A 288,358-nucleotide genomic window follows, 5' to 3' on the forward strand; every position below is an offset into this window, starting at 1 on the left:
AGACCAATTTTGTTCAGTGAGGCTTATGTTAGGATTGGTGGGGGTGTTGGAAAGGAAAGTGATCAGGTCTAATTGATGACCTTTATTGTGTGTTGTGGTTTGGGGGGGCTTGGTAAAGCCAATCGATGTAAGGAAGGAGAATAAGTCTGCAACATTGGGGTTCTCTTCTTGCTCGAGGTGTAGGTTGATGTCTCCTGCTAAGAGGTTGTGGGTACCAGCTGCCGAGTTCGTGAGAAGGTATTCATAGTAGTTTTCTTTTGCTAGGTTCCATTTATTGGGGGGTATGTAGAATAGTGTGATGATAAGGTTGTCAATGTAGTCAGTTTTGGAGATTTTGCAGGTGAGGATTTCCAGGTTATTAGTTGATTTGGAATCTAGGATTTGGAAGTGAAAGTGGTCACGGAGAATGATGGCCAGACCACCTCCCCTTTTAGAGTTTCTTGAGAGGGGAATGATTTTGTAATGTGGTGGTAGAATATCCGCTATGATTACATCCTGGTCGGAAATGAGCCAAGTTTTGGTTAGAAGTACGATTTCTAGTTGGATTTCTTCCAGCCAATCTTTGAAGAGTTGGGCCTTATTTCTAATTGAGCGCATGTTCAGGTAGGCGCCAGGAAGTGTGGATTGTTCTGGGATGAGCGAAGGTTCCGTACTATGTAGATTTTTTAGGGATCGTTTTCTTTTGTGTGTTGTTCTGGGTGGGTTGCGGGTAGTGTTGATCACAGGGATGGGGAAAGGACCTGTTTCTGTGACATCATGAATGAGCCGGTGGGGGCGGATGAATTTATCCGGTCCTGGGATTCTAGTCCATGCGATGTAGGTTGGTATAGGTTCGAAGGCTAAAGATTTTGTAATCCAGCCTCTTGTGCTAAGCAAGTAGAGGAGGAGGAGGGCAATGAGCTTGTGAGTGGGGATAGACATGTTGGGGTGGCAGTTAGGGTGACGAAAGAGGGAGGCTGGTATGGGAGGGGGGGGCGGGCTGGAGAAGCTAGGGAGGAAGGGAGAAAGTCGATTAAGGGGAGGTGGGCAGATGCGAAAGACTCAAGGCAGATGAGAGGAAAGGGTCAGAGAATAGGTCTATGAACCAAAGTTCAAAATGAGGTTAGTAGCAGGTAAGATGAGAAGGAGTATGAGCAGATCTGTACTAAGTGAGAACAATGTGTAGGTATAATATAGAGACTATGAACAGGTCGTAAGATGGAATTAGGGTAAAAATCTGTAACAGGTATGAAATAGGAGTCGTGGGTAGATACAAAGAACAAGTCTATGAACTTGAGAGATGATGATCAGATCAGGGTGGCCGCAAGTGAGAGTCGAGGAATACAGTACGTGGCCCTCGCGAGTTAGTGACACTGAGTTAGGTGTCGGTCTTTGGCGGCTGAGCCCTTAAGAGGGCTAGGAAGGCAGGCCAGGTGCCGAAGTGGCTGCTGGGGGTGGGGCAAACCGCCGAACGCGATGCTCCTCCAGTGCAGTGAAGGGGGACGACTCGATCTCCCTTCCCCTTCACTGTGCTGGAACAAGAAAAGGCCCGGTCTGCAAAGCCCTTAAGAGGGCTGGAAAGGCAGGCCAGGTGCCGAAGTGGCTGCTGGGGGTGGGGCAAACCGCCGAACGCGATGCTCCTCCTGTGCAGTGAAGGGGGACGACTCGATCTCTCTTCCTCTTCACTGTGCTGAAACAAGAAAAGGCCCGGTCTGCAAAGCCCTTAAGAGGGCTGGAAAGGCAGGCCAGGTGCCCAAATAAAGCATTCTTTGATGGTGCAATCTTGCACTGGAGCATCCATGTTTCTGACCTCATGGCTGCCACATGACTAAAGGTCAAGCACTGCACTCTGCATGGATGAACTATCCAACAGGCAATGTACAAGAACATATCCCAGTTATTACATTATTTAACAACTAGTTTTTAAGCCCGTTACATTAACGTGTGCTAGAATAGATGTGTCTGTCTATCTGTCTTTCTTTCTTTCTGTCTCTCGCCTTGGCAGCTGTCTGTCTTTCTTTCTTTCTCTCTCTCCTTGGCAGCTTTCTGTCTTTCTTTCTATCTGTCTCTCTCTCTGTCACTGCCTAATTTTTCCATCTTAGCATCAATGTGTGTGTCATTCTGTGTATATTCAGTCGGCACCTCTTGCTTTACACTACCCAAACTGTGGTCTTCTTCCCGGTTCTTGTCTTCACCACTCTCATTCTGCTGGGCTGCAAATTCGCCATTCACTGGGGCAGAAACATCTGCACAGGGCTCCTTCCTCTCTGTCTCATTCGTAGCTTCCTCTCCTGTTAGCTTCTCAACGTTCATCATGCTGTTTTTGTTTGTTTTCTGAAGTGGCCCCCCTCAGCATGGGCTTTGTTTTGCTTCTGATTTGGTTTCCTTGCTGACTCGGACTGCTGCTTCTTCACGTCATCACCAGTGTTGCTGTCACTATCACTGTCCTGCCCTTTTTCCATCTGTTCTCCGGAACTGCCACACGTGCCATAAACTGCCACAGGCTCCACCACTGTACGCATCGCAGAAGCAGCATTGAGAGAAAAGCGCTGCACCGCGCTACCGCTGGCTTTGCCGTCTTCTGTCCACTGTGGCCCGCCCTCTCTGACTACTTCCTGTTTCCGCTAGGGTTGGCCACAGTGGACAGAAGACACCGAAGGCAGCGGTAGCGCAGTGCAGCGCTTTTCTCTCCATTTAAACGTGGGTGAGCCGGCGAGAAGGAGGAGGTGGTGGTTTTGGCGGTGAGTGAGGGCGGGAGGGGGGAGTCGCCGGCTGTGCTGTGCTTTCCCGATCTGGCCGCCGCATACGCGCTGTGACCACGGGCCTACGGATCACAGATCAGGGATCACAGATCACACAGGTCTGAGTGCGCATGCACGGCTAGCGTTTTATTATATAGGATTACCTTTCATTTTTGATTCACCCTATTTATCAAGCAGTGGTAGAGCCTTTTACTGAGGGCCAGTGAGGTAAATGCTACAACGCTAATTCAATTCCTATGAGCTTCAGAACATTTACCTCGCCAGCCCATGAAAAAGGCTCTACTGTGGTTTGACTAAAGGAGCCCAAAGTCTTTTCTTATATTGGACTGGCTTTGTAGAACTTTTGACTGGAAAGTTACCAGGAAAAATCCTCTTACTGTGTTTTTGTAGATCCACTAAGACAGGGGTGCCCAATAGGTCAATTGCGATTGACCGGTAGATTGCCAAGGCAAAGTGAGTCGATTGCGGAGCCCATCCCGGGCTCCGTGATAGACTCACTTTGCCTTGGCGATCTATCAGGCCGATCAGCCTTCCTCTCCCCGACGTCAATTCTGCCGTCGGAGAGGAAGTTCGGGCCAGCCAATTGTTGCCTGGCTGGGCCAGAACTTCCTCTCCAATGGCAGAATTGACGTGGGGAGAGGAATGCTGGTCAGCCTGATGCAGGGAAGCAGGGAGAGCTAGGGGCAGCGGTGGCTTTGGGGCCTGTTACCTGATGGCAGCGGTGGCGGCGGCTTGGGGACCTGTTCCACGATGGTGGCAGCAGTGGCTTGGTGGAGGGCAGGGAAAAAGAAAGAAAGGGGCAGGCAGGGAGACAGAAGGAAAGAAGGGAAACAGAAAAAAAGAAAGGGGGCATGAAAAGAGAAAAAAAGAAAGGGAGGCAGGGAGAAAGAAAGGGCAGGGAGAGAGGAAGAAAAAGTTGGGGGAGGGAATGAGGTCTGGAGGAGAGGAAGCATACAGGCTGAAAGAAGGGAAGAAAGATTGGATGCACAGTCAGAAGAAGAAAGTGCAACCAGAGACTGATGAAATCACCAGCCAACAAAGGTAGGAAAAATTATTTTATTTTCAATTTAGTGATCAAAATGTGTCTGAATTTATATCTGCTGTCTATATTTTGCACTATGGCCCCCTTTTACTAAACCGCAATAGCGGTTTTTAGCGCAGGGAGCCTATGAGCGTCGAGAACAGCGCTGGGCATTCAGCGCAGCTCCCTGCGCTAAAAACTGCTATTGTGGTTTAGTAAAAAGGGAAGAGGGTATATTTGTCTATTTTTGTATGATTGTTACTGAGGTGACAGTGCATAGAATCATCCGCCTTGACCTCTTTGAAAAAAACCCAGAATAGGAATGATAATTAACATTTTCTCAGCGTACAGTGTGCTTCACAAGCCCAAAAAGTGTGGGCACCCATGCACTAAAACATTATTTTTTTCAACAACACTACAGCTAAAGAATTGCATAAACTGAAGATAAAATAAGTTAGATCAGGTTCCTTTAGACATTTATTCTATGTTTAGAAGTGTGGAGGGACATTTTCAATATGATGTCTAAATCTGGAAAAACATGATGATTGAATAGACAAACCCATGGAATAGAGCAGCATTTGCTCTTCTATTGTGAATAGGGAAAGAGTGTCTGAGGTCCTTCCACATTTGTCCAAGATTTTTACAATTGATTGAAATGATTGGTGAGAAACTTTCAAGCCAACTTAGGTTAATAAACTATAGTCATTTTTCTAGATATATTTGAAAGGGATTTAACATATTTGGTGAAGAATTATATACCTGCTCCACGTTTGATGCTTATCTTGACAATAGTCTGGTGGAGAAGTTTGTCTTTTCTTGTTTCAGTGTAAATCTGAATATCTCCTTATATGCAAAGATGCCACCTAGTGGTACTTTTGCTAGACTATCACTAGGGAACAGAGATGACATTTTGGATCCTGGTATAGCCCTGATTTGAGTGGAGGGGACCACACCCACTTTGGAGCCACCGAATCACCAATGCAACTGATGGTTAGGTCACAGGTTGGGTAGGTGGGTTAAGGCTGAGCTCTAGGGAATGCTACATGTATTCAAGGGTAGGTTTAAAGTTGGGGATGCAGACTGTTGACAACCACCTCCTCTTGAGGTAGTGGCAGTTCAATCATACTGTCAGCGACTATGACAGCTAGCACACGGTAATGACCTGCTTGCTAGCTGTCAATGCAGGCCAATTTTCTTTACCACTCTGGCCAAGTCCACCTACCACCCATTCCTGTATTAAGCAGTTTGAGTTTTCTTTTCTTTTTTACCATACTTAGGGTTATCACTTGGCTCCATAAAAAGGAGGACGGATTGAGACATCTGGGTTTTACTTCTACTGAAAGCAATGAAATTATGGAGAACAGATAGAGACATCTGGATATTACTTCCATTGAAAGCAGTGGAAGTAAAACACAGATGTCTCAATCCGTCCCTCTTTTTATGGAGCCATATGGTAACCCTCTAACTACACTGTTTTAACACATTAGATGTTAGCATGTATCTGTGCTGACATTTAAGGCATGCTTCATTGGCTCCCTGTCCATTTTCCATTTCCAAATACAGTTTAAACCCCTCTTTCTGACTTACAAGTGCATTCACTCTGAAGCCCCACGATATCTCTCCTCACTTATCCCCCCCATGCTCCCCCCCACCCCCGCTCATCGGGCAAGCCCCTCTTATCTGTACCCTTCTCTTCCACTGCCAACTCCAGACTCCGTCCATTCTTTTTTTGCGGCACCGTATGCCTGAAACAGGCTGCCTTAATCAATACACCGTGCTCCGTCTCTGGCAGTGTTCAAATCCAAGCTAAAGGCCCACTTTTTTTTTTTTTTTTAAACCACTTTCAACTCCCACTCACTGCCGTCAGATACCTAGACCCACTATAATCTCCCCAACCCTGAAATGTCCTGTCTCAATTAGATTGTAAGCTCTTCTGAGCAGGGTCTGTCTATTGTATGTTAAAATGTACAGCGCTGCGCACGCCTTTCGGCGCTATAGAAATAATAAATACTAGTAGCAGTAGCAGCTGCTAAATACAGCTTAATAAATGGGCCTCTAATTCCATGAAGCAACAAAAAGGGAGGAAAGGTCCAACCTTGTCTGCAGAAAAAAACAACCAGGAACAAACAAAAAAAGGAACTGCAGATATGTACAAGATGCAGGCGAAATTTATTGTGACAAATATAAATATATAAAAACCTTTTTACCAAACAATGGACCCGACACGGTCCGTGTTTCGGACAAACCTTCGTTGGGGGTCCAAGATGAAAAAAGGTTTGGAAAAATATGCTACAAAAAATTGTAGAGTAAAAAATGTCATAAACCAAAAGGTCCGATGCGCCGAGAATCGCCAACTGCTGTAAAGCGTCTCACAGCAGTTGGCGATTCTCGGCACATCGGACCTTTTGGTTTATGACATTTTTTACTCTACAATTTTTTGTGGCATATTTTTCCAAACCTTTTTTTATCTTGGACCCCCAACGAAGGTTTGTCCGAAACACGGACCGTGTCGGGTCCATTGTTTGGTAAAAAGGTTTTTATATATTTATATTTGTCACAATAAATTTCGCCTGCATCTTGTACATATCTGCAGTTCCTTTTTTTGTTGTTGCCTCTAATTCCATGTGCATATTTTTCAGATCTGAACAAGCAGCCTGGAAAACCCATTGCTAAATTTAACAACTGTGCACTGGTTCGTTTTCTGACCATGGATTTAGTAAATCAGTAGCTGAATGGTTAGAACCTTTTTATGAAACCATAGGAATTGTTATCCCAGGACAAGCAGGCATGATATTCTCACATGTGGGTGACGTCATCTACGGAGCCCCAGCGCGGACAGCTTTTCAAGCAAACTTGATTGAAGTTTCAAGTTTGCTACATTGCACCACGCATGTGCATGCCTTCTTGCCCACTAGAGGGCGCATCCTCACCTCGTGGTCCTCAGTTCAGTCTTTTCCGCGGAGCCAGAAGCCCTGTGGAAATTGTGCTCTTCTTGTTTAGCCTTCTGTCACCGCGGTTGAGTGTTTCCCTCTCGGTCGCTGTGCTTACTTTGTTTTTTTATTTGATTGTGTATCGGTTTTCGTCAAAAAAAAACAAAAAAAACCTTTTATTTTTCTTCCGTTCGGCTCCGGGGGCTCCCGGGAGCCGCGGCCGCGGGACCTCGTTCGTTCCCGGCCGGGTTTCGTGTCCATGTCCCGTCCTTTGACAGGTTTTAAAAAGTGCACCCGGTGCGATCGTCTCCTTTCGATCACCGATCCTCACCGGTGGTGAGGCTTACTTTGTCTGGGCCCTGAGCACCCGACCGACTCCTGTACTCGGTGCTCTACGTTTCAAACAAGGGCCCTCCGCCGCCGTCGCGCTCGTATGGCAGAGCTCTTTGCGGTGGACGCCGGGGCGGGGAAGGCCTCGACGTCGGCCTCGGCTTCGGCCCCGGCCTTGACCTCGGCCTCGTCTTCCTCGACCTCGCCCCGACAGCCCGCGTCGTCAAAGCCGGTCTCCTCGACCCCGAAGTCGACGAAGGGTAAGTCCTCGCTTCCTTCTTCTCTTCCAGCCTCAAAGAAGCCATCCTCAGGCTCATTGACGGGGGCGGGTGGGTCGTCCTCGGCCCTGCCCCGAGCGTCGAAGTCGGGTGCCCCGCGGGAATACTCGAGACCGAGGTCGCCCTCGAGGGAGCACCCGCGGACCCAGGATCTACCTGCCATGATGGCGGTGCCGGCCTTTCAGGACTTACTCCGTGCGCTCATTACCTCGGAGCTGTCCGGTGCCCTTGCGCACCTCCAGCCGCCTTCGGCGGCCCCGTCGTCGTCGGCCTCGGTACCCTCGACTTCGGCCCCCGGGACGGCTTCGGCCTCGGCCCCGGCCTTGCCCTCAACCTCGGCTGACCAGCCTGAGTGGAGCGTGCGGCCTCAGGACAAGGTATGGAGGGTTCGGAGGATCTCCTCCTCTTCCTCCTCGTCGAGATCCTCCCGGGGCTCCTCGCCCTCGGGTCGGCCTCGGGCGAAGCGTCGGTCGAGGAAGCCCAAACGTCAATGGGTTTCTCCTCAATGACGCGGTCGCTCCTCGCTGACCGGGGCCGAGACCCTTCGGGTCTCCGAGCTTCGCCTCGATAATCCGAGGCTTCTCCGTTCCTCCGAGGTTGAGTACTCGAGGGACTCTTCGCCAAGACGGAGGGGGCGTGCCTCGGTCCCCCATACCCTGGGGACCTCCCGAAGGGGTTCCTCGGGGCATGGCCGGTCCCCGACCCCATCGAGGTCGCTTGGTGCGGCCTCTTGGGGTTCGGGTTCGGGTACGGGGAAGGAACCTCGCTATTCTCGTGAGGCTTCCCCTTCCTTCTTGGCGACGAGGGCTTCTCGTTCTCCCTCGCCTCCTTCGAAGCCCTCCTCTTTTTCACGATTTGTGCTGGATATGGGGAGGGCTTTGGACCTTGACCTGGCGTCAGGGTCGCAATACACGAAAGAATTTTTGGAGGAGCAGGATTTGCCCTCTCCTCCCAGAGAGACTCCCCGGCTGCCTCTTAACAAGGTTCTACACCAAACCTTTCTGAGGAACTTGGACTCCCCTCTTACAGTCACAGCGGTTCCATCTAAGATGGAGTCTAAGTACCGGACAGTCCCTTGTAAGGGCTTCGATAAAGCGCAGTTGTCTCACCAGTCGTTGCTGGTGTTGTCGGCGTTGAAGAAGTCCCAGCCTTCTCGGGTCTCGGCTGCGGTTCCCACCGGGCGGGAAGGGCGGACCCTGGACAAGTTTGGTCGTCGCCTCTATTCCAACTCCATGATGGCTGCCAGGGTCCTTAATTACGCATTCACCTTCTCATCCTATTTAAGGCAGATGGTGAAGGTGTTGCCCAGGTATTATGGGGTCATGCCGGATTCCCATAAGGAGGATTTTGGAGCCTTTATGGCCAATTTATCTCAGCTGCGTCTCTACCTTTTTCACGCAGTTTACGATGCCTTTGAGTTGGCCTCTCGCGTATCCGCCTTTGCGGTGGCGATGCGCCGTCTCGCATGGCTTCGTACTTTGGATATGGATCCGAACTTGCAAGAACGTCTGGCCAATCTCCCCTGTGTGGGCTCCGAGTTGTTCGATGATTCCTTGGAGGCGGCGACCAAACGCTTGTCCGAACATGAGCGCTCTATTGCCTCATTGGTCCGTCCTAAACCCCGGGCTCCGCCGCGGAAGCCGTTTAGACCTCCTCCGCGGCGGTACCCGCAGAAGTCGACGCCGGCTTTTTCGAGGCCTCCGCCCCGGCGTCCCCCGCAGCAGGGCAGAGCGTCCCAACCAAAGCCTCAGGCGCAAGGAGCGTCTAAACCCGGTCCATCTTTTTGACGTGATGCACGGTTGGGGGTGGGCCCCCTCCGCACTGTCGAAGGACTCTCTTCCTATCGGGGGCCGATTGCAGGCCTTTCTTCCAGCCTGGGCCAAGATCACGTCGGACGCTTGGGTGCTCCGGATCATCTCCGAAGGTTACTCGCTAAACTTCTTAGCCAGTCCGTCGGAACGTCCGCCGGGGACTTTTCTTGGCTGTCGAGACCAGCTTCCTCTTCTCTTGTCAGAAGCCAAGTCCTTGTTGAGCCTTCGGGCGGTGGAGCCTGTTCCCCCGAACCAAAGGGGACGGGGGTTTTACTCCCGGTACTTCTTGGTCCCGAAGAAGACAGGGGACTTACGCCCAATTCTGGACCTCCGAGGGCTCAACAAGTTTCTTGTCCGGGAGAAGTTCCGTATGTTGTCCCTCCCAGTCCTGTACCCTCTGTTAGACTCGGGGGACTGGATGTGCTCCCTGGACCTGAAGGAAGCATATACTCATGTTCCGGTGCATCCCACCTTCCGCAGGTTTTTACGGTTCCAGGTGGGGGAGTTGCACCTCCAGTATCGCGTCCTTCCCTTCGGGCTGGCCTCGTCTCCTCGGGTCTTCACGAAATGTATGGTGGTGGTAGCGGCTGCCCTGAGATCTCAGGGGCTGCAGGTCTTCCCCTACCTGGACGATTGGCTGATCAAGGCTTCATCCCGGGAGGGGGTTATCTCAGCGACCCGACAGACTATCATTTTTCTTCAACGTCTGGGGTTCGAGGTAAATTTTCCCAAATCGCAGCTGTGCCTGGCTCAATCCCTTCAGTTTATCGGGGCCGCGCTGGACATGGTTCGCCTTCGGGCGTTCCTTCCCTCGTCGAGACTGGAGGCTCTGCTTCGTCTGGCCCGTCAGATTTTGCTGCAGCGCTCTGTATCTGCCCACAGGCTGATGATTCTACTCGGCCACATGGCTTCGACAGTTCATGTAACGCCGTTTGCCCAATTGCATCTGAGACTCCCTCAGTGGACCTTGGCCTCCCAGTGGCGTCAGGATCGAGACCCGCTCTCCCTTCCTGTAACGGTGACTCCTTCCTTGAGACGATCGCTCCGTTGGTGGACCGACTCTTCCAATCTTTCCAGGGGTTTGTTCTTTCTCGTTCCTCCACATCGCAAGGTCCTGACCACGGACTCTTCGGAGTACGCGTGGGGAGCTCACCTTGACGGTCTGCGGACTCAAGCGCTATGGTCGGCGGAGGACCATCTTTGTCACATCAATGTGTTGGAGCTTCGTGCCATTTTTCTGGCAGTTCGAGCGTTCGGTCATCTGCTGCGCAATCAGGTGGTCCTGGTACGGACGGACAACCAAGTGGCAATGTATTATGTCAACAAGCAAGGGGGGACGGGCTCTTGGTCCATGTGCAGGGAAGCTTTGCGCCTTTGGGAATGGGCGACCTCCCAGAACATCTTCCTGCGGGCGGTTTACATTCAGGGAGAGAAGAATTGTCTGGCCGACAAGCTCAGTCGTCTTCTCCAGCCGCACGAGTGGTCACTAAACTCCAGAGTCCTGCGCGATGTCTTCCGCCGCTGGGGGACTCCTCAGGTGGATCTGTTTGCCTCCCCGGAGACTCGCAAACTGCCCCTTTATTGTTCACAAATTTACTCCCAGGACCGTCTCGAGGCAGACGCCTTCCTTCTCGACTGGGGAGGGAGATTCCTTTATGCGTTTCCTCCTTTTCCTCTGATCTTGAGGACGTTGGTTCACCTCAAGTCATCCAGGGCCACTATGATTCTCATTGCGCCTCGTTGGCCTCGTCAGCACTGGTTCTCCCTGCTCCTTCAACTCAGTGCCAGGGAGCCTCTACTTCTGCCTGTGTTTCCCTCTCTGCTGTCTCAGAGTCGGGGTTCGCTGTTACATCCCAATCTTCAGTCATTACATCTGATGGCTTGGTTCCTTTCCCCCTGACTTCGGCGGTCAGGGAGGTGTTAGAAGCCTCGCGCAAGGCCTCGACTCGGCTTTGTTATTCCCAGAAGTGGACCAGATTTTCATCCTGGTGTACCTCGCACCATCTGGATCCGAGTTTGGTTCCGGTGTCCTCGGTTCTGGAATATTTGTTGCATTTCTCCAAGTCTGGGCTGAAGACGACTTCCATCCGGGTACATCTCAGTGCTATTGCTGCTTTCCATCGGCATCTAGAGGGACGTTCTCTCTCTCTTCATCCTCTGGTGGTTCGTTTCATGAGGGGTTTAGTTAATGTTAATCCTCCTCTGAAACCTCCTCCTGTGGTTTGGGATCTTAATGTGGTCTTGGCTCAGCTGATGAAACCTCCTTTTGAGCCGATTGATAAGTCTCTTCTTAAGTTTCTCACTTGGAAGGTGGTATTTTTACTTGCGCTCACGTCGGTTCGTCGGATTAGTGAGCTACAAGCTTTGGTTGCGGAACCGCCCTTTACTGTGTTCCATCATGACAAGGTGGTTCTTCGCACCCATCCTAAATTTCTACCTAAGGTTGTGTCTGATTTTCTCCTCAGTCTATTGTTCTTCCGGTGTTTTTCCCGAAGCCCCACTCTCATCCTAGTGAGGTGGCGCTTCACACGCTTGACTGTAAGAGGGCGTTGGCTTTCTATCTCCAACGTACCAAGTCTCATCGGAAGGTTCCTCAATTGTTTTTGTCCTTTGATCCTAATCGGTTGGGACATCCTGTTTCCAAGCGCACCTTGTCCAACTGGTTGGCTGCTTGTATTTCTTTTTGCTATGCTCAGGCTGGTCTTACACTCCATGGTCGAGTCACGGGGCATAAGGTCAGAGCTATGACAGCTTCGGTTGCTTTCCTCCGGTCTACTCCTGTGGAGGACATATGTAAAGCTGCCATTTGGTCTTCGGTTCATACGTTCACCTCCCACTACTGTCTGGATACTTTGTCCAGAAGTGACAGTCGGTTTGGCCAGTCGGTGTTACGTAACCTGTTTTCCTAAATTGCCATCCTCCCACCTGCCCTTTTTTGGGTTGGCTTGGAGGTCACCCACATGTGAGAATATCATGCCTGCTTGTCCTGGGATAAAGCACAGTTACTTACCGTAACAGGTGTTATCCAGGGACAGCAGGCATATATTCTCACAACCCGCCCTCCTCCCCGGGGATGGCTTCTTTGCTGGTTATGGAACTGAGGACCACGAGGTGAGGATGCGCCCTCTAGTGGGCAAGAAGGCATGCACATGCGTGGTGCAGTGTAGCAAACTTGAAACTTCAATCAAGTTTGCTTGAAAAGCTGTCCGCGCTGGGGCTCCGTAGATGACGTCACCCACATGTGAGAATATATGCCTGCTGTCCCTGGATAACACCTGTTACGGTAAGTAACTGTGCTTTTTAGTTTTTCCTTCTGTTCCAGTTTACAGTTTTCAAGTATAATAAAAAATAAAGTGCAATAGTTTTGAATGTGGTATCCCCACAATCTTTTAGATAAAATCCACTTCTCCCTCTGTATTTGTGGTTTCAGCAATTGCAGTTTCGATTATTTGTGGCTTTTAGCTTGCTGGCTCCTCCCCCCAAAATTACATCAGCCTGCATAGAGAAATCGCTGATTTCAAGCGTTTACAGAGAAAAATCGCTGATTCCCCATCACTTTTTTCACTGTGTTTTGCCTCTCCTTCAGGAACAGGCCAGGTCTCCAACCGAGTTATGTGTGGTTTCACCATATTCACGATGGTTTTTTAAAAATAGAAAACAGTGAATAGCATATGAAAAAGTTATTCGCGTTTTTTCTGTATTCGCGGGTCTGTTAATCCCACTATCACAGCGAATACGGAGGCAGAAGTGTACTGTGCTTGCTAAGAAAGCATGAACTTTAGATTTTCAATTGTATATTTCGGTGACGGGACTAAATCGCGCGAGACAACGGCGCGCCGACAACTGAGCGCAAGGTTGACGGTGTGCCAAAGAAAAGCACTATTTTAAAGAGCTCTGATGGGGGGTGTGGGGGGGAACCCCCCACTTTACTTAACAGACATTGCGCTGGCGTTGTGGGAGGTTTGGGGGGTTGTAACCCCCCACATTATACTTAAAACTGAACTTTTTCCCTAAAAAACAGGCAAAAAGTTTGGTTTCAAGTATAATGAGGGGGGTTACAATGCCCCAAACCCCCCACAACGCCAGCGCGATGTCTGTTAAGTAAAATAGGGGGGATCCCCACTAACACCCCCCGTAGGAACCCTTTAAAATAGTGCTTTTCTTCGGCGCGCCATCAACCTTGCGCTCAGTTGTCGGCGCGCCGTTGTCTCGTGCGATTTTGTCTATGAACCGTATATTTCAGCAAAGAAACGTAACTGATTGCAAAAGTATAAACTTCAGCACTGCAGTATTTCATTTTCCATCTTAACTGTCAGATTAGAGCACCTGCCATTTATTTTCTCAGAACCTTCCACACAAAATACAGAAGTGCGTTAATAAAATAAAAACGCTCGTCAATGACAATGATTTATAAAAAGGAGTCCTTAACAACCAGCTAAAAAAGGCGCATTCATATTGGAAAAGTACAGGATTTCTTGATATAATTCTGTATCTAACCTTGGTATATATTAGAAGTGCTTTACCATTCCTGTTTGATGGTTGTTGCTTATGTAGGTGACAGTATAGCCAAGATAAAGCTTATCAACATTCATGGATGCCATAATTCTTTAAAGTTCTCAATAACATTTTCCTCGGTATGGTAATTTGAAAGGAAATATGCAAATTACTTTCAGAAACTAAACTTAAGAGAATAATTAATGCTTATTTTAGCTAGCGATGGATATCTTAGCTTAGGTTGTCATTTGTCATACTTCTGTTATGTGACAAATCCTACCTTAAGACTATAATTGTGTAATTTAGGATTCTGAAAATCAGTCATTTCAGTATTTATTATATATTATTGACAGAGTGATATATATGTTGCTACTTTTGGATACATTTGCATTCTTAAAATAACCATCTCAAGCTATTTCATTTTTAAGCAAAGTTTTCCTGAGTTTAAAATGCTACAATATAAATGTTAAATTTTTAATCATTGCAGAGAAGACGAGACCATCAAGCTGGGAAATATGCTTTCATGACAACCATATAAAGTGGAACCTGAATTTAGACATTTTTGACATTGGTACTGTTTCAGTTGTAGCTGTCAAGACACAATACAAGATTCATTTTTTTGTGTCACACAATGATTTGGTCAACTGATTAGTGGATTTTTTTCAAGGACTCCTGATGCATGCTTTGCAGCCAAAATATGGTCTGCGTCGGGTCCGGTTCCAGGTTCCACTTTATATGGTTGTCCATTAAAGCGTATAGTGTATTTAGCAGCAATAGTAAACCTAGGCCCTCTTTTACTAAGGGCTCCTTTTACGAAGCCGCGTTGGCGGCTTTATCGCATGCACATTTTTAGCGCGCGCTAACCCCCGCGCTAGCTGAAAAACTACTGCCTGCTCAACAGGAGGCGGTAGCGGCTAGCGCGGCCGGCAAATTAGCTCACGCTATTATGTACGTTAAACCGCTAACGCGGCTTCGCAAAAGGAGCCCTAAGGTGCGCTAAACAATTAGCATGCGCTAATCGATTTAGCGTGCACTAAACGCTAGCACATGCATGTTAGTCTATGGACGCATTAACATTTAGTGTGCACTAATCCCTTACCGTAATAATTGTAGCAGCCACATCTACAATAGCCCGGTTCTGTAACTGGCGTCTGTAACATGGATGTCGGTTACAGAATCAGGTTTATTTTAGGCGGCCTTAGGGCCGATTCTGTATAGGACGCCCGTCGGCTTCTGAGCACTTTAAAGTTAAGTTTTAATCCGGTGCACTGATGTCCTGCGCGCATTTGTCTGAGCGGCTTTGTAAGCGCACGGTTATCCCGCACGCTTTAGTCTATGTACCGTCCAACCACGCCCATACCATGTTCCCTTGAAATCTCTACATCTCAGAGATCTCCATGCCTAAAAGGCTGTTCTCTGAACTGGCCATTTAGATAGCATATAATCTACTAATGCAAATACCGCTGGGTACACAGAAATGCTTTTAAAATGACATCCTTAATTCAAACTCATTTATTACATAGCTACAGAATAGTAACAGAAGTTCTTGGGATCCAACCCGAAATGTCTAATGAGTTGGACACGGAGTAAATCTCAAAACTGTGACAACGAGAAACACGCTCATATTTTTAATGTTTTGCTTCCCTATGTAATTTGAAATGCTACAATGCTTTGTTCTACATAATTGCTCTCCCATGCTTTATTAAAAATCTGATACCACTACTGAGGGTTGAAATGAAATACAAGTCTTCATTTAATTAATCAAGGGGATGGAGAGCTCAGAGCATTATTATTTTTGAGAAAAATATACCAAGCTGATAGTTAATCCATGAAGCTTTATTATGATATTGTCTAAGTGAAATACAATAAAATCAAGATTTATACTGATTTCATACAATAAAACTGAATGATAAAACAAATATTTTGTGCTAGTTATACGTTTGTAGGCTTATTTAAAACTTGATATGCCACATGCCATAATGCATGAAAATGGTTTACAGTCAGGTACATACTATATATTAAGATTAAAAACTGGAAAAATTGGGATCGACTGAATTATAATTTTTGGTGGTATTCGCTATGCCAGATCTTTAAAATGGAACAGGCAACAGCCATACAGCAGGGGCATTTTAAGAAATTTAGGGTTGTTAGGGAGCCATTAACAAAATACTGTACAGAATGAATATTATTTTTCCCGTTTGTTCATACATGTCCAGGGTGGGGGGGTGGGAATACTGTATGATTTCTAACGCTTAATAACAATTGTTGGGTATAAGGGAGGAGGATATTTGATGTGAGTTAGAATTGATGGTATATTAGGGGCTCCTTAGCGCGTGCTAAACTGCCACTTTTCGGTTAGCGCGGGGGTTAGCGCGTGATGAAAAGTCACGTGCGATAAAAACGGTAACGCGGCTTCGTAATAGGAGCCCTAAGTGATGTTAAAGTATAAAATGATAGTATCTTATGTTACACTTATTGGAATTTTTTAAAATGAATTTATTTATAGAGTGTTAATTCCATATACCTCACCTAGACTTTCGCGGTCAAATGACCGACATTTATTGGTCATCCCTTCTCTTAAAATTATCAATACGCGGTGGCAGTATATTTTTTCTATTATTGCTCCCCAATCCTGGAATTCCCTTCCAATTTATCTAAGAGAGGAAAAGAATCTTGGAAAATTTAAGAGCAAACTAAAGAGTCTTCTTTTTAAAGATGCATTGAATGATTAACTGAATTGCTTATGGCTCTTAATCCATCCTTAACTATTTTGACTGTTTTTATTCCCTTCCCTATTGTTTTCAACCCTAATTGTATTACTTTATAACCAAATTGTAATTCATTCCTAATTGTCCCTGTGTTTTGGCTTGTATGTGTAATTTGACTTGCTATTATGTTTTTGTAGATTTGGTGCTTGTTATTTAAGTTTGTCTTCCTTTACTTTGTAATTTTTATCACTTTGTACATCGCTTAGAATTCGGATTAGGCGATTAATAAAATGTCACAATAAACTTGAAACTTAAAGATGTTTTTTTAAAAAAAGATAGTGTATGGGATAAAAAGAAAGAGAAGAAAAAATATATGGGCAGTCCGAGCCAAATTCTATAAAAGGCACTCTAGTTAATTGTCACTAGATGCCCTTATTGCTGATGCCTAGCGATGCCTAACTAAAATCCACACGCAACCCACGCTATTTCAATTAGCTTAAATGTCATGGCAATTGACCATGCCATTGAAATTAATAAATACATTTTTTTAAAAAACAACAACTTTGGATCATCTGTTATATTTTTGTCCATTGATACTTGGTTTCTGGAAGTCAATTTGGGGACAAATTAATCTTATTCTTGAATCATCTATCCCCTTGTCATATGAGGCGATAATATGTGGAACGCTACTCCATGTTAAACCCACTTTAGATAAGTATAAAAGTTGTCTTTTCATGATATTGACAGGAATAGGGGGTTCAAATGATTACACTTAATTGGAAAACTCAAGATAGGATTAATTTCATTTTTGGGTGGGTAACTGTGTGTACTACGTATAAATATGAAAAGATGATGGCAGTACGTTTATGAACTAATAAGTCCATAATGAGGTATGGGGGTCCATTGACTAATTTCATCTAATATAATAAAATGCTAGGCCGCGCATGCGCACTAAAAAAAACGTGTTCCCTGATCCGTCGTGAAAACACGAGTGCGCATGCGCACGTTTTACGTCATCACCTACTCTCCACCTCACACCACCTATCACTGTCATCACCTGCTCTCCACCGATCACTGTTCCTCCTGCACCATGCCACGCCAGGCATGTCCGCAGCCGGCCTCGAGCTCCTGGGGGCCGGCGGCGCTGTGATGAGGTCCCGCCTCCCGCTTCCGCACTACACGGCGCCGCCAGACCCGGACCTACACTGAGATCCGCGATCGGGTTGCCATGGAAACCCCGCCACAGCCTCGCAGCTAGGTAGGGGGACAACAATCGCGCTTATGTTCAAGCCGCCGCCACGACTCCCCTCTCGAACCGCACCAGGATCGAGAGAGGAGCTGCGGCGGGGGCTTGAGCATAGACGCCATTGTTGTCCCCCTACCTAGCCGCAAGGCTGCGGCGGCCTTCCTCACCCGGCTCACATTGAATCCAAGTAAATAACCGGGGCTGCCTAAAGAAACAAAGTTTCACGGTGCTTGGCCCGCAAAACAATTCCTGCCGTTGCCAAAATTTGGCCCACCGTTCCTTCCCTTCCTCCATCAGGTACAGTTCATCTCCGCCTATGTTAAAAGGAGTTGCTTTGAAATTGGAGCCCTGCCGCCACCGTAACACATTCCCTCTGCCGCGGTCCCATATGTCAGAGAAGGGGCAGGACCAAGGCAGAGGGGAACGTGCTACAGCAGTGGCAGGCCTTCGATTTCGACGCGGCTCCTTTTAACATTGGTGGATTCACTGCACCTGATGGAGGGAGGGAAGGAAAGGTGGTTGGGCGCTGTTGAGCCCCTCTTTAGCCTTAGACCCTCTCCTAACTGCTCCCTCCTGTCTCAGACCACTGGAGCACCTGATGGAGGGAGGGAAGGAAAGGTGGTTGGGCGCTGTTGAGCCCCTCTTTAGCCTTAGACCCTCTCCTAACTGCTCCCTCCTGTCTCAGACTACTGGAGCACTTGATGGAGGGAGGGAAGGAAAGGTGGTTGTGTGCTGTTGAGCCCCTCTTTGCCCTCAGACCCTCTCCTAACTGCTCCCTCCTGTCTCAGACCACTGGGGGGAGGTGCCTGTCTTCAGCTGCAGGGATGGAGGGAGGGAAGAAGAAAGAAGGGGCCCTGGCAAGCCAGTTATCAAAAGCCAACCATAGCCTGGGACCCCTACATGATATGAATAATGACCAGACAACAAAAGGTAAGAAAAATAATTTTATTTTCTTTTTTATGATTACAATATGTCAGATTTGAAATGTGTCTTGAGGGAGGCTTCCGCCGCGGCTTTGGACAGAGGGGTACCATTTTCGTGGGAGCCAGCCTTCGGAGAGGCTTGGGACACGGGGACGGATGCGGGAGGGGCTGCCGCTGCGAAGGGCTTTGGTGGGGGAGCCAGCCAGACCATAAGTGTGGGGACGTTGTAAGCGCGGATTGGTCAAGGAGCCGCCGCTGCTGAAGCTTTGAAATTGCTCTCCCACCGTCACTCCCTCCCGTCCCGGCTCTGCCTCTGCCCCTGCCCCTGCCCAGGTTCAAAAGCAGGAGACATCTAGCACCCGTTAATCTAACGGGCTTAAACACTAGTTACATTATAATTAGGGTCATGTTTCTCCCTTTTTCGTTAGATTCCTTACACATCCAGGGAGGGTGGAATATCTAGTTTGAAGAGATAAATTAATTCCTTATTATATTGAAATCATATCATATATATTATTGTTTATAATTATGATAAGAAGGGGATAAAATGATTGATTAATGTAACAATTGTAATGATAATAGTGTATTCATATAGTTTTTCTGATTTATCATTTGTATACATTATCAAAGTTTGAAATGTCAATAAAGATTTACAAAAAAATACAAAAAACAAACAAACAACAATTAAGTCCCCTCCCCTTTTTGTACACCAGCTGGTGTGCTGAATGCTCTGCGTTGCTCCGACACTCATAGGAACTCTATGACCGTCGGAGCAGCAGAGAGCATTCAACGTGCCGGCCAGCACTAAAAACCTATTGTGCGGTTTTGTAAAAAGGGAGAGGGTGGGTAGGGAGTAAGAGTTCTATGTGGAATTCAGAACAGTACCTAGCGACACATAAGTCAAGGTGCTCCCTGACACCAAACGGCAACTACCTTAAAAGTAGGCATGGTTAGGGATGTTGTTAAGTGTTGAGTGTTAAGTGTTGAGTTAGATGCTGGAACTTTAGGCCCTGTAAAACCTGGCCTATTGTACTGGCGCATACCTCTATGGCACCTAGCAGTATCTAAGTTTACTTAGGTGCTGCTAGACATGATTATATAAGCAGTGCCTATAATTGAGAACTGCACGGAGCAGTACCTATAATGTAGGCACACTTAAGAGCCATTTATAGAATGTGGCCCTTATTGACTAAGCACGTCAAGTTCTGCTTGTGACAGTTGTCGACCACCACAAGCTGAATCTCACAGGTCTTTTTTTTTTTTTTTTTTAATAACTTTTTTAATTTCAGTAGTTACTCTACCCCAAACAGCTTTCTAAAATGGCAGGCTTCTTTCAATTAAAAATGATATTAGAAATGCTAATAACATTTCTTCTGTTGTTTCCTCTCATTCCAAGGACATAGCTTCTGGTTTTGGAGGGGCAGAACCAGTCTGAGCCACCAATGCTGTGCACAGGGCAATAGCTTCATGCCTGGTTTCCATTTTTTTCCAGCCATAGAGTTGGGGAGGCAGTGGGTAAGTGAACAGGCATTAAAATGGGGGTGACCACAGGGGTCATGGCCTCCCTAAAAATTGGCAGTCGAAGGTCAGAAGAGTCAGTTATGGCTCTCCTGATTCCCCCACCTACTTTCTCCCTGGCTGCTGTAATTTTAAATCTTCAGGCAGCTGGAATCAGCTACGAGGTGAGCCTGCTGCCTTCGGCCTGTCTCGGAAGTCTTCATTCTGCAGCATCCTGCCTTCATAGGAACAGGAAGTCGCTGTACTATGTATCATGGGGAAGGATGAAAAATAAAGGAGACACCTTGCATTTTGTGAAAATCTCAAACAAGAATGCAGGGTTCTTAGATCAATCAATTATGTGGTGGAGATCCATCGGGCCCTTTGATCTATGAGACCTGACATGGCTCCGGGATTGGATGGATTCTAAGCATTATCAGGAGCTGTTAATTCTACCTTTGTTGAATCTGTTTAACTCTTTGGATGAGGAGGCTAGACTTCTCTATTTTATGAGACTTGCTGGGATCACCATTCTCCATAAAGAGGGGAAGGATCCTGTGGAGTGTGAACCCTACAGGCTTATTTAATTACTTGAAGCGAATGCCAAAATTTTCACTAGAATTATGGTGGTCCGCTTGATGTTTTGGGTGCTCAGATTGGTTCATCCTGATCAGTTCGGTTCAGGGCAGTTGCTTATTCAGGCAGTTGCTATATTCGGCAGTTGCTTAATTTGATGGATATGACTCAGCAGGTTAAAGCTGATTTGGTGTTGCTTTCGATTGTTGCCAAAAAGGACTTTGATCAGGTCTCATGGCCATTTATGTTTCAGATTTTGGGTAGAATGGGCCTGGGGCATAGACTGTTGGGGTGAATTAAAGTATTATATTGTTCTCCCTTGGCAATTAAAATTAAGCTATTTGCAGGTTTTTGAGCTTTTCTTGGAGACTAGACAGGGTTTCCGCTCTTTTGTATCGTATTCACACTGGTAATTGAACCTCTAGAACAGCATATTAGAACATAAGAATTACTATACTGGGACAGACCAAAGGTCCATCAAACCCAGTATTCTGTTTCCAACAGTGGCCAACCCAGGTCCCAAGTACCTAGCTAGATCCCAAGTAGTAAAACAGATTTTATGCTGCTTATCCTAGGAATAAGGAATGGATTTCCCCAAGTCAACTTGATTACAAGACTAGTAGTGAATGGAGCTGAATATAAACTAAGCCTATATGTGGATGATTTATTATTTGTTCTTATGGTGTGTGTGTGTGTGTTTGTGTGTGTATGTGTGAAAGGTTAGAGGACTATGGGGATGTTTTGTTTTTTAAAGTAAATTTACACAAATCAGACCTGCTTAATGTTTCCCTATCCTTTGAAGAGAGGAATAGTATTTGGGCCAATTATTCTTTTTGATGGGTGAAGTCCTCCTTGTGGCATTTAGGGAGGGTTTGAGCACCAATATTTATTTATCTTAACTATGCTCCTTTGATGCATCCCATTAATCAGGATTTGGAAGGGTGGGAGAGACTTTGATTGTCATGGGATGGGAGAATTAAGATCCAAACACTGCTCAATAATCAGTTTGCTTAATAACCTAATCATAGGAATTAAACTCATAAGAACATAAGAATTGCCGCTGCTGGGTCAGACCAGTGGTCCATTGTGCCCAGCAGTCCGCTCACGCGGTGGCCCCCAGGTCAAAGACCAGTGCTCTAAATGAGTCCAGCCTCACCTGTGTACGTCCAGTTTAGCAGGAACTTGTCCAGCTTTGTCTTGAATCCCTGGAGGGTGTTTTCCCTTATAACAGACTCCAGAAAAGGGTTCCAGTTTTCTACCACTCTCTGGGTGAAGAAGAACTTCCTTACATTTGTACGGAATCTATCCCTTTCAACTTTAGAGAGTGCCCTCTCGTTCTCCCTACTCGGTCATTACATGAGACGTACCTGTATAAAGATGGTGGTGTTACCCTACTTGCTCTATCTCTTTCTGGGAGTCACACTAGACCGACATTTAACACTAGCAGAACACACAAACTTAATGGTACAAAAATGCTTTTTTACATTGTGGAAATGAAGAACCATAAAAAAATATTTTGATCCTTTATCATTCAGACTATTTGTGCAGGCATTAGTTTTATCTGTTTTAGGCTATTGTAACATCATCTATTTAGGAGCACCCAAAAAAATTCTAAGGAAATTAAGGATAATGCAGAATACAGCTGTTCGATTGATTTTTGGTTTAAAAAAGAATGACCATATTAGTCCTTATTATCGTTTACTTCATTGGCTGCTTTTGGAGGCAAGAGTATTATTCAAATTTTCCTGTATCTGCTTTAAGCTGATATCGGGATTTTGTTGCATAGACTATCAAGAGAAACTAGAAACTTCTACTTATTTGATTATCCAAAAATTAATGGGTGTAGATATAAGACCTTCTTAGACAGGACTCTAGCATTTCAAACTGGTAAGCAACAATCTTGATTAGGTAAATGTATTCAGTAAGCTATGTTATCCTATTGCAGATTTCGGAAATTAATTAAGAACACTTTGTTCGATAAGTTTATTACTTAGTGAGTTTTACTATTGAAATTCTATTTTACAAATATTTGTATTTTTTACTGTATTATTGTATTTCGCTGATTGTCCAGCTCTTTTTAGGATAAACCGCCTAGAACTTTTGGTTATGATGGTATAAAGAATAAAGTTATTATTATTATTCAAGCTTTACTAGTGGCTATGGCTGAGGGAGTTTTAACTAAGTGGTAGAGGCGTCTCCCTTATTTTATTTTCAGCAGGGAGAAAAATGCGGGTGGCGTGGGTTATATTATGTTTGAGTTAGATGGGGAGCCTTGCAGTATACAATCTAAAAAAATACTATCAGTTAAAAAAATAGATAGACAGATATAGATAAATTTTAACATGTAATGTGCAATCACAAATTGACCATTTTACCACAGAATGCCAGCACACGTCCCACGGTAAGCCTTTTTAATGCTTGGTAAGCGCGCACTAGTACTTACTGCAGTTTAGTAAGATCAATGGTTTTACTACTGGAAGAGTAAATTGTTTTCTTTTTGTATATTACTTTCTTCCCTCTTTTTCTTTTTTATACTTTCCAACCAAAATGAAGACTTTGATGACATCAGTCTTCTAGTCCAGGCTTGCCCTATGATGAGCTACACAGCCAATCCTTCACAGAAGAACAATTACTAATTGTTCCTATGAAATTATTCCAAGGGTTTGCAAAATAATCTCTCTGCCATAAAGAGAAATAAATGTTTGGATTTTTCATAATAGAGAACTATAGATTAATTTGACGATGCACCATCCAATCATGATGGTCTGCTTAGCTCCAGTGAGGTGTTTTCTGTAAACCTCTAGTAATTGGATATGCTCCAACTCACAGCACAATCCTACTGCATGTTGATAGAGGATTTCAAATTTCTCAAGGTCTCTTTGGATGTCAGGGGTTTCAGTTTATATGAGGTGCCATGGGTTCATTTGAGTTTTTAAGAGTTTGAAAAAAAAACCCCCAAACCTAGAAATGTGTACATAGGTATTTTTGGTTAGCATAAGAATGAAGAAATTAGAAACTTTTAGATTTTGTTGTCTTTTAAAATTCCCATTCCTCCAATGCCTAGATACACATTTGATTCGCACTCTGTCCTGCCTTTATCCAAAAGAATATAAACCTAAAAATAGCAAGACTTCTTTCAGAAGAATGACATAAAATGACCAGTATTCACTAAAACCAGGTAAAATATGTTTACTGCATTTTATAGGATGTGTATTCATCTTAAGAAATGTCAATAACATTGTGCTCACCGTTTCATGTCATTTTTAAGCCATAACGTGAAATTCAATTTTTATTGGTTTCTTAATAGTGTATCCTACTGAAGAACAGTGCACAATATGGAGGGCATTCTATAAATGGCGCCAAGATTTCAACACTAGAGGAAATCGGTATGGAGTGCTATTCTATAAATGGAACTCTGGGTTGAATGCTATTTATGGAATAGCACTTAGGTCCAGATTCTATAAAGCAGTGGTCTCAAACTAGCGGCCCGAGGGCCATATGCGGCCCGCCAGGTACTATTTTGAGGCCCTCGGTATGTTTATCATAATCACAAAAGTAAAATAAAACAGTTTCTTGATCATGTGTCTCTTTAGCTATAAATGACAATATAATTATTTAGATTTAGCCAAAAGGAAAGATTTATAAACTATAAAGAATTTTACCTCATGCAAAATTGTCATTTCTTTAATAAGACATTAACTATTTTTTCTGCGGCCCTCCAAGTACCTACAAATCCAAAATGTGGCCCTGCAAAGGGTTTGAGTTTGAGACCACTGCTATAAAGGGTGCCTGAAGCTGGTCACCTAGAATGGCATGCCTTGCCGATCTAAGTGCCTAACTTACCCCTGCCCCCCGCCCTTTTATGGAGTTGGGCTAATGTTTTTTATTGCTATCCATGGTGATAAATCTCTGACGCTCATAGAATTCCTATGAGTGTTGGAAATTTTACCGCCGCTGTTAGTGATAAAAAAAAATGCTAACGCGGCTTCAAAAAAGGGGGAAAACAATTCAAAAATGAATTAGCTAGTAGGTGCCTAACTTGGTAGATGCCTAGCATTTTGAAGTAGGCATCTACTCCAAGGTGCCTACCATCAAGTAGGTATGGTTAGGGGCACATTCTGGGCAAATTCTGGGTGGATATGGGGCATAGTTTGATTTAGGGGCCTAACTTAGGCACACTTATTTAAGCCAAGAAAACCCTGGCCTAAAGATTCTTTAAATGGCGCCTAGCGGATGATCGACAGTTATGCCTAGAAGTTAGGTGCCATTTATAGAATCAGGGCCTTAGAGCCCATTTCCTTGCCAAAGTTTGAGTGTAAATGCTGACACCCAATTCTGACAAAAAAGTGATTCTTTCGTTTTGAGCATAAGCCAAAAGAAAGCTTGCTAAGAGAACACACCAACCATTGATAAAGAGATTGATAAATGTGATAGATATATAAGGTCCTCAGTAATCACCGCTCATATGCAGGAATTTCCAGCTTCAAGAGTTGGCACATTTATATTTTACCCAACAGTGTAATTAGATATGAAAACATCCTAGGACCTTGTGTGTGCTTCATAAACCCAAAATAATGTGCAAAATTAACACTTAAACTTATTTCTTAAAGTGAAGAAAATCATCAAAAAATTATTTGACAAAAAGAGTCCAATCTCCTAAAGATTTTTTTTTTCAAAAAGAGTCCAATCTCTTAATAGTGACTATATCTAAATAATCACTATAACCATGCCATAACAAAGGAGAAGATGCATTACTTATCTTCAAAATGACAGCAATGATGATTGTATCTCCATACAATGAATTCACTGCTCTACAGAGCTCCATTTCGGAGGACATGGCCTCCTTCCTTGGGAGCAATCACACTGTTCAAAACCAAAATAAGGCAGTTGTGAAAAAAGGATCTCCAGTTTGAAAACTGCTAATATTTACCGCGCGTTAAAAAGCATAGCACACCTTAGTAAAAGAGGGGGTTATCCTGTGAGTGGAGAGATTTGAATTGGAATTCTGTAATTGTATTTCCTCCACTCTGCCGTGTAGAAATTTGTGTAGTATATATGAAAATCATGTTCATCAGTACCGGATTTACCAATAAGTTAAATAAGCTACAGCTTAGGGCCTCACTATCTGAAGGGGCCGCACAAAAATTCAGAATTTTTTTTTGGGGGGGTGGGGGTGGGGGCTCTGAAAATTATATGTGGCGTTCTATCAAACTTAATTACGCTGGGTTTTACTAAGCACCTCTTTTACAAAGGTGCGTTAAGCTTTTCAGCGCATGCTAAATATTAGCGCACGCTAAACATGCGCTAAACACACGCTAAATGCTAACACGTCCTGTGGACGCATTAGCGGTTAGCACACATGTTGATTTAGCGTGCACTAAATCCACGCTAAACACTGACACGTATATGTTATCCTATGGACGCATTAGCGGTTAGCACACATGTTGATTTAGCGTGCACTAAATCCACGCTAAACACTGACACGTATATGTTATCCTATGGACGCATTAGCGGTTAGCACACATGTTGATTTAGCGTGCACTAAATCCACGCTAAACACTGACACGTATATGTTATCCTATGGACGCATTAGCGGTTAGCACACATGTTGATTTAGCGTGCACTAAATCCACGCTAAACACTGACACGTATATGTTATCCTATGGACGCATTAGCGGTTAGCACACATGTTGATTTAGCGTGCACTAAATCCACGCTAAACACTGACACGTATATGTTATCCTATGGACGCATTAGCCGTTAGCACACATGTTGATTTAGCGTGCACTAAATCCACGCTAAACACTGACACGTATATGTTATCCTATGGACGCATTAGCGGTTAGCACACATGTTGATTTAGCGTGCACTAAATCCACGCTAAACACTGACACGTATATGTTATCCTATGGACGCATTAGCCGTTAGCACACATGTTGATTTAGCGTGCACTAAATCCACGCTAAACACTGACACGTATATGTTATCCTATGGACGCATTAGCGGTTAGCACACATGTTGATTTAGCGTGCACTAAATCCACGCTAAACACTGACACGTATATGTTATCCTATGGACGCATTAGCCGTTAGCACACATGTTGATTTAGCGTGCACTAAATCCACGCTAAACACTGACACGTATATGTTATCCTATGGACGCATTAGCCGTTAGCACACATGTTGATTTAGCGTGCACTAAATCCACGCTAAACACTGACACGTATATGTTATCCTATGGACGCATTAGCCGTTAGCACACATGTTGATTTAGCGTGCACTAAATCCACGCTAAACACTGACACGTATATGTTATCCTATGGACGCATTAGCGGTTAGCACACATGTTGATTTAGCGTGCACTAAATCCACGCTAAACACTGACACGTATATGTTATCCTATGGACGCATTAGCCATTAGCACACATGTTGATTTAGCGTGCGCTAAAACATTTAGCGCACCTTTGTAAAAGAGGGCCTAAATGTCAGTAAAGGTTTCTACCACGGGCCAGCGAAGTAAGTGCTCTGATATTCATAGAAGTCCTATGAGAATTGAAGCATTCACCTCTCCAGCCGACGATAGACTCCTCTACCGCCGTTTAGTAAAAGGAGCCCTAAAATGTTTGAGAGATGGAATTATTTTCATCTGCACTTTTAAAATAGTTTTACACATATTGAATTTAGGTAATATTTTAAGCATACATTTTCTGTTTTCAGGCTTTTTAGTTTTCTGATTGCAAACAAGTTTATTATTTCTTATATTAATAAAAGTCATCCAAATTACTAATTCTGTCAGCATTATATACGAGGGATCTTCAAAAAAGTTCTGCACTTTTATTTGTATAAACACAAATACCTCAAAAGCAAATTACATCACTTTTCCACATAATCACCCTGTGCCTGACTGACTAGTCACATCATATATATCAGTAAGAAGATCTTGTAAAGACTTATAGCAATACTTTATCTCGATGTACTCACAGACCTCAGTGATACCATCTGTATGTCATTAAACTTTAGATCATACAGAGAAAAACGGTATCCCTAATCGTCATCGGTCATATTACTTATTTTGCAATACTTTTTAAGTTATTTTCAATAAATATATTTTAGTAATAAATTACTCATCTTATCTCCTGCTACGCGGGTGGGGGTACGCACTCCGACGTAGTCTACGTTTCGCCCATACGGGCTTTATCAAGGAAATCCCCCTGCAACATGAAATAGATATAGGTTAAAGATATTAGTAGAATTCTATTTAGACAACGCAGGAGCATGAACTGCTAATACTGAGGTATTTACTAACTGTTAACTGTTTTCTGAACGAGTATTTAATTCTAATCTTAAACTCTAAATAGAATTCTACTAATATCTTTAACCTATATCTATTTCATGTTGCAGGGGGATTTCCTTGATAAAGCCCGTATGGGCGAAACGTAGACTACGTCGGAGTGCGTACCCCCACCCGCGTAGCAGGAGATAAGATGAGTAATTTATTACTAAAATATATTTATTGAAAATAACTTAAAAAGCATTGCAAAATAAGTAATATGACCGATGACGATTAGGGATACCGTTTTTCTCTGTATGATCTAAAGTTTAATGACATACAGATGGTATCACTGAGGTCTGTGAGTACATCGAGATAAAGTATTGCTATAAGTCTTTACAAGATCTTCTTACTGATATATATGTTGCTTGACTCGAAGGAAGATTAGAAAAATTCATAGAGTCAGTGGTTAGGTTGTATTGACTAGTCACATGACATTCTATGACACGCCCTCCTACCACTTCTTCCTCCCCAACCATTTCTCCAAATACTTACCAAAAGTAATGCAAAAGTGGACTTTTTTTTTATTATTATTATTAACTAACATAGGTCATTCAAATCCTTCTCATGTAAATCAATGCTGGATATTTACACTCCTGTTATGTGAAAGACAGAACTATGTTATGTCATATGACTTTAACCTTTCAATGTTCTTTGCATTGATTGTTTTGGGAGTTACAATAATATTTACATCACTTTTAGGCTATAGTTTAGCAAAAGAATATGAATATTATCCTCAACTTATACACAATGTCCCTTCTCCTATAATCTTGTATTCATATCTTTCTGTCTTCCATTAGCCTTGTATTTTCAGATAATTTGCCTGTTTCCCCTTCCATGTTTTACTCTCTCCCCATTCTTTTCTATCAAAATATTGTAGTTCTGCCCAGTTACCTCACGTATCAGTAAATCATCATTTGTCAGTGCATCTGATTGTTGTTGTATTGAAATCTGTTTTTAATGAATTTTTTATAGTTTCTTTTTTATACTATGTAAAACTGCCTTGATATTTGATAAGGCGGTATATCAAGTTTTTAATAAACCTGAAACCTACAACTTAATTGATAAATTAACCACTAATTGACATTAACTATCAATAATCATATATAATTGGTGCTAATTGGTACTAAAACTGCACTTAATTCTCATGCCCTGACTTTAGCATGGAAATCCTTTAGCGCATAAGTACAAGGGGGGATAGATGTAGAAGACATATCGATGGGTCAGAAGCATGCCCAGAATTTACGCACTAAGGTTATAGAGTAAGTTATACACAAAACTTCAACATTTCATTGTGGAAATTTATACCATCCATTGATATGGTGTAAGCTAGTATTTCCTATGTCAATCCCGGAGTACCCCCCCTTGCCAGTCAAGTTTGCAGGTTATCCACAATGAATATGTATGAGATTGATTTGCACACACTGCCTCCATATGCAAATTTATTTCATCCATATTCATTGTGGATATCCAAAAACCTGGCTGACAAGGGGGTACTCCAGGACCAACCTGGGAAACACTGGTTCAAGTGATCATGTCCGATCTGAATATCGTCTGGCATCTGAAGAGCTTTCAATGACAAAAACCTGGATAGTCAATGTTGAAGCCTGGATTAGTCAGGCATTGACTGAACAGATCAAGTTCTGCCTGCAGCAGTAGCATTCTGACCAGTGGTATAATGAGGGAGGTAGATAAGGTTACCAGACGTCCGGATTTTCCCGGCCATGTCCGGGGGTCTGGACTGCTTTTCCAAACCCAGTACTTTCTCCTCAAATTCGCTGTCGGGCAGGAGGGCAACGCGATGACATCACACGCACGCATGATGCCATCGTGTCACATGCGTGCAAGAGCGGATGTCCTCCTGCCCGACCAGAGCAGGCAGAAGGGGCCATGGCTGGGGTGGGGCTAGGGCAGGATTGTGGGCAGGACTGGGGTGTGATGGGGCGGGATGGGTAGAACTGGGCGGGCCTGGGAGCGGGTCTAAGGGGGTCTGCTTGAGGTAGGTGCCTAGGGTAGAAGCGTTTAGCATTGCTGCCCCGTGAGCTCCCTTGTGTTTTTCTCTGCTGCCCCAGCATCACTGCGCTCCCATGTACAAGCACTTCTTCACATCTTCGCCGGCAGTGAGCAGGCTGGAATACCCACTGCTCGTGCAAGCTGAGCCTTCCTTCTGATGTTACTTCCTGGTCCTACAAACAGGAAGTGTTGTCAAAGTGAGGGATGAGGCCGGTATAAGCAGCGCGTAGCACAGCCTGCTCACTGCCGGCAAGGATTTGAAGAGATAGTGGTAGTAGTGGGCCGCAGCGGGTGAGGGTGTGCGCCCTTCAGAGACCCATCCCATCCTATACCATCATGGGGAGGAGGGAGGATGAGGAGAGATTCCGGCACCCCTCCAAGTTGGAGCCTGGTTAAGTCCGCCCCCCCCTTGCTGTACCACTGATTGTGACAGTTACTGACTGCCACAGGCTGAATGTCAAACAGATTCTTTTTAAAAATATAACTTTCTAAAATTCAGTAGTTACTCTACCCCAAATAACCCCCTGAAATGGCAGGCTTCTTTCAATCTGGCTTACTTTTTAGCTACTGAAAATATGCAAAGCGTTCAAACTAAATAATATATCATATATTAAAGGGCTTATAGAAGAGCATTGATCTAAGGGTTAGAAGCTTGAACTGCAATTTATGTAAAAATCCTGGAAAGATCAATTCAATGCAGTTCAACTAATTAATCATTGTATGCCCTTGGGCAAGTCACTGTGAAGCTTATGTACTAACCCAAAGGTTAAAGGCCTCATTTGTAAGAATGTTCTACTCATACAAACAAGCTTCACAGAAAAAAATTGTGCATGAAAAGATCTGCAAAATAACTATACTTCTTCATTGAGTTGCTGTTACTTGCTTTGCTAAAAACAGACATCTGAAACCTTTTCATATACTCTTAAAAATTTTCTCATTATACAGCTGTTTTTCATGATTTTGCAATGTAGCAGCTCATTAATAGGCCAGGAGAAGGATCATATTGTGGATATAAGGAGATCATTAAGACCCACCTTCTACTATTTGTTCCCCCTTCCTAGAAGAGCTAGTTTCAAAAAGTATGCCCCCTCCTGACTCACCCTTCTGAGAAGATCTGGCCCCCAACAAGGATGTCTCCCTCCTGATGCTTCCATCCCAAGAACATCTGGTGCCTGAAAATGATGGCCCTACTTCCCAAAGCCCTCTCCCTACCCCTCATTTTCTGTAGGCCCCACAAGGCCTACCTTGACAGTTCCTGATGGTGTAGTATAGAAAGGATAGGAGCAATCCCTACTCATATCTACCCATAGTAGTTCTGGGTTCAAAATGGCTACCGTAAGTTCTAGTGGCAATCTCCGGGTTAATTATCAGCCTGAATCTGAATAAGTTGACAGCACATGTCTGGTTATATCCATATATTCAGTATAGGTGCCCAGACCTGGTTCCTCATTGAATATTTGGCTCTAATTTAGGCAGTGACAGTGTTTACAAAAATGTTGACTACCGGTGACTGAATATTGACTGTAATTAATTTAAATAGAGTTCCAGTATAGCAGAATATGCATGAAACTTAATATTGTAAATGCCAAAATGCATGACATTTTTCTCAACTTCACACAAAATTCCCTAAACCTTTTCATGTTTGCAATTTTGGAGCATGCTTGTATACTTTTTGGCATGAAGGTTTCTACTACGGCCCAGGACACTAAATGCTCCGATGCTTATAGGAATTCGATGAGCATTGGAGCAACATTGGAGCATTTAGTGTTCAGGGCTAGAATAGAAATCTTTACCACAGCTTAGTAAATCGGGGGGTGGGGGGAATATTTTGTACTTCTGAGACTACCTGTGACATGAAGGTTTTTGATTTAATACTCTTTTCTTGAGTAATATATTTAAAGCATTACTATTATAAATATAAAACGATTCAAAATGATTTTGTCTAAATGTGGAATGGTTCCAAAGACTATAATTGGACCAACTAGTCAGCATATTGGTCTTGACAAGTGCTTCTCTTCTACAGATTTTGACTAAACTAGTCTGAAGCACATTACATGCCTATATAAATACTTAATTTTGAATTGGTTCCAAAATGCCTGAATTAATTAGTATCAAAATAAATAGAGCATTGCTTCACTACTGTAGGCATTTCAAATGCCGTGGAGTGATGTAGAAGGATAGTAGGCAGAGGAAGAAGAACAGAAGGCCGATATAGGTCAGTCTCCAGCTGGTGAGTGGATCATATGGCCTTTCCATAATTATCCAAAGAAGACATCAATGGGACATTCCATAATTATCAATAAATGAAGTTAATATACAAAAATGTCTCTTTTTAGAAATCTGAGGACATCAGTTAAAAATGCTGGTATAGTTGGAACCAAGCTGGACAGTTCTCATTTATTTTAACCACTGTGATATTATTAGAAATTATGTTTAAATCATTTTTATTAAAGCATAAACATAGCAATGAACAAAGCATAGTACAATTTTCAAATAGCATACAAATCCAATCCCCACCCACCCAACCCACCAACCCCCCTCCCACCCTCCCACCCACCCTGGCAGCAGCGGTAACAAATCAAGAAAGAGAAAGCAAAAGGGGGAAAAAGAAGTCAATTAAGTACCCCAAAGTTGGTTTTGAACATAAGGTGTAAAAGTCAAGCTAAAAGGGTACCAGCACTGAGTGTATAAACGTCCAGCTTTAGTTGACAAGTCCATCACTTCACGTCGCTCCAGTAACATTTGGTGTAACATTAATGCTCTCCATTGAGGGACAGTCGGAGGTTGTGGTGAAAGCCATTGCAACAAGATACATTTCCGTCCCAGCAATACAGTTTTTATTATTAGAAATTATAAGAGTGCAGAGTCAAATATCAACCTCCCCTTTTATCAAGCTATGCTAGAGGTTTTTAGCGCGGGCCGGCAAGGTAAGTGCTCCGACACTCATAGGAATTCTATGAGCATCGGACCATTTACCACCCCGACCTATGCTAAAAAAAACTTTAGCGCAGCTTGATTAAAGGGGCCCTAAGTTAAGAAATGTTTTAAAGCTTCTGAAACTAAGGCCCTCTTTTACTAGGGTGCGCTAAGCATTTTAACGCACGTTTAGCGCATGCTAAATCAACGCGTGCGCTAACTGCTAATGCGTCCATAGGATAACACGCACACAGCGTTTAGCGTGCACTATTATTTACCACATGCTAAAAAGCATAGCGCACCTTAGTAAAAGAGCGGGTAAATTATCATATGCACACCAAACACTGGGCCTCTTTTACAAAGCCGCACTAAAAAGTGGCCTGTGCTATTATTAACGTGTGGTTACCCATGCGCTGAAGCCAGTTTTTAGCGTGGTTCCAAAATAACTGCAGTGTTGCTTTCCCTATTAATGGCCACATGCTAATTTCAAAATTAGTGCATGAGCCCTCACCATCATCTATTTTGGTAAGGGCTCTGTGCTATCCTGTGCTAATCAGTCAGCACGTGCCAGTGCCCATACCCTAACTAATTGGTGCATTGCAAGCCTACTCTCCCCCCTATACACGTACCCTGTGGCAAATGGCATGTGCTGAGTCCACAGTTAGCGTGTGGCTCCTGAGCTTTGCCCACTAGCGCCATTTTTAAGCAGTGATAAGCCTGCGTCAGGGCTTACCGCTTCATAGTAAAAAAGCCACACTGTATTTTCTTCAAAAAAGGTAAATTGACTTATCAGATAAAAATCTCACTGTGGTGTGTGTGTGTGTGTTTTTGTTTTTGTTTTTTGCAATAGGGTTTCCTTTTTGTACTTTTTTTTCATGCAATTGTTTATCTTACTGGAAGTTCTGAGAAATTAAAGCCTCAGGCATAAGATGTACTATTTTAAAGTTTTGCTATCAAACTAACTTTCAGGATATTTTCCCCTTCATATCATCTAAAGGCAGATTGTTAATTCTGATCCTTAGTGGATATTTCGATAAGAAAGCAGCAATAATATTTAAGGGACCTTTTGCAAAGCTGCAGCAAGAGCTAGTATTCACTTACCACTGCTTAAAATAGCTTCCTGCAGGAGGCATTTAAGTATCCTGTGATAAGTCAAGAGGTATGTGAAATTTTAATAAACATAAATAATTAAGGGAGTCTTTTACTAAGGCGCGCAAGCCGATTTCACGCACGCTAAATGCTAAAACGCCCATTATATTGTTTAAGGTGCTTCAACATAACTGCCCTTCAAGTGTCCGCTCCCTTTTGCAGTGGAATTGTCCCTCCCGTGAGCTTTGGTCCTCAGACAGTATGAAATTAGAAATTCCTTCACTAGCTACCATAAGGCTTACAGGGAACCGTAAATCTATGTTTTCTGTGCAGGGCCTGGCGCTTTGGAATGCCTTACCTTTGGCGTTGTGCCAATCGAACATACTCTGGCAGTTTAGAAAGGGTGTGAAAACTGTTTTATTTGAGCGCTTTTTTGGTGCTACTGTGTTTCCCCGAAAATAAGCCCTACTCCTAAAAATAAGCCCTAGTCACCAGTGGCAGCAGCACTCCCCCCGCAACCTTTCCATCTCTCCCACCCATCCGAGCCCTGACTGCGATACTGAAATACAGCACCTTATAACAAAGCACTTTGTTATAGGGTGCTGTATATCAGTCTCGCGGACGGGGTTTGGATGGGTGGGAGAGATGAAAGGGTCAGCAGGGAGAGGAGGGTGTGCAGTGGAGGCAGCGGGGGTGGGGTGGGGGGGGGAAGATGGGATGGATTAAAAAATGTTCCACGGGGTTGGGAGGAAGGGAGGGATATAAGCTACAAGGGTTCTGCTGCACAAGGGATGGGAAGGAGGGAGGGATAGAAGCTGCAAGGGTTCTGATGCACAAGGGGGATGGGAGGGAGAGGGGAGGGATAGAAAGATACTGCACAAGGGGATGGGTGAGAGGGGAGGAAAGGTGCTGCACATGTGGGGGATAGAAAGGAAATAGGAAGAATTGGAGTAGAGGAGAGGAAGGGAGAGATGATCATTGTACATAAAAAAAAAAAGACACCCCCCCCCCCAAAAAAATAAGACCTAGTACTTTTTTTGGGCCCAAAATTAATATAAAACAGTGTCTTTTATTTGGGGAAACATGGTAGTCATATGATTGTGTGAGCTATAGTCTTTTTTTTTAATTGCTTTCTGTTGTTTTGTACTTTGTCCTGTTTTTTGAATTTGTATGTGCTTATTGTATCCCGCTTAGATTTGTAGATAGGCGGATTATAAATAACTGTAAATAAATAAATGTATTATATGGATACGTTAGCATATAGCGCGTGCTAATATTTAGGATGCGCTAAATCGGCTAGCTTACCTTAGCAAAAGATCCCCTAAGTTCTAAACCAGCATGTGCTAAGCATGTGCTAAAAAAATATTTACTAAATGTTTGATGGAGAGGGTGTTTCAGGGAAATGGAGAGTCGGTGTTCCTACGTTAATCATTTAGCACAGCTATATTACCCTGTACTAACAAGTTTGCACAAGATTAATGCATGAGCCCTTACCACCTACAAAATAGGTTTCAATAAGGGCTCACAAGATAAATTATTTTAATGGCCACTTTCTAATGGTAACATTAGCACATGGTCGTTAATTCAAAAAAATGGAAACAGCCATATTACTGCTTCAGTAAAAAGTGCCTTAGCACGTGGGAGAAACCCATGCAACAGCAAGCTAAGGCCACTTTTTACCTTAGCTTAGTAAAAGACCCCCCTTATAGAGGTAGTTATTTAAAAAGCACCTTTTACTAACTCTTAGGGAGGAATTCATCAGGTGTGGTAAAAGTTCACCCCTTACTTCACCTTGATAACCCAAAGGATTCAGCAACCTGCCCGATTCCATTTTAGAGGAATCATACAGCTTGTGAGCCACTTCACAAGCAGCGTTATTTCTGTGGCCCAGAAGCATCGGGTTGTAAAGCTGAGTCCCAATGCTCCTGGACTTGCAGATCCTCTGACATCCTCCGCCTTAAGCCCTCTCCAACTTAAGCTGCATGCTCCCCCCACCCCTTACATACACAAGGCCTTCTCACTCCTCCCTCCTCCCTACACACACAGAATCTACCTTCACCATTCATTCACCCATTTTTCCTTATATGGAAATATGACCCCTAGCGGTAAGGGTAGGGGTAATGGGATTCATTATTCCACCTTTCTATGGTACTATCAAAGTGGTAATCACACCATTTTGAAGGTAGAGCAGCACAAAGCAAGAATGACTCCCAGACCCCCCAAAATCTCCCAGACCCCCAGCTCAACTCCCAGATGCCTCCTCGATACCCAAAGACACTCCCCCCCCCCGACTTTGGGGAGTATAGGGAGGATTATGGGGTCCCTTTTCATATGGCCTGGGAACATCAGACTGTGATTTTGTGGCCTGATGCTCCCAGATGGTAAAATTACCCCAGATATAAAAGGTACACTATTATATCTTGTAATAACTTAGCTGGGATGTGATTTCTGTTAGACAGATATAAAAGATTTAAACACCATTCAAGGAGATTGGGCAGAGGATCTGAACATGTAAAAACAGACCACAGCATACATTATCTATCCCTTAACACACGTTAAACAGGATGGGATTTGCATCATTTTTTGTTAGATATTTTAAATAGTTTTTTTTATGAATCTTGCTTTTTATGTATATGAATTGTAACCTGCTTTGAAAATCACTCCTCTCTTATTAATACTATAGCAAAAATTATGATAAACTCTAAGTAATATCACGTCTTGGTTCACTAGAATAAATAAATGCATGCCCTATTACTGTAACACAAGTTAAAATTAACTAATGCAGGATACAAACTAGTGAGATGCAAAACTAGCACTGATTTCCCCACCGGATCACTGGGCCACAAAACTGCAGCAGAGGGTCTTGAACTCAGCAATATTGCAAGAATACCAGTAGGGGTCGCTGGCTCCATTTTGAACCCGAATCAAGCAGGGGTAGGAGTGACTGGGAATTACTTCTGCCCTGTACTAACTAGAACCTAGGGATTAATAAAAGTAGACCTGGGAAGTTCTTTGGGAGAGGGGAGATATTTTTTTTGCAAATTGCACTGCAAATTCTAAGGGCTCCTTTTACTAAGGTGCGCTAGGGTTTGCAAAAGATTAGCGCGCGCAAACCTTGTGCTAAACGAAAAATACTATAGCAAGCTCTATAGAGGCATTAGCGTTTAGCACAAAGCGCGCGCTAAAATTGCTAGCGGACCTTAGTAAAAAGAGCCCAAAGTGCCCCAACTTAACCATTCCATTGCTCGCTTAGATGACCTTTGCAAAAATGAACTTCAAGCTTAAAGCCTGATCTATAATAATGCTATATGAAGTATATGTAAACAAGTATTAAAAAGGCAACTCTGCTTGCTGGAGCCTATGAGCGAAATAGGTCTAAACCAGTGGTCTCAAACTCGCGGCCCGCCATGTACTATTTTGAGGCCCTCGGTATGTTTATCATAATCACAAAAGTAAAATAAAACAGTTTCTTGATCCTACGTCTCTTTAGCTATAAATGACAATATTATTATTAAGACTTAGCCAAAAGGAAAGATTTATAAACTATGAAGAGTTTTACCTCATGCAAAATTGTCATTTCTTTAATAAGACATTAACTATTTTTTCTGTGGCCCTCCAAGTACCTATAAATCCAAAATGTGGCCCTGCAAAGGGTTTGAGTTGAAGACCACTGGCCTATAGGAAGAGAAGATGCAAATGTTAAGAGCCTTAGCCTATAGAAGTGGTCTCAAACTCGCAGCCCGCCAGGTACTATTTGAGGCCCTCGGTATGTTTATCATAATCACAAAAGTAAAATAAAACAGTTTCTTGATCATGTCTCTTTAGCTATAAATTACAATATTATTATTATTAAGACTTAGCCAAAAGGAAAGATTTATAAACTATAAAGAGTTTTGCCTCATACAAAATTGTCATTTCTTTAATAAGACATTAACTATTTTTTTCTGCGGCCCTCCAAGTACCTACAAATACAAAATGTGGCCCTGCAAAGGGTTTGAGTTTGAGACCACTGGTCTAAACCATCACAGAACTACACCTGTTATTCCATGCAGTAGCCAGTCAAGCTGTGCAATCAACAGATCATGAGTGACAGTATCGAGCACTGCTGTTAGGTTGAGTACGATCAGAACCACACTACTGCCAGTATTTGTTCATCTAAGCAAATCACTATAAGCGATATCAGCACTTCTTCTGCCTTACGACCAATGGAACTTGACTGAAATGCATTCAATATTTTCTCTGCCTGCTGAAGATCGAGCAACTTTTAAGTGACCCATCTCTCCAATAATTTCCCTAAACAAGGAAAAATTGGCCACCAGTCTGTAAATAGCCTTTCATCCATGTTAAATAGATTCCTGGCTTTTCTTTCTCTCTTTCTTATTCACAGGTATATACTGCCTTTTCCTCAAATCAATTTACAAATGAGCAACAGAAAAGCACAATTAAAAAACAAAACAGAATAACTAATTGGAAATATCACTGCTCAAAAATATCCTTGTATTCTTTTCTGAAGAAAAAAAGGCCACAGAAAAATCTAAGTTAATGTTAACCATTTAAGTAAATTGCCCCTATGAACTGTTCACTTGTCTAACTCAGGATTAAAGCTAGATAAACAGATCAATATTTCATTTTGAGAGTATTTGTAAAATATTATCACTGATGTTACTCACTGTTTCAGAACAGATGTGTGTGCTTGAGATACTCCTGTGATTCAGTACACATATGGCCTAAATTTATAAGTATATATCCACCATCCAGCAGATAAACACCATAAACTTAGAGAATTAGAAGACTGGGCGGGGAGCCTTGTTTCTTACCTGGAGGATACCACTGAGGGGCTTGTTTGCCGGTTCCTGGTCTTCCTGCAGCAGCGGTTTTCGAATTTTCCTTCACACGCTGGCAGGCACCTACAGAGACGGACCCCCTGACGTCACGGGTCCGTCTCCAACACTTTAAAACCAAGCCGCCGCCGCGGTTAAACTGGGAGCCTTGTTTCTTACCTGGAGATACCACTGAGGGGCTTGTTTGCCGGTTCCTGGTCTTCCTGCAGCAGCGGTTTTCGAATTGTCCTTCACATGCTGGCAGGCACCTACAGAGACGGACCCCCTGACGTCACCGGGTCCATCTCCAACACTTTAAAACCAAGCCGCTGCCGCGCGGCCGCAGGGCATGGCCGCAGGGCTTGGCCAAAGGGGCACGTAAGGTCCCTTGGGAGCTCCTTGGAGCCACGAGGAGTCCGGGAGCTGGAATCGGCTGGTAATATAAATATTTTCCTATAAATATTTTATATGACTGTTAGAATATGGGAAAAAGAAAAATTAAACCAAAAAGCTCTACACCAGTGGTATCAGGTCCAATGGACAGACATTTAACATTATTTTCTGATAATCCGCCTGCGGTATCATCAAATGTAGATTCCTTCTTGTCAGGAGCTTCAATAAGTCCCCTTAACCGCACTCCTCCCCTTCATCCGGTACCCAGTGATAGTGGGAATATAAACCCTACTGTATCCGATGCTCAAGTGGTTTCATCTACCCATACAAGTAAATTAGTATATGCTGAAATACCTAAACCCTTGATATTTTCTGGAGGAGTGGATGAAAACCCACGAACAGAGGAAACACAGGAGCTGCTTTGACACGCTATCTGGCGTGACTTTAGTACCAGGAAGAGGCGGTTGGAAAATGTGCCCAGCTTCGTAAGCACAATTTAAGCATCCCCAGCTGCCCTCTCCTGCCTTCGATCAGCTGAAAAACCATATTCACGGGAGTTCCTGGAACGGAACCCCCGCAAATTTCAGGGGAGTACTGTATTACCTTATTTCCTTTGTGTTTTTGGTTTTTTTTCTATATATTACCTTGAAAAGTGGACTATCATGGACACCACACAATTTCACTCAAGACAGAACTTACATCAATTCAATACAAAACAATACAGCTTCTTATATCCCAAAATTTTCGACAGGGAATCATTTCGGCTTACGTTTGTGACATTTTTTGTTTTAATGACATGAAATGAAACAAAAAGTGTCAAGAAAAGTGTGGAATAACTTGCAAGTTTCATGGCTCTACATAGGGCTCCTTTTACAAAGGTATGCTAAGGCCTTAACGCGCGCTAAAATGCCACGCGTGCTAGCCGCTACCACCTCCTCTTGAGCAGGCGGTAGTTTTTCGGGTAGCGCGGGCTATAGCGCACGCTAATCCGGTGCGTGCGTTAAAAACGCTAGCGCACCTTTGTAAAAAGAGCCGTTGTTTTTTCAAACGGTGATGGGCCCCTCCAACATCGATCGGCAATGCGGGCCCCACCCCGATTGGCAACCCCCCCCATCGACGGAAAGTAAGACAAGCAAGCAACACGGGTAAGAAAAGCAACGGGAATTGTAATTGTGTAAGCAGTGCTGCTTGCCCAAAGCTTCCCTCTGACGCATCTTCCTGTTTCTACCTAGGCGCATGGTGGGGTGGGGGTGGGGGGCAGGGGGCCCAGTGTACTTGTGTGCCTAGGGGCCCTCGACAAATTGGTTGGGTTGAGAACTTTTCAGTGGCCCCTCGTAGGAACTCTGTGAGCATCGGGACCAGCCCAGGCCATCCAGCGCGGCTCTCTGCGCTAAACACTGCTGGCGCAGTTTGATAGAAGAGGCCCTTAATGTGTATTAGACAATGTGCATAATAAAGGATATGCAAACGTGGAAGCAACACAACCAACTAATAGAACTTTTTTAGTAGAATATTTATCTATTGAGATTTGATTCTTTGTTTTTACATTCTTGAGCATATAGTGCTAATTTATTTAGTGAGTATGAGGACCTTCATGTGGCAGTTACTAAACTAACTAAACTAAACTAAACCTTAAGTTTATATACCGCATCATCTCCACAAAAGTGGAGCTCGACACGGTTTACAGGAATTAATATAGAAAGGAACTCCAATGGAAAGGAGAAGGGCTTAGTAAAAAGAAAGAAAGAGGGGACTTAGTATAATGGAGAGGGAGGGAGTAGTTACATTTTAGCGAAAAGCCAAGTTTTCAAATGTTTTCGGAAGCGTTGGAGGGAGGTCGAACTCCGAAGAGGGGCAGTGAAGCTGTTCCACAGCTCGGTGATCCTGAAGAGGAGGGATGTCCCAAGTTTTCCTGTATGGGATATGCCTGAATGTTATGCATGCAAGTGTGAGCTTCTCCTTTGCCTTCCTTATATTCTGCCCTTGTATATGCCCCCCCCTCCCCCTTAGTTTGCCAATCCATGCACAGGTGCATACATTCATGAGTATATGTTAGCAGCCTACACATTTGCATGAATTAATGAATATAAATTTTAGCACCTAGGTTGTCAAATTTCTCCCTTTTTGTCAGGTCTGAGAGTGTGGCATAGTGGTTAGAGCTGTGGGTTCGAACTCCGTGCTGCTCCCTGTGACCCCGGGCAAGTCACCTAATCCTCCACTGCCCCGGGTACATTAGATAGATTGTGAGCCCACTAGGACAGATGGGGAGAAATGCTTTGAGTGTGGTTGTATAATTGCAAAAAAGGCAGTGTACAAGTCTCAATCCCTTACCCTTAAAATAGAATTGGATCAAAGTGTTTTATAATTGTAATTTATACAAAGCCACTATGTCGAGGTACTATTCCATTATTTAATTTTGTGTTTCCTATTCACAATAGACTTTATTCTGTAAAATGTGAACAATAATCTTTTGTTGACTAAGGCCCCATATTTTGTTAGAAATCCTTGAATGACCTCAACTGTAAAACTTCAGACTCTGTATGCTGCATAGCTGAACTCTAAGCATTGAATAGATGTGCCATGCTAACCATTTTATAAAGCAATCACAACCTCTGTTTTATTTAATTTTCTGTCAATTACATAAAAATATTGCTTAGCAGAGCTTCTCTGCTTCTCCGATTTTGTCCAGACCTCAGGCATCAAAGAAAGGCTTGACCTCCCACATCTCACCTACCCATGGGAGTGTGTGGTGCAGTGGTTAGAGCTACCGCCTTGGCACCCTGAAGTTGTGGGTTCAAATCCCACACTGCTCCTTGTGACCCTGGGCAAGTCACTTAGGGCTCCTTTTACTAAGCTGCGTTAGGGCATTAACACGTGGGATAGCGTGTGCTAAATTGCCTGGCATTAGTTCTAACCGCATAGCGCGGGTTTAGCACATGCTAAAATGCTGTGTGCACTAAAAACACTAACGAGCTTACCGTTAAAGGAGCCCTTAATCCCCATTGCCCCAGGTACATTAGATAGAGTGGGAGCCCACCAGGACAGTTACGGAAAAATGCTTGAGTCCCTGAATAATTTTTAATCCACATAGAATTGTAGGATATGCAGAATATAAATTAATTTTTTTTAAAAAAGTTACTTTTTTTCTCAGTTGCAAAAGTTTTTCTTTAAAAAAAAAAAATTATTTTGATACCTTATGAGAAAGCAAGAAGGCAGAAATCAATTTCTCATTAAGGACACAATATTTAATAAACATATCTGAATCTTTTTTTTTTTTTTTAAATCTCTGTCTCCATTTCTTGTGCCCTTGCCACAAATCATTCACAAGGTATGCTGCATAATTCATGGAGTTTTGTGGACTATGACATATGATAATGATGTCTGTGATTCTTATGTGACCCCTGGAACTAGACCGAGACCAGCAGCTCATCTTATTTAATTTAAATTAACTTTTCTTGTGATTCTGAAAATAGTGCTAAGAAAATGGACAACATCTCTCCATAAGGATATTAGATGCTATAAGGCAGGGTTCTTCAATATGAGGTCTGGGGGTCAATGGTGACCTCCAGAGACCTCTGGGATAACTCCCATTCTGACTTTTTTGTGCTCCTACTCTTCCTCTCTATCCACACTCAACTGAGAAAAGAGTAGGGAATGGAGAAGGAAAAGCTGTGTGTTTGAAGGACAAGGCATTTCTCAACAGATAAGAAAATGCATTTGGAAATGCTCAGAACCTTGAAGATACTCCTCAAAGGAGTTTGAAGATGGGCTGGTGGGGTTGGAGCTCATTAGCAGTGATTAGAAGATACATGGCAGCTCTTCTTTAGCTCATTATAATCCAAAGTAACCCAGGCTTAAAAATTAATGACCATTGAGGGGGTAAGCCTTCAACATTGCACATCCTCCAATTAACTTATAGGCCTTCTAATCTGGCAAAAGAGTTTGGAAAAGAGATGGCTGACGGGAGAGATTGAAATCTACAAAATTCTGAATGGTGTAGAACGAGTACAAGTGGAATGATTATTTACTCCGTCAAAAATTACAAAGACTAGGAGACACTCGACGAAGTTACAGGGAAATAGTTCAGTTTGCATTTGAGATACCACTCATCATCATAGCTGTCAGAGTGGTTCTCAATTTTTTCACAATCTATGACTAATCAGGTACTTGAAGTATTTCCCTATTTGTTCTAGAAGGCTCTCAATATAACTATGGAACATGGGGCAATGGAGGATGTGACTTTCCCAGAGTCTCAAGGAACAGCACTGGGCTTGAACCATCAACCTCAGGGTGCTGCAGTAGCAGCTCTAACCACTAAGCCACTGATCCACATCACAAACCAGTGTAATGGGTACAAAATCCAAATTGAGATCGATGCAGACTATTATAGTAATGTAAATAATTAGCTGTTGCCCAACCAAGGATTCAGTAAGTTTAGTGAGAAAAGGAATACCTGTAATTCTGTCTAAGTGAAGTATTTGACTCATAAATGTGGTTATCCAAATAATTAGATGCAAATAATTAGATGCAGCCCTTAGTTAAAAGAAAAAAGTATCCTTTATGCAGTGAGAGAAAGAAATATTAAGTAAAATAAATTTTACAGTCTGAACAGATAGAGAAGAAAAAAGTAGGGCACAATTTATCAGGAGGGCTGCCAGGCTCTGAATCAACAAATGCAATCTCAGAAAACTGAGGAGAATAATCCTTAAGCAAAGACTGCTGCATTATATTAACTTTCTTGGAAAAAAAAATAGCTAGTAAATTCATATGCAGTGGGTTCATTATCACTAGAGGCACTCAGAGACAGAGGCAGAGGTAAGCTTTCATACCAAATAGGGCTAGATTCACAAAGCAACCCGATTGTATACCGATCGGTTAGCGACCCGATTTCCCTCCGACCTTATTCACTAACCTGTGTACCGATCCAATTCCGATCCGTGCATGCAAATGAGGGAAAGGGCATGCAAAGTGGGCAGGGATGCGATTCATTAAACTAAAATCTTGAACACCGACTGAGCTGGCCGATCAACATGAAGCGATTGCTGAGGACCAGTCGCTCATGGCTTTTCCGACTCCATTCTCCTGCTCTTACCCCGACTCTCCTCCCGCCACCCTGCTCTCTGCTCCTCTTGCCGCCTGACTCACCCTGCTCTCTGCTCCTCTTGCTGCCTGACTCGCCCTGCTCTCTGCTCCTCTTGCCGCCTGATTTGCCCTGCTCTCTGCTCCTCTTGCCGCCTGACTCGCCCTGCTCTCTGTTCCTCTTGCCACCTGACTTGCCCTGCTCTCTGCTCCTCTTGCCGCCTGACTCGCTCTGCTCTCTGATCCTCTTGCTGCCTGACTCGCCCTGCTCTCTGCTCCTCTTGCCGCCTGACTCGCCCTGCTCTCTGCTCCTCTTGCCGCCTAACTCGCCCTGCTCTCTGCTCCTCTTGCCGCCTGATTCGCCCTGCTCTCTGCTCTTCTTGCCGCCTGACTCGCCCTGCTCTCTGCTCCTCTTGCCGCCTGACTCGCCCTGCTCTCTGCTCCTCTTGCCGCCTGACTTGCCCTGCTTTCTGCTCCTCTTGCCGCCTGCTCTCTGCTCCTCTTGCCACCTGACTCGCCCTGCTCTCTGCTCTTCTTGCCGCCCAACTCGCCCTGCTCTCTGCTCCTTTTGCCGCCCAATTCTCCTGCCCTTCCCTGCATTGCAAGTCCATGGTTTTAACACGCGGGTTTAAAGCAGTTTAAAACCACGGGCTTGCAAAGAAGTTGAGAGGTTTAAAAAAAGTTTTAAAAAGAGGCTGCTGCTTTCACCGGGGATCGAGTTGGGCCCCCCACCAAAAAAAACCAAACCCCCCCCCCCGCAGCAAACGAACACGAACGCATGCGCAAACCATCTACAGCAGGGGTGTCTAACCTTTTGTCTACCCTGGGCCGCATTGACCGAAAAAAATGTTTCTTGGGCCGCGCAAACACTGCAGTAAGACAGAGGAGGGAGCCGGCAACACGGTAAACACCTGGGGGCACCAGAAGAAAACACTGCATCACCCTCAACCGGGGCCGCACAAAATATTTCACAGGTCCACATGCGGCCCTCGGGCCACAGGTTGGACACCCCTGATCTACAGGGAAAGCAGATGGTCTGCACATGCATCTGGATCACAGACTAGCGATCCGTGTCGGTGCATGGAGGCATTCCTCCGATCGCCCCCCCCCATTAGAATATTGTTGCTTGAAGAATCCATCGGACCTGCCCGGATTGGACACGGATCGGTCACGATTGGGCAGGTTAGTGAATCTAGCCCAGGGGAGGGCAACTCCAGTCTTCGAGGGCCAGAATCCAGTCGGGTTTTCAGGATTTCCACAATGAATATGCATTGAAAGCAGTGCATGCAAATAGATCTCATGCATATTCATTGGGGAAATCCTGAAAACCTGACTGGATTCCGGCCCTCGAGGACCGGAGTTACCCACCCCTGATCTAGCCCATAGTCTGGGTGAGTAATTCCAATCACACCAGAATAACTGACCCTCTTTGATTCAGTAACACTCTGTTCGTAAGAACTCTTCTTTGATCTCCAAGGTGATTTAATAGATGGATCACCTGACCTTCCCCAGGCCCTTTCTAAATGATGGCATTCCTGGTTCTGATTATACTAGAGGAGAGACCTAAGTCTAAAGGACTTTCTAACCTTCACAGAGGTGTTGGAATCTAAAACATAATTAGTTGAACAATTACAAACAGCATAAGATCAGAATCAGATGTAGATGTATCAAGAAGTGGAACTGCCTGTAACCAAAAATGTTTCCTTATCTATCTCACTTCTCATTGCTGTGGTTTAGTGTAAAATCCAAAAGAAAATAATCAGATCGTAGAACAGGGTTCCAATCACCAGAAGTTATAACTTGCCATTAAAATCACCCGTCATGCAGAAGAAAGTAGAGGAAGACCAATTTGATTTCCAGCTTGAAAATGTAAAGCAATATAAAATCATTATGAGAATAAACTAGTAGATTAATAGGTCCAGACTCATGTAATATATACCATAAAATATGTGTAACATAAACCTAACTCAGTACACTAAGGAGTTGCTTAATATAATACTTGTGTTGAAATATAAGTGCTAAAAATACTCCACAAGTTAATAATTACAAAATACTTTTAAAAGAAACTATTAAAAGTGTACATATAAAATGCAACAAGTGCTATTCAAGTGCTATTAAAGTGCTAAAAAGTACTAATAGAAGTACAAGCACCGGTTGTATCTAGGGACCATCATAGCACTTTTAAACGTCCCTTATCCAGCCTTCAAACTCTTTGTATAAATGGCTTTGAGTGTTATGTTCACAAAAGTATAATCAATGAACCACTTATCTTTAAGATGAAATGAGAAGGCGGTAGAGCTATGGTCTCCTGCGCTTGTATCAATTTCCAATAGCACCCACAAATGCCCCTGTGTATATGAAATCAGTAAGCCTCCCTTCGACTCATGTATCGCTTTAGCGTCATCTGGAAGGGGGCACTGCAAAGAAATAAAAATACAAGTGTAAACTTAATACTAACCCTAAAACACTTCAATTAGATATGTAAAATTTATATGGTCTCAAACTGTTGTCAAATATTTAAATAATAATCTCATAATCTTAAATTAAAAACTTATTTGGCTAGAGGAACAAAGGTAGCCCCATCAGAATGAGGGAAAAATGCAGGCCGAGCAGCCATTAGATCAACCTTATAAACCCTGGGAAAGCTAAAGTCAAACTACCACTAACAATCAGAGGGGTGCACACCGTGTTTCCCTAGATACTGAACCCTCCCCTTTATTGAAGGAAGAACCAATCATAGTTGGAACCATTCAATTTCCTCATTTAAACCCCTGGGGCTCAATGTTTGCCATTCAAAAATAAACCTGTGCTCTTCCATTAACAGTCTTTGGGAACTATCTCTCCCATGGGCATTATTATCTGTTTTAAGACAGTATACTGAAATTTTTTAATAGAGTGCCCAGCTTCTATCCAATGCGATACAATAGGTGCCTGCAGCTGTTGACGTCTGATATTGGATAAATGTTCACCTTCCATTTAGTGTGCCCAATATAAAACTTTTCACAAGGGCAGATAACACAATAAATGACTCCCATGGAGCCACACTTTGTTTTTTTTGTTTGTTTTTTTCAAGAAATTTAACACCTTTGTTCTTTTAATAGGATTATTTAGCTCATTAACATTAAGTGAGAATATTTTCAATGCCATTTAAAATTAATATTCAGGTGATCACAGTCAATTTTCCCCTAAAATCAATAAATGAAACTAACAATATACATATCCAGGTCTTACATATACCCACAATTTGTATTAGTTCTTAGAAAAAACCCTTTATTTGTGCAGGGAATTGTTAAGCAATATTTTGGCCATACCAAGGAGCAATAGATGCAATGGCCACAGCCTTCATGAGGGGACTTAGTTGTACCATCCATATTAGTAGTATTATAATTAAATGTAAGCATCTCTCCAAGATTTCTCCCACGTCTAAACACAAATTTGGGGAGTTGCTGGAGGGGGGGGATGTATACCCAAAATAGACCAATGTTTACATATGATGCTACAGATTTGGTGACTACGAGGGGGAAAAGGAAGAACACATACTAAGGGGTTATTGGGTTCCTTTTTGGGAAGATTTTAAAAGCCATGTTCGATGACAATAATATGCTCGTTTCCATGCTTTCTTTAAGTTTTTACTTGGATAACCTCTTTGTTTAAACTTATCAAAGAGGGCACTGGCTTGGGCTTGAAATTCCCTATCATCAGAGCATAATTGTCTGATCCTTAAGAACTGCCCCATCGGGATCCCTTCCTTCAGTTTGGTCGGATGATAACTGCTAAATTCCAGAAGGGTATTGCGGTCAGAGGGTTTATTGAACAGCATTGTGTGAAGCTGATTCATTTGTTTAGAAACAGCAATGTCCAAAAAAGAGATATTATCACTTTTAATGTTAAAAGTAAACTTAAAATTAACATCAAAGCTATTAAGATCTCCCATAAACATTACATTACATTACATTACATTACATTAGTGATTTCTATTCCGCTTGTGCCTTGCGGTTCTAAGCGGATTACATTAGAAGATGGCTGGTCATTTCCAGGCGATGACATTACAATTATTTGTATAACTTTACAAACTTTGCATACCTAACTTTACCTCTGAAGTTCATCCTCTATCCCTTTCCATTTGATAAAAACGTCATCAATGAATCTTTTCCATATTAACACTTTCCTGAAGTGCTGAGAGGGATACACATGGGTTTCTTCAAAGCATGATGACACTATGGTGGCTCCCATTGCTACTCCTCTGATTTGTTAATAAAATCGATCTTCAAATTTAAAATAGTTAGACTGTATCACCAGGGCACTAAGAGCTGTCAAAAGATGGTTTTTTTTTATTTTCTGGAAGCACAGTTGATTGAAAAAAAAACTCATCAATGAGCCTAATGGCTGCGCATTGGGGGATATTAGTGTATAGAAATGTAACATCAGCAGTAACAAGCAAACAGTCCTCCAAATCGGACCCCTCCAGCTCATTAATTAAATTCATGAAATGAGTGGAGTCCTTAACATAGGATTTTGCTATAGGTACAAAAGGTTTCAAATAAAGATCAGCGTACTGGTGATATATGTACCTCTTTTGTGGGTGATGTCATACAGCTGATGCAAAGGAGACTGCTGGTTTGTGGAAGTGATGTACAGTGCTACCATTTTGGGACTGATTTACCAAATTTTCATTGCCTACAGACAAAAAATTGAGTGACTTGGTTATAGGTGGATCTGTATTTAATTGGTTTAACAATTTTTTAGTAAACAGGAATTATAGCATGCTGAAGGATGGAACATTTTCTAGGAGCTGGGCTCTTTTATTTCTCTTATGCTTTTTAATATCTTTAAGAGTATTTTGCCGAAAGTAAGAACATAAGAGCATAAGCAATGCCTCCGCTGGGTCAGACCTGAGGTCCATCGTGCCCAGCAGTCCGCACACGCGGCGGCCCAACAGGTCCAGGACCTGTGCAGTAATCTTCTATCTATACCCCTCTATCCCCTTTTCCTTCAGGAAATCATCTAATCCCTTCTTGAACCCCAATACCGTACTCTGACCTATCAAACACCCTCTGGAAGCGCGTTCCAGGTATCCATCACCCTTTGGGTGAAGAAGAACTTCCTAGCATTGGTTTTGAACCTGTCCCCTTTTAATTTTTACAAATGCCCTCTCGTTCTTGTAGTTTTCGAAAGTTTGAAGAATCTGTCCCTCTCCACTCTTTCTATGCCCTTCATGATCTTGTAAGTCTCTATCATATCCCCTCAAAGTATATTATCAGCTGAAGTTTGTATGTTATCCGATGCTGATGATATTTTTTAAAATTAATTCCAGCAAGAACAAATCGAAAGTTCGTCACTGAGAGGTAGTCTTGCAATCTACAAAGAAGACAAAGTTTAAAAACCACTTTTGATACAGTTGCTTTAATTTGGGATTTAAAGGATAAAGTAGAATCCACATAACTCCCAAATATTTTCAGTGACTAGAGACTGGGATGACAGTGTTAGGCAAAATGACAGTGTTAGGCAAAATTATTTCTGATGGAAACATTATAAGATGTTACTGGTATTGAAAACTGAATATCATCTGCATAGGGATATAAATTCTCTCCGCCCCCCCAAATGTTTTTAACTCCTGCCACAGTGATAGCATATACAGTATATATTAAAAAGGACAGCTGATAGTTCTGACCACGATGAATAGTCCTGTCCCACTTGACCCGAAAATCCCTTTCTTGCAAAAAGGAGGTAAACCATCATAGCATATTACCACCAGTACCCAATGATTGTAATCTCAAAAATACGATTTGATGGTTCATCGTGTCAAATGCAGAAGAGATGTTAAAAAAAAAAAAATCATAATAAACATCGTGATCTACACCTTGACGAATCCGATCCAGAGTAGAAACCAACAACAGTTCTGTTGAGTATTTCAGCAAAAAACCCAAACTGATATTCATCCAAAATGGAGTATTTCCCAAGAAAACTCTGCAATTGAATAAGTACCTCCTGTTCAAGAATTTTCACGAAGAAGTTCAAGGAGGAAATTGGCCGATAACTGGCTACCATCCACACGTTGTTTCAACAGAGGACACACTATAGCTTTTTTCAATCTTACCGTTAATTCCCCTTCAGTCACTGAACTAGAGACTATAGACATACTAGAAGGTATAATTGCCTCCTTCATAATAGATAAAACTTCAATAGGGCATGGATCTAAAGAGTATGTTGCTCTGTTCAGTTTCTGAATAATTGATTTCTACATTTTCCACAGATTAGAGGAGTACGGTATAAACAGCTCAATTCCTCTTTTGCTTATGCCGCCATTACAATTTGGAATAATCTACCTGTTTACATTAGGACGGATATCAGTTGCTTAAGGTTTTGTAAAAATTTGAATACTTTTTTGTATGACTTGTTGTAATATTCATGTTAAAATTATATTTTAATCATTGATTATTTTTGTATTTTCCCATAGATTTTACAGCCTTTCTGGCTGTTGTTTTTTTAACTTTATTTAGTTTTTAATGCCAACAAAAAGTGCAATACAATTTATATACAAATAATGATAATCAACCAAGCACTTATAATCAATCAGTATCTACACAAAAGATAAAAATTCCCTCCCCCATCCATCATTACCATCAGCCCCCCCTCCCCCCCTCCCCCGGATGTGTGGGTGAAAAACAACGGAAATAAAGATAAAGATAAAGGACAACTATAGCAAATCTACAAAAGACGTCAATGGACCCCAAACTAATTTGAATATCTTAATATGCCCCAGCACAGGGGTAGGGAACTCCGGTCCTCGAGAGCCGTATTCCAGTCGGGTTTTCAGGATTTCCCTAAAGAATATGCATTGAAAGCAGTGCATGCAAATAGATCTCATGCATATTCATTGGGGAAACCCTGAGAACCCGACTGGAATACGGCTGTCGAGGACCGGATTTCCCTACCCCTGCCCCAGCATGTCAGCATTCATTTTCTCATATTTATAAGTTAAACATAAGCTCGCCCACCAAAAAGGAAAACTTTGAATGTAAATCGCCTTGAACCTTTTTGATATAGTGAGATTAATAAAGTGTGGATTAGATTAGAATGGAAAAAGGACCTTGGTAAATTTAAGAGTCCTTTTATTAAGGCGTGCTAACCGATTTAATGTGTGCTACATGCTAAAGCACCCATAGAATATAATGGACGCTTTAGCATTTAGTGTGTGCTAAATCGGTCAGCGTGCCTTAATAAAAGGATCCTTTAGTTAATTAGTTTCTAAAGAAGCTGCAGCAGATCTCCTACTACTACTACTTAGGGCTCCTTTTACTAAGGTGCGTTAGGGCCTTAACGTGCGGAATAGCGTGTGCCAAATTGCCACGCACGCTAGACCTTAACGCCAGCCTTGAGCTGGCATTATTCTAGAAGCGTACCACGTGGTTTAGCGTGCAGTAATTTTGTGCGTGCGCTAAAAACCTTAGCGCACCTTAGTGAAAGGAGCCCTTAGTAGTTCTATAGTACTGATATTTCATTACATTACATTTCCAGACTGCAAAACCTTATGGACCGATGCGGTTCACAAAAAGATAAAAACTGGACATTTCCAGTGATCTACAAAATGTGTCCTAAAATCGTAGTGGTGCTCTAGAAATTTTGTAAATAATATTGATTTTAGTAGTTTTCTAAAATGTAAATAGGAACAAGACTTTGCGAATAAAGAGCAGAACTCCCTGTCCCAGCTCAATGCCTCATAAGCAAGCAGATGCTGCTGGAATCTCTTTTGAGTACAACCTCGAGCTGGGGGGAGGGGAAGACAAATAGAGTAAAGTTGCATAAAGAACAGTTTGGTGTAAACAAAATAATCTAATCTTCCATTTGTGAGTCGCACAAACCTATACAAGCTCAAGGTGACAAGTACCGTATTTTCACGCATATAACGCGCACACGTGTACAACGCGCACACGGGCATAGCGCGCGGGAACAAGGAATATATGTAAGAAAATTTTGGTATAGCGCGCCCACGCGTATACCGCGCGTGGTCCTCATTTTGTTTCCCAGGTTTTCTATTGTAATGCCTATTCTATTGTGATGCGGTGTTTTCTGTCTTGCTGGCGCCCTCCTCCATCTTCCTGCATCGTTCGCTGAAAGCCGCGGGCAGCGGATCCTATATGCCTCTTGCGTCACGACGTCAGAGGGAATGCTTCTCAGCCGCAGGAGGCGCATGGAAGCCGCTGCTGCGGCTTTCAGCGAATGCTGCAGGAAGATGGAGGAGGGCGCCAGCAAGACAGAAAACAATTGTATAACGTGCTCACACATATAACGCGCATGGTTATGCTCGGTTTGTAAAATCTTGTATAACGCGCGCGTTATATACGTGAAAATACGGTAAATCATTCTGGTGCCTGGCCGTGTAAGACTGTACATGGTATAAGCAGGTACCCTCCTCCCAACTTGAACATCCCTGGGGACAACATTAAGGGCTCATTTTATGAAGGTGCGTTAGGGCCTTAATGCGCGGAATAGCGCATGCTAAATTGCCATATGCGCTAGCCGCTACCACCACCTTTTAAGCAGGTAGTAGATTATCAGCTAGCGTGCACTATAGCGCGCGCTAATCTTCTGCGTGCGCTAAAACCGGTAGCGCACCTTTGTAAAAGGAGCCCTAAATGTCGAGTGGAGGAGAGGAGGAGTCCCAAGCCCCTGTATTTTAGAAAATTTGTCAAAGGACTGGGGTAATATACAGAGTTGTTGAAATGGAGCTGAATGCGAGATAACCGGGGGGGGGGGGGGGTCCTAACTACGCAGGAGAGGGCTGATGGGGAAGGCTTTGGCATGGGGGGGAGGGAGGCGAGAGGAGATAGGAGGCATTGTTGGGGGTGTGGGAGATTAAAAAAAAAACAAAACAAGAAAAATACTTATGCGGGCTCCAGCCTGATATTCATCTGAGGTCTGCGTAAGATAGGTGGGTGAATTTAGGACAACTTTTGAGCACCACCCCTACTTTTCTAGGCCAGTCAGAGCTGATATTTAGCAGCATTGCTTTATTTAGTGCCACTGAATATCACTGTTTAGCCACCAATTGGCGTTTACATTGGGCCAGAGCCTCTCTGACATAAATCACTTTGAATAGAGGGCCCAAAGGGGCTGATTCTATAAATGGCAACTACATCAGCGGCACTAATTCAAGATGCAAGTGGAATTCAACGAGGCATCCACCAACACCTATAGCGAGGTGCCTATCTGTGCCTATCTGAAAAGTAGGCGTGGTTAGGGGCAGAGTATAGGTGTAGTATGAATTAGGAGCTAGTAGGCATCTGTATTAGGCGCCAGTAAATTAGGCCAGGAAAACCCTGGCCTGAGGAGGAGTTAAGATGGCGGCAGTCTGAAGTCGGCGGACTTACCAGCGGTCCAGAAGAGCTATTTTTTTCTTTTACAAGCATAATGCCTCATTCAAAATGGAAGGGCAGTGTCCGTTCTGAGCCCGCTGCAGTTCAGACATCTACTCCCATCCAAAGGTCTATAGTGGACTTTACCGCTGCTTCTCTTGGTCCCAGAACTCCGGGTGGAAAGTTCGGGCTATCTCCAGCCAGAAGAGCGACTGGAGACTTCGAGCAGGAGGTGTCTCTCTCGCCACCCCGGAGTCTGTTCCGCCCCCACACCCTGCTCAGGAACTCGCGGTCCTATCGGTGGTTCCCTTTGTGGAAGTTAGCGCTGGGGAGACCCCGTGTCAGGGGCTTGGACCTGCGAGGATTGAAGGGCAGCAGGGAGCAGTGCGAGCCAGCATTGGAGCTGGCTCTGAAACAACAAAGTTGGAGGTGGTCACCCTCGAGAAGATTTGGGAGTCTCTCGAGCGGTTAAACACCCAGATAGCTAGATCTTCACAAGAAATAACTACACTTGTATGTACTGTAGACACTCTGGGGATATCCTTGGAAAAAGTTAAAGAAGATTTTTCAACAGAAATAAAAGATGTTAAGGACAATGTGGTAAATATTCAAACTTTAACTAATAATTTGATAAAGGAACAAACAATTCTGAGTAAAAAAATAGAACAAATGGAAAATTATAATCAAAAATTGAACGTATGCCTGTTGAACTTTCTGAAGGCCTTGGGGGTTGCACCTATTGAAATGTGGAAAAGGTATTTAACTGATATATTAAAGTTTTCCCCAGAACATTTTCCTCCACTTAATAGAATTTATTATTTACCTAAAAAGAAAATAGCAAGCATACCAGGCTCAGAGGAATTGGTGTCAACAGACGCTCTCAATGTTACGCAACTATTAGAATCCACTATCTCCGAATTCACAGAGAGGGCCACACTGTTCATCTCTTTTTTTTTTGAACAAGATATGAATGCAATAATGCAATTGTATTTTCGAAATCCTCAACTAGTGTTCTTAGGAAATAAAATATGGATGTTTCCCGACGTCAAGAGAACAACGCAGGAGCGAAGAAAATTATTCCTAGCTATGAGAGTAGATATTTTAACCCTTGGAGCAACATTCCTATTAGCATACCCATGCAAATGTTTGATTAAATATCAAGGAGTTAAATATGTCTATTATACACCAGATCAATTACAAGCTTTTTTTGGACTTGAAAGGCTTGGCTACTAGGAATGTTTTTAAAATCAGGTAGGAAAGAGGAGGTCAATAGCTGTTAAGCCTTTCATTTATTGATATATTCCTAAATATTGTATCTCTTTAATTCATTCAATTCTCCTCCCCCATTTGAGTTATTGGTCTAAGGAAGATTGAATATGTTACTACTAGCAGTTAGCAACAGAACCAAGAGGAAAAAGGAGGTCCAACCTTGTCTGCAGTGAAAAAACCAACCAGGAACAAACAAACCAAAACTGCAGAAATGTACAACGATGTAGGCAAAATTTATTGTGACAACCAAAATATATTTAAAAACCTTTTTACCAAACAAGGGATCCAACACGGTCCATGTTTCGGACAACCTTCATCAGGGGTCCATGGTAGAAAAGGGAAAATAACATATGTCACAAAAAAAATGTTGAAAACTACAGTAAAGACAAACAGATGATTTGTCACGCTGAGGGTCACTAAATCTTGTAAAATCTAGCAAGATTTTACAAGATTTAGTGACCCTCGGCGTGACAAATCATCTGTTTGTCTTTACTGTAGTTTTCAACATTTTTTTTGTGACATATGTTATTTTCCCTTTTCTACCATGGACCCATGATGAAGGTTGTCCGAAACACGGACCGTGTTGGGTCCCTTGTTTGGTAAAAAGGTTTTAAAATATATTTTGGTTGTCACAATAAATTTTGCCTACATCGTTGTACATTTCTGCAGTTTTGGTTTGTTTGTTTACTACTAGCAGTTAACACGAGCATTCTTTAATTTGTTTTCTTTCTGTTTTACTTGTACAAGAAGACAGTTCTTGTGGATTATGTAAAAAATTTCAATAAATATAAAGATTAAAAACAAAACAAAACCCTGGCCTAATATATCGGGGACTAACATTATGATGCCTACCTGCACCTTAGGCCCTCTTTTACTAAGGTGCACTAACCGATTAGTGCGTGCTAAACGCTAACGCGTGCATGTTATTCTATGGATGCTTTAGCGTTTAGTGCATGCTAATTTGATTAATGCGTGCTAATTGGTTAGCGCAACTTAGTAAAAGAGGGGGTAAGTTGAGTTTGGCGCTGGTAAGTACAATTCTGTAAACGGTGTCTAGCAGTTGCTTGACAACTGGACCAAAGAGTATTTTTTTAAATTTATATACTGCCTCTCAAAGTTAAGCAGTTTACAATCACGTACGGAAGCATTTTCCCTATTTGTCCCAGTGGGCTCACAATCTAGCTAATATACCTGGGGTCACAAGGAGCAGCGTGGGATTTGAACTCACAACCTCAGGGTGCTGAGGTTATTGTTCTAACCACTGTACTTCCTCTTTGCAGTAGCCACTATGTCAAAGATAAAAATAATGAAAATCTTTATGTTCTGTTTTTTTTTTTTTTAAACAAGCATAAAATGTACATCCCACATACTATTTGGAAGTAATGTTTTTGTACTACGGTTATCCCCACAGCAGCTGTCTCAGGTGTTTTTTCATTTTTTTTCCAGCTATAAATGCTGCTGTGCCTCAGTGGCTCCTACTGAACCTCCCAATAATGTATTAACATCAATGACCTCCAAACTCTAACACTGAAAATCCAGAAAAGATACCTTTAAGTGTTTTACAGCTCAAGGTTTCTGGACCTTGCATGGTGTCAGCTTTGAAACTAATGACTGATATGTATTCAGCCTTATTGTCCTAACACTGGAACGTGTATTTCAAATAAAATATTATGTATGGGGGTACTAAATGAAGTCTATTACAATCATGTATAGGGGAGATTTTTTTTTTTTTTTTAGTGTTTAGCATACGGATTCATCCTCTATGAATTAGTTTTCAGTTGATGCTTCTTAGTTTTGAAACTAGGTCACAGACAGGCAGACAGATGGACAGATCATATCCATAAAACATTATTTTCTACTTGATAACAACACGTAAAACCTTCACCCTGAACTAAGTACTTTTCAATGCAACATTAAAAGCATAAAAATTTCCAAATACATGTTCAGTCCAATACAAATATGTAGATTTGTAGACCATTAAATATGTTTTAATGTGAGTATACCCTATTGCTCTAATTTTGAATATTTTGTCAGAGAGTAGGCTATATAAGTAGTGAGTTTTAGGATAAATTGACTCATTTTAATTTTATGACAAGTTACATCTTAATTGCATGAGGTATAATTTAAAAAAATAATCTCCAATGCTCATAGATAACTCAGAGCTTCTATGCTCATCTCTAATTATTTTTAAGAATTGAAGCGGGAAGAATGTGGTAATTGACTATAGCACTTATAAGGTATTGAGTTTTTCTGCTGTCTACTGTCTTTAGACCAGGGCTTTTCAGTTAAACTCCAAGTTAAAATATACAGAAAAGATAAAAATTTCAAGACAAAATGTGCAAAAGCCTGCAAGTCTGATTTTATAATCTACAACAGAATTGGGTCAATCTACAGCCGACGGGTAGTTTTTTTTCGGGTTTTTTTTAGTTCCAGCCACAGCATTAAAAAAAGCAAAAAAACAAAACTACATATACAGAGAGCTTCCATCTGGATTGTCTGTGGTGTTCACCACCACCCTTTATATGGATAGCATCAATTTTCAGCCTTTATCTATTAGGGATGGGCGGTCAGAAATTGTTTGTTTTGAATCCTTGCTGGGAATGTTACTTTTATCCATTTTCATTTTGCCATTTTTTCATCACTGCCACAGTTGTTGAATGCATAAATCAGGAACGCTCTTCTGGAGGCTGTTATAGGGGAAAGCACCCTTCAAGGATTCAAGAAAAGGTTGGATAAGTTCCTACTGGAACAGAACATACACAGGTAAGGCTAGACTCAAATAGGGCACTGGTGTCTGACCTAAGGGCCACCACGTGAGCGGACTGCTGGGCATGATGGACCACTGGTCTGACCCAGCAGCAGCAAATTTTATGCTCTTATGAAAGAGGGTGTACTCCCCTGGATTCTATATAAGGTGGCTAAAGTTGCAGCACACAACTTAACTGAGTAACAAGCCTTTAACTAGCAATAATTAAGTGCTAACAACCAATTATTGCAGTTAATTGGCTCCAAGTAGGATTTTCATGTGCATCTGGCTGTGCCTATCTCTTATAGCATGTATATGAAAAGGGGGCATGGCCAGAGGTCTGTCAGGATATTCCCAAAAGTTACGCACAGATTTACAGAATTTGGCCTAAGCACGCCCAAGTTTGGTGTCAGCATTTAAACCTGGTTTTACTTAAGTCCGGCGCCTAAAAATCTAAATACATCATACCTAGCACACTCCCTCTATCCATTTCTCTGGTCACCCAGTCAAAAAAATTGATCAGATTTGTCTGACAAGACCTACCTCTAGTGAATCCATATTACTTTCAGTCCTATAATCCACCCAATTCCAGAAACTTCACCATTCTCTGTTTTAAAAGTATTTCCACTAGTTTGCTTCCCAAAGAAGTCAGACTTACCAGTTTGCAATTCCCTGCTTCTTCCTTACTTCCACTTTTGTGTAGAGGGACCACATCTGCCCTTCTCCAATCCTCCGGTACCACTCCTGACTCTAGAGACTCATTGAAAAAGTCAGTCAGCGGAGCCACCAGAACTTCCCTAAGTTCCTTCTGCACCCTCGGAGGTTCACTATCTGCCCCCATCAGGTTGTCTACTTTTAATTTAGCTAGCTCCTCACAAACACAACCCTCTGAAAATCGATCAGAATCTATCACTCCTCCATCCCTATTCACATTTTTGGGCACCAAATTTTGAATGCAATTTACTGAATTTAGACCATAACATTGTCACTTATTAAGCATTCAATTGTTCATCTGCCAATTTTTAAAAAATATATATATATTTATTGAACCAAAACTCTTACAACATCAATCATATTAAGAAAAATACACATATAGATTCAGAGTTGCAGCAATAATGAGACTCAACATAATGGTACCTTATCGTTTTTCTCTCCCCTACCCCTACCCCATACTTCTTACAATAGTGAACTGTTGGTACATGAATAATCTGATTACTGATGTAAGATGTTTATAAATTTAGCAAATGGCTACGAGCTGTAGATATTAAGGAAGTCCAAAGTATTTCCAGAGTTGCTTGCAGTTGACACCCCCTTCAAGATTCCATGTCTGCAGCCATTTGCTTCTCCATCTGCAATAGTTGTAACATAACAGCTCTCCACTGCCCCAAAGATGGTGGTTCCATATCGAACCATCTGAGTAGGATTACTTTTATACCTAATATCAGGGCTTTCCGCATGAAATTTCTCAGACCCTTTAATACTGATGCTATTAGAGAACACTTAGGCCTGGATTCTATAAACAGTATCTTAAATTAGGCACTGCTAGGTGCCTTGCCATTGCCTAACTTAAGTTGAACAACAGAAGACCAAAGAACAATGCTGCATAGATGATGTACTTGAGTCCAAGTCTTTATAATAATCAATAAATGTTGTCTTTAGGGTGTTGTCCACCTTTGGGCTCCTTTGACAAAGGTGCGCTAAGGGTTTTACCGCACGTACCGGATTAGTGTGCGCTATAGTATGCGCTAGCCAAAAATCTACCGCCTGCTCAAAAGGAGGCGGAAGCGGCTAGCGAGCGTGGCATTTTAGCACGCGCTATTCTGCACGTTAAGGCCCTAGCGTGGCTTTGTAAAAGGAGCCCTTTGTAATAAAGACTTGGACTCAAGTACATTGTCTCTGCAGTATTGTTCTTTGGTCTTCTATTGTTCTATGCTTACTGCTTTTTGCGTTTAACTTAAGTTGAAAGCAGTTTTTAAAAAAATGTAGGCACCTACCGATGCCTAAAAAACAGCACTGGAGGTGTTTTGCGATGCCTAATGCCACTGTAGGTGTGGCAAAAACTAGAAGTGGCATTAGGTGTCATAAAGAGCCTCTGTAGGCATGATTCACGTCAAAGGTAGGCACTGGAAATGTAGTTCTTGAAAACCCTGGCCTACATTTTTGATGCCTAGCTTTCCTGAAGCTGTAATTCGATAAATGGTGCTATCACATGATTTACACATGATCGGCAGCCGTTTTCAAGGTGGCTGCCAATGACAGCACCATATATAGGATCTAGGCCTAAGGGTTCCTTTTACTAAGGTGCGCTAGTGTTTTTAGCGCACACAGGATATTACCTCATGTTACGCGGCATTAAGATCTAGCACGTGTGGAAATTTAGCGCACGCCATTCCGCGCGTTAATGCCCTAACGCACCTTAGTAAAAGGAGCCCTAAGTGAATAACATTTTAGGAGACAAAATACATTGAGTATGCCCTAAGGAGGAAATATGTTCCAAAACCCTCTGCTTCTGCTAATCATTTATACCACAACCATCCCAAAATTACAAATTGACACAAGAGATCCAAATGACGTGGAAGAACAGTTTGACCGCAGCTTTACTCTTTTCCCAATTCTCATATACCATGACCATTTAATATAAACTCACAATAGCAATTAATACCTCAAAGCACTTTTACCCAACACCATGGGGCTATTCGGTATTGAAAGTAGTTCACAAATATTAAAAGAACATTTTCAGAACACGCATAAACATGACCCACAGTGATGTTGAGCCACACCTCCCCTCATATTGGTATCATACGTATAGGTCCAATTTCTTTCCAGAGAGTGGTTTTGTGCTGTTTCAATTTTAAAAACTCATCATATTTCCCAACTCCATTACTGCGTCCACTGAAAAAACCCTTTTTTTTGCTGTGACCTCCCCCAACTCAAACCACTTCACACAACCAACCCCGAGAATCCCGACACTAATTAAAATTTACAAGCACAACTTGCAATGCAAGATTCTATAAAAAGTATGTGGCAGTTACAGTGTGTGTATTTGAAAAGGGGGAGTGGCCAGGGGCAGATCAGGGGACCTTCCTAAAAGTTAGGGGCATTGTTATAGAATATTCCATTGCACATAACTTAGGTGCAGGCATTTAGAACAGGTTTTAACTGTCCTAAAGCATACCGGTGCTAAGCGCTATATAATACCTTGTAGAATCATGCGAAGCGCTGTTCTAGTTAATTCCAATTTCTTTATGTGTCATATATAGAATATGGCCCTTGCAGCATAGTAATTCTTTTTTTTAGATATCCAGCCCAATTCTTTTGTCTAATAAGTTTGTTTCATGCAAGGGGGCAGGGGGGAGGAGAATTGTTGATAAAACTGTACTGGCAGGAAGCTCCTCAAAAGTACTGTAAAACCTTTGCCAGAAACTGCACCATTTTTGGGCTCCTTTTACAAAAATGCGCTAGCGTTTTATAGCGCACGCACAGGATTAGCGCACGCTTTAGCGCACGTTAGCTGAAAAGTTACCACCTGCTTAAAAGGAGGCGGTAGCGGCTAGCGCGTGCGGCATTTTAGCGTGCGCTAAAAACGCTGGCGTGCCTTTGTAAAAGGAGCCCTTTAAAACTGACATAGACCCAGACTATTTTCCAGAATTATTTGCATATACAATTTTTTTTTTTTTTTAGAGCGGGCACATACATTTTCCACTTTGTAGAACTTGATGGAAATTAGGCCTTGACCAATGTTTCACTTTATCAAAATTGTGCAAGCAAACTGTCTTGCTGCCCTTCTAGAATTCATGTTTAGTACTCAAAATTAAGGGGCCCTTTTACTAAAGCTTAGCATACGCCAACAAACATTGAACTTACATGCGGAGCTGTTTGGGAAAAAACCCAACAACTTTGATCTCTAACATTATTGTGTTACCTTTTGAAATTTCCAGCATTTTTGTGATTTCATTGCCACTTTATAATGACAAGAAACGTGGACGCTGAGTATTTTATCTGATAGAACAGCTGCGGTTTATATGTAACCCTGAATGTTTAAGTTTTGTTTGCACATACACATGTTTGATTCACTCTCAGCACGGCAAGGGTCCTGGGATGTTTCACAGGAGGGGCCTAAGGCTCCCGGGCCTATTCTGATTGGCACAGGCGCCTTAGGCCCCACCAGTAGGCGGGACTTTGGTTAGGCTGGGCCAATCCGGCCCCATTCTTCTCTGGGCTGCCTGCCGGCCGTGTTTGGCACCCATCATCCGGTCAACCTAACAAAGGTACGGGGAAGGGGGGTGGGGGGTGGGGGGGTCGTGGGGTCGGCCGGGGGGGTCGATTGGTGGTGTTGGGGGGTGGACATTGGGGGGAGAGGGGCTGTCGAGGGCAGGAGGGCCTGGGATCCCTCCTGCCCGTAATGTAGTGGAGGGTGGGGGTGGGGGGTCGCCTGGGCCAGGAGGGCTTGGGCTCCCTCCTGGCCCGATCGAGTCGGGGGGTAGGGTGTTCGCCTGGGCCAGGAGGGCTTGGGCTCCCTCCTGGCCCGAACAAGTCGGGGGGTAGGGAGGTCGCCAGGGCCAGGAGGGCTTGGGCTCCCTCCTGGCCCGATCGTATCGTGGGGGGGTCGCGGCTGCCACGGGGCAAGAGGGCTTGGGCTTCCTCTTGCCCCGATGTTGTGTGTGGGGGGGAGTGATCCATTGTGGCAGGAGAGATGCCTCATCTCCCCTACCATGATGCCATCACTCCTCTACCGGAACTGCCGCGGGTTGCGGCAGTTCAGGTAGAGGAGTGATGGCATCGCAGTAGGGGAGATGAGGCATCTGTCCTGCCGTGATGGTTAGGTTGCCGGGCCGCTGAACTGATGGCGCCAACGGCCATCAGCTCAGCGGCCCCTTTTTCGGCACTTAGACCTGGTTTCATTTTGTCTTAGTGAAAAAGGTCTAAGTGCTGACTAGGCAACTTTTAAGTGTTTTGGTTATAGGTGTTGTACGCCTAGGTGAAGGTCGGCCCACCTCCCGCCCACTGCCCGCCCTTTCCCCTCCTCTAAACACACCTCTTTTCTCTCTGTGCGTTTAGTGACAGGGGAAAGGCCTAAGCTGTTTTTAGATACGTCTAAAAACCAGCTTTGGTTATGGGCTTGGATGATCAGGCATTTTGATCGTCCAAGTAGCAACTTAGGACACTTTTTAGATGTTTTTTTTAAAATTATTATTACCCCCATAGCATTTAGTACATACTGTCTGTTAATGCATGCTAAGCTTTATCAAAGGGCCCCTAAATATGGTGTTACATGCTCTTATAGAAATATGGCCTGGTGTGAAATTGAATTATAAAAATTAGCATAAATTGAAATTGAATGGAAAACTATCAATAATCAAGCTGATTTTGGATAGGACATCCCATCAAGGAAAGATATTGATTGGTGTTCTGTTTTAAATGAGATCTTTTCCATCTCTGCATTACATGCCAAAGTTCTTTATATTTGAATTATTAAACAGGGCTAATGAGCTCTTTCCATCAACTTTACTCTCTGGGCGGGCTTGGCAACATACTGTTAATTAAATTCTCATCTAATTTGTGATTCCATTCCTCTCTGTCTTGGGTAGATCACTCTCAAGGGAATGAGATTAATAACTACAGTACACAGATTTTGATAGAATAAAAAAGTCAGCCTGAAAAAGTGAAGATATTTTAACTGATTATTATTGCACTCACTGTCAGAGAGTCTATCAGAAAGAAAATAGGCTCTGTGAAATGTAAAAAAAAAAACCACCCTGAAATATATATATATATATATATATATATACATATATACATACATATATTAAAAATAGTGAAGAAGCATGGGGGTTCTGTCAAAGTCAATGAAACTTTCCATGGATGAGCTAAGTATCTTTACTTTTTTAGCACTTTATGCAAAACGAAAACTTGGATTTGTTTAGATTGTAAGCTCTTTTGATCAGGGACTATCTTCTTTGTGACTCTGTACAGCACTGCATATGTCTGGGAGCACTATAGAAATAATTAATAGTATTAGTAGTAGTGTGAAAAGTTTCTTCTCTGGTAATCAGAGATGAGATTGTGATGTCATAATGCCTCATTCCACCAATGCATAAGAGCCTCATCAGTGATGTCACAATGGCCTCATCAGTGATGTCACAGTGGCTTGATTGTCCTGTACTCCCCTCTGCCCTCCACCCCAACTAGCAGATTCATTGTTTCCCTTAACTGTATCCATGACATCCTGTTTGCATGTCTGTCTTGTCTGTTTAGATTGCAAGCTCTTTCGAGCAGGGACTATCTTCTTTATTACTCTGTACAGCAGGGGTGCCCAAAAGGTCGATCACGATCAACCAGTAGATCGCAAAGGCAACGTGAGTCGATCGCGGAGCCCATCCCAGGCTCTGCGATAGACTTGTGTTGCCTTTGCATTCTGTTCTCCCTGCTTCCCCAATGCCAGGCCTGGCGCATACAAACACCGGGGCCCACAGCTCCCCCCCCCCCCCCCGCCATCAATTCTGACATTAGAGAGGAAGTTCTGGGCCAGCCAATTGCTGCCTAGCTGGCCCGGAACTTTCTCTCCGACATCAGAATTGACGTCGGGGGGAGGAGGGGGAAGGTTTGTGGGTCCAGCGCTTATACACGCCTGGCGTGGCCTGGCATCAGAGAAGCAGGGAGAGATTGGTGGCAGTGGCTTGGGGGGGGCAGGGAGGGAGAGTGAAAGACAGACAGAAAGAAAGAAAGGGGGCAGGGAGAGAGAAAGACAGACAGACAGAAAGAAAGGGGGCATGGAGAGAGAAAGAAAAAAAAGAAAGAAAGGGGGCAGGGAGAGAGAAAGACAGACAGAAAGAAAGAAATAGGAGGGGCAGGGAGAAAGAAAGAAATAGGAGGGGCAGGGAGAGAGGAAGAAAAAGTTGGACTCATGGAGGGACAGAGAGATGTTGGTTGGGGAATGGAATGAGGTCTGGAGGAGAGGAAGCATGCAGGAGGCAGAAAGAAAGATAGGTAGAAAGATAGAAATATTGGATTTACAGTCAGAAGAAGGAAGTGCAACCAGAGACTCATGAAATCACCAGACAGCAAAGGTAGGAAAAATGATTTTATTTTAAATTTAGTGATCAAAATGTGTCCGATTTGAGAATTTATATCTGCTGTCTATATTTTGCACTATGTCCCCCTTTTACTAAACTGTGATAGCGGTTTTTAGCGCAGGGAGCCTATGATTTTTGGAAAAGTGCAGGGCATTCAGCGCAACTCCCTGCGCTAAAAACTGCTATCATGGTTTAGTAAAAGGGGAGTATATTTGTCTATTTTTGTATAGTTGTTACTGCCTTGACCTTTTTGAAAAAAAACAAACTCAAATATAAATTATTATTAATCGGGGGGATCAAGATGGCGGCGAAGACGGACGCCTGAACGGGAGTAGCGCTCCGAATCGATAGTGAACAGCGCTGCATATTTTCTTTCCCCTAACGAAATGGGGAAAAGAAAAGGGATCTCTCGCCCTAATCCTCCGGCGCTTGGGACCCCACAGCGTCTGGTTCAAACTACGATAACGACTGCCTTTTCCCGTCCATCTGAAGGAACCCTTCCTACCTCGGGGGTGAGCCCGGATTCATCGGGGGAACTCGGCGCAGGAGCTGCATGGGCGATACTGAGCCCGGAGCAGAGGTCGGTCCCTCCCCAACCCGGAAGTACTCAGATGCAGGGAGACACAGGAGTTCAGCTGCCCGAAGAGGAAGGGCTGTGCTCCAGTGAAGGAGGGACACCAGCACGGGAGACTCAGGAGGAAGGTGCAGGTGGAATATGTCAGCTATCTCCCAGCACCATGGAAGGAGAGGTGAGAGGTGCTCCGGGAGAGAATGCCATCTGTTTTGGGGAATTAAAAAGACCGCAGAAAATAGATATGGAGGCGCTCTGGCAGGCCATATCTATCATGGACGCCAACCTTAAGTTGAGTCTTTCAGTTATCAAATCTGACTATGGGACTATTTACTCCAAAGTAGAACAGCAAGGAGTGTGTCTGTCTGACTTAACTAAAAAATTGGAGAAACAAGAAGAAAATTTAAAGGAAATTAAAACTGTACAAATGGAAATGGTTAAAGAAAGATCATTTATTTCCCGTAAGTTGGAGAATTTTGAAAATTCTTTGAGGAAGAACAATTTAAGACTTTTGAATTTTCCTAAATGTCCCATCATTTCACCTGTTGAGATGGCGAGAAAATATTTTCAAGAGGTTCTTTCCATTCCATTGGAAAATTTACCTCCAATTGTGAGGGCTTATTATCTGACCTTAAAGAAACCTCAAGGGGAATCTACAGCTGTTGAAGATCTGAAATAAAATTTGGACATAAACTTGTCTTCATTTCTAGAAAGTTCCCTTGAGGTGGTAACCGACAGAACTACTTTGTTGCTGACATTGGCTTTGGAAAGTGATAGGGAATATATTCTTCGTTTGTATTTCCGACATATTAATGATAAGTTTTTGGGCTCTAATGTGAGAATTTTTCCAGATTTGGCTCAGAAAACCCAGAAGCGAAGGAAGGAATTCTTGGCCCTAAGGCCAAGAGTCCTAGCTCTTGGGGCTACTTTTTTAGTTAAATTTCCAGCAAAATGTTATATTACCTATCAGAGTAAGAATTTTCTTTTTTTTTGAGCCCAAACAGCTTTTAGATTTTATTGGACCAAAAGAAAGGTTGGAATCTTAGTCCAATGATAAATGACCTACCATCCGGCTGTAGTTAGGGTTACCTAGGCCGTTACTTTAGTAAGAGTTATATTTCTAATTGTGAAAATTTCCTTTCTTGATCCCTATAATTGTGGAATTGTGGACTAAATATTAGTTAATGTTTCCATTACATCTGATTGTATAATTAGGTGATTTCTTTTTGTTTGCTTGCTTGATTATTTCCGATCTTTTTCAAGTTATGTATGCTTGATTAAATTTAAAAGGTTATAAATAAAATAAAAAAAAATTATAATTAACATTTTCTCTGCGTACAGTGTGCTTTGTGTTTTTAAAATTTTATTGTTGGTAGATCATTTTGAATTGGTCATTTTAAAAGTAGCTCGCAAGCCAAAAAAGTATGGGAACCCCTGGTGTACAGCGCTGTGCGCGTCTGGTAGCACTATAGAAGTAATTAATAGTAGTAGTAGTAGTATTTGTAGACCAGGTCATTACCAAGAGGAGTGCGACTTGGTTAACCAAAAACTGGGAAAAATTAATATGTGTGGTTTCCAAGATAATTAGTACTGCACCAAGTTGATATAAGGAGTTTTACCTATCAGGAGGAAAAGATCTCAGATATTTACCACATAGGGAACATATATGTTTTCTCCCTATATTGCTGTGGCAAGTGGGTGTCTTTCATTGATCAAAAACCTCCTTTAAGTTTTTTTTAATTTTTATCATAAATATTTTTAATATAATCTTAATTTTTTATCTTTTTCAAATATTAAAGTGAAACTAACTTCATAACTGAAATAGACTATAAAGTGCAAAAAATATTACTTATCTGCTTCTTTTATGAATGTAGAAATTTCTACATTGAATATCACTTTAAATTTTGTCATGCTTTGAGTGATTCTAATGCGCATGTGTAGGCGTTCCTCTAGATAAAAGCGCCATTTTATTTAGGGTTTGATGTGTACTGAATTGATTCTTTGCAGACACTAAGTAAGTACGCTTGACTCTATATGATATTCATTGTTTATAATGACTTTTAACTTTTGAATCTTTCTCTAACAATTCTTATTTCATTTATGTTTTAAGTATGCTTCCTGATGAAGCCCTTTTGGGGCGAAACGGGGCCCGTAGTATGAACTAAATGAACATATAGTGGAAAGTTGCTTTACGAGTGCTTTTTCCAGTATGTCCGGCGCTTCAGTTTTCTTAGCGTCTGAGTGACTTCCTGAACACGCTGCATTTCCATAGCGTGATAGCTTCTTGAGATAAGTGCTGTTTTTTAGCCAGCTTATTGTGATATATTGTGGCAGCTTAAAGCATTTGCACTTTATCTAATGTGCAATATTTTTTTCATTCAGGCATAAAGCACTTTATTCGAAGCACCTTTATTGAAGCACTTTCATCTATGCACTCAGCACTTTCCCTAGAAATTTCTACATTCATAAAAGAAGCAGATAAGTAATATTTTTTGCACTTTATAGTCTATTTCAGTTATGAAGTTAGTTTCACTTTAATATTTGAAAAAGATAAAAAATTAAGATTATATTAAAAATATTTATGATAAAAATTAAAAAAAACTTAAAGGAGGTTTTTGATCAATGAAAGACACCCACTTGCCACAGCAATATAGGGAGAAAACATATATGTTCCCTATGTGGTAAATATCTGAGATCTTTTCCTCCTGATAGGTAAAACTCCTTATATCAACTTGGTGCAGTACTTGTTATATTTTTGTTGATATATATTTTTCACTATTCTGTTTTGATAGTTCAATTAATTTGAAAAATGGTTGATAATACCTTATTACCAACATTAAGCTTCTCTAATGAGAAGATGTTAGATATTCTTAAAGTTCCATCCATATTTGACAATTGGAATTCTTTGTCAGGAAACAACGACTGGTCCAATCTATTTAATTTACAAAAGAATGCTACACGAATTGAATTAAACAGTGCTTTTTTGATCGAATATTGCAGAGTAGGTAGAATCCCTAGGGGACTACGTGTCAACACTAGTCCACAAATCTTTAAAGAAGATTCTGAATTTCTCAATAAATGGAAAATGATTTTGAACAAATGTTCTTTAGATATCATGCTCCTAATTATAGAGAAAAGCAAAACTGTTGTAGTTGAATTACAAGATAAAATTAAGGAAGAATTAACCAATATGCAAACCAAAGTTAACCATTCTGAATATGATATCCAGTTTAAGCAGCTGCAAGATAACATTGAGAAATTTAAAGATCAATTAAAGAAAAATAAATTGAGAAAGTTCCAAAGGGATGAAAAGGATTACAGAGAAAATCATGTTTATGCTTGGTCAAATATTAATTTAGATAAAGGAGGTGATTCATCTGTGAATATTTATACAAGCAATACCAGTTTGGATAACAGATCTTCATCTTCCAATAGTAGTGGATCCGGGAATAATTTTTTACCCCAAAGAACCAATCGGGGAAGAAAAGGAAATACAAGAGGAAAATGGTTTCAAAGAGGACGGCCTTATACGAGGTCCCAACATCATCAACAACAACCATAGCAGTGGACCCTGTTGTAGTAAATTTATCAGATAGACTTTTGTCATCTCATGAAATACAACTGTTAAATTGTGGATTATCGTTTGTACCATCTAAAAAATTCGATTATTTTCAATTTAATATCGACCTTGAGAAATTCATTAGGAATCTTCAAATAAAAATCTTTTTTCATGGAAATGAATCTGTCGATCATTCCATTTTGTCTCCTCACTCTAACTGGTATCCTCCGGGTCCTCTAGATAACATCTTAACTATCTTTAAAAACAAGGTCTTAAAAGAGATTAAATCAAGTAAGTTAGATCAAATGAACGGATTTAATAACTTAAACAAAGAAATGAGACTGGCTTTAAAAAACTTGGTAGAAGATGATTCAATCATAATAAGAAAGGCTGATAAGGGAGGTGCAGTTGTAGTGCTTAATAAAAGTGACTACATGAATGAGGCATTCAGACAACTGAGTGATTCCACAGTGTATAACAAAATCAAGTTAGATCCAACTAAGAGACTACAAAATACCATCAGGAAATTAACTGAACAGGGATGCAAATATGGTTATTTAACAAAAAGAGATGTTAGATTTTTGAATAAACCTCATCCTGTTACACCTACCTTATATTTTTTACCTAAAATCCATAAAGATTTACAACATCCCCCAGGTCGACCTATTATTTCCTCTAAGAATTCAGTATTGGAACCTCTCAGCAAATTTGTTGATTTTTTTCTTCAAACTGCAGTCTCACAAAGTGATTCATACATCAAAGACACTGCTCATTTTTTACGAGTATTGGATAATATTCATTTACACTCTTCATGCATCATGGCTACATTGGACGTTGTTTCTTTATATACTTCTATTCCCCAGAGTGCTGCAATCCAAATTGTGAAAGATACATTGGAAAATTTGCCCAGACCTCAGTTGATCCCTTTTGAATTTCTCACCAATATCACAAGATTAGCCGTTACCGAAAACTTTTTCATGTTCAATAATGAGCTTTATTTACAAACATCTGATGTAGCGATGGGGGCAGCGTTTGCACCTTCCATCGCTAACCTTTACATGAGCAATTTTGAAAAAGAATGGGTACAACATTCACCTTTCTCAGAAAAGATTCTGTGCTGGTATCGCTTTATTGACGATATTTTCATGCTATGGGGAGGAACCCTATCTGAATTAAATGAGTTTTATTTTTGGTTGGGCACTTGTGATACACACATTCAATTCACTTTAAAATCTTCTACAGATAATATTCAATTTTTAGATGTAGATATTTTTTTAGATTTACAATATAATTTTTCCACGAAAGTTTATTTCAAACCTACGGACCGGAACACTTTCTTGCAATTTGATAGCAGTCATTCAAGAAAACTAAAAGAAAGCCTCCCTTTCTCTCAAATGGTGAGGATCAGAAGGAATTGTTCTTCTCTGAGTGATTTTAATATTCAATCAAAAGATTTAACATCAAAACTTGAAGCAAGAGGATACCCCAAAAAAACACTCCATCAAGCTCGAAAACGTGCCAAATATTTGAACCGTGATCATCTGCTGCAACAACTAAAAGGCGTTCCTGCTCAAGATGAAGATCAACTTACATTTATCATGAGATACTGCTCAAAAAGTAATATAGCTGCGGACATTATTAGAAACAATTGGGAGATTGTTAATCTTCATCCGTGTTTTGGAAATAGTAAATTGCGTATTGCCTTTTCAAGAAATCAAAATCTAAAAGAAATTCTTAGTTCTTCGTCGTCTCCATTCAAGATTACATCAAAAGACATTGTGGTAGGACATTACAAATGCGGTAGCTGTAATATTTGTCAGGTTACTAAAGAATGCAAGGATTTCATGAACCCCCAGGATCAAAAAAGATATACTTTAAGACATTTTACCAACTGTAAAACCAACTTCATTATTTACTTAATTATTTGTCCTTGTGACAAAATTTATGTTGGCATGACGTCACGCGATTTAAGAACTCGTATGCGTGAACATAAATCCAATCTAAAGCTGGGAAAGAGTTCTGAAGTGATTGTTGAGCACTGTCAATCAAATAGACATTCTTTTAATGATTTACGTTGCTTTGCAATTGATGTAGAACCCAAGTTCTCTAGGGGAGGAGATCGCATTGGACGTCTCAAACAACGTGAATCGAGATGGATTTTTAGATTGAATAGTGTGCACCCATATGGTTTGAACTCTAAAGTCGAATGGTCAAGTTTTATTTAACATCACATCATGGATGGCCTGATCTAATATCTAACTGTGATTTTCTTTTTCTTTTTCTTCTTTTTTCTACATACCAGTCATTAACTTTCAACTACATTGAATATCACTTTAAATTTTGTCATGCTTTGAGTGATTCTAATGCGCATGTGTAGGCGTTCCTCTAGATAAAAGCGCCATTTTATTTAGGGTTTGATGTGTACTGAATTGATTCTTTGCAGACACTAAGTAAGTACGCTTGACTCTATATGATATTCATTGTTTATAATGACTTTTAACTTTTGAATCTTTCTCTAACAATTCTTATTTCATTTATGTTTTAAGTATGCTTCCTGATGAAGCCCTTTTGGGGCGAAACGGGGCCCGTAGTATGAACTAAATGAACATATAGTGGAAAGTTGCTTTACGAGTGCTTTTTCCAGTATGTCCGGCGCTTCAGTTTTCTTAGCGTCTGAGTGACTTCCTGAACACGCTGCATTTCCATAGCGTGATAGCTTCTTGAGATAAGTGCTGTTTTTTAGCCAGCTTATTGTGATATATTGTGGCAGCTTAAAGCATTTGCACTTTATCTAATGTGCAATATTTTTTTCATTCAGGCATAAAGCACTTTATTCGAAGCACCTTTATTGAAGCACTTTCATCTATGCACTCAGCACTTTCCCTAGAAATTTCTACATTCATAAAAGAAGCAGATAAGTAATATTTTTTGCACTTTATAGTCTATTTCAGTTATGAAGTTAGTTTCACTTTAATATTTGAAAAAGATAAAAAATTAAGATTATATTAAAAATATTTATGATAAAAATTAAAAAAAACTTAAAGGAGGTTTTTGATCAATGAAAGACACCCACTTGCCACAGCAATATAGGGAGAAAACATATATGTTCCCTATGTGGTAAATATCTGAGATCTTTTCCTCCTGATAGGTAAAACTCCTTATATCAACTTGGTGCAGTACTTGTTATATTTTTGTTGATATATATTTTTCACTATTCTGTTTTGATAGTTCAATTAATTTGAAAAATGGTTGATAATACCTTATTACCAACATTAAGCTTCTCTAATGAGAAGATGTTAGATATTCTTAAAGTTCCATCCATATTTGACAATTGGAATTCTTTGTCAGGAAACAACGACTGGTCCAATCTATTTAATTTACAAAAGAATGCTACACGAATTGAATTAAACAGTGCTTTTTTGATCGAATATTGCAGAGTAGGTAGAATCCCTAGGGGACTACGTGTCAACACTAGTCCACAAATCTTTAAAGAAGATTCTGAATTTCTCAATAAATGGAAAATGATTTTGAACAAATGTTCTTTAGATATCATGCTCCTAATTATAGAGAAAAGCAAAACTGTTGTAGTTGAATTACAAGATAAAATTAAGGAAGAATTAACCAATATGCAAACCAAAGTTAACCATTCTGAATATGATATCCAGTTTAAGCAGCTGCAAGATAACATTGAGAAATTTAAAGATCAATTAAAGAAAAATAAATTGAGAAAGTTCCAAAGGGATGAAAAGGATTACAGAGAAAATCATGTTTATGCTTGGTCAAATATTAATTTAGATAAAGGAGGTGATTCATCTGTGAATATTTATACAAGCAATACCAGTTTGGATAACAGATCTTCATCTTCCAATAGTAGTGGATCCGGGAATAATTTTTTACCCCAAAGAACCAATCGGGGAAGAAAAGGAAATACAAGAGGAAAATGGTTTCAAAGAGGACGGCCTTATACGAGGTCCCAACATCATCAACAACAACCATAGCAGTGGACCCTGTTGTAGTAAATTTATCAGATAGACTTTTGTCATCTCATGAAATACAACTGTTAAATTGTGGATTATCGTTTGTACCATCTAAAAAATTTGATTATTTTCAATTTAATATCGACCTTGAGAAATTCATTAGGAATCTTCAAATAAAAATCTTTTTTCATGGAAATGAATCTGTTGATCATTCCATTTTGTCTCCTCACTCTAACTGGTATCCTCCTGGTCCTCTAGATAACATCTTAACTATCTTTAAAAACAAGGTCTTAAAAGAGATTAAATCAAGTAAGTTAGATCAAATGAACGGATTTAATAACCTAAACAAAGAAATGAGACTGGCTTTAAAAAACTTGGTAGAAGATGATTCAATCATAATAAGAAAGGCTGATAAGGGAGGTGCAGTTGTAGTGCTTAATAAAAGTGACTACATGAATGAGGCATTTAGACAACTGAGTGATTCCACAGTATATAACAAAATCAAGTTAGATCCAACTAAGAGACTACAAAATACCATCAGGAAATTAACTGAACAGGGATGTAAATATGGTTATTTAACAAAAAGAGATGTTAGATTTTTGAATAAACTTCATCCTGTTACACCTACCTTATATTTTTTACCTAAAATCCATAAAGATTTACAACATCCCCCAGGTAGACCTATTATTTCCTCTAAGAATTCAGTATTGGAACCTCTCAGCAAATTTGTTGATTTTTTTCTTCAAACTGCAGTTTCACAATGTGATTCATACATCAAAGACACTGCTCATTTTTTACGAGTATTGGATAATATTCATTTACACTCTTCATGCATCATGGTTACATTGGACGTTGTTTCCTTATATACTTCTATTCCCCAGAGTGCTGCAATCCAAATTGTGAAAGATACATTGGAAAATTTGCCCAGACCTCAGTTGATCCCTTTTGAATTTCTCACCAATATCACAAGATTAGCCGTTACCGAAAACTTTTTCATGTTCAATAATGAGCTTTATTTACAAACATCTGATGTAGCGATGGGGGCAGCGTTTGCACCTTCCATCGCTAACCTTTACATGAGCAATTTTGAAAAAGAATGGGTACAACATTCACCTTTCTCAGAAAAGATTCTGTGCTGGTATCGCTTTATTGACGATATTTTCATGCTATGGGGAGGAACCCTATCTGAATTAAATGAGTTTTATTTTTGGTTGGGCACTTGTGATACACACATTCAATTCACTTTAAAATCTTCTACAGATAATATTCAATTTTTAGATGTAGATATTTTTTTAGATTTACAATATAATTTTTCCACGAAAGTTTATTTCAAACCTACGGACCGGAACACTTTCTTGCAATTTGATAGCAGTCATTCAAGAAAACTAAAAGAAAGCCTCCCTTTCTCTCAAATGGTGAGGATCAGAAGGAATTGTTCTTCTCTGAGTGATTTTAATATTCAATCAAAAGATTTAACATCAAAACTTGAAGCAAGAGGATACCCCAAAAAAACACTCCATCAAGCTCGAAAACGTGCCAAATATTTGAACCGTGATCATCTGCTGCAACAACTAAAAGGCGTTCCTGCTCAAGATGAAGATCAACTTACATTTATCATGAGATACTGCTCAAAAAGTAATATAGCTGCGGACATTATTAGAAACAATTGGGAGATTGTTAATCTTCATCCGTGTTTTGGAAATAGTAAATTGCGTATTGCCTTTTCAAGAAATCAAAATCTAAAAGAAATTCTTAGTTCTTCGTCGTCTCCATTCAAGATTACATCAAAAGACATTGTGGTAGGACATTACAAATGCGGTAGCTGTAATATTTGTCAGGTTACTAAAGAATGCAAGGATTTCATGAACCCCCAGGATCAAAAAAGATATACTTTAAGACATTTTACCAACTGTAAAACCAACTTCATTATTTACTTAATTATTTGTCCTTGTGACAAAATTTATGTTGGCATGACGTCACGCGATTTAAGAACTCGTATGCGTGAACATAAATCCAATCTAAAGCTGGGAAAGAGTTCTGAAGTGATTGTTGAGCACTGTCAATCAAATAGACATTCTTTTAATGATTTACGTTGCTTTGCAATTGATGTAGAACCCAAGTTCTCTAGGGGAGGAGATCGCATTGGACGTCTCAAACAATGTGAATCGAGATGGATTTTTAGATTGAATAGTGTGCACCCATATGGTTTGAACTCTAAAGTCGAATGGTCAAGTTTTATTTAACATCACATCATGGATGGCCTGATCTAATATCTAACTGTGATTTTCTTTTTCTTTTTCTTCTTTTTTCTACATACCAGTCATTAACTTTCAACTACATTGAATATCACTTTAAATTTTGTCATGCTTTGAGTGATTCTAATGCGCATGTGTAGGCGTTCCTCTAGATAAAAGCGCCATTTTATTTAGGGTTTGATGTGTACTGAATTGATTCTTTGCAGACACTAAGTAAGTACGCTTGACTCTATATGATATTCATTGTTTATAATGACTTTTAACTTTTGAATCTTTCTCTAACAATTCTTATTTCATTTATGTTTTAAGTATGCTTCCTGATGAAGCCCTTTTGGGGCGAAACGGGGCCCGTAGTATGAACTAAATGAACATATAGTGGAAAGTTGCTTTACGAGTGCTTTTTCCAGTATGTCCGGCGCTTCAGTTTTCTTAGCGTCTGAGTGACTTCCTGAACACGCTGCATTTCCATAGCGTGATAGCTTCTTGAGATAAGTGCTGTTTTTTAGCCAGCTTATTGTGATATATTGTGGCAGCTTAAAGCATTTGCACTTTATCTAATGTGCAATATTTTTTTCATTCAGGCATAAAGCACTTTATTCGAAGCACCTTTATTGAAGCACTTTCATCTATGCACTCAGCACTTTCCCTAGAAATTTCTACATTCATAAAAGAAGCAGATAAGTAATATTTTTTGCACTTTATAGTCTATTTCAGTTATGAAGTTAGTTTCACTTTAATATTTGAAAAAGATAAAAAATTAAGATTATATTAAAAATATTTATGATAAAAATTAAAAAAAACTTAAAGGAGGTTTTTGATCAATGAAAGACACCCACTTGCCACATCAATATAGGGAGAAAACATATATGTTCCCTATGTGGTAAATATCTGAGATCTTTTCCTCCTGATAGGTAAAACTCCTTATATCAACTTGGTGCAGTACTTGTTATATTTTTGTTGATATATATTTTTCACTATTCTGTTTTGATAGTTCCAAGATAATTAGCAAACAAAATTGCCTTTAAAGTTTTCTGCAGTGATTGAAAGGAGCCTAGATTCCCTAAAGTAAGTGGCAGGCCATTCCAAAGTTCTGTCAATTTAAAGGAGAAAAATCGACTAACCCCCTCTTCTATTAAATTGCGCTAGCAGTTTTTAGCGCTGAATGGCCCCTGCTGCTCCCGACACTCATAGGAATTTGATTAATTAATTCATTTTGTACAATGCTTATCATTAAATTTGTGATTACGCGGTCAACAAGCACAATGTAATGTAACTCTATGAGCATCGGGAGCAGCGCGGGCCATTCAGCGCGGCTCACTGCGCTACAAACTGCTAGCGCAGTTTAATAGAAGAGGCCCTAATTTTCCAAATAGATTTGTTTTTACCCTTAAATGAGGGAAAGGAAAGTTTAAATCTTTGAGAACTTCTGGCATGATGAGATCTATGAGCGATCCAACACAGAGAAATAAGAGAAGTCAAGAGCCCAAATAAGATCTTAAATGCAATACAAACACATTTAAAACGAATCCTAAGATGGATCAGGAGCCAGCGTAACTTTCTAAGCAATGGAGCATGATGTATTTAATTCAAAGTGTTCTCCCTTTCTCCTCTGTGCTAAAGGTTTTCTCCCATGTGGAGAGAATTATCCAGATAAATCAATTTGAAAACTGAGTGGTTACCCAGCAGCTGAACGCTACCCTTTCCTTCTGTGGATATCAGTAGCTGTGCTATTTCACAGTCAGTGCTATCAGCAAAGTGATTCTACCCAAGGGGAAAGGAATGATGATATTCATGAATATTATAATGTAGCTGATCACATATTGTACAATTCAGAATATGAGCCAGTCTATAATTAACATAAAGAGGAGCCCATTTAGTTTTCCCCACAATTCATAGTGCTTCCAAATTGTGACTATATTTGCATTGCATTTGATTGTTTGACAAAATTAGCATAACCTCTTCATGAAACTGTGTTCTGAACTAACTGTGGGTTGAATAAAGCACCATGAACTTTGAAAGATATGTTTAACTTTTTTCATTGAAATCAACATTTATAGTCCTGGCACACATGTCCTTTCACATGCGTAACTTTAAGTATATAAAGCAAACAAAACACCAAAGCGGAACAAAGGATCTCTTTGACAGTCAATTTAGTCAATATTGGCTATGCTCATGTGTGGCGTAATTTTCGGGCCTCTGTGGGGGTTTGTGGTAGGGGTGGTCAGGGGCTTTGAGTTGGCCTTGGAGTCGGAATGGGGGGGTGATGCTTGGGGGGATCCCATAACCATATTCCTTTCCAATATTTGGGTTATGTTTGGCATTGACTGTTCTCAACCATATTGAGAGCTGTGGGTATTGTGCTTTGTCCCTGGGGGGTGGGAGGGGGGTATTGGCTGTGCTTGGGTGGGTATTATAGAGTGTTCCTATTAGTTTGTAGGACTTGCACATGTTTATATTCTTGATTGTACTTATGTGTGCTATTTTGGAGTGTGTTATTTTGCTCTATGCATTTTTGTTCTGGCATTTCATATGCAATTGTTATATGCTGTTTGGAGTGTTTTTCAATAAAAGCTTTTCAAGTAAAAAAAAAAAAAATTTAGTCAATATTTTATCATTTCTGTATAAGCATATTCTGTATCTGTTTTTTTCTTCTAAGGACCCTTGAGGAAGGCACAAAGTCCCTAATTGTATAACAGACATCTACAGTTAGGCATCTAGATTGGCACACCTTGTCTATCTAGGCACCTAACTTACGATGGGGTTTACTAAATTGTGGAAGAGCTTCTTTACTGCTGGACAGCGAGGTAAATGTTCTGACGCTCATAGGAATTGAATGAGCTTTGGAGCATTTACCTCATTGCCCATGCTAAAAATTTCCAGTGCAATTTAATGAAAGGAACCTGTAATTAGGCTGAACTTATTCAGCCCACGGTATGAAGCTCTTCCGCAGTTTAGTAAAAGGAGCCCTTAATATTTTTCATCGTCTTAATTGGTGCTGTTAATTGAAGGAAAAAAAAAAAAAAACAGTTAAAAAATATAATTAACTAACTAGTAGGTGTCTTACTCGGTAGGGATCTACCACTTTGAGATAGGTGTCCACACTGAGGCGCTTACTGGCACTTACACAAATAGGCATGGTTAGATGTGGGTTTGGGCATGGAGTTTGGGCACCGGTAGGCACCTAAGAACATAAGAATAGCCTTACTGGGTCAGACTAATAATCCATCATCCCAGAAGCCAATCCAGGTCCTTAGTACCTGGCCAAAACCTAAGCAGTAGCAATATTCCAGCATCTCAAAGAATAGCAAGATTCCGGAACCCCAATGAGATCAACATTCCAAAGCTGAGATTGTGATGTCATAATGCCTCATTCCACAGTGCCTCAGAGCCAACCTCATCAGTGATGTTACAATGGCTTTATTGTACTATACTTGGCTCACATAAGAACATAAGAATTGCCATACTGGGTCAGACCAATGGTCCATCAAGCCCAGCAGCCCGTTCTCATGGTGGTCAATGCAGGTCCCTAGAACCTGGCCAAAACCCAAGGAGTAGCAACATTCCATGCTACCGATCTAAGGTAAGCAAAGGCTTCCCACATATCTTAATAATACCTACCTTAGGCATACTCATCTAGGCCATGGTTGGAACTAGGCGGGTCTGGGGGCAGATCTATGGGTCCAGATTTTATGCAAGTCACTTTTCTAATATTACTGAGAATTAGGCCTGAAGCTAATAATCATCCTCTTGAGAATAACCTACAGGAACCAGCCCTCTAAGAAAACATCTGGAGATCAGTGATTAAAAAAAGGCTACAATCAACCTCTTTTCTATCAGGGTGAGAGAATTGCTAATAAACAAAATGTAGTCTCTTGGTTTCTCATATCAGTTCACAAGTCTACTTCAGAACTGGTTAGTTCTCAAAGTCCCAAAAGTTCCCAGGACAGCATAAGCGAGCCTTTCAGTCATCAGTTCTCTCCACAGGTAAATATATGCAAATCATTCAAATCAGTCAAATATATGCAAATCAGTCAAATATATGCAAATCATTCAAATCAGTCTATCTCAGTTTGGCAGATAGAAAACAAATCAGTTGTCTTTCAGTCTCAAGGAATCAATTGAGGTCAGTGTTGAGAGCGTGACCGTTCCTGCCACCTCCCATGTAGTCTTCCCTGTCATACAAACATAGAAACATAGAAAAATGACGACAGAAAAGGGCCATAGCCCATCAAGTCTGCCCACTCTAATCACCCACCCCCTCGACTTAACCCCTCTAGAGATCCCACATGTGTATCCCATTTACTTTTAAAATCTGGCACCCTGGTTGCCTGAATCACCTACAGTGGAAGTTCGTTCCAATGATCAACCACCCTTTCGGTGAAGAAATACTTCCTGGTGTCGCCATGAAATTTCCCTCCTCTGATTTTCAGCGGATGCCCTCTTGTGGCCGATGGTCTCGCTACATCTACTTGCTGGCAGAACTCTAGTTACTCTCCCTATTATAGAAGGACTGCACATGCCTAACTTTAGATCCAGGTTGCCTTTTTTAATGTTTCCTCCCCACGGGTATTTTTACTAGGATGTCCTGCTTCCTGTGATGGGGCATGTACCCTGTTGCAGGCACCTTAAGTTGTGCATGCAAATCGGTACACAGCCAATTTGCACATGCAACTTAATTGTTTAATAAGATCGATTGGTGCCTATAATTAGCAATTAACATCTCATAACTGATGCTAATTGGCACAAATTAAAAGTTATGTGTGTGAATCTGAAAAAGGGTGTGGTCAGGGGAGATTGCGGTCATTCCTAAAAGTTATTCATAATAATAGAGAATATCGACAAAAAGTCTCAAAGTTGCTACACAAAGGTACTTGAAAGAACAAAAAAATATGACCAAAAGGGCCCATGTACCCACATAAGAGGACCATTTGTTTGGAATGCTACATTGCATCTTCTTTAATAAAGATAAGACTTTTATACCTTGTACATCGATTCTGCAGTATTTTCCTTTGGTTTTGTCATCTGACTTATTTACTGCAGATTGGATGGATTGTTCTTTTGTTGTGCTTCACATAGAGAATATGCCCGGTCCATGCACAACTTAGGCCCTCTTTTACAAAGGTGTGCTAACCGCTAACACGTCCATAGGATAACATGCACGCGTTAGCATTTAGCTTGTGTTTAGCATGTGCTAATATTTAGTGCACGCTAAAAAGCTTAGCGTACCTTTGTAAAAGAGGAGGTTAGGCACAGTTATTTAGCTCTGGTTTCCCTTGGCCTAGATTGGCGCATCTGAAAGTTGTGGCATGCACTGGAACTTAGCATGAGTCTATAAGGTGTGCATATCTTTTATAGAACCTTTTATAGTTGGGGGGAGGGGGTCAATTTTTGGATGCCATATTTAGAATATGGCACAGGGTGAATGAGTAATGTCTGGCAGGTCATGATTTCAGATAAAGATGTTCAATATGTGTTGATAATTGGAGAAATAAAATCATGTATGTATGTCCATAACTAGATCCTCACAATTTTAAAGAGTAAAACTAATATAAATATATTCTTTGAATGGCTGGTGTGCCCTGTTGATATAATACATGCCAACCAACAATATTTTCAAGCATCATTTTTTTTAATGAAAAATTTATTTGTCATATCCAACTCAGAGAGATGCTATAATTATTTTTTTTCATTTTTACAGCTTTGTTAGATGATTGATGACTATATTAAGACATGGTTCTGGAAGCTCTGTCATTCCTCTGACTTATTTGTATTTGCCAATTTATTTACATTTCTGTATTACTATTATGTTAAGATACATACCTCATAGGTTTTTTTTAAGTTCATAGACACTTTTTATGTTATAATAATTCTTCATGTTACAATAGTTCCTTAGTTTTACCTTTATTTTTATTTTTATATTCATATTTATTTTAATGTTATAAATATCCCATATATTAGTTTTTTATGTTAGAATAATTTATATGTTACTGTCCTTTTAAAATAATGTTTTGGCATATGTCTGTCTGCTTAATTTTAAATACTCATATACTCAAATATAAACCCATCTGAATATAAACTGAGGTAACCGTTTCTCCTAAAACAGGGTGAAAAAGGTTGACTTGAATATAAACCGAACTCACGGTAGTCTCATGAGGTTACTATGGGAACTCGTGTGAGCAATTTTGAGTAGTGAGATTGTATGGGGCAGGAGCATAGGAGGATTGCTCTTGCCTTGGTTTCCCACTGGCCAGCCCATCCATATCATCTTCTACTCCTTCTCCCTCCCCCCCCCCCAAAGGAATTCCGCATGCCTGCCCCATACCAGACACAGTGCATGTTTCTATCACCTTCACCGGAATTTTATTGATACATCGATTTGAGATATGTTTCTCTTTGTACCTGTGTTGTTGCAGGTTTATTTATTTATTTATTTATACACTGCTTATGTCCTCTGGACTTATGGTAGGATACATACCCTTCATGCGGCCCCGTATGCCTGGAACAGGTTGCCTGAATCAATACGTCGTACTCCATCCCTGGCAGTGTTCAAATCCAAGCTAAAGGCCAACTTTTTTGAAACTGCTTTCAACTCTTAACTTCCCCTCACTGCTGTCAGATACCTAGACCCACTATAACCTCCACGACCCTGAAATGTCCTGTCTAAATTAGATTGTAAGCTCTTCCGAGAAGGGACTGTCTATTGTATGTTAAAATGTACAGCGCTGCATAGACCTTTCAGCGCTATAGAAATAATAAATAGTAGTAGTAGCCAACAATAGTCAACATGGAGAGAAAATTCAACCCATTCAGTTTAGCATGCTAATGTTATTTATCATACCCTTGGTACATAATATTTTCATGGTATTCAGACAATATACTTTCAGACTTCTATGCATAAGCAATTTCCAGACTTTTTTTTTTTCTTTTTTAATCATTTCTGACAGGCTTTTCTTTAGTCTCTGTAAAACTTTTTTTCACTCAAGTGGCTTTTTAACACATTTTGCGTAAGTCATTCAAAGTTTGGCTCTGAGCAAGTTTTATCACATCATTTAGTAACGAAAGGTTGCTTTTTTGCTGACCATATATCTTTGAAATGCTGTGCAGGCTAGAAGGGTGCAGCTTTATTTAAAATCAGCAGGCAGTGATACTGCTGGCCTTAGGTATGAAGGAAATATACTGTATGCACATTCGCTGGAAAACAAATAACATCTGATTAACTTAGCTTTTTGACCAATAGACACAAAATGAGATTACATTTTGATGAATCAAATCCCCAATGATGGATCTACTCTCTTACTAAGATCTGGTAAGTCAGTTTTTGACAGTACAAGTTTCACCATTTTCATATTAATAAAGAAAGTGCCATCGTAAACATTTATAATACCATCTTTTTTCTATCCATTTTTCCTCGAGGAGCTAGAATTTCCATGTTAGAATTCTTTTTAACATTAATAATGTAAACTTTAATAAAAACTATTTCATTATAAAAGAAAATTTAGCTAGAACTTTTTGTGAAATTCTCTCTTGCGTGTTGATTGACATCTAGAGTTCATTTGTAACGTGCAAGCAAAGGAGCATCTAATAAGTTGGTCGTTAACAACCACAAAGCCCATCTAAGCTGCCAATTTCTCTTTCCTAATACGATGCCAAAGAATATACTTGATCTCTGGCTTTAAATTCACTTCCCCATCATTAAGGATCCATGGTAGCTGCTGTATGATTTCTTGAATGCTGCCACCCTGCCACTTCCACCGAGAGGCTGATCCATGCGTGCATCGCCCTTTCATGAAAAGAATATTGCCTTACATTAGCCCTCAGTCGACTCCATTTCAGACTCATTATCCTCCCGTCTTACTGTGCCCTGTATCTGGTAAATGCTGCCGGATCCGTGCTTTGTGTCCATCTGAACAGCGTCTGTATCTCTTCCAATATCTGCCTCCATTATAGAAAACATTGGCAAAACTCTCACACAACCACAATTTTTTTCTTGGCCTGGCTTAAATCATTACTTGTTCAGCCTCCTATGATGAGAGGGGCAATGCTTCGATGGCTAAGGTTGCAGTCTGCTCTCTGGCCTGTACAACAGTGGCATACCATAGATCTCCAGCACCCTGGGCCAATGATTACACTTTGCAATTTATTTTCCTTTCTCACACCGCAGTGTCAGCCCCGCTCAAAGTATCTTGTGCAGTTGATCTCTTCTTTATTTTTTTTTATTCTTTATTCATTTTTTATATCAAATACAAAGTGCAAACACATGAACATTCACGTAACGTACCATAGTGCACTCTATTCCAAAAATAAAATATAAAACTCTTTTATCCCCCCTTCTCACCCTAACCCACCCCCCTATCCCACCTGGATATGTATGATGTTAATTCATGAAACAAAGGGAAATAATAATAGTAATAATAATGATAATAGTTCATATTCATATCTTACAATATTTTGTTAACGGGCCCCAAATTTCCTTAAATTTACTATGATGTCCCAACTGTAAAGAATTAATATTTTCAAACTTATAAATCTGGCATAGGGATTCTCACCAGTTGATCTCTTCTATAAATATATATCTATATCTATCTATCTTCTATCCAGTGGCGTACCAAGGGGGGGGGGGGGGTGCGGGGGGGGCGGTCCACCCCGGGTGCCAGCCCTGAGGGGGTGTTCCCGGCCTTGCCGCTCAGTCCCCCCCCCACGCCCGAAGGACCGCTCGCCCCACTGACCTTCCAGCACACCTATGAAGTAGCCCGCAGCAGGATCGCGACGTCAGCAATCCCTGAGCTGCTTGGGCGCTGCTTCCTGCGCCGCGGTCCCGCCCCTCCTCTGATGTCAGAGGAGGGGGCGGGACCGTGGCGCAGGAAGCAGCTCCTAAGCAGCGCAGGGATAGCTGACGTCGCGATCCTGCTGCGGCTGCTTCATAGGTAGTGCGGGGAGGCCAGGGGGGCGAACGATCCTTCTGGGTGGGTCGGGGCATCAGGCCTTCAGGGTGGGGCGGGCAGGCAGGCAGGCAGGCAGGCTTTCAAGGGGGAGGGGGGTGACAGGCAGGCAGGCCTTAAAGGGGGGGTGCAGGCCTTCGGGGGGTGCAGACCTTCAAGGGGGGGACAGGCCTTCAAGGGGGGGGACAGGCAGGCAGGCCTTCAAGGGGGGGACAGGCCTACAAGGGGGGGGACAGGCCTACAAGGGGGTGGGACAGGCCTTCAAGGGGGGGACAGGCCTTCAGGGAGGGTGCAGGCCTTCGGGGGGGGTGCCGACCTTCAATGGGGTGCAGGCCTTCAAGGGAGGGACAGGTCTTCAAGGGGGGGACAGGCAGGCAGGCCTTCAAGGGGGGGGACAGGCCTTCGGGGGGTGCAGACCTTCAAGGGGGTGCAGGCCTTCAAGGGAGGGGACAGGCCTTTAAGGGGGGGACAGGCAGGCAGGCCTTCAAGGGGGGTCAGGCCTTCAAGGGGGGGGAAAGGCCTTCGGGGGGTGCAGGCCTTCGGGGGGGTGCAGACCTTCGGGGGGGTGCAGACCTTCGGGGGGTGCAGACCTTCAAGGGGGGGGACAGGCCTTCAAGGGGGGGACAGGCCTACAAGGGGGTGGGACAGGCCTTCAAGGGGGGGACAGGCCTTCAGGGGGGTGCAGGCCTTCGGGGGGGGGTGCCGACCTTCAATGGGGTGCAGGCCTTCAAGGGAGGGACAGGTCTTCAAGGGGGGGGACAGGCAGGCAGGCCTTCAAGTGGGGGGACAGGCCTTCGGGGGGTGCAGACCTTCAAGGGGGTGCAGGCCTTCAAGGGAGGGGACAGGCCTTTAAGGGGGGGGACAGGCAGGCAGGCCTTCAAGGGGAGGACAGGCAGGCAGGCCTTCAAGGGGGGTCAGGCCTTCAAGGGGGGGGGACAGGCCTTCGGGGGGTGCAGGCCTTCGGGGAGGTGCAGACCTTCGGGGGGGTGCAGACCTTCGGGGGGTGCAGACCTTCAAGGGGGGGGACAGGCCTTCAAGGGGGGGACAGGCCTACAAGGGGGTGGGACAGGCCTTCAAGGGGGGTGCAGGCCTTCAAGGGGGGACAGGCAGACCTTTAAGGGGGGACAGGCCTTTGGGGGGGACCCTGGTTTAGAAGTACACAGAGGGAAGGGGGTGTTCAAAGAGACGTGCATATGCCAAACTTTGGGGGGGGGAAGAAATAATGGGTCTGAAAATAGAGGAGAGGGAGAGAGATGATGGACCATGGGATTTAGGGAGGGAAGGAACAGAAAGGGAGAGAAATTGGACACAAGGGATGGTGTGGAGGAGGGATAGAGATACTGGATAGAAGAGTAATTGGGAAAAGAAAGGGAGAGATGCCGGATGAAAGGGTAGTTAAGAAAAGGTGGATCTGTGGAGGGAGATAAAAAAAGGAAATATACCAGACTTCCTGGGGAGGGAAGGGAAATGGAAAGGGAGGACAGAGTTGGCAGATGGATGGTTAGCATGCAGAAAGAAGAAAGAAGGAGACCCTGGCAAGCAAATTATCGGAAGAAAACCAGAGCCTTGGATCAACAAGATTTGAAATATAACCAGACTACAAAAGGTAGAAAAATTAATTTTATTTTCTGTTTTGTGATTATAATATGTCAGATTTGAAATGTGTATCCTGCCAGAGCTGGTGTTGGACTGCAAACGTGAGCTAGGATTTAACAGAGAGAGGAAAAGTCCTTTTTGTTTCTTTATTTTATTTACACCATAGCGCCAGTGTGGTTAGGAGAAGCCAAAGGGGGTGAAAAAGCTATAAAACCTACCAGGAGTTTTGAAAAAAATCACCCAACTGGGCAGGAAAATCGAATTGAAAAACCAATTCAATAGGCTGAATCGAATCGAAATTTTTTTTCCCTGAATCTGGCAGCATTAGTTTGCGCTACTGTCTTAGACTTTAGGACCTGGGATTGGGGAGAGATGGCATCCTCAGTACTTTATAATGCAAGTGAAACGAGGATTTGGTCAGACTTTTGAAGGGTCTGCAGAAAAAAAATATTGTATAGGCCGGGGACATGAGACAGCAGGAAATGGGAACTTTTCTTCCTTCTATTTTAGTGAATGGAAAGGCTGAGGATGTCAGAGAGTTCAGTTAAAATATGTGCTTTATAAGAAAATATAATAATGTGTTTTATAAAGTTTATAGCATAGCTGGCCTACCCAGTGAGGTGTTCCTAGTGGTGGTGGTGGCAGCGTGTCAATGTGTTGAGAGGAAGAGGTGGTCTGGGAAATTCTGCTGAGCAAACTCCGGGCCCATTTCCACCCCCCAGTTAGTCCACTCCACTCAACTGGTTCACACACTGAGTGGGTCTTTGGGTGTTGTTTTGGAATCTCTTCCAGTGGTTTATCAGTATCTCCTTCTGGTCCAAGGAAGGAAACTTTGTTATCCTTAGCATTGACCTACAGAATATGTTTGTACAGCACTGCTTGTGTGGCATTAGGCTATGTAGTGATCGAAAGAAATAAACAGACCTTTGCACATTTTTGCACTATATGGTGGGTGTATGAGGAGATTCACATTTCCTGCACAGCTAAGTCCATGTGAAGTTACCTTGTGCTGTATTTGACATCTAGCAAGGTCTCTGTTTGAAAGGAAAGATCTAAACTTAAAAATGAAGTGGCCAGAAGTTATGGTAAAAGCAGATAGTGTAGCTGGTTTTAAGAAAGATTTGGACAAATTCCTGGAGGAAAAGTCCATAATCTGTTATTAAGACACGGGGGAAGTGTCTGCTTGCCCTGGATCGGTAGCATGGAATGTTGCTACTCTTTGGGTTTTGACCAGGTATTAGTGTCCTGGATTGGCTACCATGAGAATGGGCTACTGGGCATGATGGACCATTGGTCTGACCCAGTTAGGCTATTCTTATGTTATGTTCTCATCTGTAGGGGCCTTTGTTTTCACTTTTTATTTTAATGTATTTTTTTTCTGGGAACTTATCAATGTTTTTTTAATAATGGAAGAGAATTAATGTGTGTGGGATGAGGGGTAACTAATTTCTTCAGCTAAATAATTCAATCTACCTCAAACAGACATAGGAGAACTCACGCACCATTCACACACCCTCCAACCAAAAACGTCGAAAGAAAAAAACTGTTCGACAACCTCCTAGCCATTCGAGCTGCAACACTCGACCCCCAACTCTACAACCAATTGACATCGACCATAGACTGCAAAACCTTCAAAAAAAAAATAAAAATCTTTCTATTCAAAAAACACATAAAACCGAACTAACACAATCAGAACTGTCCCAAACATCACCTGCAACTACTCCATATGTACTTCTGATGTCATGACAATTCAGACATAATTTATGTTATGTTATGTTTGGAATATAAGAAAATTTTCACTGCCTGTTCTATTCTGACCATTTATTATGTTTCATGGTCATTACAAAAAATATTTTTTTCCATGGGGGGGGTGGTGTCAAAAAATGATGGGCCCCGGGTGCCACATACCCTAGGTACGCCACTGCTTCTATCTATATATATAGTGCAGGGATCTCAAAGTCTCTCCTTGAGGGCCGCAATCCAGTCGGGTTTTCAATATTTCCCCAATGAATATGCATTGAAAACAGTGCATGCAAATAGATCTCATGCATATTCATTGGGGAAATCCTGAAAACTCGACTGGATTGTGGCCCTCAAGGAGGGACTTTGAGACCACTGATATAGTGGAATTAGAAAAGATTCAGAAAATGGTGAAGAATGTGATAAAGTGGATAGGAAGACTTCCCTATGAGGAATGGCTAAAGAAGTTTGGGTTCTTCAGCATGGAGAACAGATGGCTAAGGGTAAGGGAAGACACAATAGAGGTCTATAAAATACTGAGTGGAATGGAATGGGTAGGAATGAATCGCTTGTTTACTCTTTCCCAAAATACAAGGACTAGGAGGCATGCAATGAAGCTACTAAGTAGTACATTTAAAACAAATTGGAGAAAATATTTATTAATTCAATGTGTAATTAAACTCTGGAATTCATTGCTAGAGAATATGAGGGGGTGTTGAAAAGTTGTCAGCCCAACTAAGAAGGGAATGATGTGGAGCCATGAAACTTGCAAGGGGAGATATAGAGACGTTTAAATATCTACATAATGTAAATGCGTATTAGTCGAGTCTCTTTCATTTGAAAGGAAGCTCTGGAATGAGAGGGCATAGGATGAAGTTAAGAGATGATAGACTCCGGAGTAATCTGAGGAAATACTTTTTTACAGAAAGGGTGGAAGATGCGTGGAACAGTCTCCCGGAAGAGGTGGTGGAGACAGAGTGTGATGGGGTGTATGTCCCATCACGTGTGAGAGTACTTTCATGATGGAGGGCTACACCGGAGTCTACCCCTCCTCAGAATTCCCATGTGAAATAGGTAACCAGGGTTTAACAGGGAATAGCTAGGTTCAACTAGTTCAGGGATGGGCAACTCCAGTCCTCGAGGGCCAGAATCCAGTCAGGTTTTCAGGATTTCCCTAATGAATATGCATGAGATCTATTTCCATGCACTGCTTTCAATGCATATTCATTGGGGAAATCCTGAAAACCCGACCGGATTCCAGCCCTCGAGGACCAGAGTTGCCCACCCATGAACTAGTTCCTAATGGGGAGGTTCTAGTCATAGAGTATTGTGTTGCCCAATAGTACTATAGATTGAATGACCTTGCCATTGGACTTAAATAACTAATTTGCATTCTAATTTGCATAAAACAGTGAATTGCAGAGAAAAGGGGCGATTATAAAGAAAAGAGACTCCTAAAGCCTTAAACTGGACTCTTGATAGGGAGAGGAGCTTTGGCTTTGACCCCCCTAAATCCTCAGGGGACATTTTGATGGGGGGGTCAAGAGGGACCTCACCCTGAATTGAAAGGGGGGTTGTTTAATGGACTCCCAGCAAAAAGGCGCATAGCTGCAGTTCTTGGAAGCAAGAGCTCCAGAAGGAATACTGGCTTCTGCCTAATTCTTTATAAGTCTGTAATCTTCTTGGAACATCTGAGTTCCAGCTAGTTAGCTAGAACACTTGGTTTACATTTTTGGTAGGCAATGTACGGATGCACGGACACTCACCCTATATCTTTGGATAGGTGGGGGTCAGGGGTGTGACACAGAGACCGTGTCTGAATTCAAAAGGGCTTGGGATAGGCATGTGAGATCTCTCTGAGAAAGGAAGAGATAATGGTTACTGTAGATGGGCCATTTGGCCTTTATTTGCCATCATGTTTCTATGTTTTTAAGTTCAACACACTTGACACATCAGTCTGAAGTTTATGTAACACTTCAAAAAAATAATCTGTCTGGTCACTGAAATTAGAAACATAGAAACATAGAAGATGACGGCAGAAAAGGGCTACTGCCCATCAAGTCTGCCCACTCTGCTTACCCACCCCCTGTCTATGCCCTAATGACCCAATTTTCTTATCTTGACCCTCGTAGGGATCCCACATTCTGCTCCACTACTGCAATCACCAACGAATCAATTCAAAAATTGTTGCCCTTTCAAACTCTATTTTTAAGGTTTGGAAACAGAAAATAGCCAGATGGAACAAATGTGAGTAGGGTGTAAGGTCTATGCACTGAAACCCCAATGCATCAAAACATCTATTGTTTTGCAAGCCATGTGAGCCATTGTCTTGCAAAAAGAAAACTCCTTTTTGCAGCTTCCCTCTCCTTTTTTTCTTTCAATGCCTCCTTTAATCGGCACAGCAAGTTAAACTAGTATTCAGAACAAGCTCCGATCCCGCCTAGGGAGGAGCGCGGCCAAATCGGCTGAAGCCGGAGCGAAAGGATGGGAGGGGGGAGGGGGAAGGGAGGAGAAGGAAGGGCCAATCAACGAAGAAGCAAGGGGGGGGTTAGGGGACAGGGGTGAGCGGAAGGGAGGTCGCCCTTTTGATACGGCGATCCCGAGAGAGAGACGCGGCTTCCCTTCCTCCCACCCTTTACTGCTGTTTCCTTCACCTTTGCGAACATCTCCTGAGTCCTCACTCCGACGGCTGCATGCCGGTGCCTGCGTGAGGGGGGGGTTTCGCATCCAGGGGGGGTTGGGCCGCTGCACACGCGGTCAGGCGGGGAGTCGCCGGCCAGGATCGCCCAACATGCTCGGGTCGCGCCTGCTGGAGAATTTCGTCTGCAAAAAAAAAAAAAAGGGCACATCTCCAGCGGCTTCGCGGTGCCGCCGCCGTCCCCGGCTGCTCGGAGCGCTGGGAGGTTGGTGGCCGTTTGGACCACCCTGCACGCGGCCACGTGGATGGCAGGGGTGCGGCTGCAGGGGGGGAGTTTGGGTGGCGCCCACGTGGCCGGAGTTCGTCCTCCTCCTTTGCCGGCGACTGGCCGATTCGGCGTGTCTGCCTCCGGAGCTCCACCGCCGCCCTCTTGCTGCGGGTGAGAGAGGGATTTGGATGGTCTCCATTGTTGGGTGGGGGGGGCCGGCGGCGGCCGCGGCCTCCCCCGGTTTTTGCGCTGCGGCGGCTGGTTCGGGCCCAGTGGTGTTCTGTGGCCCTGGCCGCCGCGTCCCGCCCCTCTCGTCCGGTCCCTCCATCCAATTTCCGATGGGGGGGGCGGCCCGCCCTCCCGCCCTGGTCGCAGCGTGCCTTCACCTCCGCTCGCTCGCTGGGGGGGGGGCACTTCTGGCCTTTGTGCCGCCTGCCTCTGCAGATCAAGGGAAGGGGGAAAAGCAAAATATTCCTTAAAGGTGATAAGGTCTTTGGATTGGGTCTGGGGGCTGGGTCTTGGCGCTTGGCCGCTGGGGGGGGAGGGGGGAAGCCAATCCTGTTGGGGACCGCTGCTGCTGGGAGAGGTTGGTGCCCCTCCCCCACATGGCCCGGCAGGACTATGGCCACTTGGAGACTTTGGGTAGGCCCTGGTCCTCCCCATGGATCCAGCAGTCAGCTTCTGGGGCTCTACCAGAGAGAGAATTGACCACCCACGTGGCCCCTCTCTGCTTGAGCCTGCCTGAGGAGTTCTCGATGGGTAAAAAAAAATATATATATATTTTCTTTCTGGTGAGCTTCCTTGCTTTTAGATAACATTACATGCTATTGAATGCTATGCTAGTCCTGTGAATATATGGAAAGAACAAACTAATGAAATATAATTAGCTTCTTCACAAGACCTCATACACCCAAGACACTACTTGAATTTCATTTTGTGTCCTTACTGAGGTGGTGCATTCATCATAGGTCCATTAGGCAATAACATGTTTAATATTAATCTTTAATTCTGGGCTGTTGTATAAACGACAGTGTGTGATAAAATGTGCAAGAAGAGCATTTAACTTCTGCCCGACAGTTACCCATCAAATGTGCGCAGGACAAATGCGCCCCGACAACCGCACACATTGACAAATACATCTCAACAATTGCGCACATGACAAATGGTAACCCGTCAAATGCGGCCTGATGTGGATACTATTTTGCCTTTTTGAGGGTTATGAAGTATCTAGTGTTAGGGTAAGGTTTACATAATGATTATGGGAACCCTATCTGGAAGGTCCTGATTTGCTCAGACTCCTCAGGCCTCATCCCTTGGGAGGGGCCTGCGGTGCCTGAGCCAATCAGGGCGTTAGGTCCGCCTCGTCGTCGTCCAGGGCAGATTCATATGTATACTGTATTCATGTCTTCTTTCAAACGTTCCCTCTTTGGTGTGTGTATTTCACGGGGTGCAATTGTCCTGCGTGCATTTGCCTAGTTCCAATCAGGAAGGCATAAGCGTCAGTACTTGTCTTTTTGCACGAAGAATTCTCAGCTTATCGCAGCAGAACATGATAACCTTCAAATGCCTCATGGTTTTATTTATCTTCACCATTTACAGCAGTATTACAGTAGTATGGCAATATGCCCTAGCCCATTTAATATGAGAATCCAACTGTACTTTCTAACAGAAAAGTATGGAACGGTCATTACTGGGTTAACGTCCCTGTCAATTATGTAATTCAGTCACATTTCACTACTGCTGCCAGGTTCTATTCATTCTCTGACCTTTATTTTAATTTACCTTAATGGTTTCAATCCAAGTGATGACTAGAATTTCTACATGCTAATATCTTATTGTAAAAGTAGGGTATTTTTAAAGAGTCATGGGAGCCTTAAAGAGAATAGAAAAATAATGTCTTTGTTATTTTCAAAAAATAGATTTTTAAATATTTTACTGGGCCTTCAAGTTCCAAGTAATTTATTGCAGCTTTATGTTAAGTGAAACAAAAGTTGTAACCATAGTTTCATGACAAACAATATGGCCCTTTTACTAAGCTGCAGTAGACAGATCGGGATGTCCTTCAACATCAAAAACCCGAGAGAATGTTGAAAGAGTAAGTGAAATGATTTGATCAAACATGCGATTGACAGGGCAATTTCTGAGGATCTGAACATCTCTCATGGTTCCTTTGAAAAATGTTATCAACAGATTTGAACATTATTTCCCAGTTGACCTTTGCAGGGTATAAGAAACAATACGGTATGGTATGAGGCGAGTGAGTGCGACCTGAGAAATGGGAAACAGTTTCATCCTCTATCATGACAACACTCCATATCACATATCACTTCTGGTATGGCAATTTCTGTCAAATAAACACATTACGATGTGTCCTAATTCACATTATTCATCGGATCAGGCACCATGCGACTTCTGGCTCTTCTCCAAAGTCAAAATGACCATGCAAGTTAAACATTTTGAATCGATTCGGGACATTAAGGCAGCCACGATGGTGCAACTAAAGGCACTCAATAAATCACAATGAATTATTTTTCTAACTTCTAAGAATCCAGAGAAATTATTCTTAGCGCTGACCTCCATTACACCCAACAGAATTTTACCATCTGGAGAAATTCTGTTGCAAATTAATTTTTAGATATATCTAGAAAGTTTATCTGTTGATAAAGTGTTATATCCAATTTTACCTTTTTCACACTTTCCACTGACTAAGCAGTGAGTATTTATTTTTTTTGAAAAACCTGCAGATGCTTGTTAAACCAATGAACTATGTAGCATATTATATTTTATTTTCAAAATATGTTGATGGATTATTAGCACCTACAAGTTCACAAATGTAAGAACATTCAAAGGATTTAATCATATACTTACATTCTAAACACAAAAGGGCTTGATTTAATTCTGGTACTTAAACAGAAAGAGGTCACATATTCATGGAAAAGTCAATACGAGGGGGGTTGAAAAGTTCTCAGCCCAACCAAGAAGAGAATAAGGTGAATATGATCCAATCAACGATCTGAAACAATGTCAAAATATAGAATTTTGTTTTTGCAAATTGACTCTTAATGAAATAAGATAACACTCTTTTCAGCTACAGTTGCAAAATAATGCTCAGAATTTTAGAAGTTGGTTGGTTGGTCTGAAAACTTTTCAGCACTCCCTTGTATCATCCAAAATACTATGAATCAGTCTTCTCATAAGAACATAAGAATTGCCGCTGTTGGGTCAGACCAGTGGTCCATCGTGTCCAGCAGTCCGTTCACGCGGAGGTCCCTAGGTCAAAGATCAGTGCCCTAACTGAGAATAGCCCTACCTGTGTACGTTCCGGTTCAGCAGGAACTTGTCTAACGTTGTCTTGAATCCCTGGAAGGTGTTTTCCCCTATAACAGCCTCCAGAAGAGCATTCTAGTTTTCCACCACTCTCTGGGTGAAGAATTTCCTTACGTTTGTACGGAATCTATCCCCTTTTAACTTTAGAGAGTGCCCTCTCGTTCTCTCTACCTTGGAGAGGGTGAACAACCTGTCTCTATCTACTAAGTCTATTCCCTTCATTATATTGAATGTTACGATCATGTCCCTCTCAGTCTCCTCTTTTTAAGGGAGAAGAGGCCTAGTTTCTCTAACCTCTTGCAGTACGGCAACTTCTCCAGCCCCTTAACCATTTTAGTTGCTCTTATCTGGACCCTTTTGGGTAGTACGTGTCCTTCTTCATGTACGGCGCCCAGTGCTGGACGCAGTATTCCAGGTGGGGGCGTATCATGGCCCGGTACAGTGGCATGATAACCTCCGATCTGTTCGTGATCCCCTTCTTAATCATTCCTAGCATTCTGTTTGCCCTTTTCGCCGCCGCCGCACATTGCGCGGACGGCTTCATCAACTTGTCGACCAGTACTCTTAAGTCTCTTTCCTGGGGGGATCTCTCCTAGTACCACACCAGACATTCTGTATTCGTGTATAAGATTTTTGTTACCAACATGCATCACCTTATACTTATCCACGTTAAACCTCATTTGCCATGTCGCGGCCCATTTCTTGAGCGTGTTTATATCCTGTTGCGTGTTATATCCTCGAGCATGTTATATCCAGAAGGGTCTTCGCAACCCTTCTGCGTCTTCACTACTCTGAATAGCTTTGTATCATCTGCAAATTTAATCACCTCGCTCGTCGTACCAATTTCCAGGTCGTTTATAAATATGATGAAGAGCATGGGTCCAAGCACTGAACGCTGTGGCACTTCGCTCGTGACACTTTTCCAGTCCAAGTATGTCCATTTACCCCCCACTCTCTGTTTCCTATCAACCAACCAGTTTTTTATCCACATGAGTATTTCACCCTCGATTCCATGGCTCGCAATTTATCGAAGTAGTCATTCATGCGAGACCTTGTCGAACGCCTTCTGAAAATCCAGATATAGCAGAATGTCAATCGGGTCACCCTTGTCTATCTGCCTGTTTGCTCCTTCGAAGAAGTGCAGCAAGTTCGTCAAGTAAGATCTTCCCTTGCTGAAGCAGTGCTGGCTGGTCCTCATCAAATTGTGTCCGTCAAGGTGATCAATGATTTGGTTCTTTATCAGCGCCTATACCATCTTTCCCGGTACCGAGGTTAGACTCACCGGTCTGTAGTTTCCCGGATCTCCCCTCGAACCTTTCTTGAAGATCGGCGTAACATTCACCACTTTCCAGTCTTCCGGAATCCTTCCCGATTTGATCAACAGATTGACTATTAGTTGATGCAATTCAGCTATAGCCCCTTTCAGTTTCTTGATTACCCTAGGATGGATGCCATCCGGTCCTGGGGATTTATCATTTTTAAGCCTATCAATCTGCCTGCATACCTCTTCTAGACTGACCATCAACCCTGTCAGTTTCCCGTCTTCGTTTCCTGTGTATACCCTGTCAGCTTCTGGTAAGTTGTGTATATACTCTTTAGTAAATACAGATGCAGAAAATGTGTTCAGTTTGTTGGCGATGGCTTTGTCATGCTTTGCACTCCCTTTATTCCATGGTCATGCAACGGCCCCACCGCTTTCTTCATGGGTCGTTTCATCTTAATATAGTGAAAGAACGGCTTGAAGTTTTTCACCTCTTTGGCTATTTCTTCCTCGCAGTCTCTTATGGTCCCTCTTACTGCCTTATGGCACCTGCTTTGATGCTGTTTGTGCTTTTTCCAGTTTTTGTCCATTTTTGACCTTTTCCATTTCACATTGGCCATAAAAATGTGCTAATTGAACCCAAAACTGTGGAACAGTATAAATCACAATGCAGTTATTTTATTCTTATATCTTGAAACAATTTCAATTGTAAAAGGGAATGGTAAATATATTTACATTTCATGAAGAGATTCCCCCCCCCAAAAAAAAAAATAGGAAGGAATATTTGTTCACTGAGCGAATAGTTAAGCTCTGGAACTCTTTGCCAGAGGATATTGTAACAGTGGTTAGCATAGCTGGGTTTAAACAGTGGTTAGCATAGCTGGGTTTAAATGTTCCTGGAGGAAAAGTCCTTAATCTCCTATGGAGCCAGGCATGGAGGAAGCCAATGTTTGCCCTAGGATTGGTAGCATGGAGTCTTGCTATTATTTCAGTTTCTGCCACGTACTTGGAACTTGGATTGGCCACTATTAGAAACAGGATACTGGGCTAGATGAACCATTGATTTAACCCAGTAAGGCTAGTCTTATGTTCTTATAAGAGCCTATAGAGGAAGGCTCAAAGATGAACAGAATCAAGGTACTCACCTTGAAGTAGTGGAAGTGACTCTCTTGTAGTTTCCTTTGCACTTTTTGATACTGAAGTATTTTCTTTTGGAACTGAGATAAATAGCTAGGGCCCAGAGTGAAGGCCAGGATCATAAAGGCAGAGTGTTGTCCTGTCCAAGGGATGGTGGCTATTCAACTGAGTTCCTGCTACTAAGGGCTCAGTATCAAGGTATTGCTTCTTTGAAAAGAAGTGTTTCTGAAAGGTTAGAGGTAGCTAAAGGAAGGCTGATTTGCATAAGGCTGGGTTATAAAGTGAGCCTGATTTGCATACTGATTTACAAATTTTCTAACCAAGTGTTTTTCTTTTTGACGTAGAAGAGCCAAAAAGCTCTGCAAGTACTAGAGCGTGCATTTTACCCAAAGAAAGAGAAGGGCAGAAGGAAGTCCTGAACAGGTCATGCACACTCCGTGTGCAGAGACTCAGCAAGTAGAAACACTGTTATTCACCAGGTGGAGATTGACTGCCTCTGATGCTTTATTTGAGATTAAATCTCTTTGGGTTTTGGCATACCATAATAGCAATAACTTCTAAAAGTCAAATTACAAGACCCTATAAAGCTCTGTGTGCAAATCTTATAGCATACAACTCAAAGGGGAGTATGGCCATGGGAGAGGCTTAGATGAGTCAGGGGTATTCACTAGAAATGCAAATAGTATTATTAGATACTAGGGATCTTAATTTAACTTTCGAAACAAGAATTATACCAGGTTTTAGTTTGTGTAAACCCTCACACCCAAAGTTTAGTGTGGAAGCGGGCTCTAAATGCTATTTTACATATAGCGCAAAGCTTATAGAATATTGCCCCATGAGGATTTATTGGTACCATTTTTTCAGTGACCTTTACTGAATCTAGTTCTTGGTACAAGATGCCATTATAGAATTGACACTAAACACAAGGCATAGGAGATTCTAAATCTTGGTACCAATTTATAAAGTTGCTACCATAGGGGACCCTTTTACTAAGGTACGCTAACTGTCTTAGTGCGGGCTAAATATTAGCATGCGCTAAATGCTAACGTGCCTATAGACTATAATGGACGTGTTACCATTTAGCATGCGCTAAAACAGCTAACGTGCCTTAGTGAAAGGACCCATAGTGGGGGGGGGTTCCCATTCTTTATATTTACCTATTAAATTAAAAATAACCAAAGAATACTGCAGGTTCTTATATCTATTTGGTTTCTTTTTGCATTGTGAGTGCAGAGCTGTCTTTTGGGGACCTAAACACCAGAAGAATGACTAAATAAATAAGAAAGAATACTTGGTGCCACTTATTCCCATGCAGGTGAAAATAATGTTGGCTTTGGGAAGCCCAATTGGGTGTAAGTAACCAAAGTAAATTGGGATACGTCAGTACCCTTCAGATGTAAATGAGTATAAAGAAAGTGTGAATGCTTCAGCCTCAGGGAAACATGTAATAGCATTTATTTTCTCTAAAATAGGATGGTGGCTCCGTTGGGAGACTAGAAGCAATTTTTATCCATCAGATATTAAATAATTAATTTAGAGGGAATAGCCGCAGTTGATCACTGATGAGGAATTTGGATGGAAAGAAAACAGCCTATTCCATTTCCATGGCAAAGCAGAATTTGATGGCAATTTGCAATATTTAGGGCTCCTTTTACTAAGTAGCGATAACGGATTTAGCGCGCACTGAATGGCAGCATTGAGCTGGCGTTAGTTCTAGCCGCGTAGCGCGGGTTTAGCATGTGCGGCAATTCAGCCCGCGCTAAAAACACTAGCGCACCTTAGTAAAAAGAGCCCGAACTGTTATCTAAAGCAAGAATGAAGTATATTAATGTCCCTGTTGCAAAGAAAACAAACCTCTCAATTTTTTGTATTCATTTTTTTAGAAAAATGAGGGCAAGGTTTTTTTTTTTTTTTTAAATTACCAAATCTATATATATAAAATCGGATGTATGTATGTATGTGCCACGATCAAGCAAAAACGGCTTGACCGATTTGAACGAAACTTGGTATGCAGATCCCTCACTACCCGGGATGATATGTTCTGGGGGTCTCGCAGCCCACCTGCACACGTTGGCCGAGCTACAAGCAGAAAATCGGATTTCACCCATTCATGTCAATGGAAAAAATGTAAAAACTGCCTCCGCAAAACCGGCTTGCCCGATTTGAACGAAACTTGGTATGCGGATCCCTCACTACCCGGGTGATATGTTCTGGGGGTCTCGCGGCCCACCTGCACATCTGGCGGAGCTACAAACATAAAATCAGATTTCACCCATTAATGTCAATGGAAAAAATGTAAAACAGCTGCCAACGCAAAAACGACTTGCCCGATTTGAACGAAACTTGGTATGCAGATCCCTCACTACCTGGGGTGATATGTGTTCTGGGGTATCGCGGCCAACCTGCACACGTGGGCGGAGCTACAAACAGAAAATCAGATTTCACCCATTCATGTCAATGGAAAAAATGTAAAAACTGCCTCCGCAAAACCGGCTTGCCCGATTTGAACGAAACTTGGTATGCGGATCCCTCACTACCCGGGATGATATGTTCTTGGGGTCTCGCGGCCCAACTGCACACGTGGGCGGAGCTACAAACATAACTTCAGATTTCACCCATTCAAGTCAATGGGAAAAATGTAAAAAGCTGTGGGACCGATTTGAACTAAACTTGGTATGCTGATCCCTCACTACCTGGGGTGATATGTTCTGGGGGGTCTCGCGGCCCACCTGCACACATGGGCGGAGCTACAAACAGAAAATCAGATTTCACCCATTCATGTCAATGGAAAAAATGTAAAAAACTGCCATTCTCACAGTAATTCTAACTACCTGGGGTGATATGTTCTGGGGGTCTCTTCACCCAAGAATTTATATGTTCTTGTTCCTGGAGGTGAAACTAAAATGTTGTTTATAATCAAGTTTGTGTTTGTTGTATTGTATTCATTTTGTCAAATATTTCGCATTATAATTTGATTATTGTACTTTTTATAAAGCTGTAAAAATATAATTTCATTCACCACTATAAAGTATCTTTATTTGAATCCATTTACTGTGTTATTGCTATAATTAAATACCCGTGCAACGCCGGGTCATCAGCTAGATTTTATAATTCCAACTTCAAAAACTTCTATCAAGCTACATCCTCTGTATAGTAAACATGTGGTGCAGAGCTGTGTCCATAAGCACCAGGGGGTAAATTCTCAAAAGGTCATCGGAATGGAGGTGCCAGGTTGTGCGTTACAGAATTCTAGTGTAACTTTGCACTTACGTGTCTAATATAAGTGTGAGCACTTGTGCCGGCTCAGTGGCTGATGTAAATGCTCACACCTATTTGTAGGCAGTTACATGCATAAATCCTGGTATTCTACAATCTGTGCATGTAAGTGCCTGGCCGCCACCCCTCCCCCAACCATCTGTGGCCCTCCTAGCTCCATGCCTTCTTGAAGTTGTGTATTTTGGAATTTGAGCGCACAGCTTATAGATCAGTGCCTAAGAACAGTTAGCATGTAACTGATATTTGGTACCAATTAGCGCCAATTAAGTCCAATTGCTGAATTATGTTATGTGCACAGCTGACCTCATTCTATAACTTGCGTGTATAAATGTGTGCACAAGTTTACAGCATTAGAAGGCATGTGTAACTGGGACAGCCATATAGGCACACATTTATTTAAACTGTCCCTGGGGAGACAGAGGCCAGCTATCTTCAGTGGGGTCGATCAACCCCAAGTTTTACCTTTTTCCAAATTTGAATACCAGCAGGTAAGATATTCCAATGGAGTTTTTCTTCCTCTTAGCAGATCCTCACTCAGCACCTCTTCAGATATGATAAACATTGTTTGGAAATGTCTGCAAATGCTAGAAGCCTAAGATACAAGAATGGAGAGCTAGATTACTAGTGAGATAATTAAATTTGCTGGTGACACAAGGTTGTTCAAAGTTGCTAAATCATAAGAGGATTGTGAAAAATTGCAAGAGGACCCTGTGAAACTGGGAGACTGGGCATCAAAATGTCAGATGATGTTTAATGTAGGCAAGGGCAAAGTGGTGCATGTGGAAAAAAGGAACCCAAACTATAGCTAAGTGATGCAGGGCTCCATGTTAGGAGTGTCTAGGTATCATCGATGAGGATTCGTTGAAGCCCTCAGCTCATTGTGCAGCAGCAGCTTAGAAAGCAAATAGAATGCTACTTGTATTACTCTATGGTACGGCCACACCTCGAATACTGTGTGCAGTTCTGGTCACCATATCTCAAAAAAGATATGGCAGAATTAGAAAAGGTACATAGAAGGGCAACGGAAATGATAAAAGGGATGGGACAACTTCCCTATGAGGAAATGCTAAAGTGACTAGGACTCTTCAACTTGAAGAAGAGATGGCTCAGCGGAGCTATGATAGAGGTTTATAAAATGCTAAGTGGTGTGGAAAGGGTAGATATGAATCGCTTGTTTACTCTTTCCAAAAATACTAGGATTAGTTGGCATGCAATGAAGTTACTAAGTAGTAGATCTAAAACAGACCAGAGAAAAATATTTCTCTACACAACATGTAATTAAACTCTGGAATTTGTTGCCAGAGAATATTTTGAAATCAGTTAGCTAAGCAGGGTTTAAAAAAGGTTTGGATAATTTCCTAAAAGGGAAGTCCATAGGCCATTATTGAGATGGTTTGGGGAAATCCATTGCTTATTTTTAGGATAAGCAGCATAAAATCTGTTTTATTACTTTGGAGCTAGCTAGGTAGTAGGGAGAGTGTGGTGCAGTGGTTAAAACTGCAGCCTCAGCACCCTAAGGGTATGGGTTCAAACCCTCGCTGCTCCTTATGACCCTGGGCAAGTCATTTAATCCCCCCATTGCCCCAGGAACATTAGATAGATTGTGAGCCTACTGGGACAGACAGGGAAACATGCTTGAGTACCTCAATAAATTCATATAAATTGTTCTGAGCTCCCCTGGGAGAATGGCATAGAAAACTGAATAAATAAATAAATACTTAGGGCCTGGTTTGGCCACTGTTGGAAACAGGATGTTGGGCTTGATGGACCTTTGGTCTGTCCCAATTCTTATGTTCTTATTGCAAAGCAGAAAACAAGGGACAGCTGAAAAGTTCTCAGCCCAACCAAGAAGAGAGTGATGTGGAGCCATGAAACAAGTTATTCCACACTTCTCTTGACATTTTTTGTTTCAATGAGGCAAATGCATCTAGCAAATGGGCACAAGTATATGGAAATCAAGCCATTGTGACATCACCAATGAGGTGGCTTTTAGGCATTGGTGGAATGAGGCATTATGACATCACAATATGAGGGGCTGCTGAAAAGTTCTCAGCCCAATCAAGAAGAGAATGATGTAGAGCCATGAATCTTACATGTTATTCCACACGTTTCTTGACAATTTTCATTTCCCAAAAACCTTTGCTGGGAGGAATGGTAGGCGTCACGTCAGCAGCGGTGTAGGAATGACCTTGGTGCTGATGCAACAAGACAGCTTGTACACCGAGGTTAGAGATGGTAATAGTGATAGTGTGCTGTAGATGCTGCAGATGAACATAACATTCCTGCTGCAGAGAAAGGATATGGTGAACTTGTTCGCGGATCCATTCCAGCAGGAGCTAAACCTCAGAAGTTAATGAAAATGTTAATAGGCTTAACTACAATTAAAATAAACCCTGCAGATATAGAGGAGATAATGTACTGCTACCTTTATACCACAATCTATATATTTAAATAGAGAGGTATATAAAGGAATCTGCCAAAAACTGGAAGAAAGAGGAATACTGGCATTTATAGTATCTGTGCCCTTGATAGAGAATTGCATCTCAAAACATGGCAGAGATAGCTGCTCTGAACATATAGGAAGTAGATATTAAGAGATTCAAACAATTAGTGGTCCACTAAAGACTGCATAAATACCGTATATACTCGAATATAAGCCAACCCAAACATAAACCAAGGTAACCTTTTTCACCCTCAAAAAGAAGGAAAAATGGTTGACTCAAATATAAACTGGGGGGTTAGCCTTGCCCTCTCCTGCCAGGCTCTATACCCTGTTCCCCCTCCATCCCTGCTTTGCCAGGCTCTGCATCCAGCCCCCTCACTCTCCCCTTCCCTGCCAGCCTCTGCACCTAGGCCCCCCTCCCTCCCTGCATTGCCAGGTTCTTTACCCTGTCCCCACTCCCTCCTGATGCCTTTGCAGGCCTTCACCAGGTCTGCAGGAATCCCTCTCGTCTCCTGTCCCAGCCGAGTCTAAGAATATTTACCTCCCTCCCGCCTCCCCATGTACCTTTAGAATTCCTAGTGGTCCAGCGATGAACTGCGGTAGGAGCGACCTTCCTTTGTTCCTGCCTCTGCAGAGCCGCTAGCTGATTGGCTGCCGTGAGTTCATGGCTTCCAATTAAGCTAGCAGCTCTGCATGGGCAGCAGCGACCTTCCTTCACTCCTGCCTGTGCAGAGCTGATTGGCTGCTGCGAGTTCTTGCAGGTAAAAGTGAATGAAAGTCACTCCTGCTGTGGTTTACTGCTGGACCACCAGGGACTCTAAAGGGACATGTGGGAGGCGGAAGGGAGTTAAAAATTCTTAGAATTGGCTGGGACAGAGACAGGAGGGATCCTTGCTGTCCCGACCCACCCCTGGACCACCAGTAATTTAAAAGATACACCAGGGAGGGGGAGGGAGGTAAAAGTTAGTAAATTCGACTGGGACAGGAGATGCGATTCCTCTTGTCCTGGCCCACCGCTGGCCCACCAGGTCCCTACAGGCCCTTCAGAGGCCTGCAACAGGTTCAGGAGGAGGGGTGGGGGTGCTGCAGCACTGACCCGAATATAAACCGAGGCCCCCATTTTTGGACTATTTTTTGGGCTCAAAAATCTCAGTTTATATTTGAGTATATACAGTACAGCAGACCTGGCTAGGTAACTACATCAACAGAGCTAGGCTGACCTACGTCACATTTCGGAAAGAAATTAAGACAGCACTATTCAACAGATTTATCTCCTAATCAATTACCAGTTCTAAACGATTAACTCCATGCTGATAACTTGAAAAATACGTGTACTGTACAAACTGTATTGTATCGAATTGTATTTTACTAATTGTAATCTGTAATTCACTGACTGTACTGTATCATCCTCGCCATTTGTATTTTGTAATTCGCTGACTGTCCAGCTCTCTTCACTGTGAACCGCCTAGAAGTCGTAAGGTTATAGCGGTATAGAAGAAATAAAGTTATAATTATTATTATTATTATAGGTGATTTGCTACCTTTTTGATGACTACTTAAAAACATTATATGGAAAATTATAGGTATCTACTATAATAAAACGCTAAGCGCACATGCGCACTCCTACCTGCGTGTTCCCTGATCTGTATGTCCATGGCAGGCAGGAGTACGCATGCGCGCTTACGGTTCTATGAGCTTGGGAGGAAAAACAGCACCATACTCGGACAAGGATGTTCTCACCGAAGTAATTTTTAAGTTCAGCGGTAAGTTATGGCCGAAGTTATTTTTAAGTTCAAAGCCGCCGCCGCGGCTCCTCTCACAAGCCGCACCTGCGTCGGAGGCTTCCGACGCAGGCGGGGATCGGGAAAGGAACTGCGGCGGCAGCTTTAAACTTAGAAATACCTCCAGCACAGAAATAAACGGTCAGCAACAGAACGTCGGGCATTTCTTGCGATCCCGGCCACTCCTCACACCCACTAGCCCGCAAAACAGCTTCCCACGCACCCGAGCACCCTCTAAGAGCGGGCCTCCCTGCTCTTCAGCTCCTCCAGACAGCGGCAGACCTATCCACAGCCAGGGAGCACTGTAAGGCCCTCTGCTGCTCTTCTGTCTGCCCTCCTCTTCTAAACAGCCAGATGCTGGACAGGGGGAGCAGGTAAGGGGTGCTGCAGTATAGGAGGAGCAGGAAAGAGGTGCTGTTAGAGGTAACAGGAAGGGAAGCCTACTGCTGGACAGGGGCAAGGGGGAGGTAAAAGGAAGGGAGAAGGGCTACTGTTGGACAGGGTGAGCAGCAAGGGGTTGTGGTGGACAGCCGAGGAAAGAGTGAGACAGAAAGAAAGAAAGAAAGACAGACAGACAGAAAGAAAGCAGCCAAGGAGAGAAAAAGAAATACAGAGACACACATCTATTCTAGCACCCGTTACTGTAACGGGCTTAAAGACTAGTTTTTAATAAAGTTGTAAATTTTAAGCCCCCTTTTATCACACCGCGTTAGTGTTTTTTTTATCATCGGCTGCAGAGGTACAAGCTCCGACACTCATAGGAATTCTATGAGCATCAGAGCTTTTACCGCTAAGGCTGGCGATGAAAAACTTTAATGCAACATGATAAAAGGGGGCCTTAATGCCTAATTATACAGAAAAAAATTGGACCAATGAGACTGAAGAAGCAATAATGGTGAAGTACATTTTTGCTTCATCTATGATGGTCCTCAATTTTTTTTTTCCCCAAAATGATTTGGTATAGAGAGAGACTGGAGTTGTCTGGATATTCCTTTTTTTGGGGGGAGAGGGGGGGATGGATTGTTTATCTTTGTATGAGCCCAAATGCTTCCATAGCTTAGGTGCTTTATTTCATACTCTCTAACTATATGTAATTAAAAGATAAGCAAAAGAAGAACAGGAAGTGAAGCATTTTGAAATGATGAAATTTTAAATATTTATGAAGGGAAGGAAAACCAATAAAAGAAACTATTTGAAAGCTTTTGGTGGTCAGCCAGTACATTTTCCTTTCACATAAGAAATAAATGATGCAATTAATCTTAGGGCCCCACATACAGGCCCTTTCCTCAGTACATACGAAGAGGATACTTTTATAAACCATTTTTAAGGATACTTGGGCTTTTATAAAACACTGGCCAATGTTAAAGTACCATATATACTGAAATATAAACCCCTCTGGATATAAACTGAAACCATTTTCCCCTAAAAAAGGAGAGACACGAGAAGGTTTATATTCAATTCTTCCTCTCCTTTACCCCCCCCCCCTTCCCCAAGCTGCCTGCTTTTCTTCTGAACCGGAACAGCTCTTGCTCCTGCTCCCACTTCCAACAGCTATCTTCTTCCTCTCAATCAGAGGAAGTCCTCTCCCTGCTGAGCAGATAAAGTCCCCCCTCAATCTTACAATACAGCCCTGATTTACACAAGTGCTCACACATAAAGCTTGACGAAGAGCATGGCATGCCACATGAGAACAATGGCTTCCACAATTTAAATAAATATTATCTAAGTTGTGCACAGATCAAGCATATTCTTTAACAGTGCGCATGACTTTTAAGAACCCCCATGATCCACCTATGCTTAAGGTGACCATACGTCCCGTTTTCAACGGGACAGTCCCTTTTTCACATCCCCTGTCCCGTTGTCCCCACTCACAGCTTCGGGACGCCGAAATGTCCCGTTTTCAGAGAGGGCGTCCCAAAGCTGTGAGTGGGGACAATGGGACTGGGGATCTCAGCCTGGATTCAGGCCCCGCTGACCCTCCTATCTCTCCCTCCCGACCCTCCCAGCGAGTTAACAACCTCCCTCCAGTAGCATCGGCAGCCGCAGCAAGCTAAACAGGCTGCTTCGCGGCTTTCTCCTGCCGGCAAAGCGTCACTGATGATGTCATCGGTGATGCAGCAGAGGGATTCGCGGGCAGGAGAAAGCCACGAAGCAGCCTGTTTAGCTTGTTGCGGCTGCCGATGCTACTGGAGGGAGGTTCTCAACTCGCTGGGAGGGTCGGGAGGGAGAGATAGGAGGGTCAGCGGGGGTTTGGCTGGGAGGGGGGAAGAAGCGGTCTGCCTCGGTGCTCCATTACCTTCTTCAGGCAGCAGCAGCGTTTACAATTTGCTGCTGGCCGGCTTCAGGCCTTGCTCTCTGCCGGGTCCTGCCTAATTCCTGTTTTCATGAAGCCAGGACCCGACAGAGATGAAGGCCTGAAGCCGGCAACAGCAGTGAATTGTGAATGCTGCTGCTGCCCGATGAAGTTCAGGACACCAGGCCTTGGGTGACAAGGAGAAAAGGGAGCAGAGGGGGAGAGAATTGGGGAGAGTGTTGAAGGAAGATGAGGGAGGGAATGAAAGGAAATGGCAGGGCTTGGAGAGAAGGAGGAAGGTATGCCAGAACAAGGGAAAAGGAAGGAGGAGATGTCTGAGCATGGAGGGGGAGGGAGAGATGGAAGAAAAGGAAAGGAGAGAGATGCAGGGAATCAGGGAAGGGATGATGCCAGACCATGGGGGAAGGAAAGAAAGGAGAAGAGAGAGATGCTAGAGCATAGGGGAGGTGGTTGTGATAGAGAGAGAAAAACGGAGAGGTGACAGAGCTGAAATCAATCATGTACAAAGGAGAGAAGGGGAACAGGATAGATAGTTTATGGAAGGAGCATAGAAAGAGGGAAGATGCCATAAGGAAGAGAGAGAGGGCGGACACTGGATGGAAAGAGCACAAAGGGCAGTGAATGGAAGGGGCGAGATAGAGGGTGAACAGTAGATGGAAGGGATAGAGAGAGGGAAACAGACACTGAATGGAAGTGTGTGGGAAAGGAGGGACAGCCGCTGAATGGAAGTGTGAGGGACAGGGGGAGCAGACACTGGAAGGAAGTGGGGAGGAGAAAGATAAAAGGGCACATGCAGGATTGAGAGAAGAAGATAGTTACTGGAAGGGGTGAGGGAAAGAGGTGGCAAGCTATAGGTAGACACAGTGAAAGAGGGAAATTGAGGACTGAATAGTAAAAAAGAATTTAGACAGAGGCAGAAAATAAATTGAGAAGGAAGACCAGGGAAGAACAGGAGGAAGGGAGCAGAGAGAGAGATGCCAGAGCAGGGGGGAAGGAGAGGAGACAGATACCAGACCTGGGAGGAGGACAAGAGGAAAGAGACAGATACTAGATCCGAGGGGAAAAAAGGAGGAGAGAGATATGCTAAAATCTGCTGGGAGGGAGGAAGGAAAGAAGGAGAGAAAGAGGCAGAGAAAGGGGGGGGGGTTATAAGCACATTAGAAAGACTACAGAGAAAAAGGCTTTGATGAAAGTGGAAAAACAGGAGGCAGATGCAGGACTATGGGAGGTTCAAACAGAGGGGGAGAGAGAGGGAGACCTGGAACTAAGGTAGAAAGGAGAACTGACACTGAATCTGGGGAGGGTAACAGAGGGAAAAGAGATAGAGACCTGGATCCAAAGGGGATGGGGCTGGATTCTGAAAGAAATGTTGAATGCAAAAGAAAGAAAGATTGGATGCACAGTCAGAAGGAAGTGCAACCAGAAACTCATGAAATCACCAAACAAAGGTAGGGAAAATGATTTTATTATCAATTTAGTGATCAAAATGTGTCTGTTTTGAGAATTTATATCTGCTGTCTATATTTTACACTATATTTGTCTATTTTTCTATAGTTACTGAGGTGACATTGCATATTTTAAAGTAATCTGCCTTGACATCTTTGAAAAAACCCTGAAACTCGTAAATGATAATTAATATTTTCTCTGCGTACAGTGCGCATTGTGGGTTTTTTTTTATATATTATGTTTACCATTATGAATTAATAAGATATTGTGTGTACAAGAAAATGAATGGAAGAAATTGGGGGCGGGGCTAGGTGGGGCTGGGGGTAGGGCTAGGGCGGGATTGGAGGCGGGACTGAATATTAATAGATGTCCCGTTTTGATGAAAAAAATAAATGGCCACATTACCTATGCCCCTCCTTTGGCCATCCCCTTTTGAGATTCACACACTAGAACTGACATGCACACTTTATAGAACACACCTACCAATTTGTGTGTTTAACTTCTAATTAGTGTCAATTAGTGTTAATTATGAGATTGTTTATTGGAAGCTTTTATACCACTATTAATGACTGGAGAGTCAATTCTGAGTGGTTTTCATGAGCTTCAGTAAAGATGTTTCAATATATGAGCTCCAGTAATGCTGTTACAATACATGAGCTAAATATATCTGAATCTTACCTAGCTATACCATCTACGTATATACTGTATATATACTTTAATTATTGTTTCTGTTAATTGCCAATTATTAACACCAATTGGTCTTATCAAAAAAATAAGTTGTGCATGCAAATCGGCTGTGTGCACCAACTTGCATCTACAACCTATGGCACCATATGCCGAATTTGGGAAAAATGGGAAAGAAGTACTAAGGTTCCTTCACAGCAGACTCCAGTAATTATTATTATTTTACAAGTGTACATTTGTTTTCAGTTGAATGATAAAATACACTGTGGGCCTGATTCTAGAAACGGCGCCTAACTGCTCTGGTCCGCATGGTTGTCAACCTCTAGATTCAGACCTAGTAGCACCTAAATGGATTTAGGCATCACCAGGGATCCTAGAGGTAGGCACTAGAGAATGACACGGTGACGGTTTACCCGCCGCGGCCACCGCATTTAAGCCGCGGGTCACCGCCGAAAACGGGGAAGAAAACTAGCAGTCGCTGCGGTGACGGGGACAAGGCATTCATCCGGACCGCGGAAACGGTGAACAGGTTTGTCCGCGCGGGCCAATGTGCCCCCTTCTAGGAACCGCTATTTCACCGTGCTCCTCATTTGTCAGATCAACCCTTCTGCCAATCGCAGCAGAAGGGTACCCAACCCTCCTGCCGGTCCATCCCAATGGCCTCCCCTAAGATCGCCGGCAGGAGGGTACCCAACCCTCCTGCTGGACCCCCCCCAACGAAACCTCCCACCCCGGAACCCCCTTAGTCTTTACTTTCCAAGTTGGACCGACAGCTCCTCGCTCGTCTGGCAGCAGGCCTGCCTCCGTCCAAATGAGGCGGGCCCATCCCTCCCCTCCCCCTGCCTAACCCACAGGATCCTAGGGCCTGATTGGCCCAAGCACCTAAGGCCCCTCCTATAGCGGGAGTGGCTTTAGGTGCCTAGACCAATCAGGCCCTAGGATCCTGTGGGTTTGGGCAGGGTAGGGTGCGGGCCCCGCCTCATTTGGACGGAGGCAAGCCGCTGGCCATACGTGTGAGGAGCCGTCAGGTCCAACTTGGAAAGTAAGACTAAGGGGGGTTCCGGGGTGGGAGGGTTCGTTGGGGGGGGGGTCCAGCAGGAGGGGTTGGGTACCCTCCTGCCGGCGATCTTAGGGAGGCCATTGGGGAGGACCGGCAGGAGGGGTTGGGTACCCTTCTGCTGCGATTGTCGGGAGGGCCGTTGGGGGGGTCTACAGGAGGGGTTGGGTGCCCTCCTGCCGTGATCGCTGGGGGGAGGGGAGACTTGCAGCCGTAGCCGCGGTCACTATGCTAATCACGGCAGGGAGATCTTTGCCGCGATTAGGTACAGCGGCCGTAAATAAAGAAAAGTGAATGGGATTGCAGTGGCGGTGGTAGGCACCATTATACTAATTTACCAGTGCCTGTCTTGAACACCTATTTTCCAGCCTTAACCACGTCTACTTTTCCAGGTAGGTATCATTAGGCATTGGAGGGCGCATTGAATCAGGTGTCGCTAGACACCATGCAGAATCCCACGCACCACTTTGATTTTTTTAAATTTCTTTTAAAGATCAGCGGTGTGCTCAATTACCATGCCAACTACGCTTCTTAATTCTATTTGAGTTGCACATGGGATTTAGTTAGGCATCGCTAGGCGTCCACAATTAGGGTGCCTAGTGGTACTTAATCTAGGTGACGTTTATAGAATCAGGCCCTGTTTGAATACTTTTAAATGAACTGAATGTCTGTGAGGCCACGTTGAACCAAATTCTCATTTATTCCATTCATATTTGATGACACACCAAGCCAGCATGGGGGGGTGCAAGTTCATTAGCAGTGGCAGAGTAAGGAGGAGGGGGGCCCGGGGACAGACCACACCAGGCGCTGTCTTGGTGGGGGCACCAGCACCTCTCCACCTCCCATGCCGCGCTCATGCCCTCCCTTCCCCCTCCCCATACCTCTTTAAATCTTCAGCAGCATGAGCAACTTCTCCTGACCACTGCTCTTGTTGGCCTGGTTCCCCTCTGAAATCACTTCCTGGTAGTGGGGCCAGGAAGTGACATCAGAGGGAAAGCCAAAGCCAGTGTGAGCAGCAGACCAGAGAAGCTGCTCATGCTGGTGAAGATTTTAAGAAGTATGGGGGAAGGGAGGACGCGAGTGTGGCTTGGGGGGGGGGGGGGAGTACCACTGCTCCAGGTGCCTCCTATTCTTGCTACACCACTGTTCATTAGTACACTCAAACTTGTTTGTATGCATATACATTTATGAATTAACACATACAATTGTTTTGCATACATTTTACAGTTCTAATTCTATACTAAATAAGTGGCCCTTTTACTAAAGTGTGTTGGATTTTATCAAAGAAAATGGTAGCTGCAAATGTAAATTGGCAGCTTTTGGGGGGTTATACCTAGATTTTCTTATTGCACTGGAGCATGGTTCTCCAGTTATGGTTAGCATAGAGACACTTACTATATTTGTATGCTAGATATTGCCACGTGCTAAAATCACACTTTAGTAAAAGAGCCCCTAAGTTATTAAAATTAATATATGAAACAATCCCAAAAGAGGGAAGAATTTCAGAATATCCAAAACCAACTGAGCTGTTTTGGGTTGTTCATATCCCTAGCCTGCAGGAAGGGGACGATAGACAAGTTGGAGCCCCTTTGGGAAAGGAAGAAGGCAGAACTGTAAGGCAATCATGTTGAAATGTCTTGACAAGTAGCCAAACGAGCTTATTCCTGCCTCCCTTTCCCCCAATCCCATGATGCTATCAACACTAACCCGTAAAGTGAAACAAAGATTTAGTAGAGCACAATTTTCTGTTCTGTGTTCAGACAAAGACGAATAGGAAAGGAGACTGAAAATAGTTTGCTGAAGTCAAAAACATGCATGAAAAAAAAAAAGAGAGAGAAAGCATCATAACAGCACAGGCTCTGGGAAAGAGAGATCGAGAGGGAGATCACTTTTATCTTGGTGCAACATTAAAGTGACTCTTGTAATGGCCTATGAGGATTTCTATTTGGGCTTGGTTTAGAGTAGGGTTACAGATGTCTGAGTTCCCCTGGACATGTCCTCTTTTTGAGGACTCCGTCAGGCATCCGGGTGGCTTTTTCAATTTGCCACTTTAGTCCAATTTTTGCCATTTCAGGGGGGGGGGGGAGTGAAGGTGGCGGTGGCGGCGGCGGCAGCAGCAGCCTGAGAAAGAAATCATCCTGGCCGGGGTCAATGTCGTGCTCCGGAGCTTCTATCACTTCCGGCACCTTCCCATCTGGCCCTGTGCCTTCCACCTGCACATGGCCGCTCCCCTTCCCCGTGGCTCTCTTCGGCGACTCGACAGCTGTGGCAAGTCCTGCCTACTTTATTTAACTTCCTGTTTTCGCAAAGGTGGGACTCGAAGAGGGAAGGTCCTGATGTCAGCAGCCTGTCTTGATCACCACTGCTGATGAGTCGCTGAAGAGGGCTGCGGGGAAGGGGGTGCGCCTGGGTGCAGGTGGAAGGGAGAGGGTCAAATGCAGGATTCATGGGTGAGGGAGGAGAAAGAGAGAAGAGGGAAACAAAAGGAAATATGTCATACTGGGAGGGTGGAAAGATGCTGGCTACAGGGTGCAGGAACAAAGGAAGAGGGGGGATAAGCTAAAAATGGAGATAGTGACAAAGAGAAGAGAAGGGGTAAGCAGGAACAGATACAGGATACAGAGGAAAAATGCTGAAAGGGGGGTTAGGTAAGAACACAGAGGGAGCTGATTGGCTCAAAATCACCAAAGGTACAGGGGGATCCGGGGAAGTGGGAGGGGACCCAGGAATGTTGAAGGGATGTGGGGGAGGGGGCGGAGATGTCAGAGAGTGTCAGGGGAGGTCCAGGATGACAGGGGGATATTGGCAATTTCAGAGGATATCAGGGATTTCAGGGGGATTTCAGAGGAGGTCCAGGGATATCAGGAAGAGGGGCGTGGGGTCCCCGGCTCAGCTGATCCTGGCAGATGGAATCAGTAGAATACAAGTTTCAAGTTTATTAAGGTTTGTTATCCACGCAATATCTAATACTTCAATACGTATAACATTTTAAAAATAGGGACTAAACAAAACAGTTTTATACAATTAAATATGTGGAGGGGCATAATCGAAAGGAACGTCAAAGTCCGTTTTCATCTAAGTCGCAAGTCATCCAAAGTAAAAAACAGCTTAGAACACATTTTCAAAAAAATACGTCCAAATGTTTTTCCGTTTTGAAAATCGTCTAAGTATATGTCCTACCAATCTGATCGTCCAAGCCGTTAAATCGTCCATCTTTATACCACATTTTTGTCTGGCTTTTCGTCCAAGTCAAAAATGCCTAGAACAAGCCCTGTTGGACGTGGGAGGGGTCTGCAAAGTGATGGACTGAACAACCAGACATGGCACCTAAATATTGGGGTACCTTACAGGGCAATGCTGTGAACTTCACAAAAAGGGTGCCATGTCTTCTCCTCACTACAGCTTCCTTATAGGTCATGGTGAGCCCCCCAAACCACCTCCAGAATCCCTAAACCCACTTATCTACCACCCCAATAGCCCTTATGGCTGCAGGAGCCACTTATATGCCAGTAAAAAAAGAGTTTTGGGGGTGTATAGGGGAGTGCACATGTTTAAGTATCAATGCAGTGATTATAGAGGCTTATGGGCATGGATCCTCCTCTTCATGAGTCCCAAATCCACCCCCAAGATGGCTTAAGCGCCTCTATGCTGGATGACTACGCTTTCCTATGCCAGGCTGCCAGGTGATAATGGTCTGGAGGCTGAATTTTAAAGGTGTGATTATGATTTTTATGGGGTTCGGGGGTCGGTGATCACTGGGGTAGTGTGCGGGGGTCTGTTTTATGTGTTTGCAGTGCTTATCTGGTGACTTTAGGTGGGGTTTTGTGACTTAGACCATGTTTAAGGTGGCCATACGTCCCGTTTTGAACGGGACAGTTCGGTTTTTGGATCCCCTGTCCCGTTGTCCCCACACACAGCTTCGGGACGCCAAAATGTCCTGTTTTCAGGGACAGCGTCCCGAAGCTGTGCGCGGGGACAACAGGACAGGCGATCGCTTCCTGTCCCTCCCCTGCTGCACCAAAAAAAAAAAAGCCTCCCTCCAGGCCTGATTTAAACTTCCCCTGGTCCACCACTGCTGCTCCTCTGCTTACCTCCCTGCCACTACTCACACCCGGAAGCCTTCTTCCCGACGTCAATTCTGACGTCGGAGAAAATGTTCCGTGCCAGCCAATCGCTGCCTGGCTGGCCCGGAACGTCCTCTCCGACGTCAGAATTGACGTCGGGAAGAAGGCTTCTGGGTGCGATTAGCGTAAGGGAGGTAAGCAGAGGAGCAGCAGCGGTGGACCAGGGGGAAAGTTTAAATCGGGCCTGGAGGGAGGCTTTTGTTTTCCGCAATAGGGGAGGGGGAAGGAGGTAGGCAGGCAGGCAGGCAGGCTAGCTGGCTGGCTCTGGGGGAGGGAGGGAGGTAGGCAGGCTTGGGGAGAGGTGGGCAGGCAGGCTTGCTGACTTTGGTGAAGACAGGCAGGCAGGCTCTGAGGGAAGTAGGCAGGTAGGCTGGCTGGCTCTGGGGGAGGTAGGCAGGCAGACTGGCTGGCTCTGGGGGAGGTAGGCAGGTAGAGTGGCTGACTTTGGGAGAGGCAGGCAGGTAGGCTCTGGGGGAGCTAGGCAGGCAGGCTGGCTCTGGGGGAGGTAGGCAGGCAGACTGGCTTTGGGGGAGGTAGGCCGGCAGGCTTTTTGGGAGGGGGTGGAACAAATGCTGGAAGGCAGTGAGGGTAAATAGGAAGGAGGGATGAAGGAAGGAGAGAAAATGGCAGAGAAGGGGGGGGGTTGTAAGTAGAAGAAAGATTAGAGAGATAAAGGCTTGGGCCAAAGGGGAAAGACGGGCGGCAGAAGCAGGAGTTTGGGAGGTGCAGACAGAGGGGGAGAGCCCCTGAGGAAGAGCAGAGAGAGGCAAGATCATAACAGAGAAGGGAGAGAGAGAGAGGGAGACCTGGAACAAAGGTACAAAGGAGAACTGACACTGGATCTGGGGGCACTAAGGACATAGGAAGGAGGCGCTGGGGACACTTAGGACATAGGAAGGCCCTGGGAGCACTAAGGACATAGGAAGGAAAGAGGGAGGGAATAGAAAGGGACAATTGGGCCTGAATGCAAAAAGAAATGAAAGATAGGATGCACAGTCAGAAGGAAACGCAACCAGAGACTCATGAAATCACCAGACAGCAAAGGTAGGAAAAATGATTTTATTTTCAATTTAGTGATAAAAATATGTCAGTTTTGAGAATTTATATCTGCTGTCAATATTTTGCACTATATTTGTCTATTTTTCTATAGTTACTGAGGTGACATCATTGAAACCCTCCCAAATATAAATGATAATTAACATTTTCTCTGTGTATAGGATGCCTTGTGTTTTTTAAAATTTTATGGTTACTATTATGAAATAATAAGATATTGTGTGTACATGAAAAATGAATGGAAGAAATTGGGGGCGGGGTTAGGGTGAGATTGGGGGTGGGGCTAGGGAAGGATTGGGGTGGGGCTATGGTGGGATTGGGGGCAGGACTGAATATTAATAGATGTCCCGTTTTGATGAAAAAAATAAATGGTCACGTTAGCCATGTTTGAAATGGTCTAAGTCAGTGTTCTTCAACCACCGGTCCATGGACCAGTGCCGGTCCACAGAAATTTCCTGCCGGTCCACAGGGCCAGCACATGCATCAGGACCAAAACAGTGTTCTTCAACTGCCGGTCCACAGTGCGATTGATGCGGCGTTATCTTCGAGCCATCTCCCTCTTCCTAACTAATTCAGTGCACAAAGCCATGGGCAGTGGCTCCTACGGGCATCCTGTGCCTGAACCGGAAGCCTTCTCTCTGACGTTGCAATGTCAGAGGGAAGGCTTCCAGATGAGGCACGGGACGTGCAAAGTGCAATTAGTACTATTATGGGGGTGGAGATTGGATGAAGATGGGCGGGGTCTGGCCCTCGACTTAGCCCAGTGTTCTTCAACCGCCGGTCCATGGACCGATCCACAGAATAATTCTTTTATTTCTGCCGGTCCATAGGTGTAAAAAGGTTGAAAACACTGGTCTAAGTCACAACATCCAAGTTCCGTCGATCCTGGGCTGTATAACTTTCAGTTATGCATGCTGTACGACTAAGTCTAAGCCGGCCCATGTCCCGCCCAACTCCCGCCCTCCTGAAACACCCTGTTTAGCTTTGGTCATTCAGCGGCACTATGAAGGCCTAGGTCATTTAGAAATACGTCCAAAACTCATTTTTATTATCGGCACTTGGACGTATTTTGACAATGTTCGTCCAAGTGCCGACTTAGGCCGGTTTTTGGATGTTTTTCTCTTTCGATTATGAGCCCCATAGTATATACGTACAAATAAATAACATAAAAAAGGCGAGGGGGATGAATTACAATCTTTAAAAAAAGTGAAGAAACATTTAGGGAAAAACACATCTGGTGGGTAACAAGAAAAGATATAAGAGCAAAGAGAAGCATGGAAAAGAAAAAAAGAGAGGTTTACCAGGAATCCCCAAAACTGGCTCAGCCAATGGGGATTCCTCTGCCGTGATCAGACAAGGTAGTTGGTAGCTACGTCTACAAAACTTGCCTTTGTACGTTTTTCACATGGACGTTTTTATTTTTGAAAAAGGGCAAAAAAGGTAGATGTCCTAAGGACCAAAACTTATACCTAGCTCATTTTCAAAAATAAAAGATAGACGTTTGGCAGTTTTGAAAATGGAAATTTTTCCTACTGGGGTTGTGGATGTCTTGCACAAAATGTCCAACCTCAAACTTAGGCATACTTTTGATTATGCCCCTCTATAGATTTAAGATAAGTAGAGGAATTTTTTTGTTTTGAGTGGGAGGGGAGCACAATCTGTAACTTGTGCTATGCATGTGTTACTGAGACCACTGGGACTGTTTGCTATATGTTACTATTTGCTGAATGTTTTTTAAAAAGTTGGGAGGGAGAGTTACTGAAACTGACTATGGTCAGGAAAGAAAGTTAGTTCCCTGACTAGGCTTTAAAATAAAGACCACATAGCCCGCTATTTTAGTGTTTGGTTGTTGTTTTCAATTTCCCATGATGCTTCAAATCTGTTAACAGCTGGAGGACTGTTTAATGTTGTTTCCACAAGGTTATCAACTCAAGGGCTGGTCCAAGCCACTCAGTATTTTATAGACTCACAACTGAAAGTCTGATATATCATGGGTGCAGCACAAGAAAAGATGGCGGTGCCATGGAGGGCAAGTCGCACAGAATGCAATTATAACTTGCAACGACCCTGACTCCACACATCAGGCAACAGCCTAGGTGAGGGGTGGGGCAAGTGGCAGGGCAAGGGGGCGAGGCAGGGGGCGAAGCAAGGAGTGGGGCCATGTGTCCTCTTTTTTAGCTTCACAAATATGGTAACCCTAATCTAGAGCAGAGTGAAGGTAGCCACACACACACACACAATACAGAGAAGTACAATCAAGCCATATGCTGAGGATAACAGGAGAGAGAAAACCCCCAGAGAGCAGGCTGATTTTCTGTCAGTGTCATAGAGCTGTGAGTCCAAAAAGCTAACTGGGGTATATTTAGCTCAGAGAGAAAAGGAATGCAGAGTGTATAAGCAGAAACACACAAATATGTTCACCCAACTTACAACTGCCTACCCTAGGAATGAATATTGATTACATCTAAATGTGCTGGAATTTATCAGTGTAAGAACCATATGAATTTTTTTTAACGGTTCAAAGAACCATAGTAATGAAAGAGCTTCAAATTTGGGGAATCATTAAATCAGTTCGATGCACATCATTTAAAATCCTAAAGTGTCAGCGTGAGTGTGCATAAACCTCAAAACCTTGCTCTGTAAACTCCACTATGTTCAAGCGCTATTATACGGTATGTGATATTTCAATCTCTTATACGTTTACTGAATAAATATGCTAATCCTTCCTTCAAAATGATTTCAGTATTTGCTTTTAGGATAAGGCTGAACTAGTCAGACAATGAAGGTAACAAAATCTTTTGGAAAAAGGGCTGGTATGGGGGAGTGCAAACAGGGTAGCTGTCCTGGTCCCCACAGCTCCAGGGGACCCTCATGGTTTGACATCTATTCCCTTCACCTCAACTTGGTCCAATGTCTCTCTCCCTGGCCCTCACCTTCCCAGTCTACCTTAGCACGTATTTCTCTTCACACATGTCTAGGTGCAGCAGTGGTTCTGAAACACTACTTGCGGTCTCCCTGAAGTTTTTCTTCTGCATTTCTCCACCCCCCTCTAATGCAACTTCCTCTTTCCACCTAGGCAGAATAGGAGAGAGATGTCAAACCACAGTGGGAAAAAGCGGAAGAAATATCAGACCATGTGGGCCCCCTGGAGTTAAGGGGCTCAGGGCAGCTGCCTTGTTCACCCCTACCCTGCTGGCTCCATTATTTATTTATTTTTTAAATCTATAATACTATTTACAATAAATACATGCACAAAAAATACATCAACAAAAATTCAAAAACATACTATGACATATAATCTTAAAGAGGCTGATTCTATGCAAGTTGCCTAAATTGGCCGGCACCTAGAAAAATGGTGCTGGCTGCATGTCAATCACACATAGGTGTAATTTACAGAATGGTGAGTAGTGGCGCCTTATGCATCTTGATAAAAGGGGACCTTAATTTGTTATTGGAAAGACTACCAGGCATCTATCATAGCCCCTAAAAGGATAAAAATAAAGAATATATAGCACCATATATAGAATTAGGGGGTTGGTATAAATGGTTGTGTCTAGATCCCATTATAGAATGTGTGCTCCCCATACATCATTGGTGCAATTCTTTCAAAAACTTGTCCATCGTTGGCAAAAATGTGTGGTGAATAATGGAGACTATGTAGAAAAGTATACATGTAATAAAAGAGCAAGTTTATTCATTATAATATTGTCATTTAAAAACAAGTTTAGGTGAAGGCATAACTTTTCATTCAATCCTCATAGAACAGACCTTCTCTATTTAGGCACTCCAGTGGTGCATGGGGAACACCTTTTCTATAATGGCATTGATACTGAGGCCCAGATTCTATAAACGGTATCCTGATTGTAGGCAGCAGTTGACGTCCTACTGCTTTCTAACTAGTCATTCGGGAGACACTAACAATGTAGGCCGCTAAGCCAGTCCTTCCTCTGAACGAATGCAGCAGGAGAGATGCCCAATCCCTCCTGCCCAAAACACCCCCCCATCCCCTGAAGATCGCTGGCAGGAGGGTGCCCAATCCCTTGGACACCTCACTCCCACCTCTGCTAACCCCCCCTCCCCAGACCCCTCCCCTACTAACCTTAAATGTTGGCCGGCTGGCCTGCCTCTCTCAAAATGAGGTGGGCCTTCCCCTTCCAGGTGCATTGTGGGATACACCAGGGAGGGGCCTAAAGACCTGATTGGCCCAGGCGCGTAAGGCCCCTCCTATGGAGACAGACATGGGGGAAGCCACTGCTTGCCCTGGATCGGTGGCAAGGAATGCTGCTACTATTTGGGTTCTTACCAGATACTTGTGACTTGGATTGGCCTCCGTGAAGATGGGATACTGGGCTAGATGGACCATTGGTCTGACCCAGAAAGGCTATTCTTATGTTCTGTATGCAAGTTGGAGACTTGCCTAACTGAAACAAGTTAGTCAACATTCAATCTAAGGTGCCCATGTTCCTACCATTAGAGATTGTGAGGCAACATTGCGTTTAAAGCGTATAAAGTATGTAAGTTCCATAGGGTTCTCTGGAGATCATCCTGCCCTTTATGGTTGAAATTGTACTATGTTGCACCACTGCTGTTGAAGATACCGTATTTTCACGCATATAACGCGCGCGTTATACAAGATTTTACAAACCGCGCATAACCACGCGCGTTATATGCGTGAGCGCGTTATACAATTGTTTTCTGTCTTGCTGGTGCCCTCCTCCATCTTCCTGCAGCGTTCGCTGAAAGCCGCAGCAGCGGCTTCCATGCTCCTCCTGCGGCTGGGAAGCGTTCCCTCTGACATCGTGACGTCAGAGGAACACTTCTGGGTCAGCCGCAAGAGGCACATAGGATCCGCTGCCCACGGCTTTCAGCGAACGATGCAGGAAGATAGAGGAGGGCGCCAGCAAACACCGCATCACAATAGAATAGGCATTACAATAGAAAACCTGGGAAACAAAATTACTTCATTGGTAATTTCCCTGCTGGCGGCATTTGCTGATAGTTAAAATACCTCAGCTAATATTTCTTGTGAAGTCATTTTGCATACGAAGCAACAGTTAGATAAATAGGACTTAAACGCTGGCATGGATTATGAAAGTTCAATGAGGAGCATGCGCGGTATACGCGTGGGCGCGCTATACCAAAATTTTCTTACATAAATTCCTTGTTCCCGCGCGCTATACCCATGTGCGTGTTATACACGTGTGCGCGTTATATGTGTTAAAATATGGTAAGCCTTTTAAATATAATCTAACTCCTTTTAAATTGAACATTTTAATGTAGTGGCCCTTATTCAATAAAGCTTTTTTTTTTAATTTGCTTAGGCACAAGATAATAAAAAGTCTTTTTGAAAAAGGCGCATTATATGGTACAAAGCATATACTTAAACTGTGTGATTGAAAAGATTGACCTCAAATAAATTATAAAACATAGTGAAACATTTATTCTAAAGCCTTGAGATTAGTAAAAGGCTGCCATAAAACAGACAGGTTCAAAGAGATGTTTTTTTGGGGGGTGTAATACAATGCTTGAATGAAATCACACTTTTCAAGGTTGACTGCTCTGCTGATACTTGCTCTTTACCTAGTGAAGTGCTGGTTGCTGCCTCTGTTGTTGCCTGAAAAATTGGATTGAAAACCATGTTGCTCTAAATGGCCTTAATAGAAATTACAGCAAAAATAGAAAACAAAATGAATTGACAACACAAAACAAGATAGGCTGAATAGTCAATTGGGCTTATACAGTACATAGAAGTGAATTTTAAAAGAGCTAATCCATTTATCAGGTGCTGCTGGCTGGATAAGTGGTGGTGAGAGGAATATTCGGTGGTGCTAATACATAGTAACTCTGAATATTTTTTTCTGATTACCTCAGCATCATCTGTTTTTTTTGTTTGTTTTCCAATTGCTTTATTAATAATTTAAATACATTTTAAAAACATCAATCTTGTATAATCAAGCATTTAACAATAAATTGACTCATTGTATGTCCTGTTTCTTAATACATACTAAGTATATCAATTTATCTATATGTCTTTTATAACCCAACCCTTCCTTCTTCCCCCACATCCCCCCTCCCACCCCGGTGAGAGGATGTGTGCAGGAGATTCATAAGGTATAAAAGTATAAAAAGCTATATTTGGATGCTCATAAAAAAAAACAACCAGTCGATTAAGATTAATTCAAAACACAGCAATTTGTCTGATTTTTAATTTTAAAAAACATGATCACATTATTTCATATTATCAAAAACTTCACTGATTGCCATTCGAGGCTAGAGTGTTGTTTAAATTTGAATGCATTTATTATGAAGTTTTACTTGGGTTAGCTCCATCTTATCTTGTTGCTCATTTCTGATTTTTTTATATGTAAAAAAAATATGTAGATCTGGTTGGTTTTATTTTCCTTCAGCGAAAGCTTGCCACTTTAAGAAATTTTTAGATAGGACTCTGGTGTTTCAAGCGGGAGTATTGAATTCATGTTTGAATGCTCTTATGTCTCCAGCCCTCACTTATTATCAGTTTCGGAAAGATGTTAAAACTTATCTATTTAAATAATACAAAATTGAATAGATTTTAAAATTATCATAATAAGCGGATTTTTTATTATTTTTATGGAACAATGTTTACAGTTTCTTGTCTATCTTAGTATAAATAATTTGTATTGTGCATATTTTACTTTGAATTAGTTTAGGGTCACATTTTGTTAGTCAGTATCTTTATTGAATTGTGTTATTTTCTTTTATAAGACACTGTTATTTGGATCTGTATTTTAATTACTTGTAATTACTATTGTGTAAACCACCAAGAACAGATGGTTTGGCGGTATATAAAAATAAACCATTATTATTATAGTTCAGAGATCAATGGGATTATTCCTTTGGGAGCTGACCCAAATTACATATGTACCCCCAAATGGTATTATAACTATGTATCTGGTTTCTCCGGAGAGCAGTTAATTTTGCCATTTGTTGTATAAATTGGACTTTAGACAACAGTACTCGGAACACCGAAAGATCTGGTTATTTCCAATGCCAATGCCAGAACAAGTCGACCTGCTGTCATTATCAAGTGCACCTCAGCACCATTTGGACTGAGTTGGGTTATCCAGTTACAGTAGAGGTGAGTAGCCTTTATGAATCGAAGGCCCCATGAATGTCAATACTATCCTCAGTGGACCACAACGTAATGTAATGCCAAAAATGGTAACACACAGAGCTCCATAGGCCGCCTGTGATAAATAAGTAAAAATGTAACTATAAAGCAATAGAATCAAACCACCAAAGTGCCTAGTCAGATAATAATATGTGAAAAGCAGAATTTAAAATTGCCAAATGTCTGGTTAATGCCATTTCGGGGCTGATTCCATAAACGGCTCCTAAATTGGCCGGCCGTGTGTCAGTTACACTTAGGCACCATTTACAGAATCACAGCTAATGACGTAAAAAAACTTAGGCGCCAGAAACGTAGGCGATGGTTTTCAAGGCCTATGTTTCAGGCGCCTAAGTTTTTTTGCAGAATTGCGCTCAGCAGTGCCTAAGTCACGCTCTACCTGTAGAAATGACCACTTAGGCATTAGGCATGGCTAAGCGTCATGCGATAGGCGCTTATCTTTTATGGAATCGGATTAGCACCTATAGTCCAATTACCTTTATTTATTTTTTTAACCAATTATTGAGGCTATAAAGGTATTTTGTCAATTGAGGGGTCCTTTTACTAAGAAGCGCTAGCCGTTTTAGAGCACGTTAAACACTAACACATCCATTATATCCTATATACACATCCTATATACACATTATATCCTATATAACGCATCCATTATATCCTATATAATTAGCATTTAGCGCACGCTAAAACGGCTCGCACGCCTTAATAAAAAAGACCCCTAAGTTAGGCACCTAAGAGATATCTAACTTTAGACACTCTTTATAGACAGATTCTATATATAATTCTCTATAGATCATCTATAATTAGGTGCCAGGATGATGTATACTAAACGTGAATTCTATTACATGGTTGCGTATGGAACTGCTGTTTTAAAATACTAGTGTAAGGCCAAATTTACCACCTACAAAAAAAAAAAAAAAGATTGTGGTAAGGGCTCGTACACAAATTGCAAAATTAGCATGTGGCCATTAATTTGGAAAATGTAAATTCAGCCATTTTCTGGCCGCATGGGAAAGAACTGTGTTAAGGCACACTAAGGTCACAGCTTAGTGAAAGGACCCCTACATGTGGTCCTTTGCAATTTAGGAGCCAGTGTTAAGAGTTTGTGCCATAAACATAGGTACATTTCCATCCATTGATGACAGTTTTCTATAAAGAAAAGTAGGCACTTATCTTTGTTTATAGAATAGACTACACAGGTACCTTCCTGACACATACATGTAGAGGAGTGTGCGGTGTAGTGGCTAGAGATGCAACCTCAACACACTGCAGGTGCGGGTTCAAATCCCATACTGCTCCGTGTGATCTTGGGCAAGTCGTTTAAGTCCAAATTCTGTAACCTATTTCGGAGGCGCCTATCTAAATCGATTAACAAGTTCAATTAAGCTTTTCAAGCAGCAATATTTGAAACATAGGCGCCTATCAAGAAAGATCGATTCTGCAACAAGGCGCCTCTAAAAATTTAGGCGGCCTTAACAAAATAGGCGCTATACACGCTAGGCGTGGGCATGGCTACCTGTTAGGCGCCTTGTTGCAGAACCGCTGCTCTTAAGCGTGCTTAAGCGCTCAGCTAGGCGCCTAACTTTTAGTTGTGCCTAGAGCTGGCCTATTTCTTGGGCGCCTCCAAAATAGGTGCCGCTCAGCGTGATTCATTAAACAGCACCCAATTTTACTTGAATCACGCTGAACAGTGCCTACTTAGGCGCCTAACTTTTGGGCGCTTCTTATAGAATTTGCCCTCTAATCCCCCATTGCCCCAGGTACATTGGATAGAGCGTGAGTCTACCAGGACAGATACTTGAGTATTTGATTGTAAACCACTTAGGTTGTAAGTGGTATATAAATAAATGCCCCCTTACAGAATTACCCTTAGTATAGCTGCTACAGCAAGCCCTCTCCAAATATATTAAGCACTCCAGAAAGTTGTGCTTGAATATGCTTTTCTTTTTTTTTTGCAAACAAGAGAAAAATTCAACAGGAACTGCAGCAAAACCAAGCGAAAACCAAAAACCAAAAACAAGTGCCCGGACGAGTGTAGTGCGGGATTGTAAAAGCATTGCAATCCAGCACTACACTCATTCGGGCACTTGTTTTTTTCCTTTAATGCTGTTTGTTGCAAAACCTTATCTACCACGGACCCCTGAGGAAGGTTTGTTGTCCGAAACACGGACCGTGTCGGGTCCCTCGGTTGGTAATAAGGTTGTATATACCATTAGAGTTTGAAATAAACAGTGCCTGCATCTTGTACATAGTCTACAGTTGTTTTGGGTTTTTGCTTTTCTTTTTTTTTTGCAAACACCGTGTTTGACTATTGATCGCCTGTGTGGCGGACTATTGATTTGAGTGTTTTCCAAGCACACTCCTAATACTTAGATATGTGCTACTTTTGAACAAGAGAAATAGATATTATTTTTTTCTTTAAATATTTTTATGTAAATATTTATAGCCCGCATTATCCCACAGTCCTAAGTGGGGTATAATCAGTAAAACACACATAATAAAAATTAGGCTGTATTCATGTGTAAACATAGATGACATATAGAAGTGGCGCATTAAGGGCTCCGTTTACATAGGTGCGTTAGGGCCTTAACGCGCGGAATAGTGCGCGCTAAAATGCCACTTGTGCTAGTCACTACCGCCTCCTCTTGAGCAAATGGTAGTTTTTTGGGTAGCACACGCTAAAAACGCTAGTGCACTTTTGTAATAGGAGACCTAAGGCAAATGCAAACACGGTACCCTAGCCAAGCAACTAGGAGGCCGATAATCGCTGTGGAATCCATCTGTCCATCTGAATCTGCATTTTAACATCCATTACAGATGTCTTTGAGAACTGCTCAGCATTGACTCCCCAGTCAGTAGCAGCGGCATAGAAGCTTCCAATAAAGATAAAACCAGAGAATAACATACATCTCATAAAAATTTCTACTAACAGCTATATTCTATTAATAACGCCACATTTTATTTCAGGTACTGCTTCTTAAAAAGAATAAGCTCACGTGAACAAAAATACTTTTGAAATTGTAGCGAACCAGCAAAGTCCGCAATTCAAATGTCAAATCATTCCATCTCCAGGCCCCTTTAATCTGGAACATCGATTCTCTAAAACAATCAATCTAACCTGTTAAAAAGAAGGAATGTCCAATAGCTGTTTATCCATAAAGTATAAACTGTGCAAGAGTCTATAAATCAAATCCAATATGTGTTGGCATTGTAAATTAGAAATCGGAACGTTAGATCATCTTTTATTTCACTGTCCTTTAATACTTGGGTTCTGGAAGTCCATATGGAACAAAATAATTTCTATTCTTGAAGTTCCAATTCTGTTGTCATGTGGAATTATATTGTTTGGCACTTCAATTATGAATAGGAATCCACTCAGTAATTCCAAGGATAAACTTCTTCTCATTATGACAGGAGTGTCTTTACAAATGATTACAAGGAGTTGGAAGCAGTGGGATCAATTAAATATGCTGTTATGGTGGGAGACTCTCCCCCTCTTTAACAAAGGTGCAATAAACTTTTTATCATGCACTAAACATGCGCTAAATGCTAACGCATGCATGATATCCTATGGATATGTTAGTGGTTAGCGCATGCGTTGAATTAGCGTGTGCTAAATCCATGTTAAAACGCTTAGCCCGCTTTGTAAAAGAGGGCCTCTGTGTATGTATTATAGATATGAGAAAATGTTAGCAGAAAAAAATGAATAAATCCCCCAAATTCATAGGAATCTGGGGGTCCATTAGATTCTTTTGTTAAACAACTCTAATAATATTTTTGAACCTGACAAATTAAAGATTTCTTATTCTACATACAAATCCAGAGAGGGAGGGAGGGAAGGAGGGAAAGGTAGTTATTTTGAATTTTATGTATAGTACATAAGTGCTTTAAGTAATGTTATTGATAGCTAATTTGTTGCACTTTCTGTAAGATGTTTTTATAAAATCAATAAACAGTAAAAAAAAAAAATCAAATGCAAAGTTTTGAAACTAACTTGTGACTCAATTGGTAGCCAGTGCAGATTCTGCAGGGCTGCTGAGCAGGGATGGTATCCATCTATCAAAGAAGGGAAGAAGTATCGTTGGTGGCAGGCTGGTTAATCTACTGAATAGGGCTTTAAACTAGAAGTTATAGGACAAGGTGATCAAAGCCCTCTGGGTGAATATCAGCACCTCAGGTAAGTAAATCACTAAATACCTCTACATCGATGGGAAAAGGAGGCAATGTCTGGAAAGCAGTATACTGTATACAAAGGCTCAAAGTATGGGAAACAAGATTCTGGATCTAGAAGCTGTGATGGAAGCAGATGAAGTAGATATAGTCACGATCATGGAGAGCCTTGATTGGGATGTAGTTATACCAGACTATAATCTGTTCAGGAAAGAAAGGGTAGGAAGAAAAGGAGGGGGAATAGCGTTTTATGTTTTAAAGATCATATTAAAGCCACACAATCTGCAGGATTTTCAGGGCAAGGAAGATGCACTGTTGATCAATTTCAAAAGAGGGAATGGTAAATATATCTAGACTGGTGTGATATACAGGCATCCTTCACAGACGGAAGAAGAGGACAGATATTTAATAATAGACATTCAGAATATATCTAAATAAAGGGGAAGTTTTACTAATAGGTGATTTTAACATGCCGGATTTTGATTGGGGTAGCCCTATTGCAGGATCTTCTATAAGTAGGGAGATCCTGGATTCTTTACAAGGAGAACTGTTCCAGCAGTTGGTTATAGAACTTACGCGGTCATACTGGACTTAGTGCTTACAAATGGGGAATATGTTTATGATGTTACAGTGGGTGATCATCTGGCATCCATTGATCACTGCATTGTATGGCTTAATATTGAGATGGGTATGGAGAGGGCTCATTCAAAAGTAAAGGTTCTAGATTTTTTTTTAAAAAAATCTAACCTTGTTCAGATGAGGGATTATGTCAAGAAATTGTTGTCTGGATGGGAGTAGAAATGCAGTAGGCAAAACTGAAAGGGCAACAGACCTTTTTGTGAGGCATGTTAGTAAAAGTAAGAGGTAAAATAGGCTGCTTTGGTTCTCAAAAGTAGTAAAAGAAAAGGTAAGAAAAAAGAGGTTAGCTTTCATAAACTTCAAAAGATCTCAGGAAGACAGGCAAAAATATCTGGAAAAGCTAAGAGAGGCTGGACAAGTAGTCAGGAAAGCAAAGATACAAATGGAAGAAAAAAATAGCTTATATGGTAAAGCGGGGAGACAAGGCATTTTTTAGATATATTAGTGATAGGAAGAAGTGCAAAAGTGGCATTGTGAAATTCAAAAGTGAACGGGAGAAATATATAGAAGCTGATAAAGAAAAGGCTGAATTGCTTAAATATTTCTGTTCTGTGTTCACGGCTGAGGATCCGGGAGCAGGACCACAAAAGACAAACGTGAATAGGCATGGAGTTGTGGTAGACCTTGATCGATTTTTCAGAGGATTATGTTCATGAGGAGCTAGCTAAATTAAAGGTAGACAAAGCAATGGGGCTGGATGGTGTGCATCCGAGGATGCTGAAGGAACTTAGGGAAGTTCTAGTAGCTCTGCTGACTGACCTTTTCAATGCTTCTCTAGAGTCAGGAGTGGTACCAGAGGAAGCTCTGGAATGAGAGGGCATAGGATGAAGTTAAGAGGTGATAGGCTAAGGAGTAATCTAAGGAAATACCTTTTTACAGAAAAGGTGGTAGATGCATCAAACAGTCTCCTGGAAGAGGTGGTGGAGACTGAGACTGTGTCTGAATTCAAGAAAGCATGGGATAGGCATGTGGGATCTCTTAGAGAGAGGAAGAGATAATGGTTATCGTGGATTGGTCATTTGGCCTTTATCTGCCATCATGTTTCTATGTTTCTAAGTTCTTTTCTCATTGCACTGGTCACCAACCAAGCTGCCACATTCTGAACAGTTTGCAGTGCTTGTAACATATACTCGGGAACCCCCAAATATTTAGAGTTACAGTAATTCAAGACTGGAATAATCAAAGCATGCACTACAGATTGGGAGTTCTCAAACGATAAGAGATCCTTCAAACATCTCAAAATTCTCAACTGAAAGAAGGCTTTCTTAACAACACTATTTGTGCTTTCAACGATAACGTAGAGTCTAAAATTACCCCCAGATACTAAGAATAAGAATTTGATCATTGCTACAAACAATCTCATTTGGACAACCCACTGGTACATCATTACATGATGTATCATCCCCCTTTCATAGTTACAATGATATTCCAGAGCACAAATAATCTAATATAATAAAACGGTAAGCCGCGCATGCGCACTTCCTAAGCGTGCGTCCATTTTCCGTGAGCTGTAGCACACATAGGAAGTGCGCATGCGCGGCTTACGGTCTGGCCTCACAAGGCAAGACAAGTTGATGTCGGCCGCGGCGGCTGCTGGCCGCCCGAAACTCACTCTCTATCTTCCTCCCTCCCCCCCCAGGCGGATGTTGACTGCGGCGGCCTGAGGCGGATGTCGGCCGCGGCGGCTGCTGGCCGCCCGAAACTCGCTCTCTATCTTCCTCCCTCCCCCCCCCAGGCGGATGTCAGCCGTGGCAGCTGCTGGCCGCCCGAAGCTCTCTCTCTCTCTTCCTCCCCCCCCCAGGCGGATGTCGGCCGCGGCGGCTGCTGTCGGCGGCTGCAGGCCGTTAACATAAGTAGGCCATGGAGTTCAGCAGAAAGGTATGGGGGGAGGAAAATACTGCACAGGGAAGTGGGATGGGAGGGAAATGCTGCAACACACGGAAATGGAGGGGCAGAAAAGGGGTTGATGGACTGGGGAACAGATGCTGAGGAACAGGGAGGGGGGAAGAAAAATGAAGACAGGCCTACTGCTAGACAGGGGGAGCAGGAAGGAGGTGATGATGAACAGGGGGAGATAAAACAAAGGGAGAAGGGCTTCTGCTGGATAAGGTGAGCAGTGATGGGGTGATGGAGGACACAGGGGAGGTAAAAGGAAGGGAGAATGGACAGAGGGAGCAGGCAAGGGGTGGTAGTGGAGAGCCAAGGGAAAAAAAAAAAAAAAACAGATAGAAATACAGAAAGCGGCTAAAGAGAGAGAGAAAAAAATAAAGACAGACACACACACATATATTCTAGCAACCGTTAATGTAACGGGCTATAAGACTAGTTATAAAATATTGCAATAGCTTAACAATATGGTTAACAAGGCAGAGAAGTATACAATATAGCCAATGCTAATATGTCCCCCAGCTTATTTGTACTGGAATATCCCATAAACTGCTGGGCACAATCAAACTGAAACACCAACCGTGATGAGTATAGCAGAAAAATAAAGTTCTGAGATGTGTCATTACTTTCAAATCAGCCAATGACTTGGTTTTCCCCAGAGTCATCCAGCTTTCAGCCTTTAGGCTTGATTTGTACTTGTGTGAGCAAAATGAATCAACAAAGAGACTATTTGCACTGCTTACTTTCAGTACTTTCCCAATACCTGGATCAGTGTCAGAGCTTGATAGGATTATGATTTTTAATACTAATACACTGCTGTTATAACATCTCATTTTGGCAATGTTTAGTTGCAATATATGTGTGGAAGAAGGTTCTAAAGAGTTCATCGTTCAGAAGAGTGAAATTAACATAAAACATGAACCATTACCTTCCCTGAATTTTAACATATTGATCATTTATGTCATACAATAGTAACATTTAGCGATCTTTTACTAAGGTGTGGTAAAGTTTTGCAGTTCCTGCATAGAGTCGGTTATTTTTCAGCCTCTGCCAATGCAGTTCACATCTAGAGAATATACTAACAGGCAGGGCAGGATTAATTCGTCGAGGGCCCCTAGGCACACAAGTACACTGGGCCCCCCTGCCCCTGCCCCACTCCACCATGCGCCCAGGCGGAAACATGAAGCTGCGTCAGAGGGAAGCTTTGGGTAAGCAGCACCGCTTGAACAATTACAGTTCCCGTTGCCTTTCTTACCCGTGTTGCTTGCTTGTCTTACTTTCCGTCAATGGGGGGGGGGGGCTGCGTTGCCGATCAGGGGGAGGCCCGCATTGCCGATCGATGCTGGAGGGGCCCATCGCCTTTTGGAAAAACAATATTGATGCCTTCCTTCATCGGGCCTCCCTGACCATTTCGGGCCCTAGGCATGTGTCTACTTGGCCTATTGGTTAATCCTGCCCTGCTAACAGGCAGTTCTATAACAGGCTGCTTGGTAGGAGCCACCTGTATTCTATAAAGGAACACAGGTACCGAGGGCATGATTTTATATATGGCTCTTACAAATTAGGCGCCAACCAGTATGTTGTTAAGTGCAATTTTAGAAAAGTTAGGCACAGTTTATACAATCAGACTTAGCGCCACCTAAGCAGCTTTAGGCATCACTAGCCCCCTCTTTTACTAAGGTGTGCTAATCGAATTAGCACACCTTAGTTTTGTTCCAAGCCACTTGGAAGCCTTTCTGGTTGACTCTGACTCCCTATGCTTGGAGTCGTATTTTGAATTGTTGATGTTGGTTTTTCTACCTTTAATTTGATTTTCTGGCTGTTCTTGGGTACATTGTTGACTCTGGAAGAGGACGAGGGTGGGGGATTTGGGGTTGTTCTTTGTAATATTTGGTTTTTATTGTAAAACTGAGCCTACCTGGATATGGCTGTCTTTGCTTTACTTTACTTGGCTCAATAAATATCATTGAACATAAAGCACCCTTGCAGAGGCTTAGCTAGACACAAAATGGGTGGGCACAAGACCTCTTCCCTCTTGGCATCTATAACTCCCTCCCAGGTGATCTGGGGGGGTGGTCTGTTAACCTCACTCCCCCAGTCGATAGACTAACATGCATGCGTTAGCATTTAGCGCATGCTAATTTGATTAGCGCACACTAATCGGTTAGCACACCTTAGTAAAAGAGGGCCTAAGTGTCCTAACTTTTAGGCACACCCTATATAACAGTGGCCTCAAACTGAAACCCTTTGCAGGGCCACATTTTGGATTTGTAGGTACTTGGAGGGCCTCAGAAAAAAAAAATAGTTAATGTCTTATTAAAGAAATGACAATTTTGCATGAGGTAAAACTCTTTATAGTTTATAAATCTTTCCTTTTGGATAAGTCTTAATAATAATATTGTAATTTATAGCTAAAGAGACATATGATCAAGAAACTGTTTCATTTTACTTTTGTGATTATGATAAACATACTGAGGGCCTCAAAATAGTACCTGGCGGGCCACAAGTTTGAGACCACTGCTATATAATATTGACTTCACCCTATATAATATTAACTTCAAAAGAACGTTCCCATTGTGGTTGTTCTGATATGAATGTTTAAAGTTTTCTTCCCCTTCCCCTGATGATATTCTTTTTGCTATTTCTAGTAAACATTTTTGATGACGAGAATATTATAAGTGGAACGCAACTTTGAAGAAACGGGGAGGATGTTGTAAGCAGAGGAAGAGAGCGTGTGACCTACATATGGCATAAAAAAGGAGCATATGAAGTACATAAAAGAACCAATCAGAACTTGCCTTCTATTTGACGGTTGCTGAATGTAGGGTGGTAGTGTCTCCACTGCGTGCACCATGAAAATTTGTAAGATGACCATGTTGGATTTATATTATGTATTATATTTTTTTGATGAGGAATGAATTAATTCACGTTATTATTTTTTAGTTCATCCCTGAAGAGGCCTTTTTAAGGCGAAACCAAGATTCTAGTTGGGACTGCACGGCAGCTATGTAGGATAGACACGTAGCTCATTCGTGCAATTTCTTATCAACGACAAGACAGCGCCATTCTCTATCATTGCACTTGTTTCATATAATGTTACAAGAGAAGGGAATAAAGTGCACTTATCTCATAAAATTAAAACTCCTTCCTCTCCTAAATCTAACGTGGGCCTCAAAGGGCAACCAATGCAGTTCTCTATAAAAGGGACCAACATGATCATACTTTTCCCAAGCCAAAAATCAAGCGAACTGCGGCATTCTGGACTATTCTTAACCTTGAAAAATTATTTTGGATGCCTTCCAAAAGAACTAAGGGCTCTTTTTACTAAGCTGTGGTAGCATTTGTAGCGCGTGCTGTAGATTAGCGTGCACTAACCTCCGCGCTACGCGGAGAAACTAAAGCCAGCTGAACTGAGGCGTCAGCATCCAGCACATGCAGCAATTTAGCGCGCACTAAAGTACGCACTAAAACCGCTAGCGCAGTTTAGTAAAAGGAACCCTAAATTGCAAAAGTCCAGCCGACTCAGCACCAGTGACTGGACCAGCAGTCTGAAGGATGCAACATCAAAATATGTTTGTTTTCTTTATCCCAGAGCAACTAAGAGCCTTTCTAGATTTGAAGAAAATAATTTGAATGACTACTAATTGTATTATGTTAATGGGAAGGTTTTATTTTTATTTTTTCAGTGCTAATCTTTTGTGTTCTGTTAAGAGTTATTTTTCCTTTAGTTTCCTCCTCTATTTCTATGTTCACTCCTCCTCTCCCTGTTTTTGGATTCTGGTCCAAGGAAAAATTGATATATTTCCTTTAATTTATCATGTGTGTACTGTGTGTTTCCTTTCTGTATTTCTGAGACAAGAGTAATCTTGTAATGATTCTGAAATATAAGAAAAGATTTTTTAAAAAACAACAACAACAAATGCCTGTGTATGTGTTGAGTTTGGAGGTGAAGAGGGAATTGGATAACGGTAAAGATAAGAGGGACTTGCTTTGGGGATGGTAAGAATGTTTCAGAGAGAGGGAGCTGTAGAAGCCTTTGTGCCTGATGGGGAAGTTTACTCTGCTAGTTGTCTCCTCTATTTTGGCTGGTTAGAATGAAGAGACCAGAACGTTAAACACATCAATATTAGCATGACTGCACCTGTATTTAATCAAGTCAGTGTAATGCGGCTGCATTCTGCATCTCATTAGTTTGGTACATTGGCCATTAAATCCTGATGTACGGCCAGCATTAAAATCAGCAGGCAACTCTGCTGATGTTGATAACCCTAACTGGTAGAAATGGTTTTAAACTCCAAGTAATGATCCATGAACCGAGTTATTAATGAGCTAGAGATTCATGGATCAAATCCAAAGTTCACAAATAGCGTTTGCTTTTTAAGTTATATGTGGCGTTTTTCTCTTTTCCCCAGCATAACAGTTCAATACTATTTACAACATTGAAAATGATCATTCATCAATATCTAATGATGATTATTATGAATATGAAAACCTAGCTTCACTGATTTCAGATGAAGACAGTTCTCAAAGTTATTTGCCTAGCTAAAACAGGATGCGCAGCATTTACTCCCAAATGCGTAGCGGCCTCGAAAAAGGCGAACAGAAGGTTGGGAATTATCAAAAAAGGTATCACTACCAGAACCAAGGAAGTTATCCTCCCGCTGTATAGGGCGATGGTGTGACCGCATCTGGAGTACTGCGTTCAGTACTGGTCGCCGCATCTTAAGAAGGATATGGCGATACTTGAGAAGGTCCAGAGAAGAGCAACAAAAATGATAAAGGGCATGGAAAACCTTTCATATGCTAAGAGGCTGGTGAAGCTGGGGCTCTTTTCCCTGGAAAAGTGGAGACTTAGAGGAGATATGATAGAAACTTACAAGATCATGAAGGGTATAGAGAAGGTAGAGAGGGACAGATTCTTCAGACTGGCGGGGGCAACAAAAACTAGAGGGCACTCAAAAAAATTGAAGGGAGATAGGTTCAGAACAAATGCTAGGAAGTTCTTCTTCACTCAGAGGGTGGTGGATACCTGGAATGCGCTTCCAGAGGAGGTGGTAGAGCAGAATACGACTTTGGGTTTCAAAATGGGATTGGACAAGTTCCTGAAGGAAAAGGGGATCGAGGGATACAATTAGAGGGTTACTATACAGTAGTAGATCACTTACAGGTCATTGACCTGGGAGGCTGCCGCGTGAGCGGACTGCTGGGCATGATGGACCTATGGTCTGACTCGGCAGAGGCAATGCTTATGTGCTTAATTCTGTAAATAGTGCCTTACCTTGTACACACAAATCATTGCTCATTGCCAATTTGTGCGTACAACTTGTTTAAGAAGCCTAATAGATGCTGATAATTGGCAATTAACACCTCATAATTGATGCTAATTGACACTAATTAGAAGGTACACAAACTACTCGATAAGCATAATGTTCTGCACATCGCTTCTAGTGCACAAATATGAAAAGAGGGTGTGGCCAGGGAAGGAGAATGGTTGGATTGTGCCCATTTGCTAAAATGTATGCATATGTGCAGGAGTTTGGGCCTGGTTTCCTTGGCCTAAATGGGTATGCCTAAAAGTTATGACATGCACTGGTGCTTATTGTGATTATATAAGGTGCCTGTACCTTTTATAGGATCATGTTAAGCACTGATCTAGTCAGAACTGATTTTTTGGGTTCAATATACAGAATATGGACCTCAGAAGGTGGGAATTCTAGAAATGGTGCCTAAACGTAGGCACCGGTAAGCACTCTACTAGTGCGTAAGTTAATTGTTCATTGTTTATCGAAAGCTTCTATACCACTGCTAATGACTGAGGGAGTCAATTCAGAGTGGTCTATATGAGCATGTAATGGTGTTACAATACAGAGTCTGCATTTCTGAGATGGTTTCAATATGGACATTATTAAACCATAATCAATACATCATTAAACCTTAATCAATACTTGTACTTTTCTAAAGGTGCTACAATACAGAGTTAGCGTTTTCTGAGTTGGTTGTCAATACAGTCTTCTTAAACCATAATCAATCCTCTCTCTTATTTCTGCATATAATATATAGTGAATCTACCTGCTTATACATACCTACTTGTACATACCTATATAAAATATATCATATATTTATTCATATTATACCTTCTTATACACACATATAAATATATACATCCATATTTAGTATCATGTACGGTGTTCATACTACTATTTCAATTCACTACTATTACTACTACTATTTCAATACTACTATTTCAATTCACGCTTAGTGTCTGTATCGTGATCTAGGTTCATCTTGGAAGTACTAACATCTTGATAAATCTAGTTATCTGTGCTATAATTATCTTATCTCCTGTCCCTACTATGATTATCCTTTAGATGTTCCTAGTGGGGACTAGCCAGCTATCTCCTCTTTCTTGCATTATTGGCTATAGTATTCTGTGAAGAGGATGGTCTTCATCCTTTTCTTGAACTTTCCAGTATTCTTTTCTTGTTTTAAATCCTTAGGAAGGGCATTACATCACCTTGGACACATCACTGAGAACATTTTTTTTCCTGACACTTTTGTATTTGATGTCTCTGGTGTGTGATGATGTAGGTAGTCTATCCACTAGATATTGTGGTTCTGAGAGATGAACGATTTTGTGTTCCAGCAACAAGATCTTGAATTTCACCCTGCTTTCGATTGGGAGCCAGTGTAGTTCCCCTCCGTGGAAGATTTTAAGATGTTGCCATTCAAGGTTAGTTGGTATCTTGGTCTAGTTCCTCCCCATTTGTTAATAAGCAGTACACTTCTCCCTCCCTATTCACGGGGGTTAGGGGCAGAGCCAGCCCGCGAATATGGAAAATTCGCGAATAACTTTTGGGCCGGCTCTGACCCACCCCTGGACTTACCTGGTGGTCTAGCGGTGATGAGGGGCAGGAGCGATCTTCCTACACTTCTGCCCCGTGCAGAGCCTTGGAACTCACAGCACAGCTCTGCACGGGGCAGGAGTGCAGGAAGATTGCTCCTGCCCCGCGTCACCGCTAGACCACTAGGTAAGGTCCGTGCTCCTGGGTCAGCTGCTCGCCTCTTCTGCCTTTGCCTCCGATGGCCACCCTACGCCACCGATGGTCCCCCTCCGCCTCCGATGGTCCCCCTTTGCTTCCGATGGTCCCCCTCTGCTTCCGATGCCCATCCTTCGCCTCCAATGGCCCCCCTCCGCCTCTTATGGCCCCCCTCCACCTCCCTCCTTGCCCTGATCCAAGTCTCGGGGCCGTTTTTTTTAATGTGGGCTGCCAACAAGCGTCTCTCTGGGGGGAGGCCTGGGGGAAAACCCCACGAATAATCGAAACCGCGAACAACGAAACCGCGAATAGGGAGGGGGAAGTGTAATTCGGCCAGAATCGTGTCTATGTAAGTGCTATATGATGCTTAACGTCACTATGGTCATGGCTAACACTGGAAGTTAAATTTAATTTGGCTACTACTTATTCATATTACAGTAACTTTAAGACTCTGCAAAACGCTATGATTCATAAGATAAATCTGTACATTCATAAACTGAAACTCATCATCTGGGAACCTCAGGTTCTGAATTTCTTTGAACCTCAGAACGCCGTGTGGTAACTTAACATGCACCGGCGGCATCTTCACAGGTCCTTTTGAATTTTTATACATTTTTTGTATTATTTGTATTTGGAACTTATCAGTAACATTTCTTTTTAGAAAACTATATTAATATGTTAGTGTGTTTTACTTATCTTCTCCGTTGCCAATGCTGTTTGCAGGCGGTCTGAACACTTTCCTAGCAGTACTGATAATCAGCTATTATGATACGTTGGATTATCCCCCGTCCCTGAAGAAAGTTTTTGAAACGCGGTGGAAGGGGGTGGAGGTTTTTTTTTGTAAATCACTACAGCGTTGGCAAAGGAAAAGTTAAGTAAAACACACTAATATATCAATATGGTTTTCTAAAAATAAATGTTCCTGTCCTTTAGTGAAAGGGCTCCTAAGTTAGGCCCTCTTTTACTAAGTTAAGGTAAAGGTTTCTACTGCAGCTCAGGGCGCTAAATGCTCCGACTCATAGGAATTCTGTGAGCATCAGAACATTTAGGGCTCCTTTTAAAAAGGCACACTAGCGGTTTTAGCGCACGCTTAGCGCATGCCAGCCGCTATCGCCTCCTTTTAAACAGGTGGTAATTTTTCAGCTAGCGCGCACTAATCTTGTGCATGCGCTAAAAACGCTAGCGTACCTTAGTAAAATGAGCCCTTAGAGCTCCGGGCCACGCTAGAAACCTCTACCGCAGCGTAGTAAAAATGGGGGTTAGTTATTTATTTTATTATTATTATTTAAAATCATTTGCAGTCTGTCAAATTATATTCAGTGATGTGTTGAATTCTTTTACCAGAGCTGTGAATAGAACAATTGTGTGGGTAGTATTTCTACCTGGCTCATTTGTATAAGTCGTAGTAAAAAAGCTATGCACATTTTCTTTTTCTGAAACACTGCAAAGCTTAGTACCTTGGCCTCTGTGACTGTTATTTTTGCTGACCAATTTACTTTTGAAAAAGTAGCTGTAGTCGTCAGCAAATACTTTGTAACTATGGTGATAGTTCCAGGAAAGGGTGTGGCTGGAAACAACCTGAGGAGAAAGATTTCTGCACTACATTTCCCAGTAGATGCAGCTTCCTTCCCAGACTGCCTGCTGAGCCTCTCTTTGAGCTCCCATTTCCAACTACCCCTCCCCCAAGTCTCTTCTGTTTGGCTACAGCAGCATCCCGCAAACTTTGTTGAGTCACAGCACAGTAAAGAAAGGAATTACAAAGAAAGAAATAAGACGTCTTCAAACGATCCAAAACACCACTGTAAAAATTAATCTCAAAAATAGAATCGTGTCACACCCCTTCTGATCAAAGCTCACTGGCTCTCCATTGAGCACCGAATCACTTACAAAACAATGTTCTTTAAAACAAAAATTGCCGGCCAACCAGAATTCATTAACATGAATTCCTTACACTACCCATCGTACTTTACGTTCCTCAAACCAAAACTTACTATCTCTTCACTAAGATACATCAACACCATGGGCTCCTTTTACTAAGCTGCGATAGCGGCTACATTACCACGTGCGCTAGACGCTAATGCCGCCATTGAGCTGGCGTTAGTTCCGCGGGGTTAGCGCGCCAATATTCTGCGCGCACTAAAAACGCTATCGCAGCTTAGCAAAAGGAACCCCAAGCGTACTAGCACTTTCTCTGTTACGGCCCCTACAATTTGGATTACATAAGAGAAATTACATCCCTCGATAAATTTAAAAGCAGCTTAGAGGCCTTTTCTTTTTAAAGATGCATATGATGTATGATAGCCCTTTTAAGGACGGTAATGGAAGTCTGTTTTCTTCCATTAGCCTCGTATTTTAGATTTTCCCTTGCCACTTGTTTTTACCCTCTTCCCATCTTTTTTTCTATCTCAATATTGTATTTCTGCCCAGCTACCTCTCGTATCAGTAAGTCATTGTTTGTCAATACGTCAGTGTTATTTGTATTGAAATTTGTTTTTAATATATGTTTTATTATTTCTTTTTTATACTATATAAATCCGCTTTGATCTATGATAAGGCAGTATATCAAATTTTTAATAAACCTGAAACCTAAACACAGTGGCCTCGGATTGAGGCATCCAGAAGTGCACGGACATTGGCGCGATGATGTCGTGTGCCCGCATGACATCATCATGTCGACATCCGCGCATGCGCAAAGGCCCTTCCGGATGGCCCTGAGCTGCCAGTGGGGGGGAGCGGGGGGGTGCCGGCAGGGAAGATGCGCGGCGAGGAGAGGCACTGGCGCTGGCTGATTGCCTACAGGATGTACCTCTCGCCGTAAGAGGCACGTCCTGTAGGCATTCATCCGGCACCGGCGCCTCTTCTCCTCCCCAGAGTCTCACAGGACGCCTGAAATCTCAGGAGACACACAGTTTGCGATACACTGGGCTATAGGGATGTTTGCAGGCACATAACATCCACCCGAAATGAACAAAATGAAAACTAAATGCTCTACAGTACTACCCTTACTGCCTCTCTTTGACTTGTGCACATTCTGCATATTTTAAAATAAATATAATGCAAATGCTCAAGTCACTATAAGGTGTAGAAGGGTGAAAATAAATATGGCAAAAGCAGTGTGTGTACGTTTTGGGGTTTTGATTTTTGTTGAATTATTATTTCAATTATATATTGGGAATAGCAACAAACTCAAATGTCTATTCATTTTGCTTATGCAGTTCCACAGTGAACTATCTCTGAATCTGCAGCGTTAGCTAATGCCCACAGCAAGACGCTAGGAATGTACAGATTTGTGTCTGCAATAGCCCTCACATTTCCTGTACTCTGTGGGAGACTATCTTCTAATTGACCCTCCACTGGATCAATGTCTGCATGACAAATTGTAATCCCCTCTTTAAAAACTCTCTAGGCTGGCTTTAATGTCACACAAGCTTGGAAATGACAGCCTATTAACGCAGGTCCATACTCCGGGGCAGAGAACAGATCTTAGCATTCATGGATTAAACAGTGAAAGCTCTAGATTAAGCATCTTGAAGAATCCTTACATAAAGCCTTCAGTATCCTGTTTCTAAATATTATAGATAGGTTTAATTTGTGCATATTAGTTATATATATATATATTTTTAATAATGCACATATTTTCTTTGAGATATAGGTTAAAAATAAGAGTATTATGTACTATGCATAATAGAAAATATTTTGTTAGAGCAGAAGACCTTTGCTCGTTTGCTGAGCAATAATAAATGCAAGGATACATTACAGTGCAATCTCTTTTTGAAAATGTACTGTTCCGAAGACATAAATGCAGGGGTATTTGTATTTCTTCCATTGTACACCAATACATTTCATGCACCATCATAGCGGGTTGCAGTGTGCCGACTCTAATTTATTTTATATTACTTATTAAGGTAACATATTCATTTGTCTTAAACTTATATTTTCTTGGCAGCTGGTTACCTCTACAAGCAAATACAGAAGACCTTCCTATTCTTCAAGCAAACAGAGCAGCTTCACATCAACCCCACAGATCATCTTGAAGAACAGGTTCCAGCTTCTACAGGAAGGACCAGCCAGCGACTTTCAAGACGACTCTCAGGAGGATTTCTAGCGGATGACTCCGGCTCTGGGGGCAATGGATCAGCTCCCCCCGAAGAAGCGTAGAGTGGTAGTCATTGGGGACTTCCTGCTGCGGGGTATTGAGGGACCAATATGTAGACCAGATCTACAATCAAGAGAGGTTTGTTGTCTGCCAGGAGCCAGGATCCAGGATGTGACCACCAGCTTAGGAAGACTGATCAAGCCCTAAGACCACTATCCTATGCTTCTTATCCATGTCGGGATGAAAGACACTGCCAGGAACACCCCGGAGAAGATACCTGAAGACTTTGGAGCCCTGGGTGAGAAGCTGAAGTGGATGGGAGCGCAGGTGGTCTTCCAGTGAAAGGCAAGGGTAGAGCCAGGGAAGATCGAATCCAGAAGACAAACAAGTGGCTACACGGATGTGCAGAGAGATGAACTTCGGTTTCCTGGACCATGGAAAGGCAATTCAAGGACTTCAGGGACCAGACGGGTTCCACCTGACCAGAAGAGGGAAGAATGTCTTCGGTAGACGACTGGCTCGCCTGCTCCAAAGGACTTTAAACTAGGTGAGTTGGAGGAGGGTACCCACTCTCATCCAGGTGTGATAAGTAACCATCCCGGTATGGTAAGTAACCACTCCACTACTGAGTCTGAGGTAAGTACTTTCATTGCAGACAGTACTGCAGGGGATAAACTAACTCGAAAGGGACAAAATAACTCAAACGGGGAAATAAGGGACACACTAGATCAAACAGGAAAATCTCCACACAGACCGAGCAAACACGAAGTATGGAAGGCTATGTACATTAATGCCCGCAGTTTAGGCAATAAAATTCTGGAATTGAGGAGCGCCGACCTAGATGTGGTGGCAATATCTGAAACCTGGTTCTCGGATTCCCATGGATGGGATGTAGCTATACCAGGATATAATTTACTACGCCAAGACAAGGAAGACAAAAACGAAGGAGGGGTAACACTATATATCAAGGAGGAAATCAAAGTTACCAGAATTACAGGTATCAAGTATACAGGGGAGTCCCTCTGGGTGAACCTTGCCAGGGGAAGTGGCAAATGCCTGTATCTGGGCATTGTATACAGACCTCCTAAACAACAGGACGACATAGACAAAGAATTAATCGAAGACATCGAGACCATCACTCTGCGTGGAGACACTGTACTGTTAGGGGAGTTCAACATGCCAGATATAAACTGGAACAAACTTTCAGCTACGACCAGCAGCAGCAGAAGGCTACTAACCTCTATAAGGGGAGCACGACTCAAACAAATGGTACTGGAGCCCACTAGGGATCAGGCAATTCTAGACCTGATACTCAGCAATGGAGATAGTGTCACAGAAATTTCAGTAGGTGATGCGTTGGCCTCCAGCGACCACAACATGGTGTGGTTTCACCTCTGGAAAGGAACCACTAGGTCGAACACATCAACAAAGGTCCTTAACTTTAAAGGCACTAACTTCAAGAGCATGGAAGATTTTGCCTATGAGGCGCTGCAAAACCAGGACACAACAGATAATGTGGAGGTAATGTGGTCAGCTCTGAAATCTACCCTACAGGAAGCAACAAATCTCTATGTAAAAGCCGTGAGCAAACGATGGAGAAATAACAAACCCCAGTGGTTCTCTGCAGAGATCTCGGAACTAGTAAAACAGAAGAAAAAAGCATTTGTATCCTACAAACAATCACAACAACTAAAAGTCAAAGAAGCCTATCTAGCGAAATCTAGAGCTTTCAAAAGAGCGTTCAGAAACACCAAACTCCAGATGTAAGAAAAGTTAGCTATGAATATTAAAAAAGGGGATAAATTCTTTTTCAGGTATGTTAATGATAGAAAGAGGAATACAGACGGGATAGTGCGCCTAAGGAAACCCGACGGTATCTGTGCAGAATCAGACTCCGATAAAGCCAAACTACTAAACAAATACTTCTGCTTAGTCTTTACCTGTGAGGCGCCGGGATTCGGTCCACAGCTGCAAACAAGGGAGAGCTCAGAAGACCCATTCAGGAATTTTGAATTTACTACCAGCAGCATCTACCAAGAATTATCAAGGCTCAAAGTGAACAAAGCCATGGGACCGGATAAATTGCACCCCAGAGTGCTTAGGGAATTGAGAGACGTCCTGGCAGAACCGTTAGCCATGCTCTTCAATCTTTCCCTGAGCACGGGAAAAGTTCCATTAGACTGGAAAACAGCTAATGTCATTCCGCTTCACAAAAAGGGATGCAAGTCAGAGACTGCAAATTATAGGCCGGTAAGTCTTACATCAATAGTGTGTAAACTTATGGAAACGTTGATTAAACACAAATTAGATATGGTTCTGGACGATGGGAGGCTGAGGGATCCCCACCAGCATGGATTTACAAAGGGAAAGTCCTGCCAATCCAATCTAATCAGCTTCTTTGACTGGGTAACAAAAAAACTAGATAAGGGTAAGTCCCTGGATGTGGTGTATCTGGACTTCAGTAAAGCTATTGATAGTGTCCCACACCATAGATTATTGAACAAGATGAGCTCGCTGGGACTAGGAGAAACATTAACTGCATGGGTTAAAGACTGACTCAGTGGCAGACTTCAAAGGGTGGTGGTAAATGGTATTCCCTCTGAAACGTCAGAGGTGGTCAGTGGAGTACCGCAGGGCTCGGTCCTGGGTCCAATCCTATTTAATATCTTCGTACGAGATCTGCCTCTGGGACTTCAGGGTAAAATTGCATTATTTGCCGATAACGCTAAATTATGCAATGTAGTGGGCGGAGGTACCGTACCCGACAGAATGACACAGGACCTACTTTTACTGGAGAAATGGTCTACTATTTGGCAGCTGAGCTTTAATGCCAAGAAGTGTAAAGTTATGCACCTTGGTAGCGGAAACCCTTGCAGAACCTACACTCTGAATGGTGAGACCTTAACTAGAACTGTTACAGAACGGGACCTGGGAGTAATCATTAGTGAAAATATGAAGGCTGCCAATCAAGTGGAGAAAGACTAGGCTAGAAAAATGCTGGGTTGCATCCGGAGAAGTTTTGTTAGCCGAAAGACCGAAGTGGTGATGCCGCTTTACAGGTCCATGGTGACACCGCATCTGGAATACTGTGTTCAATTTTGGAGGCCACATTATCGAAAGGATGTGCTGAGAATAGAGTCGGTTCAGAGATTGGCCACTAGGATGGTCTCAGGGCTCAAGGATCTCCCATATGAAAACATCTAGGTAGGTTGCAGTTATACTGTCTTGAGGAACACAGAGAGAGGGGAGACATGATAGAGACGTTCAAATATGTCACTGGCCGTATGGAGATGGAAGAAGACATCTTTTTCCTTACAGGATCTACGGCGACAAGAGGGCATCTGCTAAAAATCAGGGGTGGGAGATTTCATGGGGACATTAGGAAGTATTTCTTCACCGAAAGGGTGGTTGATCATTGGAATAATCTTCCACTTCAGGTAGTAGAGGCCAGCAACATGCTCGATTTTAAGAATAAATGGGATAAACATGTGGGTTCACTGCAAGGAAGTGCTTAGGGGGATGGGTTATTCGAGTGGGCAGACTTGAGCCGTCGGCCCTTTTCTGCTGTCATACTCTATGTTTCTATGTAATTCTCCAAATCTAGTCAAAAAATGTTAATTTATAAATAGGTGTCACTTTATTTTAGTTTTGGTGGACTCACATTTTTCACTATGAATGCGGTGGTTAGAATGGCTTATGGGCCTGGGTCCTCCTCTCTATGATTCACTAGACCCTCCCCCCCCAGACTACTTAAGCTTCTTCTGTGCAGCTGTACTAGGCTTTCCAGTGCCAGGTGCTGATGTTCTGGAAGAAGGTATGTGCATGTTTATTCTGATTTTTATGGTTGTGGGGGGTAGGGAAGGGTGTCAGTGATCACTGGGGGAGTGTGTGGGAGTCTGTACTTTGTGTCTGCTGTGGTTATCTGGGCACTTAGACCTGTTTTTAGATCGCCTAAGTCACAACATATAAGATCTCCTTATTGTAAGCGGATCAGTGGGATTCTATTGTTAGCTGTGAAGGTTTGAATTTAATAAAAGAACCCTCTGTTCTGACTAGTAAAATAATTGCCCTAATTATTGTTTGAAAACTATTAGTAGAAAGGACAGATCTTATTGCATGCAATTGACATAATTGAAAAAAAAAAAAAAAGTCCCTCTTACTCAATTCATTAACTTGGCTCTCAAAATTCAAACCACAATCCAGTATAATAAAACCCAAAATTTCTCCTCAACTATAAGTATCTCACTAGTAGACAATACTATTTTTTTTTTACCTATAAAACCTCTGGATTGCCAAAACAAACCATCTTGGTCTTCTGTTCAATCTTAAAAAAATAATAGATGTCCAATTATCAATTAATGTTATTGTGCTCTGAATAAATCTAAAAGCATACTCAACATTTTCTAAAGTTGGACTTAAATTAAAAATATTATCCGCATCTGCCTTGTGTGCTGCTGGCCGCAAGATATGAGGAGGCAGCCATCCAGTGAGGAAGGGGCAGAAGTGCGGAAAGATCGCTCCTGCCGATACACCGCTGGACCACCAGAATTTAAAAGGGTACCGGGGGTAGGGGTGGGTGGGTAAAAAATTGTTAGATTCGCTCCATAAAACGCACAGACATTTCCACCCATTTTTTTGAGGGAAAAAAGTGTGTCTTATGGAGTGAAAAATACAGTATTCCATTGTCTTTGAAAAGTATAGAGGGGAGCTGAGCAACATAATGGAATGAGTTTAAGTACTTGCTGGGGAGTGAAAAAATTATAAAGATTCTGGGGGTGGGGGTGGGGGAAGAGTTTACATACTAGATTGAGGTAAGGCAGAAATTCTGGCAAAACGAGCAACTCAGGAAATTCTGAATGTGGATGTTTTTATTCAGTTTATCAGTGAATATCAGGATACAAATGTTTTCCATGCTCCTGAATTTTGTAGAATTGTGCCCATCAATGAACAGGGTAAATACTTTGCTATTCATGGCCAATATAAAATTATCAGAATTGACATATCTTTTGTCATAACAGCTTTCTTAAATTACAGAGAGTGCATTGGCTAGCCTCATAGTAATTTTTCATCATGAAAAAGGATCGTAGAACAAACAACATTAGAATAACAATAAATCATCAACCAATATAAACTGGAAGGAAAAAAAAGAAAAACTTGGGATGTCCTCTTACTTTGAAGTATAATTTGGAGTTTCTAAAGAAAGTATGTTGTTGAAAAGTTAGGTTACACAGTATATGTAGGCTCATTTCAACCAAATTGATTTTGATATCTAGAGGACAAAGAATGAGAAAACTCTTAGGCCCCCTTTTATCAAGCTGCATAAGGTTTTTTTTTTTAATTGCAGAATGCTGTGGTGAAAGCTCTGACCCTATGAGCTTCGGAGCTTTCACTGCAGTTGCCGGCGATAAAACACCCTAACACGGCTTTTATAAAAGGTGGCCTTAATTTGCAGCTATCATAAAATGAATCTATTGGACGGCTTCACTGTTTCCTGTTAAGATGAACTTTGATTTGATGTTAATTCTGAAAGTTTAAAAAAAAAAAAAGATCTTGTATTTATTTTGCAAAATTGAAATAAATATATTTATCATAAGCCATAGAAGACTTTGATATTTGTGGTAGGCTGTTTTGGAACACTTACGAAGAGGAATCACAGTAGACCATCCATTGTTCCCTCCAGACACGACTTCAAAATCCCATTCATCGAAAGCACCTCTCGGATTATCAAACCTGAATATATTGGTTCTTTCTGAGGTTGAGGGAATTAGTTAAAAAGTGGACTAAAAGCCAGGAGAGGCAGCATTCACATCCTGCTGATGTGATTTCTCATCTTGGGCAAGTTAATTATCCCTTCATTACCTCAGGGACATAATTAAATTGTAAGTCTAATGTATTTGAATATCGGGCACCTTGAATTTCTGCTGAAAAGGCATGAACTAGATACTCCCCTTAAAAAAATATATCATATTCTCCCGGGTTATTATTAGAAACAAAGGATTTTCTGAAGTCTAGGGTAGGCTATTAATGGAGGCAAAATTTCTCTCCTCCACCCTTCTTCCCCATAGTGGCCAGCCTTGCTCTCCTCAATTCCCCCTTTCCCAAGATCACTAGATCCCTTTTCTTACCTCTCCTAATGTTCATGCACTTTGCTGTTGCAGGGCTTTGATCACTTGCCCATGCTCAAAGCAAAGGTAAGTATAAGGATCCAATTATCGTGCGGGATGAAGGTTGGAGGAGAATAATGCTGGGGACTGTGAATGCTGGGGGTGGGTTATTATTATAGGAATCTAAATTTGGCTTTTAAGATGTCATTTACAGGGTTTTTTCTATGCTGAAATAAAGGTAAGCCATTATTTAAAGGGGTGGGACTTGTATGCTGTTTTTTTCTGTTTACACAGTCAAGGTACATTACATATTTTAGACAGGTACTTATTTTGTATCTGGGGCAATGAAGTGTTAAGTGACTTGCCCAGAGTGGGAATCAAACTCACAACCTCAGGGTGCTGAGGCAGCTACATAGTAACATAGTAAATGACGGCAGATAAAGACCTGAACGGTCCATCCAGTCTGCCCATAAATTATACCATTAAAAAATGCATGATTAGATTAACTTGTTTCTTCTTTGATATTTCTGGGCCGTAGACTGTAAAGTCTGGTTTTGTCTTAGGTTCCAAATGCTGAAGTTGCCATCTAATCAAGCCATTGTGACATCACTGCTGAGGTTGGCTCTTAGGCATTGGTGGAATGAGGCATTATGACATCACAATCTCAGCTCTGGAATGTTGCTACTCTTTGGGTTTCTGCCAAGTAACATAGTAAATGACAGCAGATAAAGACCTGAACGGTCCATCCAGTCTGCCCATAAATTATACCATTAAAAAATACATGATTAGATTAACTTGTCTCTTATTTGATATTTCTGGGCCATAGACTGTAAAGTCTGGTATTGTCCTAGGTTCCAAATGCTGAAGTTGCCATCAAAGCTCACTCCAGCCTATCCAACCATCCTGTTGTTTGCAGGATATCTACTATAAAGTCTGGCCAGTAACATCCTCATGTTCCATATTAGTGGAGTTCACATTGATGCCCAGCCCATCCTATACCAAATCACCATATATGGAACGCAGACCATGCAGGTCTAACCAACCCTACTTTAACCACTAGACTACTTTTCCACTCATTTTAGAGAGAATATGATATATATGAGCCAAAACATTACTACAATGTCACAGCTCTAATAGGGATCGTTTTGCAAAGCCGCACTAGCAATTCCCACATGGTAATTGCGATGAAGCCCATAGAAATTAAATGGGCTTCCCCGCATTCGTCACATGGGAATTGCAAGCGCAGCTTTCCAAAAGGAGACTATTATTTCCTTTGGAAGAAATTTTGATATATTAAAATATATCGAAAGTTGGCCAAGTAGAGAAAAGCTAGCTTCAATGACATCAGATAACAATTTCCCCATACTAATTTGCTTCCCATCCCAAAATATCAGTCTCTAAAAGGGCAATGTTACATTTCCTAACTTAGATCATGATTATGACATTTAAAAATGATTTGGCCTTCAGCAAACACACACCATCTCTCTTATCTTAATATAAAGATATTCTATCGGTCCATCATATCTTTACTATTGCTTATTTATTTGCGCATTCCTTTATTCACATTTCAGCTCCCTGCACTTATCAATTATATGCTTACTTCCTGATGGCACAGGAGATTATGACGTTCCATGTCTTCTTCAGTCTCAGACACTAGAATGACATTCAATAAATGACAAAGAAATAAGACAAAGTTAAAGGTGAAGTTTTCTTAAATTCTAATAACATTCCTCACAGTATTCAAAACTAAACTAAACTAAAGCTTAACTTTGTATACCGAGTCAACATTCTGAGAAGGCTCGACTCAGTTTACAGCAATTAAATAAACAGGGAATGATTTACAAATGATAACTTGAAGATAATAGCAAATTTCAAAAGAATTATTTTTCAAAATGTTTGGCAAATAGAGTAGTGTTTAAAAATTTACAGAAATATTTAAATAAACTGGAACTCCTTAAAAAAAAAAAAAGGGGAGATCATTCCAGAGTTGAGAGAGTTTAAAGACCAAAGATTGACTGAAGATCTTGACTCCTTTAATCTCTTTTAGAAGGAAGGGAGAGTTTAAATTGTTGGATACCTCTTGGAAAGGAGAATCGGTAAACATTCCAAAACAAAGGAATAAGAGGATTAAAGATACCATATAGAATTTTAAAAGAAATACAAGCGCATTTAAATTCAATTCTAAAATAAACCGGAAGCCAATGAAGACTCTGAAGCAAAAGGGTCACATGGTCAAATTTACGTTTTCCAAAATCAGCTTCAACAGAATTAGTATTATTGTGTACCGACGTGGGTCTTTCCTGAGCGCTCAAGCTATTTTTGCTGCACTCGTTAAAAAAAAAATCCTTATTTTCCATTAATTTAATTTATGGCCATGAAATTTCTGTGTGAGCTCTTCCCACCAACTATTTGGAACTGCTCACACCACATCTCTTAACATCCCATCAAAAAAACTTACGGAAAAATAATGCACGGTTAACCTGGACACATGCCAAAACAAATGTGGGATGCTTTAGCATGTCTCATGTTAGGATATTTTTCCTGTGTTTGTCATGTGTTAGTGCCTAACGCAGCTTAGTAATAGGGCCCCATAGATAGTTGCATGTCAACCTCTTTCCCTGTGGATCAGGGATCTCAAAGTCCCTCCTTGAGGGCCGCAATCCAGTCGGGTTTTCAGGATTGTCCCAATGAATATGCATTGAAAGCAGTGCGTGCACATAGATCTCATGCATATTCATTGGGGAAATCCTGAAAACCCGACTGGATTGCGGCCCTCGAGGAGGGACTTTGAGACCCCTGCTGTGGATGTATCATTTTCATATGTTTTCCTCTTTAAATTTTTTTTTGTGCTTATGTTTAATAAATTGTGAAAGAAAAAAAATAAATTAGCAGGGATATTCAGGCATTAAGGGGCATATTCTATAAACGGCGTCCCGATTGAAGACCGCAGTAGGCATCCTACCGCTGTCTAACCTGCTAGTCATGGTGCATGTTTTCTAAACAAAAACCCCCCCCCAAAACCTGAGGCAGGCCGCCTATACTGTAGGCATCTGTCGTGGTTTAGGGAAGCGCCTAGGGACACTTATGTTTGCTCAAGGCTGGGTGTGGGCATGGTTTCGCCCAGAAATGGTCTTAGGTGAGCTTAAGCAGCCATAGGTATCTCCCTAGGGCCACGATAGGTGCCTGAAATATAGGCCATTGAAATGCTAGCCTACATTTCAAATAGACGCGGCCACCAAACTGATTGCGACAAGGAAATATCTCTGCCGCGATAAGCAAAATGACCACATCAAGGAACCCCGGAACCCCACTGCAAGTTGGCCAGCAGAAGGGATGCCCACTCCCTATTGTATCACCTCAAACCCCCCCCCCCCCCCCACACACACACACACTATCTGCGGCAGGAGAGATGCCTACTCCTTCCTGCCGCCACCCCTGAAACAATCCCCAACAGGATGAATGCTTACTCCCTCCTGTTAGTACCACCCCTATCGTCCCTGGCAGGAGGGATGCCCACTCTCTCCTGCTGGACTCCCCCTCCCCCAAAGACTTCATATGTGAGCACTGTCAAAAAATGAGGAAGGTAAATCAATTTTGAACATAAGAACATAAGCAGTGCCTCCGCTGGGTCAGACCAGAGGTCCATCGTGCCCAGCAGTCCGCACACACGGTGGCCCAACAGGTCCAGGACCTGTGCAGTAATCCTCTATCTATATCCCTCTATCCCCTTTTCCAGCAGGAAATTGTCTAATCCTTTCTTGAACCCCAGTACTGTACTCTGCCCTATTACGTCCTCTGGAAGCGCATTCCAGGTGTCCACCACCTTTTGACATCTAGGCTCAAACAGTGGAACTTGTTGGATGGAAGTGTGTAAGTCACAGAAAGATAAGGCATCACCAAGCTTTTTCTACCTTCTTCACCCAAGAAGATGGGTTCTGCTTCTGCCACAATGTGGCCAGTCTGTTTGGGGCAATTGGAATCACCTGTAGCCTGAAAGATTAGCATCTCTTCATTGACAGCTCATTCAAGAACATCAGAGTCATGCAGCTGCATAACAGGAACAAGTACCCATCTCTTCCACTGGATCACTCAGTGCACCTCAAAGAGGATTACAATAGGTGCTTTGAAGTATGATGAGTATGGCAGTGAGGTCATCGGAGACTTCAAAATGGTGCCATTCCTAATGGGTCTCCAAGGTGGTTTTATCAAGTTTATCTGCTATGTCTGCCTTTGGGACAGCAGTGACACAAAGGTACACTACCAAAGGCAGGACTGGCCACAGTAGACCAAGTTCTCTGTGGGGAGAAACAACATCAAATAGGAACCACTGATGGACCCCTGAAAGGTGTTGATGCCACTACTGCACATCAAATTGTGCCTAATTAAATTTGTAATGGCTCTAGATAAGGAGTTGTTAGCCTTCAAGTACCTTCAAGACATCTTCTGTAATCTGTCTGAGGCAAAAGTCAAAGCTGATGACTTCATCAGATCACAGAAAAAGAAGATCCTGGAGTGCAAGGAATTTCCCAAGAAGCTAACTGGGAAGAAAAAAGCGGCTTGAAACAGCTTTGTTGCTGTGGTTCAGGGCTTTCTGGGCAATCACAAGGATGAAAACTCGATGTGATTGGTTAGTGAAGAATTACAGTAAACTAGACTATAGGATGTCTCTCAAAGTCCATGTCTTTGATACTCATCTTAAGACATTCAAAGAGAATATGGGAGCATACTCAGAGAAGCAAGGTGAAAGCTTCCATTAGGATATACTGGACTTTGAACACATGTTGGGAGACTACATCTGGGGGCTGATTCATGAAAGTGACTTACAATATAGTCTCATATTTTGAAAATCTACTCACTTCTAAATTTTCTGTGGTAATCTAAGCATAACTTCAATATAAATATGTGCATGTTAATTGATTCTTATGTTGCTTTTCATGACTACAGTAGAACCTTGGTTTACGAGCATAATTCGTTCCAGAAGCATGCTCATAAACCAAATTACTTGTATATCAAAGCGAGTTTCCCCATAGGAAGTAGGGAAATTCGCTTGATATGTTCCCTCCCACCCCCACCCCATGAGGCCAGCGGCGCTGCTGCACCCCCCCCGAGAACAGGCATCGCTCCCCCCCCATATGTGAACGCCCCCCCCCCCCCACGAACCGCCCCCCCCGCCCGAACAGCATTCAGCCGTACCCCATCTGTCACCGGCACACAGCCCACAGGACGTGCCGATGCCGGTGAAAGAAGTTCCTGCCTCTTGCCTGGGCCTTGAGCATCTGCGCATGCTCAAGGCCTTATGATTCTCGCTCTCTCTGGTGCCATTGTTTAAATGCTGGTTGAATATTGAACTGATTATATTGACTTTCTTCGACTAATGGGTAATTTTTTATACCAAGAATGAATAAAGTTCTCTATCCTTTTTCTCTTTCTTTCTTTCTTTTTTTTTTTTTTTTTTCTTTTCACTCATTGAACCCTATGAAATATAGCTAAATCAGATTTTTTGAAGTGTGGACTTCTTGAGCTTAGTTCAAATTTACATCACAAGATTGTTTCCTCAAGGGAAAGCTTGACTGTCCATCTGATCGTCTGGCTTTCTTAAGTCAGCACTGCTTAAAAGAAGTGTATTTTATGTTTCATATTATTAAAACGAATTGCAAATGTAAAACACAGTAGCATTGTGCAGGTGCAGCAGGAGAGCGTGATTTAGCGGGCGTTGAAAACCTCGAGTAAAAACATGCACAGCAGAAAATTATAAGTATTACTATCAATAAGTCTGAGCTCTCAGACTGCTAGAAGATCCCACTGAGGAGGGCACAGAGTACACTAAACCCAAGAAGGCTCTATCCTCTCAGTTAAAATGATTCTTACAGATTAGTGATGTGGTACAATATTAGGAAAACATAGGAAAAGACTTGCTTAGAAAGCTATAGACGCAAATAAATTATTTCCATGTAAAAAATATTTTTAACTGAAGCAGAAATAAATTAAGCCTGATATACCGTAAGAAAAGACTTTTTGCCCAATATTCATTGCTATTTAGCCAGCCAGGAATGGCTTCTGGTTGATGAAATAGCGCTAAGACAGCTAACTACTAATATTTGGTGGGAAATAGCTGGCTATCTTCTGCTGAATATCCTAGTCACCAGCTAGCCTGGTCACTGGCTATGTCATGTAACATAGCTGTTTAGCATCAATATTCATTGGCTGACCAGCTAAGTTTAGCAGTCAGATAGACCCGCCTAATGGCAGGTCTAACTTTAGCCGCTATGACTTAACCGATCAGCTAATGAATATTGGCTTGGCCATCTGTCAAACGCAACAAAAAGTAGACCGGAAATTCAATGCCTATTGCCGGATATGGCCCTGGCATTGAATTTCCAGGTTCACTGCAGACCATAGGAAGTAGCCGGGCTGCCTCCTCCAGTCTGAAAATCAGCCCCTTTCTGTTTTGAATATTTTCTATTGATCCAGATGGAATGACCCATAAAATCTGATCTGATTACGAATGAGAATCTAATGGGCCCTTTTAATAGAGCAGCACAGTTTTGCAATTACCAAATAATAATGGGGTAATTTTTTTTAATGGGGACCTTCTTTTAAGTGCCCCATGCCATGTGGTAAGAGTCTATTCTATGACATCATCTGGGCACCCAAATTTCATTATAGAATATTGGCACAACCAAGTATTAGGGCATCTATAATCTCAGCAGCCACAATTACCTTAGTCATAGACCTGATATAACTGTGGCCACCTAAATTCAGCAAGGGCACAAATAGTTCAACCACGTGAGTCCCTATTATCGGGAATTACGCTGGCTTCCTGTGGAGGCTCAAATTAAATTTTGTAAACCGCATTGAACTTACCGGTTATGTGGTATAGAAGTGACTTGTTATGCAATAGCTTATAGAAGCCCTTTTACCAAACAGTGGTAAAAAGTGGCCTTAGCGCACCTTCTCATGAGTCATTCCCGTGCATTAATGCCATTTTTTACCATTGGGGTAAAATGGCTGAAATTCCTATTTTTGGTATTAATGGCCATGCACTAATTTTGCCATTAGCATATGAGCCCTTATCTGACCCGTTATGTAGGTGTAGGAGCTCATGTGTTAATCGGTTAGTACATGGCACTGTAGCTGCACTAACTAAATGGCATAGAACACACCTACTCTCTGCCTCCAGACACCCTGTGACAAATAATACCTTTTAATTTTTAACTCATGGGTAATATACACACAAGGCCTCGGTACACCCTGTGGTACGCCATCCCAACTGAGACGAGCAGGCTGAGGGGATGGGGCTAGGGGGTGAGGTGTATCGGGACAGAGATGGGTAGAACTAGACAGGCCTGGGGGCAGGTCTATAATTTCAGATTTTACATACGTAAAATCTGGTAACCCTAGCTTTGAGGTCTGACTGCAGACACTGGAGATCGGTTGTCTCTGTGAAGGGAACATTGACTGTTAGTACTCTTAAACAAAGCATGTTTAATACCAGGTGGTTTAGTGTAACCCTAGCTTTGATACATGTATATAGAAACTTCTCCATGCCAGGTTTCTGCTGAGCAAAATGTCTATAGGAGGAAGCAGATCCATGGTAGAAATAGATGGGGAGCAGGAACAGCTGAAGCAAGGTTTATTTGTGAGTACTATTTGGAAAGGTATGATGGACAGGCCTCACCCTACAGCAGCCTGTATAACTAGCTCCCTCCTTCTTGACAGGCCTTTGTGTGTTATCCTTTACAATGTTAGACACACATATGCGTGTTTGTGTGATTAATTTCCCGTGGGCTACGTCAAAGATGGAGTAGGCTGTATTACTGCATTGTTTATGATGGTGCCACCTTCTGCATGCCTGAATTTCTACTCTTTTTTTTTTTGCCATGCTAATTGATTGTGTATGATGTATAACTAAGACAACAAGACCATAAGAGGTAGCCAACATATGAGTACATCAGCAGAGTCATCAGCTAAAATGCCAGTATGTTTTGTGCTTTCCAGCTAAGAACTTACTCTAAATGAAGGCTGAGTTCATTAATTTCCCTATCAGCTAGAGCTGTTGGCCTGCCAGACAGCTCAATGCCAGTTTCAAGGTTCCTGCCAATAAAATGTTATCTGACACTGAATGTAATCCAGGATTGCTATTACCTTATGAGCTGTTTGTCACTTAACACCTGGACACAAATTTTATTTAATCTCTAAGCTGTTCCAAAATGTTTGAATTATGAATCCATTTCAAAATGGTGGTTTGCTATTATGATTTTTTTTTTCCTCTGAGCAGATCAAATAAAAACTGGGTGAAACATTGGACATACGGTAAATCGTCCTTTCAAAACGTGAACCATTCCCTACAGAGATGAACTGAAATCTTGTGGGAGTTCGCATGTTTCATATCAATCGTCTCTTACACATTGGACTTGTTATGCAAGACGACAAGAACTTTGCAAACACTGTTTAAAAGTTTTCATCTCTTTATATATGTGCAATATTAATATTTATGTATTGGGATTTATTAAGCAACATTATTAAAAGAGTCACTCATAGTGGTGTACAACATTTTAATATAAAACTTACAATTTTGTTTAGAGCATAACAGTAAAATGCCCAAATATAAACATAAATACAAAGAGGAAAATTTGGAAATTTCCAAATTGAAACCTAGTAACAGGACCAACGTGAAGCAGTTTCAGAAATATACACATATAACAACACTGTAAAACAATCAAATCACAGACATATGATAAATGTCAGTACAATGCAAATGATACCATAATAAGCAGCATGGAAGAACATTCACATAACATGCCCCACCCCCTTTATAAAACCACACAAGAGGTTTTTAGCGCCGGCTGGTGCATTGAATGCTCTGCGCTGCTCCAACGCTCATAGGAACTCTATGACCGTCGGAGCAAAGCAGAGCATTCAACGCTAGCCGACACTAAAAACCTCTTGTGTAGTTTTGTAAAGGGGGAGTGTGGATAAATATATCATGTCAGCATAATATCAATGGCACACCTAATGAACACACATTTGACCATTCAAATAACATAGATATGATGCTAACGCTGCAAGTACTCGAATTGTGAGAAAGGCTGTAAAAAGAAGTTGGATCTCTTACTGCTTCAGCATCCACTGTTCTGATAGTTCTTAGTTTTAGAATAACACTGGGTATTATGGCCCTGATTCTATAAATGCCTGGATTGGCTGATCTAAACGCCTATCTTCTTCTTCTTATAGTATAAGTCTATCCCGTAAAATCACTCGTTTCCTGAGGAAGCCCTTTGTAGGGTGAAACGGGACCCGTTGAGAGCGGAGAGCAGAAAGCAAATGAATTGAGATTTAAGACGGGGTCGTGCAATACGTATTTTGCATTAAGCAGAACATTTGAAGTGCTGTCTTTATAATTAAGCGTAGAGCACTTTAAAACTTCAGCACTTTATCCTGCTCCTCAAAATCACAGATAAGTTTTTCTGCATTTTTCTTATTGTGTACTTTATACTGTACAATTTTTAAGAACACTGAGCACTTTAATTCATCTGTGTGCTATCTATTTTCAGCTTCTTGCACTTTTTGATTGGAACACTCAAGCACTTTACCTGTCTTCAGCTGCAGATAAGTAATTTTTCTTTTCTGCTTAATATCTATATATATAAAATATATATATATCTATATATAAAATATATAAAATATCTATATATATATGTATGTGTGTATGTATGTATGTGTGTGTGTGTGTATGTGCCGCGATCACGCAAAAACGGCTTGACCGATTTGAACGAAACTTGGTATGCAGATCCCTCACTACCTGGGATGATATGTTCTGGGGGTCTCACGGCCCACCTGCTCACGTGGGCGGAGCTACAAACATAAAATCCGATTTCACCCATTCATGTCAATGGAAAAAATGTAAAAAGCTGCCATTCTCACAGTAATTCAAAAACGACTTGCCCAATTTGAACGTAACTTGGTATACAGATCCCTCACTACCTGGGGTGATATGTTCTGGGGGTCTCGCGGCCCACCTGCACATGTGGGCGGAGCTACAAACATAAAATCAGATTTCACCCATTCATGTCAATGGAAAATATGTAAAAAGCTGCCATTCTCACAGTAATTCCAACTACCTGGGGTGATATGTTCTCGGGGTCTCACAGCCCACCTGCTCACGTGGGCGGAGCTACAAACATAAAATCCGATTTCACCCATTCATGTCAATGGAAAAAATGTAAAAAGCTGCCATTCTCACAGTAATTCAAAAACGACTTGCCCAATTTGAACGTAACTTGGTATGCAGATCCCTCACTACCTGGGGTGATATGTTCTGGGGGTCTCGCGGCCCTCCTGCACACGTGGGCGGAGCTACAAACTGAAAATCTTATTTCACCCATTCATGTCAATGGAAAAAATGTAAAAACCTGCCATTCTCACTGTAATTCCAACTATAAAACACTTTCTATGACACTATAACCACTAGGGACATCGTTTCTATTCTACCACGGACACCATACATATAGAGTTTGTATGTTCTAACTGTGTTTGTAACTGTTTCCTTCATGCACCCCAGTTCATAATGTTATTACATTACATGAGTACTCACATATCCTGAACTAGGAACACATGTTCCATTCTGAACCGGGAACAAACTACATGGAGTTTCTTTTCAACCTGAGTTTCCACATATTGAGTTGTTTAAATCAATACTGAAACTTTTGGATGCCACTTATTCCAACAGATCTTCCTTTTCAGTTTAAGAGATTGCAAATTCCAGTGAGACTTGCATTCTCTATCACAATCAACAAATCACAGGGACAGACTATTACATACTGTGGAGTAGATTTAAGATCCCCCTGTTTTTCCCATGGACAACTCTATGTTGCTTGATCAAGGGTGGGTTCACCCAAGAATTTATATGTTCTTGCTCCTGGAGGTGAAACTAAAATTGTTGTTTATAATCAAGTTTTGTGTTAGTTGTATTGTATTCATTTTGTCAAATATTTCACATTATAATTTGATTATTGTACTTTTTATAAAGCTGTAAAAAAATAATTTCATTCACCACTATAAAGTATCTTTATTTCAATCCATTTACTGTGTTATTGCTATAATTAAATACCCGTGCAACGCCGGGTCATCAGCTAGTATGTTATATACTAGTGCACTTTATGAGTTTTAATTCCTATAATGAATATAAACAAAAAATTAAAAAAAGAATAATGGGGGTTTTTGATCGTTGAAAGAAACTCATCACCACGTGATTATAGGGAGAACACCCATATGTTCCCTTAGTGGTGAATCTGAGATCTTTTCCTCCATTTAGGTTCATTGATTACCAATCTGGTGTTGTACCTTTTTACTGATTAACGTGACCATTTATTTTTTTCATCAAAACGGGACATCTATTAATATTGTCTCGCCCCCAATCCTGCCCTAGCCCCGCCCCCAATTGCTTCCATTCATTTTTCATGTACACACAATATCTTATTATTTCACAATGGTAACCATAAAATTTTTTTAAAAACCACAAAGCACCCTATACGCAGAGAAAATGTTAATTATTTATATTTGGGGGGTTTTCAATGATGTCACCTCAGTAACTGTAGAAAAATAGACAAATATAGTGCAAAATATAGACAGCAGATATAAATTCTCAAAACTGACACATTTTTATCACTAAATTGAAAATAAAATAATTTTACTACCTTTGCTGTCTGGTGATTTCATGAGTCTCTGGTTGCGTTTCCCTCTGACTGTGCATCCTATCTTTCATTTCTTTCTGCACTCAGGCCCAACAATTGTCCCTTTCTATTCCCTCCCTCCTTCCTTCCTATGTCCTTAGTGCCCCCATTACCTTCCTATGTCCTTAGTGTCCCCAGCGCCTTCTTTCTATGACTTTAGTGCCCCCAGATCCAGTCTCAGTTCTCCTTTGTACCTCCTTTGTACGTCTCAGTCCGTTTACGTCCATCTCGCAAGTCGTCCAAAGTTAAAAAGAGCCTAAGACACATTTTTGAAAGATACATCCAACTTTTTTTTACTTTCGAAAATCGTCTTATTATATGTCCTGCCGATCTGATCGTCCAAGCCACTAAATCGTCTATCTTTATACCACATTTCCGTCCAACTTTCCGTCCAAGTCCAAAACGCCTAGAACAAGCCCTGTTAGACGTGGGAGGGGTCTGCAAAGTGATGGACTACACACCCAGACATGCCACCTAAATAGTGGGGTACCTTACAGGGCACTGCTATGAACTTCACAAAAAGGGTGCCATGGCTTTTCCTCACTACAGCTCCCTTATAGGTAATGGTGAACCCCCCAAACCACCTCCAGAATCCCCTAGACCCACTTATCTACCACCCCAATAGCCCGTATGGCTGCAGGAGCCACTTATATGCCAGTAAAAAAGGGTTTTGGGGGTGTATAGGGCAGCACACATGTTTCAATATCAATGCAGTGATTACAGGGGCTTATGGGCATGGGTCCTCCTCTCTATGGGTTCCTAACCCACCCCCAAGATGACTTCATCTGCCTCTGTGCTGGACGACTAGGCTTTCCTATGCCAGGCGGTCAGGTGATGATGGTCTGGAGGCTGAAATTTAAAGTTGTGAGTAAAATTTTTATGGGGTGGGGGGGGTTGGTGATCACTGGGGTAGTGTGTGGGGGTCTGTGTTACGTGTTTGCAGTGCTTATCTGGTGAGTTTAGGTGGTTTTTTGTGACTTAGACCATGTTTTACATGGTCTAAGTCACAACGGCCAAGTTCCGTCTAGGCTCTGTTGTTAAACTTTCGGTTATACATGCTGTATGACTAAGTCTAAGCCGGCCCACATCCCGCCCAACTCCCACCCTCGACACGCCTCCCGAAATGCCCCATTTAGCTTTGGACGTTGAGCGGCACTATGAAGGCCTAGGTCATTTTTAAATATATCCAAAATCCGGTTTTATTATCGGCGCTTGGACGTTTTTGAGAAATGTTCATCCAAGTGCTGACTTAGTCCGGTTTTTGGACGTTTTTCTCTTTCGATTATGAGCCCCATTGTATAACTTTACTTAGATTGGTGAAACACTTTTTAGACTAATGCACTTGTGAAAAAGTGCATAGACTGCAGCATTTGTCAAAATGTGGGTTAGGGTTTTTTTTTTGGTGTGTTTTATTAATGAATAATAATTTTGTTGGCTGAGTGTTCCTCCACCTGACTGTTAGTTGTCTCTCTGCGGGCTTCCAGAAGGAATACTTTGTTTTCCCTTGTGTCAAACCAGCCTCCCAGATACTTCAAGATCTGTGTTGTCTCCAGGTGGCTTTTCTGAAAATTGACCACCCAGCCCAGTTTCTGCAACAGCTGAATCTCTCTTTGAACTGCTAGGCTGCCTTTGGATTTGGGCTGGATTTCTGGAAACTGTGAGGAAGGATCAGGGATATGTTTGGGGGATCAAAGCATTGGGATTATTGGGGTTCTGAGTGGTCAGGTAAATCGGTGAGTGCAAGGAGTATATTGCTATCCTGGGGATAGAAATGATCTTAATTTTTTTCTACAACATAGTGTGTGTGTGTGCATTGGGAGGAGGGAGGGGATTGGGATAACGCTCAGTTGAAATTTTTTAAAGAGATCAGTAATGTTGCAAGGGGCCCACTTAAGGCATCAGCAGGTTATTGTTAGACTGGAGCTTTCCAGGTTTGGGGTGAGTGGATAGAATTTAAGAGCCTAGGCCAGAGTGGGTGGGCCCAAAGCATCAGGCAAAAGTAAGCACTGATGGTTCTTTGAATTTGTGTGGCTACCAGGACTTACCGTTTTCCTTTGACTGCGGCTAACATTTTGTTACACCCACCTAGAAATTGCTGCTTTAGGTGACCACCTAGTTTTGCCTAAAGTATGGGCCTGCCCTGAGTTCTCCTCTCAGCAGTAGCAAACATCTAAATTAAGGGCCCCCCAAAATTATTTTGAAAAGGGTTCTTGGGGAAAGGGGGGGATCCATTTCAGAAGATATAGGAGTGGCTGCAAGTAAGACCTCCTTCATTTAATCACTTGGATTTCCGGGACCACTTGGGTGGAATTTATGCCACTGTCTTCGAGTTACAGCTAGTATTAGATTATAAGAAAATAAGTCCCTATGATATTTACATTTTCAGCATGATTATGATTAATGATATAAGGTTGCATCCAACAAAACATGAATTTACTCTATCAATGTTAATTCAGCATTATTTATGAAGCAAGTTTTATAAATTAATCAATATTACAAAGGAGAAGCCAAACATTTCTTTTTCTAATAACTAAAACATGCATCAATGAGCCATTTGTAACATCAACAGCTGAATGGAGCTCATTGTGTTGTTCACTGGTTGAAACTATTCACACTGATTTCCTCATTTCTCATGAGAAATTCACTTTGAAAAATGACTTTATTGCCTAGAGATCTAAAGATGCGATTCCACAGCAGCTGGGATTCACAAACTATTTATAAAGATGTTTTTAGTCATAGGAAATCCGAATGCTAGAAGCTAGACAACAATAATTTTCTTTTTTTATTTTTACGTCGTTTCGCTAGACGCTGCTTTATCACCTGGAATTTTACTTTGAACGATCTTCTCTTCTTTGTTCGGATGCCATCGCTACATTTTCTGTTTGATTTATTTCCTACTCATTACCCTTCGTTCCGTGCTGTTATCTGTTATCATGTACTTGTCCTGTGACTAGAAAGGAGAACACTATTAAACATGTTGAATAAAGTCAGCCAGTGGGAAGAATTTGAAGCATGGCTTAACACGACCAAATATAAAGAAAACTGAAAAATAAAAGCAGACATGTCAGCTTCCATATTACGTCCTGAGCAAGGCAGCAGGGGCTGAAGTCTTGGTATTAGTAAGGGACTTAACTAATACAGTAGTTTCAGTTCTGGAATCTCTCCTTTCTTCTTTCCTTTTGTCTGGAGTGGGGTGGAGATTGGGTCCTTGCCAGCAGACACCATTTCTTTACGTGCAAAAAAAAAGTTAGGAGCTTCTATGTAGACTGGACAAGTTCAGAGCACGTGCAGTCCTGGGAATTAGGATAGTGGCAATATACAGTACGATCCACTATCCAGACAACATATCTAGGCTGTCATGAGATATGTCCTAATGGTAGAGCTGTACAACTACAAGGGAGATGGGGACACCGACATTACCTCTCTGTTTTGCGATGCTGAGGGGGGAGGGGTGTGTAGCATAGGGAGTGTTTTTAGCTTGGAATTCTCAGGCTTATCGTGATAACTTAGGACATCAGATAAGTTATCTGAATAAAGGAGTGCATATCACTGCTATATGGATGATGCTGGCTGTTGGAACTCTAGCCAGATAGTTCACAACACAAAGAACACCAGCAAGTTTCACGGAGAACCAAGGGAAAGCCAAAAACATAACAGAACTGTGGATATACTTCTCCCTCCATATTTGCAGTTTCAGCAATCACGGTTTCGATTATTCACAGTTTTTAGCTTGCTTGCTGGCTTCCCCCCCTCCCAAATTACATCAGCTTGCATAGAGCAATTGCTGATTCCAAGCTTTTACAGTGAAAATCGCTGATTCCCAGCACTTTCTTCACCGTGTTTGGCCTCTCCTTCAGGAACAGGCCAGGTCTCCCACCATGTTATTCGCGGTTTTTCTGTATTTACGGTGCTGTTAATTCCCTATCACAGCGAATACGGAGGGAGAAGTGTACTTGACATCAAAGTTTATTTCAAAGATTCTTCTCAAATAATTCAAATGGAGCAGGCAAAAGCAATCCGTGCATCACCCATCAATGAGTTGTGGTGCAGACCCAACAAGGTCCGTGTTTCGGCTATGTACGCCTTCTTCAGGGGTCTGATTGCCGAATATCACAAGACTTAATTATTTAATTATGCTTGAAGGCATACAAGGGTGTGTGAATACAAAAAAAAGTCACTTGCAGCAATTGCTTGTTTATCAATAGTTTTTCAACTATCGCGCCAGTGTACATTTCAAGAGGTATGTGGGGGCAGGGTTTCTCATGCAACAGGGAAGAGTGTATGTGGGGGTGGGGGTGGGGGTGGGGGTGGGGACACACGATGCAGTGATGCCAGATATCACCGCCCGGGTGCCAACCTCCCTTGCTACGTCACTGACTATCAGTCCCTTCAAACTTTGCTTTGTGACCAAAGCAAATCAGTTTGCACGCGCTAAATCAGTTAGCGCACCTTAGTAAAAGGACCTATAAGTGTTTCTTTTCTTATTGGAATTTTTTAATATCCATTACCAGTGATAATATTCATGACCCCAGTAAGACGCAGGGTGTGTTCCCATGTTTGGGGATTTGAGGTCTCCCCCCTCATTTCATGAATTGACCTCGTTATGTCTATCTACTCACGCACAGTATTATATATTTATGAGTTGTGTGTAGAACTCAAAGCTTCTACTTTATTCTTTCATTTGATCACGACTAATGAGCCGCCTGCAGAGACTGTTTCCTTCTTGGACGCGCTGAAGTCCCTACACACGCTGCGTTATTATCTGGAGATAAATGGCTGCCACGACTATGGACAGTTTTACAGCACCAGTAGTCAGAGAACGACTGATTATTGTATTAAAATGTAGAATGTTTGGACGGTTGACAACCACTGTACTGTAGTGTAATGTAATGTAATGTAATGTAATTTATTTCTTATATACCGCTACATCCGTTAGGTTCTAAGCGGTTTACAGAAAATATACATTAAGATTAGAAATAAGAAAGGTACTTGAAAAATTCCCTTACTGTCCCGAAGGCTCACAATCTAACTAAAGTACCTGGAGGGTAATAGAGAAGTGAAAAGTAGAGTTAGAGGAAAAATAAAAATAAAATAAACATTTTAACAAGACAGCATTGATCTAAATACTTTGGAAGGTAGAAGAGAGGAGAGAAAGGAATAGAAGCATGATGAAGTGATGAAGTGGAGCAAGTAAGTGTAGGAAGAGCGATTGACGTTTCCAGAAAGGGCTTCTTCAGGGAAGAGACTTGGCCGACAGTCCCATGATGCCTATGTCTCCTCCCCTGAGATGTTCTCCCATCCATGCATTCCCTCCCAGACACACTGCCCGTGCCCCAGCCGCTCCAAGGAGGCTGCCCTAGATGAGGCCCACGGTGAATGCAGGATTCTCTCCTCTGCGGGAAAGCCGCCCGGAGCCGACAGTCGATCTTCTTAGCGGATTGCATGGGGGGAAGAGTTCACACTCTTGGTAGGATCGGGTCTGTGTGCTCTCGGTGGTTGTGGCTGGTCTCGTTGCTGCTTAGGTGTAAAAGCAGTTGATCTCCACTGCTGCTGATATTTAAAAGCAGGCAGATTGATCTCTCCAATGGACTGCAGGGGGAGGAGTTCACACTCTTGGTAGGATCGGATCTGTGGACTCTCGGTGGTTGTGGCTAGTCTCGTTGCTGCTTAGGTGTAAAAGCAGTTGATCTCCTACTTCTGATGATATTTAAAAGCAAGCATATTGATTTTTCCAACGGAATGCTGGGGGAAGAGCTTACTTGTCTGGCTGGATCAGGGCAAAGGGCTCTCGGTAGTGGTGGCTGATCCTGTTGCTGCTTAGGTGTAAAAAACAGTTGATCTTCCTAGTGGACTGCAGGGGGAGGTGGAGCTCACACTCTTGGCTGGATCGGGTCTGTGGGCTCTTGGTAGTTGCGGATAGTTCCGCTGCTGCTGAGGTGTAAAAGCAGTTGATTTCCCACTGTTGCTGATATTTAAAAGCAGGCAGATTGATCTCTCCAACAAATTGTATGGTGAAGAGCATACACGTCTGGCTGGATTGGGACAAAAGCTCTCGATAGTGGCGGCTGGTCTTGGTGCTGCTTAGGTGTAAAAGCAGTCGATCTCCTACTTCTGATGATATTTAAAAGCAAGCATATTGATTTTTCCAACAGAATGCTAGGGGAAGAGCTTACTAGTCTGGCTGGATCAGGGCAAAGGGCTCTCGGTAGTGGTGGCTGATCCTGTTGCTGCTTAGGTGTAAAAAACAGTTGATCTTCCTAGTGGACTGCAGGGGGAGGTGGAGCTCACACTCTTGGCTGGATCGGGTCTGTGGGCTCTTGGTAGTTGCGGATAGTTCCGCTGCTGCTGAGGTGTAAAAGCAGTTGATTTCCCACTGTTGCTGATATTTAAAAGCAGGTAGATTGATCTCTCCAATGGACTGCAGAGGGAGGAGCTCACATGCCTGGCTGGATCGGGGCAAAGGGCTCTTGGTAGTGGTGGCTGGTCCTGTTGCTGCTTAGGTGTAAAAGCAGTTGATTTTCCTAGCGAATTGCAGGGAGGGTGGAGCTCATATTTTTGCAGGACCGGGACTGTGGGTTTTTGGTGGGTTGGTCCCGTTGCTGCTTAGGTGTAAAAGCAATTGATCTCCCACTGCTGCTGATATTTAAAAGCAGTCAGATTGTCCAGGGAGAGGAGCTCTGCACTCAAACTGCCATCCTCCTCGCCTCCAAGTTCCGGAATTAGTTTAGTGTGTTTTTGGTTTAAAAAATGTTTTATTGCATTAGACCGAACTGTACTGTTTCTATAACTGTACCGTATTACATTGTATTCGGTGTGGTTTTGGTTGAATAAAAGTTTTATTGCATTTGACTACAGCGTACTGTAATTTTTCATGACTAACAAGTGGTACTCCTATTAAGCTCACGTGGTGATCCGGTCCGAAGAGCGTGCACTTAAATGGAGTCGACTATATTCCTAATGGATATCTAAGGCAATTTTACCAAGTTTTCCCTGCTATCCCTGCCTTTGGGACAGAAGGGACACAAAGGTGCACTACCAAAGGCAGGACTGGCTAGAGCAGACCAAGTTCTCTATAGAGAGAAACAACGTCAAATGGGAACCACTGGTGGACCCCTGGAAGATGCTGATATCATCACTGCACATCAAATTGGGTCTAACGAAACAATTTGTCAGAGATCTAGATAAGGAGTTGTCAGCCTTATAGTACCTTCAATATATTTCCCCTAATGTATCTGAGGCAAAGGTCAAAGATGGTATCATCGGACCACAGATAAAAAAGATCCTGGAATGCTAACTAGGAAGGAGAAAGCAGCTTGGAGCAGCTTTTTTTGCAGTGGTTTGGAGCTTCCTGGGTAATCAGAAGGTTGAAAACTACATGGAGTTGGTTGAGAATCTGGTGAAGAATTACAATACAATGGACTGTTGGATGTCTCTCAAAGTCCATGTCCTTGACGCTCATCTTGAGACACTCAAGGATAACATGGGAGCATACTTGAAGGAGCAAGGTGAGCACTTCCACCAGGATATACTGGACTTCAAACGCCACTACCACTTTGAACATGATGGGGAATTACATCTGGAGGATGATTCGTGAAAGTAGCTTACAATATAATTGCAAATCTTGAAAAACTACTCACTTTTAAATCTTCTGTGGTCATCTTTGTATAACATCAATATAAATACAATGGTACCTTGGTTTATGAGTATAATTTGTTCCAGAAGCATGCTCGTAATCCAAAGTACTCGTATATCAAAGCAAAGTGCCCCATAGAAAATAGTGGCAATGTAGACAATTCGTTCCAGAGCCCAAAAGGTGGCCCAGGGGTCTGTACCTGTCGGGTGCCGGGTGCCGAGTGCTGCAGCGCCATCTCCTCCATCCGCCTCCTCCGTCCATCATTAGCTGAAGAACTCCGCAGTGCTGCTTCGGGGGGGGGGGGGGGGAGATGCTTCTAATGTCCGGAGAACCCCGCAGTGCCACTTCGGAGGGATGCCTCTTCTGTCTGCCGGCCAGCCTTCCAAGCCGGGTGCCTTCCGCATGTTGGAGAGCCTCTATCTGAGCCTAAGCAGCCGAGTGCCGGTCCACCTGTTGTGTATAACATGCACAGTGTCGATGATTGACGTTGTTCGTGATCATTCGCAACGTGCAGGGGGGACGGCACTCGGCTGCGTAGGCTCAGATAGAGGCTCTCCAACATGCGGAAGGCACCTGACGTGGAAGGCTGGCCGGTGGACGGAAGAGGAATCCCCTGAAGCGGCGCTTCCTGATGCTGTAAGTGCTCGTTTATGGGGACAGTGCTCGGTTTGCGAGACAAAAGTTTGCTGAGTGTTTTGCTCGTCTTGCAAAACACTCGCAAACTGCGTTACTCGCATACCGAGGTTCCACTGTGCATGTCAAATGTGATTCATATGTTGCTTTTTATGACCTTATAAAAATGAAAATTTGATGTTTTCACATTTAAAATAGGTAAGTTGTAAAATTTGACCATCCTGCTCACAAAAGCAAAATTTTATGGAAATAACACATATTTAAATACTTTTTTGGCATGAGCAATTAGGAAATTACACTTACTGCCCAGGAGCAAAACTCGTGTTACGTGGTGTATTCAACATATTTGACAAATGAATTAATCAGACTCTAATAATGCTAATCTGATAACTTGTCTTCATATGTCATTTAGAAATGCATAAAACAGCATTGTTTTGAAGTACAGTAGGTCTTTGCAGCACCATTAATTTCATTTTTAATTGTTTTTAATGCCCATAGAACCCGGACCATGTTTTCAATCTTTCAATTCGTTTTTGATCCATGAAATTACATTTCAGTTCATCTGTGCTGTGACAATTTAGTTTCATTAAGAGCAGTTTGGTGGGAGAGCTGTCCTTTAATTTGATCCCATTTTAACATTTTCACGTGACCCCAGATGATGAAAACTGAATACTAGACCTCCTCTCCCCTCCCCTCTCTTATCTAAAGCGTGAACAGTGATAGCAGACCTTGTGCATCAGTGTGTGCTCACAGACTTAATATAATATAAGTTTTGAATACCGCATTACCCTTCAGATCTTTGTGGGTTAAGAAAAAGAACAAACTACTACAAACACTCATAGAAACATAGAAACATATATAGAAACATAGAATATGACGGCAGAAAAGGGCTGTAGCCCATCAAGTCTGCCCACCTTAATGACCCACCCCCAGACTTCACCCGGCTAGAGATCCCACATACATATCCCATTTCTTTTTGAAATCGAGCACGTTGCTGGCGTTAATCACCTGCAATGGAAGTTCATTCCAATGATCGACCACCCTTTCGGTGAAGAAATACTTCCTGGCGTCGCCATGAAATTGCCCACCTTTGATTTTCAGCGGATGACCTCTTGTGGTTGAAGGTCCTTTAAGAAAGAATATATCGTCTTCCACCTCGATGCGGCCCGTGATATATTTAAAAGTCTCAATCATGTCCCCCCTCTCTCTACGTTCCTCGAGCGAGTATAGTTGTAGTCTATTCAGTCTTTCCTCATATGGGAGGTTCTTGAGTCCCGAGACCATCCTGGTAGTCATTCGCTGAACCGACTCGATTCTCCGCACATCTTTTTGATAATGTGGTCTCCAGAATTGAACACAATATTCAAGATGAGGTCTCACCATGGTTCTGTACAGGGGCATTATAACTTCGGGCCTCCGGCTGACGAAACCTCTTCGGATGCATCCCACCATTTGTCTAGCCTTGGATGCAGCTTTCTCCACCTGCTTGGCAGTTTTCATGTCTTCACTAATGATTACTCCCAAATCACGTTCTGCCCCAGTCCTAGCTAAGGTCTCACCATTCAGAGTGTAAGTTCTGCATGGGTTTTTGCTGCCTAGGTGCATGACCTTACATTTTTTGGCATTAAAGCCCAGCTGCCAAGTCGAGGACCAATGTTCCAATAAGAGCAGGTCCTGCTCCATACTGTCGGGTAAGGTGCTGTTATCTACTATGTTGCATAGTTTGGCGTCATCGGCGAATAGTGTTATTTTACCTTGAAGCCCTTGAGTCAGGTCTCTTATGTATATGTTGAAAAGGATCGGTCCCAAGACCGATCCCTGTGGCACTCCACTGGTCACCTCCGATGTATTGGAGGGGGTACCGTTAACCACCACCCTCTGGATTCTACCGCTTAACCAGTCATTGACCCATGTCGTCAATATCACTCCCAATCCCATCGAAGTCATCTTGCTCAGCAATCTGCGGTGCGGGACGCTATCAAAAGCTTTGCTGAAGTCCAAGTACACGACGTCTAGAGACTTCCCCATATCCAGTTTCCTTGTAACCCAGTCAAAGAAGCTGATCAGATTGGATTGACAGGACCTTCCCTTTGTGAATCCATGCTGCTGGGGATCCTGTAGATTCTCCTCGGTCAGGATCGTATCTAATTCTTGTTTAATAAGTCTTTCCATGAGTTTGCTCACTATTGAGGTGAGACTGACCGGTCTGTAATTTGCAGCTTCCGTTCTGCAGCCTTTTTTGTGCAATGGAATGACGTTAGCTGTTTTCCAGTCCATGGGGACTTTTCCGGTACTTAGGGAAAGATTGAACAGCACGGATAGCGGCTCTGCCAGGACATCACACAACTCCCTAAGAATCCTGGGGTGTAGATTGTCCGGTCCCATGGCTTTGTTCACCTTGAGTTTTGATAGTTCGCCATGGACGCTGCTGGGTGTAAACTTGAAGTTTTGAAACGGGTCTTCTGATGTTTGCCTTGCTTGCAATTGTGGACCGGTCCCCAGCGCTTCACAAGTAAAGACTGAGCAAAAGTATTCATTTAGTAGTTTGGCTTTATCAGAATCCGTTTCTGCATAGGTCCCGTCTGTTTTCCTGAGACGTACTATTCCATCTGTGTTTCGTTTCCTGTCGCTAATGTATCTGAAGAAGGATTTATCCCCTTTTTTAATGTTTTTCGCTAGTTGTTCTTCTGTTTGAATCTTGGCCTCTCTTACTGCCGCTTTGACTGCTTTAGACCTGGTCAGATAGTCTTCTTTTGTCACCCTGTTTCCTGTATGCTTGTAGGAAATAAAAGCTTTTTTTTTTTTCCTTAACAAGATCTGAGATCTCTGCAGAGAACCACTGGGGCTTGTTCTTCCTCCGTCGTTTGCTTACTGTTTTTATATAGCGGTTTGTTGCCTCATGCAAGGTGCATTTCAGGATTGACCACATAGCCTCTACATTATTGGTTTCAGCTTGGTTTTGTAGCGCCTGATGGACGAAGTCTCCCATGCGTTTGAAGTCAGTGCCCCGAAAGTCGAGGACCTTTGTTGCTGTGTTTGATCTAGTGAAGCCTATCTTGATGTTGAACCATACCATGTTGTGGTCGCTGGAGGCTAGTGTATCGCCTACCGAAACTTCTGAAACGCTTTCTCCGTTGGTGAGTATCAGGTCTAGTGTCGCCTGATCTCTGGTGGGTTCCAGCACCATTTGTTTGAGTCGCGCCCCTTTTATGGAGGTTAAAAGCCTTCTGCTGCTGCTGGTAGTAGCAGAAAGTGTCTTCCAATCAGCATCGGGCATATTGAAGTCCCCTAGCAGAATCGTGTCCCCGCGTAAAGTAAGGTTCTCAATGTCTTTGATTAGTTCCATATCCCTGTCTTCATGCTGTTTTGGGGGCCTGTATACTACACCCAGATACAAGCATTTTTCGTTTCCTCTGGCCAGGTTCACCCAGAGTGATTCCCCGGAGTAGTTGACATCTGTGATTCTGGTGACTTTGATGTTATCTCTAGTGTATAGTGCTACCCCACCCCCTATCCTTCCCTCTCTGTCCCGACGAAGTAAGTTGTATCCTGGTATGGCCATGTCCCACCCATGTGAGTCTGTGAACCAAGTTTCAGATATCGCTATTACATCGAGGTCGGCGTTTGTTATCTCTGTCTCTAATTCTAGAATTTTATTGCCTAAGCTGTGTGCATTAACATACATAGCCCTCCATACTTTATGATTGCTAAGACCCTGTGTAGAATTTCCCGCCTGAGTTTGAGTGGCTTTTGCATGATTGTTTTTACTGTGTGAACTTACCTCGGTCTCAGAAATGGAGTGTCGATTCACCTCTCCTGGAAGATTACTTACTGCGCTAGTACATGAGTGGGTACCCTCCCCCAACTTACCTAGTTTAAAGCCCTTCGGAGGAGGTGGGCTAGTCGATGTCCGAAGACGTTCTTGCCTCTCTTTGTCAGGTGGAGTCCATCTGGTCCCTGCAGTCCCTTTAGTGCCTCTCCATGGTCCAGGAAGCCGAAGTTCATGTCCCTGCACCAGTCATGTAGCCACTCGTTCGTCCTCTGGATATGCTCCTCCCTGGCTCTTCCCTTGTCTCTTACAGGTAGGATCGAGGAGAAGACCACCTGCGCTCCCATCTGCCTTAGCCTCTCACCCAGGGCTCCAAAGTCCTTAGGTATGTTCTCTGGGGTGTTCCTGGCAGTGTCGTTCGTACCCACGTGAATAAGGAGCATGGGGAAGTAGTCCTCGGGCCTGATGAGTCGGTCTAGGCAGGCGGTCACGTCCCGGATCCTGGCCCCTGGCAGGCAGCAAACCTCTCTCGACTGCATATCCGGTCTGCAGATTGGTCCCTCGGTGCCCCTCAGCAGGGAGTCCCCAATGACCACTACTCTGCGCTTCTTTGAGGGGAGCTGATCAGTTGTCTCTGGAACTGGGGCTGTCTGAATGTTGACCTCCTGTGCCTCGCTCGCGGGTCCTTCCTGTAGTATCTGGAATCTGTTCCTCAAGGTTATTAGTGGGGTTGATGTAGGGCTGCCCTGTGTGCAAGAGAAGGAGACAGAAGATGAAAAAGAAGAATTAGAAGAATGTTTTCCGTGTTTTCTTGTGGAGGAGGTTACCAGCTGCCAAGAGTCAGCATCCCCATCCTCCTCCTGCACCCCAGTCGTTGGTGCCAAGGTTGTAGGTTTGGTCAGTTTGGGCGTCTTGAGGATGATCTTGCCTGGCTCCTGCTCGGTGATCTGGGACAGCTCTTGGATAACCTCGTCTATGAATGTCTCGTCCTCTCTGATGCTCCTCAAGCGCTTCACCTCCTCTCTTAGGCTCATCAGCTCTCGCAAGCTGTCTCCGTCTAGTTGGTCTATCTCGTCCGTCTGTGTGGAGGCTGTAGTTGTCTGCTTGGGGATGGGGATGGGGAGGGCCTCGGTCTGTACAGAGACCTCTGCTCTCTGCCCTGGTTTTCCCTCTGTCTGCACGTGAACCAAGGCCATCCCCTGGATTCCTTCTGTGACTGGGCTGTCGGTCTTGATTGTAGTCTTTGCATTCCTCGTTCTTCCTGCCATTTCTAAGAAAAAAAGAAAACTTTTTTTTTTTTTTTTTTTTAAGATAGTTTCAGAGTGTGAGAGTGAGAGTGGAAGGGATAGAAAGACTGGTAGGGTCTGGTATGAGAGGACTGTCTGCTTGTTTACAGATTCGGGCTCCTTTTACAAAGGTGCGCTAACACGCGTTTTAGCGCGAGCTAAATGCTAACGCATGCATGTTGGTCTATGTACACGTTAGCAGTTAGCGTGCTCTAAAACGCATAGCACACCTTAGTAAAACAGGGGGTCAATCTTTCAGAAATTTCCTAAATAAAAAGGTTTTTAACAATTTCCTGAAATTTTAATATGATGTAGATGTGAAAAATAACTGATGGAAATTGGCATCCCAAATGACTGCTTGAAACGACAATAAACGATTATGATATCTTTTATAGCGGCAACCTTTGGGCGATGGAAAAGCAAATGATGTTGCTATTCGAGTAGAGCTTCTATGATGGAAAAAATAAATTGATCTTCCAAGTAGGCTCGTGCCATCAATAATAATAAAACCCTAAGTGCGCATGCGCACTTAGGGTTTCATGATCCCTGCCGCCGTGTTTTCTGTTCCCTGGCCGAATTCTATTATAGAACGCGGTGGCAGGGAACACTCCGGAGCTTACTCCCTCCCATCCTTACTCACCAACCGCTGCCAACGCCTTCAAAGGAGCCTGGTGAGGATCGCAGCCAGCTGTAGCAAACATCACAGGCCGCACAGCACCTCGGTAGCACGTTTCCTCTGACGTACGCGATCACGCCAGAGGGAACGTGCTATCGAGATGCAGAGCAGCCTGCGAAGTTCGCAAAAGCCGGTCGCAATCTTCACCAGGCTGCAAACGACCATGCTGGACCGGGGGAGCAGGTAAGGGGTGCTGCTAGACCGGGGGAGCTGGGAAGAGGAACAGGGGGAACAGGGAAGAGGTGCTACTGGACCAGGGGGAGCAAGGAAGAGGGACAGGGGGAGCAGGACCCATGGGTGCAGGTAAGGGGTGCTGCTGGACTGGGGGAGCAGGGAAGAGGGACTGGGAGAGCAGGAAAGAGGGACAAGGGGAGCAAGGAAGAGGTACTGCTGGACCGGGGGGAGAAGGGAAGAGGTGCTGCTGGATCGGGGGAGCAAGGAAGAGGGACAGGGGGAGAAGACCCTGGGGGAGCAGATAAGGGGTGCTGCTGGACTGGGGTAGCAGGGAAGAGGGACAGGGGGAGCAAGGAAGAGGTGCTACTGGACAGGGGGAGCAGGGAAGAGGTGCTGCTGCACAGGGAAGTGGGGTGGGAAAAGGAAATGCTGCTGCTGCACAGGGAAATGGAGGGGGAGGGTATGCTGCTGCTGCTACTGCACAGGGAAGTGGGGTGGGGAGGGAAATGCTGCTGGTGAGAAAAGGGAGCAGGGGCTGAAAGGGAAAATATGGGAGAAGGGGGCTGGGGGGTAAAAATGGGTTTAGAGCTGGATCTGGGGCTGAAAATAGGGGACATGTGAGGGAAGGAGGCTTTACTAGCACCCGTTAATGTAACGGGCTTAAACACTAGTACCAGATATAATTTTATAACACAAACAGACAAACCTAAACTGCACTCTAGCCAGTGCAACTCCCTATAATAGGGAGTTATATGATCCGATTTTTTCCATTTAAAAATCAGACAGATTGCCATGTTCTGTATTAATTGAAGTCGAACCAAGGCCCTCTTTTACAAAGGCGCACTAAGCATTTTAGCGTGTGCTAAATCAACATCTGCGCTAACCACTAATGCGTCCATAGGATAACATGCAAGCGTTAGCGTATAGCGCGCGCTAAAAAGCTTAGCGCACCTTTGTAAAAGAGGGGGTATGTTTTATTGGTTGCTAGCCAGATGAATAATATTGCAATAGTCCAGAGTCCTCAGGACAAAGGACTGAACTGACAATCTAAATGATTTATTGTCAAAATAAGATCTAATCACTCTAACACCCCTTTTACAAAACCGTGACGACGGCTTCTAGCGCAGGCCAGTGCACTGAATGCTCTGCGCTGCTCCCAATGCTCATAGGAACTCTGAGTGTTGGGAGCAGCACAGAGTATTCAGTACGCTGGCCAGCGCTAAAAAACGCTATTATGGCTTTGTAAAAGAGGGGGGGGGGGGTAAGTTTCCAAAGCGTGAATAAACAGTAATAATAATATTGTATATTAGGATATATTATGATATTATTATATGCAGGAAAATGAAATTATTGAATGATATTTATGTTACCTGTATAGATAATAGTGTAATATGTGGAATATCTTTTGTTCTTTCATTTGTATGACACTGTTTTTGATTTAAAAATCAATAAAGAATTAAAAAAAAAAAAAGACTGATAATTCAGAATATAAATAAATGCTTAGCTTACCAATTCTAAGTGGATAACAAACAGCATACTTACCCCCTCTTTTACAAAGCTGCGCAGCAACAGCCCCAAAGCCCTTTAAATCTCTATGGGCTTCGGGGGCCCTTACGGCAGCAGCCCGCGCTAAACGGCTTTGTAAAAGAGGCTCAAAGTATTTAAATTCAGAGAAGATCATAATAATCATTACGAATTTGCTACTCGATATAACATGCAATCATTTCAACTCATAGGGGTCCTTTTATCAAGCTGTGGTAGGGGTTTTAACGCGCGTAATACCGCGTGTTAAACCACCTGCCGCGCTAGCCGCTAACGCCTGCATTGAGCTGGCGTTAGTTTTTTAGCCAGCCGCGGGGGTTAGCGCGTGATGAAATGTCCGACGCGCTAACACCGCTAGTGCGGCTTGATAAAAGGACCTCATAGTTTAATAACTGGTATTAGAGATATTAATTTTAATAGGTATTTATATACCGCCTATCAAGGTTATCTAAACGGTTTAAAATCAGCTACTCAAGCATTTTCCCTCTATCTGTACCTTGGGCTCACAATCTATCTAACATACCTGGAGCAATGGAGGATTGAGTGACTTGCCCATTACTGCATGCATTTATATTCCTGCTGGAAAAAAAAAAATCAGTGCTCAATTATTTCCAGTCTAACTGGAATCCCAAAAGAAGAGGAGAGGGCAGGAAGAGTGAATGCTATAACTTAAGTACCCCATGTTGACTGCCGTCATCGGGAATGGAATAATTGTAGAGGACTAGGTGGAGGGAGAGCAATCCTTTTCCTGTGACCTCATCCACTATTAACGTGATCTCATTTGAGATCTAAACCCCCAGTTTGGGAACAAGTGCACTAATCCTGTTACATTCTCCAAGGGTTATAACATACGATCTGAGATACAACTGCATATTACAATGAACTAAATAGAGAAGTACCTCCGATAATGAATCCCTTGTCACATCTAATATGAATATAGAGGTACTTTTCCACCTGATGCCTGCGTCTGCTTAACAAAATCTCTGTCGGGGGCAAAGAATCCGTCGGAACCCACGGTGCTCTAGAACAAACAATAGCCTTCCCCTTTTAAAGAAATCAATCTCCCGTGGACATTTGACAGCTCTGACATGGAGTTAGCATTCACAATACATCCGGATCTCAGGAACAAGTCTGATTCAATTTGTATCGCACATAAAAGAGTCTTGTGCCTCATAGACATCAATATAATAGGGCAGTAAAAAAGAAAAAAATGCAAGGAGCTGTGTGATTGCCATATTTTCTAATTCAAATAATTTAAGCTGTGTGAGAACAGATAGTTCCAACAGAGACAAAATCTTTCAGGGAAGAAAACAGCAAATTAAAGACAGTGTTTTGATCTGAAAATGAGGAAGATTTACTAATATGTAGTACAGTGTTAACATGTGCTAACATGCATTTTGATTCTTTATTTAATGCAATAATAATAATAAATAATAACTTTATTTTTATATACCGCCAGCTATCTTGCGACTTCTAGGCGGTTTACAATAAAAGAGATTGTGAATACAATAAAGAAAATGTAAATACAATAAAGAGAGGCTTTACGTACAATGAATTAAGGAGTTTAGCAGTGTACATCTCAATACAATGAAGAGAAACTTTACGTACAATGAATTAAAGAGTATAGCAGTATACTTTTCGTACAATGACTTAAAGAGTAAAGCAGGCTACATCTGATAATATTAATAATGTTAACAACAGTTTGTGTGTTGCAAGGCCCGGAAGTGCCAAGCTGTTTGCTCAGAAGTAGAAATATTCCGTGACTTGAATAGAGTGTTCGTAGTTAGTGATTAGGGGTTGAACCTATGAACTAATAACATATTGCCAGGAATAGATCACGTCCAATGCGTTAGAGCAGCATTCTTCAACTGCCGGTCCACGGACTGGTGTTGGTCCGCAGAAATTTCCTGCCGGTCCACAGGGCCGGCACGTGCATCGGGCCTGAGACGGTGTTCTTCAGCCGCCGGTCTGCGGTGCGATCGATGCGGCGTTATCTTCAGGCCGGCTCCCTCTTCCTCAGTGCTTCAGTACACAAAGCCGCGGGCAGCGACTCCTACGTGCGTCCTGCGCCTGAACCGGAAGCCTTCTCTCTGACGTTGCAACGTCAGAGGGAAAGCTCCCAGATGAGGCACAGGACACGCGAGGAGTTGCTGCCCGCAAGCATGCCTATGATTTCACCAGCAACGTCATCCACACACATGGGGACTATATGAGGGAGCTCCTAAAATGCACTCAGCCCCCATGTGGGAGCACTGGAGGAGGTATTGCATGAAATTGAGAATGTCAATAAAGCAATTGGGGAGTGTGTGAAGATCGTAGCACTGGAGGTACAAAACTTTGCACCTGGCTACATCAGGGGAGTGGAGGAGCACAAGGACAAGCTCCTGAAGCACTTGGAAGCACTGAAGCTCCAGAAAGAGATTGCACTACACTTGCAAAAGGTGGAGCCAGCCTGAAGATAACAACGGGGATGGCATAAAACGATCAGGTGGGAGCAGGCCAGAAGGTATGGCACAGCATGGAGGAAGGGAGACAACAATGGTAGGGGGAATGATTTTATTTTTGAATTTAGTGACTGAATTATATCAATTTTGAGAATTTACATCTGCTGTCTGTATTTTGCACTGTTCAGGAAGAAATGCATTTGTTTCTTTTTCTCTGGAGTTGTACTGCATACAGAGTCTTCAATCTTAGGGTTTCTTTGTATACATAACATGACCATTTATTTTTTCCATCAAAACGGGACATCTATTAATTGTCAGTCCTGCCCCCAATCTTGCCCTAGCCCCGCCCCCAATTTCTTCCATTCATTTTTCATGTACACATAATATCTTATTAATTTATAATGGTAACCATAAAATAACCCCCCCCACAAAGCACGCTATACGCAGAGAAAATGTTAATTATCATTTATATTTGGGGGGTTTTCAAAGATGTCAAGGCAGATGACTTTAAAATATGCACTGTCACCTCAGTAACTATATAAAAATAGACAAATATAGTGTAAAATATAGACAGCAGATATAAATTCTCAAAACTGACACATTTTGATCACTAAGTTGAAAATAAAATCATTTTTCCTACCTTTGCTGTCTGGTGATTTCATGAGTCTCTGGTTGCATTTCATTCTGGCTGTGCATCCTTTTTTCTTTCTTTCTGCACTCGGGCCCAACAATTGTCCCTTTCAATTCCCTCTCTCCTTCCTTCCTATGTCCTTAGTGCCCCCAGTGCCTCCTTCCTATGTCATTAGTGCCCCTTCCCATGTTCTTAGTGCCCCCAGTGCCTCCTTCCTATGTCCTTAGTGCCCCTTCCTGTTCTTAGTGCCCCCAGTGCCTCCTTCCTATGTCCTTAGTGCCCCTTCCCATTTCTTTAGTGTCCTCAGTACCTCCTTCCTAAGTCCCCCTCGCTGCCTTCCAGCCTTTGTCCTCCCCCGAAGTAAGCCTGACTGTCTCCCTCCCTCCCTGTCATGCCAAAGCCTGCCATCCTCCCTCCTTCCCTTCCTGCCACGCTGATTCAACCCCTCCCCCCCCCGTCCGCTGCCGCTGTACCTTCTTCTTGACGCCTTGAAGCCTTCTTTTTGACATCAATTATGACATCAATCACTGCCTGGCTGGCTCAGAACTTCCTCTCTGACATCAGAATTGACGTCAGGAAGAAGATTCTGTGTGGCAAGAAGCAACAGCGGCGGACCGGGCAGAGCAGTATTAACCAATAGGCCCAGTAGGCACGTGCCTAGGGCCCGATGAAGGAGGGCATCAACATTGTTTTTTCCAAACGACAATAGGCCCCTCAAACATCGATTGGCAATGCGGCCCCCCCCCCCCCGATCAGCCCCCCCATCGACAAAAAGTAAGACAAGCAAGCAACGCAGATAAGAAAGGCAACGGGAACTGTAATTTTGCAAGCGGTGCTGCTTGCCCAAAGCTTCCCTCTGACGCAACTTCCTGTTTCCGCCTGGGCGCATGATGGGGTGGGGCGGGACAGGGGGCCCATTGTACTTGTGTGCCTAGGGGCCCTCGACGAATTAATCCTGCCCTGGGACTGGGAGTTTGAATCCATGCAGCAGGGAAGGAGGGAGGGGAAGTGATTGCCGGTCCCTTTGTCTCCACGCACAGCTTCGGGACGCTGTCCTTGAAAACGGGACATTTTGGCAACCTGAAGCGATAGGTCGGGATAACAGGACGGTCAGTCCAATAATGGGACGGTCCCGTTAAAAAAGGACGTATGGTCACCTTATGTATACAGTATATTAGTACTTTTGATTTTTGGTCCTGTATTTGTGTAGGGGTTATCTGTGTTCTGGTACGAATGAATATTGGCAATCATACCATGTGCTTTGTATAGTTTAATTTTGTGGTTAACCATTATGTGTTGTTAATAAGATTATATTGTGTGTACATATGAAAAATGAATGGAAAAAATAGTATTACAATTAGTAATATTATGGGGGCGGGGTCTGGGGTGGAGATTAGGTAGACATGGGCGGGGTCTGGCCCACAGCTTAGCCCAGTGTTCTTCAACCGCCAGTCCACAGACCGGTGCCGGTCCACAAAATAATTATTTAATTTCTGCCGGTCCATAGGTGTAAAAAGGTTGAAGAACACTGCGTTAGAGCACTTTGATAAATATTGTCATAAAGGCCCCATTTTAACAAGCAGTGGTATAGCGTTTTAGCCGATTAGAAATTATGTGCACAACTTGGTAGGCACATTTTATAAAGTACTGAACATCAGTTTTAGCGTATGAATCTGAAAAGGGGGTGAGGCCAGGGGAGGAGCATAGGTGGATCATGGGTGTTCCTAAAATTTATGCTCACTGCTGTAGAATACAGCCAATGTGCTCACAATTTAGGTGCAGGTATTTAGGTCTGGCTTTTCCTTGGCTGCTCAATAGCTGGGTCATGACTGTGAAATGCCCTACCAGTTGAACTTAAAGCTTTCCACAAGAAGCTTAACATTTCTGTGTTCCTGAAGACCTGTACTACCTATAGACTCTGTTTCACTGAGCTAATTGTGTTCTTTTAATGTTTGTATATTTTACAATAGCCATGTGTATTATAAACCATTGAAAATCTATGATTGGTGGTATAGAACAGTTTTAAATAAAAACAGCAAACAGTTCTAAGGAGACTAGCAGTAATGACTTCCCAGCATCCATGGCTAGACAGATCTCATTAGTAAGACTTAGAAGAAAATCTGTACTAGGTTCCTCTCTGAAATCCACTTAGAGATGAGTTTCATGTTGTGCAAAGAAAGATATTTAATCGGTCTGTTTTCTTTCTATAGCTAGAGAAAAATACACACAAAAATAAATTATTGTGGAGGTACAGAGGTGTTGCCTTTTCGGGCCAGATCCTATAAAAAGTGTCCTAGTTAGGTGCCACTTGGGCCCTCTTTTACCAAGGTGCTCTAACCAATTAGTGTGCGCTAATAGATTGAGTGCACGCTAAACGCTAACGCGTGCATGTTAGTCTATGGACGCGTTAGCATTTAGCATGCGCTAATTCGATTAGCGTGCGCTAATTGGTTAGCGCATCTTAGTAAAACTGGGGGTTGGTGCAGTAATTGAGGCTGCCCAGTAATGCCTAACTAAAATCCACACCTAACCTAAATGACTTCAGTTAGCTGAAATGGCATGGTAATTGATTGAATAATTTATAAATAAACTAGTGTTTAAGCCCGTTACATTAACGGGTGCTAGTAAAGCCTCCTTCCCTCACATGTCCCCTATTTTCAGCCCCAGCTCCAGCTCCAAACCCATTTCCACCCCACCCAGCCCCCTTCTCCCATCTTTTCCCTTTCAGCCCCAGCCCCCTTTTCTCATCAGCAGCATTTCCCTCCGCATCCCACTTCCCTGTACAGTAGCAGAATACCCTCCCCTCCATTTCCCTGTGCAGCAGCATTTCCCTCCCCCACCCCACTTCCCTGTGCAGCAGCACCTCTTCCGTGCTCCCCTGTCCCTCTTCCCTGCTCCCACAGTCCAGCAGCACCTCTTCCGTGCTTCCCCTGCCCCTAGAAGACAAACTCACTAAGCACGTCTGCTGTCTGGTGCCGGGCCACGAAGCAGGCGTCATCCCTGTAGCACATGCCGTCCGCGGAAGAGGAGCAGAGCACGGGGAAGAGGGAGGGTGAGCCTGTTAGAGCCGGTTCCTGCACATCTGCTGTGAGGTGAGCCACTTTCGACGTCATGTTCTGGACGCAGTAGCTGGGGAGCCAGGCCCCCTACGCCCACGCTCTGCTAATATTCAGATGCGATCATCTTTCTGTCTCGCAGCAAGCTTGCCGGCTCCGGCCAGACAAAGTTCATTTTTTAGTTCAAAGCTGATGCTGCATCTTCTCTCTCGATCCCCGCCAAAGTCGGAAGTCTTCTCCGACTCTGGTGAAGTTTCATAGAGGAGCCGCGGCGGGGGCTTTGAACAAAAAAATGAACTTTGTGTGGCTGGAGCCGGCAAGCCCGTTGCGAGACAGAGAGATGCGTGGTAAGCGCGCATGCGCACCCTGCCGGCCATGGAAATACAGATCTGGCAACACGGCATTAACAGTGCGCATGCGCGCTTAGCGTTTTATTATTATAGATTCCGCGTGGCACCAAGTGATACCTAACAACACCTACCTGAAAAGTAGGTGTGCTTATGGGTGAAGAACAGGCATGGTTGACTTAGGCGTCACTAGGAGTCTGAGTTATGTGCCGCCAAACTATGCAATGTAGTGAGAGACGGCAATTCACCCGATAGTATGACACAGGACCTACATTTGTTGGAGCTTTGGTCCTCGACCTGGCAGCTGGGCTTCAACGCTAAGAAATGCAAGATCATGCACCTCGGCAGCAGAAATCCGTGCAGAACTTACACCTTGAATGGTGAGACCTTAGCTAGAACTTCAACAAAACGAGACTTGGGAGTGATCATCAGCGCAGACATGAAAACTGCTGATCATGCGGAAAAGGCTTCATCTAAGGCAAGACAGTTGTTAGGTTGCATCCGCAGGAGTTTCGTCAGCCGGAAGCCTGAAGTCATAATGCCATTATACAGAACCATGGTGAGACCTCATTTGGAATACTGTGTGCAATTCTGGAGGCCACACTACCGAAAAGATGTGCTGAGAGTAGAGTCGGTGCAACGGATGGCCACCAGGATGGTCTCGGGGCTCAAGGATCTATCGTACGAGGAAAGGCTGAAAAATTTGCGGCTGTACTCACTCGAGGAACGTAGGGAGAGAGGAGACATGATCGAGACATTTAAGTATATTACCGGCCGTATCGAGATGGAAGAAGAGATTCTCTTTCTCAAAGGACCCTCAGCCACAAGAGGGCATCCGCTCAAACTCAGGGGCGGGAAATTTCATGGCGACACCAGGAAATATTTCTTCACCAGGAGAGTGGTTGATCCTTGGAACGAGCTCCCAGTGCAGGTGATCGAGGCAAACAGCGTGCAAGAATTTAAGAGCAAATGGGATGCCCATGTGGGATCCCTTAGAGGGTTAAGCCAAGGGAACCTGTCACCAGGAGTGGGATCCCTAGGATAGTAGACTTGGGGGTGGGTCAGTAGAGTGGGCAGACCTGATGGGCTATGGCCCTTATCTGCCGTCATCTTCTATGTTTCTATGTCAAACTTGACCTAATATACAAGTGCCTACCTCCAGGATGTCTAGCAATGCCTAAGCATGCCTAGATGCTGCTAGGCAGGATTCTATAAAGGGCACCAAGCGTTTGATTGACAACCATGCCGAGTGGTGCCCTTTATAGAATCCGACCCTTAGTGTTTACCTTAATATTCTGAGCTTTGGAGTAAACAATTTAGGAATACCACGTAACAGAAAATTATTAAAGAGGAGACCTCTGAAATATGAATGCCTTTGCAAGGCATATTCTTCCTTAGTTGAAAGCTCAGGGCCGAATTCTATAAACGATGCCATCATCATCGGCCACCTAAAAAATGGACGCTGATCATGTGTCAATCATGCAATGGCACTGTTTATAGAACTGCAGCTTCGTGAAAGGTAGAGGTCAGAAATGTAAGCCAGGGTTTTAAAGGCCTATATTTCCAGCACCTACCTTTCACAAGGATCACAGCTATAGAGGCGCTTTTAGCCATGTCTACAGTGTCTTTAGGCATCATAAAGGGCCTCTGTAGCAGTGATAATAACATAAGAATAACCATACTGGGTCAGACCAATGGTTCATCTAGCCTAGTATCCTGTTTTCAACAGTGGCCAATCCAGGTCACAAGTACCTGGCAGAAATCCAAATAGTAGCAACATTCCAGAATCTCAAAGAGTAAGCAAGATTCCGGAACCCCAAATAGTAGCAACATTCCATGTGGAATCCCCAGAGTAGCAACATTCTATGCTACTGATCCCAGGACAAGAAGTGGCTTCCCCTATTTTCTCTCTCAATAGCAGACTATGGGCTTTTCCTCTATGAACTCCAGGCACCAGTAGGCACCTACATTAAAAAAAATTAATAATTAAATTGCTTTTAAATGGAGTTTTCCACTTAAGTTAGACATGGTAGGGCACCTATCGACGCCTAACTTAAGGCCTTACCATTCAAAAAAGCAGGTATTATACTTGATAGCCACTGGAAGAGCTGGGTCTCTTATTTTCATGTGCTTAATACTCGTGACTCTCCAACCAATTCTCTAAATGAAAATAAAAGTTTCTGTAAGATTTTGATTGGGATTCTGCCTTCAAAACTCAATGAGTTTCACTTAAAAATAAAAAAGCATAATAGGTTTAATCTATATATATAAAATCGGAGGTATGTATGTGTGTATGTGTGTGTGTATGTGTGTATGTGCCACGATCACGCAAAAACGGCTTGACCGATTTGAACGAAACTTGGTATGCTGATCCCTCACTACCTGGGGTGATATGTTCTGGGGGTCTCGCGGCCCACCTGCACACGTGGGCGGAGCTACAAACAGAAAATCAGATTTCACCCATTCATGTCAATGGAAAAAATGTAAAAAGCTGCCAATGCAAAAACGACTTGCCCGATTTGAACGAAACTTGGTATGCAGATCCCTCACTACCTGGGGTGATATGTTCTGGGGGAGTTATATTTCAAATATCAAGATTCTTTAAATTGACAGTCATAAAAAAGTGATATTAAAGTACAATATTTAATCAAACCTCCACTTCAAATATGGTAAAAATCATAAAAATCATATAAACCTTTACTATTAAGTATGGCACGGGGTAGAGAATATCTTGAATGGCCTGAATTCCAGATATGATGTCAGACGCCGCCAGCGAATTTAAAGATTGAGGTTCGCGGCGGGCGTCTTACATATTCCTCTTCGGTCAAGATCGAGGCAGCGTCGGCATAGTCCGTACAATCAAACCACATCAACAAAAACTTCAAATGTGCAAAGTAAGTGACTTAAAATAAGGCATTTTAAACGAAATAAGGAGTTGTTAAATGTAAGGAGTTTCAGTGGTTCCTGAAAGGAATGTAGACAAGTGACATTTTCTTAGGACATTTATATTAGGGAGTTAAAAGTATACAACATTTAGAATATCAAGTGCAAGTCATTCAGATAAATATCTGTTTCCTTTATAGATTTTCTGCTTATAAAACAGCGGTTCTGAAGAAGCCCTCAGTACACATACAGGGCGAAACGGAGATCTTCCGTCTGCAGTTTCATTTAGTGTGGACGTCAACCGGCTCCTATCTTTGAGCTAAGTACCACACAGCTTTCAGCAAGTTCAGTAAAGAATACTTTAAGAACACTTGATCGAGTAATTTAAAATACAAATATGATAAAAAGTGAGAAAATATCAAGAAAATAATAAAACTTAAAATAAATATAAAACAACAGAAGGCTCACAGAGAAAATAAGATAAAATTCGATGATGGCCCTAATAACAGTTTAAACAACCATGATTAGCTCTGGTAGTTAAACGTGGGCTCTTGAGAAAATTAAATCTTTGTCTCTGAGAGTGAGCTAGTTAACTTTCTTAGCAGTAGTGTTGGCCTTAAAAGGTGTGAAAGTAAGGTTTTGTCTAGTTTTAAACGAGTTAGTTGTAAATTTAGGACCTACATGTGTACAACGCATGTGGCAGTTGTTAGATCAATATATGTTAATTGAAGCTTGAGATATTTTATGGGTTTTATTTCAGTCAATTGTTATTGATATTTTTTTAAACTTTGATTGTGTTGATTTTATAATGTAGCTTTTAGAATTAAAATAATAAAAGCATTCAGTCATGAGGAACCTACATGTGCAAATGTTCCCAAGTAAATGCGTGGGCTGCAATCTTTTTATACTTTCAATTTGTTGGGGAAAAATTAAGGGGGAGTAACATAACATAACATCGTACTTATAAACTGTGCAACTGTAAGTTCAACGCAGTTAACAAAAGATCAATAAGAAAATAACAAAAGAAACATATAGCTTAATTTGCCAGATACTTTGAGAAGAGGTAAGTTTTCAATTGAGTTCTAAAATGTTTGTAAGAATAAGCACTACGCAACAGTGGTCGAAATTCCCTATCATAGAAAGCAGCCTGGAATGCTAATGTATGTTCCAAAGATTTTTTACTCTTACAACCTTGAGCAGATGGAAAAATAAACAAAGCGTGTGATCCTCTTCTGTGTTTATAAGATGCTATAAGGAGTCTATCAGCCATATAGAATGGAGCAATACCATACACGACTTTGTAGCAAAGACAACCCAACTTAAACAAAACACGAGCTTCCACCAGAAGCCAGTGCAACTCGCGGTAGAAGGATAACAGAACATAAGAACATAAGCAGTGCCTCTGCTTGGTCAGACCTGAGGTCCATCATGCCCAGCAGTCCGCTCACGCAGCGGCCCATCAGGTCCAGGACCTGTGTAGTAGCCCTCTATCTATACCCTTCTATCCCCTTTTCCTTCAGAAAATTGTCCAATCCCTTCTTGAACTCCAATACTGTACCTTGTCCTATCACTCACTCTGGAAGCACATTCCAGGTGTCCACCACCTGTTGGGTGAAGAAGAACTTCCTAGCATTGGTTCTGAATTTGTCCCTTTTTAATTTTTCCGAATGCCCTCTCATTCTTGTAGTTGTTGAAAGTTTGAAGAATCTGTCCCTCTCCACTTCCTCTATGCCCTTCGTGATCTTGTAAGTTTCTATCATATCCCCTCTAAGTCTCTGCTTCTCCAGCGAAAAGAGCCCCAGTCTCTCCAATTTTTCAGCGTATGAAAGGTTTTCCATACCTTTTATCAAATGTGTCGCTCTCTTCTGGACCCTCTCGAGTATCGCCATATCCTTCTTTAGGTATGGCAACCAATATTGGACACAGTACTCCAGATGCGGGCGAACCATCACCCGACACAACGGCAGGATAACTTCTTTCTTCAAGCCATAAATCAATTTCATCACTGAATTCTGAATTAATCTAAACCTAACCATCACTTTCTTAGTGCATGTTAAATAGATTATATTGCAATAGTCAAGAAGACTCAGCAACAGTGATTGAACTAGAAGTTTGAAAGCAGAAAACTCCAAATATGGTTTTATGGTACGCAGCTTCCATAATGTATAATAACCCTTTTGTACCACAGCATCTACTTGCTTTTTCATGGCCAACTGTTGATCAATAAGGTATTTTAATCGTTGGGTTAATTGTATACACTATTGAGTCTATAAGGATGATCACTTTTAGAAAACCTATACATGCCTAGGAGCAACTGTAAATCTTGATGTCGATAAATGAAGACATCTGCTTCCATCCCTTTGATTCTTCCCATGCCCTACCTCAAACACCATAGCCCCTTAATATTTCCATGTAGTACAGCTTTAATACATGTGATAAATGCAGAGATACATGTGTAAATGCAGGTATTTACACATGGAAATCATAGCTAATACTTCTGAAATAAGCACCATATTGCTTAAATATAGGTGCAATTTGATCAGTGCCCACTCGAGTAGCAGAAGCAAGCAGAGGATGTAGGAGAAACTCAAATATAAACTGAGATACCCCCCTTTTTTTTAGTACAAAAATCTCAGTTTATATTCACATATACTGTATATGGTAGTTTCAAATAGGAATTACCTGTTCATTTGCATGGTTTTCTTTTCACAGAAAAGCAGTGCTGATTCTTCTTTGCTTGTATTAAAGAAAAATGATAACAGTGCTGCCACTTGTTACCAGGTATACAACTATATATCTGATATCTATTTGCAATAGACCTGATTTTATGTCACATTTCTGAGCAGGGGAGAATATGAGGTTCTTAATTTGAGGTCTTATCTTTGACTTCTAGGGACTTGCAAGAGCATGAAACTAGACAGAAAAATATGATTTACTTGGCACTATGGAAATATTAGATGCCTACAGCAGGTCTAGTTTGTACAACAGTCACTAGCGGGAGCTAGAAAACAACCTCCTCTATGCTAGAAGAATTAAAACCTGCAATGAAAATGACAGCCCACCATCACCATCACACACACCACCACCATTACCACACACACACACACACATCACCACACACATACACCACCACCACCACACAACACACCACCACACACACTACCACACACACACACCACCACCACAAACACATACCCACACATATATGCACCACCACCACACACACACTATCACCATCTCCACCACACACACACCACTACCATCACACACATACATACACACACACACACACACCACCACCACACACATACACACACAAACCACCACACACACACACACCACCAACACCACTACACACACATGTCCATCACCACCACCACACACACTCACGCCCACCATCATCACCACACACACACGCACACATACACACATCAATCACTAAGGATCAGTGATGTGATTTGGACCAAAGAAGCTCCATTACTTATTAAATGAGACCCTGAAAGCTTATTTTTTCTATAGGCAAAGTCCTTTTGGAATAGAGCTTTTAGAGCTCTGAAGGAATGTTCTTCAAAGTCAGAAAAAAAGTAGTTGTTTGACTCAGAGGGAACAGTTAAAGGACAAGCAGACTTCATGACTGAACTGTGAAAAGTGTAGATTCTTTCCTTCACTTCAAGTTGACTAAATACCAGGTCAAACCACAAGAGACATTCAAGTCTCCTCCGGTCAGTTCATTCCTTCACATCAGAAGCAATTCTTCCCGACATCCCAGCAATGCGACTGGGAGCTACATCAGAAGCAGCCTGTGTCTTAAGGACTGTGTTGTATTTTTTTTTTTCTGGCATAAATGTCTGTCAAGTTCCCTGTTTGGTTTGCTAGTTAGTGGTATGGCAGGGTGTCTTGATTTAAATTGCCTACTGAGGCAAAGAGCCAGCTTGAAAGTACTGACATATCTGATAATTCTGAATAAAGTTTGTCTTGATGTGGATCAAGGACACCCTCCTCTTGCCAGTTGCCCAATTTTTAGTTTTGTTGTAGACATGCTACTGAATTAATTACACTATTTCTCTCTATTTATTTATTTATTGGGGGGACTTCTAAGTTTGGCTTTTCAACAATTTCATTAGAATGGTTTTTGCCTTCAGTGTTTTAACCGTTTTTCCATTACATATGCCACAAATGCTTTTGCTAGGTTTTGAAGCAGAGGAGTAGGTTGGTGGTGTTGAGGGCCATGTGGAGAGAAGGGAGAGAGCAGAGCAATTTAAATCTTGAAAAACTAAGGCCATCTTTTACTAAAGTGTGCTAATTGATTAGCAGCTCTAAACACTAGGTCACTCCTTACTCCTTTAAAGAAAAGTTGTTTGAAATAGACATCATAACCAGCAACTGTATAGAATTAGGAAAAGCGGATGGGACTTGATATACCACCTTCTTGTGGTTACAATAAATAGTGTATATTTTATATATTATGCAATGACAAATGCAAACTTTATGACATAAGAACCTAAGAATAGCCTTACTGGGTCACATCAATGGTCCATCAAGCCCGGTAGCCCGTTCTCACGATGGCCAATCCAAATCACTAGTACCTAGCCAAAACCCAAGGAGTTGCAATATTCCATGCTACTGATCCAGGGCAAGCAGTGGCTTACCCCATATCTTTCTCAATAACAGACTATGGACTTTTCCTCCAGGAAATTGCCCAAACTTTTCTTAAAACCAACTACACTATCCGCTCTTACCACAACATCTGGCAATGCGTTCCAGAGCTTAACTATTCTCTGAGTGAAAAAAAAAAATGTCCTCCTATTGGTTTTAAAAGTACTTCCCTGTAACTTCATCGAGTGTCCCCTAGTCTTTGTAATTTTTGACAGAGCGAAGAATCGATCCACTTGTACCCGTTCTACTCCACTCAGGATTTTGTAGACTTCAATCGTATCTTCCCCCTCAGCCTTCTCTTTTCCAAGCTGAAGAGCCCTAACTATTTTAGTCTTTTGTTATACCATGAAAAAATCCCAACATTCATATAAAAAATATACCCAGAGAATTTAGTCCAAACGTGATATATCCAGAGTCACAAGGAATTTCAGTGGGAATTGAGCTCAGGTCCCTGGTTCCCCAGATTAATGTAATAACCTTTAGGCTACTGGAATCATTCTGCATGTTGATGGTGTCAGCATGTATATTCAGTACTCTGACTCACATGTTTTGTGATGCTGAATATTAGGGAGGGCTATGATGTGTAACTACATGGAAAAATATGTCCCATGTTGTCATGTGTTGTTCGCTAATGAAAATGAGCAGAAAAGAATTGATACTTTGGGCCCGATATTCTGGGCTCTATTCAGCCAGGAATGTTTCCTGGCTGGTTAAATAACATTTGGCCAGCTAACTACTAATATTCAGTTGGAGAAGGCCAGCTATCTCTGCTGAATAGTAGTGATTTAAAATTGGTTGGCTATATCGCCTGATAGCTACCAATTTTAAACTCTGACTAGCCAAGTTTAGCAGCCAAATTGGATTATATAAAATGCAGATCTATCTTTGGCCATTATAACTTAGCTGAAAATTGACATAGATGGCTAATGCCCCTTTTATCAAGCCGCGTTAGGGTTTTTTAAAATCACTGGTTTCTGCAGCAAAAGCTCTGATGCTCATAGAATTCCTATTTGTGGCCAGTGATTAAAAAAAAAAAACACCCTAATGTAGCTTGATAAAAGGGGGCCTAAGTTTAAGCTGGCCATAGACAGACTGACTATTCAATGCCGGTCATTGGAAACAGCCTAGCATTGAATATCGGCAGTCAGTGCCCACAGCGGGAGCTAGCTGGCCTCGCTCCCGTGGTCTCAATTTTGGTTCTTTTGTGTTTTTTCACTGTGCTGATAATTACATGCACTCTGCAAATAGAGCAAACTATTTGCAAAGAGGGTGCATTGTTTGAAAAGAGGGTGAAATCTTTTGGAAAGGGTGCTTAAAATCCTGATAATGTACACATGTGTGAATTTAAAAATATTGCTCTTTAATGACAAATGGCCACAAACCATTCTCCGGCTCTTATAGTTGGAAGTTTTTTTATACATTCTGTTGGTCTCCTGTAATTTATAAGACGATAACATGCAGTCTTTATGAGTTTATAAAATATATCCATTCTCTAGAGCAGCATGACACCTTCTTGACTTCAATTCCAAATAGCTATTATCCCGCAAAGCTACAGTAATTCTGTGTAGAGCTTAAACAAATTTTCATCAAAATCATAATGCATTTTATTCAAATGGTGAAAACTAAGGTACACAGGGGTGTATCTGTTCTTTCCTTATGTTAATTAATTTAATTTAGTTAGCTAGTGCGTTTAATTAAAAAAACAAAGAATAAAACCTAATCAGCAGTTGAATAGGTCAGAGTGAGGTGTATGAGTGATGAAACAGAAGGTGGGTCTCTGCATACATAATCCCTGCAAATCTAAGAAAAAAAAAGGTAATTATGTGCTTTAAAAAAGAAATATGAATGCATTGTAAGTGATAAGAATTGTACAGTTTAGGGGGTGAAGAATTTATGTGCACAACAGAAGGGCAGGACTTGGGTGTGATGATCTTAAGGTGGTAAAACAGGTTGAAAAGGTGGTGGCGAAATCTAGAAGAATGCTAGGGTGCATAGGGAGAAGTATGCCCAGTAGGAAAAAGGCGTTATTGATGACCCTGTATAAGACTCTGGCGAGACCTCATTTAGAATATTGTGTACAATTCTGGAGGCCGTACCTTCAAAAAGATATAAAAAGGATGGAGTTGGTCCAGAGGAAGGTTACTAAAATGGTGCATGGCCTTCGTCATAAGGCGTATGGGGACAGACTTCAAGATCTCAATCTGTATACTTTGGAGGAAAGACAGGAAAGGGGAGATATGATAGAGACGTTTAAATACCTACATGACATAAATGCACATGAGTTGAGTCTCTTTCATTTGAAAGGAAGCTCTGGAATGAGAGGGCATAGGCTGAAGTTAAGAAGTGATAAGCTCAGGAGTAATCTAAGGAAATATTTTTTGACAGAAAGGGTGGTAGATGCGTGGAACAGTTTCCCAGAAGAGGTGGTGGAGACACAGACTGTGTCTGAATTCAAGAAAGCCTGGGACAGACTTGTGGGATCTCTTAGAGAGAAGAAGAGATAATGGTTACTGTAGATGGGCAGACTGGATGGATCATTTGGCCTTTATCTGTCCCTGAACTCCCACCCCCCATTGAAGACTAGCAGGAGGAATGCCCACTCCCTCCTGCTGCCAATCCTGCACCCCCAGAAACCCCGATACCCAACAAGAAACCCCTCAAACCCCCCTAAGGCTGAAGGCCCCCCATCCCCCCATAGCTAGTATTTGAAAGTCCAGCCAAAGGGAGGTTCACACCCTTCATTTGTCAGACCCACCACTCTAAAATGGTGGGCCTTCTCCTTCCCGGTGCATTCTGGGATGGACCGGGGAGGATTCTAAAGCTATGATTGGCTCAGTGCCTAAGGCCTTTTCCATAGGAGGGAACTTAAGCACCTGGAACAACAGGACTCTTAGGTCACTCCCACTGCATCCAGGATGCACCAGGAAGTAGGCCTAAGATTCTCGTTGACCCAGGTGCCTAAGGGAGGTGCCTTAGGTTGGCCCACATGCATAAGAGAGGGGCCTTAGACATCTGAGCCAATCAGAGCCTTAGTCCCCTCCATGGTGCATCCAAGAATGCACCAGAAAAGGGAAGGCCTGCCATTTTGGAGTGGTGAGCCTGACAGCCAGAGGGTGTGAGCCTCCCTTCAACCAGACTTTCAAATACAAGGTACAGTGAAGTGGTGGGCCTGAAGATTTGGGGGTGTTGGGGGTTCTTGTTCGTGGGGTATTGGGGGTTCAGGAGGATTGGAGAGGTGGCAGCAAGAGAGAGTAGGTATCCCTCCTGCAGGTCTACAATGGGGGTGGGGGTTCAGGGGCAAGAGGGAGTGGGCATCACTCCTACTGGGGGACTTAATTGGGGGGAGGGGTTCCCTACCATGGCCACTCAGCTGATCACAGCTGGGAGATTTCCTTGCTACGATCAGCTCAGCAGCAGAGTCTATTTGAAATGTAGGCCAACATTTTGCCAAATTACATTCCAGGTGTCTATCTTGGCCCTAAGGAAACACCTAGGGCCGCTTAAGCACTCCCAAGGTCACTTCTGGGTGAAACCACATCCACACCCAGCCTTGGGTGAGCTTAAGTGTCCTGATGCATCTTCCTTAACCATGACGGACACCTACAGTGTAGGCGCCTGCCTCAGTTTTGGGCTTGTTTTTTTCCAGAAAACGTGCATCCCTATTGGCTGGTTAGACAGTGGTAGGATGCCTACCATCACCTACAATCGGGATGCTATTTATAGAATTTGTCCCTAAAACCACAATCTTAAATTTTATCCTCCAAGCAATAGGTAGCCAATGCAAATCAATAATGGGAAATGCCCCTAATATAGCTTGTTGCTGCATTCTGGGCTATCTACAAGGCCATTATCACCTACTGAGCTAACGCACACAAAAGAGCTTTGCAGTAGTCCAGAGGCAGAAGCATGAAACACTGCATAACTGGCCTAAAATTTATCACAGAGAGTAGATCTTGAAATCTCAACACCAGCCATATTTTTAAAAATACCACCTTCACAACCATGGTGATATGATTCCTAGAAGACAAAGAAGAGACCAATAATACTCCTAAACTCTTAATGGGAATCTATACTCCATCATGTACAAAACAGAGGTAGCTCTAGTCATTCCAAAAGCAGCCTCAAAATCTTGATTTTTGGCACATTCAAGTTCAAACAATTTGATGTCAATTAATCTGAGATTCCAGTTAAATGTGATGACAATAATTGAAAACCCTGCTCATAATCATCAGAAATTTTTTTTAAAGTAAGTTAATATGCAGTCATACACTACACACGTCACTGTACATAGGAGCATGCTAGCTGCTGTTGTTAAATTATAGTGGTATCTGACATCGTCAAAGGGGGCGGAGCAAACCTCCAGGCCGGTGAAACAAAGGAAGGCAAGGAGCATCAATTCTGTTTCCCCATCACAAGTCCACACTTGTGCAGTTAATATTGGTTTATTTAGCGCTTCCTCAATAGAGATCTATAAAATCTTTATGTGGAGTGGAATGCTTAAAATTAAATTAAGATCCAGACATAAAAGTCATGAGGAAGAAAAGCCACCAACCAGGAATATGCCATCAAATTGAATCTTTATTGGGTCTGGACTCAACATGGCCAGTGTTGCAGCACATAAGTGCCTTTTTCAAAAGTCAGCCACTTGTCTTTAGCACACTTGATGGTTATGTAATGTATAATATGACATTTTTTTGTAAGATGTTGTGCAGCATGATTCAGTGAACAAATTAAGAACATAAGAATAGATTTACTGGGTCTGACCAATGGTAAGTCTAGCCCAGTACCACAGTATCTAGTGCCTTCACAATGGCTAATCCAGGTCACAAGTACCTGGCAAAAACCTAAATAGTAGCAACATTCCTTGCTACCAATCCAGGACAAGCAGTGGCTTCCCTCATGTCTATCTCAATAATAGACTATGGACTTTTCCTCCAGGAATTTGTCCAAACCCTTTTTTTTTAACTAGCTATATTAACCACCCTTGTCACATCAACTGGCAATGCATTCCAGAGCTTAACTATTCTCTGAGTAGAACCCCCCCCCCCCAAATGTCCTCTTATTGGTTTGAAAAGTATCTCCCTGTAATTATAAAGGGCTCCTTGAAGAGCTTCTTACCGCGGGCCAGTGAGGTAAATGCTCCGATGCTCATTCAATTCCTATGAGCGTTGGTGCATTTACCTCACCAGCTTGTGGTAAAAAAAACTCTTCCTCAGTTTAGTAAAACCCAGTGAAAGTTAGTAAGTAGTACACAAAAACATAAGAGTTGTCCTGCTGAATCAGACAAAAATTCCATTTGGCCCATTATCTTGTTTCTAAGAGTCACAAGCACCTAGTGGAGTCCCAAAAAGTAGCAAGATTTCATGTTATTTAACATCAGGGACAAGCAGTAGCTTTCCCCAGGTTCATTGAGTTTTCCACTGGGAATATGTCCAAACCTTTTTTAAACTCAGCTACCTTAACTAACAATTAAATCAAACAGGAAAAAATATGTGTTTTTTTTTCACTCAATGCATATTGAAGCATGGAAATTCAGTGCTGAAAAATGTGATAAAAGCAGGCTGACTGGCTTTTTTTAAGATATAGAGGAACTTTTTTTTTTTAATAAACTTTATGAACTTTATTCATTTTAAACCCAGAAAAAAGTACAACATATTATTCAAATAGTTAGCAAATTAGACAGCACTTAATATCATCAAATGATACAGATATAGAGGAACATTTTTGATATGACATCTAAGTCTGAGTTTAAACATTTTTTTGAAAAACGGTCAAAAATCCTGTAGAGAAAAAGTCCATGTTCAAAGCAGAAAAAAATGTCTTTTTAAAAAAAAAGACCATTTCTATATGTGTTTGCTCTCCGTGTGCCTATTTTATTTAAAAAAAAAAAATGTTAAAAAAAAGCACAAAAAACACACATTGGGATGTAGGAGGGGGCCAGAATTCATAGCAGACAGGCCACATAGACATCCCAGCAGAGTAGCGGGTCACTCTAGGGTGGACTTCAGTGACTTTCACATGAAAGGTCCCAAATACTCATATCACCATAACCCCTTTGCAGTGTATGGTAAGCCCTCCAAAATTCATCCACAACCTACTTTTCCCAACTGTGCACCACTCCAATAGCCCTTAGACCTGCAGGTGTCACCTATATGTCAGTATAGTACAGTTTTGGTGAGATCACACTATCCATCACAAGTGTAGTAATTAGAGTGGGATATTAGCCTGGGTCCCCTTCTCTGCAGTCCACTACAATGACCATTAGGCTACTTCAAAGAATTGCTTGCTGCTCTGATATGGCTGGCCAAAACATCTGAAGCTGTCATACAGGTAGATGTTTCATTCACATTTTTAGGGGGTGGGAGGGGATCAGTGACTACTGGGGAAGTATGTTTGTATGTGTGTGTATGTGAAGTGGGGTGAGGGGTTATCTTATTTCATTAAGTTCCAATGTGCAGAAACAAAATTCTATGGCCCAGTCACTAAGGGCACGGATCGGATCAGATCCGTGAGTGATCCGATCCGATCCGTGTCCGGGGGGCTGATTCATGAATCTCCCTCATGCAAATGAGGGCGACTGGAATCATGCCCCCAACCGACCGCCCGGATCGCTCTGTAGCAATCCCAGCATGCGCAGACCACCTGTAGATGGTCTGCGCATATTTAAAGAGCAGCAATCTTTTTAAAAAAACTTTTAACTTAGCCCAGCAAGCCCGTGGTTTTAACCCGCTTTAAACCTGCAGGTTAAAACCACGGGCTCACACTGTGGGGGAAGGCAGGGCAGAAGCAGGGCAGCAAACAGGAGAGTCTGGGCCAGAGAGCGCAGGAGATTCAGGTCAGAGCAGGGTGGCAGGAGAATCACGGCAGAGAGTCGGGGAAGAAGAGAGCAGGGCGGCAAGAGAGCTGGAGAATTGCGGCAGAGAGCAAGAGATGCAGTCAGAAACCATGTGAACGACTGGTCCCCAGCAGTTGCTTGTTTGTTGATCGGCCAGCCCAGTCAGTGTTGCAGGTTTTTTTTTAGTGAATCGCTGCCTGCCTACATTTGCACACGCGGATCGAAGGATGATCGGAACAGAGGTTAGTGAATCAGGTCAGAAGTAAATCAGGTTGCAAAGGGGTCGCTAAGTGGTTGGAACTTGATCGGTGGGCTTAGTGAATCTCGCCCTATATTTTGACATTGTTTCAGTTCATTGACTGAACCATATCCACGTCATTATCTTCTTGGTTCTGTTGTGAAATTTTCAGCATCCCCTCTTAAAATGTACCCTGAAGTATATAATTAACAGAATCAAGTTTCAATTCCAGTACTAAAATACTGTAGTCTATTAAAGTCATTACCATTGAAGGAGTTCACACTCTCATAAGTATTTCAAACAATTCAAAATCCTTTTAAATGCACTTTATTTGACCAGGGACAATTGGTTAAATTTCTCCTGGCAGCTACGGTCTAGAATTACAATTTAAGATTTTTCTTTGTATTTTTTATTAACCCCAAAAGGAAAAATGAACCCATTTGTACAAAAATTGTCTTAGAATATATATATATATATATATATATATATATCTAATATAATCTAATCTAATCCTTAGGTTTGTATACCACATCATCTCCACGTTCGTAGAGCTCGACGCGGTTTACAGTAGGAGAAATAGGAAGGAACTACAACAGAATAGAAATGTAAATTATACTTAGAAAACAAATAAAAACAACCCTGGAATTATCAAAGTAGAAAGATTTGGGTATTATTCATAACACTAGGGGCTGCTGAAAAGAACTCAGCCCAACCAAGTAAAAGAATTATGTGGAGCCATGAACCTTACATAATTCCACACTTCTCTTGTGAGTTCTTGCTCACCCTGGAAAAAGCAAGGGATGCTTACGCATTGCAGCTGTGGTTCCTTTGAACACTCGGCTTCTTAGTGCTTGCTACCTCACACTGAGGAAACACTTCACCAATTATAATATTTTTGCTAAAACCTTGAGGTTTCTGAAGCGCTCCTCCTCGCAAATATCGGCAACTGCTGCTCTGAGTACAACTTTTAAGCATCTATAGCAGCTTGCAGGGTTTTTCGCCCCATATTCATTTGTCATACTGTTCTGAGTCCTAGCCAGGTAGCCAGATAATCTGGATAAACTTAAGGCAGCCTTTATGCTGTTCTAACTTTATTCAGCCAGTTACCTGTTTAGCAAACTTGCCTATCACCATTAATTGGGTATAGTAAAATTCCACCCAGGCTCCATCCTAGACTACTAGACTACACGAATACTGTCAAGACAGTCTACATGGATTTTCAGCAGCATTATCTGTATACTGCTTGTAAAAATCTGGGTATGGATCCGGTGAGCAGGATTTATCGTGGTAGAAACCAATCCTATTTAGATTAATCCCACTGAGTATCAGTCTTAAGAAAAAAAAAAAGTAATAATGGTAAAGACTACAGGCTATTGTAAGGATTAGCCCCCCAAATGTAAGGTTTTAGAGGGGTAATGGTGAAGCAAATAAGCCCAAATGATATAATGTGGCGGCCTTACAATCCCCCAGGCCCCGGGTTCGATACCCTCGTTGAAGATTCAGTAGGAAGTAAAATCAAATGACAAGCACAGCCAGAAGTGATTACATAAAGAATATAATGTGCAGAAATAGGCTTCATATTGCAGAAAAATAAGATTTATAATAATAATAATAAATTTATTCTTGTATACTGCCATTATCCAAGAGTTCTAGGCGGTTTACTGTGTAAAAAAACTGAACAATCAGTGAAGTACATACATATCATAAGATTAAAAAACCCCCCAAGATAATTACAATGTTAAGATGGCCTAATTATGTGCTAAATTTGTCAAACAAAGCAGACTTTGCTAATTTTCGAAAAGAACAGTAAGACACGGCTTATAAAGATACATCAAGCATATATTGGGTTTCAATTGTACAGAAAGAAATATAAATAAGCTTTACAAATACAGAGTGGATTCAGAGACTGCTTGTGTGTGTGCCAGGAGAGAGAGGACAGTTTACCTGCATTGCAGAGTCCGGAGGAAAGAGAGAGAGAGAGGGGAGGGAGTGATGATCCAGTCTTCAGGTTTATAAGTTTGAGGCCTGTTCTAAAACTAGAATCTATTGAAGTTAAGTAACATAGAAACATAGAAACATAGAAAGATGACGGCAGATAAGGGCTACCGCCCATCAAGTCTGCCCATACCATTGACCCCCTTTTAAGTCTACTGGCCCCCTTAACTCTACTGACCTGCTCTATTAAGTCTATATCCTAGCGACCCTATTCATTGGTATGACTCTCGCAGTGATCCCACATAGGTATCCCATTTATTCTTGAAGTCTGGGATACTGCGGGCCTCGATCACCTGTACTGGAAGCTTGTTCCAATGCTCTATCACTCGTTCCGTGAAGAAGTACTTCCTGACGTCTCCACAAAACTTCCCTCCCCTGAGTTTGAGCAGATGTCCTCTTGTGTTCGAGGGTCCTTTGAGAAGAAAGATATCATCTTCCACCTTGACCCGTCCCGTGATGTACTTAAATGTCTCAATCATGTCTCCCCTACCTTTTGTAAACTATTCGAAACAATGGTGAATAAAGTGAGTGGGGTTTGAGAGACTGAAGAAGAAGAGAGGGAGAAACTGTCCTTCACAGACTGGAGTTAAATGCAATTTCCAGTTTCATTCTGACAATGGTTTCTGATTAACCCTAGCTATCTGCGTTAGACCATGCAGCTGGGCTTACTGTATATCTTAAGCACAGACATTAACACCTCTTCGTATATCATGGTTGTATCAAAGTCTTTTGTTACTTTATTCTGAGGCTGCTTGACCATCTGCACTGACATGCCCTAAGGTCAGATATGAATGGTATGATCTCCCATAGGCCTTTGCTGACATTGGTTAGGCTACCAGAAAATGCTAACAGCTAAGGCTGGGCTCACAGCTATATTCTATATATGACACCTAAACAAATCAGCACCCACTGGAGTAGTGAGGGGTTACGAGGAGGGGGGGGTCCACCCCGGGCATGGCCCCCTGCCACGCGCATGCACCCCTTCCCTCCTACCTCTTTCATTTTTCCTGCACGAGCAGCATTACAAACTTGCTGCCTGTGTCAGTGTCACCTCTCTCTGATGTCACTTCCGGGTCCCGCACCTAGGAAGTGATGTCAGAGGAAGAGCTGACACAATGCGGGCTGCAAGTTTGTGCTGTTGCTCTCGTCTGGAAAATGAAAAAGATATGGGGGAAGGGAAAGAGGAGGTGTGGGGGGGGGCAGCCAAGAGGGCAGGGGAGAGGCACCACCGCCCCGGGCTCCACTTACCCTCACTAAGCCACTGTCAGCTCTAAAATGAATGATGCTTAGAGTGATTCTATAAAATGCCTCTAAAGTTAGGCACAGTTTATAGAATCAAGCGTTATGCCCATCCAGGCACACCCATTGCTCGTGGATCAGGCATATTCTATAATGGTGCACCTAACTTTTAGGAATGCCAACAATCTATCCATGTTCCTTGTCCAGCTTAGGATGCCTTCAGAAGCCTAAGCCCACTTTAGACACCACTACACACAATTGTATAAAGTGCACTTAACTTTTATTGAATCACGCTTTGTACATTACTTGGCGCTTAACATTTAGGCTTCAGACCAATGCTCCATCAAGCCCAGTAGCCCATACTCACGGTGGCCAATCCAGGTTACTACTACCTGACCAAAACCCAAGGAGTAGCAAGATTCCATGCTACCAATCCAGGGCAAGCAGTGGCTTCCCCCATGTCTTTCTCAATAACAGACTAAGGACTTTTCCTCCAGGAACTTGTCCAAACCGTTCTTAAAACCAGCTACGCTATCCTCTCTTGCCACAACCTCTGGCAATGTGTTCCAGAGCTTAACTATTCTCTGAGTGAAAAAATATTTCCTCCTATTGGTTTTAAAAGTATTTCCATGTAAATTAGTGCCTCCTGAATAAAAGATTATAAATGCTTCCAAGTTGATTTTTTCCAAGTCCCATGTAATAGATAGATAGATAGAAGCCACAAATATTGCTGTGTTGAATCTGTATTAGTGTGTTATGACATGCTAAGCCTAGATTCTAATGTCCTTTAATAAAAGGGCTTCTTTCATTCTTATCTGTGTTTGTTTTCTGTGGTCTTGCTGCCTTTCATCACTGTATACAGAAGAATAAGAAACAATTAGGGGCTCATAATCGAAAGAGAAAAATGTCCAAAAACCGGCCTAAGTCGGCACTTGGATGATCATAAATGAAAGACGTCCAAGTGCCAATAATAAAAATGGGTTTTCAACATATTTCTAAACGACCTAGGCCTCCATAATGCCGCTGAACGACCATCGCTAAACGGGGCAGTTCAGGAGGAGTGTCGAGGGCGGGATATGGGCGGAACATGGGCCGGCTTAGACTTAGTTGTACAGCATGTATAACCGAAAGTTATACATCCCAGGATTGACGGAACTTGGACGTTGTGACTTAGACCACTGTTCTTCAACTGCCAGTCCGCGGACTGGTACCAGTCCGTAGGAAATTTCTGCCGGTCCGCACAGGGCCGGCAAGATTAAGGTGACCATAGGTCCATTTTCAGACATCCTGTCCCGTTGTCCCCACACACTGCTTCTGGACAGCGTCCCGAAGCTGTGCTCGGGGACAACAGGACAGGCGATCATTTCCTGTCCCTCCCTGCCGCGCAATAAAAAAAGCCTCCCTCCTTCATTTCCCTGGGTCCCCTTCTCTTACCGCCCTGCCGCTGCTGCTAAAGCCAACAGGAAGTCTTCTTTCCGACGTCAATTCTGACGTCATTTCTGACATCAATCGTTGCCTGGCTGGTCCAGAACGTCCTCTCTGACGTCAGAATTGACGTCGGAAAGAAGACTTCCTGTCAGCTTTAGCAGCAGCAGCAGGGCGGTAAGAGCAGGAGAAAGGAATGAGGGAGGCTTTTTTTTTTGTGCGACAGGGAGAGAAGGAGGTAGGCAGGCAAGCAGGCTGGCTTTGGCCAGGGAGGGAGAGAGGTAGATAGGCAGGCAGGCTGGCTTTGGGGGTGGGGGTGGGACAAAGTGTGGAAGCCAGTGAGAGGGATATAGGAAGGAGGCACTGGGGGCACTAAAGAGATATGAAGGAGGCACTGGGGGCACTAAAGACAGGAAGGGACACTAAGGACATGGGAAGGAGGCACTGGGGGTACTAAAGACATGGGAAGGAGGCACTGGGGACACTAAAGACAGGAAGGGGCACTGAGGACATGGGAAGGAGGCACTGGGGGCACTAAAGACAGGAAGGGGCACTAAGGACATGAGAAGGAGGCACTGTGGGCATTAAAGACATAGGAAGGGGCGCTAAAGACTTGGGAAGGAGGCACTGGTGGCACTAAAGACATAGGAAGGGGCACTAAGGACTTGGGAAGGAGGCACTGGGGGCACCAAAGACATAGGAAGGGGCACTAAAGACATGGGAATGAGGCACTGGGGGCACTAAGGACATGGGAAGGAGGCACCGAGGGCACTAAGGACATAGGAAGGAGAGAGAAAGGGAATAGAAAGGGACAATTCTTGGGCCTGAGTGCAGAAAGAAAGAAATGAAAGAAAGGATACACAGACAGAAGGAAACGCAACCAGAGATTCATGAAATCACCAGACAGCAAAGGTAGGAAAAATTATTTTATTTTCAATTTAGTGATCAAAACGTGCCAGTTTTGAGAATTTATATCTGCAGTTTATATATTGTACTATATTTGTCTATTTTTCTATAGGTACTGATGTGACCGAGCTCGTGGAGATGGGGCGGAAACTGGGTTTTTAAATTTTAGTCCTAGTAGTTTGCTGGTCCACAAAATAATTCTTTTATTTCTGCCGGTCCACGGGTGTAAAAAGGTTGAAAAACACTGACTTAAACCATTTAAAACATGGTCTAAGTCACAAAAACCCACCTAAAGTCACCAAATAAGCACTTCAAACATATAATACAGACCCCCACACACTACCCCAATGATCACCGACCCCTCCCAACCCCATAAAAATCATAATAACACCTTTAAAATTCAGCCTCCAGAACATCATCACCTGGCAGCCTGGCATAGGAAAGCCTAGTCGTACTGCACAGAGGCATCTTAAGCCGTCTTGGGGGTGGGTTAGGGGCCCATGGAGAGGTAGACCCATGCCCATAAGCCCCTGTAATCACTGCATTGATACTTAAACATGTGCATTTCCCTATACACCCCCTAACCCCTCTTGTACTGGCATATAAGTGGCTTCTGCAGCCATAAGGGCTATTGGGGTGGTAGATAAGTGGGTCTAGGGGATTCTGGAGGTGGTTTGGTGGGCTCACCATGACTTATAAGGGAGCTGTAGTGAGGAGAAGACATGGCACTCTTTTTGTGAAGTTCACAGCAGTGCCCTGTAAGGTACCCCACTATTTAGGTGCCATGTCTGGTTGTTCAGGCCATCACTTTGCAGATCCCTCCGACATCCAACAGGGCTTGTTCTAGGCGTTTTTGACTTGGACGAAAAGCTGGATGAAAATGTGATATAAAGATGGACAATTTAGCGACCTGGATGATCAGATCGGCAGGACGTATACTTAGATGATTTTTGAAACAAAAAAATTTTGGATGCATTTTTCAAAAATGTGTCCTAGGCTGTTTTTTTTTTACTTTGGATGACTTGCGACTTAGATGAAAACGGACTCAGACGTTCCTTTCGATTATGCCCCTCTTAGCTTCTACATTTAACTCCCCTCTATCCATAAGTCTGACAATGCCACTTTTGCAATACTTTTTAAATCATTGGGAAAAACGTTCACATCTCAAACACATTGCAACTTCATTCTCACAGAATGATAAACCATCAGCAAGGAATTCCAAAGTTCTGTGCGCTGCTCAGCCGGAAAACACTAGTGACATAATCTATTACTCAGATACACTGACCCTCTTTTCTAAAATGCTCCAAAGACCAAATAAATAACCTCATATCAAATCCTTAACTTCAAAGGCAGCTAGTGCAAGCATAGATCAAAGGAATGAGTCTATTGCAGCAAAACTTTGCACATACTGCAATTTCTTTAAAGTCGCAATCCCTGTCAAAAACGGTGAATATTTCCTAAAGACATGCTAAACCACAACCCTATACATATGAGTCTAAATAAAGATAAGAACATAATAGCCTTACTGGGTCAGACCAGTGGTCCATCAAGCCCAGTATCCCGTCTTCACGGAGGCCAATCCAAGTCACAAGTACCTGGCAAAAACCCAAATAGTCGCAGCATTCCAGAACTGAGATTGTGATGTCATAATGCCTCGTTCCACCAGTGCCTCATAGCCATCCTCATCAGTGATGTCACAATGGCTTGATTGTCCTATACTTGGCTCACATAAGAACATAAGAATGGCCTTACTGGGTCAGCCCAATGGTCCATCTAGTCCAGTATCCCGTCTTCATGGAAGCCAATCCAAGTCACAAATACCTGGCAAAAAACCCAAAATGGTGCGCTAAATCAACGCGTGCGCTAACCGGTAATGCATCCATAGGATAACATGAACGTGTTAGCGTTTAGTGTGTGTTTAGCACGTGCTAATGTTTAGCGTGCGCCAAAGAGCATAGCGCACCTTTGTATAAGAGGGGGTTAGAGTACCTGAATGTAAAAACTGCACTGATGGTCTTGTGAAAGGTGGTACGCAGGTAAGGCTAGACTCAGTTAGGGCACTGGTCTTTAACTTAAGGGCCGCCGCGGGAGCGGACTGCGGGGCACGATGGACCACTGGTCTGACCCAGCAGCGGCAATTCTTATGTTCTTAATAAACATATGTTATATAACAAAAGTAGAAAAAAACTTGATGGTTACCTATCAATTAAATACAATATATAGAACCACCAAAATAAACCAAAATGACACGATATAATTTCTCTTTTTTCTCTATTTATTTCTCTATTTTTAGACGGGAACAAGCCTCGGAATATTGAGCATTAGATTTTCACCCATTCAGGGTTCTTTCAGAGAGAAAGACATTTTTTTTCTCTTACTCACATTCACATCACTGGCTTGAACCCATCCTCCCTACCTTTTTTTTCCTAACATTAAGTATAAATTTTATTTCTTCAATAATTTTCATTAAAACTACTATTTAATACTTTTTAATACTGCTTGATACTAAAGGGACTGTGTAATTCATTCACAATACAGACTATTTAAACCTCACAGTTCATTTCAAAGACTCTGTACCGACAGAAAGTGCACTAGTGCAAAAGTGTACTAGTGCTTAAAGATTCCATTTCATAAAGTGCCATTTCAAAAAGTGCATATGTGCTGTAAACTTTTAAACTTCATAGAGCTTAAAGTATTTAGCTTTGTTCTTATGCTCTTTAAGACCCAGGACCGTTGCTTGCTACTCTCATTCAAACGTGGCCCACGTTTCGCAGGATCAAATGACATCCCCGCTGCATCAGTGAAGAGTCTTTTTGCAACGCTTATCTGGGCTACAAATGAACTCCTGCTGGTTCACAGCGAGTATTAAATAGTAGTTTTAATGAAAATTATTGAAGAAATAAAATTTATACTTTAATGTTGGGGAAAAAAAAGGTAGGGAGGATGGATTCAAGCCAGTGATGTGGATGTGAGTAAGAGAAAAGAAATGTCTTTCTCTTTGAAAGAACCCTGAATGGGTGAAAATCTAATACTCAGTATTCTGAGGCTTGTTCCTGTCTATAAATAGAGAAATAGATAGAGAAAAAAAGAAATTATATCCAGTGTAATTTTGGTGGTTCCTTAATAATAAATATAAACATAAAAGAGACCTTTATTCTATACATGACAACTGTTTTACATGCAGAGAAAGGCTTTTATAAAATTGGATGACTACATACTGCAAATTAGTCCTGGTCATTAATGGAGAAAGCCAAATTGTGGCCATTTTAGAGCCATGCTAAAAGGTGGCCTTAGCACATGCATAATAAGCCATACCTTAAAAATAGTGCAGGCCATCTTTTACCACGGCTTAGTTAAAGGGCCTCTGTGTATGCTATTCAGTATGGATCTGGGAACCTATCTTATAAAGACACAAATATGCTTGGCATCCTCAAATTAGGGGAATGTCAGGGAATGTGGTGAAATCAGTTAGCTTAGAGGGGTTTAGAAAAGGTTTGGATAATTTCCTAAAAGAGAAGTCCATAGGCCATTATTGAGATGGCTTGGGGGAAATCCGCTGCTTATTCCTATGATAAGCAGCACAAAATCTGTTTTACTATTTGGGATTTAGAAAAATACCTGGGACCTGGGATTGCCACTGTTGGAAACAGGATACTGGGCTTGATGGACCTTTGGTCTGTCCCAGTATGGCAACTTTTATGTTCTTATGTGAGTCAAATATAGGATAATCAAGCCATTGTGACATCACTAATGAGGTTGGCTCTTAGGCATTGGTGGAATGAGGCATTATGACATCACAATCTCGGCTCTGGAATGTTGCTACTCTTTGGGTTTCTGCCTGGATCTTGAAACCTGGGTTGGCCACTGTTGGAAACAGGATACTGGGCTTGATGGACCTGTGGTCTGTCCCAGTATGGCAACTTTTATGTTCTTATGTGAGTCAAATATAGGATAATCAAGCCATTGTGACATCACTAATGAGGTTGGCTCTTAGGCATTGGTGGAATGAGGCATTATGACATCACAATCTCGGCTCTGGAATGTTGTTACTCTTTGGGTTTCTGCCTGGATCTTGGAACCTGGGTTGGCCACTGTTGGAAACAGGATACTGGGCTTGATGGACCTGTGGTCTGTCCCAGTATGGCAACTTTTATGTTCTTATGTGAGTCAAATATAGGATAATCAAGCCATTGTGACATCACTAATGAGGTTGGCTCTTAGGCATTGGTGGAATGAGGCATTATGACATCACAATCTCGGCTCTGGAATGTTGCTACTCTTTGGGTTTCTGCCTGGATCTTGGAACCTGGGTTGGCCACTGTTGGAAACAGGATACTGGGCTTGATGGACCTTTGGTCTGTCCCTGTATGGCAACTTTTATGTTCTTATGTGAGTCAAATATAGGATAATCAAGCCATTGTGATAATCACTAATGAGGTTGGCTCTTAGGCATTGGTGGAATGAGGCATTATGACATCACAATCTCGGCTCTGGAATGTTGTTACTCTTTGGGTTTCTGCCTGGATCTTGGAACCTGGGTTGGCCACTGTTGGAAACAGGATACTGGGCTTGATGGACCTTTGGTCTGTCCCAGTATGGCAACTTTTATGTTCTTATGTGAGTCAAATGTAGGATAATCAAGCCATTGTGACATCACTAATGAGGTTGACTCTTAGGCATTGGTGGAATGAGGCATTATGACATCACAATCTCGGCTCTGGAATGTTGCTACTCTTTGGGTTTCTGCCTGGATCTTGAAACCTGGGTTGGCCACTGTTGGAAACAGGATACTGGGCTTGATGGACCTTTGATCTGTCCCAGTATGGCAACTTTTATGTTCTTATGCCTATGCTGCCTTTGTAAAATATGTTTAAAATAGGCATGGTTTTATATTTCTGACAAGCATCTAGTTATAAAATTAAGCCCTTTAACCAGTTTAACTACCATCCCTCTAAAATGGGACAATCTCATGGTTACATGGAGGAGTGTGTGGCATGGTGGTTGAAGCTACAGCCTTAGCACCCTGGGGTTGTGGGTTCAAACCCCGTGCTGCTCCTTGTGACCCTGGGCAAGTCACTCAGTCCTCCATAGCCCCAGGTACGTTAGATAGATTGTGAGCCCACCGGGACAGATAGGGAAAATGCTTGAGTACCTGATTGTAAAACCGCTTAGAAAACCTTGATAGGCGGTATATAAAATCCTAATAAACTTAAACTTAAACTTTCTGTTGTGACTACTTCCACAGTGTTTTGCTTGCCATGATAGACACACCATCAATCTAGCACGAAGACGTCTCATTATCAGGGGGATATTTTGTAATGCCAATTATGATTCTGAAAGATTGACCAACCAAATCACGTCAATGGGGGGAAATCATTTCTCGACATCTGCAATAATGTTACTTCACTTTTTATGCAAAGTTTTTCAAAGTTGTTGGCAAGTCAAGTTGGTTTACATGACTCTTTCGACCCTTTTAGCTTAGCAAAGCATTCTTTTTAAAGAGCTGTCTGTTTAAGCTGCCTCAGAGACAAGACAGGGCATTTTGATGGATGATTGCCCTGGCAGTTATACAGTACTTCTCTAGCGCCTCAGAGAAACACTTCAGCAATTTAAATGTGGCCATTTTTTAAATCCATTTGATAACATATTCCTTAATGTGCATACAACATTTTTCAATCACACTGCATGACATTTTAAAATCTATTGTCTTTTATCATATTTGTTTAAATAAAAACACCATAGTTCACCTTTGATGCAAATGGAATGTGATATATTTGGATAATATTATATAATTGGGGGAAAAAATATAATCAGTGCAATTGTTTGTCTTTCTCTTTCTTGGTTTTGCTAGAACTACTATAGAGTATTATTGATTCTTTTTCTGCTTCATTAACCCCCCCCCCTACATCTTTTTACAAAACTGTAGTACAGGCTGGCCTACTGAATGTTCTGCGCTTCTCCCGACACTCGTAGAGTTCCTTTGAGCGTCAAGAGCAGTGCAGAGAATTTGACGTGCCGGCTTGTGCTAAAAACCCTTCCGCAGTTTTGTTAAAGGTGGGGTAAGTTTTATTAATTTTTTATTAATGTGTTCCTTTGATAGGATACAGAAAACTATTGAAGGGGTAAGTTGATTCTGAAGATGCATTATGAGAAACTAGGCTGAACTTTGGTAGTCTCTGCACTCTGATTGAAATCTACAAAATCCTGAGTGGAGTAGAACATGTACAAGTGGATTGATTTTCACTCTGTCAAAAATTGCAAAGACTGAGGGACACTCGACGAAGTTAGAGGGAAATATTTTTAAAACTAATAGGAGTAATTTTTTTTTCACTCAGAATAGTTAAGCTCTGGAACGCATTGCCAGGGGTTGTGGTAAGAGCGGATAGCGCAGCTGGTTTTAAGAAGGGTTTGGATAATTTATTGGAGGAAAAGTCCATAGTTTGTTATTGAGACAGACAAGGAAGAAGCCTCTGCGTGCCTTGGATCGTTAGCATGGAATGTTGCTACTCCTTGGGTTTTGGCCAGGTACTAGGGATCTAGATTGGCCGCCGTGAGAACAGGCTACTGGGCTGACCCAGTAAGGCTATTCTTACTCTTTCATATCCATTCATCTTTTGTCCTTTCATATCTTTTCTAAATATACTCATATTATGAAATTGCAGGACTTATATTAGTCTGGCTGTGACATCTGTCATCCCATTGATTTCCCCCCTCCTTCCCCCATTTTGGAAATTTAGTTCCACTGTTGCATATTGCTGAATTAGAAAGATTGTACAAATCTCAAGTATGTTCTTCTTTGTATTATAAACATGGGTGAGTCAAATTTTCTTTAAAAAAAAAAAATCAATGTGATGTTGGGGGATCAGATGAATATGGGTAGGGACACTGCAGCAATGACACAATCTTATGGTTATTTCTCAGACTCGCCCTTCACTGCACGCTTTTGTGGCTGCTCCACTCTATCTTCCACGGCATGTAACATGATGCCCGTGGACAGTCGGCCCTGTGTTGTTAATGTAGTGCAGATACAGGACACTCCCCCCTGCATGTATAGTGCAGGCTTTACATTTATCACATGTTATTTTTGTGTGTTAAATATGCTGTAAGTGCAAAATTTTTATCGCTTTAGTAAAAGGTTCCCTATATCAAAGAAGACATAGAATCAAACTATATAAAAGAACAGCAAGAAACAAATTGTAAAACTTTGTGGAAAGAAATGGTGTGCGATGGGGAAGCAAAAAACAAAAGGAATTGACCTCAAAGTATCCACAAAGGCTTTTATGTGGATGATTTATTTTTATGTGGATGATTTCAGTGTACCTTTGGAGCTTTGACACTTTCAAATAAAGTCCATTTAGGAACATCGTCACTCCGCAGTGTGATGGGGAAGAGCATGTTAGTGGAAAAGTGCTATCGTCTCTTGGAAAGGACAAAGAAAAAGACAGTGGGAGACCACAGGAGTTAGCTGGGCTGACTCCCACGCTTGGCACTGAGCCTGGATATTCAATGTTGGGCTATTTCTATGTCTGTAATTAAATATCCAGTTTATTGTTGGCTGCTGTAAACTTAGCCAGCTCATTTAATATTCAGCATTGGCCGGCTAAGTTTATAGTGACCAAAGATAGACCAACTATTTATAGTACATGGCCCAATTTGGCTACTAAACATGGCCAGCTAATGCTTTAAATTTCACGACTAGATATCTAAGTGACTACCGGTAGTTACTAAAGGCCAGATTCTGTAAATGGTGCTTCGGCGGCCACTTAAAAAACGGCCGCTGATCGTGTTTCAGTCATACAATGGCACCATTTACAGAATTGTGTTTTTTGTCGAAGGTGAGCGCTGGAAATGTAGGCCAGGGTTTTAAAGGCCTACATTTCTGGCACCTGCTTTTGATGAGAACCAAATCTACGGAGTTGCCTTAGAATGCCTAAGGTCACGTACAGTGATAACCATGCCTACTTTGACTTAGGCGTTCTAAGGTGCTTCCATAACCATGATGAAAGTGCCATTTATATAGGCACTGGTAGGCACCTACATTTTTTAAAAATTATGTTTAAAACTTTTTAAATGGCTTTACCAATTATGTTAGGCACAAGAAGTGCACCTAACTTAAGGTGTCATTTATAGAATTTGACCCTAAGTGCTAATATTCAGTGGTCATCTTGTGCTGAAAATTAGCACTTAGCCAGCTAATTGTTATTTAACCAGCCAGGAGCCATTACTGGCCAGTTAAATAGCACTGAATATTGGCTGGAGTGAAATGGAATCAGAAAATAGGAAGGCTGTCAAAAGTAGTACCACAGAGAAACCATAAATACACTGTGGAGAGACTATGATCCTGAATTGGACTTTATTAAAAAATATATACAGTCAAACCTCAGTTTGCGAGTAACAAGTTTCAAGTTTCAAGTTTATTTTTGACTTGTTGGATCGCTTAATTTAATTTGCTAAGCGATTTACAGATAAAAATATATATAACAGATTAATTAAAATTAGATACATTAACATAAAAACTAATAAATAAAATCATACAGACTAGCAGACACATTAGGAAAGAATGGGTAGAACTACAATTGTATATATTAAAAGAATATTAATGGTAAAAAAACAGCAGGTATGGGGAATATCAGAGAAATAAAAAAGTGGAAAGAAAAAGAATCAATAAAATTAAATTCATACATTAAACGCGTCTTTAAAAAGGAAACTTTTTAAACTACTTTTAAACTGTTTCAAATCCTTTTCTACTCTGAGATACTGGGGCAAACTATTCCATAATTGAGGGGCTATAACAGAAAAAATGTCAGTGCGACGAGTTCCAATAACCCGGCTTGCGAGTGTTTTGCAAGATGAGCAAAACATTCTCGCAAAATTTGTCTCGCAAACCAAGTGTTGACTCGATTTGCGAGCACCCAACCCGAGAACCGGCATCGCTCCCCCCCGCTCACAAAGGCCCCCCCCACTCGAATCGGCACCCTCCCACGTGAACCGGCACCCCCCGCCTGACCAACTTGAACTCACCCCCCCGTCTGGCACCGGCACGAGAACCGGAGAATTAGAAGGGCTTGAGCATGCGCAGATGCATGCTCAAAGCGGCAGAGGCAGGAAGAAGATCTTCAAGCGGCACCGGCACGTCCTGTGGGCTGCGTGCCGGTGCCAGACGGGGGGGTGAGTTCAAGTTGGTTGGGTGGGGGGTGCCTGTTCACGCGGGGGAGGGGCCCTTTGCGAGCGGGGGCGGAGCAGCGCCGCTGGCCTCGGGGGGGGGGGAGTGGGAACGTATCAAAGCAAGTTTCCATTATTTCCTATGGGGAAACTCGCTTTGATATACGAGTATTGTGGTTTACGAGCATGCTTCTGGAACGAATTATGCTCGTAAACCAAGGTTCCACTGTATTAAAAAATAAACATAGCAATCAGTTCAAAAATTTTAATGGTTTTATAAGAACATAAGAACATAAGCAGTGCCTCTGCCGGGTCAGACCACAGGTCCATCCCGCCCAGCAGTCCGCTCCCGCGGCGGCCCAAACAGGTCACGACCTGTCTGTATCACCAGAAGGGGCTCCCTTGCCACCTTGGTTTCTCATTTAAGTCCTGTCTTCCTATCGAGGTCCTAACCCTCCGGTCTTGCACATGCACGACCTGGTTTGGTTTCTATACTCATTACCTGGTTAGCTTTCTAAACTTGTGTTACATCCCAGCTCCTCCCTCAGTATCCCACGATCCCTTTATCCTTCAGGAATCCGTCCAATCCCTGTTTGAATCCCTGTACCGTATTCTGCCTGATCACTTCCTCCGGTAGCGCATTCCAAGTGTCCACGACCCTTTGGGTGAAAAAAAACTTCCTTGCGTTTGTTCTGAACCTATCTCCCTTCAGTTTCTCCGAATGCCCCCTCGTACCTGTTGTCCCCTTCAGTCTGAAGAATCTGTCCCTATCCACCCTCTCTATGCCCCTCATGAACTTGAAGGTCTCTATCATATCTCCCCTGAGCCTCCTCTTTTCCAGAGAGAAGAGCCCCAGCCTATCCAACCTCTCGGCGTATGGGCAGTGTTCCAGCCCTTTTACCATTTTCGTTGCTCTCCTTTGGACTCTCTCAAGTACCGCCATGTCCTTCTTGAGGTGCGGCGACCAATACTGAACGCAGTATTCCAGATGTGGACGCACCATCGCTCGATACAATGGCATGATGACTTCCCGTGTTCTGGTTGTTATGCCCTTCTTTATGATGCCAAGCATCCTGTTGGCTTTTTTCGAGGCTGCTGCGCACTGTGCAGATGGCTTCAGTGATGCATCCACCAGCACACCCAAGTCTCTCTCAAGTCTGCTGTCTCCCAACAATACCCCCCCCAATTTGTAGTTGAACAACGGGTTCTTTTTCCCTATATGCATGACCTTGCATTTGTCCACGTTAAAGCGCATTTGCCATTTGTTTGCCCAGTCTTCTAGCTTGTCCAGGTCTCTTTGTAGGTCCTCACACTCCTCCCTGGTCCTAACTCTGCCGCACAGTTTGGTATCGTCTGCAAATTTTATAACCTCGCACTTTGCCTCCTTTTCCAGGTCATTGATAAATATGTTAAAGAGTAATGGCCCCAGCACCGACCCTTGTGGTACACCACTCGTGACTCCCCGCCAGTCAGAATATTGACCCTTTACTCCGACCCTCTGCAGTCTGCCCGACAACCAGTGCTTGATCCATCTGTGCACATCCCCTCCCACCCCGTGGTTCCACAGCTTCTTAAGCAGCCTTTCATGTGGCACCTTGTCGAAAGCCTTTTGAAAATCGAGGTAAATGATGTCTATGGGTTCCCCATTGTCCACCCGACTGCTTATTCCCTCAAAGAAGTACAGAAGGTTCGTTAAATAAATGAATGTTAACGTGGCAAGAGACATGCATGCTGCATCAATACAAAGAGTCACAAAACATAATATAATACAGCAAGCAGACCCACATAAAAACCTTAAGGACCTAGTCCGCTCGGAATGTTGGACCCAACACGGTCCGTGTTTCGACAGTAGTCTTCCTCAGGGGTCCCTGCTAGTCCTAGGATGAAAGATACATGGAAAGGCTAAACAATCCAAAAGTACAGATGCGTAGAAGCTCCGCATATGATGCGCTTCAAAATCAAATCAATAAAGCCAGCTAATTGCTATTGAGCCATTCCTGGCCAGTTAAATAGCACTGAATATTGGCCGGAGTGAAATGGAATTGGAAAATAGGAAGGCTATCAACAGTAAAGGGAGATTTATTACTCCAATATAGATTGGGTAAGTGCCTCATTGGAACATGCTAGGAAGTTAATTTTTCTGGATATCATAAATGACTGTTTAATGGAACTACTAGTCCTAAAACAGACAAGGAGAATACTACTATTTCTGCAAGTGTTTTCGAAAAGGCTCCGAAATATTAGTGGAAATTTGCACAACTCAACTTGGAAGTCTCAATTTCAGTTTGTATGTTCTTTCTAAAATCTGCCTTTTTTTTATGTCAGATCACATACCAAAAGGACTGTTCATAACTTCACTGATACAACATATGCGAGAGAAGGTACCACACTCTAATTTGCAATTCCAATAGGTTTCTGTATCTTTGTCTTTTAATTCTGAAACTTTCACTACTGTCCAAAATGGCCTCTGAGCAATAAAGTTTAGGGACTGGATAGCAGAGTTGGAGTTAGAGGTTTTAAATTGAGAAATCCAATATAAGAACATAAGAATAGCCTTACTGGGTTAGACCAATGGTCTATCAAGTCCAGTAGCCCGTTCTCATGGTGGCCAATATAGGTCACTAGTACCTGGCTAAAACCCAAGGTGTAGCAATATTCCATGCTACCAATACAAGGCAAGCATTGGCTTCCCCCATGTCTTTCTCAATAACAGACTATGGACTTTTCCTCCAGGAACTTGTCCAAACCTTTCTTAAACCAGCTATGCTATCCGCTCTTACCACATCCTCTAGCAATGTGTTCCAGAGCTTAACAATTCTTTGAGTGAAAATAAATTTCCTCCTATTGGTTTTAAAAGTATTTTCGTGTAACTTCATCGAGTGTCCCCTAGTCTTTGTAATTTTTGACAGAGCGAAAAATCGATCAACTTGTACCCGTTCTACTTCGTTCAGGATTTTGTAGACTTCAATCATATCTCCCCTCAGCAGTCTCTTTTCCAAGCTGAAGAGCCCTAATCGTTTTAGTCTTTTCTCATACGAGAGGAGTTCCATCCCTTTACCATCTTGGTCGGTTTTTTTGAACCTTGTCCTGCAATTCTGCTTTCAGGACTCTAAGGCCCATATTCCATAAATGGAGCCTTAACTTGGGTGTCAGTAGGCGCCCTACTGGCAGATAAGTTAAGAGCAAAACACTGTTTAAAAGACCTTTTAAAACAAATTTCAAGGTGCCTACCGGCAGCTAAAAAAAACTGCTTCAGAATTGTGTCTACATAGGTGCTTTATGGCGCCTAACACCACTATAGGCATGGCTAATGCCAAAAGTGGTGTTAAGTACCATAAAGCGCCTAAGTAGGTATGATTTATATTATAGATAGGTGCCAGAAATGTAGGCCTTGAAAACCCTGGCCTACGTTTTTGGCACCCACCTTTCCCAAAGGCGTGATTCTCTAAATGGTGCAATCGTGTGATTGACACGTAATCATCAGCTGCTTTTATGATGGCTGCTGAAAACAGCACCATTTAGAGAATCCGGGCCTAACTGTCCCTATGTATCATTTTCCTTTATTCAGCTTAAGCAGCCCATAAATATAAGTATATCTACCAAGAATGTGTGATATGTTCATGCGCATTTCCTGAGTTTCCAATTATTCCAAAGGAAACTGTAATTCAGGTTTCCTAGTCATGAAACGATGTTTTAATTGAAACCATTAAACATAGGCTCATATAATTGGTTGGTTTACAGACACTGATTGAGTGTTGGGTGTATTGCTCCATTATAATAGGGCTGCTGTGGCTTGGTCGTTTTCATTTCTATCATGAAATCATATGACCTCTTGATGATACGCAGCCTAAAGTTTATCAATCTTTGGTCTTGAGAGCCTTCAGTTTGTAAAAGACTAATCTGGGATGTTTACCTTTCCCCACAAAAAAAGACAGATAACATCCACTTAATTTGCCTATATACCCTATTTAAGAAAGATCTCACTTAAAATAAAATTTAGTTTGGGTATATTCATTTTAATGGCCTCTAACCTGACCTATTAGGAAAGTAGTAGAGACCACTGACTATACATTCTCTTGACCATGTCTAAAGCTTCTTGAATATTTTATATGTGCAAAACTTATTCTTAAATATTTCATATATTTTTCCTGTTAATGAAAGGAATACAACTGGATCAGATCACTTGTAACACAACAGCTTACTCATGATCTTGTTAAAATCTCATGCAAAGTGTTGAGTCATTAGCAGAAGATATCAACTTCCTCTATCCATTTGAACAGTTGGTAAATCATTCAAAACTGTAGATAGTTCCAAGGTTTATTTGACACCTTCTCTAACCTCATATATTGATTAAACCACATATCCCTTCTCAAAGACTGTAACCTCGGCACTCGCACTGGACCCATACATTCTCACTCACTACCAATAAATGCAACACCAAATTGTTGGTGAAAATTGGTTGCTGCTCATTTATTAACAAATTTGTTTAAACATTCAACTACTTAACTCTCCTTCCCCCCCCCCCACCCCATGCTGCCTGATGGCCTTAAATACCCACCTCCTAAATTAGAAGGCTACAAGGTGCCTTTCTACCTCTCACAACCACAGCTGTTAATGCTTTAATTAACTTTGAGATGGGCCTTGTGGTGACGCCAAGACCTTGCCTTGGGTTAGCATAATATCACCATCCATCCCTTGTCCTTTAGCCCCATACTCCATTTCTTCCTTTCACCTTTTTCATAATGGCCTCCTGGCTTGACCCCATTACTGCATAACTGTGACCCTAATCACCACCACAACCCTCTTGGCATCCTTCCCCCTCCTCCTACTGCCCTAGGGCAGGCAGGAACTGCTCAGCCAGGCTCCGATCCTGAAGCCCTTTGTCTACTTCCTTTCCTCCCAACCTTCCCACCTTCTCCCTATCTCTAGTTCCCCTCTTCCAATCACATTCATCTTTCTTCTTTCCCCCTTCCCTTCTTCCCCTTCTCTCTCCATCCGGTTGCCACATGCCCCTGCTCCACTGATCATTAATCTACCAGGAATCTGATTTTTCTTCTGGTCACCTCTTTACTCATACCTCCCCCAGTCCCCAAACCTTCATATTACTGGCTCCTTTCTTCTCAGTATCTTCCATCTCCCCTTCCCTATCTTACCCCCCCCCCTCCTTTTTATGTTAGGGTCCAATCTCTGCCAAGGTTAATAACCTTCTGGTAACTCCAGGGGTCCTCAAATATTCACTAAAATGATTCCTCCAAAGTACTATCTTGCAGTGTTTTGCACTGAGGAAAGAACAGACACAAATGTAAGGCATCAAACTACCAGCACTTCAGAAAATAATTAGAGCTTAAGAGCTCTAGTACAAGAACTGTGCCATCTTTATAACTGCACCAATCTTGCTTTGAAATTAACTCTGAATGGCGAATTACATTTGTTACAGGTCCAAGGATAACATACACAACACATTTGTCACTAGGGCGTCTTTTTACTAAGGTGCACTAGTCATTTTAGCACACGCTAAACGCTAATGCGTCCATTATAGTCCATGGACGCGTTAGCATTTAGCGCACACTAATATTTAGCATGCGCTAAAACGGCTAGCGTGCCTTAGTAAAAGGACCCCCTAGATGATCCATAGTGATGAGAGAGTTCCTAGAAAATAGTGGGTGCATTAGATTTTTTGTCAATAATTATGGCACGTTTTAAATGTCTGTGTTACACCAATGCAACTTACTCTAGATCTAAGAACTTGCATGGGAGTTTAGAACAGGTAGCATTTTAACATAAGTATATAGGGGAAACAAAGATTCTAGAATGTTCCTGTCAATAATAGTTTAAATTGCCCAGGTCCATCCCTCTAGAGCTGCTATTCGGCAGTATTTTCTCTTTTCTATAGAATAGGCAAGGTATTTGTATAAATGTACATGCTTTGTTTAGAACTTCACAATAGACTTCTAATCAGCAACTCGTACGACTAACATGCAGCCCCCTTGCACAACTTAATCTAAGTATAATTATTTATTTGGTTTTATATCCCATCCTCCCAGGAGAGCTCAGAATGGGTTAAAAGTTTACTTACATAACAAAGCTTGGTACAATATGACACAACAAACGTGGCACAGTGTGACACAGCATGACAAGCACTGTACAACAAACATAGGATGGCAGCTTAGCATGGCAGACATAGTCATATGTGCAAGTATAGTACAGTATGATAAGTGTAGTATTGCAAGCATGGCAAACAAAGTACGGCAGACATAGGACTCCTTTTATCAAGACGCGCTAGCGGGGTTAACGAGCGTGACATTTCATCACGGGTTAACTCCCACGCTTGCCTAAAAACTAACGCCTGCTCAAGGGAGGCGTTAGCGGCTAACGCGGCCGGCGGTTTTTTGCGTGGTATTACACATGTTAAACTGCTAGCGCGGCTTGATAAAAAGAGCCCATAGTATTATACATGGTGAACATAGTATTATATATATATATATATAAACATAGCATAGCAGACAAAGCATAGTAAACCTAGTATTATGTATACAAATGTAGCAAGGCGTATCTAGTGTATCGGCCGCTGGAAGAAGATGACGAAGGGAACCTCGTCTTTCGGTAAACGCCGCAACAAGACGCACACTTTGTGCCGTCGGTGTGGATCCAAGGCTTACCATCTCCAGAAGTCTACCTGTGGTAAATGTGGATATCCAGCCAAGCGCAAAAGAAAGTATAATTGGAGTGCTAAAGCCAAAAGGCGCAATACCACGGGTACTGGCCGCATGAGGCACCTGAAAGTTGTCTACCGCAGATTCAGGAATGGATTCGGTGAGGGAACAACACCCAAACCTAAGAGAGCAGCTGTAGCAGCATCCAGTTCTTCTTAAAGAATGTGTTTTTTGGGGGTCAAAATAAATAAAATAAAAAAACAAATGTAGCAAGGCAAACATAGATTGGCAAAACAGTATGCAAAATGTGGATAACCTAGTATGACATGACAGTATGGCACTCAACCTGGTAGACATGGTGGACATGGGATAGCAATTATTGTGTAGTGGATAGAGCACGTTAATTTGTAGCATGGTAGACAAGTAATGGCATATATAGTAAGAAAGATACAATGTATAGTAGAGTAGGAGAAAAAGGTGATAGCATGACAAAGACACGGTGACTTAGTAGGGTAGATGGGCCATATAAAGTGTGACAGTTCTTGGAATGGTGGGCAAGGTGCATCAACGTTTGAGATTTGTGACAGCAGAGGTCTGGTTCTCTTCTTTGTTAGGTTTGGGATTTGGGTAGGTGCACTCTAAGATGGTCATGGGAAGAGTTGGGTTTTTATTGCCTTCCTGAATATCAGTAAACCTAATGATTTTATGTAGGTGGGTAGTTTGTTCAGAAGCACGGCAGGTAGTAGAAGTATAATCTTTTTTGTGCAGTCTCAAGGTGATTCTGAGGGTGTGCATAATCATTTTTCTTGTGAGCGTAGCAGTTGACTTGGGATGTAGGGTAGTAGTTTGTTCACCAAATAGGCCAGTATCTTGTCATGGAAGAGTTTGTAGGCCATTACTAGGCCTTTGAATATACATCATTTGTCGATTGGCAGCCAATGGGCAGCATGCAGTGTTGGGGAGATTGGGTCTCGTATGTGAAGGTTCTTCAAGAGTCTGATAGTGGCATTTTGCACTCATTGTAGTCAATGGGTGTTTTTGTAGTAAGCCCATTTAGGAGCATGTTACAGTAGGCCATATGGGAAAGGACGAAAGCATATAGTAGTTGAGCAGAGTTCAGCTCTGAGAAGTACTGTCTGATTTTCCGTAGCTGCCAGAGGTAGTAGAACGAGGCAGATACTACTTGGAAGATATTGTCAGATAGCAAAAAATCACCATCAAGGATCACCTTCAGACTGTGTACTTTGTCTTTGGCCATCAGGGTGGCATATTCCCAGGATACCGACGGGCATGCGAGTTCGGTTTCATCTCTTCTTATCCAGAGTTGTTTGGTTTTCGCTGTGTTTAGTTGCAGCTTGTTTTGGGTCATCCAGGTTTTTATTTCTGAAAGGTAGTCATGTAGTTTTGAGTTTTGAGTGTCCTGGTTCAAGTCTAGTGGTAGGTACAGCTATATGTTATCAGCGAATGAGTGGAACTTTATTTGGTATTTTAAGGCAATGTCTATCACCACTCTGATATAAAGGTTGAAAAGCAAAGGGGACAGGAAGGCGCCCTGCAGTACTGTATATTTTATCAGTAGGACAATTTGGGTCCTATGGTTCAAGAACAATGAGAACCATTGGAGCACTTGATCCTTTATTCCAATGGTTGAGAGTCTGGCAAGGAAGCAGTGGTGGTCAATGGTATCAAAGGAGGCTAGAAGAACCAGTACTTCATCACTCCTTTTGTCTAGTATGTTCCAGCAGTCATCAATAATGTATGCTAGGACCGTTTCCTTAATGTGGAATTTTCTGATTGGTAAGAGGAGAGGGTATTCTGTCTGTCAACAAAGACTAGGAATTGTGATAGTACAGTCTTTCAAGGATCTTGGAGACAAAGGGGAGGTTGGAGACCAGTCTGTAGTTGACAGATTCATTTGGATCAAGTGTCATTTTTTTAAGATCAGTCTGCTGATTTCCAACTTTGTGGTACTACTCCCGATTGCAGGGAGGAATTAATTAGTGGTAAGATCAATTTGATGGATCCAGAGGGTCATAGGGCAGTGATCATTTTTGCTAAATCATGAGTTGCCAGAGCAAGGCAATTGAGGGTTTGGGTTCTGGGTTCTCTCATAGAGTGTGTGGGGGGTCATTCTGGGTGCTTGCTGGGATATAGAAGAACACCAGATTCATCTGGTTTGATATAACATTAGCTGAGCTGATGTCACCTGCTGATAATATTTATTGAATGATGGTGTGAGTAAAATGGGGGGGGGGCAGAAGGTAAGGGGAATATATGAGGTGTTGTCAAGGGTCTGTAGAATAAGGATTGACAAGTTTATAAGAGGAGGTAAGAAAGGGTTAATAGACAGAGCTTGAAAGAAAGAAAAATGATTAGGGAGGTTTCTAAGGTGATGGGGTGGAGCAGTCACGTGATTGTTTGGATGTTGTGGCAGGCTGTAGTTAATTCTGTGAGGAAAGGAGAACAGTAGAGTAGTATCTTTAGGAAAAGATTATCCCTCCCTCCTTCCCATTTGTGCTGGTGTTATGTTTTGTGTCAGTGTTGTGGGGTGGGGTGGGGGGTGTACAGGTTATATGTCGACTTGAGTGGGTTTGGTGGAGCTTATGGGGTTGGGGGGAGGTGGTTACAGCTTTGGGTGGGGCGGAAAATGGGGTTTGGCCCAGTTGGATCTGGGAGATGAGCAGTTAATATGAGTTCACTCTCAATAACTACATTTCCCTGTATTACCATAATCTCAGCTCCTTTCAGGTCCTAGGCTCCTTTGAGCTCCCTCTAGCAACAAGCTTCTGTATAACCAGTGACATGCTGTGCATGCATCTTGGCTTGCCAGTTTCATTTAATCAAGCAATGCAGACAGTTTAAAATTCTACAGTGTGTTTTGTTTGGACTCTACAAATCCAGACATACTTCCCCTTCCATGGCTTCTTTGCATTGGCTCCCTGTGGCTTTTCAAATCAAATATAAACTGTTATTGTTGGTTCCTATGTGTCTGTACCATGATTCTTCACATTACCTGAAATCTGGATTGTAGCCTTATGTGCTCCCAAAGGACACTGCATTCTGCTGCAGTTTGCAAATTAATCATTGCAGACCTTTATGCCCATCGTTTAGAGAACATTAGAAGAACTGTGTTTATAATTGTTGGTCCCATGGAAAGGAAAGGGTTGCCACTGGACAATCATCATGAGCGGAATTTAGTTTATTTCAAGCAACAACTGAAATTATACCCTTTTGCATATGGCCTTTTCATAACCTGCAAACTCTAAAATTGAGAGGTAACACTGACTGAAAAAAAATGTTGATGCTTCAAACCTCAAATAAACCAGTGTTTAAATCATTTATAAAACATTTCATGATTTTTATCAGCTTAACTTCCCTCCTGTGTGCTTGTGAAGTGCCCAGGTTGTATCTTGAAATCATGCTTTTATTAGGGTAACTGTGTTTGTGAAATGAGTTTTAATTTTCATCAGGTTGTGTGCTGAAATCAAGCTGGGTTTTTTCAGTCTAACGTTCCTCCTGTGTGTTTGTGAACTGTATGTTTTGTATGAAGTGTCCAACCTCATGGTTTTATCGATCAAAATTCCCTCCTGTCATTTTTTTTATCAACCTAACTTCTCTCCTGTGTGTTTGTGAACTGTGTGTTTTGAGTGAAGTGCTTAACCTCGTGATTTTATCAGTCTAACTTCCCTCTTGTGTGTTTGTGAACTACATGCTTTGTGTGTTCCCTCCTATGTGTTTGTGAGCTTGTAAGTTTCATGACTCCACAACATTCTCTTCTTGGTTGAGCTGATAACTTTTCAGCGGAGTTTATCAAAGTAATTATACTTTTTAAAATAAATTCTGAATATTTTTCTCTCCTCTCACTTTCCTTACTTTCTTTTTGAGTACTCTTTCTACAACATTTCAAAAAACTTGCAAATGTATTAACAACTTTTGGAAATTTCACTCAATGAGGTAGAACCAAGCTTATCAGAAAAATGTTTTCTATTTACAATTCAACTTTATAAAGTTATTTCAGTGTTTGCTTTTTTTTAAAATTTATGCTCTTCAATTTTGTTTATCTGATTCTCTGCCTATCCTTGTGCTATCTGGTGAAGGTCATTCTGCAAACATAGGCACAAACACTGTTGCTTAATTTACAGCTCCACATATATAACAAAAGGTAATAAATACAGATTTTTCATTGAAACCTGCATAACAAACACAAATTCCTATGTGACTATAGAACAACTTCAAATCAGGAGTTTATTAACTGGGAAAAAAACAACATTTGGTCAGTTTATCTTTTCTAGTGGATGAAGTCCTGATATACAGCTAATGCGTGTTATGTGAAAGGTTTGAATTAGAATCATTGATTTAAATTAATTAGTTTAAACAGCAGTCTTGCATAATGACTTTAGCTCTAAGCATTAAATCCTGGAAATTCAAGTTCGGATTCCAATGATTATTCCATATGTGACTTTGAAAAAGCCTATTGACCTTTCCCTAGCTTTAAATATATATCTATATATATCTATATTTATTTTTTTAAATAGATCTTTATTAATTTTCAAAACTAATACAAAGTGCCATAAATTATACATACATTCGTTAAATTCCATCAATAACAAAGAAGATAAATATCCCTCCCATCTAACAATTTGATCAAGAAATGAACCACAAACATATCCCACCACCACCCGTCCTGGACATGCATAAAAATAAACAAAATGCTTGAAAACCAAGAAACTATGTTGAATTAACAAAAGATGTCAACGGGCCGCAGATCAGATTAAATACTTTGATATGCCCCAGTATATCTGTATTTATCTTTTCGTATTTGTACCCTAAACATAAACTGGCCCACCAAAACGGAAAGTTGAGCCGATCACAATATTTTGTTTTAATTGAAACATATTTATTCCATCTGTTTGTCTGACTAGATTCTAAAATAAATACATATACAAATTTCAAATAACTTGCTAAGGTTCAAAGACCAGAAGATGTGGTAAGAGCGGATAGCATAGCTGGTTTTAAGAAAAGTTTGGACAAGTTCCTGGAGGAAAAGTCCATAATCTATTATTAAGAAAGAAATGGGGGAAGCCACTGTTTGCCCTGTATTGGTAGCATGGAATATTGCTACTCCTTGGGTTTTGGCCAGGTATTAGTGACCTGGATTGGCCACCATGAGAACAGGCTAATGGTCTTGATAGACCATTGTTCTAGTGTACCATGAGTACAAATTTGGAAGCAATTTTAACTGGGGTGATGAATTCATAAAGCAATATATTCATATTTTTCATTTCATTAAATGTATATATTGCTTATCATCACAGGTCTAAGCATACGAGGTTCTGCTGAAAATTTCTCAACCCAACCAACCAACTTCTTAAATTCAGAGCATTATTTTGCCACCGTAGCTGAAAAGAGTGTTTTCTTATTTCAATAAATGCCAATTTGCTGAAACAAAATTATATGGTTTTGACATTGTTTCAGATTATTGATTTAACCATACCAACGTCATTCTCTTCTTGGTTGGGCTGAGAACTTTTCAGCACTCCCTTGTACATTTCTAAAAATAATACACAGATTAAAACTATACCTAATTTTTTTTTTTTTTAATCTTCTCATTACAACCTATGATAATATTTAACTTCAATTTAAAACCATGCAATAAAAATAAGAATTTAATTTTTTTCATGAAAAAGATAAGACAAGAACAATGCTGTTTAAGTATAAGAACAAAGAATTCCATAGGTAAGATCCAGCTACCTATGGGTCACAATCTTCTTCAACAACTGATATAGCAGGTGTATGTTACAGTTCCTTACAACTCAATTTCAGTGCCAAAGGGGACTGTAGGAACCTGACAGAGCATCATAAGTTGATGTTCTGCAGACTAAATATAAAGACTAAGGGGGCTCATAATAAAAAAAAAAAAAGTCTAAAAAGTAGTCTAAATGGGTACTTGGATGATCAAAAAGCTTGGATTATCGTCCAAGTACCCATAATCAAAGCTGGTTTTAGACGTATCTAAAACCAGCTTAGGCCTTTCCCCTACCTCTAAACGCACAGAGAAAAGAGGCATTTTTAGAGGAGGGGAAAGGGCAGGCGGTGGGCGGGAGGTGTGCTGACCTAGACCTAGGCATGCAGCAGGTATAACCAAAACTTTAGGCAGGTTGCCTAGTCGTCACTTATACGTTTTGACTTAGACCAAATCAAAACAGGTATAAGTGCCGAAAAGGGGCCGCTGAGCTAATCGTGGCTGCTGCGATCAGCTCAGCGGCCCCAGCAACCTGCCTACCCCCTACAGCAATGATTGTGGCAGGAGAGATGGCTTATTTCCCCTGCCACGATCCACCCTTTCCCTCCCCCCCCCGACAATGATCAGGGCAGGAGGGAGCCCAAGCCCTCCTGCCCCGCGGCATCTCCGACCTCCCCGACACTATCAGGGCAGAAGGGAGCTCAAGCCCTCCTGCCCCACGGCACCCCCGACCTCCCTGACACTATCGGGACAGGAGGCCCATGCCTTCCTGCCCCGCGGCATCCCCGAACCCCTGATGAAGATCGGGGCAAGAGGAAGCCCAAGCCCTCTTGCCCCGCGATCCCCAAACCCCCCACCCCCCGCTGAGTCCGATGGGGCCAGGAGGGAGGTCAAGCCCTCCTGGCCCTGCGATTTCCATCCCCCTCCCCCCCACGATCCGGCCAGGAGGGATCCCAAGCCCTCCTGGCCCTGCAATTTCCAACCCCCCTTCCCTCCGCGATCCGGCCAGGAGGAAGCCTAACTCCTCCTGGCCCGGCGACACCCCATAACCCCCACCCCCCACTAAAATACGGGCAGGAGGGATCCCAGGCCCTCCTGCCCTTGACGCAACCCCCCATGACAGGCCCCCCTGAACCCCCAATCGCCCCCTCACTGACCCGTGACCCCCAGCCGACCCCACGACCCCCCCACCCCCCAATCCCACCCCCCATACCTTGAAATCGTTGGCCGGATGGACGGGTGCCAAGCCCGCCTGTCCGGTAGGCCAGCCATCTCAGGAATGGGGTCGGATTGGCCCAGGCAGCTCAAACCTTGCCCACAGGTGGGGCCTGAGGCGCCTGGGCCAACCAGAATAGGCCCAAGAGCCTTAGGCCCCTCCTGTGGGCGGGGCCTTAGGCACATGAACCCAACCCGGCCCATGTGCTTAAGTCCCTGCCCACAGGAGGAGCCTAAGGCTCCTAGGCTTATTCTGGAACCCAACCCGGCCCATGTGCTTAAGTCCCTGCCCACAGGAGGAGCCTAAGGCTCCTAGGCCTATTCTGGTTGACCCAGGTGCCTCAAGCTCTACCTGTGGGCGAGGTTTGAGCTGCCTGGGCCAATCTGGCCCCATTCCTGAGATGGCTGACCTGCCGGACGGGCGGGCTTGGCACCTGTCCGTCCAGCCAACGATTTCAAGGTATGGGGGTCGGGGGGGGTCAGTGGGGGGGTCATGGGTCAGTGGGGCAATCAGGGATTTGGGGGGGGGCTGGTCGTGGGGGGGTTGCATCGAGGGCAGGAGGGCCTGGGATCCCTCCTGCCCGTATTTTAGTGGGGGGTGGGGGTTAGGGAATGTCGCCGGGACAGGAGGGCTTGGGCTCCCTCCTGGCTGGATCGTGGGGGGAAGGGGGTTGGAAATCACAGGGCCAGGAGGGCTTGGCCTCCCTTCTGGCCCCATCGGACTCGGCAGGGGGGGTGGTAGTTTGGAGTTCGCAAGGCAAGAGGGCTTGGGCTCCCTCTTGCCCCAATCTTCATCGGGGGTTCGGGGGTGCCATAGGACAGGAGGGCTTGGGCTCCCTCTTGCCCCGATGTCGTGGGGGGGGGGGTAGATTCTGTAACCGGTGTTGTTTTTGACAGACTGGCTCCTCCTTCGCCTAAAAGCCCTTGTTTTGGACGTTTGGGGCTTAGGCATTTTTTAGGATGATTATATGGTATAATTTTAGACATAGTGGTAGTCTGGGCGTTTAAACAGCTGAACGTAGAGGCAGGCCATTATCAAAAAAAACTCCTTTTGGACGTTTTTTTTGATAATGGATATTTTCCCTGCTTCTACTTTCAACATTTAAGGCCTTAGGCCAAAAGAGGACTTAGACTTTTTTTTTTTATTATGCCCCTCCACCCATACTACTACTACTATTAATTATTTCTATAGCACTACCAGACGCTTGCAGTGCTGTACAGAGTCACAAAGAATAAGAAAACAGTGCCTGCTCGAAATCTAAACAGCCAAGACAGACAAACAGGATGTCATGGATACAGTTAAGTGGAACGGTTAATCAGCTGGCTGGGTTGGAGGGCAGAGGGAGTACAGGACAATTAAGCCATTGTGACATCACTGATGAGGTTGGCTCTTATTAGTGGAATGAGGCATTATGACATCACAATCTCAGCTCTGCTTCCCAAAGACAAATAGGATGTCATGGATACAGTTAAGGGGATGCAGCTCCTGATTGGTAAGGTCCGACTTTAGTATAGGAAGAGGCGGTCGGAGCATAGAGCGAGTGATTTCCTTCACTCACCGGCGCTCTGGCTGCTCTCTCCTGCCTCTACTGCCCGGTCATTCACGGTCGGAAAATACCTCAAATGACCGGGATTGTAAACTGCCAACCGCGAATTCGCGGGGGAGTACCGTAATACAAAAACCCTACACTAAAGACACAACTTATAAAGCAAACACTGTTACAAAATAGCACATCAAAGAAGACAAACTGTGGAGAAACACAATGTTCTCGACTTTCCTTTATTTCTTAACGATATCTTCAGACAGTGGTGAAATGAGGCTGCATCAAACATGTAAAAGACTACCGTGACCCGACCGTGTTTCGGCTAACAAGCCTTTTTCAAGGGTCCAGTCGAAGCAGGTAGTTGATCAGAGCTCAGCACTCGTCTCGATCTTCACTTTGGACTCTTCGTGACTGCAATCAATTTCGTTTAATCAACGCTCCTGCCCGCTGCACCGCTGGACCACCTGGGATAAAAGTAAGTGGCAATTTTGGGGGAGGGCACGGCCCCTGTGCGCCCCCCCCTTCCCATTCTGGCACCTATGACTCAAGTATTATTCCCTAATTATTCCCAATTTAGAGCGTGCTAAACACTAACGTGTGCATGCTAGTCTATGGACATGTAAGCATTTAGCGTGTGCTAATATAATTAGCGCATGCTAATTGGTTAGCGCACCTTAGTAAAAGAGGGGGTAAAGGTAGATTTATTTTGGGGGGGGGGAAATGGGAAAAATACCTATTGTGGGGAGAAAGATGAAAGGAGGGAGATTCACTTGCCATGATTGGCTCAGCCACTGCGTCTATTTGAAATGTAGACCAGCATTTTGCTCCAACTTTATCTAATGTACTTTAACTTAAAATTTCTTCAGCATTTATCAGGCTGATTTAAATTATTTACGATGTAAAGAATGTTAATAAAACTGTGAAAGTATTTTAGATGTTAATATTTTATCATCGTAAAAGATATGCCACATCAATTGTACAATTAGAAATGCTCCTACAGTTTGAATCTCCATACCTGAGAATATGCATGTTTCCAATCTGAAATAAAATGAGTTTTCTTTTCTCCATTTTCATCTTATTAAACTACCTGGAAGAAAATTAGCAAATTGATAGAATCCATGCTAGTACTAACTCCACTGGAAACTTCTGCCCTACTTTATAACGAGGAAGGCTCTACCGGCTGCTTAAATCAAACATGGTCAGTAGTTTCTTTTTCAAACACAGAGTGGTTACTGTAGAGAAACTATTATGAGCCTAGTTACTGGTAAAATGAAATGCAAATTCATAGTAGAGTTACTTTCTGCAATGAATTTGAAATGAATGACAAATCAGTCCTCATCATTCATTTTACAGCTTAAAACCTGTTTCAGACCTATTTTTAAATTCAGCAGATAAAGATAGTGTGAAGTCCTCATGAAGGTCGATGCGAATTTAATCTTCATATCATGGTAATAGAGTGTAATTATAGAAACTTGACCCCAGAAAGATGTACTATGAAAATATTTTTGCTCGGATATTATGAAAAGAGGTGCTTTATGAATTCAGGAGAGAAAAGAGGTTCATAGTCAATTGCGCGCAAGACAACAGCGTGCGGACATAGAGGCGCGGACAAGTTAGCGCAAGATAAGTGAGCGTAAGTCAAATGAGTGTGAAGACAACTGAGCGCATGACATTTGAGCGCAAGACAATTCAGCGCAAATTATTTTCTGTAACAAGCACGAGCGGGACAACTGAGCGCAAAACATCTGAGCGCCGGCAAGTGAGCGCAAGACAACTGAGCGTGAGACAACTGAGCGCCGACAAGTGAGCGCAAGACAACCGAGCGTGAGACAACCGAGCGCGAGACAAGTGAGCGAAAGACAACTGAGCGAGAGTCATCTGAGCACCAGCAAGTGAGTGTAAGACAACCGAGCGCGAGAAAAGTGAGCGTGAGACAACTGAGCGAGAGTCATCTGAGCGCCAGCAAGTGAGCGCAAGACAACCGAGCGTGAGACAACCGAGCGCGAGACAAGTGAGCGAAAGACAACTGAGCGAGAGTCATCTGAGCGCCAGCAAGTGAGCGCAAGACAACCGAGCGTGAGACAACCGAGCGCGAGACAAGTGAGCGAAAGACAACTGAGCGAGAGTCATCTGAGCACCAGCAAGTGAGTGTAAGACAACCGAGCGCGAGAAAAGTGAGCGTGAGACAACTGAGCGAGAGTCATCTGAGCGCCAGCAAGTGAGCGCAAGACAACCGAGCGTGAGACAACCGAGCGCGAGACAAGTGAGCGAAAGACAACTGAGCGAGAGTCATCTGAGCACCAGCAAGTGAGTGTAAGACAACCGAGCGCGAGAAAAGTGAGCGTGAGACAACTGAGCGAGAGTCATCTGAGCGCCAGCAAGTGAGCGCAAGACAACCGAGCGCGAGACAAGTGAGCGAAAGACAACTGAGCGAGAGTCATCTGAGCACCAGCAAGTGAGTGTAAGACAACCGAGCGCGAGAAAAGTGAGCGTGAGACAACTGAGCGAGAGTCATCTGAGCACCAGCAAGTGAGCGCAAGACAACCGAGCGTGAGACAACCGAGCGCGAGACAAGTGAGCGAAAGACAACTGAGCGAGAGTCTTCTGAGCACCAGCAAGTGAGTGTAAGACAACCGAGCGCGAGAAAAGTGAGCGTGAGACAACTGAGCGAGAGTCATCTGAGCGCCAGCAAGTGAGTGTAAGACAACCGAGCGCGAGAAAAGTGAGCGTGAGACAACTGAGCGAGAGTCATCTGAGCGCCAGCAAGTGAGCGCAAGACAACCGAGCGTGAGACAACCGAGCGCGAGACAAGTGAGCGAAAGACAACTGAGCGAGAGTCTTCTGAGCACCAGCAAGTGAGTGTAAGACAACCGAGCGCGAGAAAAGTGAGCGTGAGACAACTGAGCGAGAGTCATCTGAGCGCCAGCAAGTGAGTGCAAGACAACCGAGCGTGAGACAACAGAGCGCGAGACAACTGAGCGCGAGTCATCTGAGCGCCGGCAAGTGAGTGCAAGACAACCGAGCGTGAGACAACCAAGTGCGAGACAACTGAGCGAGAGTCATCTGAGGGTTCAATTTCAATTGCGCGCAAGATAACAGCGTGCGGACAAAGAGGCGTGGACAAGTTAGCGCAAGACAAGTGAGCGCAAGTCAAATGAGCGCGAGGACAACTGAGCGTGAAGACATCCGAGCGCGACGTTTTTTGTCTGCACGCTGTTGTCTTGTGCGCATTTGACCTGTCACCGAGAAAAGATTGAAGAAATAAAATTGCAGCATTTTGTATTAATTAGTATTTATTTACTGTTATTTTGAAGAAATTCATCCAAGGCAATGTCCAGCAACAATAAGCTGGACAGAGCAACATACAATTAGAGCAGTAAAAAAAAAAAAATTCAAACAACAGCACACATTAGGGGGGAGGAGGGTATTGAATAAAGAACACCCAAAGTTGGGTGCACAAGTTTGGGCGTAGATCACTGATCAGTGCTTAACCTAATTGACCAATTAGAGGCTAATAACCAGTTATTGACACCAAGAAGCACTTAATTGGTAGTAACTAGGAGCTACGCATGCATCACCCTATACCCTATTCTATAATATACATGCCTAAATTTTATAGCGCATATCTCCAAAGGAGATGGGCATGGGCAGGTCAGGGTTATTCCCGAAATTAGGCGTGATGTTATGGAATACCTGTATTTGCATACCTAACTGCCATCAGCTGGGTAGCAACATTTATGCCGGTCTTTGATGGCATTTTCCCATTCTACTTCCGCCGCCTCATCTACCTTTAGTTTTCAGTAAAAGTTGCCGGGCGGTGGTGGCAATTCCCAGCTGCTGGCCCCTGTGTATTCTCTCCACCGCAGCCCGCCCTCTCTGACAACTTTCTGTTTATGCCGGGGTGGGCCACAGTGAAGAGAAGATGCAGGGACTAGCGGCAGGGAATTGCCGCCACCCTAAGGTCCTCTTTTACTAAGGTGCGCTAACCGATTAGCGCACGCTAATCGATTTAGTGCGCGCTAAACACTAATGCGTGCACGCTAGTCTATGGACGTGTTAGCGTATAGCGCGCGCTAATTTGATTAGTGCATGCTAATCAGTTAGCGCACCTTAGTAAAAGAGGGAGTAAAGGTAGATGAGGGGGGGAATAGGAAAAATGGCTACTGTGGGGAGAAAAGCAGGGAGATTCGCTTGCCACGATCGGCTCAGCAGCTGCATCTATTTGAAATGTAGGCCAGCATTTTGCTGGCCTGCATTTCAGGTGTCTGTCACAGCCTTTGGGAGACGCCTAGGGCTGCCTAAGCTCACCCAAGGCCACTTCTGAGTGAAACCACGTCTACGCCCAGTCTACAGTTATGGCATCCTGCCTTTTTTAAAAAAAATTTTGCGTGCATTCTGATTGGCTGCTAGACAGTGGTAGGATGCCTATGCTGCCTACAATCGGGGCACCCATTTATAGAATCAGCCCCTAACTATATTTGCTCGTGCAAACCGCTTTAGGATGCAAGATCTCCATGGAGAAATAATGGGTGTCTTAGCATTTAGGCCCTGATTCTATAAACGGCGCCTAAATCAGTTGGCACCATTAAAAGCAGCACCTACCACATGTCAATCAGATTAAGGCCAAGCCACCTATTATTGAACACACTTTGTTTAAGAGTGGTGACAGTCAATGTTCACTTCACGGAGATAACCAATCTCCAGTGTCTGCAGTCAGACCGCAGAGCTAATCATAAGGAATAATAATAATAATAATAACTTTATTTTTCTATACCACCATAATCTTACGACTTCTAGGCGGTTCACAATAGAGAGAGCTGTACAATCAGCAAATTACAATCTTAAAGACCAATGAATTACAATCTTAACAATCAGCGAACTACAATATAGTATTAACATGTTACAGTGAAGGGGCTGGATGGCCAGCGAATTACAGAATACAAATGGAGAGGAAGACACTGAAAAGACAGAGAGCACAGCTTTGATGTTCCTGGATAAGCTGTCAATGAAGAGATGCCACTCTTTAGGGTTAGAGATGATTCCAATTGCCTCAAACAGACTAGTCACATTGTGGTAGAAGCAGAGCCCATCTTGATTGGTGAAGAAGGTGGACAAAGCTTGGCGACGCTTTCTCTGATCTGTGGCTTGAACACTTTCATCCAACAAGTTCCACTGCTTGAGCTTAGACGTCAAAAGCTCAGGACTGGACTTGGTAAGACCAATATCTCTGATCCAGTCATTGAGGTCTTTTTGGTTTGGATTCTCTCATCAGCTGCACTACTGATAAATTGGATCTACAACATCTCCCTCACTCTCTGACTTGCTGCTCTCTTCTGAAGACAGCTGCTTTCTCTTTCTAGGGAAGTAGGTATAGGAGGCTCAGGGCAATGTGGCACCGAGACAATGGATGAAGGAATGTCTGGATATGTGATTGCAGATGTATACTCATATGCAGACTATCATTGATCGTGTTTATCTCGGAGATACTATTATAGTGAGCACTTTTGACTGTTATTAGCTGTTACTCTATGAAACAATTTTGGCTGTTACCAAATTCAAAGTTGTTTTTTAGTATTCATTGTCCAATAATGTTAAATTGAAGCAATACTTAGCTTGGGTAAAGATTCTCTACCCAGCCAACTCAATGAACTCAATCTCGACGGAAGATCTCCGTTTCGCCCAGAAAACATTACATCGGGCTTCTTCAAGAAGTTGATATTTTATCATTTGGAGCCACTGCAAATATATTAAAAAGTATATAGCCACTAAATAAACTCAAAATCCTATAGAACTTATTATATTATACTATTGTAGCAGTTCTAAAAAAGCACTTTTGTTAGTTTAACTCATTAAACAAACTACGGCGGCTCGAGACAGACTCCCCTGGAGACACTACTTAATTAATATAGCAATGCCATAACCTAATCGGTATAATCTTTCAATAGTTGCAAATTCAGCATTTAACATTTAAAATGATTTATTATACTTTATATCTTATTTACTTTTACTTTAAATCTATTTTAATCATGAACCTTATTTCAAAAGTCCTAATGACCTGAACTTAAAAGAGTCCTTATAATTCACCTGTTGGTCCGTCAGTGACCTGCATGAGAAACTGAGCAACGGCGTATCTTCGCCCCTGAAGCTCGAACTCAAAATGCAGAGACCGACAGGGAGAAACCGTCTGATTAGGTCAGATTAAGGCGCCATTTATAGAATCGGACCTAGTGGCTCCTAACTTGACTCGGGCATCGGTAGGCATCATAATGTTAGGTGCTGGTGTATCAGATTGGCATTTTCCTGGCCTAATTTGCTGGTGCCTACCACAGACGCCTATCAACGCCTAAGACATTCCATGCCTAAACTCCGCCCCTAACCACGCCTACTTTTCACATAGGCATGGGTAGGCGCTGCTTGGCGCTGTGCAGAATTTTAATTGTTTTTAAATTGACTTTTATTGGTGTTTTCAATTATCACGCCATTTAAGTCAATTAATAAATGTAGGTTCCATGTGGAAAATTGTCTAGATGCCACTAGGCGCTGCCAATCTAGGCACCTACCAGCCTCTAGCCCAGGTGCTCCTTTTACTAAGGTGCACCAAGAACTAACGCCAGCTCAATGCTGGCGTTAGCGTCTAGCATGCGTGGCAATGCAGTGCATGCTAAAACCACTAGTGTAGCTTAATAAAATAAGCCCCAGGTGTCACTTATAAAATCATGCTAAATCTGTAAGCGCCTCTTAATGAATTCCCCCCTTAATGTCCATATTTGTGTTTCCTGTTAGAATAGATTTCTTTTGTACATTTGTTTGACTGAGTCTTGTCTCTTTTTCTTTTACAATGCTTATCCTATTGTGTAATGCATATGGAAGTATGTTGATTATTCTATGTTGTCGATTATGACAGCTTGTTTCTTTACTTTTTTTCTACTGAAAATTTGTCAGATATAAATAATAATCCCTGTTTAGTTTAGCTTCAGCCAAGGAAGAAAGAAAAACAAAAAACAGTATTCATGACCTTTAGGGCTCCTTTTATTAAGCAGGCGCTAGATGCCAACACCACCATTGAGCTGGCATTAGTTTTTTGGCGCATAGTGAGGGGTTAGCGTGCACGGCAATGTAGCACGCGCTAAAAACGCTAGCACACCTTAGTAAAAGGAGCCTTCAGTAACTGTGGACCTCTTATCAAGCTGTGCTAGAGGTTTATAGCAGGAGCCGGTGCATTAAATGCTCTGACGTACTTACCTCGCCAGCCCGCACTAAAAACCTCCAGCACAGCTTCAGAAAAGGTGGTGTGTGTCTGTGTGAGTGGCAGAGAGAGAATATTATTTTAATGTGGCTTAAATATATGTTATATTTTTCCTAAAATTAGAATTATTTTTTTTCCACTCAGGATGAGAACTTTTAAGCATTATAGGATCTATGCATAATGAGATGCCTATTAAGCTTGTAATCCTGAGGGATTCTTATCATGAGTTAAGTGTTTAACATTAGAATTTCATATACTGAGGCTTATTAAAACAAGCCCTGCTGCCTGCCAGTCTCATTTTAATCCTAACTTCAGCCCTTCGAGGCTGTTGAACAAACTTGAAGGGCTGTAGTTAGGACCCAAAGTGGTGAACTGGGTCAGAAACTGGCTGTTGGACAGACGCCAGAGGGTGGTAGTTAATGGAAGTCGCTCGGCGGAAGGAAAGGTGAGCAGTGGAGTCCTTCAGGGTTCGGTGCTGGGGCCGATCCTGTTCAATATGTTTGTGAGTGACATTGCTGAAGGGTTAGAAGGAAAAGTGTGCCTTTTTGCAGATGATATCAAGATTTGTAACAGAGTAGACACCGAAGAGGGAGTGGAAAATATGAAAAAAGATCTGCAAAAGTTAGAGGAATGGTCTAATGCCTGGCAACTAAAATTCAATGCAAAAAAATGCAGAGTAATGCATTTGGGGATTAATAATTGGAAGGAACTGTATATGCTGGGAGAGGAGAAGCTGATATGCACAGACGGGGAGAGGGACCTTGGGGTGTCCGAAGATCTAAAGGTGAAAAACCAGTGTGACAAGGCAGTGGCTGCTGCCAGAAGGATGCTGGGCTGTATAAAGAGAGGCGTAGCCAGTAGAAGGAAGAAGGTGTTGATGCCGCTGTACAGGTCATTGGTAAGGCCCCACTTGGAGTATTGTGCTCAGTTTTGGAGACCGTATCTGGTGAAGGACGTAAGAAGACTTGAAGCGGTCCAGAGGAGGGTAACGAAAATGATAGGAGGCTTGCGCCAGAAGACGTATGAGGAGAGACTGGAATATGTATACCCTAGAAGAAATGAGGGACAGGGGAGATATGATTTAGACATTCAAATACTTGAGGGGTATTAACATAGAACAAAATCTTTTCCAGAGAAAGGAAAATGGTAAAATCAGAGGACATAATTTGAGGTTAAGGGGTGGTAGATTCAAGAGCAATGTTAGGAAATTCTACTTTATGGAGAGGGTGGTGGATGCTTGGAATGCGCTCCCTAGAGAGGTGGTGGAGAGGAAAACGGTGACTGAGTTCAAAGAAGCGTGGGATGAACACAGAGGATCTAGAATCAGAAAATAATAGTAAATATTGAACTAAGGCCAGTACTGGGCAGACTTGCACGGTCTGTGTCTATATATGGCCATTTGGGGGAGGATGGGCTGGAGATGGCTTCAATGGCTGGGAGGGTGTAGATGGGCTGGAGTAGGTTTTAACAGAGATTTCGGCAGTTGGAACCCAAGCACAATACCGGGTAGAGCTTTGGATCCTTGCCCAGAAATAGCTAAGAAGAAAAAATTAAAAAAATTTAAATTGAATCAGGTTGGGCAGACTGGATGGACCATTCGGGTTTTTATCTGCCGTCATCTACTATGTATGTTACAATATATGTAACACTCTTTTTTAAAAAACAGCTCCACTGACTTAGCTGCTTCTCCCATTATGAATTTACACATCAGCAGATACCGCCATATGTTATTGCTTCTTATATATGACTCCACATAAACTGCACATTGACTACGATTCCCTACTGAAAACTGTGGGGGGATATAAGAAGTTGTATTATATGAGATCCTTAATTAGTCAATGCAATATTTTCACATTGCTATGTGACAAGATGGCAAACTTTGGAAACCATGTAATGCAGTGTTTCTGTATGAATCCTGGGTCATTTAAGCTGTTTTCCCTCATCTGTATGTGGTGTGTTTTGTGCTGAATTATTAATTCCATTTCATGTAGGATTATTATATGTTCTGGAACTGAGAAAATGGTTAAAGATGTAACATAGTAGCATAGTAAATGACAGCAGTTCCATCCAGTCTACCCATTACGGTAGTTACATACATGATAAATTCATAATTAAATGAAAGTGTCCTTTTTTCTTTAATATTTATGAATCATAGACCATAAAATCCACCCAGTACTGTCCTTAGGTACCAACTTCTGGAGTTGCTGTCAAACCTAACTCCAGCCCAATCAACCATCTCGTTGCTTGCAGATACACACCATAAAGTCTGCCCAGCAATATCCTATGTAGGTTTAAATAAGTTGAGATTATGCCTGAGGTTTAAAATGTTATTCAGCCTCTAGACCACCCCTGCACCCAGACATTAAGATTGTCTCTATATCTTTTGTAGTTGGTGATAATCTTGCAAATTGGAGATGGACATTTGTAAAGGATGGGCAAGTTTTCGGAAACACAAGGACTTGCTCATTCACTTTGATAGGCCATTTTCTCTGCAACGGCATCATGTTTGCAGACAGTAAGCCACAGGCACTGATCAGAGCCTTAATACCTAAGGAACAAAGGACTCCTGACTAGAGAATGACACGGTGACAAAATTCATCACCGTTCCCGTCCCCGTGGATAACCACGGGAAATAATCCCATGTCATTTTCTAGTGTCTATTTCAACCTCAGTCCTTCTACACCAGCATTCTTCAAAGCAAAGCTTGAGGGTCAGTGGTTGTGGCCATTCATACCCTGATTCTTATGTGAGCCAAGGATAATGAAGCCATTGTGACATCACTGATGTGATTGGCTCTTAGGCACTGGTGGAATGAGGCATTATGACATCACAATATCTGCTCTGGATACCAGAGACTGTCATTCTGTAGTGTCTGTTTCAACCTCGGTCCTTCTACGCCAGCATTCTTCAAAGCAAAGCTTGCGGGTCAGTGGTTGTGGCCTTTCATGCTCTGATTCTTATGTAAGCCAAGGATAATAAAGCCATTGTGACATCACTGATGTAATTGGCTCTTAGGCACTGGTGGAATGAGGCATTATGACATCACAATATCTGCTCTGGATACCAGAGACTGTCATTCTGTAGTGTCTGTTTCAACCTCAGTCCTTCTACACCAGCATTCTTCAAAGCAAAGCTTGTGGGTCAGTGGTTGTGGCCATTCATACTCTGATTCTTATGTGAGCCAAGGATAATGAAGCCATTGTGACATCACTGATGTGATTGGTTCTTAGGCACTGGTGGAATGAGGCATTATGACATCACAATATCTGCTCTGGATACCAGAGACTGTCATTCTGTAGTGTCTGTTTCAACCTCAATCTTTCTACACCAGCATTCTTCAAAGCAAAGCTTGTGGGTCAGTGGTTGTGGCCATTCATACTCTGATTCTTCCCTGTTTCCTTAAAGAATGACATGATGATGGTTTCCCGCGGTTATCTGCGGGGACGGGAACGGTGACAAATATTGTCACCATGTCATTCTCTACTCCTGACCTTAGATGTGTTGATGTTGACATTTCTTGCTATGTCATCTGATCAGTCAGTAAATGAACCCTTGACCCACAAAGAATCATGTGACCAGTTTGAAACATGGACTTAACTGGTCTCAACTTAGGCCAATAAAGAACAGATCTACAAGACATTATAAAAGGGACAAAAAACAGCAGAGCTCTTCCTTTTGACGTTTTCTCTTCAACAATATCAAGAACCCTTGTATTGTTAGCAAGGGTGAATTATTTCCATTAAAAAATATGGCAAAGCACACTCAATTACAGAGTTTGACTTCTTCCGCACCACCCCCTCCTTCCCACTCACAGTTTTAATAGTCCTAGGATGCACACTGGCTATAAATCAAATTCTATCCCTGTAATTAATTTTGAAAGAAAGGCTTTTGTTTTACCTTTTTAAACCTGAGATGAGAATATTTATCACCAAGGACAGATAGAGGTGAATTATGTGCACTTAAGAGCTGGAACACTAATCTTTGAGGTTATTTTCTCTTGGAGAGATAAAACTTAATGGAAAACATTGCAACATTTAAAAAATGAATATTGTCCGCACTTTGTGGAATTACTAAGATATATAACTATCTTAGGGTTCCTTTTACTAAACTGCGAAAGAGCTTCTTATCGCGGGCCAGAGAGGTAAATTCTCCGACGCTCATTCAATTCCTATGAGCATCGGAACATTTACCTCGCCAGCCCATGGGATGAAGTTCTTCCGCAGTTTAGTAAAACACAGCGTTAATATAAAATACATTCATTAAAGGTTTTTCTTTTTGCATAGAATAAGGAAAAGGCATTTTTGATGAAAGATGTCTTTATGTACGAGGGCCGTTCAAAAAGTATCAGACCTTAATTTTTTCTTGTGTAAACAAATAAAGCTAGGGAGGCGTGGTTTGGTGCACATATGTAGGTGACTCTAATGTGCCTACAGAAGCTGTCAGTTGCCAGCAGACTGCCGATAAGTGAGGAAGTGACCGCCGTTGGATTTTCATTTTTGACAAAATGACAGAAAATTTTGAACAATGCTACTGCATTAAATTTTGTGTAAAGCTTGGTGATTCCCAAGTGGAAATGATCCACAAGATTCAACAGGTCTTTGGGGATGAAGCAATGGGCACCACACAGATAAAGGAGTGGTACAACCACTTCAGAGTTGGCTGCACATCAGTGGAGAGTGCAGCACGTTCTGGTAGGCCCTCAACATCCAGAAATGAGATCGTCATTGACCAAGTAAGGACCCTGGTGTTGCAGGATTGTCATATCACGATCAGAGAACTTGCAGATGAGGCGCGCATCAGCGTTGGATCCGTTCATTCCATTTTGACTGAGGATTTGGGCTTCAGGAGAATTTAAATGAAGTTTGTGCCATAGCTGCTAACGATCGACCAGGAGCAACTCCATTTGGAGCTCGCACAGGACTTGCTGTGAGACTGTGAACAATGATCCCAACTTCCTCAGCACAGTGATCACTGGCGATGAGTCCTGGGTTTATGGGTACAATCCAAGGAACCAATGGAAGCATTCAACATTCCCGAGGACATAAAAAGCAAGGCAGGCACGCAGCAATGTCAAAGTCATGCTGACCGTCTTCTTTGACTCCAGTGGCATGGTTCATCATGAGTACGCACCACAAGGCACAACCATCACCAAGGTTACTACCAAGCGGTTCTGCATTGCCTTCATAATGCTGTGAGATGCAAAATTGCCAGACCTGTGGGCAGCGGACACTTGGCAGCTCCATCATGATAACGCATCTGCCCATTCTTCACATTTGATACGGAGTTTCCTGGCCAAACACAATACACCTGTGATTCCTCAGGCTCCCTTTGACATGGCTCCGTGTAACTTCTGGCTTTTAACTGAAAATGCCCCTGAAAGGGACCAGATTTCAGTCAAGAGAAGACATTATACAGAATGCGACGGACCAGTTGCATGCAATCTCAAAAGAGGCGTTCCAGCGCTGCTTCTGACAGTGGCAGAACCATTGGAAGATGTGTGTGGCAGCCCAAGGGGACTACTTTGAAGGAGATTAGTATAAGATTATTGTATCTGAATACGAGTATTTTTTATGAAGAAAGTTCTGATACTTTCTGAACGTCCCTCATAGATGTGCTGTCATGTGAAAATTTTGGCAGTTATCTCAGACAATTTATCAAAATTATCAAAGGTCCTCTTCTCCCACACACAACCAATTTAGCTATGCATGTAATCAGCCTAAAAGACTGTTGCATTCTGAAAATTCTGCTTTGTTAAAGGCCAATGTTAATCCAAAATACGTCGAAACTTGTGCAATGACCTTCTTTTGTGTGGGGTGACATTATGGAATTCGCTGGTAGGGCAGTTGAGAAAATGTGCTGATAGAGGAGCTTTCTAAAAGTTCCTCAAAACACAATTGTGTGTTAATGAAGAAGGACACGGTACTACTCGAAACGGTCCAAAGAAGAGCGTCTAAAATGGTTTAAGGGGCTGGAGGGTTGCCGTACAGTGATGTTCACCCTCTGCAAGGTAGAGAGAACGAGAGGGCACGCTCTAAAGTTAAAAGGGGATAGATTCCGTACGAACATAAGGAAGTTCTTCTTCACCCAGATAGTTGTGGAAAACTGGAACGCTTTTCTGGAGGCTGTTATACAGGAAAACACCCTCCAGGGATTCAAGACAAAGTTAGACAAGTTCCTGCTGAACCAGAATGTAAGCAGGTAAGGCTAGTCTCAGTTAGGGCAATGGTGTTTGACCTAAGGGCCTCCGCGGGAGCAGACTGCTGGGCACGATTGATCAGTGGTCTGACCCAGGAGCGGTAATTCTTATGTTCTTATGTTTTTTTATAAGGTCTGACTTGTCTTGTTCGAGGAATTTTTGTGCATTTAAATTCTTGATGATTTGTCCCTCTTTTGTGCTGTTTTAACTATTATGTATGTGGATATATTGTAAACCGCCTAGGAATTAGACAGTATAGACATTTTTAAAATAAATAAAAACAAATTAGGGTGTACAAAGATATGTGAAATACTAATGAGGTATCATAACTGTCATGCAATTGATTCAGAATACTGCCGTTAAATTAATTTATAACGCTAAAAAGTACGACCACGTCACTCCCCTGCTAATCAAATCTCATTGGCTCCCAATAAGTCATCCCATTACGTTTAAATTATTACTCTTAGTTTTTAAAACCATAAATTTTAGTGAGCCACAATTTGTCAATAGATGGTTGATCCCCTATAATACTACTCGACCGCTCCGCTCTTCCTCTTCTAACCTCCTTTCGGTCCCCTCACTGAAGGTTATTGGTACTAGGCGTAATGACATGTTCTCCATTATGGCCCCTCAATCTTGGAATCTCTTACCTCAATACATCAGAGATTTAAAAGATCTTACCGTATTCAAAAAAACTCTAAAAACATTTTTTTTAAAGATGCCTATGATTCTTAAGATTATATCTCTTTCTCATTTTTCCGGCATGCTTCTATCTCCCTTCCACTTGTTTCTCCCATTGTTGTAATTCTTTCGTCCCTGTTCAAACATTGTAATTTCTCCCCTATCTATCCTCACGTTTCTTGTATGATTTTTGTCCTAAACTAATATTTTCTTATCATGTATGTATTCTTGTATGTTAATTTTTTTTAAAGTATAACAAAAGTTAATTTATATATTACCACCCATGTTTTAATTATATGTTTAATTGTATTGTACATCGCCTAGTAATTTAAAATAGGCGATTCATTAAGTATAAATAAACTTGAACTTGAACTTGAATGCAATAAGATATTTAAAATACTCATCTGTTGCTAAAAATACAGAGGATCTTCTGCCCAGATTGATGGCAGTGCTGTACATTGCAATCAGGAAGAACCAAGGGTAGGTTGATTGCTTATTGGAGAACATTCTATGGATTTTTTTGATTGGAGTGGAAACATGGCTTACCAGGGGCCGCTGAAAAGTTCTCAGCGCCACCAAGAAGAGAAAGTTGTGGAGCTATGAAACTTACAAGTTCATTTCACACTTTTCATTTCAATGATGTGAAATGAAATGAAGAGTGTCAAGAAAAGTGTGAGATAGCTCATAAGTTTCATGGCTCCACATCATTATCTTGGTTGGGCTGAGAACTTTTCATCAGCCTCTCGTACAGATAATGGTGGTGTAATTTTGAATGAACTCTTCCATTTCGGTAGGAGTGGAGTGTTGGTTATTGGGTATTTATGGATGAAATAGGAGAGGACTGTTGGCGCTGCTCTGTTGCCCCTGAGAAGGATTTAGAGGGTTGGGTGGATATTGTAGATCTAATAGCAGAAATACCTTAATAATTTGCATATTTTCAAATTTGCATATTGATGACTGTACTTGTAAAAAGGCTCAGATATGTTTGCAACAACTGAAAATATGTGGATTGTACCAAAGTTTTGTACCAAAGTAAATTTTTATGACTTCTATTAAAGGGCATGACTTCGGTCTGATGTTTTTCAGGGAAAGAGGGTTTTCAAATTTGTATGCCAATAAAGATGGCAGTGCCCTGGTCAGATCATTATTTACCCCACCCCTTTTTACTAAGCTGTGATAGAGTTTTCGACCGCAGCCTAGAGCACTAAATGATCCAACACTGCTCCAGTGCTCCTATGAGCGTCAGAGCAGCAGCGGAGCACCTTGCGCTCCGCTCCACGGTAGAAACCTCTACCATGGCTTAGTGAAACAAAATGGGGGCGAGTAGTTTATTTCTTAATGAGGTCAATTAATAAGGATTGGAGGGAATAGTTAAATAAATTAAATAAACAATTCAGAAAAAAAGAGTAAATGTTAGTAGATTGGGAGAGGTTTAAAAATTGTTTGGAGAGGAATTTAACAGAAGTTGAATTTCAAAAGGAAGACTTTGGGGGTACAGTTTTTGAGACAATGCTTTGATGAAGTGGTTTTGATCATAATGTTACAGAGGTCTAATAGGAAATTTGGGTTTAAACCATCAGCAGATATTATTAAGCTGAAAAGGGAAAGTTAGAGAAGAAGTGGAGGAAAAAGAAGGAGAAAGGTTTAAAAAAGGTGTAATATATGGCTAATCGTACTTATAGGACAAATATTTAGAGGGGGAAAAAAGGAACTTTTTCCACAAAAGATTTAGCTGCTGCTATTTCATAGTTTGTTAGAAAGGGAACTTAATGAGTGAAGATTTCTGTAGGTTTTTTTTTTCCCTGGATAAGGTAAAGGAACTACAGAGATCAAAAGGTTTAGAAGATAAGATAGTGCCTTTGGAAAATGAGGTGGGAGATACCCATAGTATGGCGGGCTTTGAATCAGTTACTGGGTGTCAAGTGAAGGCATCTATAATGAATGTAAAATTTGGATCCTTTTCTTTGTATATGTGTCCTGTAAAACTGGTAAGAGGTATGGAGGGGCCATGTTTGACCTTTCTTATAGACCTTGTGAATTTGTCACTGAATCAGGAGGGTTGTTCTAAGTGAATTGAAGCATTTGGTTATAAAGCTCATTCTCCATCTTTTTCAGAAGACGTGTGCATTCGTCCAAAAACCATATTTTGGGGAATACCACACAGCCTTGACAAAAAAAAAGCACAATTTCAAATGAATGCTTATCCTTAGCACCCCTTGCTATCTGGATAATGGCATTGGATATACACTTATAATTTAAGTTCTGCAGTCAATCACAGAGTTTAAATTTTGACCCAAGAGATTCACACTTCACACTGATGGATTCTGATAGTCAGTGAAGTTTTTGCAGAAAGGGTGTAATATGGTCACATCATTGGTGATTTCTCTAACACCTGCATTGTGGCATTCTGAATTAATTGGAGCTAATGTAAACTCTCTGTGATTGAAGCAATGCACCCCCCCGAAATAGCCAACTTGATGTTCAGCTCTAACCAGTCATTTTCAGTGGTAAAAACTAGTTAAGTGCTGCTAAAAATGACTGGATAGCTGCTTCAAGTGAGTTAACAAGTTGATGGCCATTCCTAGCCAGTTAACTCACTTTGAATATTGGTCAGTTGATGTCCTTAGTGAGAAATGGCTCCAAAACTGAACACAAAAGAGGAGAGTTCATAGTTCCCAAATGGAAATCAGATACCTTAAGGCTTGTCTTAGGAAGCCATCAAATCGTGTTTCACTTAGGTTCAGATGGAACTTCTTGGTTTTTGTTAACTCTTAAATTACTGTTAGGCAGGAATGTCAATTTGTTCACAGTTGAAGTAGACCTGGGTTGATAAGAAAAAGAGGATAAGTTTTGATATACAGCCTTTCTGTGGCTGCAAAGTAGTTAAAATATGATGTACAGGTACTTATTTTATACCTGAACCAGAAATGATTTCAAGGGTGACAATGCAGAGGAATTAAAAGGAAACTTGGTAAGCCTGGAAGATGTACTGATCCAAATTGGCAAGTTAAAGAGTGATAAATCACCTGGTCTGGATGGCATATACCCCAAGGACATGAAATAACTCAAATGTGAAATTGCTGATCTGCTATTAGTGATCTTTAACCAGTCATTAAAAACCATCTGAAGTACCTGAAGATTGGAGAGCGGACATCGTAATGCTGATTTTTTAAAAAAGTGTTCCAGGGTTGATCCGGAAATTACAGACCGATAAGTCAGACCTAAATTCTGGCCAAGATAATAGAAACTATTATAAAGAATAAAATGATGGATCATGTTGAAAAGCATGGCTTAATGTGTCAGAGTCAGCATAGGTTCGGTCAGGGAAGGTCTTGCTTCACCAACTTGCTTCATTTCTTTGAAGATGTGAATAGAAATGTGGATAAAGTTGAGCTGATTGACATAATGTATTTATATTTTCAGAAAACTTTTGACAAAGTTCCTCATGAGACACCTGAGAAAATTAAAGAGTCATGGGAGGGTCTAGGCTGATTCATCACAGCTAATTCAACCATTTAATTGCAGCTGTTTCATCTCTGAATTGGCCGCAATGAATCATCCACAATAAACCTGACCTCTTGTGTATTCAGTGCTGGCACTCACATAGCTAAGAGGGTGCCACAGGTACTGCAAGGCTGCTATGAGCGGTCATGGCAGCCATTTTGAAGATGCTTCTGCTACGGGCAGGAGCAGATGTGGTTCTCTCCAGCCCCCATTGTCCTCACTAGACCACCAGGGAACTATGATAGACTCAGGGAAGACTTAGGAGGGTTGAGGATTGGGTAGGGTTGACAGATTTTCCCGAAGGAAAATCCAGACCCATGGCTACGTCCTCAGGCCCACCCAGTTCCGCCTGTGTCATGCCCTATCCTTCCGCAAGCCCCAATCCCAGCCCCACCCCCGTGTTCGTGCATTGGGACGGCGTCCACGCATAGCATAATATAAAACTCATTTGTATACCGCAAATACCATTAAGTTCTATGCGGTTCACAAAGACTAGTAATACAAATGAATAAACATCCAATATCTAACTTCCGAAAGATTCCCTAAAAAGATACATTTTTAAGGCATGTCGAAATTGTTGATACGAATTTGGGAATATTTTATTTTATTTATTCGATTTTCTATACCATTCTCCCAGGGGAGCTCAGAACGGTTTACATGAACTTATTCAGGTACTCAAGCATTTTTCCCTTTCTGTCCCGGTGGGCTCACAATCTATCTAACCTACCTGGGGCACTGGGGGGATTAAGTGACTTGTCCAGGGTCACAAGGAGCAGCATGGGTTTGATCCCACAACCTCAGGGTGCTGAGGCTGTAGCTTTAACCACTGCGCCAATATGAATATATGAGTTAAATCCCTAGTCCATAAGGCTGCTTGAAAAGATAGCAATTGCTCCTGAAATTTCTTATATTTATATCCCTTTACAGAAGGGAATGAAAATTTCTAGATTTTCTAGAATGTTTAGAGTTTGTAATGATAATAGATTCTATAAGATACACAGGAATTAAGCCTGTTAGTGCCTTAAAAAAATACAGCCGAGCATGTGATATCACCGTATTGCATCCAGAACGTTCGCAGATGCTGTCCTGACGTCGGAAGCTTTTCAAAACCCAGACAAAGTGCCGGGTTTTCAAAAGCCATCCAGACCCCCTTTTGAGGACATGTTCTGAGAAATCCAGATGTCTGGTAACCCTAGGATTGGGGGACCTCCTGGGGCAGAGGGGGTTATTCATGTTGCTGGCTAAGGGGTGGAGGAAGGGAAGGAGAGGGGCTGTTTCAGGGAGGTAGGAGGGAGCTCACATAGCTCCAGACAACTTTTAAATAGTTATGTAGATGGTAGCTGATATTCAGCTGGGGCCTACATATCAGCTGGGACCCCCATAAGATCTGGCGGCAAGCAGAGTAGTTGGACAATTAACTCCAGATATTCAGTGCCAGAGCTTGCACATGGCCCAGCATTGAATATTCAGGGTTAATTTAGTCAGCCATAATCAGCATTTAAACAATTATGATTGCCCCCAGCTGAATAATACACCAAGGGTGCCTACTATCGGGATTACTTAGGACAGATTTTTTTTAAAATTGCTTTATCTTCTAGCTATGAGTGAGCTGTAAAGCTCACAATGGGTCCTTTTTATTTGACATTATTATTCAATTTAATATAATGAATACTTCTGTATACATTTGGGAAACAGTTCCCTCATACTTTAAATAGTACTTGCATTTCATCAGTCCTGCCATTTTGTGTCTGACAGTTTGTGTATTTATTTTACCTGTTAAATTATGATGTCTGGCAAGCATACTTCATTTTTCTTATAGCCATATGTCATATAAAGCTGCCGTATCTTCGCAAACATGAAACAAATTCATTAAGAAAACTGTAAAAATTTGGTCTTTTAAGTTCAATATTCTTTATTGTTGTATATTTTGTAAAACAAAGGCATACAAGTATGTAGCACAAAAGTAAGAACAGGCAACTCAAAAACAGTGGTCTAGTAAGAGGGGGGCGGACTGCCCCAGGCACCGTCTTCGCGGGGGCGCCAGTGCCTCTTCTCCTCTCTGACCCCCCAGCATACCTTTTGAAATGTTTGCCAGCTTGAGCACCATCGTTCCCCTGATGCTCGCACTGGCTTCGGGTCCCTTCTGACATCACTTCCTGGTTGCGGGACCAGGATGTGATGGCAGAAGGGAGCCGAGACCAGCACAAGCAGTAGGTGGAAGATGTGGCTTGTGCTGGCGAACGTTTCAAGAGGTGTGGGGAGTGCTCAAGCAGCGGGGAACAAATGGTACGATGCAGGGTGTCTCTGCCCCGGGCGCCAACTTCCCCAGCTACGCCACTGGTTAGGTGTTTTCTATATTAATTAAATACAATGAAATAAAAGTCTGGATGTACCATAGTTGTTATATCAAGCTTATAATGATACAGTATGTAGTCAAGAGGGCATTGTGGAATATTCAATGAGAGGTTTCCATACCTTTTCAAATGTAAATGTATTCTTATTTCTTTCAGCAGTTATTCTTTTTTATTTAGCTGTAAGACATGGAGGGTCATTTTCGACAAGTCAAGACAAGTCGGAGAAATGGCCATTTTTGAAGGGAATGTCCAATATATATATATTTTTTTTTTCAAAAAAATCCCCTATTGGATGTCTTGGCTGCCAAAACATGTAGGCCACCAGGACACTTACTTTATTCACCATTTTTGACCACAAAAGTGTCCAAGTTAGAATTAGCACCATTTAGATGTGGGCGGGACCAGCATTGTAATGGACTGACAACATATACATCCCAAATAGAGCAGTGCACCTTAGATTACACTGCTTTGAACTTCACATAAAGGGTGCCATATATATTTATCTCACCATAATTCCCTTATTAGTTATGTTGACCACTTCAAAGCTTCCCCAAAACCTACTATACCCACCTGTGCTGAGGCTTATCCCAGGAGATCTCAGACAGATAAATTGTGAATTGTTTTACATCTGATATTGCTACAAATAAATAGAGAATGACACGGTGACAGAATTCATCACCATTCCTGTCCCCGCAGGAAACCATCCCATGTCATTCTTTAGTGTCTATTAACCTCAGTCCTTCTACTCCAGCATTCTTCAATGCAAGGCTTAAGGGTCAGTGGCTAAACCCATTCATGCTCTGATTCTTATGTGAACCAAGTATAAGATAATGAAGCCATTGTGACTTCACTGATAAGCTTGGCTCTTATTGGTGGAATGAGATCTTATGACATCATAATATCTGCTCTGGATACCAGAGACTGTCATTCTCTAGTGTCAAACTCAGGCCTTCTACACCAGAATTATTTAACGCAATGCTTGAGGGTCAGTGGCTGTGCCCATTCATACTCTAATTCTTCCCTCTCTCATTAAAACATGCCATGGAGATGGTTTCCCGTGGTTATCCACGGGGACAGAAATGGGAACAGTGATGAATTCTGTCACCGTGTCATTCTCTCCCAAATCCATTTCTGCCTTAATAAAAGTATTGTTTTAAGGTGAGTATATATGGTTTGAAATGAGATGCACACAACAGCTGGAGTAATTGCTTTATAGATGAATAGTGATTGACTAAAAGAAAGCAAATGGCTCCCACACATATACGAAGACAGGTTTCAGATTTTGTTAGAGCTTAAAATTTAAACAGCATTCTGTTCTGCAGCCTTGACATTTCTTCTTCAGCGATACTGCTGTTCTTTAATATAGATGGTCTGCAAAGCTTTCGCTGACCTACACGAGTTTTGCAATGCTCATATTCTCAACTGTTTTTTCCCCTGTATTTCCCAAGGGTTTGTCCTTATTTTGTATTCCATCTCCCTGTAGCCTAAATTCTTCAGCACTGTTCTGTAGAGCAAGTGCCTTATAACCACATAAACGTATGGCTCTCTTATAGTTCTTGCCCCCAGCTGTGTTTGGTTCCAGTTTAGGTCTGCAATGTTTTGATGTAGACATGCATTTGTAAAGAAATATAAAAGAGCAGGGGAAACTCTGGGGTATATAGATATTTATACCCTCTTGTTATCCTTTGAAAAACCCATTCTCAAGCTGCTAGAAAGTTGAAGGAAAACCTTTAAAATGTTAGCATTTAGACTCTGTATGGCAGAATCTCAAATATTTTACTTGGCAAGTCACAGGAAATAAACCAGCCAATTACATTAAGCTCAGAGATAGCTCTCTTTCCCCTCTCCTTCTGTCTGTCTCGATCTTTCTCTCTCTTAGGAAAGGTCAATTTTATTCAAGGTTAGAAAGTTATATTTATTTACTCTAAGCAGTGGATATTCAAAGATCTGTTGAGCAGATACAGCCTGATTATAACCAGTTGTCTTTAGACACAGAGGCCCTGATTCTGCAAAGTGTGCCTATCTTTAGGCATCTTTAATATTTAGGCGCCATATAGGCGTCATAAGGGCATCCCCAATAATAGATGTGATCTAAATTTTTCTGTTCTAGGCACTGGATAGACGTCCCTGCAATGTATTTAGTTATATGTAAAAATGTGTTTTTCTCTGATTTTTTTTCTTCATCATTTCACGATTGTAAGCTTTAACATATAAAAACAAAAAAAGCACCACAGTATGCCATCTTCAAAAGGATATTTATAATATTTTTCTTTCAGTGAGAGGTACTGACTGGGAGTTGAACTGGGAACATCAGTATGAATCTTAAGTATGGTTGAATAAATGTGACATGAAGTCAAATACTGCTGTTTATATCAATTGCAAACTCAACTTTTGTAATATATTGTTTCTAGTATTGCTAATGTTGTGCTATTTGAGATGAAAATTAGATTGGACTGTAGCTTGTAATATTTATTAAAATGAATATTGTGTGAGCTGAAGTACACCAGGATTACACGCTAACAGAATGAGCTATAAAATAATACCAATTCAGCTTTTATTATACTCTTCCATGTAGGCAACCACGTCCTGGTTACTCCCACGTCAACATAGATAGACGTGACATAGGCACCAGTTTTTGTTGAGGACGCCTACAAATAGATAGACGCCCCTCGGAACTCGCGTCTACCTTCTAATAACGCCTAAGTGATGCCTACCTCTGTCTAAGTGTTTTCATATCAAGACTTTTAGGGACCCCTGAGGAAGACAGCATTGTCGAAACGCGGACCGTGTTGGGTCCACAGCTCCCAATGGTATGGGTCCTAGATATATTTTAGGTGGATTATCAAATTATATATTCTTAAATAAAGCCAGCATCTTGAGCATCACCATCTCCACAGAGTTTTTGTTTTCGCTGGATTTGCATTTTCTGTGGGGTTAAGGGTCAATTTTATGCTTGCATTGCAGTTTCCATATCTCATAACACATTTTAAAGGATCCTCTGCCACCTTTATTTGTTGTTCCAGCAGTCTCTGTTGACATGAACAAGACTTGTTATTAAGCAGTGCTCTTCTATATGCTTGCTGGATATCCTTAGAATATCCTCTGAGTACCAACTTCTTAAGCAAAACTTTTACTTGAACTTTGAATTCTTTTATCATGCAGCAAATCCTTTGATACCTTAAAAATTGTGGAAAAAAAGCAAACTCTTCTACAGGGCTATAGGATCTAATATCCAGGAACAGGTTTTGATGAAAGGATTAGCTTTTGTGCCTATAGTACCTTTTGATATTTTTCAAACAAAAATTGATTTTGAGAGTTTTATGCAATGGTTGCATTTAGAAATCTTTTATTTTTCCCCCAATAAAGAAATAGAGGATGAAGAAAGTGTAATTTATTTTTTGAGGAGTCCCTCGACTTGGGTTCCTCCTGTAACTTTGGATCTGGCCCTGTACGTTTCTAAAACCCTTATTTTGAAATATCTTGGTGTCCTGGAGAATTCAGAAGTTTCCTAGTAGAGATAGTCAGCATTGCAGACTGCATTTGTATTCAAGAAAACATTCAACAGGCATGTGAGATCTCATAGGGGTAGGCAGAGATAACATTAGAGCTGAGGCAGCAAACAAACCTTTTAAATAAATATGATATGGATGGGCAGACTGGATGGGCAATATGGCTTTTAACTGATGTTTTCTATGTTTCTATGACTAAGGACAGTTACTGTATGTGTGTAACTGCTAACTGGCAACAATTAAGGCCAATTATACCCTATTATTACTTATTAATACCAGTTGAATGCAGTTGATCTTATTCTGTAACTTGCTTGTACAAATTTGCAAACTAGTTGCAAATTTGAGCACACAACTTTCTAGAATTGGGGTGTGGTTGGGTCTATCCCACAAGCTATCCCAGGCAGGTGACAGCTGTCTTTCCCCGAGGCTCATAGCCATGCCATTGCTACCTCCTACATATCAGTCCTGGGAGCACTGTTCCCTCTAAGCTGTGTGCTTGTGCGCACGCACACAACTTGCCGAACCCGCACACACAAAATAAAATAGTGCACACAAAAGAATAAATTTTTGCCTAAAATGATTTTCACTGCTAAAATGAAATGTTGCAGAAGACCAGCTGTTCCGATTTCCCATTTATCACATTTATTGAAGCGCTATAATATAAATTTTAAGTCATTCACATGATTCTGTTATCTTTGGCAGTTGAACTTGACACGTCACGTGCCCCATAGAGCCATAGCCTATGGCCCATAGGATATGAAACACTTCCGATTCTTTGATTTCCTGACGTTTCGCCATATTGTTTATTTCGTGGAATCGTAGTGTGCAGCGTGGTACTGCGGTTGTATAACTGTATTCGTTTATTAAATTGCAACCAGATATAACTCTTAAAATGTCTAAACCGCAAATGGTGAAAAGTGTAAAACGCAAGAGAGCTGCAACAGCTTTTAGGTCTGAATGGCTTGAAGAAATTATTGAAACGGAGACACCGGAATCTCGAAATACAATGCATGTTCGACTGTGTGAAATATTTACCTACGACGAAGACAATGGAGTTGTGTGTTGTTATTGCCAAGATGCCAAAGCAATTGGAAAATTCTCTACTGGAAAAATATGGGCTGATGTTTGGAAATTGGACTTTCTGAAATGCCATCTATCAAGTAAATCTCATACCGACAGTATTAGGAAACTCAGAAGTAAAAATCCGAATTTAAGAGGGGTACTGGTTAACATGTTGCTTGTAAGCCCAACTAAAAAAGAAAACAGGCAAATTAGTAATGAACGGAAGCGTTCAGGTCTTGATGAAATTAAGATTCTTGTCGACAGTGTTGTGCTGGCCATTAGATGAATATCTCAGTGCTCTCTGTTCAAGATATCAATGAGCACATGGTGAAGAAGTATGTTAGTATACCTGACAGCTGAAGAAGAAAAAACTATGCATTTGAATTTCTTGGAATTATCAATGGCATCGTGCAAGATGATCATATGGCAGACATTAAATTAGCAATGTATCATACGTTAATTGTTGATGAAAGCACAGACATTTCTGTCAACAAGTACTTAATACTCTACTTTAAGTATCGGCCAGTCAATTCAAATGAGTATAGGACATAATTTGGTGGGATGCTACAGTTGGAAGCATTTGATGCTACATCAATAGTAACAGCAATTAGGGAATTCTATAGGAAACATGAACTTGACCTGAATAAAATGGTTATGTTCATCTCTGATAGTGACTCTGTGATGTTGGGCAAAAAAGATGGTGTTGCAGCACAGCTGAGAAAAGATATTCCACATTTAGTGCAACAACATTGTGTTGCACATTGGGAAGATTTGGGACTTTCTGATTCATGGAAACAAATAAAATTGATGAAAGAAGTAGAAACTAATGAGAACTGTGTACACGGTGTTCTGTCGGTCTTCTACTAAATGATGCAAATTTCAAGAAATAGCAGATGCATCTGAATGTGAATCAATTGCTTCAGACCTCTGAATGAAGTGCGCTGGTTATCTAGACATTTTGCACTTAAAGCAATTATTCAAAATTATGATCCCCTGTTAAAATATTTTGAAGAAGACAAAGATAATGATCCTATTACAAAGTACTGCTATAAGAAGCTGAACAGTGAACAATTTCATATTACACTTGAAGTTTTGAATGATGTCTTATCAGAATTGGCTTCCTTAACCATGGCATTTCAAAAACGTGGTTTGACACCATTGGAAGCTTATCCTCTTGCACAGGGTAAATTGAACAAACTTCGAATGCAATACTTAGGCGGCAAGGTTAAGTGGAGTGATAAAGTCAACAGTATTCTTGACAACAGGATTAGGTCTGGAGAAAAAGGTTCAGTAGATACTAATTCCATATTAACCTTCATCAACATACTATGTTTGCATCTGGGTGAAAGATTTCCTGAAAATGAAGTTGAGGAATGGTCTGCTTTTGACTGTACAGCAATATCACAATGCGACTTTGACTTTGGAAATGGACATATCAGATCTCTTTGTTTAATGTATAAACAATTTCTTCCGGAGGAAAGTGTTATTATTCAGCAATACAATGACTTTAAATTCCTTGTTGCAAAAAAAATCAAAAGCAATCTAATAAACAGCTTTCCAGATATGACGAAATTTGCATTTCAGAATGATCAATTTGCAGATTTAGCAAAATTGATGGATATTGGTGCCACATTCTTAGCATCTAGTTCAGATTGTAAGCGTGGTTTTAGTCTAATGAACAATTTGAAGACTAAACAAAGGAATCATTTACATTTAGAGCATTTGGAAATGCTGATGCGTGTTAAGAGTCACCTTCAAGATGGAGGCTCAACAGATCTTGACAGAATTTAATAAATATGAAAGATCGCAGGGAAAAACTTTGAAAACTAAACTGCTGTTATTTTCTAAATTTTAAGTATAAAGTACAATGATACCTTATTTATAGGTAGCGCTCAATGAAACATTTCAATGAAATAATTTATGTTTATTGAAATGAGACTTTATGTTACATAAAGTGTAACTAAAATTACATTGTGTTTTCGTTAATTCAGACTAAATTCAAAGACCTGCCCATAAATGCCCATAACTGAACTCCAGACCCTCTGGCAATCATTTTTATAGCGCACACAAATTTAGTTTTTCTTTAAAATGCGCACAGATGAAATTTTTTGCACACACAGTCTATGAAAAATTAGAGGGAACATTGCCCGGAAGTATAAATACCACTACTGTAGCCCCGGCCTTTTTTTTTTTTTTTGCGTGTGTTGGTGAGGTTTCACTTACCTCTCCCATCTTGACTGCTGGAAGCAACACAGTTCCCATACGGACCTGACCACTAACCATGAGGGGGTGAGCACCGATGTGCACACAATGCCCAACAAAGAATGATCGCCACACCCTGTTACTACTATCATGCATACAGATGAAGGATTGACTCTTAAGACTGCAGAATATTCCAGCGTGTAATGCATGGTATAAACATAGGATTTACTGCACATAGGGCTCCTTTTACGAAGCCGCTCCAACACTCATAGAATTCCTATGAGCGTCAGAGCTAATACCACCAAGCGGCTTTGTAAAATGGGGGGGGAGGGGGGGAAATAGTAACTTATCACTACTTTTTTAGAACTCTCAATTTCCTACATCTGAAGGACTCACATGACCTGATCTTTCAACTTAAAGGCCAGGTTATTATCCTAATTTTTGGCAAAGTGTGAGTGAACATACTTCTTGCCTTTCGATATATACTGTATATATATATATATATTGTGACCGGGCCGGTTCCCAGGTAGGTGAGAGACCGGGCTCGGACCCCAGGTAGATTTATTATTGCGCCTTTTATATGGCTGGATGAATGAAAACCCGGAAGACGGATTTCCTAGGAAGTGGAACCAGATTTATTAAAGTTTTCAAAAAAAAAAAAAGAACAAAAAAACATGTTGGAACATACAGTACGTTCTTCACACTTTTCACCCTTGAACATAACCTGGGCTTCAGTCCTTGTGCCCTGCCTGGAGTTTCCAGGTCCACAAAACAAAACACATTAACACCCCAAACCTCCCAACAAATAAAACAAAGGTTTGGCTTTCAGATTCTCCTACACAGAATGTGTCCTGGATTACCGAACTTAACAAAGCTCACCATGGGCTAACTTTCAGAAGTCGCTTACCCCTTTCAAGTCCACCAGAGGTAAGGTAACTAAACAGTTCTGATAATTACTTCTCAATTGGCCAGGATTGGTCTGACCCTGCTTCAAACACTGTTAGTGTCCAAGGCTTCCCTTAGCCTGGACTGGATTGTTGAGAGAATGGGACAGACCTCTCATATATCATTCTCCCCTAAGTCCATATCTTTCCCGGGCTCACTCTCCCCAGGAATACTGTTCATCTCCCAGTCCATAGACCCATAGCCCTGGCTGGGTCTCCACCCGGTGTTCTCGGGCTGCCTCTCCCAACCCCCGTCTTGCCTGGATGTTAGCTCTTTGCCCACTGGTCCTTTCCACGGCCAATCTCTTGGTGCACCCTCCCAGAGTTTGTACAGCCTGGCAAGGTCTGGTCCAGGGCCTTCGCTTTCCCTCCTGAGGGCCTGACTCCTAGATAGCAAACGGGGCTGAGGCACAGGAGCTCTCTGGTAGCTGCAATCCTTCCTGGTTGCTGGCTGATTGGAATTAGTCCCACCTGAGCTCCCCCTCTGACTTCCCCTGGTTTGTATTTGAGGCTTTTTGATCTGCACGCCCCGAGGGTTAACTCCACCCTCTCCTAAATTGGGTTTAGATTTCAGAGAAGGAGGAAAGGAGTGATAGGGGAAAGAACTAGCTTCAAGGGCCCTCCTCCTCTGGTTCTTAGGCTGGGCTATGACCTGGTTCTTCTCTTCCCTTCCGGACTGGACCGGCTGTCCCGGCTCCATGCCAGGTTTTCCCGGGCCCAGGGCAGGATGCATGCTGGGTTTTGTAGTTCTTTTTGGCAGGGACAGGGGCTTCCCTGTCACAATATGCAGTAAAACCTTGGTTTGTGAGCATAATTCGTTCCAGAAGAATGCTTGTAATCCAAATCATTCGTATATCAAAGCAAATTTCCCCATAGGAAATAATGGAAACTCAGACGATTCGTTCCACAACCCAAAAACTTTAATACAAAATAGTATATGTACTTGTATTACAAGATCTTGCAGTGTCAGAGAGAGAAGAACCATCGGCTCAGTTGTGATGTGTGTATACTGTATGTATTTGTATTGCAAGACATTGTTTGTATATTAAGTTAAAATTTAATAAAATGTTTTGCATGTCTTGCAAAACACTTGCAAACCAAGTTACTTGCAATCCAAGGTTTTACTGTATGTATATATATATTTTCATTTTTTCATATTTTCTCTTCTATTTCTCCTAGTCTTCTTTGGGATGCTCATTTCATTGAAAAGTGCCTAGAAATTTCATCTTTTTTTTTTTAAACCATCATTTTAAAGTCTTTGAAACAAATTAACCTTCATATGAATGGCAGCCGCTCTCCAGAGCAGTCACCGCTGGCTGTTAGTACAGAAAGTTTGCTGCGAGTGAAGCCTCATTTTAAAGCTATTAACCTCTTTAATCACATGAGTAGCAGAATGTGATTATTGCACTTGTTTTTCTAATGGTTACTGTGCACCAATAAAGAAAGAAAAGCAAGCACCGAGCTTGTGGCCCTGCCATCTCCTTCTCTCTTCATTTCCCACGTAAGTAGTCTGGCACGTCCTTCGAGTTCATCTCATAACTTGACTAAGCTTATTACAATGAGATTTAAACTCCCAAATTAAGCAAAGGTCAATTAACAATGAGGCTGACGATGCTGTGCCATGTGCGGCCATGTAGACGAGAAGAAATGTTCAGCTAAATACAGTGCTGAAATGTGCCGGGTAAAGCTTTGGATTCTCGCCCAGAAATAGCTAAGAAGAAAAAAAAAAAAATAATAATAATTTAAATTGAATCAGGTTGGGCAGACTGGATGGACCATTCGGGTCTTTATCTGCCGTCATCTACTATGTTACTATGTTACTATGTCAGACTGACAAATGAACAGTCGAGTCAATACACTGAACAGCTGTTGCTCAATGCATAAGTTCCCTCTACAGATTTTTAACAACATTATCTAGACCAGTGGTTCCCATCCCTGTCCTGGAGGACCACTAGCCAGTTGGGTGTTCAGGATAGCCCTAATGAATATGCAAGAAAGAGATTTGCATGTAATAAAGATGATAGGAATGCAGATCTGCCTCATGCATGTTCATTAGGGCTATCCTGAACACCCAACTGGCTAGTGGTCCTCCAGGACAGGATTGGGGACCACTGATCTAGACAGTGAATTTGCCTCTATCCACCATGGCTTATTGCTGGAGTAGAGTTAAGCGAGAGTGAAGGCAGAACAATCGACCATGCCTAACAACTAGAGAATGACACGGGGGACAAATTTTTCCCCATCCCTGAGGGAACTCATTTTCCTGTCCCAGCGAGTTCTTTTCCTGTCCCTACCCCATTCCTGCAAGCTCTGTTCTCATCTGCACAAGCCTCAAACACTTTAAAATCATAAGTAGCAACATTCTAGAGCTCAGATTGTGATGTCATAATGCCTCATTCCACCAGTGCCTAAGCTCCGTCCTCATCTGCAACCCAGTGCTTCATATCATTTTAAAGTGATTTTTTTTTAACTTATATTGATTTAAATGGTAAAGTTACTTTGCTTTAGTATGTGGTCTTATGCTATAGGGATCATTCAGGCCACCGACATGTTTCACTGGAGCTTTTTCAAGTCGAGATCCCTATAATGAGATGTCAGTGATTAGCGCATTATAAACAATATTTTAAAACAGGATTTTAAAAAGTATCCACATAACAATGGCGTGTACATACCAATTATTTTGCCCACCAGCTTCATAGACCACCTTAGTTCTTACAAAGATGGCGGTGGCATTTAACAAATCGGTTTAAATCCCCAGATGTAACCATCAGCTGACCGTACATTCACGTTACGTAACAGCCATTGATGGAACGGAGGGGAGGAAAACTGTCAACATCTAATAATGCAGCTTGCTTAAGTAGCTTAATGAATCTAAGAAAGATACTTTTAATGATTTGTTATTATTTCTTGATTATCGATAACCCCCGCTACAGACTCACAGAAGAGATGCCCATTCTAGTTCGGCATCATATATCCATCGTTGTTCAAGATGGTTTAAATGTTGTTCACTTTAAAATGATATGAAGCACTGGGTTGCACTTTATATTTAAAATATTTAAAAATACTTCAAAAAAAATATTTATATATAAAATCATTGGAACCTGTGAAGAACGTACACGTTAAGCTTAGAGCCTTGAACGTAGTGAGCCCAGAGTGGTGTTCTGAAGCTCCATGAAAATAAATAATCAGCTTGAATGATAATGGTCATTGAAGGATGATATATTGGAAGTTGTTCATCTCTTTTGAAGACACAAGCATTAGAGAGAAGTTGCTAAAAAGTGGAGGTTGGTTAGAATCCTTCACTGTGGTTTGTGCAACACAGAGATTTTTTTCTCCTCTAATTGATTAAAGTCCTTGGTTGTTGTTGTTTTTTTTTTTAATGGATTTTTTGGTGGTGAATATTGACCATATCATTTTACAAACCTTCAGCTTATCTTCCCTCTGCCACATCTCCCTGTCATTTTGAAAACCCAGAGCTGAGAAAATAGAGAAGGTACAGGATTGTACGTGATTTGTGCTATAGAAGTGTCTGCTTTGAAACGACTTTTTTAGACCAAAATCAAACATAGTGAGGTCTGGAAATGAACACAGAAAAGCACCCTGTAATTTATCTGAAGTTCTACAATAATCGTATTTATCTGCAAACATGTTATACCGAGTCTATAACAACCTTATCATATGAATACAGGTTCCATTGTGCACCCAATATATCAGAAACAACAATAGCACACATGGGCAGGGAATTTAATATTTCTCTACACTTTCAGATTCCATGGATTTGTGAAAGCTCTGCTTCAGGGTAATTACCATGTTCGTGTCAGTCCATTAGTTAAGCAATGTAAGGAATGTGCAGCCCAGTGCATTTTAAACAACATTCAATTGTTTTTAAATTTCTAGTTCTGAACAGAGAAATACTTGGAATGTCTGCCAGATCGACACCATTAGAATCTCCCACTGTGCTTAAAGACAAAGGAATAACATAATATAAACTATGATTCTAGACTATACGGTCGTGTCCCTACCATTTGCTATGCTGATCAGTTGGCACTAGAGTAAATTAATGTGACTATTATTAGAAGGTAATGATATTGGGCACACAGTAGGGCGGAAGAGCTCAGAGCTTTTAAATCACAAAAGAGTTTTATTAAGTCATTTTCTAGAATCCTGTTATAAGAAAGAAATCAACACAATTGTTAACAGATTTCAAGTTAAAGGGATAAATATGGGGCTCAATATTTACACATGACATGATTGAAACCTTCAAGATAATCGAAACATAGATACATAGAAGATGACAGCAGAAAAGGGCTACAGCCCATCAAGTCTGCCCACTCTGCTTACCCACCCCCTGTCTATGCCCTAATGACCCAATTTCCTTATCTTGACCCTCGTAGGGATCCCACACGGGTATCCCATTTATTCTTAAAGTCTGGCACGCTGTCTGCCTCGATCATCTGCACTGGAAGCTTGTTCCAATGATCAACCACTCTCTCTGTGAAGAAATACTTTCTGGTGTCGCCATGAAATTTTCTGCCCCTGAGTTTGAGCGGGTGCCCTCTTGTGGCCGAGGGTCCCTTGAGAAAGAAAATATCATCTTCCACTTCGACACGTCCCGATGAGGTACTTAAATGTTTCGATCATGAAGGGAATACACTTAGTAGATAAGGGAATAGACTTAGTAGGTAGGGAGAACGAGAGGGCACTCTCTAAAATTGAAAGGGGATAGATTCTGTACAAACGTAAAGAAGTTCTTCTTCTCCCAGAGAGTGGTGGAAAACTAGAATGCTCTTTCGGAGGCTGTTGTATGGGAAAACACCCTCCAGGGATTCAAGACAAAGTTAGACAAGTTCCTGCGGAACTGGAACGTACGCAGGTAGGGCTGGTCTCGGTTAGGGCGCTGGTATTTTGACCTAGGGGCCACCGCGTAGCGTACTGCTGGGCACGATGGACCACTAGTCTGACCCAGCAGCGGCAATTCTTATGTTCATAAATATTAGAGCCTACATTATATAATTGCCCACAATATAGTTTATAGTTTATTATTTACAATATATTCTGTCGTATAATTTAAAACATTACAAAAATACAAAGCAGAAAAAATAGTCTCTATCACACGGCTGCATACAACTCCCTTGAGATTATCAGGTTTATTTTATACATGTACAGATCACCACAAAGCAAATAACAATATACAAGACTACAGTTATCAGTTGCTGATGAAAACCCCCTGTGGTAAAAACTTTTCCTCTTGTTCTCTTTATGTGGGATAACAGATTATGAATCAGGAAATGTATCTTGGATGGATGGGAATAAGAGAGGAAGGGTGAGAAAAGACACACGAAACCTAGCACTATTTATCTTTGGACACTTTACAGAAGGTAATGACTGTTTTCTTCTAGTGCACTAAAGCTCAGAAATAACCTAAGACTATTTGTCTTAGGGCACTTTGAACAAGCTGATACCTAATTTTTAGTTTTTAATTAAATTAAGCATGGTATTCATCAATAAATCTACAATCTTTCTTCTCTTCCAAACTTAAGTCACCAGCAAAGCAGTGTTCACTGAGACTTCACTTTCTCTTAGGACTCATAAATGCTACACCCTAAATATTTTTACCATTTTGTCAAGGGGAATCATGTCGTAGTAGCCTTGAAGTAAAGACTTGTAAATGCTGTAATACATTTCTGATGACTTTAGATTTACTTAAAGTGGGGAATTATTCCCTGGTGGGTGGGGCCAATGTTTTGCTGTTGTGGTAAATAGCTTTTTTAAAAATGTCACCAAGACTATGGATTAAAAAAGAAAAATGATCCTGCACCTGCCCTTCCCTAACATGGCAAAAGACGAAATAAGGCACCTAGGAATTACTCTCGACTCAAACCTATCACTCTCAAAACACATCTCACAAGTAGTCTCTTCATCCTTCTACTACCTCCGCCAGCTCCGAAAGATAAGAAACTACTTCACGGATCAAGACTTCACCCAACTACTCTATGCCTTTGTCCGTACATGCTTGGATTACTGCAACGCTTTAGTCAACGGTCTTACAGCAAAAAACACCAAACGACTACAGCAAGGTCAAAATGCTGCAATAAGATTAGTGAAAAACCTACAAGCCCATGACCCAGTCTCTTCAGCACTGATATTGGCCCTCTGGCTGCCCATAACCAAATGCTGCATTTTCAAAGGCCTAGTGTTGGCATATAAATCTCTCTACAACATGACACCCAAGTACTTCTCAGACAAACTTCCTCTCTATACCCCAAAGAGAACGCTACGCTCCCAAAATGAAATACGCCTACCTACACCATCATGACACTCCCTCCAACACCAGACAGCCTGGAAATGATTCTATTCCCATTTCTTACCAAACCTCTGGAACCGGCCTACCTCCTCATATCAGAGCCCTTAAAGGACTTCTCAACTTTAGAAAAACTTTAAAATCCTACCTTTTTGCCTAGTTACTCCCTCAACCCTTCACCAGCATCAGTGAATAATCCTGTATGAAGATATATTGCAACACACTGTATGTAAACCCTATATTGTAACCCTGTGAATGTAAACTGTAACCCGTTCTGAGCTCTTTGGGGAGGACGGGATATAAATCTAAATAAATTAAATAAATGTCATGTTAAAAAAAAAAATACCCCTTAATTGGAAGAATTACGATTGTCTAAATTTTCCTTTTTGGTGGGCAAATCTGTGCTATAACTATAGGTATGAAAACATGAATGCTGATAGTTTGGGACACAATAATTTATTTAAACTGGTTTGGGGCCCATTGACATCTTATATTACTTCACTATTGTAGGTTTGTGATTATGAGTTAATTTTTTTTTTATTTTATTACACATCCAGGGAAGGGGGGGCTATTTTTGTTCTAATTTTGACTTTTGATTATTTGGGTGGGGGGAAGAGGGAGGGAGGATATTATTAATTTGAATAGGATAAGGTTATTGGGAAAATATACGTTTAGATGTTTTATTGATTAAGCATTGGATGGGTGGGGGTGGGGGGGATAAAATGATTGGTTATGTACATTTGTAAGTTGAATGTGCTTTTGTTGATTTTTTATATGTTATATATTTGTGTCTTGCATTTTTGATGTTTGGAAAATCAATAAATATAAAAAAAAAAAATCCAGATATTTAGTGCCATTGTGCAGATAGTGTCAGTTTCTGACTATCTGGATAACAGTCAGCGTCGAGACTTATCTGGATAATGGCCACACTCATAGTAACGTACTGACATTGATCGTGATGTGTCCTTGCCATTTTCAGGGCACAGACTGTAGAAGTCTGCCTGACTCTGGCCTTCTTCTCCAACTACTGAAGCTGTCATTGAAGCCCAGTTCCAGCCCATCTAAATCGATCCAGCGACGATCGGGGCACAAACTGTAGACGTCTGCCTGGCACTGGCATTGCTTCCCAATTCCTGGAGTTTTCGTCTAAAGCACGGCTGAGCTTGTTTGCTTCCATTCACACCATACAGGAATCCTGAGTGTTTATCCCACGCCTTTTTGAATACCATGACCGTTTTGATATCCACCACTTCCTGCGGGAGGGCATTCAAAGAACGCACCACCCGTCTCTGAGGAAAATAGTATATCTGAGTTCCCCCCTCCCCCACAATTTAAATTCATTCCCTCTAGTTCTACCACCTTCCCATTTTTAGAAAAGGTTTGTTTGCATATTAATACTTTTCAAATACAAATTTGAAGTTTGTCTCTTTTTTTCTCCAATCTTATGTTCAGCTAGCTTATCTAGATCACAGTTTTTCAACCGCCGGTCCGCGGACCGATGACGGTCCGCAGAAAATTTCTGCCGGTCCGCGCAGGGCCGGCGAGATCAAGTCGGCAGTTAAATTTCCTGCCGACTGCGGTTCCTCCTGACTGCGGTTCCTGCTGACTAATGTTCCTCCCAGCCTCAGGCGATCAAGACAGGCTGCAACGTCGGGGCCTTCCCTCTGTGAGTCTCGCCTGTTCGGAAACAGGAAGTTGAAACAAAATAGGCGGGACTCAGAGAGTGAAGGTCCCGACGTCGGCAGCGTGTCTTGATCGCCACCCCTGCCGAGTTGCTGAAGAGGGCCACGGGGAAGTTGTGATTAGACCGGAGAGAGCTTCAGATTCAGGTGCAGGTGGAGGGAGATGGTCAGCGTGTGCGAACAAGATCCTGGGGAGCCTTCATAGTGACTTCCTCCCCTCCCACCAGCTCTCCTATTTGCCAGGGCAGTGATTTACAGGCAACTTCCTGCAGGCAAGTACCGAGAACTGCTGGAAGGGGAGGAAGCCACTATAGGAGGCTGGGAAGGTGCTGGAAAAGGGAGAGCTGTTACTGGACTTGATGGAAGTTAGAAGGAGAGATGCTGCTGGGAGGGGAGGAGGGAAAGGGATGGGAAAAAAGTTAATGTTGGATAGAGGGAGGAGGGAAGGGAGAAGAAGGAGAGATGCTACTGGGAGGGGAGGAGGGAAAGGGATGGGAAGAGAGTTAATGTTGGATAGAGGGAGAAGGGAAGGGAGAAGGAAAAAAAGGAAGGAGGGTAGGGAGAAAGAAAAAAGGAAGGAAACAGCTGGCAGGGAGATTACAGGAGGGGAAGGGGGTCAGGGTGGAATGGAGAGATCAGATGAGAGAAAGGGGAGAGAGAGGAATGAGAAAGTAGAGAGACATTGATGCTGGAAAGGGGGTCAGCAGAGAAATGAGAGAGGGATAAAGATGCTAGATCTGGTGTAGGAGAGATAAAAATGAAGAAGGCAGTGAAGCTGGAATGAATGATGTAAAAAGGAGAGAGGAGGATGGACAAGGAAGAGGGGCATAGAAAGAAGTCAGATACATATGGAAGGGGGAGAGGGCAGACATTGGATGGAACGGGCAGATGGTGGAAGGAAAAGAGTGAAAAGAAGATGAAAGCAGAAACCAGAGACAACGAAAGGTAGAAAAAAATAATTTTATTTCTATTTTGTCATTAGAATATATCAGATTTGAATTATATATCCTGCTAGAGACATAACTGGGGACTGCAGTATTCTGTTAGCATGATATTTCTATGTAGCATTCTATAATAACTTGGCTTGTTCAGTTTTCTTGATAGTAGAGGGGATATATGTGAAGGGGAGGGGAGACAGGGGTTTTGTTGGTCCGTGCTCTGTATATTTGTATTTATAAAATCACAATTGTTCAGAATATTGTTTCTTTTTATACTTTAATAAAATACGTTCAATATAAAATCATAATTGCGGCTTGTGCAGATGGGATCAGATGGTTTGCGGGGACCGAGCTCACGGAGATGGGCGTAAACAGGGTTTTTAAATTTTAGTCCTAGTAGTTTGCCGGTCCACAAAATAATTATTTTATTTCTGCCGGTCCACGGGTGCAAAAAGGTTGAAGAACACTGATCTAGATAACTTATAACAGTCTCCTATTAGCCCTGAGTTATTACGTTATCCGGTTAGTGCCTCTGAATATCCCAGTTAGCAGCAATTATCCAGACAGCAGGTTCTATTATCTGGATAACTGTTTTTACTACTACTACTATCATTTCTATAGCATGGCCAGATGTATACAATGCTGTAAACTGAAACATTCAAGATCCAGTCCCTGTTCAGTAGAGCTTACAATCTAATCAAACAGACAAAAAGGACAAGTAGGGGGGTTAGGGAGTTTCTCAAGCATAGGTACTTTACAAGTGAGTTAAAAGCCTGCCTGAGTCAGTTTGTCAATCTCTGATCCTGGCAGTATTCAAATCCAGGCTAAAAGCCCACTTTTTTTGCAGTTAAAAACAACTTCAAAAAAAGGTGGGCTTTTAGCCTGGATTTGAATACTGCCAGGATCAGAGCCTGACAAACTGACTCAGGTAGTCTGTTCTAGGTGTATAGTGCAACAAGAGAGAAGGAACGTAGTCTGGATTTGGCAATAGAAGAGAAGGGTTGATTTTTGGTTTTTATCCTCCTATATATTCAGTTTTGATTTAATTTTTATCTTTTATATATATTTATTATTATTATTTTTCTGCTAGGGTTTATTTAATTTTGCTCTTTCCTCCTCTCTAATTTATCCATACAATAGATACTCATAGTTTAGACCAAGGGTGTCCAACCTTTTGGCTTCCCTGGGCCGCATTGGCTGGAAAAAATGTTTCTGGGGCCGTGCAAACGCTGCAGCAAGACAGAGGAGGGAACCGGCAAGACGGTAAACACCAACAGGCAGCAGAGGAAAACACTGCATCGCCCTCGACCGGGGCCGCACAAAATACGCAGGTTGGATACCCCTGGTTTAGACTGTGAGCCTATGTGAGAACATACAGGGTAGTTTAATTTGCCTATATTATATTATATTCCTTGTAGGCCTGGAGATGGATGTGCGCAATTCACCTACAGTAGGGATCCTAAGACCGTCTTCGGACGGTTACAGATTGGCATCGAGGGATCGCCTGCGGCCTACTTCCTCTTCCATCCTACTACTGCCGTACACTGAACTGAGCCAAACTGAACTTTTATTTTGCATAATTTTTCCTTACATTCTGCTTCCCATTCTATTGATCTTTTATTGTGATCTAATATTGTTTCTTCCGCCCCCCCCATTCTTAGAATTTTGTTATATCTTTTTTATATATATATATATATATATATATATAATATATTATATAATATAATATATAATATATAATATCTATATATAATATATATATAATATAATATATAATATAATATATATATAATATATAATATAATATATATGTATATATAATATATAATATATATATATATATATATATTATATATAATATATATATTTATTATATATATATATATATATATATAATATATAATATAATATATATATATATATATATATAATTGTTTACTCGGGTACTTTAGCTAGATTGTGAGCCTCAGGGACAGACACTGAAGTCTTAAGTACCTGTATTTTATTGTAACTGCTTAGATTTGTAATATGCTTAAGCGGTATATCAAATATGAATAAAACATATGAGAGAGGAGAGATACTGAAGAGTTGCAGAGTGAATGCACTTATAAGTCAATAAGAGAAGGTTGAACTGTATGCAGAAATGGATAGGGAGCCAATGAAGCAACTTGGGGGGCGGGGTGGGGGAGGGGTGTGAAATGTGAGCATAGCAATTCAGGCGGAATAAAAGTCGTTTGGCGAAATTTTGAATGGAGTAAAGGGGAGAGAGATGTTTATTTGGAAGTCCTATGAGAAGCAAGAGGTGATAAGGGTGTGGATAAGAGTTTTGGTAGTGTACTCAGAAAGGAAAGGTCAGATTTTGGTAATATTATATAAAGAAATGACAGGTTTTGAATACTGACCCCCCCCCCCCCAACCCCCCCGAATGTCTAAGAATTCCAATTTACTACATTGTGGTAAGATTTTTCAGAATTAACATGTGGTAAGTGCAGAATTTTAGCTCTGACTGTTGTGAATGTGCCCCAACATTTTTTGGTTCAGTTTATATAGAGCCAATCTGGTTACTTTGCACTACCACCCCTCCCCCACCCACCCACACAATTCTACATATAGTACTCAGAATTGTGGGCACACCTTTCTTGGATCTAAATCGCCCTTAAAAGGATAGTTTATATTACAAAAGCATCGAGAAAGAGAAATGTCTTTAACTTCACCTTAAAGTTGGCAAGAGTTGATTTTTCACGTGAGTAATTTGGAATACTAGTTCAGAGAGAGGGGGCGCTAACAGAGAAAATTGTAGTCCTTATTATGCTTATATGTTTCAATGAGGGGATGGTAGAGGGTTGTGGGCTGTAGATCATAAAGTCCTTGTTTGATTATAGGGGATAAGTAGGTTATTAATGAATTCTGGCTGGTTATTTTCTCTGGTTTTAAAAGTTAGTAGAATTTTATAGGTGATCCTATGTTCTATTGGTAACCAATGAGCTTTATGTAAAAGAGGGGTAACATGGTCATATTTTTTTTGCAATAAATATAATTTTTACTGCATTGTTTTGGCATTGGCACCAGATATGCATTCTAGCATAAAATAGATACCTTCTGTGTGCCCTCCAGATGTGAAAAGCTAGACGCCCTGTTATAAATGGTCGCTGCATTTTAGAACTCAAGACCCTAACAGTTTGGATTTCAACTATCAACTTGCTGGTTTTTATACTTGCAGGAACCTTTAACCTTTTACTTACTTAGATCTGGATTTCCACATCTTATTAGAAATCTTTTCTAGTAAGAAATCTTTCTTGTCTTGGCTACTTACTACATCTTATACTCATGATTTATCATATGGTGATTATATTGAGCAGTTGAGAAATTATACCACTGCTCTCCATTGTTACTTATCACCTCTAAATAGACATAGTTAATCAGTGAAGGTCATATTGAATGGGATAAGTAAGAATAATATGACTTTATTGCAGGCAATTGACCATAGAGAAGTTGTTAATCTCATGGAGGGATCCTGCTGATACTACAATTCACTCAACCTAAGGTCAAGTGGCTTTTTTTCTATGTCATAATGAAATTCAAGTGCGAATAAACAGCTCAGTCTCATAAACATTAGCCTAAATTTATTTTAATTTCTTCATGGCAGTTCTCATCTCTGTTAATATTTTCTTCTAGTTTGCTGATTTCACTTCGCACTACAATTGGGGAAAATTAGGGCTCAGTACTCAGCAAGCAGTGTGCATTAAGCCCGGAAACCAGCCCTGAATATCTGTGTATGGGGGGAGGGGGGAGGGGGAGGGGTTGTTTAACTGCTATAAAGTTAATCGACCTATCTGGCTGGTTAACTCACGTGGATTAAAAACTGGCTGGAGCATGGGAAACAGAGAGTGGGGGTAAATGGACAATACTCGGTCTAGAAGAGTGAACATAAGAACATAAGAACATAAACAATGCCTATGCTGGGTCAGACCTGAGGTCCATCATGCCCAGCAGTCCGCTCACGTGGCAGCCCAACAGGTCCAGGACCTGTGCAGTAATCCTCTATTTATACCCCTCTATCCCCTTTTCCAGCAGGAAATTATCCAATCCTTTCTTAAACCCCTGTACTGTACTCTGCCCTATTACGCCCTCTGGAAGCGCATTCCAGGTGTCCACCACTCGTTGGGTAAAGAAGAACTTCCTAGCATTCGTTTTAAATCTGTCCCCTTTCAACTTTTCCAAGTGTCCTCTTGTTCTTTTATTTTTCGAAAGTTTGAAGAATCTGTCCTTCTCTACTCTCTCTATGCCCTTCATGGTCTTATAAGTCTCTATCATATCCCCTCTAAGTCTCCTCTTCTCCAGGGAAAAGAGACCCAGTTTCTCCAATCTCTCAGCGTATGAGAGGTTTTCCATCCCTTTTATCAAGCGTGTCGCTCTCCTCTGAACCCTCTCGAGTAACGCCATATCCTTCCTAAGGTACGGAGACCAATATTGGACGCAGTATTCCAGATGCGGGCGCACCATCGCCCGATACAATGGCAGGATAACTTCTTTTGTCCTTGTTGTAATACCCTTCTTGATTATGCCTAGCATTCTATTTGCTTTCTTAGCAGCCGCTGCGCACTGTGCCGTCGACTTCATTGTCATGTCCACCATTACCCCCAAGTCCCTTTCTTGGTTACTCTCATTCAATAATATCCCTCCCATCGTATAGTTGTACCTCGGGTTTCTGTTTCCAACATGCAATACTTTACATTTCTCAACGTTGAACTTCATCTGCCATCTCGCCGCCCATTCCCCCAATTTGTTCAAGTCCCTTTGCTATTCTTCGCATTCCTCTTTAGTCCCAGCTCCACTAAATAGTTTTGTATCGTCCGCAAATTTTATTATCTCACACTTCGTGCCTGTTTCTAGTTCATTTATGAATATATTAAATAGCAGTGGCCCGAGCACTGAGCCCTGTGGAACACCACTCGTGAACCTCATCCAGTCCGAGTAGTGGCCCTTCACCCCTACCCTCTGTTTCCTACCCGCCAACCAGTTTCTGATCCATCTATGTACGTCTCCGTCCACTCTATGGTTCTTCAGTTTCCGGAGTAGACGTTCGTGAGGCACCTTGTCAAAGGCTTTTTGGAAATCAAGGTATATGATGTCTATGGGGTCTCCTCTGTCCATCCGTTTGTTAATTCCTTCGAAGAAGTGCAATAAGTTCGTTAGGCACGATCTCCCCCTGCAGAAACCATGTTGGGTTGTTATCAAAAGTTTGTTTTTTTCCAAATGTTCATCGATGTGTTCTTTAATCAGTGCTTCCGCCAGTTTCCCCAGAACCGAGGTCAAACTCACTGGTCTGTAGTTTCCCGGGTCACCTCTTGATCTCTTTTTAAAGATGGGCGTGACATTGGCTATCTTCCAATCCTCCGGGATCATGCCTGTTTTCAAGGATAGGTTGCAAATTTACTGCAGTAGTTCCGCTATCTCCTCCTTTAATTCCTTCAGAACCCTGGGATGGATTCCGTCTGGACCCGGGGATTTGTCAGTTTTAAGTTTTTCTATCTGCCTGTGTACATCATCAAGGTTCACTTCCATGGATGTTAATTTTTCTGCTTGATTTCCATTGAAGATTTGTTCAGGTTCCGGTATGTTGGTTGTGTCTTCGTTTGTAAATACAGACGAGAAGAACATGTTGAGTCTTTCTGCGACTTCTTTCTCCTCCTTCACCGCTCCCTTCCTGTCTCCTTCGTCCAGCGGTCCCACCTCCTCCCTAGCTGGCTGTTTCCCTTTAACATATCTGAAGAACGGTTTGAAATTTCGTGCCTCCCTGGCTAGCCTCTCTTCATACTCTCTTTTGGCTTTTCGAACCACACGGTGTTATTAGTGGGGTGCCGCAGGGCTTGATGCTTGAACCCGTGCTCTTCAACATCTTTATAAACGATCTGGACATAGGTACGATGAGTGAGGTGGTTAAATTTGGGACGATACGAAGCTATTCAGAGTAGTGAAGACACAGGGGGATTGCGAAGATCTGCAACGTGACATAATCAGGATCGAGGAATGGGGATCGAAATGGCAGATGAGGTTCAACATGGATAAATGCAAAGTGATGCATGTCGGTAACAAAAATCTCATGCACGAATACAGGATGTCCGGGGTGGTACTTGGAGAGACCTCCCAGGAAAGGGACTTGAGAGTTCTGATCGACAAGTCGATGAAGCCAACATGCAGTGTGCAGCGGCGGCAAAAAGGGCAAACAGAATGCTAGGAATGATAAAGAAGAGGATCACAAACAGATCGGAGAAGGTTATCATGCCGCTGTACCGGGCCATAGTGCGCCTTCACCTGGAGTACTGCGTACAGCATGGTCGCCGTACATGAAGAAGGACACGGTATTACTCGAAAGGGTCCAGAGAAGAGCAACTAAGATGGTTAAGGGTTTGGAGGAGCTGCCGTACAGTGAAAGATTAGAGAAACTAGGCCTCTTCTCCTTCAAACAGAGGAGATTGAGAGGAGACATGATCGAAACATTCAAGGTATTGAAGAGGATAGACTTAGTAGATAAGGACAGGTTGTTCACCCTCTCCAAGGTAGGGAGAACGAGAGAGCACTCTCTAAAGTTGAAAGAGGATAGATTCCGTACGAACGTAAGGAAGTTCTTCTTCACCCAGAGAGTGGTAGAAAACTGGAACGCTCTTCCGGAGTCTGTCATAGGGGAAAACACCCTCCAGGGATTCAAGACAAAGTTAGACAAGTTCCTGGTGAACAAGAGCGTACGCTGGTAGGACTAGTCTCAGTTAGGGCGCTGGTCTTTGATCAGAGGGCTGCCGCATGAGCGGACTTCTGGGCATGATGGACCACTGGTCTGACCCAGCAGCGGCAATTCTTATGTTCTTATCTCCTGGAATTCTGCAGCTTGCCTCTTCTTTCAGACCCTAATCTCAGCATTCTTCTTTCTCCTTGCGTCTTTGGACTGTCAAAGGAAAGGAGGATTTATTCAAATAATAAAAGATTTGTTTGAGTAACCCCCAAAGTTACTTGACAAATTTTTCAAATGGTAACCCCCCTACTTGTTTATTTAGATCTAGATTGATGTATATGTATGACAATATAATATGGCACACATAATCAAAACATCCAGACATCCAAAAATCTTCCGAAGTTGGCATTTGGACATCCTAATTGAAAGGATGTATAAATGCCAATTTTCAAAACCAACTTTCTGGACATCCAGCAGGACTTCTAAGCCGCTGTGCATCCAGAGCTCAAAGGGGCATGCTGGGAGGAGTGCTATGGGTAGTGTTTGGGTGGGCTCTGGGCGGGCTTAGACTTAGGGCTCCTTTTACAAAGGTGCGTTAGGGCCTTAATGCGCGGAATAGCGTGCACTAAAATGCCCAGCGCGCTAGCAACTACTGCCTCCTCTTGAGCAGGCGGTAGTTTTTTGGCTAGCACACGCTAATCCGGTGCGTGTGCTAAAAACGCTAGCGCACCTTTGTAAAAGGAGCCCTTAGACGTTCTGCAGGGATAATCAAATGTTTTGGTAGACGTCCTGGATGGAACTCGCACGTTTTGAGTTAGACCTGTTTTAAAACTTATACACTTATACCATTTTAACACTTGTTAAAATGGTACCCAAAGTGATCAGATAACCACTGCAGAGTTAAAGACCCCCCACACTTCTCCCGTGATCACTGACCACCCTCACACCCCACAAAAATCAGAATACAAAAGTATATACCTTGCTGGCTCACAGTAAAAACCTCTACCACCATTTAGTAAAAGGAGCCCTGTATATCCTGTAGGTGTGTATATAGTGGTTTAAAAATATCTAATATAATAAAATGGTAGGACATGCATGCGCACTAAAAAAATCGTGTTCCCTGATCCCGTCGCGGAAACACGATTGCGCATGCGCGGGTTTTACGTCAATGAACTCTGTTCCTCCTCCACCATGCCATGCCAGCCATGTCCGCCACCGGCCTCGAGCTCCTGGGGGCCGGCGGCTCGAGCCGCCCGGCCAGTGCTGAGGCCCCGCTTCCGCCCTACACGGCGACGCCAGATGCCGCCCGGCAGGTGCTGAGGCCCCGCCTCCCACTGCCGCCCTACACGGCGAAGCCAGACCCGGCCCTACAAAACGCTGAGGCCCGTCTTCCGCTTCCGACCTACACGGCGCCGCCAGACCCGGCACCACAAAACGGCCCTCACATCCGCGAACAGGGTTGCCATGGAAACAGAGGGGATCAGGAGCTAAACAGAGATTAAAAAAAACAAACAAACAACAGTGCACAAGGACAGAGACACACAGACACTCACAGAAGGACAGGGGGCTAAAGAGACAGATTGAAAAAAAATAACAAAACACTAAGGAGAACGAGAAACACAGGTAAGGAGTGCTGCTGGGCAGGGGGAGCAGGGAAGAGGGTCAGGGGAAGAAAAGAAGGAGTGCTGCTGGAGAGGCAGAGCAGGGAAGAGGAACAGGGGAGCAGGTAAGAAGTGCTGCTGGACAGGGAGAGCAGGGAAGAATGACTGCGGAGCAGGGAAGAAGTGCTGCTGGACAGGGGGAGCAGGGAAGGAGTGCTGCTGGATAGGGGGAGGAAAAAGGAAGGGAGAAGGCCTACTGCTGGACAGGTGGAACAGGCAAGGGGTGATGGTTGACAGCCGAGGAAAGAGAGAGACAGAAAGCGGCCAAGAGGAGAGAGAGATAAAGAAATAAAGACACACACATCTATTCTAGCACCCGTTAATGTAACGGGCTTAAAGACTAGTATGTATATATTAGTATTATTTGTCACTTAGACACATGCAAATGTAATGAAAACCATCAAAAATGATCTCCTCAGCTTCACCCCTTCCGTTACAAAACCACGCTAGCGTTTTTAGTGCAGGCTGCCACGGTAACAGCTCGGACGCTCATTGGAATTCTATGAGCATGGGAGCTGTTACCGCGGCAGTCAGTGGTAAAAACGCTAGCACGGCTTTGTAAAGGAGGGGGGGGGTTAGATAATCTTGGAAAAATGTCTGTATATTTAAAAAAAAGCAGATATAAATAGAGGCTTATACATTTTCATAGGGTTTTTGTTTTTTTTATTTACTGTGCAGGGTTAGTTATAATAGTCAGCATGTGGAGTTTTCTTAAATGAGGGCAAATCAATTATCTACTCCAAAACACCATTCAATATTTCAAGCCCTATTCAAGTGAAAGGAAGTGCTATTTTTGAGAACACAGATGAAGGTCAAATTATGGACTACGAGCATTTTAGCCAACCTGCCATTTGTTCTGAGTCAGGTGATGATATTACCCATTACATATTACCCTTTGGTACGGGAAATGTTCATCTATCATTGATATGATGGCAACAGACATGCCTTAACAGTGCATTATAAAAGATTTATAGCTGAACAAACCAAGACTCTGATTGGAAGGCGTCCGTTTATTGTCATGCCACGGCGGCAAACAATTTATACTCATAAACATTGACACACTAAAATGTGTCCTTTATGGCTCACAAATGACTGACCAAGGGACAAACAAAGCCAATCATAAATCGTTCTTTCCAGTTCACAAAGCTACTTAGCAATTCCCCAAATGTTGCGTTTGGAACAGCTTAAGCAAAGCCCATCTCATTACAGCATATAAAATTTCTGTGACCTAAACAGAATGTGTTGAAAAAAACTTTAAAGCTAACAATCTGGTTTACAGAAGCAGACGGAAAGGGATTTGGGGGTAAGTTGCCAAACGATTGCTGAAATTTAGGCACCAGAATGATGCAGTTGTGAATGCATTTATGGTGACCCATCAAATGAGCGCAGCCGTAAGCCCGAGGTCATAATGCCGGTTCATAGACAAAAGCGCTGAAGACAAAGGCGCGCGCCGGCAACTGAGCGCAAGACGGAAGCGCGCGCCAAAGAAAAAAAGTGTTTTTAGGGGCTCCGACAGGGGTTTTTATTGGGGAACCCCCCCCCACTTTACTTAATACAGATCGTGGCGGCGTTGTGGGGGGTTTGGGGGGTTGTAACCCCCCTCATTATACTGGAAACTTAACTGTTTCCCTGTTTTTAAGGGAAAAAGTGAAGTTTTCAGTAAAATGTGGGTGGTTACAACCCCCCAAACCCTCCACAACGCGGCACAATCTGTATAAAGTAAAGTGGGGGGTTCCCCCACACACACCCCGTCGGAGCCCTTTAAAACAGTCATTTTCTTTGGCGCGCGCCTCCGCGCTATGCTCAGTTGTCTGTGTGCGCCTTTGTCCCAGCGCGCTTTTGACCTGACACCCATAATGCCGTTGTACAGATCCATGGTGTGACCTCCATCTGGAATACTGTGTACAATTCTGGAGGCCACATTATCAAAAAGATGTGCGGAGAGTTGAGTCGGTTCAGCGAATGGCCACCAGGATGGTCTCAGGACTCAAGGATCTGCTGTATGAGGAACGACGGTAAGTTGCAGCTGTACTCACTCGAGGAACGCAGAGAGAGGGGAGACATGATCGAGATGTTCAAATATGTCACGGGCCGTATCGAGATGGAAGAGGATCTCTTTTTCCTTAAAGGACCCACGGCAACAAGAGGGCATCCATTGAAAATCAGGGTTGGGAAATTTCATGGCGACACCAGAAAATATTTCTTCACCGAAAGGGTGGTTGACCGCTGGAATAATCTTCCACAACAGGTAATTGAGGCCAGCAGCGTGCCAGATTTTAAGAAAAGATGGGATTGGCATGTGGGATCTCTTCATGGAGGTAGTTAGGGGGTGGGCCATTAGTGTGGGCAGACTAGATGTGCCGTGGCCCTTTTCTGCTCTCATGTTCTGTTTCTATGTTTCTATGTGCTCCGACTAATGCGTCCTGACAATTGTACATACTGACAATTGTGCGCACGGACAAGTGCGCGTATGGACAGTTGCAGCGGTGAATACTATTTTGTCTTTTTGAGGGTTATGAAGTATTATTCTATAAGCTGTGCACCTAAATTGCTTAGCGTGCAACTGAAAAGGGGGTGGGGGAGGTATATGTATGGGTGCAACATGGACGTATCATGATGGGACACACACAACTTATCAAATACTATCGCTTGTTTATATTGCACGGTACACCTAGGCACACCAGTGTATACCAGCCATTAGCCTGTCATAAGTGTGTCTATCTTTTGGTCAATGCTGCTTTGTGTTAGTACTGTACAACAGCTTAGGCACACCCACTGCGGTGCCTAATCTTGGCCCTAAATTACTGAATTGCCACATTAGGCCCTAGATACTTGTCTAGTTTTCCTATGTCTTAATCCTGTCCCGGTAAAAGAGAGAGTGTGTGTGTGAGAGGGGGAGGAAGAAGCTGGGGGAAGAAGGAAAATATGGGCAGGAGAGGGGAAGGGGCTGGAACTAGGATGGAATGAAAGGAGGAGGATACGGTGAGGTCAAGTTGTAAAAATGTTCAACTTTGATGTTCGGTGTTTGAAAAGTGGCCCTTCTGAAATAAATGAAGGCCCCCTGGTATAATGTATGATAAAGATCCCTAAGCTTGGAGGAGCCACAAGTAGCATAGCTGGTTTTAAGAAGGGTTTGGACAATTTCCTGGAGGAAAAGTTCATAGTCTGTTATTGAGAAAGACATGGGGGAAGCCACTGCTTGCCCTGGATCAGTAGCATGGAAGGTTGCTACTCCTTGGGTTTTGGCCAGGTACAAGGGACCTGGATTGGCCACCATGAGAACGGGCTATTGGGCTTGATGAACCTTTGGTCTGACCCATTAAGGCTATTCTTATGTTCTTATGTGAGCCAAGTTACAATCAAGCCATTGTAACATCACTGATGAGGTTGGCTCTGAGGCACTGTGGAATGTGGCATTATGACATCATAATCTCAGCTCTGGAAAGTTGTTCTCATTGGGGTTCCAGAATCATGCTATTCTTTGTGATGCTGGAATGTTGCTACTCCTTGGGTTTTGGCCAAGTACTAGTGACCTGGATTGGCCACCGTGAGAACGGGCTACTGAGCTTGATGGACCCAGTAAGGCTATTCTTTTGTTCTTATGTAGCAGAGCTCATGCAGAGCTGGTGTTAGTGACTGAAATTGATATGAGCACTGTATAAAGCAGGTTTTCCCAGCTCAGCTGATAAATTTACTGTTCCCTGATGTGCTGTACTTTATCATTTATTCCCTGTACAGTTTCATTCCTCATTTCAGTATTTGCTTTGAACTAAAATACTGTACTTTCCTACAGTTTTATTTCTGTTTACCACTATGAAAAAAAAAACCGGTGGAACAATGTAAAAAGACAGAACAAAGATGAATGTACCCATGGACAAAAGAATTTTATGGCTGGTGTTTTGTATTAAAGAGTACAAATGGGTAATTTAGCACCCTTGCAAACTGATGAACAGGTTGTTGTAATTATTCCTTGGGGCTGCCGGCTGCCGAAGAATGCTTTTTTTCTATCATTCAAAAGCAGCACCGATCCCAAATAGTGCAGTAATTTTTAACTCACAACTGAAGGAGTAATACATGATCTGTTTTCTTTTTGCATTTCTTCATGGTTCTTTGGGCTTTCAGCTCAGCTGGAACTTGCACTAACTTCCCAAGGGTTTTTTTTTTTTTTTTCTATTTCATACTGCTTTTCACCCTACTGTAAGTCAATTTGTTGCAGCGGTAGTCCTCAGCTGGGGGTCATGCATCGGGGTCCCTGCAGAATCCTACCTCAGGAACCTGACACAGGGGCTGTGAATGATGGCTTTGATCAGTGGCGGCATAGCGAGGATGAGCAGCGCCTGGAGTGGTGACCCGCCCCTCTCCTGCCTTCTTCCCTGCCCACCTACCATGTGCGTGTGTCCCTTCCCCGTACCCAGTAGCGTACCAAGGGAGGGGAGGTGCCATGAGGGGGTGTTCCTGGCCTTGGAGTCACGGCCCGGCCCCAATGCTCTGGGTAGCCCCCGTGGCCCAGCATGTTTCCAGCCTTCTTGTCTGGTCCGATGCCCCTTTACATAAGAACATAAGAATTGCTGCTGCTGGGTCAGACCAGTGGTCCATCGTGCCCAGCAGTCCGCTCACACGGCGGCCCCCAGGTCAAAGACCAGTGCTCTAAATGAGTTCAGCCTCACCTGCAGACGTTCCAGTTTAGCAGGAACTTATCCAACTTTGACTTGAAAAAAACTGCTGGCTTCGGCAATGATTCATTTACGTCACCTGCGGCTCCCCTTCTTGCTTTCCGCATCTGCCAGTGACACAACTTCCTGTTTCTGCCCAGGTGGATCGCAGCAGAGGCAGACAGAAAGCAGGAAGGGGAGCCACGGGCAACGTAGCGGAATCAGTGCCGAGGCAAGCAGTTTTTTCAGCTTGACGGAAGGTAAAGCATCGGAACGGCAAGGGTTACTACAAAAAATATTTTTTACATGGGAGGGAGGTGTCAAAAAAATGATGGGCCCTGGGTGTCAAATAGCCTAGGTATACCACTGCCCATTCCTTTTTAACTTTGGCGTGAGCAGCCGCCAACTTGCTGCCCGCATCGGCTTCGGCACTCTCTCTGATGTCACTTCCTAGCTGCGGGTCCCGGAAGTGACATAAGAGCGCCGAAGCCAACGTGGGCAACAAATTGGCGGCTTCTTGCGCCGAAGTTGGAAAGGTAGAGGGGAAGGGGCATGCACGTGACAGGAGGAGGAGGGGTGCTGACGCCCTGAGCAAGATGGTGCCCGGGGCAGACCCTCCCCCTCCCTTACTATACCACTGTCTTTGATGCATCCCTAGTCCTGGTTTACACAAGAAGCCGAAAACATAAGCCATGAAGGGATTCCAGGTGCACTCAGATCCTCACACCTTGCCCTACTGATGATTCCTTCCGTAAGAATAATTGGCACCAAATGGCACAAAATTTTTCCCATAGTCACCCTTCAGCTCCAGAATACCCTTCCAGAGGTTATTTGCGAAGAAAAAAAATTTTTTTGATCGCTTTAAGGGCCTTCTCACATGTCACCTATTTAAGGAAGCTTTCAACCCTTAAACTTAGGGCTCCTTTTATCAAGCCGCGCTTGCGGTTTAACGCACGTAATAGCGCGCGTTAAATCACCGGCCGTGCTAGCCGCTAACGCCTGCCTTGAGCAGGCGGTAGTTTTTTTGGCCAGTGCGGGGGTTAGCGCGTGATTAAAAGTCGTGTGCACTAACCCCGCTGGCGTGGCTTGATAAAAGGAGCCATTAGATTCTCCTTATAAACTTTCAGAATCCCCCTTTTTAAGATTTTCAGCTTCTTCCTCTTTTTTTTTTCTTTCCTGAACTTCCATATCCCAACCCCCTTCATTTTTCCCTTAAGTATTTCTATTTCCTATCTCAAAATTGTATTTCTACCTAATTACCATCCGTGTCTCATTTGTCCGTTTGCATTGTCTAGATTTTTCTTAATTTTTTTGGGGGAAAAATTGTTTATTTCTATATGTTGGCCAACTGACCCAATTTTAATTGTATCGTGCGTAGTAGTTTTTTTTTTTTTTTTAATTCTTTATTCATTTTCAAAATTACATTAAGTGTATATATATATTCAATCACATTAACCAGTTTTTGATAAGTGAATGTATCAAATTTTTAATCAAATCTTGAAACTTGAAACTCTGCATGGTAATGCACAGCACTGCCACTGGACCAACAGGATGGATTGAAATATATTTAGATTGAAAGCTCTGTGATTTCCTTCCATCTTGAAAGTGAGTAACAGAAAGCTGATTAATCTCGTTCTATTTTCCCTTAACCAGAATGATTTCCCTGTGTAATATTTTAATTTGTGCATTTGGAGTTATAATTTCTAGAAAAAAAATACCCTGTAAATGTTTGCTGAATAATTATAGAAATGGTCTTAACAGCTCAAGAAGGAATACTAGATGTGGTGTGCCTAGAAATTAAAGGGTCCTTTTACTAAGCTGCAATAAGCAACAATATGCTGTTATTGCAACTTAAAAAGGGCTTACTGTGAAACGCACACTTGATATTTGCCCGCACTAACCATGTGCAAAAAGATATTTTACTTTTTTTGTTGGAGTAGAGAATGGGCATTTCTGTGCTAGTCATTTATCCGCTCACAAAAACACAGCGCAGGAGACGTCAGCCAATCAAATGGAATAGGAACACTTTATTAAATATCACAAGGTGACTCGACACGAGTCGTGTTTCGGCCAGAGGCCTGTATCAGGAGTCCAAAACGTGGCTCTTCAATTTGTATCTGGCCAGAGACCTTTTTACCAGTTGATACCAGGAACTAAAACTACTTAAAACATCTGCCAGCAATCACAAGTTGGCTATTTCCAAAAATGTAAATTCCGCTGCTCTTTATATAATCACTAATTCTTATTATATTTTCCTTTCTTTAAATTTCTTGTAAACCGTGCCATGCTCTATCTTTATAGAGAAGATGTGGTATAGAAGCTTAAGGTTTAGTTTAGTTTAATGCTGGGGCATGTGGGTAAGTCCACTGATCTGGAATTTAACTGGGCACCGGCTGATAGGTTGATGCCCAATTAATTCAGCACATAAGGTTAGGACAGCTGGTTCTCTGCCCTAACTGTTGTTACTTAGCTGGTTTAGAGGACTGAAAATTGCTAGTAACTAACTCAGTTGATGCTCTGTCTTAACTTTGCCCCTAGAAAAATAAAAAACTTGGGTTCTTGGGCCCACAGTAAAAATGGCCTTGGTGTGCAGGAAAGACCTGTGCAAGGCCTCTTTTTACTGCAGCTTAATAAAAGGACCCCTAAATGTTTTACGTAAAATGATTTTACTATAAAATAAGCTATCAGGCCTAAGATCATGTGTATGCAATAAAGAACTGAACCCCTCCTGAATCTTCATGCTGGGTCTTCCTGGATTTCATCAAGGCAGGATAATGATATTCCCAGCAGTGTTTCCATCAATAAGGTTACCAACTGTATTTAGGACAGCAATGACAACATGGATTGTATCTATAGCTCCAGGCTTTTTATAGTCTGTGGCTACTTACCTGACAAGCTCAACAGTGGTCCCATTCCTCCTGATTTCTGGTGGCATGGACTCTGTGAGCAGCTGGGTGTTGGAACCACAAATATTTTTAAACTTGAGAACCAAAATGCCTGCAATCCTGCTTGATGATCAAGTGATGCACCAAGTCAGAAATCAGGGTTAGAGCATGGTGCCTTAACTGGTATTAAAGTCAGAAGGATGGTACTGGAGATTTCTGAGATATTCCAACCCTCCAATCTGGGACTTTAGGAGAACACCTATGTTTATTTAATGGGTGGTCCAGTCCTAGGAAACAACTATAATTTCATTATTTATACTGATGATTTTCTGCTTGTGATCCCAGCAGGGAAAGAGTGGAAATAACTATCCAGAACATTAATCTAGGGCTAGACATTATTACACTAAGGATGCTAAGTAAAAAAAAAAAAAATGCTGAACCTAGCTAAAATCACAGTATTAGTGGGGAAAAAAAATCTACTGAGAAATATTGAGGCCCTATTGAAATAGATGGGATTACTTTCCATATTACAGAAAATGTTTATAGTCTGGGGAAGGGTCATTATTAATCAAATGTTGACTCTGATAAATCATATCTCCAGTATTTTCAGAAGCATTTATATTATGTTAAAATCTATATATCACTTGTGACCATTTCTGAATAAGGATGCCTGAAACCGATAATTCAGACATTAAATATAATTCATCCCTTGATTTACTGCAATAGAATTATTGGAGTTCTTTCTTCAAAGTCTATTTATAAACTGCAGCTGATGCAAAACCCTGCAGCTTAAATGATCTCTGGTAATAAACGAATAGACTGCATTTCTCACATTATAAGGAAATTTTGTTTACTGCCTATTTTTTTTTTTTTACCTATAAATCCAATCTAGGGACTAGTTTTGGAATAGATTGGAGGCAGAGAGGGGCATAATCAAAAAAAAACGTTTAAGTCCCCTTTTGGCCTAAGGCCTTAAACGTTGAAAGTAGAAGCAGGGAAAATGTCCATAATAAAAAAAAACGTCCAAATGGAGGTTTTTTAAAATAATGGCCTGCCTCTACATTCAGCTGTTTAAACGCCCAGACCACCACTACGTCTACACTTATACCCCCACGACATTTTTTGGGTTCATTATGAGGTATAAGTGTATACCTTATTAACTCAAAACAAGCCCCACATGGACAAATGATGCACACACCCAGCAAATGATGCACACACCCAGCAACACTACAAGGCCTTGCTTATAACCAACAACATTCACACTCCCCAAAGAGAAAGGGAAAAAGAAAAGAAGTGGAGAAAAAGGCCTCAGTTCAGCTTCATCTGGCCCAAAAAACTCCACTCCTACAAAAGCTGTTTATGTGTCAATGCTGAAAAATAGTCCAAGAAAAGAGGGCAACTAAAGTATTCGGGCCCTAATCCTTGAGTATTTATTTCTAGTGGGCATAAGTGTATACCCCATAATGAACCAAAAAAACGCCTAAGCCCCAAACGTCCAACACAAGGGCTTTTAGGCGAAGGACGAGCCAGTCCTTCGCCTAAAAGCTGGATTCTGTAACCGGTGTTAGTGATCATCTAACAAACATCGCTAAACCGGTTTTGACTGGTTTAGCGACGAGTGGATTTGCTGACCCGATGCAGAAAATGGCTCACCTTGTGGTTTTCTGCACAATCACTCATTCTCTGATCTGGCCATGCAAATAAGGTCATTGATATTGAAATGCCATGTATACTAGCAGAACAATTTATGCTCTAACATGGATTCGTGATAGAAATTAATATATTTATAACATACCATACCTTTTTTTTTTTAATGGGCAGAGATGCTGTGTGTGTGTTACACACACACAATATCTGCCCCATTAAAAAATAAAGACAAGCCAAAACGCCACCCCCATGACAATAACCATGGATTCCCGAACCCTTCAACTGAGAGACAGGAGGGATGCCCAATCCCTCCTGCCACCGGATGCCCCCCCCACATCAGGACCCCTCCCTCCGAGCCATCCCCTCCCTTCCCCACTCCCGTTCATTAAAAAAAAATTGGCAGGAGGAATGCCTGCTTCCTCCTGCCAATGGAACCCCCATACCAGTGCCCCCTTGAACCATCCCATATCCTCCTCCTTCTTCTCCCCCCAAAAAAGGCAGGAGGGATGTTCGCTCCATCCTGCCACCAGATGCTCTCCTGAACCCCCCATACCTTTGTAAGAAGTTGAGAGCAGGAGGGATGCTCTGTCCCTCTTGCTCCGAGGCCTGCCATTCCAAAATGGCAGGCCGTCTCCTCTCCAGCGTATGATGTGATGCACAAGGAGGGGCCTAATGCCCTGATTGGCTCAGACACCTAAGGCCCCTCCTAAGGGCCTTAGGCACCTGTGACAATCAGGTCTTAGGCTCCTCCCTCTGTATCCCGGGATACAGAGGGAGGAGCCTAAGGCCTGATAGGCTCAGACGTCTAAGGCCTCTCCCTGTGTATCACACGATGCACTGGGGAGGGGAAGGCTTGCCATTTTGGACTGGCGGGCTTCGGATCAAGAGGGGGGGTTGTTCAGGAGGGTGTCAGGTCAAAAGCGTGCCGGGACAAAGGCGCGCCCAAACAATTGAGCGCAACGCGCGCCGCCGCACCACTCTAAATTACTGTTTTTAGCGCTCCGAAGGGGGTGTGTGGGGAGTAACCCCCCCACTTTACTTAATAGACATTGCGCCGTGTTGTGGGGGCGTTGTGGGGGGTGTGGGGGGTTGTAACCCCCCACATTTTACTGAAAACTTAACTTTTTCCCTGTTTTTAGGGAAAAAGTTCAGTTTACAGTAAAATGTGGTGGGTTACAACCCCCCAAACCCCCCATAACGCCGGCGCGGTGTCTATTAAGTAAACTGGGGGGGATCCCCAACAAAAACCCCCGTCGGAGCCCCTAAAAACTGTAATTTAGAGCGGAGCGGCTGCGTGCGCAGCGCTCAATTGTCGGCGCGCGCTGTTGTCTATGAACCGTTCAGGAGTAGGGGAGGTTCAGAAGGAGCATCTGGTGGCAGGAAGGAATGAGCATCCCTCCTACCTTTTTTTGAGTGGGGGAAAGGAGGGAAGGTAGGGGATAGTTGCCTGGGGCACCTGACGCAGGGGGTCTCCATTGGCAGGAGAGCTGCTATTTTCACTGTTACCTTCTATTTTCACTGCCATGGGGCGGGGGAGTTTGCATGGCAGGAGAGTGTGGGCATCCCTCCTGCCAATTTTCACTGCTGCAGGTTGCTGGGGCAGGAGGGAGTGGACATCTGTCTCTTGTGGGTGCGGCTGTTGTTGTTGGGAGGGAGGTTCGGGGACCCACAGTTATCATTGGGGGGGTTTGTGATGGTTGTGGTCAAGGGGGGAGCTGGCACAACGTTTTTTTTAATGGGGACAGTTACTTTGCATGGGTAATATGCACAACATCTGTGTTCATTAAAAAAAAGAAAAGAAAAGGTTTCCTGCCCTGAACAGCTTCCTGCCTCTCAGCTGTTTGGGCTTCGCCTGCCAGCTCTGCGCATGTGTGAGAGTCGTTCTCACATTGATTCATTGCCAGGATCAGATGGGGATTACGACGAACCTCCGCTCAAATCATTTTCATGTAAAATTGTTTGAGCATCAGTCAATCTTTTGGAATCGGCTAAAAATCAGACCGCAGCAGACCCATGCGGTTTTACCGACCCTGTTTAGTGCTGGCTAGAGTAGGAGTTGGCTGGCGGTGGGGGGGGGGGAGTGGAGGGTGGCATGGGCAGAGCATTGCCTTGATTTCAAGCAGCGGTCGTCTCTCCACATATCAGTTTTTTCTACGTATCCATCATCATAGGACTATTAGGGACCACTGAAGAAGACATCTTGTCAAAACGCGGATCGTGTTAGATCTAGCGCTATTAGTGGACTAGGTCCTTATGATTTGTATGTGGATTTTTACTTCTCATGTGGATTATTTTTTATGTTGATTATTTTACTGTATATCTGGAACTTGGATTTTTATTGTATATTTGGAACTTTTGATTCTCTCATTAAAGTCCATCTCAGGATCATCGCCATACCACAGTGTTCACATGCTAATTTGCCCATTAGCATGTGGCCATTAGCGAGTAAGATTTTAACTACATCTATTTACTATGCGATGAGGGCTAAATTGTTAACCATGCACTACTTGTGCAATCCTCCATCTTAAGTCTAGTCGACTACTGCAACTTCATCTACCTGGGATCTTTCAAAAAAACCACACAAAGATTGCAAATTATTCAAAATACGGCAATCCGACTGATCTTCGGACTAAAAAAATGGGAACACATAACTCCCTATTACTACAAACTTCACTGGCTACCCCTAGAAGCAAGAGTACTATTCAAGTTCGCCTGTTTCTGCTACAAATCCATCCTTGGCTCGGCCCCCCCTTTACTTAGTACCCCATTTTATCCTAGACCGCCCATCCAAACTCACACGTAGAACCCACCTGTTTAGCTACCCTATCCTAAGGACCTGCCATTACAAAAGATATCTAAATAAAACTCTTGCCTTCCAAGCAGGTCATCACAATAACTGGCTGGCCCACATCATCTCACGCTCTTCATCCTACTTAAACTTCAGGAAACTACTAAAAACTAATCTTTTCACCCGATTCATACCCTAAGACCCTATGCCCCCCCTGGCCCCTTCTATCTCTCTATGTCCTTTACACAGATTGTCTTGACCTTCTTCCCTGTACCATTTCATTGCCATAATTGTACACATCTTTCTTTCTATTTGTACCATTTTTTTCTCTGTTGTACCATTTTTTCTCTCTGTTGTACCATTTTTTTCTCTACCACCTAATTTCTCTGATTGTAACATTGTACCATTTTCACTGATTGTCCAGCCCTTCTTCGTTGTAAACCGCCTAGAACTACTATGGCTTTGGCGGTATATAAGAAATAAAATTATTATTATTATTATTATTAATCACTAAGTTTGTGCTCTGCCCATGCCCCCCCTGCCCCCCCCCCCTTCAGGCAACTCCTAATCTAGCCAGCACTAAGGGCTAGATGCACTAAACAGGGTCGGTTAATTTCTAGGTACCACTGAGACCCGGATATTCAATGCTAGGAGTTGCGCATGTCTCGACATGTACTATCCAGAATCAGTTCAGTTCACGGCTGTGAGCAGCTCAGATACCGCTTATCCGTCACAGGCCGAATATTGGGTGGTTTAAATATTCACTGAATATATATTAGATGCAAAGTTTTAGCACACCTTAATCAATAAGTTCCTAAGTAAAGAGTTTTGGTGCTGGAGAAGGATTTTAGGCATGCCGTGAACTGCCAGAACTAACAAATCGATTCTGGAAGAGATCAAACTGGCTATGTCACTCGAAGCCCAAATGATGAAATTACGACTGTCTTATTTTGGTCACACCATCAGAAGAGAGAGATCACTGGAGAGGGGACATCATGTTTGGGAAGGTCTTGCATTGAGGCACGATTCAGCGGGTTCGTTTTTGAAAGCTCACGATCGGAGGTTACAGCCCTGAGGCAGCATTACGTGAAACGCTGGCCATCGTTGGTGTTCCGACCGAGCTTACAAACAAAAGATAAGTTTGAAGTCACTTTATACTCTAAGGTGTGACTGTTTGGTGACTTTTTGAGTCACTATAATTTTAAGAATGTGATCATTTTGCCACTTAGATTTGCTAGTTATTTTCACCACTTATTTATTTGGTTACACAACATAGAGCCATAGTGGTCTCCACGGGAGAGTTTTTATGACGATGAGGTACTGCGCCTGAACACCTTGGCCACAGCTGTGGCAGGTGGGAGGGCTTTGTCTGAGGCTTTTCCTTCCCTGTGGGGGCTTTTTTTAAGCTCATGTTGTAGTGTGTTTTTTTTGCCTTCCACAAAATCCATGTGAAAGTGTTTATTATTGGGAAGATTGGAGGAACCAGACAAAGACATGGTTGAAAACAACCATGGGGATGTCTCTAGAAGACCTTTCTGGACAAGTGCAAAACCGATTTCCTTTTAGATCCACAGTTCATCAAGTCGCTAGGACTCGAGCATGAGTAAAGTAAAGATATGGAGGGCAAAGTCAAAGGTTTGCTCACAGCATCATACTTTTATTGGCAAAGAAAAATCTGCAAGGATAGTCAGGGAGAGCAAAAACATGCCTCCTTTTTCTATATCAAATGCATAGTTTCTGATGCCTATATCGCATTTTCTCCCCTGTGGCTACAAAGTACATGGGTATAAAAGTACCTGCAGTGTGCATGCCATCTGAATTTTCAAATGGTAACTCCACAGGGAGTTCCTTTTTTGAAAATGCGCTTGCAGGGTTTGATTACCGTCCTGAAAATATATAAATGTAAACGTTGCGGCAGGGACAGAGCTGTAATCCTTTTTTTTTTATTTCTGTTTCTCTTGAATTTATTCTGTGTCCATTCTAAAAAAATAAAAAAAAGGTTCTGCGGAGACGTTGGCATAATCTACATTGCTTCTGCAAAAGAAAAGGCCCTTTTAAAGATGCAAAGACTGTTCTGTAGAAGTCATATTCCTTTGAAATATTTTCTAAAGATACCTGCCCGAACAAATGTTTTGAACAGCATCTGGATAGAGGTTTTTCATATGAGCTCACCGAGGTCTTATACTTCACCATGCTCGCTGTGTGATTGCTTCTGAGCTTTCAGCCATTAAAGAAATACAATCTAAATTATTTTTATTAAGATTGTCATTGCTTCTTCTCTGTCTTAGTAATTTCATGATAGAAAACACAATTTTAGTTTGTTTAAACAAAGCAAAATACTTAAAAAAAATCTATTACTGGATAAATGTCAGAACGCAACTTTATATGCTTTCAGACTGCTTAGAAGGGCACTTAATCAGATGCAACATTATCTTAGAAAGAGCACGACTGAACTATGTCAGATGGACAAAATATCTTATCCTCCACTCCCCTTATATAAAAGCACGGTAGAGGTTTTTGAATCTTCTGCGCTGCTGATGCTCATGGGAACTCACACAGGATAAAATCGCCCTTTTGACATTTAAAACTTTACAGACCAATACACCAGCATTTATAGACAGACTTTTGATCCCATATGACCCTCCTAGAGCTTTAAGATCTATTTCTCAATATAATCTTAACATTCCATCTTTAAAAATAATTGGTACACGTCGTACCTCAATCTTTTCTGTGACAGCCCCTATGATTTGGAATACTCTTCCTTTACACTTAAAAATGGAAAAAAAACTTTAAAAAATTTAAAAGCAATTTAAAGTGCTTTCTTTTTAAAGATGCTTTTAATTGATCAACTGGATTTTAGTAATTACCGTAACTTATTCTTGTTTCTTACATTTATTTTCCCAATCCCCTTTTGTGTTTACCTTAAATGTTTCTCACATTTTCTATATCGATTGTATTTCTCCCCCTCTTCCTATTCGTGCCCAGGAGCTTTTCGGTCCTTTTTACCTAGTACGTATTTGTTGTCAGTCGTGTAGTTTTTTTATTGTTTAATTAATAATAGATGTTTCATTATAGTAATGTATGTTTTATTTGTTAAATTTTTGTTTAAATGTTAATTTTAAATTTTGTTCAACACTTTGTAGTTTCGAAAAAGCGTTCAATCAAAAACCTGAATAAACAATAACTCTATGACCATTGGAGAAGCAAAGGGCATTCAGCGCACCAGCCAGTGCTAAAAACCTCTTCCTGCACTTTGGTAAATGGGGTGGGGCGGAGGTTAGTGTAGGGTTACCAGATTTTCCTTCTGGACAATCCGGACCTCCTAGACCAGGGATCTCAAAGTCCCTCCTTGAGGGCCGCAATCCAGTTTGGGTTTTCAAGATTTCCCCAATGAATATGCATGAGATCTATGTGCATGCACTGCTTTCAATACATATTCATTGGGGAAATCCTGAAAACCCGACTGGATTTCGGCCCTCAAGGAGGGACTTTGAGATCCCTGCCCTAGACCCACCCCAGGCCCACCCATCCCCGCCCCATCACGCCCCGATTCCGCCGCATCACGCCCCCCCAATCCCACCCCAGCCCTGTCTCCAATCCCGTCCCCTCGCTGCCTGTTCTCATCCGACAGCGCATCCACGCATGCAAGACTACGACATGATGTCACGCGCATGTGCACATGATGTCATCGCATCATATCCACGCATGCGCGGATGCCCTCCTGCCCAAAGGAAAGCTTTTCAAAACCCGGACAAAGCGTTTGCGGATGCTGTCCCGAAGTCAGAAGCCTTTCAGAAACCCGGACAAAGTGCCGGGTTTTGAAAAGCTGCCAGAACCCCCCGGACATGTCCCCAAAAGGAGGACATGTCCAGGGGAATCCGGATGTCTGGTGACCCTTTCTACACCCAACTCCAGGATTTACAACTCATTTTAGTTGGTGTTACTCAGTGATCTCCAATCAGTGGTGTAGCTAGCATATGTGACACCCGAGGTCCATCATTTTTTGACACATATCACACAACAAGAGTGTACCTAGGAAAAGGCAGCATCTTAAACACTGCAGTGAGCACTAGAACACCAACACATACATTGTAAATCTAAACAAGCCAGATCCCGCACAGTCAATTGATCCTGTAGTCAATGTCAACTGAAAACTATGTCCTTTTCATACACACAGAACAGAGATATACCCTCGCCCAATATGGAATAATCACAAACTAAAAATAGAAATATGTAGACAAAAGTTAAACTGAACCGCCAAGAAACCAGACTCTGCATACAATGCAACACCACAACAACAGTGACACATGTTCCCTAATACTGTGCAAAATATAAAGACAGTAGATGCAAATTTGAAAAAACTGATACATAACAATCAGCACTTTACAAATTAACAAATAAAAATTAAACAAATAATGAGAAATAAGAAAATACCATTTTATTGGACTAATCCATTTTTCAATTAGCTTTCAGAGGCCAAATCTTTCTTCAGAACAGTACAGTATACTGCTATTATGGTATCCTGTCCTGACCTGAGGAAAAGGATTTAGTCCAAAAAATTGCCTTATTTCCATTTCCTATTTATAAACTTTTATCAACACATTTACAATACTACTTGATTCTAAGTAAAGCAATAAAAAAATATTTCTACCTTTTGTCGTTTCTGCTTTAATCTTCTTCTTTTTGCACTCTTCTTTCTACATAGTAACATAGTAACATAGTAGATGATGGCAGATAAAGACCCGAATGGTCCATCCAGTCTGCCCAACCTGATTCAATTTAAAATTTTTATTTTATTTTATTTCTTTTAATTTTTCTTCTTAGCTATTTCTGGGCAAGAATCCAAAGCTTTACCCGGTACTGTGCTTGGGTTCCAACTGCCAAAATCTCTATTAAGACTTACTCCAGCCCATCTACACCCTCCCAGCCATTGAAGTCCTCCCCTGCCCATCCTTCACCAAACGGCCATACACCGACACAGACCGTGCAAGTCTGCCCAGTAACTGGCCTAGTTCAATATTTAATATTATTTTCTGATTCTAAATCTTCTGTGTTCATCCCACGCTTCTTTGAACTCAGTCACAGTTTTACTCTCCACCACCTCTCTCGGGAGCGCATTCCAGGCATCCACTACCCTCTCCGTAAAGTAGAATTTCCTAACATTTGCCCCTGAATCTACCACCCCTCAACCTCAAATTATGTCCTCCTGGTTTTACCATTGTCCTTTCTCTGGAAAAGATTTTGTTCTACGTTAATACCCTTCAAGTATTTGAATGTCTGAATCATATCTCCCCTGTCTCTCCTTTCCTCTAGGGTATACATATTCAGGGCTTCCAGTCTCTCCTCATACTTCTTCTGGCGCAAGCCTCCTATCATTTTTGTCACCCTCCTCTGGACCGCCTCAAGTCTTCTTACGTCTTTCGCCAGATACGGTCTCCAAAACTGAACATAATACTCCAAGTGGGGCCTCACCAATGACCTGTACAGGGGCATCAACACCTTCTTCCTTCTACTGACTACGCCTCTCTTTATACAGCCCAGCATCCTTCTGGCAGCAGCCACTGCCTTGTCACACTGTTTTTTCGCCTTTAGATCTTCGGACACTATCACCCCAAGGTCCCTCTCCCCGTCCGTGCATATCAGCTTCTCTCCTCCCAGCATATACGGTTCCTTCCTATTATTAATCCCCAAATGCATTACTCTGCATTTCTTTGCATTGAATTTTAGTTGCCAGGCATTAGACCATTCCTCTAACTTTTGCAGATCCCTTTTTCATATTTTTCCACTCCCTCTTCGGTGTCTACTCTGTTACAAATCTTGGTATCATCTGCAAAAAGGCACACTTTTCCTTCTAACCCTTCAGCAATGTCACTCACATACCTATTGAACAGGATTGGCCCCAGCACCGAACCCTGAGGGACTCTACTAGTCACCTTTCCTTCCTTCGAGCGACTTCCATTAACCACCACCCTCTGGCGTCTGTCTGACAGCCAGTTTCTGACCTAGTTCACCACTTTGGGTCCTAACTTCAGCCCTTCAAGTTTGTTCAACAGCCTCCTATGAGGAACTGTATCAAAGGCTTTGCTGAAATCCAAGTAAATTACATCTAGCATATGTCCTCGATCCAGCTCTCTGGTCACCCAATCAAAAAATTCAATCAAGTTCGTTTGGCACGATTTACCTTTTGTAAAGCCATGTTGCCTCAGATCCTGTAACCCATTAGATTCAAGGAAGTACACTATCCTTTCTTTCATCAACACTTCCATTATTTTTCCAACAACTGAAGTGAGGCTCACCGGCCTGTAGTTTCCTGCTTCATCCCTGTGACCACTTTTATGAATAGGGACCACATCCGCTCTCCTCCAATCCCCAGGAATCACTCCCTTGTCCAGAGATTTGTTGAACAAATCTTTAATAGGACTCGCCAGAACCTCTCTGAGCTCCCTTAGTATCCTGGGATGGATCCCGTCTGGTCCCATCGCTTTGTCCACCTTCAGTTTTTCAAGTTGCTCATAAATACCCTCCTCCATGAACGGCGCAGAATCTACTCCATTTTCTTGTGTAACTTTGCCAGACAATCTCGGTCCTTCTCCAGGATTTTCTTCTGTGAACACAGAACAGAAGTATTTATTTAGCACATTTGCTTTCTCCTCATCACTCTCCACATATTTGTTCCCAGCATCTTTTAGCCTAGCAATTCTATACAGCATTTTGTCCTCTCTCCCTTCCATGTAATATCTGCTCTCTCTTTGCCCCTTCCACCCAGCTTCTGCCCTCTCTCTCTACCCCTTCCATCTACTGCCCACACTCTCTCTGCCCCTTCCATCTACTGTTCACCCTATATCTCTTCCATATGGCATCTTCCCTCTTTCTATGTCCCTTCAATAAACTGTATATCCTGTGTCTCTTCTCTCCTTTGCACATGATTCATTTCAGCTTCACCCCTCTCCATTTTTAGTCTCCACTCCCTCCCCTATGCTTTTGCATCTCTCTCTCTCTCTTTCTCTTCTCCTTTCCTTCCTTCCTTCCTTCCCATGCCACACCATGGTCTGGTATCTCTATCTCCTTCCCTTCCCTCCCCCCCCCATGCCTTGGCATCTCTTCCTCCCCCTCCATGGTCTGGTATCTCCTTTCCTTATTTCCTTTCCCTCCCTCCCATGGACTTTGCATCACTGGTTCCTCTCCCTTGTCTTCCTTTTCCCTCCTTCCTTCCCTCTCTCTCCCCAATTGGGTGCTGCAGCAACATCATTTCTCCCACCCTTGCCTGTGCAGCATTTCTACCCTCCCCCCTTCCCTGGGCAGCAGCAACATTTCTACACCCCTCTCCCCCATCCCTGGGCAGCACTAATATTTCCCTGCCCAGCATTTCTGGCTGGTTCCCCTGCTCAAAATCGTGGGCGTCTTCACCTCACTTACATAGAAACATAAACATAGAAGATGACGGCAGATAAGGGCCATAGTCCATCAGGTCTGCCCACTCTACTGACCCACCCCCAAGTCTACTATCCTAGGGATCCCACTCCTGGTGACAGGTTCCCTTGGCTTAACCCTCTAAGGGATCCCACATGGGCATCCCATTTGCTCTTAAATTCTTGCATGCTGTTTGCCTCGATCACCTGCACCAGGAGCTCGTTCCAAGGATCAACCACTCTCTCGGTGAAGAAATATTTCCTGGTGACATCAGAGGGAATGCTTCCGACGCAGCCGCAGATCGCGTGAGGTGAACGACGCCTGAGGTTTTGAGCAGGGGAGCCGGCCAGAAGCAGAAGAACTCAGGAGT

At 42.5% G+C, this 288,358-nt stretch overlaps 1 protein-coding gene across 1 annotated transcript; it reads left to right on the forward strand.

Annotated features, from left to right (window-relative positions):
- The first annotated feature begins 214,998 nt into the window (after nt 1-214,998).
- On the forward strand, nt 214,999-215,328 carry LOC117361420 (60S ribosomal protein L37-like). The gene has a single exon (XM_033946724.1). It carries the CDS (start codon nt 215,020-215,022, stop codon nt 215,311-215,313), a length of 294 nt encoding a protein of 97 aa, XP_033802615.1. The 5' UTR covers nt 214,999-215,019; the 3' UTR covers nt 215,314-215,328.
- The last annotated feature ends 73,030 nt before the right edge of the window (nt 215,329-288,358 follow it).

Source organism: Geotrypetes seraphini, chromosome 5, assembly GCF_902459505.1.
Source record: "Geotrypetes seraphini chromosome 5, aGeoSer1.1, whole genome shotgun sequence".
Taxonomy (NCBI): Eukaryota; Metazoa; Chordata; class Amphibia; order Gymnophiona; family Dermophiidae; genus Geotrypetes; species Geotrypetes seraphini.

Coding starts and splice junctions, on each gene's coding strand:
- LOC117361420 (XM_033946724.1), top strand. CDS start 215,020: ATGACGAAGGGAACCTCGTCTTTCGGTAAACGCCGCAACAAGACGCAC.